The sequence below is a fragment of the Tamandua tetradactyla genome, chromosome 3 (genome assembly GCF_023851605.1).
Source record: "Tamandua tetradactyla isolate mTamTet1 chromosome 3, mTamTet1.pri, whole genome shotgun sequence".
NCBI classification, from domain to species: domain Eukaryota; kingdom Metazoa; phylum Chordata; class Mammalia; order Pilosa; family Myrmecophagidae; genus Tamandua; species Tamandua tetradactyla.
This window is the reverse complement of record NC_135329.1, coordinates 142,836,192-143,124,549: the sequence shown is the minus strand read 5'-3', so window position 1 is coordinate 143,124,549 and position 288,358 is coordinate 142,836,192. Positions and strand designations below refer to the sequence as shown.

Genomic DNA, 288,358 nt, shown 5'->3' with positions numbered 1-288,358 from the left:
GATATCCCTTCTAAGTTTAAGGATAAATTGCTACATTTGGCCCCTCCTATGACCAAAAAAGAGGCACAACGCCTAGTTGGTCTCTTTGGATATTGGTGACAACATATTCCTGATTTGGGTGTGCTACTCCAGCCCATTTATTGAGTGACCGGAAAAGCTGCTAATTTTGAGTGGGGACCTGAACAAGAGGAGGCTCTATGACAGATCCAGGCTGCTGTACAAGCTGCTCTGCCACTTGGGCCATATGATCCAGCATATCCAATGGTACTGGAAGTGTCCGTGGCAAACAGAGATGCTGTCTGGAGCCTTTGGCAGGCCCCTATAGGAGAATCACAATGCAGACCCTTAGGATTTTGGAACAAAGCCTTACCATCTGCTGCAGATAACTACTCTCCTTTTGAGAAACAGCTTTTGGCCTGCTACTGGGTTTTAGTAGAGCCTGAATGCTTAACCATGGGCCACCAAGTTACCATGAGATCTGAATTACCTATCACAAGTAGGTTGTTGTCTGACCCACCAAGCCATAAAGTTGGGCGTGCACAGCAGCACACTATTGTAAAATGGAAATGGAATATACGAGATAGGGCCAGAGCAGGTCCTGAAGGCACAAGTAAGTTACATAAAGAAGTGGCCCAAATGCCCATGGTCTCCACTCCTGCCACATTACCTTCTCTTTCCCAGACCAGAGCTATTGCCTCTTGGGGAGTTCCTTACGGTAAATTGACCGAAGAAGAGAAAATTCGGGCCTGGTTTACAGATGGTTCAGCACGATATGCAGGTATCACCCGCAAGTGGACAGCTGCAGCACTACAACCCCTTTCTGGAGTGTATTTGATGGACAGTGGTGAGGGGAAATCCTTCCAGTGGGCAGAACTTCGAGCAGTGCACCTGGTTGTTCATTTTGCTTGGAAGGAAAACTGGCCAGAGGTGCGTTTGTATACTGACTGATGGATTGTTGCTAATGGTTTGGCTGGATGGTCAGGGACTTGGAAAGACCATAATTGGAAAATTGATAACAAAGAGGTCTGGGGAAGAGGTATGTGGATAGACCTTTCTGAGTGGGCTAAAAACATGAAGATATTTGTGTCCCATGTGAATGCACAGCAGAGGGTGACTTCAGTGGAGGAAGGTTTTAATGATCAAGTGGATAAGATGACCCGTTCTGTGGATACCAGTCAGCCTCTTTCCCCAGAAACCTCTGTCATTGCCCAATGGGCTCATGAACAAAGTGGTCATGGTGGTAGGGACGGAGGTTATGCATGGGCTCAGCAACATGGACTTCCACTCAGCAAGGCTGACTTGGCTACAGCCACTGCTGAGTGCCCAATCTGCCAGCAGCAGAGACCCACACTCAGCCCCTGATATGGCACCATTCCCCAAGGTGACCAGCCGGCTACATGGTAGCAGGTTGATTACATTGGACCACTCCCTTCATGAAAGGGGCAGCAATTTGTTCTAACTGGAACAGACACATACTCTGGATATGGGTTTGCTTTCCCCGCACGCAATGCTTCTGCCAAAACTACCATCCATGGGCTTACAGAACGCCATATCCATCATCATGGTATTCCACATAGCATTGCTTCTGATCAAGGAACACTCTTCACAGCAAATGAAGTGCAGGAATGGGCACATACTCATGGAATTCTCTGGTCTTACCATGTTCCCCATCATCCAGAAGCAGCTGGATTGATAGAATGGTGGAATGGCCTTTTGAAAACTCACTTATGGTGCCAACTAGGTGGCAATACCTTGAAAGGCTGAGGTAATGTTCTCTAGGAAGCTGTATATGCTCTGAATTAGCATCTTCTGTATGGTACTGTTTCTCCCATAGCCAGGATCCATGGGTCCAGGAACCAAGGGGTGGAAATGGGAGTGGTACCCACTCACTATTTTTTTTAATTTTATTTTTTTGAATTTATTTATTTATTAATTAAAAAATTAAGAACAGACAAAAACATTAACATATCATTCTGTTCTACATATATAATCAGTAATTCACAATATCATCACATAGTTGCATATTCATCATTTCTTAGAACATTTGCATCAGTTCAGATAAAGAAATAAAAAGACAACAGAAAAAGAAATAAAACGATAACAGAGGGAAAAAAAGGTTATAAATACCATACCCCTCACCCCTCGCTTTCATTTATCACTAGCATTTCAAACTAAATTTATTTTAACATTTGTTTCCCCTATTATTTATTTTTATTCCATATGTTCTACTCATCTGTTGATAAGGTAGATAAAAGGAGCATCAGACACAAGATTTTCACAATCACCAGCCACATTGTGAAAGCTATATCATTATTCAATCATCATCAAGAAACATGGCTACTGGAACACAGCTCTACATTTTCAGGCAGTTCCCTCCAGCCTCTGCCTTACATCTTGGTTAACAAGGTGATATCTACTTAATGTGTAAGAATAACCTCCAGGATAACCTCTCGACTCTGTTTAGAATCTCTCAGCCATTGACACTTTGTCTCATTTCCCTCTTCCTCCTTTTGGTCAAGAAGGTTTTCTCAATCCTTTGATGCTGGGTCTCAGCTCATTCTAGAGTTTTTCTCAATCCCTTGATGCTGAGTCTCAGCTCATTCTGGAATTTCTGTCCCATGTTGCCAGGAAGATCCACACCCCTGGGAGTCATGTCCCATGTAGACAGAGGAAGGGTGGTGAGTTTGCTTGTTGTGTTGGCGGGAGAGAGAGGCCACATCTGAGCAACAAAAGAGGTTCTCCTGGGGGTGACTCTTAGACCTAATTTTAAGCAGGCTTGACCTATTCCTTGTGGGGGTAAGTTTCATATGAACAAACCCCAAGACTGGGGGCTCAGCCTATAGCTCTGGTTGCCCACACTGCTTGTGAGAATATCAAGAATTCAATTTGGGGAAGTTGAGTTTTCCCCCGTTCTCACCATTCCCCAAAGGGGACTTTGCAAATACTTTTCCACTCACTGATCAAATCACTCTGGGAGTCATCAGGTCATTACCTGGACAAACCAACAAAATCTCATGTGCTATACAAAGTTCCATGTACTTAAGGTGTTCAACCAACTATCTACATAAGTTATATTAGGACATGCACTAGTCGAAGTATAAATTTGTACCAAATAAACATTTTTTGCTTTAGTCTCACACATAAGTTGAAATTTTAAAATATTAATTACCATCTATTTTCAGCACACTGCAGTAATGACATTCCTTTGTTCTTCCTCATGCAAAAACATTTTTTTAATTTGTATATTTAGTCACTAACATTATACACTCTAGGCATTCCTAGATTATACCATCTCAATCTTTATCATCTATCTTTCTTTGTGATTTCATTTATGCCCCAGCCCTCCTCCCTCTATCATTCTCACATGCAGATTCATTCAGTGTTTTAGCATAATTGTATTACAGTTAGGTAATATTGTGCTGTCCATTTCTGAGTTTTTATATTCAGTCCTGTTGCACAATCTGCATCCCTTCAGCTCCAATTACCCAATATCTTACCCTATTTCTATTTCCTGATGGTCTCTGTTACCAACAAAATATTCCAAGTTTATTCACTAATGTCAGTTCATATCAGTGAGACCATACAGTATTTATCCTTTTGTTTCTGGCTAATCACACTCAGCATAATGTCCTTAAGGTCCATTCATGTTGTTACATACTTCATAACTTTATTCTGTCTTACAGTCATATAATATTCCATAATTTTGGCTGCTTCCATTTCTTGGTAATTGTAAACAGTGCTGCTGTAAACAGTGGTGTGTAAATGTCCATTTGTGTCCTTGCCCTCATGTCCTTTGCGTAGAGACAGCATATAGATGGGTCCTGTTTTTTAATCCATTCTGCCAGACTATGTCTTTTGATTGGAGAGTTTAATCCATTAACATTCAGCGTTATTACTGCATGGGTAGTACTTTCTTCTATTATTTTGCCTTCTGGATTTTATATGTCATATCTAATTTTCCTTCTTTTTACCTTTACTCATAGTCTTCCTTTCTACACTCTTCTCCTCACCTCTCTCTTCTGTCTTTGTATCTGTCTCTAGTGCTCCCTTTAGTATTTCTTGCAGAGCTGGTCTCTTGGTCACAAATTCTCTCAGTGATTTTTTGTCTGAAAATGTTTTAGTTTCTATTTCATTTTTGAAGGACAATTTTGCTGGATATAGAATTCTTGGTTGGCAGTTTTTCTCTTTTAATAGTTTAAATATATCATCCTACTGTCTTCTTGCCTCCATGGTTTCTGCTGAGAGATCTGTGCATAGTCTTATGGGGCTTCCCTTGTATGTAATGGATTGCTTTTCTCTTGCTGCTTTTAAGATTCTCTCTTTCTCTTTGACCTCTGACATTCTGATTAGTAAATGTCTTGGAGTACGTCTATTTGGATCTATTCTCTTTGGGGTACGCTGAACTTCTTGGATCTGTAATTTTAAGTCTTTCAAAAGAGTTGGGAAATTTTCAGTGATAATTTCCTCCATTAGTTTTTCTCCTCCTTTTCCCTTCTCTTCTCCTTCTTGGTCACCCACAAATGTATATTCATGCGCTTCATATTGTCTTTCAATTCCCTGAGTCCCTGCTCATATTTTTCCATTTTTTCCCTGTATTTTCTTTTTCCTGCTGGATTTCAGATGCTCTGTCCTCCAGTTCACTGATCCTATGTTCTGTCTCTCGAAATCTACCATTGTAGGTTTACATTGTTTTTTTCATCTCTTCTACCTTGCCTTTCATTCCCATACATTCTGTGATTTGTTTTTTCAGACTTTTGATTTCTTCTTTTTATTCATTCCTTGCCTTCTTTATATCCTCCCTCAATTCATTGATTTGGTTTTTGATGAGGTTTTCCATGTCTGTTTGTATATTCCTAATTAATTGTTTCAGCTCCTGTATGTCATTTGAATTTTTGGTTTGTTCCTTTGACTGGGCCATATCTTCAGTTTTCCTAGTGTGATTTGTTATTTTTTGCTGGTGTCTAGGCATTTAATTACCTTAATTAGTTTATTCTGGAGATTACTTTCACTTCTTTTACCTAGGGTTTTCTTGCTGGATGAATTTGTTGTCTATCTGTTCTTTGACATTCAGTTCAGCTTTATCTGGACCTCTATCTTAAGTTTTGAGGAGAATTTTTCAGTCCTTGTTTTCTTGTTTCTTTCCCTGCTTCTATGGTGCCTTCCCCCACCACCCCCACCACCCCGCACCCTTAGGAGGGTCTACTTAAATATTATAGACCCCAGCCGGATTTTCCCAGATCAAAATTGCCTCCTAGCAGGAGGAAAGAGTCACCTGCATTGATTTTCCCTGAGAGTGAGACCCAGCAGTTTGAAAGACTTTCCTGTGAAGTCTCTGGGCTCTGTTTTTCTTATCCTGTCCAGGATGTAGTGCTTGTCTGCCTGCAGGTCCCACCAGCATAAGATGATGTGGTACCTTTAACTTTGGCAGACTCTCCCTGCTGGGGGCGTGGTGGAGACAGAGGAGAGGTTGTAGGCTGGTTTTAATGGCTTCAAATTACCAAGCCCTGGTGTCTGAATTCCTTGAGAGAGGGATTCCACCTGAGTTGGGCTTCATCCCTCCCCTGGTGAAGGCACAGGCTCCAGACAAGCCCCCAAAAGAGCTCACTTCTTCCTATGCCTGGGGCAGCTGCAGCCTGGAAGTCCTGCTGCTATATCCAAAGGCAGTCAAGCCTTTGTAGAAATGCAGCCACAAAAACCTCTGTTTCCTTCTTTTTTTTCCCCCTCTATCCATCAGCCCTGCCCCCTTGGCGTAGGGGCAAAAATAAGCAACCTCCACTTTGACCAGGTTCACTTAAGCTGGGGTCCTATTTTTAGTAGTCAGAATTTGTTAATTAATTCCACAATTGGCGTTTAATTGTGCGCAGTCCCTACTGCTGGTAAATTTCCTTTCCTTTCCCCTCTGGGAAGCAGCCTGTGGGGGAGGGGCACCTGCCGCTGCAACTTTGGGAACTCACTGTTCTGGAGGTGCTCGCAGCCGGTCCAGCTGGTTCAGACTGGGGTATGCTGTGTGTCCGGTCACTGACGTGGCCCCAGGAGCTGTTCTGTACTGTGTCTGGTTATTTAGTAGTTGTTCTGGGGATGAACTAAAATGTGCACATTGTTAAGCCGCCATCTTGACCTGGACTCTGTACTTTGGTACCACTCACTATTACCCCTAGTGATCCACTAGGAAAATTTTTGCTGCCTGTCCTTGTGACCCTCAACTCTGCTGGTCTACACATTTTAGTTCTAAAAGGGGGAGTGCTTCCACCAGGAGAAACAACAATGCTTCCATTGAACTGGAATCTAAGACTGCCACCTGGTCACTTTGGGCTACTCATGCCCCTGGATCAAAAAGCCAAGAAGGGGATTACATTATTGTCTGGGGTGATTGACCCTGACTATCAGGGACAAGTGGACTGCAACTTCATGATGGAGGTAAAGAAGAGTTTTCTTGGAGTATAGGAAATCCCCTAGGGCATCTTTTAGTACTATCATGCCCTGTGATTAAAATCAATGGAAAACTGCAACAACCCAATCTAGGCAGGACTACCAATGGCTCTGAAACTTCGGGAATGAAGGTTTGGGTCACCCCACCAGGCAAAGAACCATGGCCAGGTGAAGTGCTTGCTGAGGGTAAAGGGAACATGGAACGGGTAGTGGAAGGTAGTGATAAATATGAACTTCGATCACGTGATCAGTTACAGAAACGAGGACTGTAATGCTGTTTTGTTCATGTTATACTATTTAAGTTGTAAGATATCAAGTTTAAGAATGAATATTACCCAAGGATTTACACCCTATCGTGGAGAGACTTAATGTGTTTCCAGTTATATGCAGGGCAGTTGAGTATTATTAGGTGAAAGAAAAAATGTGTTTTACTGTTTTTTATTTAGAAATTAGGTATGGTTTAAGGTGGTATGTGTAGCTGCCAACTTGACAACGGGTGGACTGTCATGATAAGGTTCATGTGTCAACTTGGCTAAGTGGTGGTACCTGTTTGTCTGGTTGGGCAAGTGCTGGCTTGTCTGTTGCAATGAGGACATTTCTTAGAATTAATCATGATCATGTTTGATGCATCAACAGCTTATTCCATTTGTAATCAGCCAAGGGGAGTGTCTTCTGCAATGAGTGATGCTTAATCTAATCACTGAAAGCCTTTTAAGAAGGATTCAGAAGAGACAGGCTCTCTTCCTGCTTCAGTTGGCGAGCCTCTCCTTTGGAGTTCGTCCAAACCCTCCATTGGAATCGTCACCTTCACAGCCTGCCCTGTGGATTTTGGACTCTGCGTTCCCATGGTCATGTGAGACACTTTTATAAATTTTATATTTGTGAGTGTTCCCTCTTGATTCTGCTTCTGTAGAGAACCCTGACTAATACATAGGACTTCAGATTTGCATGCTTATTTAAATTACTTTCAAATAAATAATTCATGGATTTATTGCCTAGATTAAAAGTTCAGAAGTAATAAGTCTTTGTTAAGCTTGGTTCTTTTTCTTAAATTTTTTGAGAAATTGTACAGAAAAATCATGCAGAAAATACTGAATCCTCATATACCCCACTCACATACAGTTTTCTCTATTATTAACATCTGCTTTCATGTGATAACTTCATTATGATTGATGAAAAATTATTATTACAATTGTATTATCAACTACAGTTCATAGTTTACATTAGGGTTTGCTGTTTGTGTTGCACAGTCTAAAAAATTTTTAAACCTCTTTTATTCTAATAATATATACAGAACCAAAAATCTCCTTTAACCACAAATAAATACATAATTTAGTGGTATTAATTACATTACAATATTGTACTACCAACACCACTAACAATTACCAAAATTTTTCCATTACCCCAAACAGAAATTCTGTACAATAAAGCATTAAGTCCCCGTTCTCTAACACCACCCCAACCCTTAGTAACCTGTATTCTACTTTCTGACTCTGAATTTGCTTATTCTCATCATTTCATATCAGTGACAGTATATGATATTAGTAATTTAGTGTCTGCCTTATTTCATTCTACATGATGTCTTCAAGGTTCATCCATGTGGTTCCAAGTATCAGAACCACATTCCTGTTTGAAGTCATATAATATTCCATTGTATGTATATACCAGTTTGTCTATTTCTCTGTTGGTGGACACAGATAGCTTCCATCTTTTGGCAACTGTGAATAATGCCTCTAGGAACTGGTGTATACACATCTGTTCAAGTCCCTGCTTTCAATTGTTTTGGGTATACACATAGAAGTGGGACGGCCAGGTCTTATGATAATTCTACACTTAATTTTCTCAGGAACACCCAAACTGTTTTCCATAGCAGTTGCACCATTTTCCATTCCCATCAACAATGAATGAGTATTTTTATTTCTTAGCATCCTCTCCAATACTTACTTTCCATTTTTAAAATAGTAGCCAATGTAGTAGATATGAGATGGTACCTAACTGTGGTTTTGATTTGCATTCCCCTAATAATGTTAAGCATCTTTTCATGTCTCTTTTGGTCATTTGTATATATTTTTTGGAAAAAGTTCTATTCAAGTTCTTTGCTCATTTTTAATTGGATTGGTTGTCTTTTTGTTATTGAGTAGGAGGGCTTTTCAAAATATTCTGTATATTAAGCCCTTATCAGATACGTGGTTTCCAAATATTTTCTCCCATCGTGTAGCAATGTCTGATCGCTTTCAGCTATTTTTTTAAACAGTATGGGGTAATGCTGACTTTCATAGCTGCAGCACTCTAGCTGAGTCTCAGGTCTCATACAGATACCCAATGTTCCAGGGACCAGGTTATACACAAAGAGCTCAACATCTCAGAATTTAGAAATAACAGTTACAACTCAAGAACAGGTATGAGGGTGGGTCACAGTGGCTCACCAGGCAGAGTTCTTGCTTGCCATGCTGCGGACCTGGGTTAGATTCCCGGGGCCTGCCCATGAAAAAAAAAAAAAAAGAACAGGCATGATTGCTGTTAAGAGCTTACAATCTAGGAACCTTTACAATAAGCCCTTCCTCTGCTAACCTATGCTCTAGAGCTCAGTTCTCAGGTTTTGCACGTTATAGTTAGTAAATATTAGTGAGGTGTTAAAATGTCTATTTCACTCAGCATACTGTCCTCAAGGTCCATTCACCTAGTTGCCTTCCTCACAACTTCATTCTTCTTGCAGACACTCAATATACCATTGAATGTATACACCACAGTTTGCCCTTCTGTTCTTCAGTCTATGTACCCTTAGGCTACCTCAATCCATTGCAACTTGTTAAAAAATTTACTGTCGGGACTTTCGGAGAAGATGATGGCTTAGTAAGATGCGTGGGTCTTAGTTCCTCCTCCAGAACAGCAACTAAAGAAACAGAAACAATACGAAACAGCTCCCGGAGCCACGACAGAGACCAAAAAGACAGCGTACCCCATTCTGGAATGGCTGAACGGGCAGGGAGAATCCTCTGTGGTGAGATACCCGAGGGGCGCGCGTTTTCCCGGCTGGGGCGGCTGGCGACTGGGGTCCCCTCCACGCACGTGGCTCCCCGGTCTGACTGGGAACGCTGGATAGTGGGGCCCTCCCGCCACGCTTGGCATCTCAGGCCAGCTGGGCAATTTGGACCGGCACTCCCCCAAGCTGTGGCGGCCGGCGATCCCCCCTCCATGCGCAGTTTCCCGGGCCGACTGCGAGATTCGGATTGGCAAGTTAAAGGAGCCACAGCATCTTTTACTGGTGGCACCCGCAGACAGATGAGCGCGACGAGCGCCACCTACTGGGCAGGAAAAGAAAAACAGAGCCCAGAGATTTCACAGAAAAACCTTTCAACCAGCCGGGTCCCACACCCAGGGAAATCTGATCAAATGCCCAGACACCAGCAGAAAATAATGGATGATGCTCGGAAAATTGAAGATATGGCCCAGTCAAAGGAACAAACCAATAGTTCAAATGAGATACAGGAGCTGAGACAGCTAATGCTGAATATACGAACAGAAATGGAAAAACTCTTCAAAAACCAAATCAATAAATTGAGGGAGGACATGAAGAAGACATGGGCTGAACAAAAAGAAGAAATAGAAAATCTGAAAAAACAAATCACAGAACTTATGGGAGTGAAGGACAAAGAAGAAAAAATGGAAAAAACAATGGATACCTACAATGGTAGACCTAAAGAGACAGAAGCTACAATTAGTGAACTGGAGGATGGAACATCTGAATTCCAAAAAGAAACAGAAACAATAGGGAAAAGAATGGAAAAACTTGAGCAGGGGATCAGGGAACTGAATGACAATATGAAGCACACAAATATATGTGTTGTGGGTGTCCCAGAAGGAGAAGAGAAGGGAAAAGGAGGAGAAAAACTAATGGAAGAAATTATCACTGAAAATTTCCCAACTCTTATGAAAGACCTAAATTTACAGATCCAAGAAGTGCAGCACACCCCAAAGAGAACAGACCCAAATAGGCATTCTCCAAGACACTTACTAGTTAGAATGTCAGAGGTCAAAGAGAAAGAGAGGATCTTGAAAGCAGCAAGAGAAAAACAATTTGTCACATACAAGGGAAACCCAATAAGACTATGTGTAGATTTCTCAGCAGAAACCATGGAAGCTAGAAGACAGTGGGATGATATATTTAAATTACTAAAAGAGAAAAACTGCCAACCAAGACTTCTATATCCAGCAAAATTGTCCTTCAAAAATGAAGGAGAAATTAAAACATTTATAGACAAAAAGTCACTGAGAGAATTTGTGACCAAGAGACCAGCTCTGCAAGAAATACTAAAGGGAGCACTAGAGTCAGATACGAAAAGACAGAAGAGAGAGGTATGGAGTAAAGTGTAGAAAGAAGGAAAATCAGATATGATATATATAATACAAAAGCCAAAATGGTAGAGGAAAATATTATCCAAACAGTAATAACACTAAAAGTTAATGGACTGAATTTCCCAATCAAAAGACATAGAATGGCAGAATGGATTACGACCCAGCAATACCACTGCTAGGTATCTACTCAAAGGACTTAAGGGCAAAGACACAGACGGACATTTGCACACCAGTGTTTATAGCACCATTATCTACAATTGCAAAGAGATGGAAGCAGCCAAAATGTCCATCAACAGACGAGTGGCTAAACAAACTGTGGCATATACCTATGATGGAATATTATGCAGCTTTAAGACAGACTAAACTTATGAAGCATGTAATAACATGGATGGACCTAGAGAACATTATGCTGAGTGAGTCTAGCCAAAAACTAAAGGACAAATACTGTATGGTCCCACTGATGTGAACCGACATTCGAGAATCAGCTTGGAATATATCATTGGTAACAGAGACCAGCAGGAGTTAGAAACAGGGTAAGATAATGGGTAATTGGAGCTGAAGGGATACAGACTGTGCAACAGGACTAGATACAAAAACTCAAAAATGGACGGCACAATAATACCTAAGTGTAATGTAACTATGTTGGAACACCGAATGAAGCTGCACCTGAAATATAGTTTTTTGTTTGTTTGTTTGTATCTTTTGCTTTTGTTTTTTTCTTTTTCCTTTTTTATATATATTTTTTATTAGTATTATTATTTTAATTCTCTTCTCTATATTAACATTCTATATCTTTTTCTGCTGTTTTGCTAGTTCTTTTCCTAAATCGATGCAAATGTACTAAGAAATGATGATCATAAATCTATGTGATGATACTAAGAATTACTGAGTGCATGTGTAGAATGGAATGATTTCTAAATGCTGTGTTAATTTCTTTTCATTTTTTTGATTAATAAAAAAAAATTAAAAAAAATTTACTGTCACCTTAAACATTAATGTGCAAATGTCCATTCATGTTCCTACTTTCAATTCTTCCAAATATATACTTAATAACAGGCTCAGGATCATATAGCAATCCTATACTTAGCCACCTGTGGAACCACCACACTACTCTCCAGATCTGTACCTTTCTAATTCCCTACCAACAGTAAATAGGGAACAGTACATACTCTCTCCACATTTTCTCCAGCACTTGTATCTTTCTATTTTTTGTCATTCTATTCACACACCATACAATCCATCCTAGGTAAACAATCAGTGGTTCCTGGTATAATCACATAATTATGCACTCACCACCACAATCTATGTGAGCACATTTTGAGGATCATTTTGAAAAAGTCTTTGTCTGGTATGTCCAAGCCTGGTCTGCTTTATTGATGGTTTCTGGATTTTTACCTTGTTCCTTGGATAGGCCTTATCTTCTTATTCTCTTTTCATCTTTTAACCTTTTATTGCATGCTGTACCTTTTAATAATTTAAAGTGTTAATTTTGGGATTTAGCTCCTGATATGTTTGTTCCTTAAGTTTGTATCCAGTGATATGACAGAGTCATATGACCGAAACTTCCTTGAGTGCCAGGAGCTAACAAAAACAAATAAACCAATGCAGATCATAGTCTTTGCAAATTGGCTCTGCACTGGTGGATGCTCTCCTTCAGAATTTAACCCTCCTATCAAGAAGATCAGCCCAAGGCAAATATGAAGTGCAGGGTCTTCTCTGTTTCTTCTAAGCCTGCATCTTGTCATGTTCTTAATCCTAAGGGATCGCTCATGCCATGAGGAACTTCCTTATTTATAGGAATTTGGATGCTTCCTCTAATCCCTATGAAATCGACTTTCTCCCCCTTCTGGGTACTCTATTATATGAGTTAAAGAAGGTAATCCTTTGTCCCAATTGTTTCTTACACTGCTTTAGCTCTCCACATGAATTTGCTTGCAGGGCAAGTTCTGGAAGAGCAAATCAGAGATTAATGTCCTAGTTCAGTCATGTGGTAGACTGGAACCAATGTACAGGCACCCCAGTATATGCACAGGGGTTACTCTGCTCCCTGTGGGTTAGGGCCAAGGACTAACAATGGAAACACAGGCTGGCTCCACACTGCACTGGGGAGGGAGTGCAGGAAAGGTCAGCAAGGGTGCCATGAGCTTCTCCTACTATTTTTAAAGCTGTTTTTTTTTTTTTCTTATTATTCAGCACTCTCCAAGTTACTGCAACCCTTTGTATTCCAGAATATTTTTAAAAATATTTTTATTGATAAAACAACATACAAACATTCTTAACATACAAACATTCCATATGTGGTATACAATCAATGGCTCACAATATCATCACATAGTTGTGTATTCATCACCATGATCATTTTTTTGAACATTTGCATCACTCCAGTAAAAGAAAGAAAAAAGGAAAAAGAGGGCGGCCACGGTGGCTCAGCTGGCAGAGTTCTCGCCTGCATTCCGAGCCCTGGGTTTGATTTCCAGTACATGCCCATGCAAAAAAGAAAAAAGAAAAAACTCCTTACACCTTACCTTTCCTCTCATTGACTACTAGTATTTCCATCTACCCAATTTATTTAACCTTGGATCCCCCTATTATTTGTTTATTTTTGTGCATATTTGTTACTCATTTGTCCATACCCTAGCTAAAAGGAGCATCAGACATAAGGTTTTCACAATCACACAGTCACACTGTAAAAGCTATATCATTATACAATCATCTTCAAGAAACAAGGCTATTGGAATACAGCTCTATAGTTTCAGGTACTTCCCTCCAACCACTCCAATATACCATAAACTAAAAAGGTAATATCTATATAATACATAAGACTAAAAAGGTAATATCTATATAATGCAGAAGAATAACCTCCAGGATAACCTCTCAACTCTGAAATCTTTCCGCCACTGACACTTTATTTTGTCTCATTTCTCTCTTCCCCCTTTTGGTCAAGGTTTTCTCAATCCTTTGATGTCGGGTCCTATCTCATCCTGGGATTTCTGTTCCGTGTTGCCTGGGAGGTTTACACCCTTGGGAGTCACGTCCCACATAGAGGGGAAGGGAAGTGAGTTCACTTGCTGTGTTGGCTGAGAGAGAGAGAGAGGCCACATCTGAGCCACAAAATAGGTTCTCTGGGGGTGACTTTTAGGCATAATTTTAAATAGGCTTAGCCTATCATTTGTAGGAATAAGTTTCATAGGGGTGAACCCCAAGATCACGGGCTCAGCCTATTGATATGGTTATCCCCACTGCTTGCTAGAATATCAGAAATTCTCCAAATGGGGAAGTTAAATATTGCTCCCATTCTTAACTAAAGTAACCATACAGGTACTTAAAGATTCTTCGGGGGAATGGCACTAGGAGTGTCTTACACCTTCATCTTGCTCTACCAGAACTGAATCTTGATTTTTTATAAGAAAAGTAAACCAATATTTTCTTCCACATATCAAGAATAACACTTGGAAAGCCTGAGACTTATTTTATGGTCCAGCCTTTGGTCAGTTTTGTTTAATATTCCATGTATACTTGAAAAGTTTTTTTTTCCTTCAAAAATCACATAAAAATATTTTAATAAGTGAAATATTCACACAACATCTATAGTTTGTGAGAAGTTATTGTAGAACGTTTCTTTAAATTGAATAAAGCAAGTACTCTGTGTACATTTCAGCATTCATAAACAATATTCTTTTGCAAATAGAAATATGGTAGTAAAGCAAAAGACCCAGCGAACTTTCGAATGCTCAGGAATTACCTGGAAAACTAAATAGAAAAATAGGAAAAGGCCAGGAACATAATAGTTCACAAAAAGGCAATATAAATTTCCCCTAGATACATGAAAAGATATCAAGTTGACCTATAGTAAAAAAATACATAAATTAAAATTATAAAATATCATTTTCACCTATTAGATCAATAAATACCAAGCGTGTTTGAATGTGTTTGATGGGAATGTGGGAATATAAGCATATTCATATTTTTCTGGTGGGAGTAAAATATGATACAACCTATGGGGGAAATCTGGTCAGGCAATTCTATCTACAGGAATTTACAATAAAGATATATTTACATAAGTGTGAAAAACACTACAATATTGTTTGTAAAAGTAAACAATTGGATACGAAAAATCTATCATTAGGGAACTGGTTAAATAAATTCTATATGCTAAATTATTATTACAGCCTTATAAAAGAATGAAAAAGCTCTATATGTACTGACCTGGAGCTATATGAAGGAAACACTGTTAGGAACTTTCAAATCTGGCATTATGTTTCACTAGATGAGCTGGGTCACCCTTCTACTAAGGAACAACTAGACCTTGGATAGGGCCCATTTCTTTGAGGCACTGTTTGTCTCTTAAGAGGTTATTCTAGTTTGCTAGCTGCCGGAATGCAATATACCAGAAACAGAATGGCTTTTAAAAGCTGAATTTAATAAGTTGCTAGTTTACAACTCTAAGGCTGAGAAGTCTAAAGAAATGTCTAATCAGAGGCATCCAGGGAAAGATACCTTGATTCAAGAAGGCCAATGAAGTTCAGGGCTTCTCTCTCAAGTGGAAGGGCATGTGGTGAACACAGTCAGTTTCTCTCTCATCTGGAAAGGCACATGGTGAACATGGCATCATCTGCTAGTTTCTTTTCCTGGCTTTCTGTTTCATGAAACTCCCGGGAAACATTTTCCTTCTTGATCTCCAAAGGTCGCTGGCTGGTGGACTCTGCTTCTTGTGGTTATGTCATTCTGCTCTGCTCTCTCTGAATCTCTCATTCTCCAAAATGCTTCCTCTTTTATAGGACTTCAGAAACTAATCAAGACCCACACAAATGGGTGGAGACATGCCTCTACCTAATCCATCTTAACAACCACTTGATTAAATCACATCTCCAGGGAGATGATCTAATTACAGTTTCAAACATACAATACTGAATAGGGATTAGAAGAAATGGCTGCCTTTACAAAATGAGATTAGGATTAAAACATGCTTTTCTAGGGTACATACATCATTTCAAACCAGCACAGAAGTAGAGAAGGTCCCCTATGGGTTAAAAAAAAAAAAAAAAAAAAGCCAAACAAGCATTGTCCTGTGGGAAATGCTAGCACTTCTATCAGGTAGTAACACTTCTATTGGCATACTGGGGTTTTGGCCAAACAAGTTTGGGAAAGATGAACTGAGCCAAGACCCTGAAATGACTGTGGGATGGTAGCATCCCTGGCTACTGGCAGAAGCAGAAACATACCTTCTCTGGAGGAGCATTTTCCAAGTTTAGTACTATAGAACTCTAATATATTAAGGTCGAGCAATGAATTCACAATCAAAGATCACCAAACTCATGAGAAGGCAAGGCAAGCCAACATTAATAAGAATCTGTGTAAATGAACAAAATATAGAAAATCTCTGAATAAAATGTTTAAGAAATAAACACAAAAATCAGTACCAAGTGGATTTAAAGAACTAGGTAAGAATGGCAAAACTATAAAGCTCTTAGAAGAAAATGTATAAAAGTAGCTTCCTGGGCACAGGACAATAAAGAATTTATTTAAAAAAAAGACAACCTAGAAAAACAATAAAATAAAAGAATGGTAAATTCAACCACATTAAAATTAAGAACTTCTGTTCTTCAAAAGATTACATTATTATTAGGTATTAGCTATTTCAGATTTGAAAAAGTAAAAATACGAGAGGTGGTATTTTCAATACATATAATCAATAAAGCCTGGTAAGCACTGCAATTACAAATTGATGGGACAAACAAATAGCCCAATAGGAAAATAGGCAAGAGACATCAACAGAACTTTACAAAAGGTGATATCCAAATGATCAATAAATAGACAAAGAAGAGCCCTACCTTAAGTAATTACGGAAGTAATTAGACAAATGAAAACCACAATAGGATACCCATTTAATAGAGTGTTTAAAAAAATTATAAACTTTATAATACTAAGTGTTGGGGAGGAAACAGAGCAACTGGAACTCTCAAATACTACTGGTGGGATTGCAAATTGATATAATCTTTTGGAAAAAATAGAGTGGCATTATTCAGCAGAATTGAACATATACATATTCTCTAATCTAACAATTTAACTCCAAGATATATATCCTGGAGAAATACATGCACATATGCAGCTGGATATATGTGCAAGAAAATTCATGGCAGTAGTATTAAAAATCAGCCCAAACTAGAAACAAAATGTCCACCGACAGAAGAATGGCTAAGTTTTTGTCTATTGATAAAATTAAAAACTGTACATAATAACAAAAACCAACTAAAATGCAATGAAAGGAACAAACGGAAGATACATGGAACGACATAAGTGAATCTTATACATCTAATGTTGAGCAAATAAGCAGGAACCAAAAAATAGATAAAATGTACATAAAATTCAAAAAAAGGCAAATATAAACTCTTTTATCTAGGGATGCATACACAGGCAGTAAAATTATTTTTTTTAAAGAGAAAGGAAATTCCTGTAAAGAAGTCAGGATAATAATCTTGGAAAGGGATAGAACTATGATAATAATCTTGGGGGAGGGATAGATACACATACCCCAAATGACCGTGGTTTATTAGAATAACTGTTAGTGACTATACACATTGGAACCCACCTATATATAGGATATCTCTCAAAAGAATTTTGTTACATTTAAAAATGTATTTTTTATTCAGAAATCTTCACACACATACAGTCCATCCTTAGTGTACAATCAATGGCTTACAATATCATCACAGTGGTGTGTGTATTCATCATCATGATCATTTTTAGAACATCTGCATCTCCAGAAAAAGGAATAAAAGAAAAAAGAAAAACCTCATATATCCATATCCTTTGCCCCTCCCTCTCACTGACCACTAGTACTGCAATCTACCCAATTTTATACCCTTTATTTCCACCATTATTTATTTATTTTTATCTGTATGTTTTTACTCACTTGTCCATACCCTGGATAAAATGAACATCAGACACAAGGTTTTCATAATCACATGGTCATACTGTAAAAGCTATATAGTTATATAATTGCTATTAAGAATCAAGGCTACTGGAATACAGTTTGACAGTTTCAGGTACTTCCCTCTAGTCACTTCAATATACCATCAACTAAAAAGGGATCTCTATATAATGCATAAGAATAACCTCCAGGATAACTTCTCGACTCTGAAATCTCTCAGGCAGTAAAACTTTATTTTGTCTCATTTCTCTCTTCCCCCTTTTGGTCAAGAAGGCTTTCTCAATCCCATGATGCCAGATCCCTGCCCCACTTTGCCAGGGATATTTACACGCCTAAAAGTCACATCCCATGTAGTGGGGGGAGGGCAGTGAGTTTACCTGCTAAGTTGGCTTAGAGGAAGAGGCCATATCTAAGCAACAAAAGAGGTTGTCTGGGGGTGACTCTTAGGTATAATTATAAGTAGGCTTAGCTTCTCCTTTGCAGGAATAAGTTTCATAGGGGTTGTTCTAGCTTGAAAGCTGCTGGAATGCGATATACCTGAAACAGAATGGCTTTTAAGAAGGGGAATTTATTTTACAGGTTTACAATTCTAAGGCCATGAAAATGTCCAAATTAAGGCACCAACAAGAGGTTACCTTCACTCAAGAAAGGCTGATGTATTTCGGGATTTCTCTCGCAGTTGGGAGAGCACATGGCGACCAACATCTGCTAGCTTTTTCTCCTAGCTTGTTTCATGAAGCTTCCCTGGGGTTATCTTCCTTCTTCATCTCCAAAGGTCTCTGGTTGTGTGAGCTCTGTTGGTTCTGGTGGCTCTAAAGCTTTTTCCAATATGGTTCCCTTAAAGGACTCCAGGAAGCAACCCCACCTTGAATAGGTGGAGACACACCTCTACGGAAACCATCTAATCAAAAGTTACCATCCACAGTTGGGTGGCTCACATCTCCATGGAAACAATAAGAAAGCTCCTACCCAGCAATATTGAATGAGGATTAAAGAACTTGGCTTTGATCCCAAGATCAAAGGCTCAGCCTATTTGAATTAGTTGTCCCTATTGCTTGTGAGAATGTCAGGGATTCCCCATATGGGGAAGTTTAATATTTCCTCCTTTCTCCTTAGTCCTCAAGTGGACTTTGCAAATGTTTTTTTACTCTCTGGCCAAATTACTTTGGGATATATGGGGCATTACAATCACCTGTATAAACCAACAAGCTCTCATGCCCTATTCAAGATTCCATGTAATTCTCTCAACAGAACTTTTGACTAACAACAACATACATGAATATAGTCTTATTTCATTCATCTGTATGTAACGACAGTATTCACTGACATGCATGTTTTACTTAATAGCTGTACCACCTTTCTTAATATATATTCTTTATTAATAGTTCATTAAAATGCACTTTGTTCCATTGCTAAATCATTAAAAGCGCAACTAGCAATGCTGTACTTTGCTGATAAAGCACCTAATGAGTTCAGTACTAAACTCATGAGACAACCACAGAGGTTGTTGTGTCTAAACCCCTGTGTGATATTAATGACCCATTACTATGATGACTCAGAATCATTCTTAGGCATTTCTATGTAATCTATTAAGTTCAAAATGGGTAATAGGTATTTGTCACAGCACATTATCGAAATTCTAAGGTTCTAAGACTGAAATTTAATTGTTCAGAAATCATACAAGCTTATAACACAGCTATTTTGCTGCCACACATAAGTGTCAACATTTATAAAATAACAGGTATTATTTCACAGGCTCATGGAACATGTGTTTATTTACTGAAGGAGCGTGTGAAAACCACATCCAACTCAACAGTAGGAGAACATACTTAGGAACTGTGGAATAGAGAACCCGTCACAGTGGACTTGGGTGGGTGTGTTGGCAGTACCTTCGTGTGTCTCCCACTCCTCCTCTTAGGAATGGCTGAAATCTTGTTCCTACAGCTCTAAGTGAGGCCAGTGCCTGGGGATGGCTGCTCTTACCAGCTCCTACAGGGAAGTGGGCTCCCAGCCAGGTCCCTCATAGCACTAATGCTCATCCCCTCAGGTGCTGTCCCCAGTCTCACGTAATAGATAAACTTAAAACTAACCCCCCACTTGTTTTCCTGGGTAACAGAACGAGAAACTAAAAAAGTAAATTGTGTTAACATTAAATTCTATTCAGTCCAGGACTATAGATTTAAATAACAAAATCAACCTAAGTGTAAGACCTAACATGAAACTCAGAAAAAAACATAGAAGTAAATCTTTGTGACCTTTGATTGGACCATTGGTTTTTTTGACTTTATAACAAAAATAAGAGCAACAAAAGTGAATAAATTGGACTGGACTTCGTCAAAATTTAAAACTTTTGTGCATCAAAGGGCATTATCAATAAAGAGAAAAGATAACCCATACAATGGGAGAAAACATTTGCAAATTATATATCTGATCAGGAACTTTTATCCAAAATATATAAAGAACTCTTACAACTCAACAACAAAAAAAGACAAATAATCCCATTTTAAAATGGGCAAAGAATTTGATTAGACATTTCCCCAAAGAAGATATGCCAGTGGCCAATAAGCACATAAAAAGATACTTAGAATCATTAATCATTAGGGAAATGCAAAATAAAACAAAATGACATACCACTTCACTCCCAGGAGGGTAGCTATAATCAAAAAAGCAGACAATAACATGTGTTAGTAAGGATGTGGCGAAGTTGGAAACCTCTTACACTGCTGGTGGGAATGTAAAATGGTGCAGCCGCTGTGGCAAACAATTTGGCAGTTCATCAAAAAGTGAAATACAGTGTTACCATATGACTTATAAATTCCAATCTTCATAAATTCTACTTGTAGGTATATGCCCAGGAAAACTGAAAACTTGTGTATACACAAAACCTTGTACCTGAGTGTTCATAAAAGCATTATTTATAAAGTCCCAAAGCGGAAACAACCCAAATGTCCCATCAATGGCTGAAAGGATAAACACAGTGGTATATCCATAAAATGTAATATTATTTGGCTATAAAAAGGAATGAAGTTCTGAAAGATGCTACAATCTGGATAAACCTTGAAAATTATGCTAAGTGAAATAAGCCAAACAACAAAATGACAAATATTGCATGATTCAATTTATATGAAATATCTAAAATAAACAAAGTAGATTAGAAATTACCAGAGACTGGAGGAGGGTAGAATTATTGCTTAATAGGTACAAGGTTTTTTGGAGGGGGTAATGAAAATGTTCTGGAATTAGATAGTGGTAATAGTTGCACAACTTTGTGACTAGATTAAAAACCACTGAACTGTCACTTTGAAATGTATGTGAATTAAATCCCAATGAAGTTATTATAAAAATTAGTAAGACCTAATCCTTTAGAAGGAATAGAGACTCAGTTATCTGAGATTTTTTTAGAAAGATTAGTCAGTTAATTTTTAAAAGTTAGTTTAAAAAGGAAATCATTATATAAAGATATATACAATCTGTAAACATTTTATTCAACTTAAAACATACAAGGATATATTCATTTAACTATCTTTTGATATAAGGCCAAAGAATTTTTTTGAGATATGAGTTTGTTGATTGGGATTTTCTGCCATCTTAAACCACATTGGCTATAATTTCTGAATTGGTATTTTTAAAGTAGACCAAAATTTCAGTGCACCCTTCTATCAGACAACTGCACTAACTCGGATACTCTTGGCCAAACCTCTCTTGTTCCAGTCACTGCTACCAGGACATTTCTGTGTGGACTCCACAAGCTTCATGCCGGGGCAACCTGACAGCACTTCCTTTTACTATGCTGCCCTGAATAGATCCTATCTCCTACCCATGGAAGTCAAGGTAAATTTTACTTTGTGCAACCTGGAAAGGCAGGAGGGTTTTAAACTGGAGGTGAAACTGTGGTGAATGGCAGATAAGAGCTGGAGGATAAATCCTTTCCCCTTTCTGTCTAACCCCTCTCCAGTATCTACCCCAAAACAGTCTGTGTAGCTTTGCAGAGGTTGGTCCATGAAATTAAGCATTTAGTTGCACTTGGTGGGCAGCTTGATAGCACATCCTCATTTTGTGTTTCCCTCTGCATCTGCCTCACTTTATTGCCCCTTATCCCTGCTGAGATTTTGTTCTTAACAAAGTAGTTCTTACTGACCTGATTTTATCCAGTCTTCCCAAAGCATTCAACCTTTTCAACATAAAAAAATAAAAGAATTAATATATTTCATGGGTTAAGGTTTCTACCTTTAAAAAAATTGTGTATTGGACTTATGCTGAAATTGACCTCAGACAAGTATGGAGAAGACTGAGCTTGAATGTGAAACCTAAGAATTAACCTTCATTTTACCTACTCACAGTAATACACCAAGGAGTTGGTGGAATTGCTTTGCTTTAGCTGAACCTGGTGAATAGGAGGCACATAGTCAGTACCTTTAGAACTGGAAAAATATAAAATTTTATGACAAGGCAAAATTGAGCAACTCATGCCTGGAGGAAACTTGCTCTGTACGGGTAGAATCATTATCAGCTGCACATCCTTGCATCCTAATTGGACTTTGTAAAGCCTGTAGGTCCAGCTGGCTGTATTGTCCCCACTGTAACTTTACATATACTTTTCTATTTAAAAAAATTTCCCCTCTTCCTACTGTGTCCATCACTCATATTACTTTCCTCTTTGGGACTACAGGTCTGACACAAAGATCCAGACCTTAAGCACAAGGTGGATTTGAGGGAGACATGCCTAGGTAGCAATAGGCCCCCTCTTGGCACAGGGAGCTGTAAATGTTTCATGGATAAAAATGGAAGAGAAATTATTTCGATGGAATGTGGCCATTATCTCTTGATAATTGGAAGTTTGGCATACTAGAATGAAATGAGATTATAATTCAAAATGGACAGACTTAAAATTTATTGCTGAATTGGCTCTAAGTGGAGTGACCAGATTCCCCCTTTGTTTAGAACAGGATTGGCTTATGCCTACTGTTCAGGCATAATGATTAATAATGTCTCCTTTCATTTTCAAAGTGTCTGGGTTTGGATGATAAATTATATGATCACCCTTACTATAGTCAAAGTGGCAGAGGCCCCTGAGACTTTCCAGCAGAAACTGAAACAGGAAATCAATGGATCAGGAGTCCAGCTGGAAGGGAGACTAAGACAAACTGTGGATCCCTATTTCTGGAAAAAAGGCACTTAGGATGTTATATTAAATGTGGCAGTGGGCCCAAGGACCTCTTTAAGTTCATACTAGCTGTCAGTCAGCACAATTTCAAGCAGATATTATTTAACAGCTGAGGTTTTCAATGTAGAAAGGACTGGAGCTAGGAAATGCTTTAACTCACTAGTTTTGCTCTCTGTAATAAAGAGGGAGACAAATCATAGGAAAATTAAGTGCTAGAATGGCTTTTAAATTGTGAGCAATTGTCTTTTAACATACTTTAACCAGTCTTGTGGCTTTTACAGATACAGCTTGAAAAGCTGTGCCCTTGAAGCTTCTGGTTTTCAAAGAAAAAAAAAAAGCATTCAGAAAAGATCTTTTACTTAAACAAATGCTCTTCTACGAGAAAATAAAGAATACTTAATTGAGCTATAAAACTTATCGGTAAGAGTACAATGAGTATTTCTTTTGAAAATTTTATTTGAGAGATTGATTTACTGAGATATATTACTTGGGCAGAGAGAATCTCAAATATGAATATTTTTGCTCATTGTATCTTTATGAGTTAACTATAAGTTTTACTTCTGCAGTGATCTGAGGTTTCAAACTATACTGAACTAAAATGAGTTCAAGGCAATACAATTAAAATATTAGCTTTTTTATTTTAGATATTTTATTTAGTATGAACTTTCTAGAGTGAGATAAGATGGGGAGAAGCTGGCAATATGCCCAGAGCCTCTCCAAGGTTCTAAGTCCTAGAAAGAAAATTTGAGTCCATTTAGAGTCTTGCCTTCTGGCTCTGGGCTATGCAGTTTTACTTGCCTCCTGTAAAAAGATAAAAATAATCTTGGTAAAGGTAGTGGAGATAAAAAATGAACAATCTTGCCAGAAGAAAAATCTATTATACTAGGAAAAAAGTTATGCAAGGTAGGTGGCAAACACTCAGGAGCTCAAGCACCTGGAACATGGGAATGGAGGAGGCAGCCTGAGATCTCATGCTGGGAGCTGATGCACATGTGCACTCTCCAGACCTAGCCAATCCAAGAGGCAATTAGAGATAGGGAAGACGTCTGGGATGGTGATACAGAAGTTGTGCTGCCCGGATGTAGGTATCAATTGCACTTTCAAATGGAGACCTAACTTCAAACAGAAAGTTAATCTGAAGCAGTTAAATTTCCTGAATATATCAGGTCTACAGTCAATTTATCATAGGAACTAAAAATCTGTTGATCCAGGCCCCACCAGGAAGCCCAATCCTGGATGGCTTGACTGGATAGTAGCAAAGCAAAACGCCACACTTGAGGATTTTGTTGCCCCATCCACCAGCTTTCTCTAAATACAGGCATTCCTCATTGTGCTTCACAGATATTGCACAGCTTACAAGTTGGAAATTTGTGGCAACCCTACATTAAGCAAGTCTGCTGGCACCATTTTTCCAGCAACATGCTCACTTTGTGGCTGACTCATTCTCATTATTCTTGCTATATTTCAAATGCTTTTTTAATATATGTTATGGTGAGCTGTAATCTTTGATGTTACTATTGTAATGATTTTGGGATGGTTCCAAGATGGCGGCTTAGTAAGGTACGTGCGTCTTAGTTCCTCCTCCTCCAAAGCAACTACTAGGTGAACTGAAACAGTGCAGAACAGCTCCCAGGGCTACGGCAGGGAATGGACACACAGCGTACCCCAGTCTGGACTGGCTAGTCTGACTGCGAGACTCGGCTGCGGTGAGATCCCCGAGCGGCGCGCGATTTCCCGAGCAGCGGCAGCTGCGGCGGTCGGAGCTACTCCCTCCCTCCTTCCCGGGCCGGTTGAGAGTCTCGGAGAGGCAAGTTTCCCAAGCCGAGGCGGCCGGTGCCCCTCTTTTGCGGGCGGCTTCGAGTCTCGGCTTCGAGTCCGCGGCTACGAGTCTCGGATCAGAGGGCTATCCAAGCCGCGGTGGCCCCCCCACCCGCGGGCAAATTCCTGGTCCGGTGGGGAATTCCACAGGCCGCGGCGGCCGGTGACCGATGCCCCTCCCCCGCGGGTGACTTCCTGGTCCGGTGGCGAATTCCCCAGGCCCGCTGTGGCCGGCGACCAGCCACAGGGTCCCCTCAAGCCGTGGCGGCTGACGCCCCCACCACGCGCGGCCCCTGAACCAACGGAGAGAATTGGACTGGAAATCCCCAGGCCGCGGAGATCGGTGACCCGGGGGGGGGATCCATTCCAAACACTTGAGACAAACGTGTGCCACGAGCGCCACCTACTGGGCAGGATAAGAAAAACAGAACCCAGAGATTTCACAGAAAAATCTTACAACCTTGTTGGGTCCGACACCCAGGGAAATCTGACTAAATGCCCAGACGCCAGCAGCAGAAGATAACTGTCCATGCTCAGAAGATTGAGAATATGGCCCAGTCAAAGGAACAAACCAATAGTTCAAATGAGATACAAGAGCTGAGACAACTAATGCTGAATATACGAACAGAAATGGAAAACCTCTTCAAAAATGAAATCGGTAGTGATTTTGGGACACCAGGAACTATGCCCATATAAGACAGTGAACTTAACTGATAATGTTGTGTATGTTCTGACTGCTCCACCAATTGGCTGTTCACCAGTCTTTCTTCCTCTAGCCTCCCTATTTTCTGAGTCATAGCAATATTGAAATTAGGCCAATTAATAACCCTATAATGGCCTCTAAGTGATCAAGAGAAAGCTGCAAGTCTCACTTTGAAACAGAAGCTAAAAATAATTAAGCTTAGTGAGAAAGGCATGTTATAAGCTGAGACAGACTGAAAGCTAGGCCTCTTATGCCAGCTGGCCATGTTGTGGATGCAGAGGAATAGTTCTTGAAGCAATTAAAAGTGCTACTCCAGTGAACACGCAAATGATAAGAAAGCAAAACAGCCTTATTGTGGATATGGAGTTTTAGAGACCTGCATAGAAGCTCAAACAAGCCACAAAATTCCCTTAAGCCAAAACCTAATCCAGAGAAAGACTCTAATTCTTTTCAGTTCTACGAAGGCTAAGAGAGGTAGGGAAGCTGCATTAGAAAAAAATTGAAGAAGCTGTAGAAGAAAAGTTTGAAGCTAATAGAAGTTGGTTCATGAGGTTTAAGGAAAGAAGCCACGTCCCTAACTTAAAAGTGCAAGATGAAACAGCAAGTACTGATGTAGAAACTGCAGCAAGTTATCCAGATCTAGCTACGATAACTGATGAAGGTGGCTACTCTAAAACAGATTTTTCAATGTAAACAAAATAACTTTATATTGAAAGATGCCATCTAGGACTTTCATAGCTGAGAGAACTCAATGCCTGGCTTCAAAGATTCCAACGATAGACTGACTTTCTTGTTAGGGGCTAATGCAGCTAGGGACTTTAAGTTGAAGCCAATACTCATTTACCATTCCAAAAATCCTAGGGACCTAAATCTACTCTGCCTGTGCTCTATAAACGGTAAAACAAGCTTGGATGACAGCATTCCTATTTACAATTTTATTAATTAAAAAAATTAACAACGAACTAAAACATTAACATGTGATAATTCCGTTCTACATATATAATCAGTAATTCACAATATCATCACTTAGTGCATATTCATCATTTCTTAGAACATTTGCATCAATTCAGAAAAAGAAATAAAAAGACAACAGAAAAAGAAATAAAACAAAAACAGAAAAAAAAAGATTATACATACCATACCCCTTACCCCTCGCTTTTATTGATCACTAGCATTTCAAACTAAATTTATTTTAACATTTATTTTTATTCTGTATGTTCTACTCGTCTGTTGACAAGATAGATAAAAGGAGCATCAGACACGAGGTTTTCACAATCACACAGTCTGCACTAAAACTTTTATAACTAACTTGCTGAATGCTGTTTATATGAGAAGGAAATCTCTGGGAAAGGGCAAAAAATGTCTGGAAATTATTTGTAAAGGCAGAAAGTAGTTTCAAATGTGTTGGAAAATTTTATGAATCCGTTATTGTGGAACTGATACAAAATTTAAAAATGGAACTGTAGAAATTGTCTCACTCAAAATATGGTTACAAATTTAGAGGTCTTAGATGGGTTTATAGCAAGAATTCAAAGTCGGTTTAACATTCAAAATTCAATATAATGTATGGATAGCAAATAAACACACAAAAATACAAATTAAAATCACGAGGGGGTGCACAGGTAGTTCAGAGGTTAGAATGCCTGCCTTCCATGCAGATCGGGTTTGATTCCTGGACCATGCACCCCACCCCCCCACCCCACCCCAAAAAATCACGAGCTACCACTTGTTGGGGATTGCTGATGCCCCCCACAAAAGACATGTTTAAGTCCTAAGCTCCACCCCATCCTAACAGTATGGATACAATTGTAAATAAGATCCTTGGATATGTTATTAATTAAGGTAGGTCAGTGTGTGGACATGAACCCATTTGGAAATAGATAGTACCTTTGAAAATGTTACTAGTTAAGGCCTGGCCAAACTGAATGAGGATGGGCTTAAATCCAATATAGCTGAAGTCCTAAGAAAAGGAAATTGGATGCAACTAAGTAGAAACCAGAGGAAGAGACAGATTGTTGTGTGAGGCATAGACTCAAAGAAAAAAGCAGAATGCAACAAACTACAGTTAAAACTTGGTCTACTAATACCTTGGTGTTGAACTTCTACCCTCCAAAACTGAGACAGTAAATTCCTAACCAGTGTATGGTATTTGTCATAGTAGCCCTGAAAAGTTAAAACATTACTATATACCTATTAGAATTGTAATTAAAATTTATATGACTGGCCATATCAGGTACTGAACAAGGATATGGAGCAACTGTAACTTTCACATACTTATGATAATGAAAAAATTTTGTCAGTTTCTTAATATGCAAAACATACACCTACCATATGACTCAACCATTCCCTCCTTGGTATTTACCCAATAGAAATAAAGCATATGTCCATATAAAGAACTGTACACAAATGTTCATTGTAGCTTTATTCATAATACCCCAAAACATGAAACAACCCAATATCCATCAACAGGTGAATGAATATATTCACAAATTGTGGTTTTATCTATACAATGGAGCACTACTCAGGAATAATGAGAAATGAACTATTTATACATGTAACATGGTTGAACTTCAAAACATGATTCTACTGAAAGACAGTAAAAAAGTACTTATTTATGACTCCATTTATGTAAAATTCTGGAAAATACAAACTAATCTATAGTGACAGAAATACACCAGTGGGGCTATAGGTTAAGGGAAGGAGGGGCATGAGAAAACTTTGTGGAGTGATGGATAAAGGGATATTTGATTGTGGTGATGGTTTCATAGGTATATGCATGTCACAGCATATCAAATTGTACATTTTATGTGCAGTTTATTGTATATTAATTATACCACAATAAATCTGTTAAGAGAAATTTAAAGGTATCTGACGACTCCGAATAATAATTTGATTTTATTTCCCAACATCTTTTATAGGATTTAGTAGCCTTTGCCAAGTTAGCTATTGTAATTCTAGGGTACTGAATTGAGAAACAAAAGAGGAAAAGAAAAATAAGGGCATCTAAAATTCTGGGCAGTTCTAAAGTTGAACACATTATTTGGTATCACAACATACATAAGGCTAGAATATTATAGTTAGTGGATAAGGAAAAGCCCTGTTTAATATGTTTTCATATTAGAGTCAAAATTTACTTGATTCAGAATTGATATTAACTCATAACCTTTAAAGGAAAAACAAAAAAGAAGAAAGCTTTTGTGGTGGCTTGGAGCTGTATGGACCTTAGAAAAATGTGATTTTAAAACTAATCCATTCCTGTGGGTGTAAACCCATTGTTGGTAGAACCTTTTGTTGAGGCTGCTTCAGTTAAGGCCACTTCAATCTGAATGAGTCTAATCTCTTACTGGAGTCTTTTATAAGACAATGAGATTCACATAAAGAAAGAAAATCATGGAACAAAGAAACTGAAATTAATAAAATCCAGAAGAGAAGAGAAAGACCAGCAGATGCCACTATCTGCTTTGCCATGTGACAGAGAAACCAAAGATTGCTGGCAGCTGGTATTTGGGAATAAAGCATCGCCTTGATGATGCCTTGATTTGGACAAATATCTCAGCCTGAAACTGTAAGCTAATAAATTCCCATTGTTTAAACCAACCCATTTCATGTTATCTGCTTTAAGCAGCCTACAAAACTAAAACAACTTTCATTATTGTGCTTTACGTATGATAATACATAAATACCTCTTCTCTGGGGCCATCCTACCCAGCTCTAGTAGTTATGTGGAACTGTCTATAGTGTACCCTTAGCAACTCAGGTTTGCTCTCTAATCTCATTCTCCATGAAAGGAAACGGGGGTCTTTGGTGAGCAATATAGCCTGTGTTTGAGAAAGAGTAACTCAAGCTGAGTTTGGGTTATCTTGACTATTACCGCAGAGAAAGAATGCTTTCAGCAGTTCCCAAAGGGTGGTATTAAAAAGGTTAAAGAGGTCAACCTAATGAGATGACTACTAGGTTCAAGTAGAAACAATGTATCAACCAGATATGATTACATATCCACCATATTTATCGAGAGACATAAAGACATATGTTGATAAAAAGATTCATGTAAGAATGCTCATAGCAACTTTATTCATAATAGTGAAAGAGTAGCAATGGCCTAGGCATCCATCAACAGGTACATGGAAAATAAAAACTGTGACATATTCTATATGATAGAATTACTGAGCAATAAAAAGAATGAATCACTGATATACACAAAAACATGAATAAATATAAAAAACATTATGCTGAGTGAAATAAGCATTATGTTTGATATGATTTCATTTTCATGAAGTTTTAGAATTGGCAAATTTAATCTATGATGTAAAAGAACAGAACAGTAGTTATAACTGAGAAATGGGATGGGGAATGACTGGGAAAGGGCATGGGGGGGCTTTCTGGGGTGACTGTAATGTTCAAATTTTTGAAAAAGGGTTTGTGGTTACACAGTTGTATACTTTTGTGAAAACTCAGCAAATTTATACTTAAGATGTGTGCATTTCATTACAGGTAAATGCTACATAAAATTTTTAAAAAAATTAAACAGGAATTAAATTTTAGTTAATGACATGTATGCTGAAGTACTAGGGAAAAGTACACCAAAGGCTGCAATTTATTTGGAAATGCATCAGAAAAGTAAAGTGGATAGAGAAGTGAGAAAATAAGTAGAGTAAACTGTAGCATCCACGTGGTTGGTATTTGGGTATTTACTGTAAAATTCTTTTACCTTTGCTGTGTGTTTGAAAATTTTCATAATGAAATGCTGGGAAAGAAAACCCTTCAGTTGTTCTTATTTTTCTATTCTGTATCTTTTGCCTGAAAGAAATGATTCTCTACATAAAATTGAGATTCTTTAGCAATACAGGTGTAGAAATTGGCCTCTGAATTTTTCCAGGGATTCTAAAAGGTAGATAATACATGTAAACATGGTAAGAATGAGAGGAAATATATAAAAATTATTCTTGTAAAGGAAGATAAGTTATACTAAGAGCAATTACTAACATTGGTGTTTATTATCACTGCAAACAGGATAACGTGCCATTTTGGGGGGCCATTTTTTTAAGCGGTTTCCGACCACTAAGTGAAGAATAATTTTTCATATCAAGTTTTATGTGTGAACTTGTTAGTAGGGCTTCAACCTAACTTTTTCTAAAATTTGGATATTCAATCAGCATTAAAAAACCACTTAGTAAGCACATTCCTATGTACCCAATATTGTAATTGCCAGTATGCTACATATGAGATAAAGTAACAATCTTTTGTCTTTGAAGGAAATTTATAAGTTTATGTCAAACAAATCTAGGTGTTTTTCCCATCTCTGCACCGTGGAGCCCTGGGAAAATTAATTTCTGTAAGACTCATCTTCCTCACTTGTAAAATGGGGATGGATAATAGTAGTTCATACCACACATATGGTTATTTTGGATTTTAAATGAGATAATAGGTTGTACATGTATCACTTACTGGTAGATAGAAAGTATAGTGGGATCTTGCTTTACGTGACCAATACATTCCACGACCCTTTGTGTAAGCTGAAAATAATAGTGAACCTCGTTATTTAATAAGTATTTCTTATAAAAAACTTACCTATCACACATTTTTTTAAATAAGGCAAATAAACACTCATAACAATAAGTAAACAATTTTAATCAGAAATAATTTTTTTTAACTTTAATTTTTTCTTCTCTCTGCCTTTATTTTTTTCAATTACCAATCATATATACCTGAATTTGTGTGTGATGAGTTCAGGTAAAAAGAGGTCCTGCTGTTCTTAGTAAATGTAAGCTATCATTAAAAAAAAAAAAAAAGTGTGAGATCCAAAACATGCAATTGGTGGCAGAATGTGGAGTGCCTTACTTTGTTTTAACAGAACAATAGCATTGCCTCAGTAGGCAGTGGATGCTGAGGGCTATCACGATTGGATTTGTTTTGTTTCCTCCCAGAGTTGTGAGAAATGTTTTATAAAGCCAAAAAACAATACGCTTGCTCCATTGATATCGTGAGAACAAAGAATCTGAGATGCAGAAATATACCTCTTATTGGCTTAATGTCTGGACCTGCTGAGAGAAGCCAATTTGTTTCACTCAGTCTTGCATTAAATACTCAGAAATCTACCCATAGTGTTTTCACTAGTGCCTGTTACAGCTAGAGTCTCTGAAACAATCAGGTAGAGGAAGGGATCAAGGTGGGGCAGAATGGTATCAACTCTAGCCCTACCCCCAAGAGAATAGCAAAATAGGCGTTTCACGGGCTGCAGAATGAGCAACTACATGTCACTGTGGGGAGCTGGGAAGTCTGTGCCTTTTGGGGAGCATGCTCTATTGTCTCCACCTTGTGCACTCTCTCTAAGTTTCCCACATTCTTTGCTATCTTCAGTGTCTTTTGGCATCTTTTTGTATCTTTTTGTCAACCTTTCTGTTTAACAATCAGGCAGCTCCCACATGTTACAACTGTTTAACTGGGTAGTAGTAGGTTGTCATTTTAGTAGGTACATATTTTCTCCTGTTTGCTACACTGACCCCAACTCCCTACTATTTTTCATACCAGATATATTTCCTGTCTGGCCCATATGGCATTTAGATCCTGGTCTAATTAGGTTTGGGAAGTCGTAACACACTGGCACTGTCTTAGTGTCCAATTCAATACTATCCCTTTCTCCCCAACAAAAAAGCAGCCAGGAATCTCAGATATTTCTCAAACGTCTTTTTGAGTAGATGAATTTCTTTCTATCACCACATCAAAATGAGGCAAAGACTTAAAAGAGAAAGGGAAACTCAAATACTTTTTAAAAAATCTCTGACTGGATTGAGTCTAAAGACATTTTTTTCTGACAACTCTTGCAAATGGAGAGTAAGCATTTTTTATATAGCACTGCATCTACTTTAAAACATACTTTAAAACACACACCACACTGTTTTCTTTCTTTTCTCTGATATTTCCACTATGTTTCCTTTTACTGGACTTGTTTTTCAAGATGTAAATTCATCAGGCAGAACTGTTTAGTTATAATTACTATCTAATTAGAAGTTTGGGGCAATATCTAGTATACTATAACTATTCAACTGCCTGCTAATTATAATTGTGTCTCTAAAATGTTCTGAAATACTCAGATATTGTATTAAAAAGTATTATCAAATATGCATTAAAATGCAAATGGACTTTTCAATTGGTATATACAAAATATTACAATTTAATATATGAATAGTTCTATCATCCTGCTCATGAGGTAATCATTTCTTTTCCTAAATAGTTATAAATACACAGGAGCAGATTCAGATAGATTTATTTTTAGCCTATATATAAATATTTTCCCTGTTCTAAGCCATCTTCTTTTCTACTTCACACACAAAAGACAGTTTTAGATTTGTTCCCTTTGTTTCTTTTAAATTATGTGCTATTAATTCTTTGCCTTTTGGAATAGCCCTGTTGATCATAAGCTTGAAATTTATCTGCAAATTTTCGAGGGAAGAACTGGGCCTAATCTACATCATTCTTAAAATGGGATCAAGCAGAAAGAGAAGGAAAAATGGAAAGATTGTAGTACAAATTATCCAACTTAAAATTCCAGAACTTAAACTCCCTAAACTTGAATCAGCAATGATTTTTACTGCTGTTTCCTTCCCTTCTATTTTTACCAGTTACTCTTCAGAGGCTGAATCAGAGAAATGTGCTGAATATGTGGACTGTAAGCAACTGGATTTCTCAAACAGGAAGCACAAAGAAACATTTTCTCCCTTTACTTAGGTTGCCTTTATTTAAAGTTCAAGGATCATGTTTAGATATGTTTTAACAAAGAAAAAACAATCAAGTTTCACAACTAATATTAGCTTTTTCTAGTTAATTGGGCAATTAATCCCCAAGCTAGTAAAAACTCCTCTGGGGTTCCAGCTACTCTTCTAATGGGAGCAGATGCAGAGAACAGTACCTTTATCTTATTGCATATGTATGAGAATGATGCCAAAGCAAAACCATAAGGCAGACCAAGTAAATAAAATGATAAAATAAGAACAACATCCTTAGACGTATGAAGCACTAAACAGGTTACATATCAGAAAAAATGTTCACTTAAAGTTTGCTTGGAATCTTGTACTTTAGTTGATAATAGAAACACAAATATTCAGTGGGAACATCAAGTCAAGAAAAGAATAAATCTATGGAAAAAAAGATAATTTGGGAACTAGAGCCAATTTCTGATACTATATATAAATACAAAACATATAAACATGTACAAGATTCTTTAAAAAATTGTGATGACACATTTTTGGCTCAAAAGTATGGCTTTCATATTACAGATCTCATTTCTCATCCTTAAGCAAAAAGTTTGGTATAGAGAATACAAGATGACTTTTTGTAACTATACCTTTTTATTTCTCTCTCTCAGTCCTTCCCATCAAAATGCCATACCATCCATTAAGAACCATTTTTAATATCTCTCCATCAATGATCCTCTTGTCAATAATTAGAATTAACCTGTTTCTCTCTGTTCCCGAGCATTTTATATTTGTATTACCACATAAATAAAAGCTCCTTGGGACAGCATTCTCAGAAACTTCTATATATAATGAGTCCTCATCACTTTCCATGGCAAAGCTTTAAAAGGAAGTCAGGAAATGAAGATAAAATAAGTCCTTATCTGGAAAATATTGGAAAACTTGCCATGCAGATTAAAAAAAAGGAGGATGCTGGGCTAATAGTCTCATAAGTTACATCTCAAATTCTAAAATTATCTCACTCTTTTTAACAACTTCTGCTTATGGTTTCTTCTTCCCCAGTGTCACATACCATCTGGTAAACATAGCAGCTGAAGATCCTGTTGGGTTTCTGTTCTACGTGTAGCACCAAATCTCTGTCAAAGTAGACTTCATGGCTGTATGTCTGTAACGAAAGAACAAGCAAATGGAATCTCCGCACAACTATATTCACTAATGTATGACTAAAACGTCGTAGCACCTATGCTAAGGAATCTCCAATGAGATGCAAATATACACTTGGAAACAAAACAGCTGCCCGAGAAAGGTTTCTTTATCAATATTTGTGGATATGTAGATTACTTACAAGACAGCATCACCCAAAATGTAGCGAATGAAAGGAGCACTGGATTCAGGAGTCTGAACATTCAGACTCTATTGCCAACACTGCTACTACCTTATTGTGTGCCATGGGCAAGTTGCTAAAGCTCTCAGGTTCTTGATTGATAAAACAAGGATTGCTAAAATAATGTTTACTGTTTCTACTTTAATATTCTATAATATTTGAAAGAGCACACAAATGCTTTGAGGGGTACCTGGACACCCTACATGTTAGATATGGTATCTATTCAATAATTGTGGAGATTTACTACAGTATGCTTTTATTTTTGAAAATGTTATCAAACTTAAAAAACAGGAAAAAAATCAGAAGTTAGGGCATAGAAATAGACAACCATATTTTAGGAAAACACTGTCTTATCCTTCTTTAAGTGCACCTTTAAGGACATATTCCCTAAGGAGGGAATGCTTAGGATGCATTCATTTTGTCCAGCCTAAGGTTGGTAAACTGATGTGGTCTTTGGTCCTGGGAAGTCTGGGTTGGCGTGAACACAGCAACATCTGTTACAATAAATGTCACCTATAAGGGAAATTCTTACAACTCTGTATTCCATGGATTCTACTTACCACATCCCATGATTCCACCAGTGGAATGCTTTTTAGTAAAGTCCCATATTCATTACAGTGGAAATCCAGGTGAGCTTTTCCTTCAGCATCTAGTTGAGTAACAGCTACCACAGAAAGCAAGTCCAGCTCATCTTCATAGTCCACAATTTTGAAAGTCTCAGAGGGCAGACAGATAAGGGAGAGAAGAAGAGGGGCAAAATCCAGGGGGATTATTCCTACAACTGCAGTTTAATTATTTCATTACTTACAAAATATAAAGGAAGGAGGAATAAATGGGTGGGAGAAAAGGTAGAAATACTGAATATCTACTTATATGCTTGGTAAAACATCAGCCTCAAGAGTTTCAAGAGGTGAGCAGTAGCCTACAGATTTTGACAAACAGAATCAAGTCTAACAGATCTGAGACAAAATATAACTGAAATTCTCTATACTGACAGCAAACCGGAGCTTCTCTAAATTCAGAGGTACTCAATTGCTCCCTTTGACATGTTGCTCAATGACTTATGTCTAGGACTAAATAAATGAAGCTCAGTTCTGAGACCCAATGACCACCCACTGAGCTCTGACACTTCTCACTCAGGAAAACACAGTCATTTCAAGAAGGACTGACAGCCTCCTATAAACATCTTATCATTCTGTTTGCTATCATTTGTTTGTTAGCCCTTTCTTGGTACCCTAAAGAAAGCAAAAATGGCTGCTTATATGAGGGAAAATATTAGGAACTGAAATCCAACCCAGAGAGCAGGACTGGGACAAGAAAGGTTAGTGAGAAGTGGTTCAAAATGGTAAAGACTTAAAGAGAAAAACATAATCCCAGAACTTTGTCTTAAGGAGGAAAACATGGATTGCCAACAGCCTCAAAGGGGAAGCAAATCAGCGCCTGCCACCCACAAACAGGCCAAAGGCAGACATGTCTCAGTTGACTGGCTGGCATCAACCTTAAAGCATGTTCAGCAAGTTTCTCTAATTGGACACTCATGTCTGCCCAAACCACTTTTTAATCCATTTATACTTTCTGCCTTAACTACCTTGTGACATAGAAATTTACATAGTTTTATTACCTATGATTCCTTTTTATTTACTTTTTGCCCTAATCTTACCTTGGTAAACTTCAAAGGGTGACTTCCTGCCTGGCGTCAGTGATTCTATAGATGTTAGTCACAGCCCTTTTAACTCTTCTTTTACAGGCAAAAGTTTTTGTTTTTAATCTCTTGATGTAGAGCATCTCTCCATCTCTTTGTCACCACCTCCCCCCTCTTAATCATTCTTGTTACTTTTTGGTAATTTTAGTATATCTTTCTTGAATGTGTAGTGTTATATAAAGGGTAGGGAGTTTTGTGCTTTGTTCTCAAAGGATTTCTATGGTCCAAGAGAAGAACTTATTTTTCCTTTCTAACAGCAGCCCTATACTAGGCTACCTCTGAGCTATCTTAAAAGTTTCTCAAAAAAATGATACCACCTTAAATGAACTATTCTTAGAAGACTACTCTAATGTTTCTACCTAGGAATGGTCATGTAAACTCAAATAATATAGTTATATGGTCAAAACTGATTTAGTATTATGCTATAGTTATTGATTTGAAGCATGATCACTGCCAGTTGATTTAAATAAGTTTCTAAAGCCTCTTTAAAGTGAAGGAAGACTAAAAGGTATTGGTTAAATAACTGGCAATGCCAAGTTAAGGTAATGAGTCTAAATAAACTGACTTACCACACCCTACCACAAACTCCGACCTTGGCCCATGAGCATAGTCATATCCAATAAGTAAAAATTAAGGTGAAAACTATAAAGTCATCAGGATATAACCCAAGAATTTTCTATTTAAGAGACTTCTCTAGAAAGTGTGTACATCAACAAAGCAAATCAACAAGCTAATATGGTTTTCAAATTATTTCAGTCCTATAAATCTTTCTATAAGCAAAATTTTATTAATAATCACACTATTAAGGTGATGGTGGGTGTACATTGGTTGAAATAGCACCAAGAATCCTACCCACTCAGCCTGCACAGACCCACCTACCCACAAACCCTACCCAGGGTCTGGGAAGTATAATTTGAAAACCACAGAACAAATACACACTGGTACCATTTGTTAGCATTCACTCGAGTAATACCTCTTGTTCTGGGTCGTCATCCAGAAGGTTAAAAGTTCTTTTTACCACCCGTCCAGAAGCAGTAACAGTGAGTAAATTTTCATTCTATCATATGGAGAAAAAAAAATAATATGAGATGTTCTAATTATATGCAGTCAATGCCCAAATTATATTAACAAATGTGGTAAAACTAACCAACATTGTTCCAAGAACTGCAATTCTTTCCTCAAATTAAAAAAATTCTCAATCAGTTACTGACCCTCTAGTTAATAAAAAAATCTTACTATAGTAATATATGTATGGATTAAAAACAGAACAGGCCAAAAGTCTTAAAAAATGGTTATAGATTTACTACTTCACTCACGCTTCTGATTTCTGCCCTACTACAGTAAAGAGAAAGTAGATCTACTTCTAGAAATTTCTCTGTCCATATTTACTTCATGTTCTTAACTTGTGCAGTAAAGAAAAGTACAGTCTGTAATCACAGCACAGTATGTGGCTTTTCAAGTATTATTATAGCCCAACTAATCCTAAATTTGTATAATTCATGTACAAATTTGATAATACATCAGTAAAAACTTAAAGACAAACTCAGAAAGGAAATAGAAATAAGCAAAAGACAGAGTCAATATAACCAACTTTCTTCAAATCTCATATGTACGTGCTGCTAAGACCAGCTACCTATACAGACAAAATAAACACTTGTTTTTGGGGGGGTGGGGGTGGGAATGGTCCGGGAAACGAACCGGGTCTCCCGCACGGAAGGCAAGCATTCTACCACTGAAGCATCTGTGCACCCAAAATGAACACTTTTATAGTGCTGTTATTCAGTTCAGCCATACTCAAAAGCAAACAATTATACATTATATTCTTATAAAATAAGACAATAATATACAAAGGATTTTAAAATATTCTTGCCTTACTTTGTCCTTCTCCCTGTTGGCCAAAATGACAAAATCTTCAGCAATCTGATGCTTGGAACTATTATTTTCTATTTCATTTAGCTTTAAAACTCTGAAAAGGGAAAAAGGATTATAAGAACACAAGACTGCAATATACCATTAAAGTGCCAGAGTTGAACCATTAAATGAAATTCAACAATGAATGTTACAGTAACAACACTGTTTTCTTTTCTCTAGATTACTCTAATATTAATCTGTTTGATCACTTAAGAGTCCATAAACTCCTTCAAATTCAGACTTTTTACAACAGAAAAACACAGGAACTATGATAACAAATGCAACTATGACAATAGGCAATGAAGCAGCTTGCTCAGGTGTAAGTCATCTTCCAAACTGGCTTAATGCCGTTACTCTGAAGATCATCTTTAACATTCTGCAAAAGGTCTTAAATGTTTCAGCTTTAAAAGGGGCATTATAAGAGATATTTGCATCCTTATTCCTGAAGATAAAATGAGACATCTATGCACAACATTTTATAGTTTTTTTTTAACTATAAGATAGATTAGATCAGCAACTAAACCTAAACTAAGAGTTTTCATGATAGAGTAATATTTAAATAGCAACTGACTTAATACTTTTCTTTTTTCTCAAGATTAGTTATATTTAAACATTTGGGTTTTCTGAGTGCAAATAGCCTCATGAATCAAGCTTATGAAAAAAGAGAAAATAAAATAATTTGCTCACCACCCACAAAAATCTGTTCACATCATTAACAAGCTTCAAAAGTACAAAGTTTTCAAAGCTCAGTCACAAATGCAAGCAAAGAGAACAGTAGAGAGAAAAAGCTACCGTGGCCAGTAGAGTTGCAGGTCTTAGAGCTGCCAGAGACAAAGAAATCAGATAATATTTAAATAACTCAGGTTTCTTGATAAGCACCAAGGTATCTATTTTTTCTAGCGACTGAGGAATGGAAGGGGAGAACTGTGGTATATATATATATATATATATATATTACAGACTTCTGAGCTGCTGCAAGAAGTAATGAAGTAGTAAGACATGCAACTAGGTCAATGAAAACTTGAGGTCAGTACGTTGAGTGAAATGTTAGAAACAAAAGACAAATATTATCATGCCTCACTCATATGGACTAACTATAACATACAAACTCGGAGAACTGAAATCAAGAGCATGGATTATCAGGTTGGGGGTTACTGTAAAGAGTCCTAAATTCTAAGTTCTTATAGTAGTCACATGTATTCCTAGTTGTAACTATTATTTCTAAATTCTGAGATACTTTGATTCAGAGTTAAGAGTTGTAAAGCTATGAAATTCAGCATTATCCCATAGAGCAACTTAAAAAAAGTTAAAAAGTTGAAAAAGTGATCAGACGTTGACTAGAGACTATGAATGAAGCTGATCTGGAAAGGTCTAATGTAAATCGGAATACAGGGTAAAGGATGATATGGTCCATATTTTAAAACTTCAACTTCTGTGTGAGACCAAAGAAAGAGATGTTTATTTGATGCAAAATTTATATCTTGCATAGCGCATTTATCTAATTTAACTTGTATAGTCACTGTATTGGACCACCATAATTACATGGAATCTTGAATAGGGCATGAGATCTTGTTGGTATGTCCAGGTTAGTGTGATGCCATGATACACCCCAGAGTAATACGGGCATACAATCAAAAAGTATTTGCAAAGTCCCCTTGGGGGAATGGGGAGAAAAGAGGAAATATTCATCTTCTCCATTCCGAGAATTTCTAATATTCTCACAAGCCGTGGGAACAACCAAATTAATAGGCTGAGCCCTTGATCTTGGGGTTCACCCCTATGAAACTTATTCCTACAAAGGAGATGCTAAGCCTACTTAAAATTAGGCCTAAGAGTCACCCTCTTTCGTTGCTCAGATGTGGCCTCTCTCTCTAAGCCAACTCAGCATGTGAACTCATTGCCTTCCCTCCTACATGGGACATGACTCCCGGGGGTATAAATCTTCCTGACAATATGGGGCAGAAAGCCTGGGATAAGCCAGAACCTGGCAATCAAGAGACTGAGAAAGTCTTCTTGACCAAAACGAGGAAGAGAGAAATGAGACAGTTTCAGTGGCTGAGAGATTTCAGAGTTGAGAGGTTATCCTGGAAGTTATTCTTATGCATTATATAGATATCCTTTTTTTAGTTTATGGTGTATTGGAGTGGCTAGAGGGAAGTACCTGAAACTGTTGAGCTGTGTTCCAGTACCCTAAATTATTTTATTTATTTATTTATTTTACATGGGCAGGCACTGGGAAATAAACCCGGGTCTCTGGCATGGCAGGCAGGAATTCTGTCACTGTGCCACCGTTGCACCGCCCAGTAGCCTAGATTCTTGAAGATGATTGTATTACGATATAATGTTTACAATGTGACTGTGTGATTGTGAGAACCTTGTGTCTAATGCTCCTTATATCCAGGGTAAGGACAAATGAGTAAAAAATATGGATAAAAATAAATAAATACATAATAGCAGGGACAAAGGGTAAAATAAATTGGGAGATGGAAACACTTGTGGTCAATGAGAGGGAGGGGTAAGGTGTATGATATACATGAATTTTTTTCTTTTTTCCTTTTCTCCTTTTCTGAAGTGATACAAATGTTCTAAAAAATGGTCATGGTGATGAATACACAACTATGTGATAAGATTGTGAGCCACTGATTGGGTACTATGTATAGAAAGTAGGTGTGTGAAGATTTCTCAATAAAAAAATAAAAAAAGAAAAAAGGACTTTGAGTACATTATGTTAATTGAAAGAAACCAGGCATAAGACCATATATTTGTATGATTCCATTTAAATAAAATATCCAGAACAGATTAACTTATAGAGAGAAAGTAGATTAGTGGTTGCAATGCCTGCTAATGGTTACAGAATTTCTATTAGGAGTAATAAAAATTTTCTGGAATTGGATAATGTGATTACTGCACAAGCTTATAAACAGACTAAAAACCATTCAATGATATCCTCTAAAAATGAAATTTATAGTATGCAAATTATATCTCAATAAAATATGTCCTTTTTTTACATTAAAAAAATATTCCCTAGAGGACTAAACAGTATATTGGAGCTTCACCAGAAGAAAGAATCGGTGAACCTAAAGACAAGATAAATGAAAACATGCAGCAGAAGAAAGAATGAAGAAAAATTAACAGAACCTGAGGAACCTGTGGGTTCCAACATACACAATGGTGGAAGATCCAGAGAGAGAAGAAATAGAGAAAGGGACAGAGAGAATATTCAAAGAAATAATGGCTGAAAAGTTGACAAATTTAATAAAAGATATGAATATACACATCCAAGATGCTCAGCAAACTCCAAACAGGAAAAACCCAAATATACCCACACTGCAGCACATTATAATCAAACCGTCAAAGGCCCAAAACAAAGACAGAACTCTGAAAGCTGCAAAAGGGAAACAATATGTCATGCACAAGGGAGCCTCAATAAGATTAAATGCTGATTTCTCATCTGGAACTCTGAAGTCAAGAAGGCAGTGAAGAGACATATTTAAATTGCTGAAAACAAAAAATAGCCAACTAAGAGTTCTGTATCTGGCAAGGCTGTCTTTCAAAAATGAGGGATAATTAAGACATTCCTAGATAAATAAAAGCTGAGGAAGTTTGTCTCCACTAGACAAACCCTAGACGGGATGTCCAAGACAGTCCTGCAGTTTGAATAGAAAGGATAATAGACAATAGACTGAAGCCATATGAAGCAATAAAGATCTCCTGTAAAGATAATGGCATGGATAAATATAAGTGCCAGTACTATTCTATTTTTGGCTTGTAACTCCACATTTTACTTCCCACAGGATCTAAAAGGCAAACACATTAAATATAACAAGAAATTAATGGATTTCATAATTTATAAACATGTAATTTGTGACAAGGACTACATAAAGGTAGGGGGGACAGAGTGGTATAGGAACATAGTTTGTGTATACTACTGAAGTTATGAAAGCAAATGAGATTTTTATAAATTTAGGATGTTAAATTTAAGCCCCATGGTAACTAAAAAGAAAATATCAAAGAATATATAAGTTCATAGAGACAGACATGAGAGTACAGGTTACCAGGGTAAGGGGAAAGGGGAATGGAGAATTAGTGCATAATGTGTGTAAGATTTCTGTTTGGAGAGATGTGAAAGCTTCAGTGATGGAAGGGGGTGAAGGTACCACATAGTGCAAAGACAAGTAATCCACTGAATGGTGTGACTGGGAGAAGTTGAGATGGAAAAATTTATTTTGAATATGTTTCCACAATTAAAAAAAAAAGTGAACTTAAAGACAATTAAAGGCAATACATTATCCTGGATGGGGTCTAACAAGGGAAGAGAGAAGGCTCAAAGGGACATTACTGAAGCATGAAAAAATTGGGATACTCACTATAAGTGTATGCAGTGTTGAAAGGCTGATACCTAAGTATCTTTGTTCTTAAGAAACATACATGGCAGTATTAAGTGTTCAGAGAGTATGCTGTATACAGTCTATACTCAAGTGTTCAGTTAATAGATTGATAAATAGATGGGTGGACAATGATACAACAAGTGTGGCAAATGTTACAACTGGTGGATCTGGGTATCTGGGGGGACAGGGGTATGTTAAAGTTCTCTTTATGGGGTTTGTATTATTTTTTTGTAACTGTCCTGTATGTTTGAAAGTATTCAAAATTTCATATGCAAGGTTAAAGCAGAATTCACTTGATTAAGATTTTGTATTGTGTATGTTTTTCAAAATCACTCTGACTGGGAAGTACCTGAACTGTTGAACTGTGTTCCAGAAGCCTTGATTCTTGAAGCGACTGTTTAACTATGTAACATTTACAATGTGACTGTGTGATTATGAAAACCTTTTGTCTGAGGCTCCTTTTATCCAGTGTATGGAAAGATGAGGAAAAATAAATAATAGGGGGTAGACTGAAATACTAGTGGTCAATGAGAAGGAGGGGTAAGGGGTATGGGATGTATGAGTTTTTTCTTTTTTCTTTTCATTTCTTTTTCTGGAGTGATGCAAATGTTCTAAAAATGATCATGGTGATGAAAACACAACTATGTGATGATACTGTGAGCCACTGATTGTATATTGTGGATAGACTATATGTTTGTGAAGATTTCTCAATAAAAATACATTTTTTTAAATCACTGCTGAGAGGAAAACAGACTTAGAGAGGGCAAAAGTGAATCCCAGAAACCTGGTAAGTAGGCTACTAAGATAGTTCAGGCTAGTGATGATAGTGGTCTGATCAAGATGGTCTCAGTGGCCAAGTACAGAAATAAATAGATTTTAAAATACTTAATAGCAAAATAAAGTGGGTTGACAGGATATATGGTGTGTGTGTTAGAGAAGAGAGAACATTTATGAGTGTTTAAAGTGTATATGTATTGCAAAAGGCAGGAAGGTAAGATGCCGAGAATGATCCTAGATTTCTGGCATGACCTTATATGAGAGGTCTGAACTAGAAATATAAATTTTGGAGTTTTGGTATACACATGATTTCGGAAGTAAAGGGAATAAACAGAATGGTGACACAGAGTAAGAGAAAGAGAGGGCCTAAGACCTGAGGAAATACAAAAATTAAAGGCAGAGTAGAGGAGGAAGAGCCTGAAAGGATATTACGACACAGCAGAGAAGGAGGAAAATGTTCAGAGGAGCTGTACCATCATGAAAGCCAATGAAGAGTGTTTCAAGGAAGGAGAAATGAACTGTGATGAATGCTGCTGACAAGGATGGGAGGCTCCTGAAAGGAAACAAAGTAAAGCAAACAGAACACTTCAAACAATCTGCTACTTCTTGGTAGAACTGTCTTTCAAAAAAAGGCAAACCATCACGTCTTTCGTCAGAAGAATCAATGAAGACATGATGAAAAAGGGCCAATCTGTTTTATTTTCACTCATGTATCATCCATCAAAGAATTTCTTCAAATGCAAAATTTACAAACAGTAACAATGAGGCTGAGAGAATAAAATTTTCTAAATGTGAATCTGTGAGGAAGTGCCTTACTACAAGCTAATTATTTCATAACTGGTTCAACAGTTTAGCTGACAAAATTAAAGAAGCCAATAAATGCTATCAAAAGCTACTTTTAACTTTAAAGTAACTAATGACAATACTCACTTGACCTGATTTGGACCAACATGTATTATTCTACCAGAAGCATCAGGATGGAAATAGATCCAATCAGATTCTAGAGAACAACAATCCATTTCTTGGATACCATTTTTTGCCTGAAGTTGAAAAAAATACATTGAAGATATAGATTAAGGGAAAATAAAGTAAATGTTCAAATCTAACAGTATTGATCAGTAAGCAAAAGGTACAGAGAAGAAAAATAGTAAATAGTTGAAATGGAATGTGTGTGAAGAATGAATTAGGACACTTCAACTTGAGAAATCCAAAACAATTTAAACCCAGAAATTTCACAGATTTTACTCTTTACCATACATTATACCTCACCAATAACATTAATATAACAGTTACTATGTCTCAAGCACCTACTCTGCATCATGTACCTTGTCAAGCTGATACACAAAAAAGGATAAATTCATTTGCCCCAACATCTTGCACTTATTAAACAGCTGATCTGATTCCAAAGTCCGCGGGCTTCCTGTTATATAACTGCCATATTGTGCGTATGTAGCCCCTGCCTCCTTTTCCTCCTGAGCCCACTCCCAACAACCTGTCACTGAGACGAGTGGGTAGCACAAAAATAAACATGCAATCAAACTGAAAATCTCAGACATGGGCCAGATAACCTCCATGGAAAAGTCAAATATTAAACTCTAATATCTGAGGGAAAAGTCTAATATTGTTTAGTATTTAAGGCAAAAAGAGCATATTTAACTGTAGTATATTTAGAAAGTAAAATAAATAAAAGGAAACTTCTACAATATGTGATAATATGTGTAAATAATTGTCTTACATATACACAGAAGCACTGAGAGCTAATATCAGCACGAGTGCAAGTATTATAAAGGCAGTGTCACTCCAACCAAGCTGTCTAGCAAAAGACTGAAAACTTCCCCTGCATTTGGCAATTATTTATGAATATGGCAAAATGCAGATTCGACTGCTAGAATCAGTTATTATAGAAGAAGAGTACATGATAGACAGGCTGCTTAATATAGATACTGAGGGCTACTACATATATTTAAAAATTTGTATTGTCAGTTTATATAGGTAGAATTTGAGTTATATGCCTAGAATGTGAACTACACAAACTGGGTGGAAAGTCAAGTGAAAAAGAGAAGTGACAGATCCCGGTGGTTGAAGGATGTCTATTGGCTGGGAGGTGAACAATCAAACCACTGATTTGTCATGGTGGGAAATAGTCCTTAGAGAGACAAATTAAAAGAGGATGTCATGAGCTGGGCCAAACAGGAATGGCACATGTGATAGGCACATGAGAAAGTAGAAGGGAATAATCCTACACAAGAAAAGTACAAGACACTATAAGCAACATTCCTTGGTGGCTTCAGCCTCAAAAGAAGCTGATGAATGGATCCAAAACTGTACTGAGCTTCAGCATGGTGAAAGGTGACCTGTGACTGACTCTAAGAGCCACTGGAGCCAATGGTGGTCAGATTAATCAATGTCCTGGAAGAGATGGGTGTGGAATAAGCTGAGCCTACCTCACAAAAAGCAGGTTCATGTGACATATCAAGAGTTCCAGAAATAAACTAATTCAGCAACAAAACAAAAATGAAACCTTTCTCCTCCTCTGTGGACTCACATTTTTTTACTTATTTCACTGTTTTTAATAGACTGCACCTTATTTAGCAATATGTTTGTCTTTTCTTTGAGGGTATAAGCATGTTTTATACATGGTAGGCCCTCGATAAATGCTTTTTAAATGATAAGTTGATGCCTAGATCATTCTTTAAAAGAAAATGAAGGAAAAAAAAAAAGAATTCAAGGGCTGGTAATTTCAGTTGTCTTACCATGTACCATTTCTTCCTACCCTGCCAATAAATAACTTAAGAAAATATCCTTGAAAATTCGAATATCTCATTGCCCTCACTTTCTGACGACCAGAATTCTCTCTGATTCTACTTTGGAAGGCAAATAGCAACAAACCATGAAGAGGCACAACTAACACATTTCACAGCCATTTATGAGGAAGGCTGAATACATTCCACCAATAATTTCCATTATGCAGCTTTAGAGTTGTTTTGTGTCAGATCCTTTGCTGGGAGAGTGGCAAGAAAAAAGCAAAGAAAATCTTCAGTGCCTTAAGAATTTTCAAATGCTAATGTTTAAAATTCTAGATAGTATATAGGGATGTTTGCTACATAGTCTGTACTTAGAATTGTTCACAAATGATCAAAACATGAATAAAAAAGTAATTCATAGAAATGTCGACCTACTAGATAGGTAAAGACTAAAAAATTTCTGAAACAAATTTACTACTAAAAAGTCTGATAACTCATGATTTACCAAGGAATTGTCTTTTAGGGCACAAATATGGAAAATTCCTTTCTGTTTCTTCTTATTAGGTGTGATGATGTAATGCCAAGGATGGCCTCCAATCTGAAAAGCGTTCTCCAGGGAAGACACTTCAAAGAGCAGTGGTGGTGTGTCTGTAGAGAGGGGCAAAAGGAATTTATTAGCTTCTCTGTCGTACTGGCCTTGGGCTATTCATTAACTGAAATCAACCTTTCTTTGCATGCAACACCTAATTTTGCATGAGTTCCATTAATGCAAAATTACTATGTTCTCAAGGAAATAAAATGCAATGAAGAAAGAAGCTTATTGCCAATAAAAGAGAAAGCTAGTAAGAAACATGTTAGGCTATGAGTCAACTTTCTACACATCTGTTTTCAGGATAAGTATGTGTGAGCTACAGCTGAGTAGAAACAAAAAGTGGGCTGAAGGTGTGTGTGATGGCAAAAAGCAACAAAGTATGCCTAATAAAAGTAGCTGCCATTCATGAGCATCTGCTATACGCATGACTTTGAGTTAGATATCATTTCCAGCTCTCATGAAAATCCTACAAGGCAATTACGTCTGATAATTCCTTAAATATGAAGATGAGGTTGACAATATCCTAGACTAACAAGTCATACTCGGCAAACTTTACAAGAACAATTTTGCTTAAGATTTCCACGGTAGAAATGAAATGAGTCATAATGAATGCAACCATTTTGGATAGGGCATGTCCCAGTGAAGCTTTATTAAAGAGTAGCCACTATTATCAGTATCATCTTCATACTATCATGTATTAATAGATAATATTATTAGTATTATCCGAATGGTAGTTCAGATAGAACCAGTCATTGTAATTTGGAACTGACACTATAAAGGAGATGTATCTATCAGTGCTTATTAATAGACTTCCTTGGTCACAATAAATTTTAGGGACAGCACAAGGAAGGAAGAATAGTTGGAAGGTGCGCACATGTAGAGGATTAGAAGTTCCTTTGGAAAGCCCTTGGGCAACACCACCTAGTCTGTTTGGATGGGTGGCTGATTTCTGACTCCTTGACTTATCTCTTACTAACTTGAGAGTTCAGTCTTTGGAGAAGCCCACCACTGTTAGTAAACGGACTTGTGTGAGGGAGATAGTCACATGTTATATATAGATGTAGGGGCTATATCAGGTCTTTCCATAAGGCCATTTTTCCCCTGCTTTCAATTATTAACTAGAAATACACATAGGATAAAAACAAAAATGAAAACAGGCTCACAAACTGGCAATCTTGAGGAGAAAGAGACAGGTATATCAAGTATACTTAAGGTGCTTCTTTTTTAATCTTTCAAGGAAAGATTAATATCCTTAATAAAGAGGTCTTTTTTAAGTAATAAGAAAAACTATGAATACCCCAATAGAAAAATGGGCAAAGGACATGAATAGGTATATAAGGAAAAAAAATCATAAATATAAAAAATAAATAATGCAAACAAATTATATTTAAATATAAATATTTATTTTTCCCTGTAGCTGTTAAACTGGCCCAGAACTAGCAGCAGGACTCTGCCCACTACAACTCTGATGGGCAACCCCTAACCTCCCCAAAGCTTAAATTTATAGCTCTAATACTATTTTCAATTAAAAAGATCTGAGTGCTCAGAGAATAACTGATTCCAATGTCTTGAGGCAAAGAAATTTTAGGATGGGTCTGTAGTTACCAGAAAGCAAGGGTGTTTACAAAGATGTCAGAGGTACAGCTAAAAGAATAGGAGACCCAGCAAAAAATGATCGCACCAGGTAGAGAGTGAAAAGAGAAGCTTTTAAAGGAAAAAATATTAATTAGAATACTTTGGGACTGCAAAAGCTTAAACAATGATACTTCAAAGGAGAGTTTTAATATAAAGTATATAAAATTATTGTACTGTTTATAAAAGGATGATATAAAAAGATATGCATTTTCTTAAGTCTTATAATGTAGGGGATAGTTAACCTTTCATACTTCTTCTATTAAATAAATGTTTGCTTAAAAAAATTAGATAAGTGATAAATGAAAAATAGAAGGTACAGAACAGAGTATATAATACACCACATTTTGTGTAAGAGAGAAGGCAAAATTTAAAATGGATATACAAGAGTGCACAGGTGGTTCAGCGGCAGAATGCTTGCCTTCCATGCAGGAAACCTGGGTTTGATTCCCGGACCATGCACCCCTCCCCATCAAAAAAAAAAGTAAAAAGAAAAAAAAAGTACTAAAGTGGATATACACACATTTGCTTGTTTTTGTAAAAAGAAACCACAGAATATACCAAAAACTAAAAATAATGCTTACTTATGGCAGCAAGGCGGATAGGGGAGGGAAGTAACAGGATGGAAGGGCTAGGGGTGGAAGCAAAATTTCTATGCATATCTTTTTACATAGTTTAGATCTCCGAACTATAGTTAATAACTTCAAGTAAAATTTAAAAAGGGAAAAAAACAAAATAGAAAACAAACAGAAACAAATGAAACTAATTGTATCAAATTCCTAATCTGATCAGATGGGAGAGTATTTTCAGATGAATGATTCCAGATTTGAACACATTACTCTCCTCACTTACTGGGCTATACACAAGGACAAAAGGAACTGCAGAGGAATCTTAACCTTTATGCTTTTACTTTGTTTTTAGTAGTAACAGTGGCACTACAATTTTAAGAATATCATGTATATTGTAGAATAAAGTTTTATTAAGAGGCAAAATTTTCAGTTTAAGCAAAAAAGAAATACAAGTATAAGATGAAAGAAGAATGGTTAAATTTGCACTGGAAATATGAAAATGAACTTTTGTTTTAATATATTTCCCATTCTATATTCACTGAAAGGGTCTAGAAGTAAAAGACATCTAATTCTTGGTCATTAATGATATTCCCCAATAAAACAGACCCTTTACAGATCTGGGACAAAGAAAGCAAAAGGTAAATTTGAGACATTGTTCCAGAAAGCAAGAAATACATAAAGGCTACACGGGTATGTCAAAAAGACCCACTTGACCAGTTTACAACCGAAGAAGAGAAATCTAGGACACGTAAGAAAATAAAAGATAAGATGAGAGAAAATAAGATGGCTGGAAAAAGCTGTTAGAAAAACTACCAAAGGCCTCAAATATTTTTGCAAAAATGACCCTCCTCCTGATAAAGTAAAAAAGTAAAAGATGTAAAGTTAAGGATGTATCACTGTGCTTTCACATAATTTTGCTGAAAAAATTCCTTCAGAAGGAATAATCAACCCTTGAATCAATGAAGGTTTGGTCTGAGAATCAGTATATTATACATCAGTAATAAAGATTGAAAAAACAAAGAATGACTGAGTGGTTGAAATGTCATCTGGTTTTATTGAATAAATAGTACAATAAACTCAGTTTAGTAAATAAAAAAAAAAAAAGACCCACTTGATAAAGTACCCATTGGCCAAATTTGGGACAATTTTAGCATCACTAAGAATAATGACTCTAACTACATAATATCTGATAAGTAAAAATCCATGAATCTATTGTGTTTATATAAGTGTTTATCATATATTTTGTTACCACTGGAAGTGACTATTGGTAATTAAAGGAAAGGAATATTTGCTGTGCTTTTTTAGGGGGAATTCCAGTTCACCCATAGATGATGAATGAAAGTACTTATTTATAGAAAAATGTCAGCTATTAAAAAGAAGGAATGACAACATTTTTCAGAACTGTATTCCATGAACATAATGAAAAAAGATTCAGATAAGGATCATTAATGGTTACAGGAATATTTCTATATTATTTGAAATTACAGAAAATTAGAAACAACCCAAATAATCAAAGTAGGGAATTGATTAATTATAATTATAGTTCATTCATTAAAGGTAGGCTCTTAAAACCTAGATGATATACTCACATACAGGATACATACACACACACACGTTTTATACAGTTAACACAAGCACTAAATTGAAAAGGTATTAGAAGATATACAGTGGAAATTAAGTCTTCCTTTCATTTCTGCCCTCTCAGAGGTAACCATTATTTATAAGGTGTGTATGTCCTTCCAGATATTCCAGGCAAATATAAAAGCATATGCTTATATAAATACTCTCAATATATCAATATGAAAACTACACTAATGGGTTTTTTTCACAAAGTTTTACACCCACTTTTCCACTTAATATATCTTAGAATTCTATTATTCTATACTTGTACAAAAGAATTACTCTTTCTTCGTTAACAATTAAACTATGATACAGCCATACAATGAAACACTAGTGTTACCTATGAATATAAAGACTGCTTCCAATCTTTTGTTACTTGAAACAATGCTGTAATTGTACATTTTTATTTTGTACACACATGAATATATAAGTGATAAATTTGGAGAAGTGGAATTGCTGGGCTCAAGGAATATATGCATTTAACATTTTTGTGTATACCAGCAAGTTGTCCTCCATAAAAGGTCCCAACAATAAATGAATGTGCCTGTTTCCTTACACTTTTACCAACTATGTAATCTAACTTTTTGATATTTGAGAATCTGAAAAGATTCCTCATAATTTTTAATTGCATTTCATTTATCACCTGAGGTTGAGTTTTGTCGTCCCCCTCTACATTCTTTATATTTTCATTTTGAACAATATCCTTTATCTACTTTTTACTGTCTCATTCTTTGTTATTATCTATAGAACTCTTTATATACTGAGGAAATTGCCTCTTCATAGCATGTTTTTGAAACACTGCCTATTTGTTGTTTGATTTTTGACTTGCATTTGTTTTTTGTCACACAGAATTTATATGTAATCAAATTTATCAATATCTTTTTTTATGGCTCTGGGTTTTACATCATACTTAGAAAGGTCTTCTCCATTCTAACATAAAAAGATACTCCCAGGTTTTCTTCTAGAATTTTAAATCTTTGAGCCATCTATTATTTATCTCAGTATAAAGGGTGAGACAGGACTCAAACTTTGTTTTCATAAGACAATCTATTTACTAATCTACATGAAAATTAATATTCACAGTATATTAACATTTAAAAGTGGTACAGGTTATAGATACATGAAGCTACACGAAAGAATCTCAAAAATAATATGCTGGTAGAAGACAGATACAAAAAGAGCACACACAGTATGATTCCATTTACATGAAACTCTAGAAAATACAAATTTAATCTATTATTAGGGACAGGGAGGGAACAGATTAACAAAGGGGCACAAGGTAATTTTGGGGGGTAATGGAAATGTTCTAAATCTAGTAGTGGTGGTTTCATGAGTGTGTACATTTGACAAAACTCAAATTATACAGTTAAAATGGGTACATTTAATTGCATGCAATTTATATCTCAAGAGAGTTGATTTTTTCAAAAGCAAATTACGAAAGAGCATTTATAATATGATTCTTATTTGAAAATATACACATTATAAGATAAGGAAAAAAATAGACCATGCTGATAACAGGAGTTACATTTGTTCTCACACTTATCTGTTTTCCCGAATTTCTGTGATGAAAATGAACTGCTTTTGCATTAAGAAAAAAGTTAAAGTTAAAATAAATACTTTGCAGAGATCTTAATGACCCTGAAAAATAAATGTGAAAAAAGAAATACAATTTCAGTCTCTACTATTTGAAAACCACACCTAGGCTTCCAATGTAACATGCTTTTTTTCAGTTAAATGTCCAAAAATCACTGTTTTGCAATGGCAACTGACTTCATAGATCTGTCTTTGAACTTATTTTAGAGTTGGAAAAAGTGAGGCCCAGAAAGGTTAAGCAATTTGTCTCCTATCACACCACAAATAAATAGTGGAGTTGCACTCTTACTAATTGCAGACCAAGATACTGATCCCAAATCCAGTCTTGTTTCTACAAACAGAACAAAACCACAACAATCCTTTATGCTCCATGTGCTTTGTCTTTGTCACCTTGTTCTTTATTTCACTCACTTTTCTCTGTATTTCAATGAGAACAATGCTACAACTTGGGGAAGCTCTTTTCAAAATAACCCATTTTATAGACGGTAATTCATATTTTAAAACTCTAACTTATGTGTGAGACTAAAGCAAAATTCATTTGGTACAAAATTTATATTTTGATTATTGCATCTCCCAATATAACTTACACGGTCAGTTTAAATAAACACCATAAGTACATGGAACCTTGAATAGGGTGTGAGATTTTGTAGGTTTAGTTCAGAGTGATGCTCTGATAAATCCCAGAGCAACATGAACAGTGAATAAAAAAGTATTTGCGAAGTTCCCTTGTAAGATTGGCAAGAAAGGGGGAAAATTCAACTTCCCCATCTGGAGAATTCCTGATATTCTCACAAGCAGTGGGGACAACCAAATCAATAGTACATCTTGGTGTTTGTTCATATGAAACTTATCGCCACAAAGGACAGACTAAGCCGTCTTAAAATGAGGCTTGAGAGTCACCCCCAGAGAACATCTTTTGTTGCTCAGATGTGCCCCATCTCTCAGCCAGCATGGCAAGCAAACTCACTGCCTTCCTCCTCTCTACGTGGGACATGACTCCCGGAGGTGTAAACCTCCCTGGCAATGTAGGACAGAAATCCTAGGATGAGCTGGGACTCAGCATCAAGGGATTGAGAAAACTTTTTGAACCAAAAGGGAGAAGAGAGAAATGAGAAAGTGTTAATGGCTGAGAGATTTCAAACAGAGTTGAGAGGGTTATCCTGGAGGTTATTCTTACGCATTTTATAGATATCCTCTTCTTAGTTTAAGATATATTAGAGAGGCTAGAGAGAAGTGCCTCTTCTTCTCTCTAGAAGGGCTGTGTTCCAGTAGCATGTTTCTTGAAGATGATTGTACAATGATATAGCTTTCACAATGTGACTGTATGATTGTGAAAACCTTGTGTCTGATGCTCCCTTTATCTACGATATTGACAAACGAGTAAAAAATATGAATTAAAAATAAATAATAGGGGGAACAAACGAAATCGAGTAGATTGAAATACTAGTGAACAATGAAAGGGGCTGGTAAAAAAGGTTAAAATCTATGGAGTAGATGGAAATACTAGTGGTCAGTGCGAGGGAGGGGTAATGGGTATGGCATATATGAGTTTTTCCTTTTATTTCTTTTTCTGGAGTGATGCAAATGTTCTAAAAAATTATCATGGTGATGAAAATATTGCTATGTGTTGATATCGTGAGCCGTTGATTGTACACTACGCACGGAATGTTTGTATATTTGGAATATTCATGTTTGTATGTTGTTTGGGTATGATAATAAAAAATAAATTTAAAAAAAAGGAAAGAAAAAAAACAACCAAAAAAAGATAATAACTCATTTTAGTTACCACTGGAGCCTGTAGTTTTAACATACTTAATAGATTCCTGCTAGTTTACCTGTAGAGAATATAGGAAGTATTGCTAGGGCTGAATTTTCACAAGGATGCCTAATTCAACTTATCCAAGGTATCTAAACACTAGGGTAATTACAAAAAGATTATGTTGAACTTCCTGGATAACCTAATGGCTGTACTGAACTCTCTCATAAATTTTTAGTTTGTTATTTACTACAAAAAGAATTTTATCTCTTCATAACAATTTTACCTTTTATTTTTGTTTCTTGATCTGTTGATATAATGTTAAATAATAATTATACAAAAATTATTATTATTATTATTTTTATTTTTTTTACATGGGCAGGTACCAGGAATCGAACCCAGGTCCTCTGGCATGGCAGGCAAGCGTTCTTGCCACTGAGCCACCGTGGCCCGCCCCAAAAATTATTTTTATATATAAAGAAAAAAAAAACCTTTGGAGCTTCCTCTAAAAACATGAGGTTTATTGATTGGAAATAGAAGGAAATATCCTTAATATGATAAAAAATGACTCTCTACGAACTAACAATAAAGACAAATAGAATATTAAGATAATAAAACATATATTTTCTTTTATTTCACTCAGGTGATCTTTTAAATCTATTTGCAAATATTAAACCATTCTTGTATTCCTGAGATGAATGAGATTTATTTTTAAATACAGTGCTGGATTTGAATAGTTTATTTCTTTTTTAATAAACATACAAATTTGATAAACTAGTTACATAAAGAATGTTTTTACTGATATTTATCTTCATGCATAATTTTCTCTTTTGTGCTTTGCCAATCTTTAAGTATAATGGGAAGCTTTCTTTGTGTCTAAGCTCTATGTTCAGATAGCAAGATAATTTTCTTTTCCTTGAAAGTCATCCTTCTTAGAGGTGGGTAAGCTTCAAAGAATTGTAAAATATTGTTATGAGGGAGCTAAGATGGTATCATTTGCTTTAACCTCAGTTTCTGTAGATAAGGAAATCAATGACCAGCAAGGTAAAGTGACTCACCACAGGTCACCGATCTCTGGCCAACCAAGGCCAGGATCTCCAAGCCTACAGTCCAATGAATAACTGACAGACTATTGTTGACACCTACTTGATAGCAAGGAATATGCTGTACAAAAGGGTAATGAATTGTTTACAATTAAATTATGAGCAAAACAGTTTATTACAATTAATAACTACTTATATGACCATTTATTTTTTTAAGGTGAAAAAATACTATATAGTAACCATACCTGTGATTTTAATATTACAAGGAATGCCAAAAGGAGCCTCTCCTACAGTTCCAGTAGTCCCACCCCATCTGCATGCACACCCTAAGTCAAGTTTCTGTTGCATGAACTAAAAACAAAACAAAACAAAACAAAAACGGTGGCTTTAGCACCCACGTATTTGCTGTTTGGAGAGAAAAAAAAAATCAAATTCACATGTTTATGACAGAGAAAACATCTTTATTTACTCCAGGGCCTTTCTTCCCCACCCAACCTTTAAAGATTACTTTCTCATGTGTAGTTTTATAGAGCTGAAATCTACACAAGTGCTTTGCTCTAAAGGCATTCTGTTAGAAATCAGACCTCAGTCCAAATCTCAAAGTTATCACAGTATGGCAAATTTCAGTTTCCTCTACCTGTTCAGTGATGGCTTGGAAATTATATAGTCTGACCAGTCCCGAGCTGTACATCATAATCAGTATTCCATGAGACAAGGAAGCATCTGTAATGTTCCCGAAAATCTGGGGGGAAAGGCAGATACAACCTGAGAAAAGACCAGAAGGCCAATCCTCTGAGTGTTCATAGTGCTTTGTGTTCTTGCTTCATACTCGGGTCACCCCTACAACTCTGCTGCCTAGCATTATAACTTAAATGTAATTCAGCAACTCGGGGATAAGATATCATTAGAGGTGCGTGGATCCACTGGAGTCTCAGACTTAATGAGAGTGTAGCACATACTCTCAAAATGATGCAGAAGCATACATTTGCTTCATTCATTTTGTTTCAGTGTTCATGAATAACAGACTTGCTTCCTTACAGACATAGGAATACGATGGGTCCATCTAATCCTAAATGAATATTGACTCTACCATGCATATCTTTCCAGGATCACATTCTTTATGCTAAAATGTTCTTCTTGGAGGAACTTATTTTTTAGCTTATTAAAAGTGAAGATTTTGGATCTAGAAAAGCAATCCTAATGAAAAACAGCCAACTCCAGAGTTTCATCAATCGCCTTGTTCTTCAAATCTCTAATACTGTTTGATTTTTCAGTCAGTCACATAAAAACCAAATATGTTAAAAATCAATCACTTACTGAGACACTCTCAGCTTTGCTGACCATGAGTCTTTGCTCATTGTTTTGTCTCCTTCCTGTTTTTGTTCTATGCACTGGATCCTGTCATGATTCTACACAAAGCTCTGATAAAGAACTTGATTCTGTGCCTATTTTAAGAGTTAACAAAAGCCAACAGAGATATATTCATAGCAATGAAAGAATGACTAGAAATGAAATGAAAATCTATTTCCATTTCTATGTAAGACAAACTATTTACTTAGTGAAGATTCACTGCCTGAAAAAATAGCCTAAAGCACATTCAGAGCCTGGCCACTGGGTAGTCTTATTATGCACATAAGTGAAAGATAAACTTCAATTCTAAGTAACCAAAATTAAGACCAAATCCTTCAAATGATTACCTTAGACATGTAGGAAAACACAGAACCAATCCTATGAATTCATTCCTGTCACAGACTGTAATAAGCATAAACATATCATCTATAAGCACAAAGAGAACAATTAAATTCATGAGCTGTGCTTTTTTATCATGTCTTTAAAAAGAAATTATGATTTCCTTTGATTTTGACTAGCCCCTGACTTTTTATTCACTGATCCTGGTTCCCCACGTTGAAAATAAGAATTATATAATTCAAACATGCTTTCAAATAATGAGTGCTATAAAAGAGTAGCTAGCGTACTTTGAAATTTGGTTTACACTCACTCTGCAGTCAAAGCTAGGTTTATATTCCAACTCTTCCATTTACTACCTTGAGGAACCGGGTAGCTGCTTAGCTTCCTAATTGAAATGAATTACACGTTACAGTGTTGTAAAATACTCAAAAGAGCCTGGCACAAAACAAATAATTAATAAATGATGGTTAATATTATTCTTTAGCCTTTTTAGTTTAGTATATTATGCTTATATAATATAAACTATTTAATACATTCATCCTGTTTGCTAACGAATTAGTAGACTCTTAAGATCTTGTTCCCTTGAAGTGTTTAATTAAAGACTATTAGAATAGCCCAATAAATTACTATTCACCAAGAATAACAATTCATGAAAGGGAAGCAGAAGACTAATGATTCTTTTATCCAAAGGAAATCTGTCCCTTCTTTACTCCTGTACTGGTCCCTCCTACCCTTCTCCCATCATCAACAATAACATTAAAATCCAACAACGTGAGTTGGAAATTTTACACATTTAACTATACTGCTTGGTTATATACTGTAAAACAAGCTTTAGACCTATACCTTGCAATTAAAATGAGACATTTTGCTGCAGATTTTCACCTTCCTTAAATAATCATTTTAACAAGCTTTGGAATATTCCCTCTAAAAAAACCTTACTCATTTTGTAATTTTATAAAATAGTGGTCTGTTAATGGTCACAGGCATTCAACACTATTCATTTGAGAGACACACACCAAAAGAAGAGAGATGATTAGGCTTTCTTTCCAAGTGAAATGTTCTTATGTATTTTGCTATAAAATAAACGAGGCCAATGAGCTTTTTACAGTCAAGGTTTCACTTCTAATTAAAACATCTAATAAATAATTAATTAAATGACATTACATCTTACTGTCAATAAAATATTCTGTTTGAATTAGAAATGAATTTTTACCTTTTTATTGACCTCCAAAATTCCTATGAGTGAAAAAGGTAGAACGCGGAACACTGCAAGGTACAGCAAAATAGTCTGTTGGATGCCTGCCTAGAAGGAAAGACTAAAATTACAGGAAGTTCTCAAAGTGCTTCAGAAACACTTCATTTACATGAGCTGAAAATATCCATCTGTCCTAGCATGCAATTATGTAGAATGTTTTCCTTGAATTAAAAACATTTTCATTTATTTAGATTCCAAAATTACTTAAACAAGAAGGCAGGCATGTTCAAAATATGTCCACTAAACTTTCAACCATTAAGGAACACACACGCACACACAATCTACAAAAGTAAACATAATAGTAAACATTTCTTAGCATTAAAATGCCATGCATTTATACCGTAAACTGAAGTTCAACAATATTAAATAGTCTAATCGAAAGGCACCATTATCAAGTCATATCACTTGAAAGTAGCATTGCATTAACATGAGCAGCATGTCTATATGAAATGAGAAAAAAAACACTGATACCTAAAGCTTGAGTGGTTTCTCTATTTGGAGATGTATGCTCCCTTATTTTGAAGAACAAGGTCCAGTCAATGTTTTCTACTATGAAATGTAAAATATGCTGTTGTCCTATCTAGGTGGTTTGAAGGGTATTAAATTTATGGCAGACAAAGGTTGTCTGTCTCATCAAAGCCAGATTCAGCTTTAACAGAATCCTAAAAGTTGGGGCAACAAGACCACCCATCAAATTGCTGTGAATAAAAGTTTGAAAACAAACAAAAACCAGAATATAATAGCTAAAGCCCAAGACCCTCCCTTTAAAAGGGATAACTTTTGAATAAAGCAAGATCTTCAAGTTACAAATTAGATTTCCTCTGATTTATAAAATCAGAAATTTGGATTATGAAATCCAAAGGAAAGAGATATACCAACCAAGAGCTTCTAGTTGTTGGCTAGAGATTGTTGGAAAACAGAATCTAGAATACAGAAATATCAATAAGACTTCTACTAACATTATTAACATTATCTCAATAGATGGTACATATATTGAATTAGACTGGAATTCTGCTCTTTAGGAATTTATATTCTTTAAAAAAAAGGCATTTTAGACAATGCACTTTTAGAATTCTCAAATGCTTTGTTACTTTGTTATACTATTTTACTTTTGTGAATACTAAAGAGGAGAAGGCAATATAATGAGTGACAGTATAAGGAAAGAAATATTAGTAAGGAGAGAGATTATAATATTCAATAATTCAGGAAAAGGGCAAGAAGATTTCAGTAAAAGGCATGCAGTCATGTTATTAATGTGATGGAATGTGCTAGCAGGATACAGAAAAAGGGTAGAAAGATGCAGGTAGATAACCACGGTTAAAAGTAAATGGAGAGGGGGCCAAGATGGCGGCTTAGTAAGGTACGTGCGTCTTAGTTTCTCCTCCAAAGCAACTACTAGGTGAACTGAAACAGTGCAGAACAGCTCCCGGGGCCACGACACAGAATGGGCACACAGCGTACCCCAGTCTGGACTGGCTAGTCTGACTGCGAGACTCGGCTGCGGTGAGATCCCCGAGCGGCGTGCGATTTCCTGAGCAGCGGCAGCTGTGGCGGCCGGAGCTCCTCCCTCCCTCCTTCCCGGGCCGGCTGAGAGTCTCGGAGAGGCAAGTTTCCCAAGCCGAGGCGGCCGGCGCCCCTCTTTTGCGGGCGGCTTCCTGGTCCGACTACGAGTCTCGGATCAAAGGGCTACCCAAGCTGCGGTGAAACTCCCCCGCGGGCGGCTTCCTGGTCCGGTGGCGAATTCCACAGGCCGCAGTGGCTGGTGACCAACGCCCCTCCCCCGCGGGCGACTTCCTGGTCCGGTGGCGAATTCCCCGGGCCCGCTGCGGCCGGCGACCAGCCACAGGGTCCCCTCAAGCCGCGGCGGCTGATGCCCCCACCACACGCGGCCCCCCGAACCAACGGAGAGAATTGGATCGGAAAACCCCAGGTCGCGGAGATCGGTGACCAAGGGGATCCCTTCCAAATACGTGAGACAAACGTCTGCCACGAGTGCCACCTACTGGGCAGGATAAGAAAAACAGAACCCAGAGATTTCACAGAAAAATATTTCACCTTGTTGGGTCCGACACCCAGGGAAATCTGACTAAATGCCCAGACGCCAGCAGCAGAAGATAACGGTCCACACTCAGAAGATTGAGAATATGGCCCAGTCAAAGGAACAAACCAATAGTTCAAATGAGATACAAGAGCTGAGACAACTAATGCTGAATATGCGAACAGAAATGGAAAACCTCTTCAAAAATGAAATCGGAAAATTGAGGGAGGACATGAAGAAGACATGGGCTGAACATAAAGAAATAGAAAAACTGAAAAAACAAATCACAGAACTTATGGAAGTGAAGGATAAAGTAGAAAAGATGGAAAAAACAATGGATACCTACAATGATAGATTTAAAGAGATGAAGATAGAATTAGTGATTTGGAGGATGGAACATCTGAATTCCAAAAAGAAACAGAAAATATCGGGAAAAGAATGGAAAAATTTGAACAGGGTATCAGGGAACTCAAGGACAATATGAACCGCACAAATATACGTGTTGTGGGTGTCCCAGAAGGAGAAGAGAAGGGAAAAGGAGGGGAAAAACTAATGGAAGAAATTATCACTGAAAATTTCCCAACTCTTATGAAAGACCTAAAATTACAGATCCAAGAAGTGCAGCGCACCCCAAAGAGATTAGACCCAAATAGGCGTTCTCCAAGACACTTACTAGTTAGAATGTCAGAGGTCAAAGAGAAAGAGAGGATCTTGAAAGCAGCAAGAGAAAAACAATCCATCACATACAAGGGAAACCCAATAAGACTATGTGTAGATTTCTCAGCAGAAACCATGGAAGCTAGAAGACAGTGGGATGATATATTTAAATTACTAAAAGAGAAAACCTGCCAACCAAGACTCCTATATCCAGCAAAATTATCCTTCAAAAATGAGGGAGAAATTAAAACATTCTCAGACAAAAAGTCACTGAAAGAATTTGTGACCAAGAGACCAGCTCTGCAAGAAATACTAAAGGGAGCACTAAAGTCAGATACAAAAAGACAGAAGAGAGAGGTATGGAGAAGAGTGTAGAAAGAAGGAAAATCAGATATGATATATATAATACAAAAGGCAAAATGGTAGAGGAAAATATTATCCAAACAGTAATAACACTAAATGTTAATGGACTGAATTCCCCAATCAAAAGACCTAGATTGGCAGAATGGATTAAAAAACAGGATCCTTCTATATACTGTCTACAGGAAACACATCTTAGACCCAAAGATAAACATAGGTTGAAAGTGAAAGGTTGGGAAAAGATATTTCATGCAAATAACAACCAGAAAATAGCAGGAGTGGCTATACTAATATCCAACAAATTAGACTTCAAATGTAAAACAGTTAAAGAGACAAAGAAGGACACTATATACTAATAAAAGGAACAATTAAACAAGAAGACATAACAATCATAAATATTTACGCACCGAACCAGAATGCCCCAAAATACGTGAGGAATACACTGCAAACACTGAAAAGGGAAATAGACTCATATACCATAATAGTTGGAGACTTCAATTCACCACTCTCATCAATGGACAGAACATCTAGACAGAGGATCAATAAAGAAATAGAGAATCTGAATATTACTATAAATGAGCTAGACTTAACAGACATTTATAGGACATTACATCCCACAACAGCAGGATACATCTTTTTCTCAAGTGCTCATGGATCATTCTCAAAGATAGACCATATGCTGGGTCACAAAGCAAGTCTTAACAAATTTTAAAAGATTGAAATCATACACAACACTTTCTCGGATCATAAAGGAATGAAGTTGGAAATCAATAATAGGCGGAGTGCCAGAAAATTCACAAATACGTGGAGGCTCAACAACACACTCCTAAACAACGAGTGGGTCAAAGGAGAAATTGCTAGAGAAATTAGTAAATACCTCGAGGTGAATGAAAATGAAAACACAACATATCAAAACTTATGGGATGCAGCAAAGGCAGTGCTAAGAGGGAAATTTATTGCCCTAAATGCCTATATCAGAAAAGAAGAAAAGGCAAAAATGCAGAAATTAACTGTCCAGTTGGAAGAACTGGAGAAAAAACAGCAAACTAATCCCAAAGCAAGAAAAAGGAAAGAAATAACAAAGATTAGAGCAGAAATAAATGAAATTGAAAACATGAAAACAATAGAGAAAATCAATAAGGCCAGAAGTTGGTTCTATGAGAAAATCAATAAGATTGAAGGGCCCTTAGCAAGATTGACAAAAAGAAGAATAGAGAGGATGCAAATAAATAAGATCAGAAATGGAAGAGGAGACATAACTACTGACCTCACAGAAATAAAGCAGGTAATAACAGGATACTATGAACAACTTTACGCTAATAAATACAACAATTTGGAGGAAATGGACGGGTTCCTGGAAAGACATGAACAACCAACTTTGACTCAAGAAGACATAGATGACCTCAACAAACCAATCACAAGTAAAGAAATTGAATTAGTCATTCAAAAGCTTCCTAAAAAGAAAAGTCCAGGACCAGACGGCTTCACATCTGAATTCTATCAAACATTCCAGAAAGAATTAGTACCAACTCTCCTCAAACTCTTCAAAAAAATCGAAGCGGAGGGAAAACTACCTAATTCATTCTATGAAGCCAACATCACCCTCATACCAAAACCAGGCAAAGATATTACAAAAAAAGAAAACTACAGGCCAATCTCTCTAATGAATATAGATGCAAAAATCCTCAATAAAATTCTAGCAAATCGTATCCAACAACACATTAAAAGAATTATACATCATGACCAAGTAGGATTCATCCCAGGTATGCAAGGATGGTTCAACATAAGAAAATCAATTAATGTAATACACCATATCAACAAATCAAAGCAGAAAAATCACATGATCATCTCAATTGATGCAGAGAAGGCATTTGACAAGATTCAACATCCTTTCCTGTTGAAAACACTTCAAAGGATAGGAATACAAGGGAACTTCCTTAAAATGATAGAGGGAATATATGAAAAACCCACAGCTAATATCATCCTCAATGGGGAAAAATTGAAAACTTTCCCCCTAAGATCAGGAACAAGACAAGGATGTCCACTATCACCACTATTATTCAACATTGTGTTGGAGGTTCTAGCCAGAGCAATTAGACAAGAAAAAGAAATACAAGGCATCAAAATTGGAAAGGAACAAGTAAAACTATCACTGTTTGCAGACAATATGATACTATACGTCGAAAACCCGGAAAAATCCACAACAAAACTACTAGAGCTAATAAATGAGTACAGCAAAGTAGCAGGTTACAAGATCAACATTCAAAAATCTGTAGCATTTCTATACACTAGCAACGAACAAGCGGAGGGGGAAATCAAGAAACGAATCCCATTTACAACTGCAACTAAAAGAATAAAATACCTAGGAATAAATTTAACTAAAGAGACAAAAAACCTATATAAAGAAAACTACAAAAAAACTGCTAAAAGAAATCACAGAAGACCTAAATAGATGGAAGGGCATACCGTGTTCATGGATTGGAAGACTAAATATAGTTAAGATGTCAATCCTACCTAAATTGATTTACAGATTCAATGCAATACCAATCAAAATCCCAACAACTTATTTTTCAGAAATAGAAAAACCAATAAGCAAATTTATCTGGAAGGGCAGGGTGCCCCGAATTGCTAAAAACATCTTGAGGAAAAAAAACGAAGCTGGAGGTCTCGCGCTGCCTGACTTTAAGGCATATTATGAAGCCACAGTGGTCAAAACAGCATGGTATTGGCATAAAGATAGATATATCGACCAATGGAATCGAATAGAGTGCTCAGATATAGACCCTCTCATCTATGGACATTTGATCTTTGATAAGGCAGTCAAGCCAACTCACCTGGGACAGAACAGTCTCTTCAATAAATGGTGCCTAGAGAACTGGATATCCATATGCAAAAGAATGAAAGAAGACCCATGTCTCACACCCTACACAAAAGTTAACTCAAAATGGATCAAAGATCTAAACATTAGGTCTAAGACCATAAAACAGTTAGAGGAAAATGTAGGGAGATATCTTATGAATCTTACAATTGGAGGCAGTTTTATGGACCTTAAACCTAAAGCAAGAGCACTGAAGAAGGAAATAAATAAATGGGAACTCCTCAAAATTAAACACTTTTGTGCATCAAAGAACTTCATCAAGAAAGTAGAAAGACAGCCTACACAATGGGAAACAATATTTGGAAACGACATATCAGATAAAGGTCTAGTATCCAGAATTTATAAAGAGATTGTTCAACTCAACAACAAAAAAGACAGCCAACCCAATTACAAAATGGGAAAAAGACTTGAATAGACACCTCTCAGAGGAGGAAATACAAATGGCCAAAAGGCACATGAAGAGATGCTCAATGTCTCTGGCCATTAGAGAAATGCAAATCAAAACCACAATGAGATATCATCTCACACCCACCAGAATGGCCATTATCAACAAAACAGAAAATGACAAGTGCTGGAGAGGATGCGGTAAAAGAGGCACACTTATCCACTGTTGGTGGGAATGTCAAATGGTGCAACCACTGTGGAAGGCAGTTTGGCGGTTCCTCAAAAAGTTGAATATAGAATTGCCATACGACCCAGCAATACCATTGCTGGGAATCTACTCAAAGGAATTAAGGGCAAAAACTCAAACGGACATTTGCACACCAATGTTTATAGCAGCGTTATTTACAATTGCAAAGATATGGAAACAGCCAAAATCTCCATCAACAGACGAGTGGCTAAACAAACTGTGGTATATACATACGATGGAATATTATGCAGCTTTAAGACAGGATAAAATTATGAAGCATGTAATAACACGGATGGACCTAGAGAACATTATGCTGAGTGAGTCTAGCCAAAAACTAAAAGACAAATACTGTATGGTCCCAATGATGTGAATCGACATTCGAGAATAAACTTGGAATATGTCATTGGTAACAGAGTTCAGCAGGAGTTAGAAACAGGGTAAGATAATGGGTAATTGGAGCTGATGGGATACAGACTGTGCAACAGGACTAGATACAAAAACTCAAAAATGGACAGCACAATAATACCTAATTGTAAAGTAATCATGTTAAAACACTGAATGAAGCTGCATCCGAGCTATAGGTTTTTGTTTTGTTTTGTTTTGTTCTTACTATTATTACATTTATTTTTTTTCTCTATATTAACATTCTATATCTTTTTCGGTTGTGTTGCTAGTTCTTCTAAACCGATGCAAATGTACTAAGAAACGATGATCATGCATCTATGTGATGATGTTAAGAATTACTGATTGCATATGTAGAATGGTATGATTTCTAAATGTTGGGTTAATTTCTTTTTTTTCCGTTAATTAATAATAAAAAAAAAAAAGTAAATGGAAAGTAGCTTCTCAGATCATGCACCTTTCCCCTCAAAAAAACCAAAAAAAATTAAATGGAAGTAGAAAAATTTTTTAAATAGAAAAAAAAAAAGTAATTGGAAGTGGCCAAGAAATAGTTGGCTTCAGTGAGCTACAGGAAGAACAGAAAGGGATTGAAGGAATATAAAGCAGAGTTTACTGCATGGAGATGTAAGAGGCATGTTTATTTTAGGACAGAGTGTGATAGGAATGCACTGAAGAGTGAGCAAGGAAATGACTGATGTGACCATCTAAAATAAGGTAAAATTAAAGGAACTACTTAATTTTTTTAAAAAATCAGAATTTTGTATAAACTTTACTTGACAATGAGTGTTACAGGAATTTCAAGGAGCAGCATAGCGTAGCACTTAAGAACACAGATTTCGGGGATGGACCACCTAAGTCTAATCCAAGTTCTGCCATTTATCAGCACTGGTAATTACTTGGATGGGTTACTCAACCTGTTTGGGTCTCACTCTCTTCATGTGTAAAATCGGATAATAACACTCTACTTTAAGGATGTTGCTGAGGATTAACTGAGTTAATACAAGTAAAGCACTCACTACAGTGAGTAATGAGGAATGCTGGTGAGAAAACAAGTTGAGGTAGTACAACTTAAAAAATGATATAGATCTAGAACTCAGATTCTGCCAAGAAGAGATAGAAGTATTCGTTTTTTTAGATGATGTGGGGTATGAAGAAACAGAAAACTTCTAAGGTTAGGGTCTATATCAATAAAAAAAAGTGCTCAATAAATATTTTTACATAATATTTCCCCATAAGTCAGCTACAGGAAAAAAAAAGTTACTTGAGAGATAGAGTCAAAGAATTAAACTTTTTACTTTGTAAAGTCTAGTAAATCCTGGAAAATTCTTAAAACAACAAAAAAAGTCTACCTAACAACTTTTATAGCATGCTTCAAAAATCAAAGATTAGTTATTTGATAACAAATTTGCAGACAAATTCCTAAGGAAACAAATTCTTCATTTTATTAAATGTTTAAAGATGTCTACCTGGCGGGCTATTGTAGAGCCTTTGTGCTGGGCTGACTTGACTGCAATGACTTCTTGAGGGGTGTCCCAGCTCAGGTATCTTTTAATAGAACAAAAATAGTATATTCATTTGGGTCAGTTTCCCTATGCATAAAATCAAAATATAATAGTTATTTTATAAGTAAGCAGTTTTTAGTTTTTTAAATTATAAAAGCAAAGTTATTTATTAAAAAAAAAATAATACAAGTAAGTAGCTGAAAGAATTCCCTCCAGATCCCTATAATGGATATATAAGATACATACATATTACATATGTATATATTGCTTTACTCCTTCTACAGTTTTGATGAATATGAATTGCCTGATCCAAGAGTATTCAAATCTTAGAAGACAGACTATTTTTACTTTAAAATGGAATTTTTAAAAATGTTATTTTCATACTTTGCATCACTCAATCCAAAAATTTAGATCTAATTTACTAAATAGATAATGTTACGTATAGAAGAGATATCAAAGGGAATTAAAAAGTTTATCTAGCAAGTACTATAGGTTAAGAATTCATGAGTAATGTAAAGAAAGTTGATTCAGAGCCTGCCTTTATCCTCAGATCTTCAAATGTAGTTATGACGGGGGAAAAGAAAATAAGTTTATAGACTGAGACCCTGGTCTGCACAGAAAAACCAAGAAAAAAAAAGGGCTTGAAATTTCCTTGGCCACAAGTCTCTAGTTTTTATAATAGAATCCTGAGTAGTAAAATCATAATTAGTACCTGAATTTGCAATAAGAAGCAAGATATATTTTCTCAAGAATTTTTCCAGTAGTTGCGGATATACGAAGCAGCCAATTATGAGCAGTCAGTGCTATGAGTGAAGATTTATAATCTGATGGATTGGGAAGTGTTTCTCCCTAAAAAAAAAAAAAAAAAAAATGACGTATGAAAATGAAACTGCTTGAACATAAACACTTTATAGTAAATCAATGTCCAAAGAAAATAGCTAAAGATAAAAAAAAAACAAAAAAGAAAGACGAAAGAAACAAAAAGAAAAGTTAACAAAAAAAGAAAAAAAATTTCTTTTAAATCAAAGAAAATTTTAAATATTTAAATAGTCAAATATGTAAGTAAACCAAAAAGGAAATATTCAATGCACAAATAGAGAATTAAGATGAGGAATGATAAAACTGTAGGCAATAATTTTCATTATTAATTTATTAAATGAGTTTATTCATTAAATTGTGCCTGCACTAATTTATTTTTATTTTATGATTATTATTATCATTACTTTACTATGATGCACTCAACAAATGATAGCCAACCATAATAATAACAGTAGTCATAGGAGGATTAATAATGCTGCTGCTGCTAACAAAACAACTCTTTACACCACGTATAAAAGCATGGCAACTAAAGTCATCTGCTAGATGGAATGAGTCAAGTTAAAATAAGGTCATGACTTCTGGAAAGATGGCTAAGTAGACTACACTGGATTCACCTCTGTTTCACAGAACAAGATAGGTAATGGGGAAGAAATGGCTAGGACTGCAGTCCTGGGGCAGGTGAGTGATCAAAGAGGGTCTTCAATATTTCACAGGGTGCAGAGGTAGGGAGCTCAGGATGGAGAGGGAAAAGTGGTTCTGATCAGCTGTGACACCCACCAGGGGGAGGTAGCGGGGCGTGGGGAAGTGTAGATCCTAGGGAAATGAACATCCCTCTGCACAAGCCAGCCCCAGGTGCTAACTGAGGAAACCTTCCCATGAGGCTCCACAGCTGGCAGTGCCTGTGGGGAGTGTGGAAGCCAGCCTAGCCATCCACCACAAAAAGGTGCACCCCTGAGCATTGGGATCAGTCACCCTGACAAGCACGTGAATAGCTGTCTCACTGTGCATGGTGCATGGTGGATCAGCCAGCCACCAGGCACTGCGATCAGCTCCCCCAGTCCCATGCTCCCCAGGAGCAGCCCACCCACCACGCACACCATCTTTGCAGCTGGCCACTGCAGTCCAGCAGGGACAGATGGAGGAAAGGAGGTTAGCTCAGCAGTGCCACCTGCTCAGAAGAAGTAGTAAGTGTAATCTGGTGAACTCCCTGTCTAGGTAGTTTTTTTTTGCGTGGTTTTAAAAAACACATTTTTCTATATTTTTAAATTATTTTTTATTTTTCACTTTTATTTATATATTTTAAATATATTTATAGTTTATCTTTTATTTATCTCTCATTATTTTTTTATTATGTCTCTCTTCTGCAGGCACCAGTCTGAATTCATTCCCAATATATCTTAGGGTGTCTCCTGACTTTCGGGCCTACTATTGCTGAGGTGTGGTTTGTTTTTAATTTAATTTAATTTTATTGCTTTTTTATTACTTTTTTTGGGGGGGGGGAAGCATATAGGCTGGAACTCAAGCCAGGTCTCCCGCATTGTGGGCAGGCATTCTGACACTGAACTACCAGTACACTCTGCCTACCTTTTAACAGACTCCAAGTAGAACTGTAATCCCTATATGAGATCCAGGCCTTGGTTTGGCAGGGATTTACTGACAAATCAAGTGCAAAAGGGAACCTTCAATGAAAAACCAAGTAAACATAAAACTTTATATGGCTGTAGGAAACCGATGTGCAAAATAACCTATTAAGATAATCAAATGCCCCAAACACAACAGAAAATCACAAAGCACATGAAGTTCCAGGTAGAAATGGCCCAAATGATCAAATCAAAACACTGGACAGGACAGAGATAATAAAGAACTACTGAAGAACATTTATAAAGAAATAAAGGATATCAAGAAGACACTAGATGAGCATAAAGAATACAAATGATTAAATAGAAAAATGGCAGATCTCACAGACATAAAAGATATTGTAGACGAAATAAGAAATATACTAGAGACACAGGGTTTGAAGAAGCAGAAAGAAGAATAAGTGATCTAGAAGACATAATTGAACTAGAACACACAAAAGAACAAATGGCAAGAAAGATGGGAAAATTAAAACTGGATCTCAAAGAAATGATGGACAACAAAAGGCACACACTGGTGTCTCAGAAAGAGAAGAGAAAAGGGCAGGGAAAGTTAGTTGAAGTTATAATTGAGGAAAACTTCCCAACCATTATAAAACACATAAGTAGGCAAATAAAAGAGGCCCAATGAAACCCAAATAGAAAAAATCCAAACAGGTCTACTTAAGACACATCCTAATAAAACTGTCAAATGTTGAAGAGAAACAGAAAGTCCTGAAACAGCATGAGAAAAGCAATCCACTACATAAAACACATAAGGCTGAGTCTGGACTACTCAACGCGTACCATGGAGGAAAGAAGGCAGAGGTACGATCTTGAATGAGAAAGGTTTCGAGTCAAGAATTCTTTACCCAACCAAGTAGTCCTTCAAAACTGAGGGAAACATTAAAGTCTTCAAAGACAAAGACTGAGAGAACTAGTAACAAGAGGCCTGAACTACAAGAAATACTAAATGGAGTCTGTCAATTGAATAAAGATAGGAGAACCCTAACCTAAACCACTCCTCCCAATCCTAAAGAACACCTAGGATATTATATAAAATTCTACAAAGGTTCCATGCACTCAGGTAACTTTCCAGAAACCTACAACCTCCAAATGGGTTCCTGGACCAGATAACTCCTTGAAATGCAGAGGGGCCAGCCTCTCCAAAACATAAACTAGTTCCACTCTCCTCTCCCATATTATTGACAGCCCCTTCCAACATGAAAAAATTAGAATGGGTGTAGCCCAAACACTCCTAAAGAGTGGGAGAAAGAACAATGATGGTGGAGTTACACAGAGAAGGTTAGGTTTAACAAATGAGTATGAGTGCAGAATCATTACATTGACATTTCTTTTAGTCTCCAGTGCTTTAGAGGAGCTTGAAGAAAAAACTAAAATTGTGGAATTGTAACCCACACCAGAAACTGTCGAAATCTGTTTGACAATTAATTGTCGTCATGTACTTTGAAATTTATTGCTTTTTTCAATATATGTTATTTTTCCCAAAAAGGAAAAACATATTTCTTCTAGTCTCCAGTGATTTGAAGCCATGTGGAAAAATCTGAAATAGTGGAATGGTAACCCATAGCAAACTTTGGAATCTGTTCTGTAACTACTTGTTGAAGTGTACTTTGAAAATCATTGCTTTTTCTTTCTTTGCTTTGTATAAATGTTATATTTAACAATAAAAAAAGTTTAAAAAAAAAGAAGAGAGGGAAGTCTAGATGAGGACACAGAATTGAAGAGTACCAGTAATGTTCATTTAAAGGATAAAAAGAGAGACAGAAAAAACAATATAGATATACAGATCTGACAAATAAAAACTAAAGGATAAGAGCTCTCTTCTGATTGCTCTCTTTTAAGCCTCCAGCTAATTAAATTAAACCTCATTCATTGTGGAAGGCACCCCCCCTTAGCTAACCGCAAATGTAATCAGCCATAGGTAAATTTCACATACGGATAATTCAAGTTCCCAGCAACAGAAGAATGAGGCGTCACCACCTGGCCAAGCCGACACCTGAACCTAACTGTCACAGAGACAAAGAAGGACACTACATATTAATAAAAGGGACAATTCACCAAGAAGAAATAACAATCATAATCAGTTATGTTCCCAATCAAGGACTCCAAAGTATATGAGGTAAATACTGGCAAAACTGAAGGGAGCTACAGACGTTTCAACAATAATAGTGGGAAACTTCAATATACCACTCTCCACTATAACAGAACACAACTAGAGAAAAGATCAATAAGGAAATAGAGAACCTAAACAATGTGATAAACGAATTAGTGGACATATATAGATCGTTACATTCCAAAACACCACTATATACATTCTTCTCTAGTGCACATGGAGCATTCTCCAGGATAGATCATATGCTTGGGCACAAAATAAGTCTTTATAAATTTAATAAGACTGAAATTATCCAAAGCACTTTCTCTGACCACAACGGAATGAAGTTGGGAATTAATCACGAAAGAACTGGCGCTTTCACAAATATATGGAGATTAAACAACACCTCTTAAATAATCAGTGGGTCACAGAAGAAACTGATAGAGAAATCAGTAAATATCTGGAGATGAATGATAATGAGAAAACAATATATCAGAACTTAAGAGATGTGGCAAAGGCAGTGCTGAGAGGGAATTTAATTACCCTGAATGTCTATATTAAAAAACAAGAACAAGCAAAACTCAAGAACTGAACTCCTCACTGGAAAAATTAGGGAAAGAAGAGCAAAAAACAAAAAAACAAAAAAACAAAAAAAACCACACAAAGCAAATAAAGAAGAGAAATAAAAAGAACAACAACAAAAAAAAAAAACAGAATCAATAAAATAAAAAATCGTTACTCTGAGAAAATCAATAAAATCAATGTACCTTTAGTAGAATGACAAAGAAAAAAAAGGGAGAAGATGCAAATAAATAAAATCAGAAATCAGAACAGGGCATTATCATGGACTCTGAAGATATTTAAAAAATCATAAGAGGGTACTATGAACAAATATATTCCAATAAACTGGAGAACTTAAATGAAATGGACAAATTCCTAGAAACACATAAACTAACCTATACTGACTTGAGAAGAAATAGAAGATCTCAACAAACCAATCACAACAAACCAATCACAAGTAAAGAGATTCAATCTGTCATTAAAAATCTTACCACAAAGAAAAGCCCAGGGCCAGATGGGATAAAAGAAAAAGGAACACTACCTAACTCATTTTATGAGGCCAACATCACTCAAATACCAAAACTCAATAAAGACACTACAAGAAAGGAAAACTACAGACCAATCTCTGTAATGAACACAGATGCAAACATTCTCAACAAAATACTAGCAAACAGAATCCAATGAAACATTAAAAAATTATACATCATGACCAAGTAGGATTTATACTAGGAATGCAACAAGAGTGGTTCACCACAAGAAAATCAATCAACTTGATATAGAACATCAACAAATCAAAAGCTAAAAATCACAAGATCATATCAATTGATGCTAAAAAAAAAGAGCATTTGAAATTCAGCATCCCTTTCTGACAAAAACACTACATAAAGACAGGAATTGAAGGAAACTTTCTCAGTATTATAAAAGGCATATATGAAAAAACCACGGCGAGCATCACACTTAACAGTGAGAGACTGAAAGTATTATCCCTAAGACTGGGAATGAGACAAGTATGCCCACTGACACCACTATTATTCAACATCGTACTAGAAGTTCTGGCTGGTGAGATTAGACAGAAGGAAATAAAAGGCATCCAAATAGGAAAGGAAGAAGTAAAACTCTCATTATTTGCAGATGACATGATTCTATACTTGGAAAACCCTGAGAAATCTATGACAAAACTACTTGAGCTAATAAACAAATTCAGTAAAGGAGCAGGATACAAGATTAATGTGCAAAAAATAGTAATCTTTCTATACATAAGTAATAACCTATCAGAAGAAACAATTAAGGAAAAAATTCCACTCAAAATAGTGACAAAAGAAACAGGTATATAGGAATAACCCTAACCAAGGATGTCAAGAACTTGTATACAGAAAACTATAAAACATTGCTAAAAGAAATAAAAAATGATTTAAATAATAGAAAGATATTCCATGCTTATGGATAGGAAGGTTGAATGTCGTAAGATGACAATTCTACCCAAACTGAGCTACAGATTAAATACAGTACTAATCAAAGCTGAAAAGACCTACTTTGAGGACTTGAAAAGCTAGTTATCAAATTTATTTGGAAGGGAAAGAAATCCTAAACAACTAAAGATATCCTTAAAAAGAAAAGCAAAGTACAAGGACTGACATTTCTGACTTTAAAGCTTATTATAAAGCCACAGTGGTCAAAATGCCATGGTACTCACACAAAGATAGAGGTATTAGCCAATGGAATCAAAATGAGAGTGTTGAGACAGACCACCAAATTTACAGACAGTTGATCTTTGATAAGGCACCCAAATCCACTGAACTGGGACAGAATAGTTTTTTCAATAAGTAGTTAAAAAAATGAAAGAGGATCCTATTCTATACCCTATACAAAAATGAACTCAAATGGATTAAAGAGCTAAATATAAGAGCCAGTATCACAAAGCTTCTAGAATAAAACATAGGGAAACATCTTCAAGACGTAGTAATAGGCAGCAGCTTCTTTAACTTTACATATAAAGCATAAGCAGCGTAAGAAAAATAAGATAAATGGGAACTCCTTAAAATGAAAAGCTTTAGTGTCTCAAAGGACTTTGTCAAAAAGATGAAGAGGCAGCCAATTCAATGGGAGAAAATATTTGGAAAACATGTATTGGATAGAGGTTTGATATCCTGCGTACACAAAGAAATCACACAGTTCAAGAACAAAAGAACAACCAAATTATAAAATGGACAGAGGATAGGAATAGACACTTTTCCGAAGAGCAAATACAAATGGCTAAAAAGCAAATGAAGGGATGCTCATTTTCATTAACTATTAGGGAAATGCAAATCAAGATGACAATGAGATACCACCTCACACCTATAAGAATGGTTGCCAATAAACAAACAGGAAACTACAAATGTTGGAAAGGATGCAGAGAAATTGGAACACTTATTCACTATTGGTGGGGATGCATAATGGTGCAGCCACTGTCAAAGACAGTTTGACAATTCCTCAGAAAACTAAATATTGAGTTGCCCTATGACACAGTGACACCAATATTCTAAATACACACAGAAGAGCTGAAATCACTGACATGAACAGACATTTGCACCCCGATGTTCAGAGCGGCACTATTCACAATTGCCAAAGGATGGAAACAATCCAAGAGCCCATCGAGAGATAAGTGGATAAACAAAATGTGGTATATACATACAATGGAATATCATGCAGCAGTAAGACAAAATAAGGTCCCAACACATATGACAACGTGGATGAAACTTGAGGACATAATGCTGAGCGAAATAACTCAGATATAAAAGGACAGATACTGTACGATTTCAGTATTATGACTCTGGTAATCTCAGAGGTTAGACTATAGAATACAGCAGATCTACAGATACACAGAAGCTAGACACAGGGAAATGTTCACCCAACGAGGTTGAACTTAAATGGAGAATAACAGATAGAAGTGATGGTAACTAACGAGTGGGGTTACAAGTAACATTGCCATTGAAGGTCACTATGTATCCCAATGATTAAATCTACAATTATAAATAAGTTCTCACATGCACTATTTCAAAGGTTTGATATTGGACAAAGAATCAATAGTAGAGGTGTATGGGAAAAAACTAAAATTGCAAGCTATGGCCAACAGTTAACAGGAAGACATCAACAGTGTCACAGCATTTCTAGGGGCCACTAATTGGGGGGAAGCAACAAGAGATAAGGGTCTTGACAGGTTGGTGATGCTGTTTGTCATTCCTTTGTCTCTACGAATCAATTAAACTGTCTAAAATTGAGAGTCCTGCTGATTGTACAACCAATTGAGGATACTGTAAGGCACGGTTGGTTTATTTTGGACATTATCCATGATGCCCAATAGATGGAGGGAACTGAAGGGTACAGTGACTGAGAAGAAGAATGGCAAACTGATACATTTATATGATGGAATATGGTGCGGCTACAAAAAAGGAAGGATGTCAAGGCAAGCAACGAACTGAATAAACCTTGGGGACAACGGGTTGCGCAAAATAAGCCAGAAACAAAAGAACAATACGCTAAGGTCTCTCTCAGAAAATACTTATGGGAAAATTGGAGCCAAGATTGTAAGGCCCTAGAGCAGGCACACTTAGTGTAAAGTTGTAGGTGTATCTTTAGATTCTGAGTCACTGAGCTATATATGTTTCAGCTGTTATTTCCCTGGAACTTTGAGTAACTCTGTGATACCTAAGACCCAAAAATGGAGTGCTGCAGCCCTGAAAGTTAGCCAATGGTTACATACCATTGAAAAAAAGATCAGACCTCAGTTAGACATAAAAATGAAGTCAATCTGGCTGGGAGTAAGGTAAACCAGAAAAAAGGTTAAAGATGACGGTATATGTATTCTAGACTTCCACCCCAAAGGCAGAGAAGATAATTGTGTCTAGGACCTAAATTTTCTATAACACACAATCTTAATCAACCTGTCTGCATAGCTTATTTAAACAACCCAAACTCCTGAGTCCAGAACAGGAATGAGGCCTTGTAATTCTGTATAGCTTAATGTAAAACCTAGATACATTTCAGACTATGGTGGGATGATAATTAAAAAGTATTTGTATAGAAAAAATCATTACTAAGAGAATGCATTTTGAAATAATAGCATTTCCAAATCTCAATTCTATTGTGGACATGGGGTATCATGACTGAAGCAAGTAGAAGGACTACTGGGGTCTGGCTCACAAACTAACCAGTCTTCTCCAGAGTCTTTACTTGAACCTTAAAATTTCTAGTTTAACAGATAAAAAAATTTCTTAAAGCTAATGAGAGATCTGGTGGCCCTCAACCTCACTAAATGGGAGAGGATGTTTAGTTCTAGTCTTTCCCCAGGAAACATCAGTGCCTGTGGAATTCAATGGGCTATGAAGAAAAATATATTCTTTGGGGTTAAATTATGTGATGGTTTGAAACTGTATGTAACTCAGAAAAGATCATGTTCTTACAGCTAATCCATTCCTGTAGGTATGGACCCAATTTAAATTTGATATTTTGATGAGTAAGGTGTTAAGTTGAGATGTGACCCACCTCATTCAGGGTGGGTCTGAGTCCTCTCACTGGAGCCCTTTATAAGAGTTGAAAAGACAGACAAAAAAAACACAAAATACTGAGAGAGGATAAAGAAGCTCAATGAGAAAAGCCAGAGAAGCTCAGAGAGCAAAGCAAGAGATGGTTAGAGAGATGGTCACAAAGAACCTAAGAGATCCAGAACCTAAAAGAAACAAACATGCAGAGCTCAGAGAGGATGTCACTGAAGTCAGAAGCTGTAAGCAATAAAATCTGGGAGAGAAGGGAGACACTAGCAGACATGTCATGTGCTGTCCCATGTGACAGAGGAGCTGAGGATGCTGGCAGCCTGTCTTCAGAGTCCAGGTATCATCCTGTTGATGCCTTAATTTGGATATTTTCATGGCATCAGAATTATAAACTTGTAAGTTAATAAATTTCCATTGTAAAATGGAAAAAAAAGATGGTCATCCTTCCAATATCAACAATTTAGAATTGCCAAAGCCCAAACAACCCCAAAGAGAGGTATGGAAAGATCAAAGGTGATGGTGGAATTATCCATAGAAGATAGGACTTAAAAATGAATATGAATGCTGAATCATTAAATTGATATCTCTTGCAGTCCCCAGTATTTTAGAGAAGCTAGAAATGAAAACCTAAAATTGTGAAATTGTAACCCATGTCAAGTCTGAAATATGTTCTCCAACTAATTGTGGTGCTGTGTTTGGAAATTTATAGCTTTTTTGTATATATGTTATTGTTCACAAAAAAAGAAGGAAAAAAAGTCGATTGTGATGATAAAAAAGTATTTAATCCCTCTAGCCTCCTATATTCTGGAGCAGCTAGAAGGAAAAATATGAAAGGATCGTATGGTAGCCCATGACAAACTCTGGGATCTATCCTGTAACCACATTTTGAAGGATGCTTTGAAAACTACTGCTTTTCTATTTCTTTGCTTTGTATATACATTATACAATACACTAAAAAAATTTTTTAAAAAGTAAAAAAAAAAAAAAGATGGTCATACTGGAGCAGGCTGAGCATTTATCCAATAGGACTACTGTTATTACAAGAAGGGGAGAAGAGACACTGGCAGACATGGGAGAGAGGCTCATGTGAACATGAAGACAGAGACAGCAGTGACGCATCTACAAGATGTGGAATGTCAAGGATTACAGCGAGGCCCTGCCAACACCTTGGTTTCAGGCTTCCAGCCTCCAGAACTGTGAGACAACAGATTTCTATTGTTTGGGGAAAAAATAAACAGTCACTTATATTATTCCCTTTTTCCTTTACTTCAGGACTTGTTTTTCTACTCACAGAAGTCAAATTTGCAAAACTGCAAATTACCCAATTATTTACTGAGATTCTATTCTAACCTCAAATGAAAAGCTAGAATCAAGTTAGAATAGAAATAAAACTGATTTTATAGATGACCTATATCAACAGAAAAGAAAAAAAGATAGCCGGTTGGTCAAACTGTCACTGAGAAGCTACAACGCAAGGCAGAAATCTAATGCAAGAGGACAAAGAGAAGCAAAGGGTATTCTCATTTGTAGAATAAAAGGGTAGTTCTAAGGGGAAAGCTGTAAATAGAGAAGTTGAAATTAATCTAGTATTTGCTTAGCCTGAAAGGGAATAGAAAAGAATGAAGGTGTACCAATTTCATACATGCTCCTGAAGATTTATCTTTCCTTTCAAAAGTTAGGGCAGACATCATAAACATGGTTAAGTAAATAGCTACCGGAGACTGAATGAAAAAAAAGGGATAATTCTGAATTTTTCAGAACTCTGGAAGAAGATATAGACTGGATAAAGGGCCCTACAAATGCCGAGTTGAAGAGAGATTATAACATCTGGGAGGAGACCTCCATACCAGGGCGGCCAGTCCTCTCCCCTCCCCCTCACTTGGTCTCATACACCGCACTGAAAGGCAGCAGAAAGAAACAGCAGCTGGGATACCGCCCACCTGGGACACAGAAGAGAAATTTCTTCACAGCACTGAGACAGACCCCCAGCATTTGGAAACCTGGAGAATGGGGGAAGGCATTTCAAGGCCAGGTCAGTGTGGGATAAAGAGTCTGAGAAAATGTAGACAGAGTCTATAATTCCAGCTGTGGGTCCGAAAGCCCTTTCTCCATCCCTAATAGAAACAATAGTGGGTAGACTGACCTCTATGTGGATGGCTTAAGACTGGCTCATGTGGGAAAGTCCACTCCTAGAATAAAGTAGAGGACACAGCCCCACACTGAGCTAGATTTAGGTGGGCAAAGCAGGGGTGGGGAGGTGGGCACAGGATGTCCGCATTCCCAGCCTCATCTGGCCAGATATAACCTGGGCTATAGGCAAATCATTTCTGAGGACGATTATGTTATTGAATAGTGTCATCTGCTGGGCAAGGCAGAAACTGCAAGGGAAGTAACTAAAAAGGCTTTCCTGAGAATCTTCAGAAAAATATTTCAGAACCATCAGAGTTGTTCTAGATCTCTTCCAAGGGAACACATCACAGTTTGGCTGAGAAATACAGTCAACCCAACTTTTAAAGCAGTGCCCTAAAGCAAACCTGGGTCTTATGGGCCAGCAAAAAACAGGAGCACCCCTGACACCTGGCAGACTTATTTTACCCACAGAGACCTTGCAGTGGTGCGCCCTGCCAACCCATCATCCCTGAGGCAGGACACTGGGGGTTTCTGGTTTTGGGGGAAGACCAGGGACAGAGCCAATGTGACAACTGGCCAGAGAGAGAGATGAACAGATAGAGAACAAAGGAAACCAACAAAAATAACCCTAGGCAAAAAAGATAAAACAACCTTCAGAATAAGCAAGAAAAACAGATGCCTAGACACCAGTGGAAAATTACAACTCACACCAGAAAGCCCAAAGATCTGGCCCAACTAACGGAACAAGCTAACACCTCAGCTGAGATACAGGAGCTGAAACAACTAATTAACGATGTCAAACTAATCTTCTAAATCAAACTGGCGAGTTAAAGGAGAATGTGAAAAAAAGATAAAGGATATAAAGAAGGCAAGGGTATCCATATAGAAGAACTTGAAAGCTTGAAAAAAAAAAAGGCAGAACTTATGGGAATGAAAGGCACAATAGAAAAGGTGAAAAACACAATGGAGACCTACAACAGCAAATTTGAAGAGGCAGAAGAAAGGATTAGTGAGCTAGAGGACAGAATATCTGAAATTCTACATACGAAAGAACAGATGGGGAAAATAATGGAGAAATATAAGCAGGGTCTCAGAGAAGTGAATGACAACATGAAGCACATGAATATATATATATACCTTATGGGTGCCCCAGAAGGAGATGAGAAGGGAAACAGGACAGAAAGAATAATGGAAGAAATAATCACTGAAAATTTCTGAACTCTCATGAAAGACATAAAATTACAAATCCAAGAAGCACAGTATACTCCAAACTGAATAGATCCACACCAATTGGCAAATGTCAAAGACACAGAGAGGATTCTGAAATCAGTAAAAGAAAAACGATCTGTCATATACAAGGGAAGCTCAATAAGACCAAGTGCAGATCTCTCAGCGGAAACCATGGAGGTAAGAAGGCAGTGGTATGATATACTTAAGATACTGAAAAAGAAAAACTGACAGCCAAGAATTCTATATCCAACAAAACTGTGGCTCAGAAATGAGGGGGAGTTTAAATATTTACAGATAAACACTAAGAGAGTTTGTGAACAAGAGACCTTCTTTAGAAGAAATTCTGAAGTGAGTGCTTCATGCATATAGGAAAAGATAGGAGAAAGAGGTCTGGAGAAGAGTGTAGAAATGAAGTTTGTCAGTAAGGGTAACTATTAGGGAAAAAAGAGAGGGAATAAAAACAAATATAAAATATAACACATAGGCCAGTGTGACGGTGGCTCAGTGGCAGAATTTTCACCTGCCATGCTGGAGACCTGGGTTCAATTTCCGGTGCCTGCCCATGCAAAAAAAAAAAAATTATATACACAAACACACACACACATATATATAGAATCCAAAAGACAAAAATGGTTGAAGAAAGTATTGTTTTTACAGTAATAATATTAAATGTTAATGGAATAAATTTCCAAATCAAAAGACACAGAGTGGCAGAATGGATAAAAAAACACAACAGGATCCAATTATATGCTGTCTACAAGAGACTCATGTTAAGACCCAAGGACAAAAACAGGTTGAAAGTCAAAGGCTGGAAAAAGGTATTTCGTGCATAACAACCAGAAAACAGTAGGGGTAGTTATATTAATATCAGACAAATTAGACTACAAATGTAAAGCAATTAAAAGAGACAAAGAAGGAAATTATTTATTAATAAGGAACAATTCAGTAGGAAGACATAATCTAACATCCATGCACCAAACCAGAGTGTCCCAAACTACATGAGGCAAACACTGACAACACTAAAGGGAGAAGTAGACACCTCTACCCTAATAGTTAGAGACTTCAATACAGCATTCTCATCAATGGTAAAATGTCTAAACAGAAGATGAACAAGGAAACAGAAATTTTGAATAGTATGATAAATGAACTAGACTTAAAAGACATTTACAGGACACTGCACTCAACAACAGAAGGATACACTTTTTTCTCAAGTGCTCATGGGTCATTCTGCAGGACAGACCACATGTTGGGGCACAAAGCAGGTCTCAATAAATTTTAAAAGTCTGAAATTATACAAAGCTCTTTCTCTGATCATAATGGAATGACACTGGAAATCAGTAACAGACAGAAGGCTGGAAAACTCAAAAATATATGGAGGCCAAACCACACACTCTTAAATGACCAGTGGGTCAAGGAAGAAACTGCAAGAGAAATCAGTAAATATCATAAGGCAAATAAAAATGAGAATACAGCATAACAAAACTTAGAAGATGCAGCAAAGGCAGTACTGAGAGAGAAATTTATTGTTAAATTCAAAGGCCCCTTGAGGGGCTGGGGAAAAGATGGGAATTTAAACTTCCCCACTAGAGGAAGATTTAATGTTCTTGCAAGCAAGCACTGGGGATGTCGATTTGATGGGCCAGGCCCTTGATCTTGGGGCTTACCTTTATGAAGCTTATTCCTGCAAAGGAGACGCTAATGCCTACTTATGATTATGCCTAAGAATCACCCCCAGAGAACTCCTTTTGTTGCTCAGATGTGGCCTCTCTCTCTAAGTCAACTTCACAGGTGAACTCACTGCTCTGCCTCCCTACATGGGATATGATTCCCAGAGGTGTAAATCTCCCTGGCAACGTGGGAGATGACTCTCGGGGGTGACACCCTGGCATTGTGGGAGCGAAACGTCTTCTTGACCAAAAGAGGGAAGAGAAATTAAACAAAGTAAAATTTCAGTGGCTGAGAGATTTCAAATAGAGTTGAGAGATCATTCCGAAGATTATTCTTATGCAGTATATATATACACACACACACACACATACATCTATATATATACACACATCCTTTTTCAGTTTTAGGTATATTGGAGTAGCTAGTGGGAAATACCTGAAACTGTTGAACTGTAATCCAATAGCCTGGATTCCTGAAGATGACTGTAAACTACACAGCTTTTATAGTTTGAAAACCTTGTGACTGCCACTCCCTTTATGCAGTGTATAGACAGAGGAATGAGAAAACAAGACAACAAATAAATAAATAATGGAGGTATGGGAGGGTATGGGACATTTTTGGTGTTTTTTTTTACTTTTCTTTTCATTCTTTTTCTTTTTTTGGAGTAACAAAAATGTTCAAAAATCAATTGTAATGATGAATGCACACCTATATGATGATACTGTGAACCAGTAATTGTACAATTTGGATGATTATATTGTATCTGAATATACAATATAATATACCTCATAAAATTGCATTAAAAAAAGGGCAAAAACTACTAAAGGTCTTACACCAAATTTACAGGCAATGATATACAAACTCTATCCTACAGTGTCTTATGAATACTTTCATGGAGATCTAAAGTTTTAAAGAATGTATTAGTTTACCTTTCCTATTAAAAAAAAAAAAAGAATTTGAAACAGCATATATAAGTAAGACATTTGAACAAAACTAATGGATGTATTTCATGCATTACTATGGAAAAGCAGGATGCTGATTTAAAAGCAGTTTCATATCAGTATGTAAATAATATAATATGCATCTTAGTTTTTCTTAATTGAAAATCCTGCTGCACTGCAAATGAGAATAAAATGTTTACAGAGAGGTAAGAATAGGAGTAAGAGGACTAGAAATACTATTTTTGCAGAATTGCTCTAAATTTCTTGTATTTTATAATGGTGTTTTCAAAACTTTTCTCAATTAGGAAATCTGTCATTTTCCCCCCAAAGAAAATTAATTAAAAGGTTTAAATTGCTGGGGTTACAAAAGCTATTTATAGTTTTCAGTAAGGGGTTATACAAGAAAACAAAGATTTCAAGCTTTCTAATTTTTAAAAAGGAGTTTCTATGAACTGAGAATAAGTACCCAAAGAAAAAGAAAGCAGCAGTTTCAGAAGACTGCTGTTTGCATGTAAAAACAACAGATTAAAAAAAAAAAGAATTTTAATATTAATTTCAGAGTATAGCCTCTTATCCCTTAAAAAAGTTTTTGGTCACATGTTAAGAGCTCTATTTTTCCTAAAAAACAGCCAGCCAGAATTGAAATCCTGATTAATTTATGACAGCATTTTCTGAGTACATTTGTTAGAAAACTGATCGCATGGAAAATTAATACTGAGAACTATTCCTCAAAAAAGGAAATTCTATGATCAAAAAAATTAGTTTGGGAAAGATGGTTTTATAATCAGTATGCATATTAGTACATTAAAGGCTCAGAAAAGTAATTCTATAAATAAACTTGTCTGACCTTTAAATCTCAGCATGTCACAAACTTAATTTTCACAGCCCCTTGATTTCTCCCAATTCTGACAACTATATACCTGAAAAGTGTTCTAAAAAATATACACTGGAGCAGTGCTGGTCTGGGATGAGTTAACCCTATTTTTCTTTATAAGACTGATGGAGGAAACTCATAAGAATCTACTTTCAAAGAGCCATGTAACATAACAGCTGTCAAAAATAAATCTTTATTATTGTTTCACTATATTAAATGGAATATCTCTTAAATTCTAAGAGTGCTTAAACGAGTCTATATTTCTTACAAAACATTTAATCAGTTGTTAACTTATTTCTAGTTTTCAAGATTCAAAATGGTTTCTAAAGTTCAAAATATATTCATAGCATTAATATATGTAACTCCTTAAGAGAGAATTTATTTCATGAGGAAATATGATAATCAAAAGACATATTCACTACTTAATTCTTTTAAAGATTTAAGAATCACTGTGATATTTAGGTTATATTCCTTTATATAAGGTTAATCATAACCAGTTGTTCTAGGTTAAAAATGTTCTAGAAACAAAAATTCTAGAAATAAAACTCACCACTGGACATTCCCATAATAAAGCATCTTCTATTTTTTCTGATTTTGAACACTTTGGCATTTCATAAAGTGTTCTTGGCTCTGATGCAATGCTGGGAATAAAAAGGAAAATAAATGATTATTCTTTTTCATAACTAAGGCTGTATTTACCCAAGTTTGAGTGATTTTTTAAATATTTTTGTCTTTATGTTATTATTCACTTACCCATGCAGTGGAAAAAGGTTAGACACAAGGTTTTTATAATCACACAGTTGCACGATAAAATCTATATAGTTATATAATCAATATCACAGATCAAGGATTACAGTTCAACAATTTCAGATATTTCCTTCTAGCTATCTACTACACTAGAAACTAAAAAGAAATATCAATATAATGAGACAGTAATTACAATCATTTGCTAAATCCTAATTTCTTAATTACACAGATTTTAACTTTTATTATTGTGAAATATATATATATATAAAAAGCAATAAATTTCCAAGTACATTTTAACAAGTAGTTATAGAACAGATTTTAAAGTCTCATATTGTTTACAGTTTCATGATTTTTCATTTTTCTTCTAGCTGCTCTTAGAAGAAAAGATACCAAAAGAAGTATCACTATAATGATTCAGCAGGCAGACTCATTTGTCAAATCCTATCTTCTGTTATACTCTTCCTTCTCTTTTTTCTTCCTTTTTGTGAAAAATAGCATATATACAAGAGCGATTTAAAAAAAAATTTTTTATTGTTGTAACAAAAAAATTGCCATTTTAACCATTTTTAAGTGTACAATTTAGTGACATTAATTACGTTTACACTGTTGTGTTACTGTCACCACTCTCTATGACCAAAACTTTCTATCACCCAAAACAGAAACTACTTTACTCTTTAAGCAATTACTGCCTATTCCCTGGCCCCTCGCCCTAATCTTCTTTCTGCCCCTGTAAATGTTCTTATTCTAGATTTGTCATTAAAATGGAATCATACAGTATTTGTCCTTTTGTGTCTAGTTTATTTCTCTTAGCATGTCTTCAAGGTTCATCCACGTTGTAGCATGCATCAGCACTTTATTCCTTTTTATGGCTGAACACAACTCCATTGTAATGGGCATACCACATTTTCTTTACTCACTCATCAAAAATATTCATTCAATGGACATTTGGGTTGTTTTCATCTTTTGGTTATACTGTTATGAATCTTGGTGTGCAGGTATTTGTTTGAGTCCCTTGAGTGATTTTTTTCTACTCAGAGAATGAACACCAAACTATAATTTCCTATATTGCTTTTTTAGTAACTAAATGTTAACATTTTCTTAATCACCTGATTCATAATATACATTTACAAGGGAAAAAACTCATTTGGTAAATATGATAAAATTAAAGTAGTTTATAATACTATAAAACAATAAAAAATAACTATTATTAACTTTTTGGTTAATCTAGAAGGTTAATTTCCTTCTAATTTTTCTTTATGTACATGCACCTTTATTATTTCCTAAAAGCTGGATCTTAATGAATTCTGCCTTTATGCCTGAACATTCAATATGAATCTCTGTTGAAATCTGGAGTTAATAAACTGTTGTCCCACATTTTAGAATGAAAATTAGTAGATAAAAATTAAATACCTGTGCTGGTTTGAGCTATTATGCTCTATTAAGAAATGCCATGTTCTATTAATCCAGAAAATGTCATGTTCTATTAATCCATCCCTGTGGATGCAGACCTATTATGAGTGGGACCTTATGATTAGGTTGTTTCAACTGAGATGTGAAACACCCCAATTAAGGTGGGTCTTTATCCCTTTACTGGAGTCCTTTATGATAAAAGACAGAAAAGGCCAAGGGAGCCTTTCATTGATTCAAAAGTTTAAGCTAAATGTAATTTCACAAAATAAAAGCAATTTCATTTTTGATACTAATCTGTAGGTAAAACACCCTTGACAGCCTGTTTCTCCAGGACTATTTGCCATTAGATCACTAATGAATACCACTTCCTCTGGTTTAAATGTACTTTAAACTAAAGTAGGTACCTCCAAATTATAAAAAAAGTTATGAACTGGTCATTAAATAATATAAAGAATTATTGCTAATTTTCTAGTGTGATAATGACATTATAGTCATACAGGACAATGTCCAGGTTTCCACTTCTGGCATAACAGCATGAGAAACTCTGCAGACATACCCCTCAGTGAAACAAGCAAAAATTATGAAAGGAAAAACACTTAAAGTCTCTGGAAATGGTCCACAGAACTTATAGCAGATTAAGAAATAGTTATTCAAGAAAATCTATGAGAACTCAGTAAGAACAGTAAGAAGCTGTGCTGTCTGAATTAGGGTCTTCTCCCTTCATACCCTCTCCAGCTCCCAACTCAAATAAACAAGCAAATAAAAATAACAAGTCAGGGATCTGTGGGGGGCAGGGGAGATAGACACTGACAGAGTTACAACATATTATCTGAAGCATTTGATTTCCACCAACAAAAAATTACAAGATATGCAAAGCTACAGAAAAGTCTGACCCACACACAGGAAAAAAAGCAGGTAAAGAAACTATGTATGAAAGTAACCAGATGGATTAAAAAGACAAAGACATCAAAGTAGTCATTATAAATATGTTAAAAGAACTAAAGGACCGTGATTAAAGAAGTAAAGAAAGGTATGATGACAACACCTCATCACAGAGTATCAATAAAGAAACAAAAATTATTTTAAAAGAAACAAATGGAAATTTGTAAACTGAGAAATACAATAACCAAAATGAAAAACTCACTAGAGACTTACAATAGATATGAACAGGAAGAAAGAATTAACAAACTTGAAGATAGATCAAAAGTGATCATGCAATCCAAAGAAGAGAGGACAAAAAGAATTAAGAAAATGAGCAGAATTTCAGAGAAATGTGGGACACCATTAAGCACACCAACGTATCCATAACATTGTAATGAGTTATAGAAAAAGAGAAAGAGGAAAAAATATTCAAAGAAATAACGACAGAAACCTCTTCAAATAAATTGAAAATATTAACCTACAGATTCAGGAAGCTCAAAAAAACTCCAAGTAGGAAAAATGCAAAGAGACCCACAAACACACATTACAGTAAAAATGGTCAAAGACAAGGAGAAAATCTTGAAAGAGCATGAAAAAAAACCCAACTCATCCTTTACAAAGGAACCCCAATAAGATTAACCAGTTGATCGTTCATCAGAAACCATGGAAGCCAGAGACAATAGGATAATATATTCACAATGCCCACAGGACAAAAGCATCAACCAAGCATCCTATATCAATCAAAGCTATCTTTCAAAAATGAAGATGAAATAAAGACAATACCAAATCAACAGAAAAACAGAAAGAAATTATAACTAGCAAACCCACTTTACAAGAAACACTAAAGATCATTACTCAGTCTAAAGTGATTAACTCCAGACAGTAATTAGAACCCACACAGGGGGTGGGGCTTACATGTAGAGGTAACTAGGTAAATTATAAAGGACAGCAAATGTGTGTATTTCTTCTCTTAACTGATACAAAAAGCAACTGTGTTAAACTGTATGTGTAGAGTACATTGTTGGGCCCATAATATATGCAAATGTAATTGGTATATATCAGAAACATAAGGGAATGGGAGCAAGGTGTATTAGGGTGAAAAAAAGGACTCCAGATAATAATGAGCATACAAAGAAACAAATGAAGAGAATAACAAATGACAGATAAGGTTAATATAACAAAAGCTATAAATATTATAAATATATATTTGCTCTGCTTTATTTTCACAGCTTTTTTAAAAGACAAAAAATTATATAAAGTAATAATTATAACAATGTGTCACTAAGTTTGTAATATTTACAAATGTAATATGTATATCAATAACACCACAACAAGGAGGAAAGAGAATAGAGCCTTATGGGTGTAATCTCACTGAAATTAAATCAGTATAACTCTCAAGCTGATTGTGTTAAGATGTACATGGTAAGCTCTAGAGCAACCACTAAGGAAATAAGTAAAAATATATATAGTGAAATAAATCATTAAAGAAATTAAATGTTATATTAGAAAATATTCTCTTAAAGTAGTAAAATATGAACAGAAGGAAAAAAGGCATGAGACCTAAAAAACAAAAAATGACAGATGTAAATAGAAATATATAAGTAACAATACAAAATGTGATTGGTTAAACAATCAAAACACAGAGATTGTTAAACTGGATAAAAAAATAAGATCCAAAATTCATAGAGGACATACTTTAGATTCAAGATACAAACAGAACGAAAGTAAAAGGATGGAAAAAGATACATAAATAGTAAGCACAAGAAAGCTAGAGTAGATAAACTAATATGCAAAATATACTACCTGATTATAGCACAATAATGTCAGTACACTGAATGAAGCTGAATGTGAGAATGATAGAGGGAGAATGGCTGGGGGCACATATGAAACCAGAAGGAAAGATGGACAATAAAGACTGAGATTGTATAATTTAGGAATGCCTAGAGTGTACAATGATAGTGACTAAATGTACAAATTAAAAAATGTTTCTGTATGAGGAAGAACAAAGGAATGTCAATATTGCACGGTGTTGAATATAGATGGTCTGTGCTGGTTTGAAATGACCTATGTTCTCTAGAAAAGCCACGTTTTAATCCTAATCTCATTTTGTAAAGGCAACCATTTCTTCTAATCCCTATTCAGTATTGTACGTTTGAAACTGTAATCAGACCATCTCCCTAGAGATGTGATTTACTCAAGAGTGGTTGTTAAAATGGATTAGGTGATGACATGTCTCCACCCATATGGGTGGGTCTTGATTAGTTTACTGGAATCCTATAAAAGAGCAAACATTTTGGAGAATGGAGATTTTGGAGAGAGCAGAATGAAATAGCCACAAGAAGCAGAGTCCATCAGGCAGCAACCTTTGGATATGAAGAAGGAAAATGCCTCCTGGGAAGCTTCGTGAAGGGAAGCCAGGAGAGAAAGCTAGCAGATGACGCTGTGTTTTGCCATGTGCCCTTCCAGTTGAGAGAGAGACCCTGAACTTCATCGGCCTTCTTGAACCAAGATATCATTCCCTGGATGCCTTAGATTGGACATTTCTATAGACTTGTTTTTTTTTTTAACTAATTAAAAAAAAAATTAACAAACAAAACATTTAAATATCATTCCATTCTACATATACAATCAGTAATTCTTAATATCATCACATAGTTGCATATTCATCATTTCTTAGTACATTTGCATCAATTTAGAAAAAGAAATAAAAAGACAACAGAAAAAGAAATAAAATGATAATAGAGAAAAAAAACTATACGTACCATACCCCTTACCCCTCGCTTTCATTTACCACTATTTCAAACTGAATTTATTTTAACATTTGTTCCCCCTATTATTTATTTTTATTCCATATGTTCTACTCTTCTGTTGATATAGTAGCTAAAAGGAGCACCAGACATAAGGTTTTCACATTCACAGAGTCTCATTGTGAAAGCTATATCATTGTTCAATCATCATCAAGAAACATGGCTACTGGAACACAGCACTACATTTTAGGTAGTATTATGCTGTCCATTTCTGAGTTTTTGTATCCAGTCCTGTTGCACAGTCTGTATCCCTTCAGCTCCAATTACCCACTATCTTACCCTATTTCTATCTCCTGATGGTCTCTGTTACCAACGACATATTCCAAGTTTATTCACTAATGTCGGTTCATATCAGTGAGACCATAGAGTATTTGTCCTTTAGTTTTTGGCTAGTCTCACTCAGCATAATGTTCTCTAGGTCCATCCATGTTGTTACATACTTCATAAGTTTATTCTGTCTTAGAGCTGCATAATATTCCATCGTAGGTATACACCACAGTTTGTTTAGCCACTCGTCTGCTGATGGACATTTTGGCTGTTTCCATCTCCTTGCAATTGTAAATAATGCTGCTATAAACATTGGTGTGCAAATGTCCATTTGTATCTTTGCCCTTAAGTCCTCTGAGTAGATACCTAACAATGATATTGCTGGGTCATAAGGCAATTCTATATTCAGCTTTTTGAGGAACCGCCAAACTGCCTTCCACAGTGGTTGCACCATTTGACATTCCCATTATCAACAAAACAGAAAATGACAAGTGCTGGAGAGGATGTGGAGAAAGAGGCACACTTATTCACTGTTGGTGGGAATGTCAAATATAGACTTGTTTTAATTGGGACATTTTCTTGGCCTTAGAACTGTAAACTAGCAACTCATTAAATCCCCCCTTTAAAAAGCCATTCTGTTCCTGGTACATTGTATTCTGGCAGCTAGCAAACTAGAACAGATTTTGGTACTGGAGAGTGAGGTGCTGTTGCAGCTTGCAAATACCAAACATGTTGGAACGGCTTTTTAAATGGGTAAGAGGAAGATTCTGGAAGAGTTGTGAGAAGCTTGATAGAGAAGGCCTAGAATGCTTTGAAGAGACTGTTGGTAGAAATGTGGACTTTAAAGATACCTCCAACCATGCTTTAGACAGAAATGAGGCATGTGCTATTACAGATTAGAAGGAAGGTGATCCTTGTTTTAAAATAGCAGATAATCTGGCAAAATTGATGAGTGGTTTTGGCTGGAAGGCAGATTTTAAAAGCCATGAACTTGGATATTTAGCAGAAGAGATCTCCAAATTAAATGTCGAAAGTGAAGCCTGGTTTCTCCTCAAAGCTTACAGTGAAATGCGACAGGAAAGAGATAAGCTGAGAACTGAACCCTTGGGTTCAAAGAAACCTGAAATTGAAGTTCGGGAAAATTCTGGGGCTCCAGGAAGGGAGACTCCAGAGAACACTGCCCCACCAGTCAGCCATTTCAGAGAAAGCCAGGATTGGACATGGAGTTATCCAGGAAGGATTTGTGAAAACTCCTTATGTCTGATGGGCATGATCCAAGGCTGCTGCACAGAAAGCCAACGAGAGTGCTGTGGGACCTGTATAAACAGAGTCTCCGCCAGATGGGACTGGGGGATTCAGAGAAGGGACACACTGGAGGAAAAATAACTTCAGAGGCAAAATCTTGGCGGCTGAGGTCTGAAGTCAAGAAGCCTCAGGCCAGGAGAGTGGACCTGCCCAAACCCACGGAGAGGGTGAATTTGCTCCAAAGGCAGAGGATGGGCTTTCTACCTCTTTGCAGTGGAAGAGTCATGCCACCTCAGGCCTTCGAGAGGGTGAAGCACATTCCCTGGGGTTTGGGGAGAGCCTGGCTGCCACCACATGGAGGGGTTGAGCATGTGCCCCGGAGATGGCAGAGAGCCCGGATGTAGACCCCATCCTTGAAGAGGGTGGAGCCAAGAAAAAGGTGGTCTCCTCAATGTTCCCCACAGTTGTATTCGGAGAGAGGCAGGCCTCTGTGTAGGCCCTTGGAAAGGGTGGGACTGTCGCTTTCTAAAGCCCTGATGATAAATGACTCTCAGAGTTTGAAATCTTATGTACTTTGTCCTGAGGATTTTCGAAACTGTATGGGTCCAGTAACCCGTGTTCCTTCCTCCCTATGGAAATGTGTGTATGTACGCTATGAATGTTCCTTTGTATGTTGGCAGCAAATAACTTGTTCTGAATTTCACATGTCTAGAGCCAGAGGATAATTTTGCCTTAGAACAGACTATGCCTGTAACTAACCTTGATAGGAGTTCGTACTGTTTCTAACTTTGTATTTCATTTGTATTGCTACTGAAATGGTTTAAGGATTTCTGATACTGTTATGAAATTAATATATTTTGTATATGGGAAAAACATGTCTTTTTAGGATCCAGAGGGTGGAATGTGCTGGTTTGAAATGACGTACGTACCCTAGAAAAGCCATGTTTTAATCCTAATCCAATTTTGTAAAGGCAGCCGTTTCTTCTAATCCCTATTCAGTATTGTATGTCTGAAACTGTAATCAGACTATCTCCCTGGAGATGCGATTTAATCAAGAGTGGTTGTTAAAATGGATTAGGTGACGACATGTTCCACCCATTAGGGTGGGTCTTGATTAGTTTACCGGAATCCTGTAAAAGAGCAAACATTTTGGAGAATGAAGGAGATTTTGGAGAGAGGAGAACAACATAGTCATGAGAAGCAGAGTCCATCAGGCAGCAACCTTTGGAAACAAAGAAGGAAAACACCTCTCGGGGAGCTTCATGAAGGGAAGCCAGGAGAGAAAGCTAGCAGATGATGCTGTTTGCCGTGTGCCTTTCCAAATGAGAGAGAGACTCCAAACTTCATCAACCTTCTTAAACCAAGGCATCTTTCACTGGATGCCTTTAATTGGACATTTCCATAGACTTGTTTTAATTGGGACATTTTCTTGGCCTTAGAACTGTAAACTAGCAACTCATTAAATTTCACTTTTAAAAAGCCATTCCATTCCTGGTATAATGTATTCCAGCAGCTAGCAAACAGAACATGGTCATTCATACTTTAAAATGTCAATTTCTGTGTGAGAATAGCAAGAAATGTTTATTTGGTGCAAATTTATATTTTGACTACTGCATTTCCTAATTTAACTTATGGATAATTCAATTGAATACCATAAGTACATGGAACCCTGAATCGGGCAGGGGACTTTGTTGATTTGTCCAGGTTAGTGTGATGCCCCAATAAAACCCAGAGTGATTTCAACAGTGAATAAAGAAGTATTTACAAAGTCCCCTTCGGGGAATGGGGAGAAAGGGGGAAAAATTCAACTTTCCCATCTGGAGAATTCCTGATATTCTTGCAAGCAATGGGGACAACCAAATCAATAGGCTGAGTCCTCAATCTTGGGGTTTCCCCCTATGACACCTATCACTGCAAAGGATAGGCTAAGCCTACTTAAAATTAGGCCTAAGAGTCCCCTCCAGAGAATCTCTTTTGTTGCTCAGATGTGGCGTATCTCTTTCTCAGCCGACATAGCAAGCAAATTCACTGCTCTCCCCCTCTCTACATGGGACATGACTCCCAGGGGTATAAACCTCCGTAGCAACATGGGACAGAAATCCTAGGATGAGCTGGGACTCAGCATCGAGGGACTGAGAAAACCTTCTCGACCAAAAGGGGTGAGAGAGGAATGAGACAAAATAGTGTCAGTGGCTGAGAGATTTCAAAGAGTTGAGAGGTTATCCTGGAGGTTATTCTTACGCATTACATAGATATCCCTTTTTTAGTTTATGATGTATTAGAGTTGCTAGAGGGAAGTACCTGAAACTGTAGAGCTGTGTTCCAGTAGCCATGTTTCTTGAAGATGACTGTATAATGATATGGCTTTTGCAATGGGCTATGTGATTGTGAGAACCTTGTGTCTGATGTTCCTTTTAGCTACAGGATGGACAGATGAGTAAAAAATATGGATAAGAAATAAATAATAGAGAGAACAAAAGGTAAAATAAATTGAGTAGATTGAAATACTAGTGTCAATGAGAGGGAAGGGTAAGGGAAATGGCATGAACGAGTCTTTTCTTTTTTCTTTTCTATTTCTTTTGCTGGAGAGATGCAAATGTTCAAAAAAATAATCATGGTGATGAATACACAACTATGTGATGATACCATGAGCCAATATTATAACTGTGTCAAGAATGTTTGTATGTCTCTTGTTTACAATAAAAATATTTAAAATATATATATTTTGCAAAATAGTTTAAAACAAAATATATCACTAGAAATAAAAGTGACGTGCTATAATTCTATAACAATAAAAGGGTCAAGGTTGTATCAGGAAGATACAACAATTATAAACAGATATGTACCTAATAAAAGAGCATCAAACACATGAAGCAAAAAATGATAGAAATGGAGGGATAATCAGACAATTCAACAAGAGTAGTTTGAAACTTCAATATCTGATGTTAAATAATGGAAGAACAACCAGACAGAAGATCAAAAAGGAAATGGAAGACTTGAACAACACCAAAGGTCAACTAGACTTATTACATCTATAGAACATTCTACCCAATGATAGCAGAATATATAGTCTTCTGAAGTACATATGGAATATTCTCCGGGATAGGTCTTATATTGGTCATAAAAAAAAACTGCACCAAATTTTAAGGATAAAACTAATACAAAGTATGGTCTACAACCCAAATGGAATGAAACTAGAAATCAGTAACAGAAAGAAATTTGGGAAATACAAAAGTATGTGAACACTAAGCAACACACTCCTCACGAATGAGTCAAAGAAGAACACAAAAGAGAAATGAGAAAATATTTTGAAATGACTGAAAATTAAGCACTATATCTCAAAACTCAGGGGTTACAACTAAAGTAGTTTTGGTGGGAAATTTACTGCTGTACATGCCTATATTAAAAAAAAGAAGATCGCAAATCAATAACCTAACCTACCACCTTAAGACACTAGGAAAAGGAAGAGCAAACTAAACCTAAAGTAAGCAGAAGGAAGGAAATTATAAAGAATAAAGCAAATATCAATAATATCGAGAATAGAAAACAATACAGAAAATCAATGAAACCAAAACTTGGTTCTTTGAAAAGATCTTAAAGTAGTAAAGCATGAACAGAGGGAAAAAAGATATGAGACCTAGAAAACCTTTATGACCAAGAGAAAATGAAAGACTCAAATTACTAGACTTAGAAACGAAAGAAAAGATATAACTACAACCTTACAGAAATGAAAAGGATTGTAAAGGAATACTACGAACAATCATATAACAATAAATTAGACAACTTAGATGAAATGAAAAGATTACTAGAAAGCCAAAAACAACGGGAAAGGACACAAGAAGATGTAGACAATCTGAAGAGATCCATAACAAAAGAAAGAATTAGTGATTAAAAAACTACCTATGCCGGGAAACTCGACTGCATAATTTGTGATAGTGGGGACTGCGTGCGTGCTCTCCCCTGGTGTGTTCTGTATTCAAAGACAGATCTGTTCTGTTTCCCGTTTCAGGAGTTTCCTTTCTTTCCTGTCACTGTTTTATATGTGGCGTGTTATGTAGGAAAGAAGGTTTGTGCTGGTACTTGTTGTGGCAGTTTTTTTCTCTTATGTGTTTATCTTAAGAGGGCACGTCTGGCTCATCAGTTTGTTTTTTTATCTTTTAAGTTCTCCTTACTTGGGCTCCCCAGGGTTTTTTTTTTAAAAAAAAAAACTACCTATGCCCACATCAATATCAAAAAAAATCAATTTTATTTCTCCATACTTGGAAATGAACATCCAAAAATGAACTTTAGAAAACAATTCCATTTATAACAGCATCAAAAAGAATAAACTACTTAGGAATATTTAACAAAAGAAGTCCAAACTTTAAAACAAAACTACAATACATTGTTGAGAAAATTCAAAGAATATCCAAATATATGATGGAAAAGATTTTATGTTCCCGAATCAAAAGGTTTAATTGAGTTTCAAACACAAGCCGTCACCCTACGAAGCCCAAAGGCTTTCCACTTGGTGCTGGAGCTACTGAACCAGCAACCATTAAGCAGAAAATGTTGTGGGTTCATTTTGTGAGATATGGGGGGACACATGAATGATGGGGTACAGTTATTCTGAATTTATGGCACCAGCATGATTATGGAGGACTGTGATGTAAATCAGTATCAATATCAGATGAATTGAGATGGATGTTGAGTTTACTAAAGGCATGCTGCTAGGATCCTGGCCAAGGACTATGGTGTTACACTACCTCTCTCCACTCCTTCCAGCCACGCCTCATGTTGCAACAAAATGGCTTTAACAGTTCAAGACCTCAATACTTATATCACACTGTTCAGAGCAGGAGAAAGGGTCTCTTCCAAATACCTACTATGGAAACAAGAGAAAATTTCTCTCTCCCAGAAGGTCTTAGCAGATATCTCACATCTCATTGCTTTAATCTGATTACTGGATATTCCCTGAACGAACCACTGTGAACAGAGAATGGGTTTCTATGACTGCTCTAAGGCAATTAGGATTCCATTTGCAGCTGAAGTCGGCTCAGTCCTACCCAAAATGGCCATAGCGATTTCCTGAAGAACTGTATTAGAATGTGATGTGTGTGTGCTCCCTGAAAATTTCATTTTAATTTGTTTTTGTGATTGGCTTGGTGGTTTCTTTTGGAAACAACCAGTCTTAAACTCAGTTGATTTTACCATTAGGTTCAATTATCTTTAGGATTTATTTATCAATTATGTCCAAGTTTATTGGCTTCTTCTCTGGTGCATTTAATACACATCGACATATATTTTCTTCGAGGTATTTTATGGGTGAATTTTGCATAACCTAGTACTTTGTTTAGTTGAGTGTAGAATTTGTGTGGAATATGTTTTGGCATGATGTGAAGTGAGGATCAAGCAAGCATTTTGTGTGTGTGTGTGTATGTGGCCAAATTGTTTTAAGTTCTCTTCACCATTGTGGTACTGTAAAGCTCTATGTACTCAGAAAAACATGTTCATTAATTTAATCCATTCTTGTGGGTGTGGACCTATGGTAAGTAGGAACTTTTGATGAGACTACTTCAGTTAAGGTGTGACCCACCTCACTCAGGATAGATCTTAATCTTTTTTACTGGAATCCTTTATAAATGTAATGAAAAGAGACAGAGAGAGAAAGAAAGACAGCGAGCGAGTGAGAGAGGGAGAGAGCAATGAAACCGGAAGAGAGAGAAGAGACCAGCAGATGATGTGGCAAAGGAGCCATGGACCATCTACAACCAGTTTTTTGGAAGAAAGCTTCACCTTTATGATGCTTGATTTGGACATCTTCACAAACTCATAACTGTATGCTAATAAAGTATCATTGTTTAAGCTAAAAAAAAAAAAAAAAGGTTTAATTTGTCAATATGGCAATACATCCCAAACTGATCCTGATTCTACACAACCCCTATCACAATCCCAGCATGCTTTTTTGTCGAAACTGACGATCTGATTCTAAAATTCAAACTGGGAACTGCAAGGAACCACGAAGAGACAAAACAATACTGGAAAGAACAAAGTGGAAGGACTTCCACTTTCTGGTTTTAAAACTTTCTACAAGGCATTGATAATCAAGGAAATGTGGTACTGACATAAGCATAAACATGTGATCAACAGAACAGACCTATATGTCCAAAAATAAATGAATGCACATGTATATGGTCACTGATTTTTGACAAAGGTGCCAAGATCAGTCAATGGGAAAGAATAGTCTTTTCAACAAATGGTGCTGGGACAATGGATAGCCACATGCCAAAGAAGGAAACTGAACCCTTATCTCATACCATATACAAAAATTAATTCAAAATAGACCAAAAACCTAAACAAAAAGCTAGAACTAGACAAATCTTAGAAGAAAATAAAGGGGTAAATTACCATGATTTTGGATTTGGCAATAGAGTCTATTAGACTTCATCAAAACTTAATACTTTTGTGCTTCAAACAACACCATTAGGAAAGTAAAGAAAACCCACCCAATTGGAGAAAATATTTTCAAATCGTGTATCTGATAAGGGACTTGTATCTAGAATACATAAAGAACACAATAAATAATCCAACTAAAAACCAGGCAAAAGATCTGTGCAAACAATCACTCAAAGAAAATATAATAATGGTCGCCAGTAAGCACACAAAAAAGATGCTCAACATCATTAGTCACCAGGGAAATGCAAACCAAAACAACGAGCTATTATTTCACAACCAGTAGGATGGCTAGACTCAAAAAGTCAAATAATGTTAAGTGTGTTGGTGAGGATGTGGAGAAATCAGAACCCTTACACACTGATGATGGGAATATAAAATGGTGCAGCCACTTTGGAAATTAACATGGCAGTTCTACAAATGGTTAAACATGTAGTTACTGTATGACCTAGGTTAAAACATGTCCAAAATGTCAACACAAAAACTTGTACATGGAGCATTATTAATAGCCAAAAGATAGAAACAACTTAAATTTCATCAGCTGATGAGTGCATACGCAAAATGTGGTATATCTATACAATGTAGTATTATTCAACCATAAAAAGGAATATTGACATGCTAAAACCTGAGTGAACCCTGAAACACTAAGCTAAGTGAAAGAAGCCAGTTACAAAAGACCACATATATGATTCCATTAAAATGAAATGCTGAGAAAAGGCAAATATAAAGAGAAAGAAAATAGTCTAATGGTTGCATAGGGCTAAGGTTAATGGAGGTATGTATTAATTCCCCAACTGCTGAAACAAACACTATAGGTTTACTTAACAAGGGAATTCTTTAGGTGGTGGTTTCAAAGACTAGATGACAATCTTTGAGGCCCCTTGGCTTCTTCATCACATGACAATGCACAGAGCATCTTCTCCTTTCTCTTCTGGGTTCGACTGACATCCAGTTTCTGGCTGTTCCCTATGGATTCCTTTTCTGTATCCAATCCTTTATATTCAGTTTGGGGACACCTTAGCTAGTAACTTCAAAGATCCTATTTACAAACGGGTTCACATACACAGGACCAGGGATTGCAACCTGAGCACTGTCTCTTGTGAGGTACCTGACTCAATTTTCAAAAGGGTATTAAAATACTTACAGGGCATGTGACTTCTTTTTGAGATGAAAATGTTCTAAAATTTACTGTAGTGATGGTTGTATATATCTGTAAATATACTTAAAAATACTGAATTGTACACTTTAAATGGGTGAATTGTATGATGTGTGAATTATATCTCAATGAAACTGCTAAAAAAAATTGTCCATATTTTTGGGGGGTGCAAATTGAAGTATGGCAGGATGCTTGGAACGTGCTTAAAATTACTTTGCAAAGAGGTAAAAGAAAAGGTGGGGAGGGGTGGAGAAACATATAGATAAAACAAGTGTGGCAAAATCTTGACAGTTTTGTAATCTAAGTGATGGGTATATGGGGGTTCACTGTACTCTATTTTTAGCAGGTTTGAAAAGTTTCTCTTAAAGTAGATATTTCCAAAATAAATACAGAAATTCTTCTCCAAAGCAACATCTAATTATTTGTTACCTAGCTCTCCTGTGCTATTTTTTATTGGCAATGTATCATTTCTGCTATATTATAAGTAATTCTGCTTTAAACATAAATTTGCAATATAAAGCCCATATCTTGAAATTTAACAAGATTTTTAAATTACATTTTATCCCTCAGTCTTATTTTGGACCTATTTTTCCATTCTCTTCTATTTCACTAAACATTAATGTAGGCATGTGGATCTATAAAAATCATAGTTAAGATTGATAGTGAATTGAATCAAAGAAAAAATTTTCACCAAAGTTACCTGCTGACACAGCACCGATAATTGTCAAAATATATTCTTCCTCTCTCATAGGCAATAGGTGACTTGGAATGAGTTGTCCAAACATTCTTAAACTTAGTACTTTCCTGAAAAACACAATGAACTGTGATGTAGGAAAGGACTCATAAGCCTCTACTATGAACCAATTTTAAGTTGAATAAATATGCAGTTTACAAAGTAATTTCACGTAAATTATTTTCAATTCTTCCTCACTCTGCCCTCACACCTTGGTTTTGCTGGGACGATAACTTTCAAGACTGAAGGAAGACATAAGAAGCTTAAGTTAAAGCATGTGCCAGCACTATGAACAGCTATTTACTAATCCCCCAGGTCCAGGGCAAGTATCCCTCTCTCCACCACATGTGACCCTTTTAAAAGGAGGCTCCAGTGCCTACAAACTGCACTCCAAAGGAGGCGAACTCGCCAGACGCTCCGATGCCCCTCTTCCCGCTCCCGGTCGGCAGACGGTCACCTGGCACACAAGCCTCCGCAGGATGCCCAGGTTCGTCCTCTGCACCACGCCCGCGTCGCGAGCGAAGAAGCCCAGCGCTCGGCGGCTCAGTTGGAGGCACACGTTGGGCTTCCGGGTCCGGTCCATGGAGCCGCGCGCGGGGCTGGAGGGGGCGCGTCTCTTACTCCCACGCGGGGCAGTGGCGGCTATCCCCGGGCCTAGGGAAAGCTGACCCGAGGAGCCGGAATGGGAGTGCACGGCAGCCGGGCGAGGAAATGCACAGCTGGCGCCGCCCCCACGTCTGCAGCCCGGCGGCCTCCGGAAAGCAAAGAGCGAAAGAAAAGGCACCCCCTTCCTGGTTGCCCCTCCGGCGGCTTCAAACCCTGGTCAGCTTCAGACCTGGCTGCGGACAACGCGATGCCCTGCGTCCAGTTCGGGAGCCGCACCCTCACCGGGAAATGTAGTTCCCACTGCCCTCTGTAGGAGCCTAGCTTCTTCCCGAAACTACAATTCCCACCAGGCGGCAGGGAGCGGGTCTCTCCCCGGCTCCGCCCCCAATCCGCCTCTAGGCCTCTTAACCCCGCCTCCTCCGGCTGGGCGGAGGCTGCGCTGTAGCGCTGGCCGATTCTCTTTTCCGGGTCGGCACGAGGGGCTCGGACTCCAGGTTTAAGGGCACAGTCCTAGGGCTACTTGGTTCACATTACCTGTGCGCGCTGTAGTCTCAGCGGTTTGCTCCTCCCCGCCCCGGTCCCTCCTCACGACTCTCATCCCCAGAGCCTCACTCAGGGAGATCGTGGCCAGGCGACGGGAGGGGCGCTGTGTCCAGTGCGACTCCCAGATTGCGCCCTGTGCTAAAGGTACGCTCTGCGTCTTTCCCTTCAGCCACGCTTGGAACAATGTGGGTCAAGTTGACGGTTATACATTTTGAGTTCATAAACATTTAGCTTTTATATTGAGTTACTGGTGGAAAAGGCTGGCTTTCCCACCACGCTGGTATTGAATTTCTCTATCAGAGCTCCTCCTCCCCTACCATCTTCCTCACTCCCTTGCCTCTCTGTGACCTGCTGCGACACAGGCTGGTTTTGGGATAATCACTGCATTTTCCTTTCTTTCGCCTCCATTTTTTGCCTATAGGGAATTAAAATACAAAATGCTTACATTCTTATTGTATTGTCTGAGATATTCCACTTTGATTCCGCTAAGGAAAAGAAAGCTTATACCATGTTAACCAGCCCTGCCTGTGGATTTTCAGCGCGCTAAATTTTCAGTCATCTGGCCCCAGATGTGGCCATTGCTTTGCTGTCAGCCCCTGGAGGGTGGTGTCTTCGAGTCTCCCACGTGGACTTGGCATGTTACCTCTAGTTCATAGTGATACCGGACAAAAGCGGTAGATTCTCAATCAGTGTGCTGCAATGGCCAATTCCGGAGACACCTGGGGTTTCAAAGAGAGAAAGTTTGTTACCTGGCCCAAGTAGCATAACTGATAGCCTATCAGCCTAAACTTCTGTCTGCTGGAGCCTAGGGGGTTTAAGGTTTTTATGGATAATAGCAAGGGGAGGAAGTCTTTACAGTTCCAGTAGCAAATGTAAGCAGAAAGTAGGAGAGACAGAGTTAGCTCAATAGCAGATATTAAGCAAAAACAATTTACAAATGCAAAAGAGTGAAACTTGTGCTGGACCCAGTTAATGATCAGTTTTGAGCTGATTCAAGTTCCTCCATTAGAATTAGGGTGTTTGCCCTTACAACTTACTTTGAGAAAAAAGGGCAGATAAGGGGAGTATATAAACACAAAGGCACACAAGATAAGGGCTTTTATGATCATTATCAGATATTAGGGCAGTTCAGAGATTTCATGTATTTCCTTTTCTCTAATATACGAAAAAGAAAAGGAATATTTATGAATGATTCAGTAGTCATATTACTTGTTAAATCTTAATTTCTTGGTTACAATTGTGCTCAATGAAAGTTTAAGTGATGGCATCCGACCAGCAGAACAAAAAGTACAGTGCTGGGTGAGTGCTTTGCGTCACAATTTAAGTGTTCAGGAAAAATTTGTCACATCTCTTTTTAACTTTGCTGAATTTCCTTCTGGGCCTGCTTTTTGCTGAATTTTCATGACTTATTTACAATGTACTGTAGAGCGATTTGTGTATTTTTAGAGAGTGCTAGAATAGTTGATTTGGTAATTTATGAATGCAGCTGTCACTGAGAAAACTGGTACCCAGAAAAGCTAACTGGATTGTCTTTGGTTGAAATGAAATTCAAATCACTACTAAATTGAAGTCATCATCTGTCACTTTTCTCCTTTCCTCTGCCCCCTCTTGTTTGTGTTCCTGTAGTTTTTATTGCACAACCCTGTCACCCAAAGGAGAGTCCTCCTAGAGGCCCTCCTTTCCCTCACCTACAATCAAGTCTTTTTGGTTCTCTTAAGGATGGCATCTTCATTTCACTTGAGTGGTTTTGGGCCTCACCATTTTATCAAATTATTATATTAGTATCTTCCTAACTATTCTTTCTACCTTACTTGGGTACTTTCAATTCTGAGCTCTCCCCCTCTCTCCCTACTGCTGGCAGAGTGATTATTTTTTAGAACACATATTTGTCATTTTCCTATTAAAATTTTTCACTGGTTCCTAATCATCCACAATAATACTGAATATTATTTCTGAAACCTAAGTAGGTACCCAGGATCCTCCTTGTTAACTTAAAATATTTTCATTATGTTAAATATATGCAAATATAAAACTAGGTACAGATCCCTTAAATCCAAACATTTAGAAAAAAACTATTAAACCAATAAAATTCAAATGAATACTTATTCATTATGACCAATGAGACTATTTGCTTGACCTAAAGTACTTAAAAAGTGAATGTATACTCCTCTATGTCAAGAGATCATATATATCATACATCCATGTGATGATATTAAGAATTACTGATTGTGTATGTAGAATGGAATAATTTCTAAATGTTGTGTTAATTTTTTTAATTAATAAAAAAAAAAGAGATCAAATATACCCTTACCTCTTTTCTCTATTTAAACCACTGCAGAATTTTCCTTTTTTCGATGTGTCATGTCATCATTAGAACTTCACTTGACATATCCAGACTATTACTGCATATAATAGTGTATGGTACCACTTGCTTGCCACGTGTAAACAAGCAAATATGTGAACTGAAATCTTTTGGTGGTACTCAATTATAAGATTGCTATCCACATGGTCCAGAGTACCTTTTAGTTTAAAATTTTTTTTAGATTTTTATCAGTTTGAAAATAATTTTAAAATTCTCCTAGAGAAATGTCATAGCCTCAAGGAACCATGTATGAATCCTTGGTAGACTCGGTTTTGAGAAATGGTGTGCTATCCAACAAAATCTGAATCCCTCAGGAATCTTCTGCATCCAGCCCCCATTTTCAGCCTCTTTACCTTGGCCATCTCACTGTTTGCTTTTGTGGTGCTGACATGTTTGTCCACTTTCTCAAGCCGATGTATTTTTACATTTGAAATTTCCTTTGTCTGGAGCTCCCTTCCTCTCCTTCTTTTACCTACTGTCTAGCTGTAGGATTCATCCCAGGTGTCACAGCTCCACTTGGAAACAGTTCCTGACACTTCCATCTTAGTAAGTAGCTTTCCTCTTCTCCCATGTGACTCTGCATACATTGGTTGTGGCACTATTTTAGTATTATCATTTGTGTCCCCAACTAGTCTAGACAGAAACTGAGTAATAATATAATTTTGCATCCTCAGTACGCTACTTCAAATGTGGTTAATGCACATCTTTGTTGAGTGAATAAATGAACTACTCTAAAAATAATTTATTTGTATAGAATCTATTAGCAGCTAAGCACCTTTAGCTTAGGTGCAGATTTAGTCTCCCTTATTCTTTTAAATCAATAGGAAACCACAATATTAATATGAAGAAATAATGCTAAAATTTTAAATTCCCAACAATGCTATGCATAAAGTAGATGATTTCCATTTGTTGAAGTAAAATGGCTTAAATCGGTATCTCCAGTGCCAGCTTAGGATTTGGAAGTTAATTCTCATAGTTTGGAACACAGAATAAACATTGATTCTTTTTAGTATTATTCATTTCTGTGTCCATGTGAATGTTTACCGAATATGTAACCATCCTAGTCACAATATTTTTAAAGAAAAGGAAGAGGAAATATGAGTTCAGAAGTAATAAAATACTTTTTCTTTATATACTTTGTTTAAAGAAACATAATGTATCTGAATAAATATAAAAATACTCAGGTTCTTAAACGCAAATATTTGTTCAGTGATATTAAAAGAATTGGAACCAAAGTTATCAGTATTCACCTACAATGTGCTGGGAACTGTTTTGGCATAGGGTATATAGCAGTGAACAGGACAGACAAGGTTCCTGTGTGTGTGGAGGGAGATAGGCAATAAAGTAGATTTTTAAAAAAGAAGACTTTCTGGTAGTGATAAGTGTTATGAAGAAAATAAATCTGTGATGTGCTAGAAAGTGGTTGGGGGCCCTGCTTTATTTAAGCAGGGTGGTCAGTCTTTCCCTGTCCAAGTGCAAACTTTGAGCTGAATCCTGAATAATGAAAAGGAGCCTTTCTGCAAAGATCTGAGGTAAGAGTGCTCCATGTGTAAAAATGGAAGTTGAGAGTTCCCAAGGTAACCAGCTTAGCTTATTCTAAAGCTGCCAGAAGGCTAATGTGATTCTTAAGTAAGCATGAGGGAGATGAAGTTGGAGAGGTAGGCTAGGTCCAAGTCAAGTCCAGCTTGTAGGTCATGGTGAGGAATTTTGGATTTTATTCTGTTGAGATGGAAAGCTATGGAAGACTTTGAAGAAGGGGAGTAATATGACCTAATTTGCATTTTTTTTTTTTTTTTTTTTTTTTTTTTTTAAGGAAAGACAGAGAGAAGGAAGGAAGGAAGGAAGAAAGGGAAACATCTTTAAACATTTTCTTGTTTTATTGTATTTTGTTTCTTTGTTTTTGTTACATGGGCTGGGGCCGGGAATCGAACCGAGGTCCTCCGGCATAGCAGGCAAGCACTTTGCCCGCTGAGCCACCGCGGCCCGCCCCTAATTTGCATTTTAACAAGATTAATAGGGCTATAGTAGGGAGAATGTACTGGAAGGGGAGTAAGAATGGAAGTACAGTGACTATTGCATTGGTCCAGGTAAGAGCTGATATTGTTTAGGACTAAGGTTGTAGCAGGAAAGATGGAGAAAATTGAACAGATTCAGAATATATTTTGGAAGTAGAGTTTCAGGATTTCTGATAGGATGGATATTAAGATTGAAGAAAAGAGACGATTCAAGTAAAATCTTAGTAAAACAGAGCATCAAATAAATATCCCCAAATTCCCTCAACCAAGTTAGAAACAGGGAACTACTCATGAAGTAATGCCAGTGAAATGATGTGATGCCACTAAAATGTTGCCTGGATTTGATTAAATGTACATAATAACATTATAGACATTAGTGTTAAAGAACATTAGGATGAAGTTCTGTGAGTGGAGCATCTGGAAAGAGGGGAACAAAATCAGGTACTAGAACTAGGCAGGGGCCAGAGTATGGAGGCCATGGTAATACGATGGAAAAATCGAGTGATATTTGGGTATAGCATCAGAAACAAGAATGAAATAAGGTCAGCAGGCAGTTGTAGCAGTCCAGGTGAGAGTCGCTTTTGGAAATTTATTTTGAAGTTGTTGAGGCTTAATCACAAGTGTTTCCTTTTTCTGTGTATATGTTTCCTATGTATAGTTTAATGATAGTTGTCTGAAATGTAATATACTCATGCATATACAAAGTCCCCAAATATTTAAATTTAAGGGATTGATCATAGTTCGCAAACTAGTTTCCTTTCTTATTAAAATAAGTATTTTATTCATTCAAACAAACATGTACAGTAGATAGTACAAGAGAAGCATAAACAGCAAAAGAAAAAAAGTAGATAAATTGGACTTCATCAAGTCCACAAAGAGTTACTCCAGGTTATATACCTAGGAATTGAATTACTGGGTTAGAGTATGTTCATTTTCAACTTTATTAGGTAATACCGTATTGACTTTTTATGTAATTGTATCAATTTTTGCTCTGACCAACCTCATGAAAGTCTTCTCCCATTACGTCCTTGCCTGCATTTGTATTGTCAGACTTTTTAAATTTTGCCAATCTAGTGAGTATAAAAGTATATCTCATTGTGATGTTATTGTGCAGTTCCCATTTTACTAGTATTGTCAGGCATCTTTCTTTTTTTATTTTTTCATTCTTTATGTTCTAGCTACTTGGGTTTTTACTCCTGTGTAAAGTGTGATCATAGCTTTTGCTCCTATTAGACTGGTTGTCTTTTCTTTTTGATTTGTAGACTTTTGTAATGTTTCTGCATACCAGTCCTTCATCATAATATGTGTTGCAAATATCTTCTCGCAGTTTGTGGCTTGTTTGGTATTATAAAGAAAAGAAGTTATTGATTTAAGTGTGGTAAATTAATCAATATTTCTCTCCATGGTTAAAACTTCTGAATCCTCTTTAAGAAATCCTTAACTGGAGGTCATAAAAATATTATTTTATATTTTATTTCTAAAAGTTATAAAGTTTTGCCTTTAACATGTATATCTTTAATCCAGGATGGAATCAATTTGGAAGTATGGTGTAAATGAAGGAATCCATTTTACTTTTTTCCTCACATGAGTAACACTTATCCCAAAATCATTCATTCAGTTGCCCCTCTTTCTCAACAGATCTGTAGCGCTCTGTCATACATAAAGTTTACATACATTTTGGGTCCATTCCTAGTGTTTTTAGTTTCATTATTCCATTTTTCCATCCCTAAGCTAATACCAGACCACTTTGGTTTTATCCTAAGGCTTAATAGCTAGGAGGACAAGTCCTCTACCTTATTTTTTTCTTCAAGAGTGTCTTGCCTCTTTTTGGCCATTTGCACTTTCATGTGTGTTTAAAAATCAGTTTAATGACCAAAAGGGGGAAAAGAAGTGTAATTTAAAGTATCAGTGGCAGAGAGAGTTCAAATAGAGTCGAGAGGGTACTCTGGAGTTTGCTTTTATGCAAGCTTAAGGTAGATCTTACTACCTATCATAACCTGCCAACCCCAAACCAGGACCATTCCAGCCAATCCTAAGGAACACCTAGGGCAATATATAAGATTCCACAAGGGTTCCAGGCACTAGAGTAACTTTCCAGAAACCTACAACCACCAGATAGTTCCATCTCCTTACCCCATATTAGTGACAGACCCTTCCAATATCAAAAATTTATATTTGCCATACCCCAAACAACCTTAAAGAGAGGTATGGAAAGATCAAAAGTGATGATATTATTATACATAGAAGATAGGTTGTAGAACATATTTCAGATTTTGACATGAGTTACAAATTCCACAATTTTAGGTTTTTACTTCTAGCTGCTCTAAAATACTGGAGACTAAAAGAGATATCAGTTTAATGATTCAGCATCCATATTCATTTGTTAAGTCCTATCTAATGTTCTGGAGAGGCCGGGCTAGGTTTCAGGACTTATCTGGATCAGGGACCCATCTGGAGGTTGCAGAATTCTGGAAAGTTACTTTAGTGCCTGGAACCCTGTGCACTCTTTTATATTGCCCTAGATGTTCCTTAGGATTGGCTGGAATGGTCCTGGTTTGAGGTTGGCAGGTTATGATAGGTAGCAAGCTCTACCTGAAGCTTCCATGAAGAGCAACCTCCAGAGTAGCCTCTTGACTCTATTTGAACTCTCTCTGCCACTGATATTTTATTAATTACACTTCATTTCCCCCTTTTAGGCAGGATGGAATTGTTGATCCCACAGTGCCAGGTCTGGATTCATCCCTGGGAGTCCTCTCCCACGTTGCCAGGGAAACTTTCACCCCTGGATGTCATGTCCCACATAGGAGGGAAGCTATTACTTTTTTGTTTCTTTGCTTTGTATATATATATTATACTATACAATAAAAAAAGTTAAAGAAAAAAAATCAGTTTAAGTTCCACAAAAAAACCTTATTGGAATTCCAATTAGGATGACATTAAATCGTTAGATCAATTTGAACAGATCTGATATCATTGTCATATTAAATTATCCCATCTATGAAAATGACATCTCTGTTTATTTAGATCTTCATTTATATCTTCCCATGAAGTTATATAATTTGCTCCTTTAAGGGTTTGCATATTTTGCCACTTTCTAAGTATATTTTTGACCAGTGTTATAAACGGCATTTTTAAATTAGATTTTCTAACTTTTTTCCAGTATATCAAACTCCAATTAACTCTTTTTGTATATTGATCATTTAGTCAGCAACCTTGCCGAACCTTCTTTTTAATGGTAACGATTATCATTTGTACATTTTGGGGTTTTTCTATGCAAATAACCCTATCATCAGCAAACTGTGGCAGTTTAGTACCTCCTTCTTAACCCTTTTTTCCTTTTATTTCCCTCTCTTTTCTTTTCTTACTATGGTGGCTAGGACCTCTAGTGCAGAGTTGAATAGAATCAGAGTGGAGATCCTTGTCTTATTAATATCTATAAAGGGAATACTCCTAATGTTTTACCATTAAGGATGGCTTTGTAGGTTTTGGCAACTACCCTTTATTATTAGATTAATGAAATTACCTTCCATTCCATGTTTGCTAAAAGTTTTGTTCATTTGATTTTTAATCATGAATGAGTACTGCATTTTATCAAATGCTTTGTCTGTATCTGCTAAAGTGATCATACAATTTTTTTCTTTAATCTGATAATGTGTGAATTGCATAAATACATTTTCTAACATTAAACCAAATTTGAATTTATTTAAATAAGCCCTTGTGATGCGTTTTGTCTTTTATACATTGTAGGTTTGTGGTAGCTGTTGGTTTCATTGCTCAGTCAACTCTCCGAACTTTTGTTAGTTTTTGGTCTCTGAGATTTCTCTTTCTTTCTTGTTGGCCCAGCAATGCCTTTAACAAGATATTTAAAAATTGTAATTTTCTTGCCTTATGGGGCATTTTATAGCAAAAAGGTTTTTTTGGATGTTAGGTTCACCACATTACCAGAGCTGGAATACCACTTTCTAGTATTTTTAGTGTAAAAGCTTCTGTTAGGTTTATGAAAGCATATGGTTTAAATGATCACTCACCACTATTGCTGTCTTCTGTACCTCCTCTTGTCTCTACTCCAGCCACACACACATCCCTTTGCAGGAAACAAAGAAGCAGAGTTGTATCTTGAAAAAGCATCATACTATAGTCAAAAGGTAAAATTCTAGTGCCAGCATCACTACTTGGTGAAATCTTGACCAAGCCAGTTATTCTCTCTGCATTTGGTTCAAGCATCGCTAAGTGGAAACACTTGGGATTGAAGTGAGACTCCCATGAGTTTATGAATGTGAACACATTTTGCAAATTGTAAGTGGAAAGGATTAGGAACAATGATTTATTATTCTCTATTAGGGAAATGCATCAGGAGGTTGGGAGAGAATGTTGATTAGGTGAAGCATGGGATTTTTGAGGACAGTGACATTATCCTGTGCTGCATGACACTTTGTAATTATTTATTTAATTTTTTTCCATGGGCAGGCACCAGGAATCAACCCAGGTCTCTGGCATGGCAGGTGAGAATTCTGCCTGCTGAGCCACTGTGGCCTGCCCTACTTTGTAATTCTTAGAGCCCATATGAATGTACAGCACAAAGAGTGAACTTTAAAGTAAGCAAAAAAATGAAAAAAGTAGTTAGGATATGAGGTGATCCTAGGATGGAATGCAGATTGTGATTTAAAAACAAAAAGAAAAACTAATGATTACCAGTGTATGAAACAGTTTTACTGAAGGGGATAGGGTGAGTAACTTTGGAAATGAGTGGAGTCTGACTAAAGGCCAAAGGAACTGCCCATAAGCACTGTACTCTGGTTGGTAAAGTTGTTCCCATAGGAATACAGTTTAACAATTACTAAATCACTATACCTGTGTACTGGAATTGAACAATTAATAAATGGATAGCAGATTATGGGAGGCAGATTTCTTACTGTGTAGTGGGAGGTTATAGCTATATAAGAGTAGAAGGCTAGAATGATCCACGTGCTACTGAGTTAGAATTTGAGATGTCAGTGTGAATTTGTTTAGCTTAATAAAGATCCAGATAGATACATATAGAAACATTTATATATGTGTACATGAGTTAGTATATACATGAATATATTTCTTTGCCCTGCCAGATGAGAACACAGAAAGTGAGTGTGATGGTTTGAAAGGATTTACGCACCCTAGAAAAGCCACACCTTAATCCTAATCCAATTTTGTGGAGGCAGCATTTCTTTTAAACCCTATTCAGTACTGTCTGTTGGAAACTTGATTAGATGATCTCCATGGAGATATGACTACTTTGGATTAGAGGGAAATGTGACTGTACCCATTCCAGGTGGATCTTGATTACTTTACTGGAATCCTTTAAAAGAGGAAGCATTTTGGAGAAAGCAAAAATAAATAAATAAATAAATAAATAGGAGAGAGCCAGGAAGCGCAGAGACTACCAGCCAGAGACCCTTCAGATGAAGAAGGAAAATGTCCCCAGGAGAGCTTCATGAAACAAGAAGCCTGGAGAGACAGCTAATAGACATTGTCATGTTCGCCATGTGCCTTTCTAGTTGAGAGAGAAACCCTGAACTTTTCGGCCTTTTTTGAATGAAGGTAACCTCTTGTTGATGCCTTAATTTGGACATTTTTATAGACTTGCTTTATTGGGACATTTTCATGGCCTTAGAACTATAAACTAGCAACTTAATAAACTCCCCCTTTTAAAAGCCATTGTTTCTGGTATATTGCATTTGGCACCTAGCAAACTAGAACAGTGAAGAAGTGCTCAAACAACAACAAAAACACAACCATTCTTGGGGATATGTTAGAGGGTTACAAGAGCCAGCTGAAAGAGCTCCCAATGACCAACACTGGTAGAAATTTGAACCAGAAAATAAATTAATATTGGATTATAAACCAAAGTATAAAATAAATACTCATGAGTCTATACTGATATAAATGCAGGAGAAGAGAAAAATCTTCCCTGCCGAAGAATTCCAAATAATTTACGTAGATACAATGCCCTCAAAGCTGTTAACTCTCCAGTCATTAAGTTTGAACTGTCATGGTGACTTCCTTCCAGTGAAAAAAGGGGAAAACAAAATAATTCTACTGTGAAAAAACCTGACAAACACTCCCTCAGCCGGGTGATCAAGATCAGCATCAGCAAATGATAAAATCATGTTGATTGTTTGTACCTTTGATAGAGTGTGATGAGAATAGCGATTTACTTCTGTGATCTTCATTCCCAAAACCCATAACCCCAACCTAGTCATGCGAAAATATCAGACAAACCCCAGTTGAGGAACATTCTATGAATAGCTGACCAATACTCCTCAAAACTCTCAAGGTCATCAAGAACAAGGAAAGTCTGAGAAACTGCCAGAGGCCTTAAAGAGACACGAGGACTAAGTGTAATGTGGTATCCTGAGTGGGATACAGGAACAGAAAAAGAAAATAGGGTAAAAACTAAGGAAATCTGAAAAGGTAAGTACTTCAGTTGATAATAATGTATCAATGTTGGCTCATTAATTGTGATGAATGTACCGTAATAATGTACAATGAAATTCTAAAGTTAACTTTATTTAGTCTTCAGTAGTCTTGTGATTTCCGTTTCCTTTTGTTAAACTTATGTTTTAGGACAAAGCATTGCCACATTGTGCAAGCCTCTGAGATTTAAAGTTCAGCAGCTTAAGTTTTAGTTATGTTTAAAATTAAAATGCAGTGTATTTAAAACTATTTCACCTCTCTGCCCACAATGCATACCAGCTCTTTAAAAAACTTCATGTAAGATCATCAGTTGAGGAAGACCAGTACTGAATAAAACATTGAATTTGGAGTCTGGAGGCCTCCTTGGAGTCTGAGTTCTTGTAGGTATGTGATCAAGGTGACTCCTGTAACTTCACTGAGTGTCACTGAGCTCCCACATCTATAAAATGGTAATAACAGAAACACTTGTCCTGCCTTCCCTATCATAGGATTGTTGTGAGGCTTAGGGTGTGAAAATTGATGTGAAAACCCTTAATAAGTTGTAAAACCTTACGAATCTTACTTGTTAGATGGTGATTTTCAGATTTTCAACAATAGTAAAATTCTAATGGAGCTTTATAGTCACATTAAGTATGCAGTCATCTGAATACCCTTTACTTACTTGTTAAATAATAAAATAGAACCATTTGAATTTAAAATGCTTTTGATTGAATATTTTCTCACCGCACTCTAGTTTTTATAATATTTTTCTTTGGTGTAACAAAGGAAAGCATTGTTTCTGGAATTGTCCCTTTGAAGTGGCAGTTTGAGGAAATGGTCTCTCAGACTCTCTTAAGAATGTGTCCCTGTGATTTGGGAAGGTTTCCTTTGAATGCAGGCACTCTTGTCCTGATGTGGAGCTGACCAGCAGAGGGTGCACACGTTTTCCCAGGAACTGGCCTCTAGTGCAATGCTGGGCATATCTGATTGGTGGTGTCATCTGTGTTTGCCCGGCTGATGATTTAACAAGTACCATAAATGAAAAGATTCTGGCATATCAGAAACAGTTATCAAATGGAAAGGAGAGTGGCCATAATGGCAAACAGCAACGTATAAGTACTTGCCTTAGTGAATTGGAAGTTTCTGGATAACTGGAATTTAGCAGCCTGGCAAGGAGGCTCCTAAACTCTCCTCCTCCTACTCTTTTCCTTTTCTAATGATTTCTTTCTCTTTCAGGGTTCTTTGTCTTACCTTCATCAGCATCCACAGTCTTCTTTACCTAGTCTAACAAATCCGGGTCTTTTAAGTAGCCTCTTTCTGGACTTCTTTGGCCTTCTGGTATTTGGATCCTGATTCCAGCTAGCCACAATACCCTGTCTGGGTCCAGTTAAGCAGGCATTTGTGTATTCAACAGCATCCTTTCTTCTGTGTACATGAGCGGCAACCAGAAAAAATTTTAAATCTTTCTAGTTTTACTATCACATACCGCCCAGGCCCTTTTTTCCCTAGCATTTTTTGTTTGTTTGGTTTGTTTTGCATGGGCAGGCACCGGGAATTGAACCCAGGCCTCTGGCGTGGCCAGTGAGAATTCTGTCGCTGAGCCACCATTGCACCACCCTCCCCTGGCATCGTTAATGCAATTTGTATGCTTACTGATTTTTAAAATATTTTTATTTTTTCTGATCATAAAGGTAATTTGGGTTTACTAAAAAAGAAAGAAGGAGAAAAGAACATTTTGAGATATATTGTGGAGAAAATCTAAGATTCTCCTGTGATCCTTTCAATCAGAAATAACTGCTATAAATTTTTCTGGATTTTTTCTATGCGTATATGTATTTGTTGGTATATATATATTAATTTAAAAAATTGAGATCATACTTCAGGTACTATTTGTACTTTTTCCCACTAAATAAATCATGGATATCTTTCCATAAATTTAGGCCTTGTTTATCAACATCTTTAAGTGGCTACATAATTTTCTTGTATATGAATGTAAAATAATTTCCTTAGTCCTCTAAAGATGACTTCCATGGTTTGCGGTTTTTCAGTATATTGTATAAACAAGACTGTGACAAATCATTAATAACTCTTTTTATCATGTTCTTAGGATATATTTCCAGAAATGAAATTTTCCATCAAATTTTTTCTTTAAAAATTTTAATATGTTGCCAAACTTCCCTCAGGAAAGGTTATAACTTAATCTATTCTCACAGTACATGAGGATGCCTATTTCTGCACACCACTGATCATATTTCACCTTTGCTAATATGTTAGTGAGAAAATGATCTCAATATGGTAGACTTTCCAATATCCATATCACCCCAGATAATTAGTCTAAGCCAATAGTTCTGCTTTTTGGCAGGAGTCTTTGACATTGTTTAAAATTATAGAGACCCCCAAAGAGCTTTTATTTGTGTAGATCTTATCTATTTATATTTACCATATTAGGAATTAAACTAACAAAAATTTAAAATATTTACGAAGTAACTTAAAATCCATTGCATATTATCATGAATTTTAAAATATTTTTAATAAATGTATTTTCCAAAAGAAAATCATTAGTGAGAAGAGTGGCACTGTTCTACAGTTTTGCAAATCTCTAATGTGTGGCTTCAGAGAAGTTGGCTAGGTTCTCATATCTGTTTCTGCACTAAGTCTGTTGTGGTGTGTTGATTGGTTAATGTATATTAAGAAAATCTGATCTCACACAGATATATAGGCAATTAGAAAGGGGAAGAGTACTTTAATAGTCTCTCCGGATAAGTAATGGATATTCTTCTGTGATGCTACACCAAAGCCCAATAAGTGGTAGTTTCTTAAAGGTTAATTGCGACATGAAACCTGAAACATTTGACTACATTAAAATCCATTGGTCTTATTCTTTGAATGGATCTTTTATCTACACATCATGTAATATCATGTATTGATCATCTGGAAATTACTGGTTCACTGAGTTATGCAGATCTTCCAAATGTTGACACATTTCATTATACAATATCAAAAATATCTCCTTCTCATCAGAGCAATGTTTGAGCATTGGAAAGCTATTAAGTTCACAGTGGTGAATACAGGTTTTCCAAACATCCAACTTTTGCTTAAAAGCTTGAATTTTATCAATAGCTACAAATAATATCAGTTGTTTTCCTGATTGTCTTACTTTATTTTTAAGAAAATGCCAAAGTAAAAATGGTATACCATGAAATCAATTTTTACTCTTTCATCAAGGTCATGCTTAAGTGAATCTGGCTTTTTTTTTTCTTTATTTTTTTTCCTATGAGTGCATGGTGGTGAAGAAGACAATAACCACCTTGATTCACACTAAGGTGCCAGCAATTGTACCCACCTGCTTGTACACCATTAGTGCAAATGTCAAGAGTGAAAGAGGCAAATAGTATGTTAATATTATTGTGAAAATAATTCTGATCTCTATCAGACCCCTTGAAAGGATCTTAGGGGTTCCCAGGAATTCATGGACCACACTCAGAGAACCTCTAGTCTAACATAATTATAGCATCCCATCCCCTCACCAAAGATTGGGAGTCATTTGTGACCCAGTTCTGGCCAGTGAAATGTGAGAACAAGTCTACCGGGGAACTTCTGAGAAAGTTTCCTCATTGCTAAAAAGAGACATAGGAAAGAGGTGGTCCTGTTCTTCCTCTGGATGTAGCCATGGCAGTGTACTGTCTGCACTGCTGTAACCATTTTGTGACTGGCACAGGGAACCAGCCTTAGGATGAAGGTGATGCTGTGAAGAGCAGGATATAGAACTGGCAGGAACCTGGGTCCTTGATGGCATTATAGAACTGCGGATGAGACCACACCTGGAACTGTCCTAACCTTGGACTTCCAGTTGTAAGAGAGAATAAATTTCCTTATTATTTAGGCCGGGTTGATAGGCCGGGTTGATAGTGTCTTCCATAACTTGCAGTCAAAGCATCCCCAAAAGACATTTCTTTTATTATAAATGTGGCGAACATTTTCAAATGTTTAGTGATATTTGCATTTCTTTTGTGAATGCTTGTTTGTGGCATTAGCTCATTTTCTACTGAAGTCATTTCTAATTATTTTATAAACATTCCTTATATATTAATAGTATTAATGCATTGTAATATTTTGTAGTTATTTCCACCAGGCTTTTATAGCATATTTTCCCATATATTTTTATATAAGAAATCTATTTCTCTTTTTTTTTTTTCAGTTTATCACCTTGGAATCATGTTTAAAGGAGTCCTTTCTACCCCACTTTTTAGTAAATATTCACCTACATGTTTTATAGACCTATTGTGGTATAATTTTTTACATTTAAAAGTTTAATTCGTCTGAAATTTATTTTGGTGGAAAATGTGGCATAAGTGTATAACTTCTTATTTTTTCCAAATGGATAGGGCATTTCCTTAAATACCATTCATTGACTAGGCAAGCCGTAACCCACTAATTTGATATACTAGCTTTATTACAAACAATTCTTATGTATATTTTGGCTAGTTTCTGGACGTCCTGTTCTGTTCCATTGTTTTGACAGTATATTCTGCCACCAAAAGCATGGCACTACTCTTGCTCTGTCGTGTGTTATGATGTGTGGAAGGACAAACACAAACCCTGTCTCTGTTCCTACCCCACACAACCAACTGCGCTCATTTACTTCCCAATTTTTTCCTGGCACTTTCTGCATGCTCATTCTTCCACATGAACTTTAAAATTATTTGTTCAAGTTCCTGAAAAATATTTTTGGAATTGTGACTGGAATTTCTTTACATTTATAGATGATTTTGGTGAGAATTTGTAAGCTTACATTAGTTCGTCTTCAGGTCCAGAAGCCCATGTTATGTCTCCTTATTTATTAAAATTGTCTTCCATGGCCTTCTGTAGAGTTGTATAGCTTTCTCTATATTGGTCCTGCATGTATCTGACTAAGTTTACTCCTAGATATTTCATTTTTGTTGTAGTTGTAACTGAGGAGGATCCTTCTCCCTCATATATTTTCTATTTTTTGCTATAGATATTTTAATGGCAAAATAAAACACTTTTTAAAAACATCCAGCTCCTATTTCCAGATAGTTTTGGCTTTTTAATAAAAGGATATTACTAAGGATACTATCATTTGTGGTATTACCATGTATTAACTCGATTTATAAGGTATGACTGCTTAAGGAAACAGAACATACCAGCAGCTGTATCTGAATGATTGTGTTTCCAAGTTGGTCATTTTGGGAGTCTGTTCATTTGTGGCAACAAGAATAACTTACTCCAGGAACAAAGGGTGTTATCCTAAAATAAAGGGGTTGTCACCACTGAGTTTATAAAAGGAATCAGTAGCTTGCAGTGAGGACATGATCTGAAAATGGAATTTCACGAATTCTCTGCTATTATTGGAGTAAGTAGTAATGATTAAAGTGACTTATTTGAAAGGCCAAGACTGATTTTAGTATACAAGTTCCATTTTGTAGCTGAACATTTCTTTTTAGACACACCTTATGCTGTCTGGTGGCAAAGAGATGGGTAATAGGTTTTGTCATATGTTTTGTTGTTTTAAAAGAATCATCATTTAATCAGATCATTTTTGTGTTAAGTAAGATTCAAGTTGCCCCAGGCAATATGGATTGGCAGTGTTTCAGCTGTTTAGGAAAATGGAATTTGTCAGTTTTCTAACACCGTTTAAAGTATACAAACAAATTTGTTTTCATCCACATTAGGGATTTTAAAAGCATGTTGGACTGGCCTGGTATCTTAATCATCATTTAAAATGCTGTTCTTATAGAAAATGTAATTGAGCTTTTAAAAACTGACTGACAAATGATCCTAGAAGGAAGACCATTTATAAGTTGAAGATTACTAAGATTTTTCTACATGAAAGAAACCAACAAAAACAAACAAACAGACTTCCGGAGAAGATGGTGGCTTAGTAAGACGCGCGGGTCTTAGTTCCTCCTCCAGAAAAGCAACTAAAGAAACAGAAACAATATGAAATAGCTCCCGGAGCCACGACAGAGACCAAAAAGACAGCGTACCCCATTCTGGAACGGCTGAACGGGCAGGGAGAATCCGCTGCGGTGAGATACCTGAGGGGCGCACATTTTCCCGGCCGGGGCGGCTGGCGACTGGGGTCCCCTCCACGCACGTGGCTCCCCGGTCTGACTGGGAACATTGGATAGCGGGGCCCTCCCGCCACGCTTGGCATCTCGGGCCAGCTGGGCAATTTGGACCGGCACTCCCCCAAGCCGCGGCAGCCGGCGACCCCCCCCCTCCATGCGCAGTTTCCCGGGCCAACAGCGAGATTCGGATTGGCAAGTTAAAGGAGCCACAGCATCTTTTACTGGTGGGCCCCGCAGACAGACGAGCACCACAAGCGCCACCTACTGGGCAGGAAAAGAAAAACAGAGCCCAGAGATTTCACAGAAAAACCTTTCAACCAGCCGGGTCCCACACGCAGGGAAATCTGATCAAATGTCCAGACACCAGCAGAAAATAATGGATGACGCTCGGAAAATTGAAGATATGGCCCAGTCGAAGGAACAAACCAGTAGTTCAAATGAGATACAGAAGCTGAGACAACTAATGCTGAATATACGAACAGAAATGGAAAAACTCTTCAAAAACCAAATCAGTAAATTGAGGGAGGACATGAAGAAGACATGGGCTGAACAAAAAGAAGAAATAGAAAATCTGAAAAAACAAATCACAGAACTTATGGGAGTGAAGGACAAAGAAGAAAAAATGGAAAAAACAATGGATACCTACAATGGTAGATCTAAAGAGACCAAAGCTATAATTAGTGAACTGGAGGATGGAACATCTGAATTCCAAAAAGAAACAGAAACTATAGGGAAAAGAGTGGAAAAACTTGAGCAGGGGATCAGGGAACTGAATGACAATATGAAGCGCACAAATATACGTGTTGTGGGTGTCCCAGAAGGAGAAGAGAAGGGAAAGGAGGAGAAAAACTAATGGAAGAAATTATCACTGAAAATTTCCCAACTCTTATGAAAGACCTAAAATTACAGATCCAAGAAGTGCAGCGCACCCCAAAGAGATTAGACCCAAATAGGTGTTCTCCAAGACACTTACTAGTTAGAATGTCAGAGGTCAAAGACAAAGAGAGGATCTTGAAAGCAGCAAGAGAAAAACAATCTGTCACATACAAGGGAAACCCAATAAGACTATGTGTAGATTTCTCAGCAGAAACCATGGAAGCTAGAAGACAATGGGATGATATATTTAAAATACTAAAAGAGAAAAACTGCCAACCAAGACTCCTATATCCAGCAAAATTGTCCTTCAAAAATGAAGGAGAAATTAAAACATTTATAGACAAAAAGTCACTGAGAGAATTTGTGACCAAGAGACCAGCTCTGCAAGAAATACTAAAGGGAGCACTAGAGTCAGATATGAAGAGACAGAAGAGAGAGGTATGGAGTAAAGTGTAGAAAGAAGGAAAATTAGATATGATATATATAATACAAAATCCAAAATGGTAGAGGAAAATATTATCCAAACAGTAATAACACTAAAAGTTAATGGACTGAATTTCACAATCAAAAGACATAAAATGGCAGAATGGATTACGACCCAGCAATACCACTGCTAGGTATCTACTCAAAGGACTTAAGGGCAAAGACACAGACGGACATTTGCACACCAGTGTTTATAGCAGCATTATCTACAATTGCAAAGAGATGGAAACAGCCAAAATGTTCATCAACAGACGAGTGGCTAAACAAACTGTGGCATATACCTACGATGGAATATTATGCAGCTTTAAGACAGACTAAACTTATGAAGCATGTAATAACATGGATGGACCTAGAGAACATTATGCTGAGTGAGTCTAGCCAAAAACTAAAGGGCAAATACTGTAAGGTCCCACTGATGTGAACCGACATTCGAGAATCAGCTTGGAATATATCATTGGTAACAGAGACCAGCAGGAGTTAGAAACAGGGTAAGATAATGGGTAATTGGAGCTGAAGGGATACAGACTGTGCAACAGGACTAGATACAAAAACTCAAAAATGGACAGCACAATAATACCTAAGTGTAATGTAACTATGTTGGAACACTGAATGAAGCTGCACCTGAAATATGGTTTTTTGTTTGTTTGTTTGTTTGTTTGTATCTTTTGTTTTTTTTTCTTTTTCCTTTTTTATATATATATTTTTTATTAGTATTATTATTTTAATTCTCTTCTCTATATTAACATTCTATATCTTTTTCTGCTGTTTTGCTAGTTCTTTTCCTAAATCGATGCAAATGTACTAAGAAATGATGATCATACATCTATGTGATGATACTAAGAATTACTGAGTGCATGTGTAGAATGGAAAGATTTCTAAATGTTGTGTTAATTTCTTTTCTTTTTTTTGATTAATAAAAAAAAATTAAAACAAACAAATAAACAAAAGAATGAAATGTGACCCTGCCATACAGCATGCAAAAAAAAAAAAAAAGTCCCACCCACAATAGGTCTTCCTCCATAGGAATGGATTAAAAGAGCATGGTCTTTTCTCTGTACATACAGCTTCAAACCAGCACATTCCACCCTCTGGAGCCCAAAAAGACATGTTCTTTCCATATGCAAGATAAATTAATTTCATCACAATATCAGAAAAGCCTTAAATCATTTCAGTAAAAATATTCAGTACAAAGTCTCATCAAAATCAGTTGCAGGAGCGGTCTGTCCTTAGGCAAAATTCTCCTCCGGCTGTGAGCCTATGAAACTTAGAACAAGTTGTCTGTTTCCAGTATGCAAAGGGAGGGACACTCATAGGATAAACGTTAACACAAACAGTGGTCACAGGTCCCAAACAATTCCAAAAACCTGCAGGGTATAGTTTATTATATTTCCAGGTCTGAAAGTAATCTATAGAATGATGTTTTATCCTTGGGGTTTGAGAGCATGGCAGTCCCACCATTCCAAGGGCTGGCACTGTGGCCCTTTTGTCTCTCCAAACCCTGGGGTGAGGGCTCTAATATCTTCAGGCATTAGGGTGACCACCATGTTCTCCATTCCCCCCTCTCAAGCCTTTGAGTAGCAGCTAGACTTTGTCATCTCTGGAACACAGACTCACCCCTCTCCAAACAGTGGGGTCATGGCCAATCCATGAGGAACATGCTCCACCCTCTCATGCTTGAGGCAGCAACACTCTTCATGAACAGTGGGACAGCCAAGCTCCTCTCAATTCCCCATGCATCTGAGAGGTTTGGGGTGGTAACAGTCTTCCTGAACAACAGGGCAGAAATCCTGCCGTCTGCAAACTCCAGGGTAAGCTCACCCTTTCCACATGAATGGGTGGGTCTGCTTCTTGGCCCAAGGTTTGCTTGCCCCAGACCTCATTTGTCCTTCAGTCTGTCCCTTTTAGTTCAGGCTGGTAGTGGTTCCATTCATACAGATCTTGCAAAAAAACTTGTCAGTTTCGCATGCAGCACACAGGGATCCCAATGTCAGATGTTACGACTTTCCTGGGTAGCTGCATTTCCAGTCCTGACTTGTCCTGAAAGGGCTGACTGGTTCCAGGTTTGGTTAAATCCTCACATGGGGCACTATTCTCTGGGGGCTTATTTTCCAAAAACTCAGTATTTTCCAAATTATCAATTTCTAGGTCTCTTTGTACACAAGTGTTCACTTCTCAGCTTGTCTCTTTCCTCTTGCATTTTACTGTAAGCTTCAAGGAGAAGCCAGGCTACATTTTCTACATTTAATATGGACATCTCTTTGGCTAAATATTGCAGCTCATCACCTTCAAATTCTTCCTTCCATCTAACATCAGGACTCAATTTTGCCAATTTTTCTGCCACTTCAAAACAAGGATCATCTTTCTTCCAGTTGGCAATGACACATTCATAATTTCTAAGGCCTCATCAGAAGTAACTTTAGTGTCCATATTTCTACCAACAGTCTTTTCAAAGCAGTCTAGGCCTTTTCTGTGAAACGTCTCGCAATTCTTGTCCTTATCCATTTTATAAAGCTGTTCCAGTATTTTTGGTATTTGCAAATCATAGCAGTCTACACTTGTGCCAAAATTTGTTTTTATTTACTAAAACTGCCAAAGTGCAATATACCAGAATTGGGTTGGTTTTTACAATGGGGATTTATTAGCTTGCAAATTTACAGTTCTAAAGCCGTGAAAATGTCCCAGTTAAGGCATCAACAGGATGATGCCATCTCTGAAGACAGGCTGCTGGTATCAGGAGTTCCTCTGTCAGTTGGGAAGGCACATGGCTGTGTCTGCTGGTCCTTCTCTCCAGGTTCCATTGCTTTCAGCTTCTGGGTGACCATGTTCATTTCTGTGGGCTTTCCTCTCTCTGTGAGCTCTCTCTGGTGTTTTTCTCTGAACTCTCTTATCCTCATAAAGGACTACAGTAAAGAATTAAAACCTATCTGGAATGGGCTGGGTCACATCTCAATCAAAACATCCCACCCACAATAGGTCTGCCCCCATTGGAATGGATTAAAAGAACATGGTCTTTTCTGGGATACATAACAGCTTCAAGCTAGCAGTTTGACATCCCTTTACTCAAATATTGTTAGTTTCCCTCCCCATGCTTTCCTGTTCCCTCCTATTCTCAATTCCCTCCCTTGCAGTCATTTCATGAATAAGAGAGCACTATTTTCATATCTAACATCCACTTATGACTTGAATTTTTCAATAATATTCCATTTCTGTCATAGCAGCCGTACTGATACAATAGTCCAAACATGATTGAGTAAAATCCTTCATACAGGTACAAGGATCTCTTGCCATCTAGTGTACCTAGAGATCTCTGCAATAAATAGTAAAACAGAAGTATCATTAAGAGCAGAACTCCATTAATCTCATCCATTTTGAGCTTTGTACTAAAAGAACTCTTAAGGACTGAAAAGACATAAAGTTTAACTTAATCATTTATTAACCCATCAAATTTGGTTTTAAGATCTATTAACTCTTCCAAAATTGCTGTAGCATAGGCAAATGTGAAATGCCAGGTGGTGAGTTAAAACAGATTTCATTTGGGTCCGGCATAAACTTCCATAAGTAATCAGAATAGAATATACCTTTCATGCATTTTGGATTAAGGTAATTTTGAGACAGCTACCTTCAATGGAATCCCTTGAGGAAATAATTCTAAGTCCCAGTAGCCTCTCTTCTTATTAGTAAGTACATGCATCCTGTAGCCACCTTTGTGGGTGGTCAGGGAGAGCAAACACTAAGCATGAGATTCCTATTTTGAAGCTGCAGAGGGACTGACGTCATAGTGCGATCAAAGTGCTCTGCAAATACTTACTGTAATAATTGTTGTTGCTCTGTTCTCGCTAATAACCTTATTTATACCCTGAAATTATACTCATCCAAAGAAAGATTAAAACAAGATGTGAGTTGCCTGAACTATTTGCCTCTCAGATGGTCACCCTCTGGATTTCTCTGAAATTGCCAGGGTTAATTGAAGTCTTTCACTGCAGTGTAGTTGGTACTTAAGTGTTTCTTACCTGTAGGCTTTCCCTATCCAAAACAGTAACAACAATAGCACTTTAATTTGCTCTCATTAATGTTAGCCTCTCTGGTAATGTTTAGTGCAGCTTCATCTAGATCATGTTTGCTCCTCTGAATGAAACCTTTGTGCTAGCCTTGCAGCTGAGAAGAAAAGCTAAACAGTTACAAGGAGAAAAGCATGAGTGCCTCACTAATTTATTTATTTAAAGGATGCTCAGAAACCAGGAAACACTGAAAGGGAGTTACTTTTAAATGGTGAGTAGGTATTTAGTATATGATTAACAGCAGGTTCTTTCCCTGGGTTTTCAGTGAACCAAGACAACTGGGAATCATTTGTGGGGAGCATTACAAAGAGTTTTTGCTGTGAGCCAGCTACGTGCTCCATGGATAATCACTATAGAGGCACACAAACTTCAGTACTATTTGCCCCGATTCTTTGTTGTTCCTCTAGTAGTATTGAGATGTGAGGAAAGGAATGATAGAATGAAGCTTAAAAAGCAAGGGAAGGGTGGACCATGGTGGCTCAGCAGGTAGAGTTCTCGCCTGCCATCCGGAGACCTGGGTTCGTTTCCTGGTGCCTGCCCATGTAAAAAAAAAAACAAAAACAAAAACAAGGGGAATAAGTCTTTCTTTGCCTCTCCTCCTCTGTGACTGTGAAAAGTAGACCAGTGAAAAGAATTGGGTATTAAAATATTATTTATTTAGGTGATGTAAGAGCTCTTTGTATTTTGAGATTTGAATACTGAAAAGAGAATAAGTATGTTCTAAATCTGGGGACTGGTGCCTCACAATGGCATGCTTACTATTTGATTAAGGAAGGCCTTAGAGGAGAGATAGAGTTGAGCAGTGAAAAGAGAAGGAATTCTGGGCCTTAAATCAGTTGCAACAAAATAGAAACTCTGATAAAGACTGGAGAATGAGGACTGTGATCCTTTCTCTATATGTAATGTACAAAAGTAGAGCACAAATGGATAAATTGTATGATATAAAGCTGTTTAAAAAAAAGTAGAGTATGGGCTCTCTAGTTAGACTGTTTGGGGTCAAAATGTAGCCCCTTCAGTTATTATGAATTATAGATTGTTCCTCTGCAAAATGGGAATGAAAACAGTACCCCTTCGTTGGGAATTGGAGATTAAATAATACATGTAGAGTGCTTAGAACAAGACTTCACACTCGGTAAATGCATAACTTTTTTTAAGATTGAGATTTACTTGAAAGATAAATTGTAATTGGTGCTTTACTTCCTAAAACATATTTTACATTTTGCAAAATATCATATGTAGTGTTTCCTTTAACTAAAACCTTCCTTTTATAATGTACTTAAAACTATTGCCCTACCAAAATAAAATTTGCAATTATTTAAGGACTGTGTTTTTCATGTGTGTGACACATCCTCATAAATACATTATCTGTTCTGGTGGAATATTATAGTTTGTTGGTATAGTAAAGCAGATATGTGAATCATTGTGGAAAGGGCTCCATTTTAGTGGAAAACAAAGCACCTAGCCAAATATAGAGATGAGGCAAAAATCTCTTACCCACAGGGTCTTCCTTCTGTATGAGGCTACTTGTTTTGCTATTAAACACAGTGTGGTGTTGGTGGGCCCAGAAAATTAGTATTAAGGCCATCTTTTCCTAGACTTGTCATATGCTGAACCCAAGTCATTATATACATTTGTTCTTATCTTTCTAAAATAGGCACATACCTACCTATACCTAGCCCTGGTAGGAAGTCTGTCAGCTCTTCATGACATATCTCTGTGTACTCAGTCATATAAGAAATGCTATTGATAGTGGTAATGTCAGTCTGATATTTTTATGAACTTCAGTTCTTTCTGGATCTATTCCTCAGTGAGTGCTTTGCCAATTGACTATTCATAACTGGATCTTGGGGATGAGATCTTGGAGAGTCATGGCACTAAAGTCATGTTCATTCTATTTCACTTTGCTCTTGACAGGACCCTAGAGGAAGAACCATCATAGGTAGGTGAGCTGAAGGTGGGAACCTGCAGGCAAAGTAAAAGAAATGCCACTTGAGCATAAGGACAAGAATTTGATGTGGCTTAATCAGTTTGAACTAAATTGAGTGGTCAGGACCACCAACACTTTCAGGTGCTCCTGACTCTAAATAAAAACTCTGTCAAGCACCCATTCAAGATTTGTGGAGCTTCTTGTTGCCTTCTTCATACTTCTCTGCTCTGAACTGGAGCAACCCAAACTATTATCTTAGCAATTTGAGCCCACAAGACACACTCTTCCCATGTTTGAGTCAAGTTTTATTCCAGAGACGATGATTTGAAACGATAACTGAATGCATTAAGTCTATGGGAAAATTGCAAAGGTACATGTCGTCAAAATGCAGACCTTTATTTCACATAAATATACTATTTATCAGGGTTATGCTGACCTCATGGAACAAATTAAGAAGGGTACTGTCGGCCCACAGCCGATTGCCCGACCGGCGGGGTGCAGGGGCAGAAAGCGAAGCTCAACACTGGTCCCTGGTGGCCGCAGAACGTGCGGCGGGGTGAGCGCAGAGCGGCTGCGGCCTGGGCGCTTGGCGACGGGTCCTCGGGGCTGCCTTCCCCGGGCCCTGGTAGAACGTGGGGCCGCCTAGGGCGCCACGGCCCGATTGTAGTTGCCTAGCGATCGGGCCGCTGGGAACGCCGGTGGAGCTGCAGCCCCATCCCAGGTTGAAGTACCTAGGCCCGCCCCCGACCGCCCCCGAGGCCGCGACGCCCGCACTCCCCGCCCGCCTGCACCAGCTGCCCTCCTCCCGCTCCAGGAAGGCAGGGTCCGAAGCGGCGCCCCTCAGGCCACTGGTCCAGTGCGGGGAGGCTCCTGGGCCTCGGGGCTGCAGCGCCCTCGGGAACGACACCGGGGAAGACGCGGAACTCCTTCCGTGGCACACAGCTTCAATGGCACACACCCAGGGCAGCCTCGTCTGCTCGGCAACCTTCTCCCAACTTCGTTCTTCCATCCCGGTGCTTGGTATACAGCAGAATTTTAAGGAAACAGAGGAACAGCTACAACAAAATGGGAAGAAGAAATAGTGGGAACTGTGGCACCACCCTACCTGTATCAAACATCTCCTATGATAACTTATCCCACTGGAATCTGTATTCAGAAATACCTGTTCCTGGAAATAAAAACCTCCTGCCTGGGAGCGATAGTGCAGCAAGCTCGTGGGAAAATTAACAAGAACTCTCTGCTTTATAAAACCACTTGGAAATTCCAGTAGAGCAACTGATGTTAGAACTTAATTTGTCAGAGCTTGTTTACAAAAGAACACAAATAGTAAACAAGGGTAATTCAATTATGGAATTATCATTTTAATAAAGAAAGTACCATGGAGAATAGGGATTTCAAAAAATCATCAGTGGAAACTGACTTTAATACAACCAATAAGCCCATAAGGCTTTTCACTCTGAACCATTCACTAACAAGCACTTCAGTTGATAAGCAGGTTGGTTCTTACCCTGAACTGCAACAACAGATGCCGTTAGGTCTCTGCTGGCCCTATGCTGATGGAGACTTTTTTAAAGATAGAAATGAGCCTCATATTCATTTGGATTCAGCTGTAGAAAACAACAATGATGAAACTTTTTCTGCTTCGAATTGGAATTTGAAATATGGAAACAGCAGTGTGGAAGAAAATTTGACAGATGAAAGTGATTTTTCAGAAAATGAAAAAACAAATGATATTTTACTCAGCTATTTTAAAAAGATGGATTTGAACTTAAAGCCAGAAACAATAGAAAACTTTGAAGAATCTTGCACAGAGGAACCAAGTGAAGTGTTTCCATATCCTGATTTTCTCCCACCACCTTTTAATACTCTGGACTTGCACAAATTAGCCCTCTCAAAATCTGAAAATTGGAAAGCAACAGTGGAGCCCCCAGAAGGCTCTGTTGAACACTTGATAACTCGTTTATTGGAAATGGAAAGAATACAACATGCGACTATTCAGAAAGAGAGGCCAAGACTACAAACTAACTTCATTCCAACAGTTCCTGAAATACCCTCATCCTCCAAAGCTATACCCAAAGTGAAATCAAAGCTTTCTGATTCTTTCAGTCTTCAGACACCTTGTGTAGCTAAAAGTCAAGAAAAAAGAAAAAGCAATTCTGGTTCTTGCAAGATTGAACAAAATGCTTCACAATGGAATTGGAGCAATGCTGGAAAATGTAAATGGAATACTAAGCCACTATCTCTAAAAAGTTCATCCACTACAAAACAATTGATTGCACCTTATGAAAACTTTAAGAATCCCAAAAGCCCCATTTTAAATCCATGCCAAGAACACTCAACCAAGCCTCCTGTTGCACAAAAAACACAATTGGTAAAGATGATCTCAGCAAGATGTCTGCCACCAAGGTCTCCGATACCAGTTGCACCTATACCTTTGTCTTTTCCCGAAAATCATAGGGAAGAAATTAAGCCACCAAGGACCAAAAAGAAACTTTACCGAAAAAATATAGTACTGAACAGACCATTCTATATTCAGAAGTTGAATTATTTATCATCTTCATTCATAGCAAAGGATAAATGTTCACCCATTGACCAAAAAATAACCTTTTTTTTTCATGAATCTAATCGTGAACAAACCTATTCCAAGAAGCCCAGCTAAAATATAGCATATCATTCTAAGATACAGGTATTAAATACACAGACACACATACAAAACAGTTACTTTAATATGGCATGGAGTGGAACTTGGGAAAATCACTGTGGTGATGTCTCTGTAAATTCTAGAGCTTCTATAATGAAATATTTGACAATCTTTTGTATGTTATGTTTTAAAGAAATGTTTCACTTAGTAAACTAAGTCATCATATTAAAAAAAAAATGTTCTTTGGTGTCATTATTTTCCAGTTTAATTCCATCAATAAGTTGGATAACTGGAAAAAAAAAAAAAAGGGAAGAAATGTTCTTTCCTCCCCTGTTTTCTGAAAGTGTCCCTGTAAGATTGGTGTTATTTTTTTTCTTTAAATATTTGATTTTCACCATGAAGCCATCTGGGCCTGAAGTTTTCTTTGTGAAAAATTTTGTTTTGTTTTTAATTAAATATTTAACTTATTTAATAGATTTAGGAATATTTAGATTTTTTTTCTCCTTGTATTGTTTTGGTAAGCCCTGTTTTTTAAGGAATGCTTCTTCTTTGAAGCTGCTGAATATATGCCCTTTCAATGCCTGTATGGTATTTGGTAATATCCTTTTTACTTGTTCCTGGAAATTTCTCTAATGCAGATGTTTGAGATCAGTCTAGTTAAGGCTTTTATCAGTTTTATTAATCTTTTAAAAATCTCACTTTTGACTGATTTTCCCTGATTTGTCCATTTTCTATTTCATTGATTTCTGCTTTTACCTTTAATATTTTCTTCTTAACCTTTCATTTTCTGGCTTCTTTAGATAGAAGCTGAGATCATTGATTTGAAATCTTCCATTCTATATAGGCATTTTAAAGCTATAAATTTTCCTCTAAACACTGCTTTAACTGCACCCCACAAATTTTGATATTTTGAGATTTCATTATCATTCAGTTCAACTTTGATTCTATTTTCTAATTTCCCTTAAGATTTGGCCTTTGACTTATAGGTTATTTAGAAGTGTGTTGCTTGATTTCTAAATATTTGGGGCTTTTTCTAGATATCTGGATATTTTTCTAGATACCTAGTTTGGGTTAAAAAGCAAGAACCCACAAAATGTTGTCTACTAAAAGAAGTGCTGTAAATATAAAGAGACACAAATAGATTAAAAGAAAGATATACTGTACACCATATTGAGTAAGACAGTTGATGGGACTGTGTTTATAGTAGACAAAGTAGACGTCAAGAAAAAGACTATTACAGAGAAAAGGGACATTTAATAGTGATGAGTCAATTTACCAAAAAAATTAACATTTACTATTTTTATGGTCAGAAAGTATACTCTGTATGATTTCAATCATTTGAAATTTATTGAGATATGTTTCATAGCCCAGAATATGGTCTATCTTGGTAAATGTTCTATGTTGAATAGGATGTGTATTCTGCTATTACTAGGTTACTGTCCTATAAATGTCAGTTAGGTTAGGTTGTTGATAATATCCTATATTCTTATTGATTTTTTAATAATTCATTGTTGATTTTTGTTCTTATTACTATGAAGGGCATGTTAAAATCTCCAAGTATTACTGTGAATTTATTTCTCCTTTTAGTTTTGTCCATTTTACCTTCATGTATCTTGAAGTTCTATTATTAGGTAAATGCACATTTAGGATTGTTCTGACTTCTTGATGAATTGACTCTTAACCATTATTAATGTCCTTTATCTCTGACATCATTTTTTTCTTGAAGTCCACTTAGTCTACTATTAAGATAGCTACATCAGGTTTTTTATACAGTGTTTGCATGGCATATTTTTTTAATTTTAATTTATTTGTGCATTTATATTTACAGTGCTTCTCTTACAGACAGTATATTGTTCGGTAGTGCTACTTAAATTCAAACTGGTATGCCTTTTAATTGGGGTCCCTTTACACATATGTTGATATGGTTGGATTTAAATATACCATCTTTATTTGTTTTCTATTTGCATATCTGTTTTTCATTCCTCTGTTCTTTCATTCCTGCTTTTTTTGGGTGAATTGAGTACTTTTCGCTCTATCTCTGCATTATTTCACACAAAAATACTACTTATCTACCCAGTTGCATTATACAAATATCTTGCAACATTTGAATTCAAATTAAATTCTGCTGACAGAAAGTTAAGAGAGGGTGCACAAAGGGCGTTTAGCACTGGCCCTGCCCTTCTCTCCTTTTTCCATCACAAAATGGAGCCGTGACCTAGTAAACATTAAGTTAAATGGTTGTCATAACTTAAAGCACATATGAGGTAATCTTTTTTAAGTCATATAATAGCATAGTTGCCTGTGTAGGGTCACACTGTTCTGTCACTTCCTTCTTCCACACTGCAAGGATATAAGGAGCCACCCTGGAAAGTATGAAGTAACTTCCTTTTAATTAAATTTATGTCAAACAAGTTCCATTTTTGTGTAATCAGTCAGTCAGGTAATTAATTCATGAACAGCTCAGTGCTGACCCTAGAAGCTGGCAATTTAGTTGAGAAGGCATTTATACAATTTTATTATTTGCTTATTTCTATTTCATATATTTATTATATAAATTTATTATATATGTATATAATAAAAAAATAAATAATGCAAGGCTTTGTGTGGCTTTCAGATAATGAATACATGAAATGTAGAAAGATGTGTGTGTGGATAATTAGAGGAACTTCTGCCTTAGCTGGAAATTGCCAGATTTGCATGCCCTGCAAATGCTCTGTCTTGGAGCTTGCAGCTTGCACGGCACCCGCTTTTCTAACATTCTCCTGAACTGCTTAATACCCAGTCTGGTTATGACTTTTTGTCTCCAGCTGCTGAGAGATTCTTAATCATTTATTAGGAGAAATTCTGGCCTTTTTTTTGCCCCACTTCCTTGTGTACATAGGTAGTTATAGATATATGTCACTTGGTTATTTGAAGGATTGAAATCTCATTTGGTCTGGCCTTTCTGCAGTGAAAATCTTTGCATCATTGTACACATTTGAACATGAATTACCTCTTTGTCTATGTGTAATCAGTTTCTACTCTTCAGCATACAGAAAGTGTTATGAATAATATTCATTGCAAAAACAGAGCTCTAAAAATAATTTGTGCGGGTAGGATTTTGTTAGCCTTATGTGGAATATTGGCAGGAGAAAAGAACAAAGGGACATCAGGGTAAAGGTATGGGGAGGTGGAGTATTTCATTTCATTTGCCTCCAACAAAGAGTTTGCATTAAGTGGAGAATAAAAAACAAGAAACAGGATTGTCTACATGAGCTATTGAATGTTTCATTTCTCGTGTTAGTAACATTACAGTCTTTTTGGTTAGTATAACTAAAAATCTTTTTTTTCCCCCAAAAAAGAAAGTCTTGAATTTTATGTTTAAAAACACAATGAAATGCTTTTGACATTCTTCAGTTTGTGTTGAAATTCATAGTCTTAAATCCCACTGACTTGCAATAAAGTCATAAAGGGTGTATAATCCTTGTCCTTTTAATGCCAGTAGTTTCTAATGCACATTGTATACACATACCTTTTAATATCTGTTTCTACCAAACTGCTTATAGCATTTGGCCAAATGCTGTGATGAACAACTGAATGAGGGTGAAATGCCAAGCAGTAATACAGTGGATTTTTATTGGGGGTGGGGGGGGGGCAGTACATTTCTATAAATATTTTAAACAGCATTTACCAGACATACTCTTTAAATGTTTACATTGTCCCTCCAGTATTGGGGATGAATTCATGCTTATCAACTGGTGATTCTTCTATTGAGCTAGAATGTAAGCATGTATTTTGGTCAGGGGAATCTATTCTGCAACTGTATTACTGACTATTCTTAAAAATATATGTATACGGGATTGTTGAAACAGGAATTGCTGGGATCGTAGCTTAGTACAGTGTTTGATTAATTTTCCTATTATTCAGCTCAGCCTGGGGAATGAGTTTAATAGGTTTCCTTTCTTATTCTGCTACTATACTTGCATTTTTGGTCTAGTGGTCAGAAAATATTCTCTGGAAATATGTTTGCCTAGCATTCCAAAACAAAATAATTTAACTTATTTATTTATTTATTTGTTTGTTTTTATTTATATTGTTTTCAATACACAAAATCTAGATACAAAACTTGCATGCTTTAGCCATGTGCTACAAATTAACTAAGCAAATACCCAAGAAAGCAAAATTGGTCAAGGCTGTGGCTTATAAAGAATGCCAGGCAATGGTGCACCCTCTAAATATTCCTTTCCCCTCTCTTCGCCTGAAAATGCTTTTGGTAAGAGAAGCTTTAATGCCCATCTTTCATTTTTAAAAATGTCCATTTTTGTTTTTCTCTCAGGTTGTATCCTTTTGGACCAGTTTTTTAAATATTAAATAAACAATGCAGTGTTTAATCTATATCAACTAATTAATCATTTGTAACTTCCCAGGTACAAATTAGGATGAATGTGATTTGGAGAAATTCTATTTCCTGCCTAAGGATAGGAAAGGTGCCATGCAGATACCAGAGTGGTTATCACCCAGCAGCTCCTCTGGGATCAAGGATTTTAACTGACCCAGCCAAAGTTTTTGAACACAACATGTGGTAAGTCCTCTTTTTAGGTCTATATTATGTATATATGTTAAACATTACCAGTGGTATTATTTCATTTAGTGCCCAAAAGGATCTTTAAGCTGATTACCTAACTTATCAAGAGGTTCAAAAGCCAGGGTAAATGATCCTGACTTAAGGTTTGCCAACTCCAAATTTTTTAGTAAATGGAATTGGAAAAATGAAATTTCCCAAGATGTTTTAGCAGTATGGGGGTTCTTGCAGGCCCTCCCACTTACTTTTTTTTTCTTTGAGATATTTTTTGATGTGGTAACATATATAACATCAAATTTGCCATTTTAAAATATACAGGTCAGTGGTCTTTTACAATATTGTGCTACCACCAACTTCCATTATTAAAACTTTTTCATCATCCAAAACAGAAACTTTTTACCCTGTAAGTAATAACTCCCCATACCTTCCATACCCCAAACCCTGATGACCTTTCGTTTAATTTAATTTCTGATCCTATAAATTTTCCTATTCTAGTTATTTCTTATAAGTAGAATCATACAATATTTGTCCTTTTATCTGGCTTCTTTACATAATGTTCAAGATTCATTCCTGTTGTAGCATGCATCAGTACTTCATCCCTCCCCCCTTTTTTTTTAATTAGAGAAGTTGTGGGTTTACTGCACAATCACACATAAAATACAGGCTTCCCATATACCACCAACACCTTCCTTGGTGTGGAACATTTACTACAATTGATGATAGCACATTTTAATAAATATATTAGTAATTTAAGTCCATGATTTAACTTAGGTTTCACTATTTGTCTAGTGTAGTTCTATGGATTTTTAAAAAAATGTTATGCTGTTAACATATATACAATCTAACATGTCCCCTTTTTAATCATATTCATATATATATATTTCATTGCTGTTTTCTGTTTACAAGGTTGTGCTGCTATCAACACATCACCATCATTCTAAATAGGAACCCTGTACTATTAAGCCTGAACTTCCCATTCCCTATCCCCACCCCGCCCCTTAGTAACCTGTATTCTAGATTCTGACCGTATGGGTTTGCTTATTCTAATCGTTTCAAAACAGTGAGATCGTACAATATTTGTCCGTTTGTGTCTGGCTCATTTCACTCAACATGATGTTTTTAAGTTTCATGTTGTTGCATGTACTGGGACTTCATTCCTTTGTATGGAATGAAGCTGGAATCAGGGCATTCTAGGGCGGTTATAATGAAACATAAACAGATAAGCAAGTAGGTATTTTCAGGGGACAGTGAAAAAAGAATTTAGCAAAAATAAAGATCTTCTAGAAGACTGGTGAAAGATAAGGTTGGAATATTATAGGCCAAGTATGAGGGAGTCAAGAATGTATGTGGTCCTGAATTCAAAGCTAAAGTAGTAGGCATTACAGAGCCACTGAAGAGAAATGACATTATACATAGTATATAAATTATATGTATTTGGTAATAATATGCTGGACAGATCAGTAGAGAAAACTAGAAGCAAGAAAGTGCCCATGAGGGAGATACTGAGAAGGAAGAATAGATAGAACTTGGTGCTTGTGCAGAATAAAGGAGAAGGAAGAATTTGACTCAGAAGTTCTGACCCTAGATGAGTGATGGAATTAGGAAAATTAAGGGGAATAGATTTGGAAAGAGGGAAAAATTTAGTTGTAGACATTTTAAGTAGGCTTTGAGAGCACGGTCATGGAAAAATGTTCGGAACACAGGTCTGGCTGTTGGAAAGAGAAAGAGGGATGAGAGCTGAAGATGTGCACTTGGATCTGATGTGCACAGACAAAACTGTTACCTGACTAGCCCCTGGAGCAGGTTCTCTAGGGCTAGGAGAGTGATTCAGGGGATTTTTGTGTTTTATTACAACAATATCAATTTTTAAAGGAAATGCATCTTTCTTTTATTAATTAAACTTGTTCTGTACAATATGGTAGCCACTAACCACATGTGGCTACTGAGCACTCCTAATGTGCTTATCTGAACTGAGATGTGCTATAAAATTTTGAATACTCAGTACTCAAAAATTTACATTATTTTGAAATAATGTAAGATATCTCAATAATTTTTTTTTATTTTTTATTAACGGAAAGAAAGAAAAAAAAAAAAAGAAATTAACACAACATTTAGAAATCATACCGTTCTACATATGCACTCAGCAATTCTTAACATCGTCACATAGATGCATGATCATCGTTTCTTAGTACATTTGCATCGGTTTAGAGGAACTAGCAATACAACAGAAAAAGATATAAAATGTTAATATAGAGAAGAGAAATAAAAGTAGTAATAATTGTAAAAAACAACAAAAAAAAAACCCTATAGCTCAGATGCAGCTTCATTCAGTGTTTTAACATGATTACTTTACAATTAGGTATTATTGTGCTGTCCATTTTTGAGTTTTTATATCTAGTCCTGTTGCACAGTCTGTATCCCTTCCGCTCCAATTACCCTTTATCTTACCCTGTTGCTAACTCCTGCTGGACTCTGTTACCAATGACATATTTCAAGTTTATTCTCGAATGTCCATTCACATCAGTGGGACCATACAGTACTTGTCCTTTAGTTTTTGGCTGGACTCACTCAGCATAATATTCTCTAGGTCCATCCATGTTATTACATGCTTCATAAGTTTATCTTGTCTTAAAGCTGCATAATATTCCATCGTATGTATATACCGCAGTTTATTTAGCCATTCTTCTGTTGATGGACATTTTGGCTGTTTCCATCTCTTTGCAATTGTAAACAACGCTGCTATAAACATCGGTGTGCAAATGTCCGTCTGTGTCTTTGCCCTCAAGTCCTTTGAGTAGATACCTAGCAATGGTATTGCTGGGTTGTATGGCAATTCTATATTCAGCTTTTTGAGGAACCGCCAAACTGCCTTCCACAGTGGTTGCACCATTTGACATTCCCACCAACAGTGGATAAGTGTGCCTCTTTCTCCGCATCCTCTCCAGCACTTGTCATTTTCTGTTTTGTTGATAATGGCCATTCTGGTGGGTGTGAGATGATATCTCATTGTGGTTTTGATTTGCATTTCTCTAATGGCCAGGGACATTTAGCATTTCTTCATGTGCCTCTTGGCCATCCGTATTTCTTCTTCTGGTAGGTGTCTGTTCAAGTCTTTTTCCCATTTTGTAATTGGGTTGGCTGTCTTTTTGTTGTTGAGTTGAACAATCTCTTTATATATTCTGGATACTAGACCTTTATCTGATATGTCGTTTCCAAATATTATCTCCCATTGTGTAGGCTGTCTTTCTACTTTCTTTTTTTTTTTTTTTTTTTTTTTTTTTAAAGGAAAGACAGAGAGAAGGAAGGAAGGATAGAAGGAAGGAAGGAAGGAAGAAAGGGAAACATCTTTAAACATTTTCTTGTTTTATTGTATTTTGTTTCTTTGTTTTTGTTACATGGGCTGGGGCTGGGAATCGAACCGAGGTCCTCCGGCATAGCAGGCAAGCACTTTGCCCGCTGAGCCACCGCGGCCCGCCTCTTTCTACTTTCTTGATGAAGTTCTTCGATGCACAAAAGTGTTTAATTTTGAGGAGCTCCCATTTATTTCTTTCTTTCTTAAGTGCTCTTGCTTTAGGTTTAAGGTCCATAAAACCACCTCCAGTTGTAAGATTCATAAGATATCTCCCTACATTTTCCTCTAACTGTTTTATGGTCTTAGACCTAATGTTTAGATCTTTGACCCATTTTGAGTTAACTTTTGTATAAGGTGTGAGATGCGGGTCTTCTTTCATTCTTTTACATATGGATATCCAGTTCTCTAGGCACCATTTATTGAAGAGACTGTTCTGTCCCAGGTGAGTTGGCTTGACTGCCTTATCAAAGATCAAATGTCCATAGATGAGAGGGTCTATATCTGAGCACTCTATTCGATTCCATTGGTCGATATATCTATCTTTATGCCAGTACCATGCTGTTTTGACCACTGTGGCTTCATAATATGCCTTAAAGTCCGGCATCGCGAGACCTCCAACTTCGTTTTTTTTCCTCAAGATGTTTTTAGCAATTCGGGGCATCCTGCCCTTCCAGATAAATTTGATTATTGGTTTTTCTAATTCTGAAAAGTAAGTTGTTGGGATTTTGATTGGTATTGCATTGAATCTGTAGATCAGTTTAGGTAGGATTGACATCTTAATTATATTTAGTCTTCCAATCCATGAACACGGTATGCCCTTCCATCTATTTAGGTCTTCTGTGATTTCTTTTAGCAGTTTTTTGTAGTTTTCTTTATATAGGTTTTTTGTCTCTTTGGTTAAATTTATTCCTAGGTATTTTATTCTTTTAGTTGCAATTGTAAATGGGATTCGTTTCTTGATTTCCCCCTCAGCTTGTTCATTACTAGTGTATAGAAAAGCTACAGATTTTTGAATGTTGATCTTGTAGCCTGCTACTTTGCTGTACTCATTTATTAGCTCTAGTAGTTTTGTTGTGGATTTTTCCAGATTTTCGACGTATAGTATCATATCGTCTGCAAACAGTGATAGTTTTACTTGTTCCTTTCCAATTTTGATGCCTTGTATTTCTTTTTCTTGTCTAATTGCTTTGGCTAGAACTTCTAACACAATGTTGAATAATAGTGGTGACAGTGGACATCCTTGTCTTGTTCCTGATCTTAGGGGGAAAGTTTTCAATTTTTCCCCATTGAGGATGATATTAGCTGTGGGTTTTTCGTATATTCCCTCTATCATTTTAAGGAAGTTTCCTTGTATTCCTGTCTTTTAAAGTGTTTTCAACAGGAAAGGATGTTGAATCTTGTCAAATGCCTTCTCTGCATCAATTGAGATGATCATGTGATTTTTCTGCTTTGATTTGTTGATGTGGTGTATTACATTAATTGATTTTCTTATGTTGAACCATCCTTGCATACCTGGGATGAATCCTACTTGGTCATGATGTATAATTCTTTTAATGTGTTGTTGGATACGATTTGCTAGAATTTTATTGAGGATTTTTGCATCTATATTCATTAGAGAGATTGGTCTGTAGTTTTCTTTTTTTGTAATATCTTTGCCTGGTTTTGGTATGAGGGTGATGTTGGCTTCATAGAATGAATTAGGTAGTTTTCCCTCCACTTCGATTATTTTGAAGAGTTTGAGGAGAGTTGGTACTAATTCCTTCTGGAATGTTTGATAGAATTCACATGTGATGCCGTCTGGTCCTGGACTTTTCTTTTTAGGGAGCTTTTGAATGACTAATTCAATCTGTTTACTTGTGATTGGTTTGTTGAGGTCATCTATTTCTTCTTGAGTCAAAGTTGGTTGTTCATGTCTTTCTAGGAACTTGTCCATTTCATCTAAATTGTTGTATTTATTAGTGTAAAGTTGTTCATAGTATCCTGTTATTACCTGCTTTATTTCTGTGAGGTCAGTAGTTATGTCTCCTCTTCCATTTCTGATCTTATTTATTTGCATCCTCTCTCTTCTTCTTTTTGTCAATCTTGCTAAGGGCCCATCAATCTTAGTGATTTTCTCATAGAACCAACTTCTGGCCTTATTGATTTTCTCTATTGTTTTCATGTTTTCAATTTCATTTATTTCTGCTCTAATCTTTGTGATTTCTTTTCTTTTGCTTGCTTTGGGATTAGTTTGCTGTTCTTTCTCCAGTTCTTCCAAGTGGACAGTTAATTTCTGCATTTTTGCCTTTTCTTCTTTTCTGATATAGGCATTTAGGGCAATAAATTTCCCTCTTAGCACTGCCTTTGCTGCGTCCCATAAATTTTGATATGTTGTGTTTTCATTTTCATTCGCCTCTAGGTATTTACTAATTTCTCTTGCAATTTCTTCTTTGACCCACTTGTTGTTTAAGAGTGTGTTGTTGAGCCTCCATGTATTTGTGGATTTTCTGGCACTCCGCCTATTATTGATTTCCAACTTCATTCCTTTATGATCCGAGAAAGTGTTGTGTATGATTTCAATCTTTTTAAATTTGTTAAGACTTGTTTTGTGACCCAGCATATGGTCTGTCTTTGAGAATGATCCATGAGCACTTGAAAAAAAGGTGTATCCTGGTGTTGTGGGATGTAATGTCCTATAGATGTCTGTTAAGTCTAGCTCATTTATAGTAGTATTTAGATTCTCTATTTCTTTATTGATCCTCTGTCTAGATGTTCTGTCCATTGATGAGAGTGGTGAATTGAAGTCTCCAACTATTATGGTATATGTGTCTATTTCCTTTTTCAGTGTTTGCAGTGTATTCCTCATGTATTTTGGGGCATTCTGGTTTGGTGCATAAATATTTATGATTGTTATGTCTTCTTGTTTAATTGTTTCTTTTATTAGTATATAGTGTCCTTCTTTGTCTCTTTTAACTGTTTTACATTTGAAGTCTATTTTGTTGGATATTAGTATAGCCACTCCTGCTCTTTTCTGGTTGTTATTTGCATGAAATATCTTTTCCCAACCTCTCACTTTCAACCTATATTTATCTTTGGGTCTAAGATGCGTTTCCTGTAGACAGCATATAGAAGGATCCTGTTTTTTAATCCATTCTGCCAGTCTATGTCTTTTGATTGGGGAATTCAGTCCATTAACATTTAGAGTTATTACTGTTTGGATAAGATTTTCCTCTACCATTTTGTCTTTTGTATTATATATATCATATCTGACTTTCCTTCTTTCTACACTCTTCTCCATATCTCTCTCTTCTGTCTTTTTGTATCTGACTCTAGTGCTCCCTTTAGTATTTCTTGCAGAGCTGGTCTCTTGGTCACAAATTCTCTCAGTGACTTTTTGTCTGAGAATGTTTTAATTTCTCCCTCATTTTTGAAGGACCATTTTGCTGGATATAGGAGTCTTGGTTGGCAGTTTTTCTCTTTTAGTAACTTAAATATATCATCCCACTGTCTTCTAGCTTTATGGTTTCTGCTGAGAAATCTACACATAGTCTTATTGGGTTTCCCTTGTATGTGATGGATTGCTTCTCTCTCACTGCTTTCAAGATCCTCTGTTTCTCTTTGACCTCTGACATTCTAACTAATAAGTGTCTTGGGGAACGCCTATTTGGGTCTAATCTCTTTGGGGTGCGCTGCACTTCTTGGATCTGTAATTTTAGGTCTTTCATAAGAGTTGGGAAATTTTCAGTGATAATTTCTTCCATTAGTTTTTCTCTTCCTTTTCCCTTCTCTTCTCCTTCTGGGACACCCACAACACGTATATTTGTGCGGTTCATATTGTCCTTGAGTTCCCTGATCCCTGTTCAAATTTTTCCGTTTTTTTCCGGATAGTTTCTGTTTCTTTTTGGAATTCAGATGTTGTATCCTCCAAATCACTAATTCTATCTTCTGTCTCTTTAAATCTATCATTGTAGGTATCCATTGTTTTTTCCATCTTTTCTACTTTATCCTTCACTTCCATAAGCTCTGTGATTTGTTTTTTCAGTTTTTCTATTTCTTCTTTATGTTCAGCCCATGTCTTGTTCATGTCCTCCCTCAATTTATCGATTTCGTTTTTGAAGAGATTTACCATTTCTGTTCGTATATTCAGCATTAGTTGTTTCAGCTCCTGTATCTCATTTGAACTATTGGTTTGTTCCTTTGACTGGGCCATATTTTCAATTTTCTGAGCGTGATCCGTTATCTTCTGCTGGCGTCTGGGCATTTAGTCAGATTTCCCTGAGTGTTGGACCCCACAGGTTGTAAGATTTTTCTGTGAAATCTCTGGGTTCTGTTTTTCTTATCCTGCCCAGTAAGTGGTGCTCGTGGCACACGTTTGTCTACGGGATCCACCAGTAAAAGTTGCTGTGGGTCCTGTAACTCTGGAAAACTCTCGCTGTAGGGGAGGTTTGGCAGCCGAAGCGTCTTGGAAGAGTGCCAGCTGGCCCGGGGGTCCGAATGCGGGGAGGGTCGCCGGCCGCCGCAGCACGTGAGAGCGCCCAACCAAATTTCCTAGTCGGCCTGGGGCACCAAGCGTGGCGGAAGGGCGCCAGCTGTCGCAGCCCGGGAGAGTGCACTGTTCCCAGGCAGACCGGGGAGTCATGTGTTTGGAAGGGACCCCCTGGTCACCGTTCTCCGCAGTCTGGGGATTTCTGACCCAACTCTTTCAGTTGGTCCGGGGGGCCTCGCGTGGTGGGGACGCCAGCTGCCGCGGCCTGAGGGGACCACCTGCCCAATTCTGCCAGCTGGCCTGGGAAGGAGGAAGGAAGGGACTCCGGCCGCTTGCCGTCCCGCTCAGGAAAGCCCGCGTCCCTCGGTGTTCTCACCGGAGCTGGTTCTCCCAGACAGTCAGCCGTTCCAGGATGGGGTACGCTGTTCCTTTGATCTCCGTCGTGGCTCCGGGAGCTGCTCTGTATTGTCTCCACTCCCCCAGTAGCTGTTCTGGAGGAGGAAAGGTGAGGGCGGCAAGGCTGTCGAGGCTGGTGGCGGAGGAGCCGGTGACGGCGGAAGAGGGCACCATGGTGGTTGGAGAGCCGCCGGAGCAGGAGGGGGAAGAGAGGGGAGAAGGAGGGCGGGCGGGTCGGCCGCTGCGGGGCGTGGGCGGCGGGCCGGCGGAGAAAGAGATATCTCAATAATTTTGTACTGATTACCTTTTTTATATTTTACTTTTTAATTGTATTATATAACATATAAAAAGCAAAGAAAGAAAAAAGCAATAGTTTTCAAAGCACTTTTCAACAAGTAGTTACAAGACAGATCCCAGAGTTTGTCATGGCTACCATACCATCATCTCAGATTTTTCCTTTTAGCTGCTCCAAAACACTGGAGGCTAGAAGGAATACATACATATATATATATTTTTTGACATGGGCAGGCACTGGGAATCAAACACAGGTCTCTGGCATGACAGGCGAGAATTCTGCCACTGAGCCACCATTGTACTGCCCTATATATTTTTTATCATCACTTTTTTTTCTTTCCTTTTCTTTTTTGTAAAAAATGACCTATATACAAAAAGCAATAAATTTCAAGGCACAGTACAACAGTTAGCTGTAGAATAGATTTCAGATATTTGGTGTGGGTTACACTTCCAAAATTTTAGGTTTTTACTTCTAGCTGCTCTAAGATATGGAGACTAAAAGAGAACTTAATATAATGATTCAGTACTCATATTCATTTGTTAAACCCTACCTTCTCTATATAACTCCACCATCATCTTTGTTCTTTTTCCCACCCTTTAGGGGTTTTTGGGCTATATGCCCATTCAAACTTTTTCATGTTGGAAGGGCTGTCAGTAATGAGGGGTAGGGAGATGGATATACTGATTACCTTTTGAAATGGTAATATTTTGGATATATTGGGTTAAAAAATTAAATTAATTTCACATCTTTCTTTCCACTTTATAAAATCTGGCTACTAGACCATTTTAACTTACATATGTGGCTAACATATTTTGAATTAAACCATTTTGACTACCATCATCAACATGGATACTTACTGTAGGCTGTAAGATTAAATGGGTCCTTTTTCCAGGAAATTAAACCTCCAGAGAAGCTCCAGTCCTAGGAAAACTCCTGTTTTACCTTTCTTTCTTCTTCAGGAGACACTAGTGATTCAGCTGTCAGTGTTCCCTTTTCCATCTGCCTCTATGTGCTTTTTTTTGCCCAAGGTTCCTGCCTATGGGTTTAAGTTCTGTATTGTCATAGACTCTCAGGAAGTCTCTCAGGCATCAGGTTCGGGTGCTCAACACCCTGGACAAGCTTTGGGCTGGCTGTACAAGAATCCCTTGAGGAGTTATAGTTTCACTAGGTCCAGAGGTATGGCCCAAGAATTTGTAACTTGAAGAAGCTCTTTCAATAATCCTGTTGAGCACCAAGGATTGGGAACCCTTGATCTAGTCCAGTGATTTTCAAACTTTCCTTTAGCAGCAGAACTTGTTTCTATGGAATCCCAAAATTTTAAAGTTAAAAACAAACCTGCTTTGAATGAAATGGACATAGAGGCCAAGGAAATCAACAGCTCAACCTCTGTCTTCCTTCCCACTCCTCCTCCCTCATTCTATCAACCAGAAGATCTTTAGGGCTCTGTTGATCATAGTTTAAAACAACTTGATCTTGCTAGATACCCATTCTGTAGTATACCTCCCAAGGTTTTCCACCCTTCTCAGAATACCTCTAGAAACAAGGCCGTAATCACAGGCTCTCCCATACGGTAATAACAATAAAAGTGATGTCCTCCAAGAGAAGAGGAAGGAATTGCTTTACTTCATCTCCCCCTCCCATTTTGTTGTTTTGCCTACAGAGAAAGTTTATACATTTAACTGAAGACTCTCCCCTTCCAGTCCGAAGTACTGTCTGAAAGATCTCACTTTCTGACCTTTTCTTCTCCTTTATATTTAAGGAGTAATGATTCCTCTCTTGCTTAATTTGATTTCCTTAAGATGTTTCTAGAAAAGTTTGTTAGTTTTCTCTCAGGGATGTTGGCCAGGAATGTTTACAATTCATTTTGCTCTTTAACCTCCAGTGAGTAAGGGTGATTTATACTCTGTATGTGATACTTTTTTATTTTTTTAAGAAAAAAAATTAAAATAATGCTTTTGATTTGGCTTCTAACCTCCTAAGGAAGTTTGCCTTCCAAATTCTATATTCGTATTGCTAGTACTTACATCTACCTATCGGTTTTTAGTTATACTTAGTACATTTATCAGTTTTCTGGTACTGACAGGAAACCATACTTGGAATGCTTTTGAGACGTGGCCCAGAATTTGGCTGTATTAAGCAACTTATGCAGTTATATGGAAAAATCACTCTTCATTCCATGGCTGTTCTGGGTTTAAGTGTGTAGGAACTTTTCATGGGATCCCCGAAATGTATAAGGAAACAGTGAGTACTTGTATTAACATGTGATTAAATCAGCAAGGCCAGTGACTTTCCGTCTTTTTGTCATGATCCACAGTGAGAAATACAGTTTACATCATGGACCAGTACGTGTGTACACATATATACACATATATAAAACAAGAACAAAACTTTCCTGAACCATTTTTACCATGTTAGATGTACACTGAAATTTTCCACTTGTTCTATTCCGTTTTTCTTTTTCTTTTAAAATGTTGGTTGAATTAATTGAATTGATTTCGTGATTCACTAAAGGATCTTTTTCACTTAGCATAATTATTTTGAGATTTATTCCTTTTATCAATGGTTCTTTTTTAATGCTGATAAAGGACTCTAATCAGAATATATAAAAAAACTCTCAGAATTCAATAAGGGAATAAACAACCCAATAACAATGGGTAAAAGAATGTTCAAACAGACATTTCACCAAAGAAGATACACAGATGGTAAATAAGCACGTGAAAAGATGTTTAATATTATTAGTCATTAGGGAAATGGACAAATTAAAATCACAATGAGATACCACTACATGCCTATCAGAATAGCTAGAATTCAAAATACTGACCATAACAACAAGTATTAGCAATGATGTGGAAAACTGGATCAAAGAACTGCTGGTGGGAATATAAATGGTTCAACACCACTTTGGAAATCAATTTGGCAGTTTTTTTAAAACGTAAACATATACCTACTATATGATTAACCGTTTGATTCCTAGGTGTTTGCCCAAGAGAAAAGAAAACATGTGTTCATAAAATACTTGTGCATGACTGTTGCACCTTTGTTTGTAACAGGCAAAAACTGGAAACCACTCAAATGTCCACCAGCAGGTGAATACATAAACAAGTCATGGTATATCTATATATGAAATACTACTCAGCAATAAAAGGAAATGAACTACTGGTATCCATCACAACATGGGTGTATTTCAAAATAAATTATGTTGAGTGAAACTAGAAATAAAGAGTATTATATTGTACTCTTACTTTACTAGAAAATGCAAACCAGTCTATAAAGACAGAAAGCACATCAGTGATTGCCAGTGGGGTAGGGGAAAGAGGAGGAATGAAGAGAAGGGATTACCGAAGGACACAAGGAAACCTTTGAGGGTGATAGATATGTTCATTATCTTGATTATGGTGATGGTTTCATGAGTTAAAACTTATCAAATTGTACATTTTAAATATGTGCTGTTTACTGTATGTCAATTGCACCTCAGTAAAACTTAAAAATATTTTTTATACATTGAAAAATAATGTAACAGTTAATAAAAATGAGAGAGATCTATGTATACTAATATCAAGTGATGGCCAAAGTATGTCATCAATTCAAGAGAGCCAGCTGCAGAAAAGTAACTAGAGCATCATCTTTTTTGTTAAGGAATTCTTACACACGTGCTACCTGTATATATAACTCTGTTTTCATATACATAGAGAAAAGTTTGGAAAGGTCAGCATCATACTGACAACAGTGGTTATCTCTAGGGATGGGACTGGGGATGAGAGGTAATGAAATTTTATATTTTATATACATTGGTATTGTTTAAATTTTTTTTTTTTTTTTTAACATGGGCAGGCACTGGGAATTGAACCCGGGTCCTCTGGCATGGCAGGCAAGTATTCTTGCCTGCTGAGCCACCGTGGCCAGCCTGGTACTGTTTGAATTTTAATGTTAAAAAAAAATGTTCCCCGGGCCGTGCGACGGGGGCTCAGTGGCGGAATTCTCACCTGCCATGCCAGAGACCTGGGTTCGATTCCCAGTGCCTGCCCATGCAAAAAATAAAAAAATAAAAATAAATTTTAAAAAAATGTTCCCTTTACACACCAACACCCACCTTTCCATCTGTCTGATGAGTTATTATTTAATATTGATTATAATTGCTCATCAATAGTGCTTTGAGTACTACCAAATCATCTTTGTCTTTGTGTCCCCAATTCAGAGCCTACTGCCTATAAATGTTTAATGAGGGAAGTGAGTATTGGTTTCTTCAGCAGCTGTGACCTCCATTCCACTGTATACAGAAGTGGGAAGGCATTGGCTCTTTGTGCTGTCTTGTCTTTTCCAGGTCGTCAGTCCTAAGTAAGAAAATGACTTACTAATAAAAACAACCAGCTGAAATATAATTACATCCAAAACTAGAGGTGGATAACCTGGAGTCAGAAACATAAATTTGAATCAATGTAGGAAAAAAAAAAAAAGATTTAACTGTGTTAGTTAAAGTCTTAGCTGATATTTCTATAACAACTATATTTCATCCATTTCTGAGACTCTTTTTTTTTTAACCAATTAACATCTCTGAAATCATAACATTTTTTACAATTGATGGCATCTTACAATTGTAATTGGAAGTGATTTTTCTTTCTTACTGGTATAGAAAGTAATGGCATTTTAGATTTGATGAAATAGGATAATTATAATTTCAGAGTGCTTAATCTTAACTCCACATAGTTTTGAGTACTATCTCTTATTTTACCCATATGAAAACAGAGAAAGGAAAGTTAAATGATTTTCCATTGCTATAAGTTCAGGTTAACATCTAGATATTTGTTGTTAGAAAAGCATTATAATCTTTTGCTGTGTGAATAAGCAAGCAACAGACATAGATAGAAAGTTGATCTAAGAGGAAGTAAATATGAGAAAATATTCAGTCTGTACCACAGTAAAAGATAAACAGATTTTAAAAATTAAGGGACCTCTTCAGATCTATTAAATTAGAGGAAAATTTTTTAAATTAGATCCAGTCCTAGTAAGGATGCAAGGGGTTCAGTGGTAGAATGCTCACCTTCCATGTGGGAGACCCAGGTTCAATTCCCGGACCATGTACCCCCCCAAAAAAAGCATTAGCCAGTTCTGGTAGCACTGTTAATGAATACAATCTTTTTTGGTTAGCATCTTGGCATGGATAATTGGAAAAGAATGGTTTCCGGATTTATGTCATTATATACTATTCGAAAGTCACATTCATTAATGTCACCACTGGTCTCATCAGAAAGGTTTCTAAGTATTAGGTTGTAGACACATGTTTTCCAAAATTCTAATATGTGCTTAAAAGCACAAAAGTTATTTTTGGCGACAAGTACCGTCATTTGTTTTTCTTAAAGTGATATGCTCATTTCAATTATTTGTGAGAAAATATATGCCAAATACCCAAGTTTGAATAACTATAGTTTGTCTACAGTTGCTTTTTTGAGTACAAATATCATTACCTCAAAAACAGCAGCTACCCATGATGAACTTGGAACATAACAGACATGCTTTTCCTGTGCACAGACTCCACTTAGTCAAGGTATAGTGCCTACTCCTTTCCCCTGTGACACTCTGCTGTGGGTGCCTTTTTTTTTTTTGGCAAAGACTGGAGGCCCTTCCCCAGAGTGGAGGTGTTGATGTAGAGTGATACCAGTCTGACATCCAACCAGCGAAAGAGACTTGTCTGGGTCCTGACACTGCTCCCAATGATTATTTGGAAACTTTATTTAAATATGCCTATGGATAAGCTAACTGAGATATCCTTTTTTGGTAGTTCTAAGTGTATTGTTGGTTTTCTTAAATAAAAATATTTAAATTTAAAAAAAAAAAAAACAGCAGCTAGTTCAGTTCACAATTCAAACAATTACACAAGTACATTTCCTTCCGTCCATCGTAATATTTCAGCGTGCAGCAAAAGTGCTTTATGTGTGCTTCCCATTTTGTCACACAGAATAAAAAAATATGTATTACTCAAGGTCAAGATTTTATAAAATTAAAGATTTCTATTGCATCAATAACATTCTATAGTGAAATTGGATTTTTTTTACAAACCAATACCCACTTCCCTTAGTAAACATTTATTGAGAATTTGTACACATCAGGCCCTGGGCTGTAAATTGGGAACACAAAAATGAAGACGATTTGGTTGAATTCAAAGCACTGTGGAGAAGATGAGCAGTTGTAATCAGTATTAAAGAATAAATAACTTATCAGACAGATGGCAAGGTGGGTGTTAGTATGTGATGGGAATTTTTTTAACATTAAAATTCAAATAATATCAATTTATATAAAATACAAAATATCATTTCTACCTTACTTCTCATCCCATTCCTAGATACTGTGTGTCATGTTGACCTTTCAAGACTTTGCTTTACATATATAAAAGCAAAGATACACACACACACACACACACACATACATACACATAGCATATGTATAAGAAGATATACATCATCTTAACACAAAATAAGATGGTGCTATACAGACTTTTCTGCAATTTGTTCTCTTGAATTAATGATATATTTTGGCCATCACTTGATATTAGTATACACAGATCACTCTCGTTTTTGTTACTGCTACATTTTTTCCCAATATGTGGAGATTCTAGGCTGACAGATTTTTTTTCTTTCAGCACCTTAAAGATGCCATTACTTTTTCTTCTATCCTCCATTATTTTGATGAGAGGTTAGCTGTTGTTTGCTTTGCTTTTAAGATTATCTACTTTTAGAGTTCTCTTTATCTTTGGCTCTTAGCAGCTATCTCTGTATTCTTCTTGCCTGGATTGCTGTGCTTCCTGGATATATGGGTTTCAGGGTGTTTTTTGTTTTGTTTTGTTTTTTTTCCTGCTTTCTCCATTTTTATTGGACATTGTACTGGAGGTTTTAGCCAGGACAATTAAGCAAGAAAATGAAATAAAAGTCCTCCAGCTTGGGAGAAAAAGAAGAAATCTAATATGATCCACATATGTAATTTCTTATTTTCTAGTTGCCATATTTTTTTGCTTTTTTTTTTGCTATTTTTTTATTAATTAAAACAATTAACTAACACAACATTTAGAAATCATTCCATTCTACATATACAATCAGTAATTCTTAATATCATCACATAGATGCATATTCATTGTTTCTTAGTACATTTGCATCGATTTAGAAAAAGATATAGAAAGACAACAGAAAAAGAAATAAAATGATAATAGAGAGAAAAAATAAAAATAAATAAAAATAATTAAAAAATTTAAAAAACTATACCTCAGATGCAGCTTCATTCAGTGTTTTAACATAATTACATTACAATTAGGTAGTATTGTGCTGTCTATTTCTGAGTTTCTGTATCCAGTCTTGTTGCACAGTCTGTAACCCTACAGCTCCAATTACCCATTATCTTACCCTATTTCTATCTCCTGATGGTCTCTGTTACCATTGACATATTCCAAGTTTATTCTCTAATGTCAGTTCATATCAGTGGGACCTTACAGTATTTGTCCTTTAGTTTTTGGCTAGTCTCACTCAGCATAATGTTCTCTAGGTCCATCCATGTTATTACATGCTTCATAAGTTTATTCTGTCTTAAAGCTGCATAATATTCCATTGTATGTATATACCACAGTTTGTTTAGCCACTCGTCTGTTGATGGAGATTTTGGCTGTTTCCATCTCTTTGCAATTGTAAATAATGCTGCTATAAACATTGGTGTGCAAATGTCCGTTTGTGTACTTAAGTACTCTGAGTAGATACCTGCAATGGTATTGCTGGGTCGTATGGCAATTCTATATTCAGCTTTTTGAGGAACTGCCAAACTGCCTTCCACAGTGGTTGCACCATTTGACATTCCCACCAACAGTGGATAAGTGTGCCTCTTTCTCCACATCCTCTCCAGCACTTGTCATTTTCTGTTTTGTTGATAATGGCCATTCTGGTGGGTGTGAGATGATATCTCATTGTGGTTTTGATTTGCATTTCTCTAATGGCCAGGGACATTGAGCATCTCTTCATGTGCCTTTTGGCCATTTGTATTTCCTCTTCTGATAGGTGTCTGTTAAAGTCTTTTTCCCATTTTGTAATTGGATTGGCTGTCTTTTTGTTGTTGAGTTGAACAATCTCTTTATAAATTCTGGATACTAGACCTTTATCTGCTATGTCATTTCCAAATATTGTCTCCCATTGTGTAGGCTGTCTTTCTACTTTCTTGATGAAGTTCTTCGATGCACAAAAGTGTTTAATTTTGAGGAGCTCCCATTTATTTCTTTCTTTCTTCAGTGCTCTTGCTTTAGGTTTAAGGTCCATAAAACTGCCTCCAATTGTAAGTTTCATAAGATATCTCCTACATTTTCCTCTAACTGTTTTATGGTCTTAGACCTAATGTTTAGATCTTTGATCCATTTTGAGTTAACTTTTGTATAGGGTGAGAATACGGGTCCTCTTTCATTCTTTTGCATATGGATATCCAGTTCTCTAGGCACCATTTATTGAAGAGACTGCTCTGTCCCAGGTGAGTTAGCTTGACTGCCTTATCAAAGATCAAATGTCCATAGATGAGAGGGTCTATATCTGAGCACTCTATTCGATTCCATTGGTCGATATATCTATCTTTATGCCAATACCATGCTGTTTTGACCACTGTGGCTTCATAATATGCCTTAAAGTCCAGCATCACTAGACCTCCAGCTTCGTTTTTTTTCCTCAAGATACTTTTAGCAATTCGGGGCACCCTGCCCTTCCAGATAAATTTTCTTATTGGTTTTTCTATTTCTGAAAAATAAGTTGTTGGGATTTTGGTTGGTATTGCGTTGAATCTGTAAATCAATTTAGGTAGGATTGACATCTTAACTATATTTAGTCTTCCAATCCATGAACACGGTATGCCCTTCCATCTATTTAGGTCTTCTGTGATTTCTTTTAACAGTTTTTTGTTGTTTTCTTTGTATAGGTCTTTTGTCTCTTTAGTTAAATTTATTCCTAAGTATTTTAGTCTTTTAGTTGCAATAGTAAATGGGATTCATTTATTGATTTCCCCCCTCAGCTTGTTCATTGCTAATGTATAGAAACACTACAGATTTTTGAATGTTGATCTTGTAACCTGCCACTTTGCTGTACTCGTTTATTAGCTCTAGTAGTTTTGCTGTGGATTTTTCCGGGTTTTCGACGTATAGTATCATATCATCTGCAAACAGTGATAGTTTTACTTCTTCCTTTCCAATTTTGATGCCTTGTATTTCTTTTTCTTGTCTAATTGCTCTGGCTAGAACCTCCAACACGATGTTGAATAACAGTGGTTATAATGGACATCCTTGTCTTGTTCCTGATCTTAGGGGGAAAGTTTTCAATTTTTCCCCATTGAGGATGATATTAGCTGTGGGTTTTTCATATATTCCCTCTATCATTTTAAGGAGGTTCCCTTGTATTCCTATCTTTTGAAGTGTTTTCAACAGGAAAGGATGTTGAATCTTGTCAAATGCCTTCTCTGCATCAATTGAGATGATCATGTGATTTTTCTGCTTTGATTTGTTGATGTGGTGTATTACATTAATTGATTTTCTTATGTTGAACCATCCTTGCATACCTGGGATGAATCCCACTTGGCGATGATGTATAATTCTTTTAATGTGTTGCTGGATTCGATTTGCAGGAATTTTGTTGAGGATTTTTGCATCTATATTCATTAGAGAGATTGGTCTGTAGTTTTCTTTTTTAGTAATATCTCTGCCTGGTTTTGGTATGAGGGTGATGTTGGCTTCATAGAATGAATTAGGTAGCTTTCCCTCCACTTCAATTTTTTTGAAGAGTTTGAGCAGGGTTGGTACTAATTCTTTCTGAAGTATTTGGTAGAATTCACATGTGAAGCTGTCTGTCCTGGACTTTTCTTTTTCGGAGGCTTTTGAATGACTGATTCAATTTCTTTACTTGTGATTGGTTTGTTGAGGTCATCTATTTCTTCTTGAGTCAAAGTTGGTTGTTCATGTCTTTCTAGGAACTTGTCCATTTCATCTACATTGTTGTATTTATTAGCATAAAGTTATTCATAGTATCCTGTTATTACCTCCTTTATTTCTGTGAGGTCAGTGGTTATGTCTCCTCTTCCATTTCTGATCCTATTTATTTGCATCCTCTCTCTTCTTCTTTTTGTCAGTCTTGCTAAGGGCCCATCAATCTTGTTGATTTTCTCATAGAACCAACTTCTGGTCTTATTGATTTTCTCTATTGTTTTCATGTTCTCAATTTCGTTTATTTCTGCTCTAATCTTTGTTACTTCTTTCCTTTTGCTTGCTTTGGGGTTAGTTTGCTATTCTTTCTCCAGTTCTTCGAAGTGGACAGTTAATTCCCGAATTTTTGCCCTTTCTTCTTTTCTGATATAGGCATTTAGGGCAATAAATTTCCCTCTTAGCACTGCCTTTGCTGCGTCCCATAGGTTTTGATATGTTGTGTTTTCATTTTCATTCACCTCGAGATATTTACTAATTTCTCTTGTGATTTCTTCCTTGACCCACTGGTTGTTTAAGAGTGTGTTGTTGAGCCTCCATGTATTTGTGAATTTTCTGGTGCTCTGCCTATTATTGATTTCCAACTTCATTCCTTTATGATCTGAGAAAGTGTTGTGTATGATTTCAGTCTTTTTCAGTTTGTTGAGACTTGCTTTGTGACCCAGCATATGGTCTATCTTTGAGAATGATCCATGAGCACTTGAGAAAAAGGTGCATCCTGCTGTTGTGGGGTGTAATGTCCTATAAATGTCTGTTAAGTCTAGCTCATTTATTGTAATATTCAAATTCTCTATTTCTTTATTGATCCTCTGTCTAGATGTTCTGTCCATTGATGAGAGAGGGGAATTGAAGTCCCCAACTACTATGGTAGATGTGTCTATTTCCCTTTTCAGTATTTGTAGTGTATTCCTCACGTATTTTGGGGCATTCTGGTTCGGTGCGTAAGTATTTATGATTGTTATGTTTTCTTGTTTAATTGTTCCTTTTATTAGTAGATAGTATCCTTCTTTGTCTCTTTTAACTGTTTTACATTTGAAGTCTAATTTGTTGGATATTAGTATAGCTACTCCTGCTCTTTTCTGGTTGTTATTTGCATGAAATATCTTTTCCCAACCTTTCACTTTCAACCTATGTTTATCTTTGGGTCTAAGATGTGTTTCCTGTAGACAGCATATAAAAGGATCCTGTTTTTTAATTCATTCTGCCAGTCTATGTCTTTTGATTGGGGAATTCAGTCCATTAACATTTAGTGTTATTACTGTTTGGGTAATACTTTCCTCTACCATTTTGCCTTTTTTATTATATATATCATATCTGATTTTCCTTCTTTCTACACTCTTCTCCACACCTCTCTCTTCTGTCTTTTTGTATCTGACTCTAGTGCTCCCTTTAGTATTTCTTGCAGAGCTGGTCTCTTGGTCACAAATTCTCTCAGTGACTTTTTGTCTGAAAATGTTTTAATTTCTCCCTCATTTTTGAAGGACAATTTTGCTGGATATAGAAGTCTTGGTTGGCAGTTTTTCTCTTTTAGTTATTTAAATATATCATCCCACTGTCTTCTTGCCTCCATGGTTTCTGCTGAGAAATCTACACATAGTCTTATTGGGTTTCCGTTGTATGTGATGGATTGTTTTTCTCTTGCTGCTTTCAAGATCCTCTCTTTCTCTTTGACCTCTGACATTCTAACTAGTAAGTGTCTTGGAGAACGCCTATTTGGATCTATTCTCTTTGGGGTGCGTTGCACTTTTTGGATCTGTAATTTTAGGTCTTTCATAAGAGTTGGGAAATTTCCAGTGATAATTTCTTCCATTAGTTTTTCTCCTCCTTTTCCCTTCTCTTCTCGGACACCCACAACACGTATATTTGTGCGCTTCATATTATCATTCAGTTCCCTGAGCCCCTGCTCAAATTTGTCCATTCTTTTCCCTATAGTTTCTGTTTCTTTTTGGATTTTAGATGTTCCATCCTCCAGTTCACTAATTCTAACCTCTGTCTCTTGAAATCTACCATTGTAGGTTTCCATTGTTTTTTCATCTCTTCTACTGTATCTTTCATTCCCATAAGTTCTGTGATTTGTTTTTTCAGACTTTCCATTTCTTCTTTTTGTTTTTCCCTTGCCTTCTTCATGTCCTCCCTCAATTTATCAATTTGGTTTTTGAAGAGGTTTTCCATTTCTCTTCGTATATTCAGAATTAGTTGTCTCAGCTCCTGTATCTCATTTGAGGAATTGGTTTGTTCCTTTAACTGGGCCATATCTTCAATTTTCCTGGTGTCATTTGTTATTTTTTGCTGGCATCTGGACATTTAATCAGATTTCCCTGAGCGTGAGACCCAGCAGGTTGAAAGATTTTCCTGTGAAGTCTCTGGGCTCTGTTTTTTTTTTTTTTTTTTTTTTATTAATCAAAAAAAAGAAAAGAAATTAACACAACATTTAAAAATCATTCCATTCTACAAATGCGCTCAGTAATTCTTAGTATCATCACATAGATGTATGATCATCATTTCTTAGTACATTTGCATCGATTTAGGAAAAGAACTAGCAAAACAGCAGAAAAAGATATAGAATGTTAATATAGAGAAGAGAATTAAAAAAATAATACTAATAATATATATATATAAAGGAAAAAGAAAAAGAAAACAAAAGATACAAACACACAAACAAGCAAACAAAAAACCATATTTCAGGTGCAGCTTCATTCAGTGTTCCAACCTAGTTACATTACACTTAGGTATTATTGTGCTGTCCATTTTTGAGTTTTTGTATCTAGTCCTGTTGCACAGTCTGTATCCCTTCAGCTCCAATTACCCATTATCTTACCCTGTTTCTAACTCCTGCTGGTCTCTGTTACCAATGATATATTCCAAGCTGATTCTCGAATGTCGGTTCACATCAGTGGGACCTTACAGTATTTGCCCTTTAGTTTTGGGCTAGACTCACTCAGCATAATGTTCTCTAGGTCCATCCATGTTATTGCATGCTTCATAAGTTTAGTCTGTCTTAAAGCTGCATAATATTCCATCGTAGGTATACGCCACAGTTTGTTTAGCCACTCGTCTGTAGATGAACATTTTGGCTGTTTCCATCTCTTTGCAATTGTAGATAATGCTGCTATAAACACCGGTGTGCAAATGTCCGTCTGTGTCTTTGCCCTTAAGTCCTTTGAGTAGATACCTAGCAGTGGTATTGCTGGGTCGTAATCCATTCTGCCATTCTATGTCTTTTGATTGGGAAATTCAGTCCATTAACTTTTAGTATTATTACTGTTTGGATAATATTTTCCTCTACCATTTTGGCTTTTGTATTATATATATCATATCTGATTTTCCTTCTTTCTACACTTTACTCCATACCTCTCTCTTCTGTCTTTTCGTCTCTGACTCTAGTGCTCCCTTTAGTATTTCTTGCAGAGCTGGTCTCTTGGTCACAAATTCTCTCAGTGACTTTTTGTCTATAAATGTTTTAATTTCTCCTTCATTTTTGAAGGACAATTTTGCTGGATATAGGAGTCTTGGTTGGCAGTTTTTCTCTTTTAGTAATTTAAATATATCATCCCACTGTCTTCTAGCTTCCATGGTTTCTGCTGAGAAATCTACACATAGTCTTATTGGGTTTCCCTTGTATGTGACAGATTGTTTTTCTCTTGCTGCTTTCAAGATCCTCTCTTTCTCTTTGACCTCTGACATTCTAACTAGTAAGTGTCTTGGAGAACGCCTATTTGGGTCTATTCTCTTTGGGGTGCGCTGCACTTCTTGGATCTGCAAATTTAGGTGTTTCATAAGAGTTGGGAAATTTTCAGTGATAATTTCTTTCATTAGTTTTTCTCCTCCTTTTCCCTTCTCTTCTCCTTCTGGGACACCCACAACACGTATATTTGTGCGCTTCATATTGTCATTCAGTTCCCTGATCCCCTGCTCAAGTTTTTCCATTCTTTTCCCTATAGTTTCTGTTTCTTTTTGGAATTCAGTTGTTCCATCCTCCAGTTCACTAATTGTAGCTTCTGTCTCTTTAGATCTACCATTGTAGATATCCATTGTTTTTTCCATTTTTTCTTCTTTGTCCTTCACTCCCATAAGTTCTGTGATTTGTTTTTTCAGATTTTCTATTTCTTCTTTTTGTTCAGCCCATGTCTTCTTCATGTCTTCCCTCAATTTATTGATTTGGTTTTTGAAGAGTTTTTCCATTTCTGTTCGTATATTCAGCATTAGTTGTCTCAGCTCCTGTATCTCATTTGAACTATTGGTTTGTTCCTTTGACTGGGCCATATCTTCAATTTTCCGAGCGTCATCCATTATTTTCTGCTGGTGTCTGGGCATTTGATCAGATTTCCCTGGGTGTGGGACCCAGTTGGTTGAAAGGTTTTTCTGTGAAATCTCTGGGCTCTGTTTTTCTTTTCCTGCCCAGTAGGTGGCGCTCATGGCGCTCGTCTGTCTGCACGGCAGTCGGCCCGGGAAACCGCGCGTGGAGGCGGGGGTCGCTGGCCGCCGCGGCTTGGGAGAGTGCCGGTCCTAATTGCCCAGCTGGCCCGAAACGCCAAGCGTGACGGGAGGGCCCCGCTATCCAACGTTCCCAGTCAGACCGGGGAGCCACGTGCGTGGAGGGGACCCCAGTCGCCAGCCGCCCCAGCCAGGAAAACGCGCGCCCCTCGGGTATCTCACCGCAGAAGATTCTCCCTGCCCATTCAGCTGTTCCAGAATGGGGTACGCTGTCTTTTTGGTCTCTGTCGTGACTCCGGGAGCTGTTTCGTATTGTTTCTCTTTCTTTAGTTGCTTTTCTGGAGGAGGAACTAAGACCCGCGCGTCTTACTAAGCCGCCATCTTCTCCGGAAGTCCTGGGCTCTGTTTTTTTTATCCTGCCCAGTAGGTGGCGCTTGTCTGTCTGCAGGTCCCACCAGCAAAAGATGTTGTGGCTCCTTTATTAATGCCACTATTGGTGTTTGGTTGGACCCAGTCCCTCCCACTGTCGGAAACTCCCTCCTCTCCCTCTGGGCAGCCACCTGTGGGGGAGGGGTACCGGTCGCTGGCCGCCACGGCCCGGGGAACTCGCTGATCTGAGACTCGCCGCCGGACCGGTAAGCCGCCTGTGGGGGAGGGGCACCAGTCGCCGGCCGCCGCGGCTTGGGGAACTCGCCGATCCAAGACTCATAGCCGGTCCGGGAAGCCGCCCGTGAAAGAGGGGCGCTGGCCGCCACGGCTTGGGAAACTTGCCTCTCTGAGACTCTCAGCCAGTCCGGGAAGGAGGGAGGGAGGGGCGCCAGCCGCCAGCCGCTGCGGCCCGGGGAGGCACGCGCCGCTCGGGGAGCTCACCTCAGTGGAGTCTCGCAGATGGTCCAGCCAGTCCAGACTGGGGTACGCTGTGTGTATGGTCCCTGCCGTGGCCCCAGGAGCTGTTCTGCACTGTTTCTGGTCACCTAGTAGTAGCTCTGGAGGAGGAACCCGTGGCAGTGCGACAGTATCCGATCCCTCAAAAGGCTCTCCAGGGTGTTTTTTTTTAATCAAATTTGGAAAACTTTCAGCCATGTTTCTTCAGTTTTTTTCTTACCCATTCTTTCTCTCCTCTATTTCTGAAACTTCAATTGTGTTTTTTTAGACCAATTAGTATTATCCCACAATTTGCTAAGGATAGTACATTTTTTTCAATCTTTTTTCTCACTATCCTTCAGTTTACATTAATTTCTATTTACCTGCCTCTGAGTATGCTGACCCTTTCTTTCTTCTGTAGTATCCATAAACTGTTAAGACTACTGAGTGAATTTTTTATTTCAAGTATTATATATGTGTTAGCTCTAGAATTCCCTTTTAAAAAAATGATTTCTGTCTTTGCTGAGATTTCCCCCCATCTATTCATTTATTCTGTCCGTCTTTTCCTTTAAATCCTCAAACATATTTCTAAAAGCTGTTTTAAAGTACTTGTCTACTAATTCTAACATTTGGGTCATCTCAAAGTCTTTATTTATTGACCACCTTTTTGCTTGATTAATAGTTTTTTATTAAAAATGTAGACCTTATGGATGAAATCTTATATTGAGTCTGTGTTAGACTGTCTTTCTTTAAAGTTATTGAGGTTTTTCTAATAGGTGATTAAATTACTGCCAGATCTTCTTGGTCCTGACCGGTTAGATTTTAGGCTTTTTAAGGCTGGGACTATTTTAGTATTGTCCCGAGTCTGGTGTGGTTCTTATTCCTATGGTGTGGCATTTCCAGTTCTTAACTGAATACTCCAAGGTATTTAGAGAGGTCTTTTCACTCTGGCTTAGAATTTCAGTGTCTCCCAGCACGATACTGCCTATCTCCAGTTAGCTCTGTGCCCCAATCCCAGAATCCTCTCTCTCTACCAAGCCATGTGGAGTCTTGCCCTGTGGATGAACAGCAGCACTCAGCTGTAAAAACACTTAAAAAAAGAAGGGAACTCTGTGGCAGACTTCAGGGACCATCTCCTCTGTCCAGCTCCTTCAGTATTCTGCCACACAAATTCTCACCATCTCAGCAACTCTGAACTCTGGTCTCTGCCTCCTCAACTCAACCGCTGTTTGATTGGGCACCGCCTTTCTGCACCACAGACTAGAAACTGTCGCTAGACAGAAAGCCAGGGAAAGTGTGAGAGTGTTTTTCATTTCTCTTCTCTCAAGTACCACAATCCTGCACAAATACCACACTATGGGTTGTCTTAAACAATGGCAATTTATGGTCTCATAGTTTTGAGCCTAAGATAAGTCCAAAACTGAGGCATCAGCAAGGAGATGCTTTCTCCCCAAAGACTGTGGCATTTTTAAAAAATTTATTTATTAATTAAAAAATTAAGAAACCAATTAAAACACCAACATACATAATCAGTAATTCACAATATCATCACTTAGTTGCATATTCATCATTTCTTAGAACATTTGCGTTAATTCAGAAAAAGAAATAAAAAGACAATAGAAAAAGAAATAAAATGAACACAGGAAAGAAAAAAAAAGATTATACCTATCATACCCCTTACCCCTTGCTTTCATTGATCACTAGCATTTCAAACTAAATTTATTTTAGCATTTGTTCCCCCTATTATTTTTTTTTATTCCATATGTTCTACTCCTTTGTTGACAAGGTAGATAAAAGGAGCATCAGACACAAGGTTTTCACAATCACACAGTAATATTGTGGCAGCTATATCATTATTCAGTCATCATCAAGAAACATGGCTACTGGAACACAGCTGTACATTTTCAGGCTGTTCCCTCCAGCCTCTCCATTACATCTTGAATAACTAGATGATATCTACTTGATGCATAAGAATAACCTCCAGGATAACCTTTCGACTCTGTTTGGAATCTCTCAGCCATTGACACTTTGTCTCATTTTCCTCTTCCCCCTTTTGATGGAGAAGGTTTTCTCAATCCCTTGATGCTAAGTCTCAGCTCATTCTAGGGTTTTTCTCAGTCCCTTGATGCTGAGTCTCAGCTCATTCCAAGATCTCTGTCCCACATTGCCAAGAAGATCCACACCCCTGGGAGTCATGTCCCACATAGAGAGGGGGAGGGTGCTGAGACTGCTTGTTGTGTTGGCTGGAGAGAGAGGCCACATCTGAGCAACAAAAGAGGCTCTCTTGGGGGTGACTCTTAGGCCTAAATTTTAAGTAGGCTTGACCTATCCTTTGTGGGGTTAAGTTTCATATGAACAAACCCCAAGACTGGGGGCTCAGCCTATAGCTTTGGTTGTCCACACTGCTTGTGAGAATATCAAGAATTCATCTTGGGGAAGTTGAATTTCTCCCCGTTCTCACCATTCCCCAAAGGGGGCTTTGCAAATACTTTTCCACTCACTGAAGACTGTGGCATTTTGAGGCTGGTTCCGGCAACCCTTGGTCCTTGACTGTTCTGTAATATGGCAATACACACGGCAGTGTCTTCCTTTTCTTCCAGGTTCTGTTGACTTCCATTTTCTGGCTGCTCCCTGTGACTGTCACTCTCTATATCTGAATTTCACTCTGCTTATAAAGGATCTCAGTAATCCAGGTTAAAGCCCAACCTTATTCAGTTGGGTCATACCTTAACTGGAATGTCATGAAAACTCTTATCTACAGTGGGTTCATACCCACCAAAATGTAGACTAAGACCAAGAACATGTCCAAACTGGGGTACACAATTCAATCTACCCCATGGACAGAAGCACAAGTTTATATAGCAGATTAAAGTCATAATTATGAAGATTTTGTAGTTAAATAGACAAATATTTGCATGTGTGTGTGTGCATGCGCACAAATACAGGATGGAAAATTTGAAAAAATAAAGACTTTAATATTAAGATATTTATTTAAATAAGTAAAGTTCTTTGTAAAATTTGCCTTTGGTATCTTAATGGTAATTGTAATAAGTATGAATTTGTTATAGAATTAAGAATTATTGAAATAGTTTTAGGCTAAAACTAATAAACTCCATTTCTTTCATTTACCTAAGGATATTTTATTTTTAATTCACTAGCAACCTAATACCTTTGTCAAATTCGTCTTTAAATTACGTTGTACAGTGAGACTTTTACATACACATTAATGACAAAGACTAGAAAACATTCTGTCCACATAATTTCCTTTAGGTGTTTTTTGGTTGATATCTGATTATTAACAATTTTAGTAGGGATCAGCACCATAAACAGCAGAATTTTCTATGGGTAGGATCCTCAAAAAATGTAAGTACCCAAGCTGGACAATTGGTGTACGTTTTAACTTTTCCAAACCCAACCAAGTACACAATTAATTAGACTCATTTCTCATCAACCTAAAGCCAAAGCAAGGACTTATCATTCAAATGTACCATAGAGATAGAATAGGAAATTTTAAAAATATATAACTATGGGGTGGTGCAATGGTGGCTCAGTGGCAGAATTCTTGCCTGCCATGCTGGAGACCTGGGTTCAATTCCTGGTGCCTGCCCGTGCAAAAAATCTCTTTCTTTAGATAGAGATAGAGATAGCGAGAGAGAGAGAGACAGAGAGATATAGATAGAGAGAGATATGTATTGAGGTCCTAGGACAGCTGACTACCACAAAATTATGAGACTAGTATCACCAGCCATTTGTGAAGATTTTCTTACTCAAAAATCCTATCTTTTATGTTTGAGATTTCTTTTTCTCAAATTCAAATTTTCAGGAAAAAATTAAGTATATTTTGTATTTTCTGCTCAGTTCTCTTTAATTTTTGATTTTTCAAAAGAAAATGTATCCTCCTTTTTATCAAAGGATTGCTGGGTTTTAGTCCCCAAGAAGGACAATGTAAAGTTTTCATGATCATCATATGTCTTAAACATACAATATAGTTTTTATGTAAATTTATGGTTTTTTAAAATGATCTGTGTTCGAAGGAGCTTTACTGATAGTTAAGGGAATTTTAAGACAGTTTTCTCTTACCCCACTATTTTAACTTAATAGTTTTCATTTTACTGTTTAGAATCATCATCTAATGTGTATAAAATTTTATATAGCTGTAATTATAATATATATACAATTCATGATTTGTTAAAATTTCACATTCTCTCATATATACTTTTCCATGTTTCATAGCCTTTATTATATATATATATTTTAAAAATCTACATAATATTACTTAGAGTTAACATAATTTTTTCACCCCATTATCACTGAAGTTGTTACCAGTATTTTTGCTATTATATTTAATGTTTCAGTGAATATCTTTGTACATTTAACTTCTCTGTTCTTTTGAGTTACTTCATTATGCTAAATTCCCAAAACTACAATTCATGGGTTAAACAGTATGAACAACTTTTTTCTTTGGTTGTTGTTAAGTGCCTGTTTATTTTTCAGTTTATTTGTCTCTATGCTTAAAATTTGTTGTATTTGTACTTATTACTTATAAAAACATAAGTGATTCTTATTGCCAGCTATCAGGTTTGCTATAGCTCTTCAAATATAAGAAAACTTCTCTAAAGCTCCAGACCTGGAAGAAGTTTTCATAACTTAAGTGGAAGCATTTTATAGGTTCTTGTGGGAGTTTTTGTAACTGTACAATGGAAAATTGTTGTGCAGGAGTGTAGGGTGTAATATTTCCCTCACTTTGAAGTTAAGAAAATGAGGCAACATAAAGAACTGTATAAGGAAGTTACAGCAATTTAAGAAATAACTAAACTATTAAATACTCAGGAAGAAGCAAGTTAAAGTAGCAGTTTAAAACAAATACTTAAAGCTAAAGAACACATACACTCTCATTGTCTCACAGCTTGATTTTTTACGAGGAAATGGATTGTTCTATTTTCTTTCCTGTATATTGTAAAAATTTTTAAGTGAGAAGCTTGTCTCTAGCTTTAATAATACTATTTTTAAGTGAATATCTTATTGCTTTAATGTTATAACTCTCATTTAATAATATTCTCTATATACACATGGCATATAAAGTATAGTCGCCAGCCTCAAGTTATACAGGATTGCTTACATATATTAAAATAAAGTCAAAACAAAAATCTGTTCCAATCTCAGTCATTAAAACAAGTAGCAAAGCTGCTTAATTATTTGGATTTATATGATTGGATTTTATCTGAAATATTGGTAGTTAGATTTATGTCTCTGAAACTCAGATTTTAAATTTGTTTTTCCTGGGGACCTCAGTATACCAGTTTTTATGCTTCTTAAAAGGAAGCAGTTCCAGGTGGTGCAGTGGTGGCTCATTGGCAAGAATTCTTCCCTGCTGAGCCGGAGACAACCCAGGTTCGATTCCTGGAGCCTGCCAATGCAAAAAAAGAAAAAAAAAGGAAGTAGTTTCTTACCTTTCAGTGGTATATCTATATCCTGATCACTGGGGGTATACCCTCTCGTATCTGGGATACATTATAAAATCCTCAGAGGTGCATCATTATGGTGATTGACAAGCTAACCAAATATTTAGTATGATCATAATTACTATAAACATAATTGCTACCATTCATGATTAATGTGCCAGGCACTGTGGTAAAGTATGCTATATATATCTTACATATATATATATAAATATCTTACTTAATCCTTTCAAAAACATTTTGGGGGGGAATAATCGTGCTCGTTATAGATGAGGAACCAAAGATTTAATAAGGCGATCATGGTCATACAGTTGATAAGCAGCAGAACCAGAATTCAAATCCAAGCTGGTCTCACTTCAAAGGCCATCCTCTTAACCAAAGTTATTATTGTTGTACCAAGGTAGTACAATATGATTTAAAACAGTACCACGCTTATCATCATTCAACTCAGACCAGCTCCTTATTGTCGCCATCAGCCCCACTTTCTCAAAAACTCAGTTTTAAAAACCCCAGAATCATTCTTGACGTTTATTGTTCTCCCAAACATCTAGTTCATCTCCAGGTTATAACTACAAATTCCTTTATTATGTCTTCCCTCCATTTCTTCCCTTCTGTTTTCCACTGAGGTCCATATCACCTCAGTCACGGGACTCATTATTCCTTATACAGCAGCAATGTCCTTCTAATTGATCTCCCTTCCTCCATTCCCTCCCCACTTGATTGTGTCCTACACAGTGCTAAATTGTCCAGCCCCACATGTAAGATCCTCTGAAATCTGACCATTTCCCAGCTTCCAGCTTCATTTGCAGTTACTCAAGAGAACCAAACTCTCCATATTCCCAGCTTTATAATTACATGTGTAATTGTCCCATCTACCTTCCCTCTAACCTAAACTCAAACTCACCTCCTCCATTAAGCCTTCCTAATTTCCCCAGCTGCTACTAACTAACCATACAGCCACTCATCTGGTGCAAACCAAGTTTGCTACATTGTATTATCATTTACTTTTTGTTCATCTGCCTGCATTACTAGAATATAAACCTGTGAAGAGCAAGGATTAAGTCTTAAATCTCTTGGTGTCCCCCACTACCTTGGTACAATAATAATAACTTTGGTTAAGAGAGTGGCCTTTGAAGTGAGACCAGCTTGGATTTGAATTCTGGTTCTGCTGCTTATCAGCTGTATAACCATGATCGCCTTATTAAATCTTTGGTTCCTCATCTATAACGAGCATGATTATTCCCCCCCAAAATGTTTTTGAAAGGATAGTAAGATATCTTTATATATGAAAGATATATATATAGCGTACTTTACCACAGTGCCTGGCACATTAATCATGAATGGTAGTAATTATGTTTATAGTAATTATGATTATACTAAATATTTGGTTAGCTTGTCAATCACCATAATGATGCACCTCTGAGGATTTTATAATGTATCCCTTTCTCATCAATGAGATGACTACAAATATCATATAATAATAATGTGAGCTTTTTTTCCTTATAGTTGTCAATAGTCTAGATGGAACTTGAATTTAGAGTATTCAATTTTTTTTTATTGTTTAGAAAAATGGTTTATTCCAGGGAATTGCTTTACTCATTTATAGTTTTGTCTACTGCAACAAAGGAAATGCAAGCTTTGTAAAAACAAAACAACAAAAAACACCTTTTTTTTGTTTAAAGGCGTTGCTTCTTTTCCAAGAAGGATTATTTTGCAGCACTAAATAATAGATGTGCATGTAGGAAGAATTCTGAAACTAAAAATACCTACAGAGAGTGCCAGATCTTAGAAAAAGTGACCCTTCTTTTTATGCCATATAAACTAGTCTATTTAAATGTAAATGAATCCATTTACAGAAATTAAAGCAACTATAAGAAAAACAAATCCAAAATTACCTTTTTTTAAAAAAGGACAAATACAGGGAGGTACAAAATATTTTAAAACCCGTATCTGTTTGACAGCAGTTTTGGAATGCAAGTATTTATAAAGGAACATGAAAAAAACATTAAAGGATGTCCTATTCTAAATTTTGACTTTATGTATAAATATCAAACTGTACCAGCACCCAAATAATAATGCACCAGGATGTTCTGGGGATAGATAGTATTTCAGCAGCCATTTCCAGGTGTTGACTGGGGCTTATAGCAGAACCATTCTTTAAAAGGAGAACTTTAGGAGTTCAAGGTTTTACGAGCAGTATCAGAAGGAACATCTGACGCAAAATATATTCATTCAACATGGAATTAACTGGTGCCATTTGTCTTCAGCTAATCTAGAATGACAGATGTACCCTCTTGTCACCCTTTTTCTGCTTTTTCCAATTATGAAACATGTTTTATCTGTAACCCATATCATACTTTGAAGTTTGTTCTGTAACTACTTATTAAAATGTACTTTGAATCCCCTTTTTAGTTTATGGCATATTGGAGTGGCTAGAGAGGGAAATACCTGAAACTGTTGAGCTGTGTTCCAGTAGCCATGTTTCTTGAAGATGACTGTATAATGATATAACTTCTACAGTGTGACTGTGTGATTGTGAAAACCTTGTATCTGATGCTCCTTTTATCTAGCATATGGACAGATGAGTAAAAATATGGATAAAAATAAACAAATGATAGGGGGATAAAGGTTATAGAGTAGATTGAAATTATAGTGGTCAACGAGAGAGAGGGGTAAAGGGTATGGTATGTATGAGTCTTTTTTATTTCTTTTGCTGGAGTGATGCATATATTCAAAAAAATGATCATGGTGATGAATACACAACTATGTGATGATATTGTAAGCCACTGATTGTATACCATGTTTAGAATGTTTGTTTGTTTGTTAAGGTTTGACAATAAAAGTATTTTTAAAAATGTACTTTGAACTCTATCACTTTTTTGTATATATATTTTATTTCACAATAAAAAATGTTAAAAAAAAAAAGACGTTTTATGATCTTTTATTTTTTGATAGGGATCACATGCCATGGTCAAAAGAAGAAGAAGCAGCAGCCAAAAAAAAAATAGAGGAAAACTCAACTGTGCGAGTCCATCCAGAAGAACAAGGTAGTCCACTGCGTGTTGTAGTTCCTGGAGCCAGGTTTTTCTGTTTGACCGCCTACTGATTCAGTTCACACTTTACCCTGTTCCCTCTTACTTGTGTCATTACTGTGCCAATTCATGACTTCCTTTTGGGAGAATGCCCATTTCTTCAGTGTAGTGGGACCAAGGTTAATGAAATAAATTACATAATCACCCGATAATTGCTATTCTGGTAGTCATGTTATGGCCCTGTCTGGGAGACAGACAGACAGACAAACAAACACATATGTGGCATTTCAAAGAAAATATTAAAATTTAACTTCTCTTGCTGTACTTTTTCCAGTATGCTATTGTGCATTTACTTGTTAGGAAATTTCAACAAATTCAAAAACTTTGAGTGAAGAAGGTAAAGTCATATCAAAATGTTGCTTGTCTTTTAGGGTAAACATAAAATTTCAATGACAATTTAAGGCCCTTTTCCTGGAGGCCTTTGATATTTAAAGTTTAATTGAAGTAAGGCTTTCCTGACTGTTGTAGTTTGCTAGCTGCCGGAATGCAATATACCAGAAACAGAATGGCTTTTAAAAAGGGGAATTTAATAAGTTGCTAGTTTACAGTTCTAAGGCTGAGAAAATGTCCCAATTAAAACAAGTCTATAGAAATGTCCCATCGAAAGCATCCAGGGAAAGATACCTTGGTTCAAGAAGGCCGATGAAGTTCAGGGTTTCTCTCTCAAGTGAGAAGGCACATGGCGAACAGTCAGAGTTTCTCTCTCATCTGGAAAGGCACATGGTGAACATGGTCAGGGCTCCTCTCTGATCTGGAAGGGCACATGGCAAACAGCGTCATCTGCTAGCTTCTTCTCCTTACTTCCTGTTTCATGAAGATCCCCAGGAGGCATTTTCCTTCTTCATCTCCAAAGGTCGCTGGCTGGTGGACTCTGCTTCTCGTGACTATGTCGTTCTGCTCTACTCTCTCTGAATCTCCTCATTCTCCAAAATCTTTCCTTTTTTATAGGACTCCAGAAACTTATCAAGACCCACTCAAATGGGTAGAGACATGTCATCACCTAATCCAGTTTAACAACCACTCTTGATTAAATCACATCTCCAGGGAGATGATCTGATTACAGTTTCAAACATACAGTATTGAATAGGGATTATCCTGCCTTTACGAAATGGGATTTTGATTAAAACATGGCTTTTCTAGGGTCTATACATCCTTTCAAACCAGCACATTCCACCCTGTGAACCCTAAAAAAGACATGTTTTCCCTGTATACAAAATACATTCATTCCATAACAATAACAGAGAACCTTAAACAATTCTAGTAACATTTTGAGTACAAGATTAATACAAGATTAAAATCAGTACAAAGTCTCATCAAACTTAGTTAAAAACATGGACAGTCCTAAGGCAAAATTTTCGCCATTTCCTCTGGACCTGTAAAACTCAGAACAAGTTATTTGCTGCCAATATACAAAGGACCAGTCGTAGGATACATATACACGTTTCCATAGGAAGGAGGGAACACAGGGATCATCAGACCCATACAGTTTCGAAAACCCACAGGGCAAAGTCCACTAGATTTCAAAGTCTGAGAATCATTTATTTTTGGAGCTTTAGAAAGCAGCAGTGCCACCCTTTCTGAAGGCCTACACAGAGTCCTGCCTCTCTCCAAACACAACCTTGGGGGACACTGGGGAGACCACCTTTGGGCTGCACCCGGGCTCTCTACCATTTCTGAGGCATACACTCAACCCCATCATGTAGTGGCAGCCAGGCACTCCCCAAAACCCAAAGGATGTGTTTCACTGCCCCCAAGGCCTGAAGCGGCATAACTCTTCCACTGCAATTAGGTGGAAGGCCCATCCTCTGCCTTCGGGGCAAACTTACCCTCTTCACGGGCTTGGGTGGGGCCCCTCTCTTGGCCTGAGGCTTCTTGACTTCAGACCTCAGCCTCCATGGTTTTGCCTCTGAAGTTATTTTTCCTCCAATGTGTCCCTTTTCTGAGTCCCCCCAGTACAGACTGGCAGCGACTCTCGTTGGCTTTCTATGAAGTAGCCTTGGACCATGCCCATCCGACATAAGGAGTTTCCATAAATCCTTCCTGAATAACTCCATGTCCAATCCTGGCTTTCTCTGAAAATGACTGATTGGTTCCACATTTGGCCAAGACCTCATGTGGGACACTGTTCTCTGGGGTCTCCCTTCCTGGAAGCCCAGAATTTTCCAGAATATCAATTTCAGGTTTCTTTGTACCCAAGAGTTCAGTTCTCAGCTTATCTCTTTCCTGTCGCATTTCACTATAAACTGAAAGGAGAAACCAGGCTACACAGTCGACATTTAATTTGGAGATCTCTTCTGCTAAATATCCAAGTTCATGGCTTTTAAAATCTGCCTTCCAGCCAAAACCACTCATCAATATTGCCAGATTATCTGCTATTTTAAAACAAGGATCACCTTCCTTCCAGTCTGCAATAGCGCATGCCTCATTTCTGTCTAGAGCCGTTAGAAGTCTCTTTAGAGTCCATGTTTCTACCAACAGTCTCTTCAAAGCATCCCAGGCCTTCTCTATCAAGCTCCTTACAACTCCTCCAAAATCTTCCCCTTATCCATTTAAAAAGCCGTTCCAACATGTTTGGTATTTGCAAACTGCAGCAGCAGTACCCCACTCTCCCGTACCAAAATCTATTCTAGTTTGCTAGCTGCCGGAATGCAATATACCAGAAACAGAATGGCTTTTAAAAGGGGGAATTTAATAAGTTACTAGTTTACAGTTCTAAGGCTGAGAAAATGTCCCAGTTAAAACAAGTCTATAGAAATGTCCCATTGAAAGCATCCAGGGAAAGATACCTTAGTTCAAGAAGGCCGATGAAGTTCAGGGTTTCTTTCTCAAGTGAGAAGGCACATGGCGAACACAGAGTTTCTCTCATCTGGAAAGGCACATGGCAAACAGCATCATCTGTTAGCTTCTTCTCCTGACTTCCTGTTTTATGAAGATCCCTGGGAGACATTTTCCTTCATCTCCAAAGGTCGCTGGCTGGTGGACTCTGCTTCTCATGGCTATGTCGTTCTGTTCTGCTCTCTCTGAATCTCCTTCATTCTCCAAAATGTTTCTTTTTTTTATAGGACTCCAGAAACTTATCAAGACCCACCCAAATGGGTAGAGACATGTCATCACCTAATCCAGCTTAACAACCACTCTTGATTAAATCACACCTCCAGGGAGATGATCTGATTACAGTTTCAAACATACAGAATTGAATAGGGATTATTCTGCCTTTATGAAATGGGATTTTGATTAAAGTATGGCTTTTCTAGGGTCCATATATCCTTTCAAACCAGCACACTGACTTTTAAAAAGTGTTTTTAGCTCTTTCGGCCGTAGCGCCATCTTGCTAGAAACCTCCGCGCCATGAGAGCCAAGTGGAGGAAGAAGTGGATACGCAGGCTGAAGCGCAAAAGAAGAAAGATGAGGCAGAGGTCCAAGTAAACCATTAGCGTGTGCACCCATGGAGACCAGGGGAGCAGAAATAATGGAATGCCAGAGGCTGAGGATGCTGATATGAGTTATTGACTGCAGGCTACTGTCTTGATTCTCTCAATGGATCTAGAACTTCCAATAATTGTCCAACTTTACGAAGACCTGTGAAAGATCTTGTTTGTACCAAAACAGCCCCTTTTGGTCCTTTGCCCTGGACCTGTGACGTTCTGGACTAGTTCTGTTCTCAGTTGTAACACGTGTATAATAAACCATCTCTTTCGTCTTAGCTAAAGAAAAAAAAAAGTGCTTTTAAAGTATTTACGAATCCCCTTTAAGAAATGGTGAGAAAAGGGGAAAACTGAATTTCCCTAAGTTGAATTCTTGATATTCTCATGAGCATTGGGGACAACCAAAGCAATAGGCTGAGCCCCCAATGTTGGGGCTTGTTCATATGAAACTTAACCCCATAAGGATAGGTCAAGCCTACTTAAAATTAGCCCTAAGAGTCACCCCCAAGAGAACGTCTTTTGCTGCTCAGATGTGGCCTCTCTCTCCAACCAACACAACAAGCAAACTCACTGCCCTCCCCCTGTCTATGTAGGACATGACTCCCAGGGGTATGGACCTTCCTGGCAGGGTGGGACAGAAATCCTAGAATGAGCTGAGACTCAGCATCAAGAGATTGAGAAAACCTTCTTGACCAAAAGGGGGAAGAGTGAAATGAGACAAAATAAAGTGTCAGTGACTGAGAGATTCCAGAGTCGAGAGGTTATCCTGGAGGTTATTCTTATGCATTAAATAAAATCACCTTGTATGTCATGATGTAATGAAGAGGCTGGAGGGAACGTCCTGAAAATGAAGAGCTGTGTTCCAGTAGCCATGTTTCTTGAAGATGATTGTATAATGATATAGCTTTCACAATGTGACTGTGTGATTATGAAAACCTTGTGTCTGATGTTCCTTTTATCTACCTTATAACAGATGAGTAAAACATATGGAATAAAAATAAATAATAGGGGAACAAATGTTAAAATAAATTTAGATTGAAATGCTAGTGATCGATGAAAGGGAGGGGTAAGGGGTATGGTATGTATGCATTTTTTTCTGTTGTCCTTTTATTTCTTTTTCTGAATTGATGCAAATGTTCTAAAAGATGATCATGATGATGAATATGCAACTATGTGATGATATTGTGAATTACTGAATATATATGTAGAACGGAATGATCATAAGTTAAGAATGTTTGCGTTTGTTATTTTTTTTTTAATTTTAATTAAGTAAAAAAAAAAGTGCTTTTAGAAAAACTGGCACATGATGTCCTTGTCATCATGAAACTAGGAGTCTATAAAAACCTTATCTAACCCCTAAACTCTCTAGGTAGATTTTTCCATCTTATTTTTCTTAAAATGTTTTCTCCTTTAGGAAAGGTTGGCTCTTTTTTTGTTTTTCAAGTTTATTGAGATGCTCCATACATATAGAAATTTGCGAGCATCATAAATGAATTTCCATAAAGCTCAATGAAGCTTCACAAACTGAATACACCAAAGTAACTAGCACCATCATCAAAAAACAGAATATTGTCAGTACCCAAAATCTCCCTCATGCCCTTTCCCAGTTACAACAGCCTCCCCTTCACCCTCTGCAAAGAGCAACCACTATCCTGGCTTCTAATCCCGTAGTTTAGTTTTGCCAGAGCAACTTGGTTATTATTATCATCATTTCTCAGTCAGTCTTGTAGCAACATCAGTGCAACCATTAGATAGAGCAGGGGTTGGCACACTATGGCCCATAGGTCAAATCCTGTCCATTTCCTGTTTTTATAAATAAAGGTTTACTGGGATACCACCAATACACTCGTTTATTTATGTATTGTCTATGGCTGCTTTCAAGCTGTGGCCACAGAGTTGAGTAGTTGCAACAGATACCATATGACCTACAAAGACAAAAATATTTACTATTGGGACCTTCACAGAAGAAGTTTGCCAACCCTGAGATATAATCTTGTTTCTAGATTGTTCAGCTCTCCCGAAACTCCCCGGGGAAAGAGGTTTGCATTCCTTAATGGAAGCCAAGCATAGTGAAAATCATTAATCCCACTGGTAGGTAACTATTGTTCTAGTGACTTTAGACTGCAGTTGAGGCTGAAGTTTGCAGCAAAGGTAGTCGTGGTAACTGAACTAATATAATATGACAGCCCTTCTTAGCTGTGAAGGGGGCAATGATGACCTGTCTTATCCTCTGGCATAATTTGCTATTCCTTAGAGCAAGTTCTCCTTCTTCATCTTAAGCATTAACATGTCCGGAAGGGTAGACAGGAAAGAAGAGCATCTGATCCACAATGGAACCATTCTAATTTTATGAGCTCCAGCCATGCAGTCCCAGAGTGAGATATGGCCAGGGAGCATTGGAGTTGGATTTGAGTGTGCATGCCTGTGGCAGTTCTGCTTGCAAATCAGCCATTATCACATTCCTTTGCAGTAACTCTGTCACACTGTTTCTGAGGAAGTAAAACTGCTTCTTTGCCAGCAGTTGCACAGACATATTTTCCACTTTACTCAAAGCTTCTGGTAGTGGCCACCTAGATGTAACAGAGTCAAGCCTGAACTGAATTTAAAAGTGATCAGTCATCTTAATTCATTTCCAGGAGGTAAAAAATTATCCACTATATATTTCCTGATAATATGAGAAACCAAAATTTTTTTCACCCTCTTTTGAATATTTCTGTTTAGAACATGAATAGATGAGCAGTGCTGACAATGTTCCCTTAAAGTGCTCGGTACATGGCTGCCTGTTTTGGCCTATTTATGTTAACAATGAACTTGAGCGTAGCTAATGAAAAGGTTATTTTAAGGCCTTGGAAACCACAGTAAAGGAAAATGACGGTTTCCACAGAACCATAGGGTAACTGAAATAGAAAGGTAGTGACTGGCCTCTCTCTATAGAAGCAGGAAAAGCAGGAATGATGCTACTGCTTTGAAGCATTTGATTTTCTTATTACCGTGTCTCTTCTCTTTCAGAGCAGGTTTTCTGGCTGTCGTGGAAACATAAAACAAAAAATCCCATTTTTAAATGACTCAAAGTGGTAGAGGTTTCTACTGCACCTCCTCTACAACATTACTTAATATGGTGGCGTTCACACATCAGGAAATTGATACAGGGAGAGGAAGGCACAATAGGGGTGACTGTTTCATCACACTTACAGGAGGGTGAACAGAGCAGCAATGCTGAGGCTGCTGGGAGGGTAGCAAAGAAAGAAAACTTTTGTTCTGAGGAAGTATATTGAGTGATGGGACATTATAGTGAGAGTAAATACCTACCCAGCTACTCAATCCAATCTCTGCTAGGCACCATAGACCTACTAGGCTGCAGAAGCCCTAGGCAAGACTTCTGAGCTCATATTTGATGCCTCTGATGAAGATGGGTCAAGGTGAATAGGTCTGTTTAAAAGCTCTGTTCTCAAATTTTTCAAGTCCAAGGAAGTTTTGACATGGTTCTTCTGCCAGTGCCTCTATTAACCACCCTCTCTTCCTATTTAGCAGTGACCTGACTTTGAAAGAGCCAGCTTTCTCCCATCACAAAGCATCCCATATGTATAATTTAGCAAAAACATTGCTTATTGATTTTATCTCATTTATTTTAATGCCACTGGGAGGAAATACTGGTTGTTCTCCCATGCTGGCTAATTCTCTGTATTTTTATTCAATCTCTGTGTGTGTCATTTCTCCTGTCACGCCCATTTTCCATTTCTCACCTATTGTCTCAGTCGTTAATGAGAACCGAAGTTGGGAAAGACAGTCCTTTTACTGAGAATAAGAACTTATCTATCACAAATAATACTGTCTTTTGCCAAGGAATGGTTGACATTTCATTTCTGTGATTAAAATGTATAGCATCCAGGTCCTTATTAGCAATATTTCTTTCAATTAGGTTACCAGACTAACGATTTTTAATCCTACATTTCCTTTTGGTCATTTCTTTTAAATTAAAAAACAGATTAATACAGAGAAATGAGTAAGGTCCATTTGGCAGTTTTTGAGTTAACATGATTATATTTTATAATTTCCTGAAAACATCTCCAGTGTATTATATCTCAGCTGATTATTTAGCAAATCTACTGGGTTTTTAAAACCTAATAAAAAAAAGCAGCTGCTATTTTTATTTCAAAATACCCTTGTAAATAGCTACGTATCTAGGATGAGTTATGCCATACCAAATAAGTCTCACTAGATCTTACCTTCTGAATACCTTACCACTTAAGAGTGTCTTATGTGAAGAAAAAAAAATTACTTAAAGTGTGTGCTGATAAATTTAGGGTACTTGCTTATAAGTCTGCTTTGGATACCTAAAACTGCATGCAGTGCTCTCAGAAATTTACTTTTAATTTCATAACTTTTCGAGTTTGCCTTTATTGGAGAAGCAACTTTTATCGGTGACACGTGGAAATTTCCAGCTTTTAGAGTTCAGGTATTTGCGTAATTGATGTGCAAAAATAACTTTTAAATTGCTTTTAGTTACATAGCAACTTAGAATAAATTTTCATAATTCATATTAATCATATCATATATGTCAGAGATACATAAATGGCTTAATTCAATTTCTTAATTGTGATATTCAGTGTGATTCAGGGTGAATTCTGAATATTTAAATATGGTTAGTATGTTACATTCCTTCTTCCCCTCAGCAAAACTGAATTTGATAAGTGAACAATTGAGACGTTGTTTCATCTGGTTATGGCTAAACAGATCACTGCATCCATTTTACTGCCACTAGCATATACAATCTGTAATCTACTAAAAGAAAAGGGAAAAAATGTTCCTCCAAGAAAAATTTATCATAATAGATCTGTTTTAGAAGGTCAGACAAGATGAAGGACAGGTTTCTTCATATCATATTCTTTTATCATTATTGGGCTGAAGTTTTCGTGAGTTAACAGCAAGTTGAGGCTAGATTTTTCACTCATGGTCAGAGAATTAACTCTTCCAATTCCTCTATTATCACAAATAAATCTTGTAGTTCAGGAAATTAAGTCATACACTGAAAGTGTTTGTTGTCTTATAATCATAATTATGATGAGTTTGATTGAGCTGTCACACATTACTGGGAACCAAGGAGTTGCCAGTATTAATTGGAGATACTGCTGAAACCACAACTTTAAATAGCAAACAAACAAAAAAGCAAACAAAACAAACAGTTCCAGCCCTTTAGTCTTTACCCCAAACCATCCTTAATGCTACTTCTTGGTTCTGTTTCTGTCCAACAAACCTATCTGTTCTCATAGAGCATTTACTGTTTCCATTGTTCATCATCATTTCTTCACATAGCCTTGCATAGTTTATATTTTATATAATTCAAAGAATGGGGTTTAAATAATTCTATATTTTTGATGTGTTTTAATGAAGATTAACTCCAATACCCATTAGATTTACAATGTGCTTAAACTGATTAGAAATCAGATTGGAGTTTTAATTTCAACTTCATAATTTCAATTTCAGAAAAACAGATGACTTTCAGAAATATTTTGGAGGAGTTAGTGTTCCTGTGTTAGGGAGGCAGTAGAGTATAAAGGTTGACAACATGGGCATAGAGTCCAACAGATTTGGTCCAATACCTGACTCTGCTTCTTATACCTGAGTCACCTTGGGGAAATTTTTTATCCACCTGACTTTTAATTACTCTATCTGTAAATTGGAATAATAATAAGCCTATCTTAGAGATATTGTTAGGATTAAATGGGGGAAAAAAAATCCAAGTAAAGTATTGACATACTGTCTGGCACATAACAAACAATTATGTTGTTATTTTTAATGTTATTGTTAAATTGATATAATGATTTATGAAATTGTTTAATTTTTTCCTCTTAATTCCTAAGTATGAGATACTTGAAAAGGGAGTCTTCCAAGTGTATTATTAACAGAATTTGACTGTTGTCTTCTAATATCAATCAGGTCATTTTTAAAGATTAGGTAGATTAGGATTGAATTTAGTTGCTTTATATATTTGGCATCTGAATCAGACTATAGTCACCTCACTACAGATCCATTTTCTTCATGAACTGTAGAAATTAAAACAGCAGCATAAGCCCATGTTTAAAATCCAAGATTTTATATTTTATAGAACTGATAATATTTAATGTTCTCCATGAATTCATGGGGTTTCATAGGAAAGTATATAGACTTTTTTTTTTTTTTAATCAAAAAAAAGAAAAGAAATTAACACAACATTTAGAAATCATTCCATTCTACAAATGCACTCAGTAATTCTTAGTATCATCACATAGATGTATGATCATCATTTCTTAGTACATTTGCATCGATTTAGGAAAAGAACTAGCAAAACAGCAGAAAAAAATATAGAATGTTAATATAGAGAAGAGAATTAAAATAATAATACTAATAATATATATATATATATATATATATATATATAAAGGAAAAAGAAAAAAAACAAAAACAAAAGATACAAACACACAAACAAACAAACAAAAAACCATATTTCAGGTGCAGCTTCATTCAGTGTTCCAACATAGTTACATTACACTTCGGTATTATTGTGCTGTCCATTTTTGAGTTTTTGTATCTAGTCCTGTTGCACAGTCTGTATCCCTTCAGCTCCAATTACCCATTATCTTACCCTGTTTCTAACTCCTGCTGGTCTCTGTTACCAATGATATATTCCAAGCTGATTCTCAAATGTCGGTTCACATCAGTGGGACCTTACAGTATTTGTCCTTTAGTTTTGGGTTAGACTCACTCAGCATAATGTTCTCTAGGTCCATCCATGTTATTACATGCTTCATAAGTTTAGTCTGTCTTAAAGCTGCATAATATTCCATCGTAGGTATACGCCACAGTTTGTTTAGCCACTCGTCTGTTGATGGACATTTTGGCTGTTTCCATCTCTTTGCAATTGTAGATAATGCTGCTATAAACACTGGTGTGCAAATGTCCATCTGTGTCTTTGCCCTTAAGTCCCTTGAGTAGATACCTAGCAGTGGTATTGCTGGGTCGTAATCCATTCTGCCATTCTATGTCTTTTGATTGGGAAATTCAGTCCATTAACTTTTAGTATTATTACTGTTTGGATAATATTTTCCTCTACCATTTTGGCTTTTGTATTATATATATCATATCTGATTTTCCTTCTTTCTACACTTTACTCCATACCTCTCTCTTCTGTCTTTTCGTATCTGACTCTAGTGCTCCCTTTAGTATTTCTTGCAGAGCTGGTCTCTTGGTCACAAATTCTCTCAGTGACTTTTTGTCTATAAATGTTTTAATTTCTCCTTCATTTTTGAAGGAGAATTTTGCTGGATATAGGAGTCTTGGTTGGCAGTTTTTCTCTTTTAGTAATTTAAATATATCATCCCACTGTCTTCTAGCTTCCATGGTTTCTGCTGAGAAATCTACACATAGTCTTATTGGGTTTCCCTTGTATGTGACAGATTGTTTTTCTCTTGCTGCTTTCAAGATCCTCTCTTTCTCTTTGACCTCTGACATTCTAACTAGTAAGTGTCTTGGAGAACGCCTATTTGGGTCTATTCTCTTTGGGGTGCGCTGCACTTCTTGGATCTGTAAATTTAGGTCTTTCATAAGAGTTGGGAAATTTTCAGTGATAATTTCTTCCATTAGTTTTTCTCCTCCTTTTCCCTTCTCTTCTCCTTCTGGGACACCCACAACACGTATATTTGTGCGCTTCATATTGTCATTCAGTTCCCTGATCCCCTGCTCAAGTTTTTCCATTCTTTTCCCTATAGTTTCTGTTTCTTTTTGGAATTCAGATGTTCCATCCTCCAGTTCACTAATTGTAGCTTCTGTCTCTTTAGATCTACCATTGTAGGTATCCATTGTTTTTTCCATTTTTTCTTCTTTGTCCTTCACTCCCATAAGTTCTGTGATTTGTTTTTTCAGATTTTCTATTTCTTCTTTTTGTTCAGCCCATGTCTTCTTCATGTCCTCCCTCAATTTATTGATTTGGTTTTTGAAGAGTTTTTCCATTTCTGTTCGTATAGTCAGCATTAGTTGTCTCAGCTCCTGTATCTCATTTGAACTATTGGTTTGTTCCTTTGACTGGGCCATATCTTCAATTTTCCGAGCGTCATCCATTATTTTCTGCTGGTGTCTGGGCATTTGATCAGATTTCCCTGGGTGTGGGACCCAGCTGGTTGAAAGCTTTTTCTGTGAAATCTCTGGGCTCTGTTTTTCTTTTCCTGCCCAGTAGGTGGCGCTCGTGGCGCTCGTCTGTCTGCACGGCAGTCGCCCGGGAAACCGCGCGTGGAGGTGGGGGTCGCTGGCCGCCTCGGCTTGGGAGAGTGCCGGTCCTAATTGCCCAGCTGGCCCGAAACGCCAAGCGTGACGGGAGGGCCCCGCTATCCAACGTTCACAGTCAGACCGGGGAGCCACATGCGTGGAGGGGACCCCAGTCGCCAGCCGCCCCGGCCGGGAAAACGCGCGCCCCTCGGGTATCTCACCGCAGCAGATTCTCCCTGCCCGTTCAGCTGTTCCAGAATGGGGTACGCTGTCTTTTTGGTCTCTGTCGTGACTCCGGGAGCTGTTTCGTATTGTTTCTGTTTCTTTAGTTGCTTTTCTGCAGGAGGAACTAAGACCCGCGCGTCTTACTAAGCCGCCATCTTCTCCGGAAGTAGTATATAGACTTTTTAGAGTTTAAACAGGCTTTAGAGATGCTCAAGTTCAACCCCTTTATCAGATAAGGAAATTTTGTAGGCAAGTTGAATGAAGAATTCAGTTAAGATTTCTATTTTGGGGGAACATATAGGCAAAACTTTGCAAAAGAAAAAACTGCCTAATAATCATTAAATTGTTGCCATTGCTCCAAACTTTCATCTGCTTATTATGAATGAATATAAAATACATTTTACAGAATTACTGTCAGCATATATACCATTCTGTGTGGATGTAGTCTCTTAACATTATTATCCTTTAATTTCTAATTGCTACATAAGGTTACCTTGTTTTGATGTCCTATGGTTTATTTAGTCATTTGTATTGAGCATTTGAGCTATTTCCCACTTTTTCCTATTATAAATAACACTGCTGTGAACATCTTTTTTTTTTTTCCAAACTGTTCCCCACCTGTCCCTTCCCCATTAATTTCTTAGGTATTATTCCTATGAATTAATCAAGTATAGTAATACATTCTAGTTACTGATACTTTACGTTCAGACTCATTTCACAAGAAACTTAGTATTGGAAACTCAAATACTAGAGATCTAATTGTTGATTTTCTTAGACTGCTGCTTTTTATTAGGCTAAGACTCCTTTACCAGCCTGGAGTGAGTTTCAAAGAGAGCTACAAAGAGAGTTTTTAAGGTAAAGAAACACAAGAAAAGGTATTCAAAGACCCTGGGAAAATTTGACAGTTTTTTAGTTCTCTTAAGTCAGATTTTCAGAATGTTGTTTTGTTTTCATACATGGTATATATGGTATACTCCAGTTTTTAATAATAGATATAGAACTATATTAAAGATAAATTTACCACACTTTTAGATTAACCATACATAGGCTTCCTTCCATTAGTGTAGATGTGAACATGTGTTTTAGACTTCAACATAATATAATTCTTTTGTTACAGAGATTCACTTTGATTTCTCAGCCCTTAGATACAAATGAGAATTCTGTCTTTATAGCAGTCCTGCTGCCAGATAGAATTCAGCCTTGATGGGAAGGAAGTCTTGTGGCCAGATGGGTGGAGATCCAAAGTATAAGACCATAAAGATAAAAATGGAAAGAAGAAAAGGAAAACTTTAAGAGATTCAGACAAGCTTTTTTTTTTCCAGACAGGGTTTTATGAACAAAGATGAACCTAAATGCAGGCAACTGCTGGTTCTAAGGTAAAGACTTCCTTAAAATTGTGAAGGAAAAAGTCTTTTACTTTCACTGTATTTTACTGATTTTTTGACCAGATAATAAATTCACATGGGACAAAATTGAGATATTGCTCCCCAGCTCTGCTCTCCCTGTTGGAGCTGCACATTGGCCGGGAATGAGCTAAAGAGGCCGGATTAGCCCCGTACCTGAGCCTCTTCTCCCACCACTACAGCGCCTCCATGCTCCCTGCCCACCCCAGGCTGGCAGGACGTCCCACAGACACGCGCTTGGCAAGCGAACACTTACCGTGCCGCACTCCCCTACCACTGCGCTGGGCAACGTGGTCCCCAACCAGCAGCCCACTTGCTGTTGCTGCACAAGGAACTTCTCAGCGACGGTGCGGGCCTCGCAGGGCCCATAGGGCCCTGTCTACAGAGGAGTCTGCAAATGCTTTGCTGCTGCAAAAGGCCATGGCTTCATTACCCTCCCCCACCCCACCCCCACCCGTCCTCGCATCCCCCTGTACATCTTCGATGTAGAAGGAAGGGGAGGATGTACCAGATGGAGGCAACGAGGCTACCTACAAGTGCTGCTTCAGTCCACCCTAGCACAAGAAGGTGTGGGCGGTGAAGGTGTTCCTCACGCCTGACAACAGGCACCAGGCCTGGTCTACGCATGTCATCGGCTTCTCCTCTTGGGCTGCTGAGAGACTGGGGGTGAGGAGAAGGCAGGACCAGGCTGGAGATGCCGTTGGACAGCAGGAGATGGGGCTTCAAAGGAGGAACAAGGGATGGGGGAACAGAGCCAGGGATGGGAGAGTTCACCAGCACAACCTCTGACCATTGCAACAACCTCTCACCCTCTGAGAAAGATTAAAAAAAAAAAAAAAACCCAAATGAAGATTCTCCTTCAAACCCTGGTCCCCAGCCCTTCAGTTCCCCTTCTTAAAGGCAACCAGTATCACTATGTGATTATCCTTCCAGAGATATTCTGTAAAATGCAAGCAAATGTGTGTGTATGCAAATATACATGTTCTTTTTCTTTTCTTTTTCACAAATGGTTGCATAATATATACACTGTTCTACACCTTGCTTTTTCACCTAATATTATATCATGGAAATTATTCTATATCAATAGAAAGCTTTTTCCCTCTTTGATAGTGCTTTAAGCAAGGCCTGCCTACATTGGGCGAAAGTATTCCTGACACAGGAATTAAGCCTAGGGATTAGGCTAGTACACAGTAGCATCCAACAAATGTTTGTTGAATGAATGAGTAAATTAACTATTTTATTAATTTAAAGCACAGATAGGAAGAGACAGAATTGTCTAAAGCCCTGAGACTGTTGCACTAATCCTGACCCTGGAATGCAGGGAAAACTAAGAGATGGCATCACAAAATACCTTAAAATATCTATTTTAGGAAGGCATGAGAAATTCTCTTTAAGGCCTCATGTTGGGAGATGTCAGGAGGGAAGAGATGTCTCTGGAGGTGGTAGGAGAATGGAATTGTGGAATGGCCCCTAGACTCTAGGAATCAAGAGAAGTGGTCTTCACTCTGCTGTGCCACATCTCTGGAGATTGAAACAGGTGGGTTCACCTCTCTGTCCTGAACTTTCTTCAGATGCAAAGCAAGGGCATTGAAATAGATGGTTTCAATGGACTGTTCCAGCTCTAAAGTATGTCATCTGTAATTCCAGTTTCCTGTCTTTTTAGCAATTTGCACAGACATTTGTGGTGTTGATTGCACTTGCAGGGACAAAAAAAAAAAGAGGTGTCCTTTCTCTAAGATGATAAAGAACCTCACAGGTTATAGGTAAAAACATGATTACTAAAATTCCAAGATTAGACTGTAGAAAGTTGTTTGGAATGATTATATTCCTCACAAAATCTTATTGACCAAACAAGACAGAAGGAGATTAATGGGGTTACAACTAAATACCTCATACACTGACACATTTTGAGAGAATTAAACCTCTGTAGTTTTAGTCTTTAAGAGGTCAAAAAAAAATCAGATAAAAATTCTTTTTAAAAAGCATCAGATAAATAAAAGTTATAATAATATGAAAGTTCTTCAATAGTAAATAAAATTATTAATGATAAATTATGTATTATGCTTAACAATAATTATTAAATGTATTTCGATATTAGAATAGCAATTAATAGTAAATATAATTCATAGTAATATAAACCTTTTTTTCTCTATTTTAGTGAAGTATGAGAGTGAAGCTAGTAAGTATTGGGACACATTTTACAGGATTCATAAGAATAAGTTTTTCAAAGATCGTAATTGGCTGCTGAGGGAATTTCCTGAAATTCTTCCAGTTGATCAAAAAACTGAAGAGAAGGTGGGCGAAGTATCATGGAATCATGTAAAAACTAATGCTGCAAACTGTGTCTCAAGAAATCAGAATAGAAAAAATTCTGGTTTGCCACGTAAGCAAAGCAAAGCGGGATCTGCTTTTACCAGCGTGGATCATGAAGAGGATAGAAAAGGACCTCTGAAGACTGAATTGTTTCCTGGTAGCATGGCCACTTTCAGAATACTAGAGGTATTGTATCAAGGGGCAAAGACAGAAAGAGGCAAATAATTTTAGCATGTACATTCCATAGTACTTTATTAATGGTCCCAATTTTGAGGGGACAAATAAATCAGATCAGATTAAATAAATGTTCAGTATGCTTTTGTTCATAAAGAACATTTATGTGGCTCATATTTTTTAATCAGTTAAGTTTTAAGTGTGTCGTTTTAATTTTTTTTATTTTTTGCTTTAATTTCTAACTTGAGGGCAGTTTTAAATATCAATAAAGTTGTTTTGTTTTTTTTTTACATGGGCAGGCACCAGGAATTGAACCCAGGTCTTTGGCATGACAGCAAGAATTCTGCCACTGAGCCATCATCGCACTGCCCCAATACCAATAAAATTTTGACCTTAATTTCTAACTCTGTTATTACCCCTTTTTACATGAAATAGAAATGAGAGATGTATAATTTGCTATAATCTGATGTAGAACTTGGTTTTCTATTTTTAAAGATAAACCTATCTTTCTGATTATAAAGCATTATATATTGCTTACAGAGAATTTTGTTAAGTTGATAAGATAAATGAAATTATCCACAATTCCACAAAGGATTTAACTACTGCTTTCATTTTACTGTTTTTTTTTCATTTTACATTTTTTTCTCCTTTTATTTGTACTGTTTTATGTAGTTGAGTTATTCTGTACATGTATTATTGAGTTTTGTCTATTTAACATTAAATTATAAACTATATATCATATATTGTATCTTTATATACAGTATATAGTGAGTTTGTATAGAAATATATATGTATCATATATAATATCTCCAAAAATTCTCTATAAATATTTTTCATGGCTAGATATTATTTTACTACATAGAGTATTATAATTTTACTTATTTCCATACTACTGGGCATTTAAATTATTTTCAGGTTTTCTGTAGAAAATGTTGTAGAGTATAGATTTTAACTGTATTTTCTTTTATCGTCTTAAGTCAGATTTACAGGTTCATAATTTATGAAAAATTTTGCTCCTCTAAAACATATTGACAAATTGCTGTTGTACTAATACCAGTTCCATTTCTACTGCAGTGTCTGTCACACCCTCATTTACTCGAATATTCCTATGTTAGTATTTTCCACTTTGTTAGGCAAAAATTTTACCTTGTTTTAATTTGCATTTCTTTGACTATTAAAGAGATCCCATACTTCTTCAAATGTTTAGAAGCTATTTGTACTTCTTTTGTATTCTCTGCATTTATTTCCTTTGCTCATCTATTTGTTTTTTGTTATCGTTTGTTTTTTTATGAGCTTTGCCCTTTATCATATTTGTTGTAAATTTTTTTTTCACAGTATGTTGGTCACATTTTAATTTGGATTTTTTGGGTTTTGGTGTACAAAAATTTTGAATGTTTCCATTGCTGAATTTCTCAGTATTATTCTTTGTGATTTTTTCCATTGCTTTTGAGTTTAGAAAATTCTCTTCTACCCAGAGATCAAGTAATTTTTTTTTAGTTTTGTTTGTTTGTTTAGAAAACCTTATGCTGGTGAGGAAAAATGTAACCTTATTTTCATGTTTATTTTTTCTTTTGATTTTAGGTTGGCTGTGGTGCAGGAAATAGCGCTTTTCCAATTCTGAACATCTTGCAGTGAGTTTTAGAGTTTTCTCCTGCAGAATTTTACATATATTCAGGATGTTGAGAAATTCTAGAAAAGTGTTGGTGTATATGTGCCAATAGTGTTCTTATTTCTCATTTAAACAATGACTAAATCAAATTTCAACAGAAGTATCTTAGTCTCAGTGTCTGATACCATGTGAACTAGGAATTGCTCTGAAAATAGTTTTTCACAACCATGGATTGTCTACCAAGGGTTGAAGTAATCTTTTAAGCTTGTATTTGTGTGAGTGAGGGAATAAGAAAGGAGCAAGAGATTTGATCCTTCCACTAAGCTGTGAACTGCTAAATTTTAAAGATTTATTTGCTCCTCCAAGATACCTAGGTGTCATTTTACACATAGAAAATGGAATTTAAAGCTTAACCTTCATTTTATGTTGTCATCGCTTCTGGAGCAACACCAGTATAAAACGTTGGCATGTCAAGTGATTATCTCTAGGTTTGAAATCATTTGAAGGTAACAGCAACTAACCAGAAGACTCAAAAAAGGCAGAAGTAGATGTTAGGGCTAGAGATATTCTCTGGACCCACCTTTTCTGTTGACCACCTTACCTATACTTTTTAGTATTTCTGTGATGAAGAAGATACACCTTACAAAGCCTTTCAAATGCCTTATACCTGTGACTGGTCTGTCAAGTTCTATTCCTATTCTTTTCAGTATATGTAATAATTTTCACACTAATTTTCCATTATAAAAAAATATGATGACATAGCAGAAGCCTTGGCAAATTAGAGGAAGGGGGGGGGAATCACCATTAATCTCCATTGTCCTAACATAGTCACTGACAGAATTTTTGTTTTAATTACTTCCAGTCTTTTCTCTATGTATATTTTTTATTCAGTGGTACTATTTTTTTATTTTTTCATTACAAAATTTGAAAGCATTCAGAAAAGTTTAAAAAAACAGTCAAATGAATTCCCATATACCCATCACCTTGATTCAACAATTATTAACATAATGTCAACAACACTGTGACACTTTGTTCCTAAATACTTAAGATATAGCTCAAAAAAATGAGGACATTCTCCATTATCTTTACAAGCCAACATAATGAATAGTAAGTAATTCCTTAATATCATCTAATAACCACAGCATGACCAGGCACAAGTAACACTCGTAAATTTGTGGTTTTGAATAGCCTTTCTCTTTTTGTGTCTATCTTCTCAGTTCTTCCCTTTCTAGCTTCTGGCCAAAATTTCCTGTTCCCTTTCCTCATGTAGCTAGAATTTTTTCATCCCTGTGATCTCTGAACTTATAATACACATAAATATGCTACATTAGCAATTGAATGTGTATTACTCTATGACTCATCTCAAGATATTATTTAGCATGTCATGCGTTTTCATGTCTCTCCAGCCACTGTTTATATTCCTTGAGGTAGAGACCATATCTTACCCTAACCTGACTTTCTAGTATACCTACCACAATCCAATAGAGTTCAATACATATTGACTGATTAATGCCTCTGATTCCTCACTTTTTAGTTATATTTTTCTCTCTCTACTTCCTTCTTCAACTAGTTATTACAAGCTCTTGTATCCTCACTCTCTGACTCTTTTCAGTATATCTTTTTTGCCTTATGCCCATATTTTATAAATCAATGTAACTCGATAACCTGAGATATTTAATTCATCTTTAAAAGGCAACCAGTTAGTGGTAAATGAAAGCGAGGGGTAAGGGGTAAGGGGTATGGTACGTATAGTTTTGTTTTCTCTATTATTTTATTTCTTTTTCTGTTGTCTTTCTATTTCTTTTTCTAAATCGATGCAAATGTACTAAGAAATGATGAATATGCAACTATGTGATGATATTAAGAATTACTGATTATATATGTAGAATGGAATGATTTCTAAATGTTTTGTTTGTTAATTTTTTAATTAATAAAAAAAGTTAAAAAAAAAAAAAAAGGCAACCAGTTATTAGTCTTCCAAAGGGAGGATTAGACTTTTTTTTTCTTCCCAAGAAATTATATTTTATTACTTTTGGAGAGTATCAGGATTAATGTTTTACATTTCAGAATATTTTATCATAATTAGAGCTCTGGAATTGAGAGGTCATATCATTCTCCAAGGATCATTTAATTCTTAAACCCCCTGCCAAGAGAAAGCTTGATGGTGTGGTCGTAGATTCTAGTTATATTTACACCTGCTTGCTGGGAGAAGGGCCAAGGCAGTCACCTGACTTTACAGAAAAGCTCTGGAAAGTCATCGCGTGGTCACAAGACATTAGCTTGCATGCTAATGAAGTGGGAATTCGGTCTCAGAGGTCATGCTGCCGTGTTGGTAGGACACATGGCAAATGGTACATGCTTCCTTTTTAGCTACTAGACTATTCTGTATCTTGTTGGTGTGCAGTAACTTCTGCTCAAAGGCAGACTGCATTCATTTTTCATAATGAGTTGGCTATGACAATATCTAGAAAAGTATTTTGAGTTATATGGACAATTTTTACAGAACCAGTTATCCACACACACCCTTTTTTTCAGTAATGTTAGTGATCATAACTCAATCAAATTTGTGTGCTTAATACTCATGAAAAATATATTTTCACTTAAAGTAATGATGAACTGGGGATTGGGTTTGAACTAGGCTTTTTTCATATCAAGTTTTGTCTGTCCAATTCTGAGTCCATCACTGATAGTTCCCTCCCTTTTGATATTATCTTTCTTTAGGCCACTTTGCTACTCGCCTGGATTTCTATATTAGTCTTCAAATAATCACCTTGCTTCCAGTCTACTTTCAATGCATATCCAAATGCCCCACACTAATTTATCTTTCTTACTACAAAAGAAATTGCCTTTCTAGAGTACAAATGTATGTTCCTGCTAAGAATCCTTTCAGAGGTACTTGTTGCCCTCAGGGTGAAGTCCAAATTTCTACACAAGGTATAGCCCTTTATAATCTTTTCTCTGTCCACTTTGACAATATCATCTCCAATAGGTTTCTCCCCTTGCCACTTTCTCACCTTTGAACTTTGTATGTGTTGCTCATTCTGCTTGAAGTTCTTTCCCTTTCTTGTTTGCTTGATGACAAAACTTTATTTTTTCCAGGTTGTTTTTTAAGTTCCTGGAAGGCAGAGCCTAATCTTCCTTTAATAATAATACAATGATAATAATAATAGCTAATATATATTGAGTGCTTACTCTGGGCCAGGTAACTTTCTAGGAACTTAACCTATATTAATTCATTCACTGTTCACAGCAACCTTCTGAATTTTAAAGATGAGGAAACAGAGTTACAGAGAATCTGAGTAACTTTCACAAGGTCACACACTAACTAGTAGAGCCAGGATTCAAATCTTAGTCACTCTGGCTCCAGAGCCCTCACCCTTAGTCTTTATACTATTTAGTGCTATTTGCATCCAAGTGTTAACTGAAACAATTTCAGACATGTGATCATGCAGCAAAATATGGGCCACAAATATATGGATTTCATGGAAATAATAGTATATATGCTGAAATAAAGCACCATTTTTATATGGGATAGATGAGAAAAAGGCCAAGCAGTGTAGTTTTAACTTTGACTCAATACTGGTCAATTTTTCATAATTAAATCCTATTTATGATACTTTAAGTTATTTAGACAGACCTTAAATTGAATGTAAATCCCTTATGCCATAGAATAAATGAGTTATATATGTGAACATAGATTTCATCAATAAGTAGTATTTAAGAGTATAATCTGAGCCTGGGCAGATTTTGCTAAATGCATATTTGTGCTTGTATTTGATATTTATTTAAATTCCTCCCTGCTTAAAATGCCTCTTGCATTGAATTAGAAGTCCTAATTATGTGCTTCATGGCCCGCCTTTATATCCTGCCATATACCAGTGTGGGCTGTCTGGACCAGCTCTGCTTCACATCCCTGGCATGTGACTCCCTCCTCTAAACCTTTATTCCATTTCTCCTCCTCCCTACTTAGCAAAGTCATTCTCCTCCTCTTCCAAAACTTTTAGGAAGTGCAGTCAGGGTACCTGTCCTATCCACACCCTTGTAGAAGTTGTATAAAACCAATCATTCCCCAACTAGACTATAAACCAATGAGAGCCAAGATTAAACTTTTAATTACTGTTTAACAACATAGCGATCTCTTTCTGTGATTCAGATGTGGAATTAAGCAATGTGACACAAAGATTATCTACATTTTGTAAATAAGGCAACTGAGCCTTAAAGAGGCTAAATCAAATTCATAGAGCAAATAAGTGGCACATCCAGGATTCAAACTCTTATTATTTTAATAAACAATTTCATTTACTACTTTGTATTATCATGTTTGGCACATACATGAGGCTCAATAAATATTCAACAATGATTTGATAATTAAGAATTAATATATTGTTTTTAGAATTTGTATTTCCATACTGTTAGTAATATATGCATATGATGTCCATTTCTTTCTTTAAAGATAGTGCCTTTCTTTCTGTCCCTCCAGGGCATCAGAGCCTCTGTGAGAGGCCTAAGAGCTCAATAAGCTATACAGACAGGAAGAAGAATGAATTACGAAGGAACACAGAATTCTTGGAGAAGGGTAGAACTTGGCTAAGCTAAGAGGAGCTGTAGGGCATGCTGGCTAGAAGCAGAGAAGAAAGAATACCTGCAGTGGGTGGGAGGAGGATAGAACAGAGCTGACGGAAGGCACTGGAGGTTTCCCCTTTGGGAGTGTGATGGGCTATAAAGCGGGTAGGCCCAAGTAATGGAGGGCCTTAAAACCCAGTCAGGAATTTGAAAGTATCCTGCAATTAATATCTTTAAGACAGTGCTGGTTCAGAAGCAACATAAAAGTAGCCATATACCAGTGTAGAAAAGAATATTTATAAAGAAATGCCAAACCAGTGTCAACCCAAATTCTGCTAAAGAAATATCTCTTAACAAGTCATACCTACAGTTTTTTTCTTCTGTAATATGAATAAATATGGACTCTAGACTTTAAATATGTCTTCCATTTTTATAGAAATGCTCCAGAATCCTTCCTTTATTGTTGTGACTTTGCTTCTGGAGCTGTGGAGCTTGTAAAGGTATGTTTTGTATTTTCTTTAAAGAGAGTGCATATAAGGTTCTGAGTTATTTGCTGTTGAAGTGATTCTTTTGAAATTTTTCTGGGTGAAATGCTACCTCTGACTATTTTTTTTTTTATGTGGGCAGGCACCAGGAATCAAACCCGGGTCCTCTGGCATGGCAGGCAAGAATGCCTGCTGAGCCATCGTGGCCTGCCCCCTCTGACAATTTTTAACTGAATTTTACTATTTCTGAGAATCATCAACTGATGCCTAAGATATTATCCTAAAACAATAGACACTTTTTAAAGTTAAAATAGATCTAATTTTGTAGGTTTGTCCAGAGTGATGCCTTGATAAATCCCAGAAGGATTTGAACAATGAATAAAAAAGTATTTGCAAAGTCCCCTTGGGGAATTGGGAGAAAGGGGGAAAATTCAACTTCCCCTAGTGGAGAATTCTTGATATTCTCACAAGCAGTGAGAACAACCAAAGCAATAGGTTGAGCCCCCAATCTTGGGGTTTGTTTATATGAAACTTAACCCCCAAAGGATAGGCTAAGCCTACTTAAAATTAGGCCCAAGAGTCACCCCCAAGAGAACCTCTTTTGTTGCTCAGATGTGGCCTCTCTCTCTCAGCCAACACAACAAGCAAACTCACTGTCCTCCCCTGTCTACGTGGGACATGACTCCCAGGGGTATGGACCTTCCTAGCAACATGGCACAGAAATCCTAGAATAAGCTGGGACTCAGCACCAAGAGATTGAGAAAACCTACTCGACTGAAAGGGGGAAGAGAGAAATGAGACAAAATAAAGTGTCAATGGCTGAGAGATTCCAAACAGAGTCGAAAGGTTATCCTGGAGGTTATTCTTATGCATTAAATAGATGTTACCTTTTTGGTTAAGGTGTAACAGAGAGGCTGAAGGGAACTGCCTGAAAATGTAGAGCCATGTTCCAGTAGCCATGTTTCTTGGAGATGATTGTATAATGATATAGCTTTTGCAATGTAACTGTCTGATGCTTCTTTTATCTACCTTATGGACAGATGAGTAAAACATATGGATTAAAAATAAATAAACAATAGGGGGAACAAATGTTAAAATAAATTTAGTAGATTGAAATGCTAGTGATCAATGAAAGGGAGGGGTAAGGGGTATGGTACGTATGAATTTTTTCTGTTTTGTTTTTATTTCTTTTTCTAAATTGATGCAAATGTTCTAAGAAATGATCATGTTGATGAATATACAACTATGCGATAAAAAAAGGAGTGTTCATATTATATGTTGATTGGTTTTGTTAATAAAAATTTAAAAATAAAAAATAAATTAAAAAATTAAAAGAAATAAAATAAAATAGATCTAAGGGAGTGGTACATCTAGAATGATCAACAGTATGTAGAGAATGATCAAGAAGGGTACTGGCCCATAAAATTTATAGTATTCTTCAAACCATGGGTCAGCCATTGCTGAATTTCAGGTAAAGGCCAATCAGAACTTGTTTAAGTTCAGAAGAGAAAAGTTAAATTAGTCAAGAATTTCACATGAGTAAATCCTCTTTCCCCTCAAAGTTGGATTTTTCAGTTATCTCCTCTAAGGGGACACACAGTCAGGTACTTAGTAGGTGTACATTAAAACAAACAAATAAACAAAAAAATAAGGATCTGTCCTGATTAAGATGGTGGAGTGAGCAGCCTCAGGAGCCATCTCCCACAGTGAAGCTTGGAACAACCAGCAAAAACTGGTAGAAACATCTTTTTCAAGGCTCCAGAAAAAAGTTAAAGGACTTCAGAGGCAGGTGAGCACCAAATCAAGAAAAAGGCTACTTTAAAGAGGTAGGGTCTTATGGCACCATGACGGGTCCCTCCCTACCCCTCCCTGGCTCAGAACAAAACAGGCCTACACTCCCTGTGCAGGTCCCTGGCCTCAGTTCCAAGGAGCAGAGTAACCCTTGTGTAATCTGGTGGCCTGAGATACTTGCCCAACTTTTCTGGTTATTGCCTGAGAGATTCACTACCCAGAACTTCCCCTGCATATAAAAAGCAGTTCACAAAACTCTCCTACAGAGCATTAAGGGAGAGCATTCAATGCAGGGGCAAGGGATTGCTGGGTGGAAGACATATGTAGCATAGTGGCCAGACCATGAGGAAACTATTTTGAGGGGAAGAGGGATAATTCAAAGCTGTATAAGTGGGGAAATTCCTAGGGCCACAAACACATGCTCAAGACAAAATACTGCACGGAAAGGACCAGGTGTCCTCTATAATTTGGCCTTTGTTCTCTAAATTCATTAAATGGATAAGCTATGAAGGAGGTCACTTGCCCAGATCAATTTGCAAACACTGGGAAAGGTATTTTCTTTTTCACTTCCTTTTGTTGTTGTTACTCCTGACATTCAAAGAAAGCTCTACCATAACACTAGTTAGATACAAGCTTAAGGAGTTGACACTTCCGGGGCTAAATTCCAGCAATATCACATTAAAACTTCAAAATATCCAAGTTTCAACAAAGATTACAAAACGTAAAAGAAACAGAAAGTGATGGCCCTGCCAAAAGTTAAAATTAAAGTAACTGTCAGTTTGGATGACCAGTACTGGGACATATCAGACAAAGATGTTTTAAAATCGTACTAATTATGCTCAAGCAGCTGAAGGAAAACTTGTACAAAGATCTCAGGAAACTGACAGATGGGCATAAAGAGATAGAAGTCTGGAAATCATGAAAAGGAACCAAACAGAGCTAAAGAACACAGTAACAGGAATTAAAAATTCCCTAGTGGAGTTTGACAGCGGATTGGAACAGGCAGAGAAAGAATCAGTGAATTTGAAGATAAGGAAATTGAATCATTTAGTTTGAGGAGCAGAAATCAGAAAGTATGAAGAAAAGTGAACAGAGCTTGAGGAAACTCTGAAACACCATGAAGCATACTAATATATGTGCTGCGGGAATTCCAGAAGGAGAATAGAGAGAGAAAGGGGCAGAGAGACTAGTCAAAGAAGTAATGGCTGAAAACTTCCCCAATTTAATGAAATATAATCTTTATATATAAATATATAAATATAAATATATATATATATATATTCAAGATACTCAACAAATTCCAAACAGGATAAATCCAAATAGAGCCACAGTGAGACATATCATAATCAAACTGTTGAATGCCAGAGATAAAGACAATTCTGAAAGCTGCGAGAGAGAAGCAGCAGGTCACATACAAAGGAGTCTCAATAAAAGTAAATGCCAATTTTTCATCAGAAACCATGGAGGCAAGAAGGCAATGGAATGATATATCTAAAGTGCTGAAAGCAAAAATTGCCAACCGAGAATTCTGTGTCCACAAAATTGTCTTTCAAAAATGAGGGATACAAGGTGGTGCGACAGTGGCTCAGTGGCAGAATTCTCGCCTGCCATGTGCGTAGACCCAGGTTCAATTCCCAGTGCATGCTCATGCCAAAAAATAAAAAAATGAGGGATATGTAAGACATTCCCAGATAAACAAAATCTGAGGGAGTTTTTCACCACTAGATCAGCCCTACAAGAGATGCAGGTTGAAAGGAAAGGACAATAGACAATAGGTTGAAACTAAATGAAGAAATAGAGATCTCCAGTTAAGGTTAATTACATGGGTGAATATAAATGCCAGTACTATAGTATTTTTTAATTGTAATGGCACTTTATATTTCCCACAGAATGTAAAAAGCAAATGCATAACAGTAATGATAAATCAGTGGCTTTGGACTCATAGTATAAACATGTAATTTGTGACATGAACCACATAAAGTTTGGGGGACAAGAGGGTATGTGTATACCATTAAAGTCAAGTTGGTATCTAAGAAAATGAGGTTGTTACAGATGTTAAGTTTAAGCCCCATGGTAACCACATAGTAACTATAAGAGAATATACAAGCTGATAGAGACAGAAATTAGAGTGCAGTTTCCCAGGGCCAGGGGTCAGAGGGAGTGGGGAGTTAATGCATAATAAATGTGGGATGTCTGTTTGGAAAGATGGAAAAGTTTTAGTAATGGAAGGGGGTGGGGGGGGTACCACAACAGTTTAAATATCAGTAATCCCACTGAATGGTGTGCTTAGGAAAGTTTATGCTGAATATATGTTCCCACAATTACATAATTTTTTTTTAATGAGCAACTAAAGGAACAATGACAATTAAATACATACATAATCCAGGATGGGCTCTAATAAGGAAGGAGAAAAGGCTCAAAGGCACATTATTGGCACCTAAGAAAAAATTGTGATATACTGTAAGTTTTATATCTATGTTAATATCTTGAACTGATAACTGTACTTAAGCTGGGTTCATAAGTGAATCCCCTTGTTCTTAAAATTTACATGGCAATATTAAGTGTTCAAGGAGCATGATGTGTACAACTTGTATTCAAGTACTGGGAAAATGGATTGATAGATCCACAGACAGATGATAGAGAGGTGGATAGACTAATGGATAGATAGAATGGTATGGCAAGTATGGTAAAATGTTAAAATTGGTGGATCTGAGTATCTGCAAGGATGGGGGTTATGGTGGTGCTCTGTGTATGGGGTTTGTATTATTTTTGTGAGGTCATATAAGTTTTCAAGTGTTTCAAAATAGAAAGCTAAAAGAAAACATGTATAGTTTTATACATAACATACTAAAAGTATAACAAAACAAAAATATTGCTAACCAGTTTTAAATATCTTACTAAAATAAATAAATAATAAAAATTTTAAATCTGAATAGGCATATGATAGATAGACCATTAGGAGAATAGTGGGCAACTTAGATTTGGTTGTCTAATCCTTGAATGCTAGTATTTCTTAGAACGAAGAGGTAATTTTAGGAAATGCAAAAGAAAAGGAAATTTTAAAAACAAAAAATGTGTAATAAACACATAGAACTTAGTTTATGATGATTAAAGTCATAATTATTCATTGTAGACATTTTCTAACATACAGAAAAGAAAGCCAAAGGGGAAGATAAATCAATTACAATCACAATTCCTAGGGTGAATGAATAATCTATATTTTAATATATATCCTTCTAATGTAATTTCTGTACATGAGTTGTGTGTGTATATTTGTGTGTTTTTTAAATAACAGTTTTATTGAGATATATTTCACATACCATAAATCTCACCCTTTCAAAATATACAATTCAGTGGTTTATAATATATTCCCAGACTTGAGCAACCATGACCACCATTTAATTTTGATCATATAGTATGAGGTATTTGTATTTCAAAGTAGGCAGTAGCAAAGCAATGGAAGAGTGAGTTGAAGCCCAGCTCAGTGCCTCTGAATGAACACAGGGGTGAAAGTCTCCCCAGCAACATGGGCTATGACTCTCAGCGATGAGCCTGGCCCTGGCACCATGGGATTAACAGCGCCTTCCTGACCAAAAGGGGAAAAAAGAAATGTACCAAAATAATGTTTCAGTGGCTGAGAGAGTTCAAACAGAGTTGAGAGGCTACTCTGGAGGCTACTCATACACAGACTTCTGCTAGATATTGCTTCTTCCCATGGTTTTACCAAACCCCAACCAAAACCATTCCTGCCAACCCTAAGAAACACGTAGAGTATTATCTGAGATTGTACAACTTTTCCATGCAGTATGATTACTTTCCAGAAACCTACAACTTTCCAGATAGGTTCCTAAGCCAAATAAATCCTGAAACCCAGAGAGGGCAGCCTCTCCAGAACATCAACTAGTCTTATCCTGCTATCCCATATTATTGACAGCCCTTTCCAATATGAAAAAGTTAGAATGGGCATAGCCCAAATACCCCCAAAGATATGGAGAAAGATCAATGGAGAAGGTGGAGATATAACAGAGAAGATAGGATTTAACAAATAATAACTGCTGAATCATTAGATTGATATTTCTTTTTGTCCCCAGCGTCTTGGAGCAGCTAGAAGGAAAAACCAAAAATTGTGGAATTGTAACCCATACCAAACTGTGAAATCTGTTCTCCAACTAATTGTTATGGTGTGCTTTGAAATTTATTGCTTGTTTGTATATGTAAGTTTTCACAATAAAAAAAAGCAATACTGGGCGGGCCGCGGTGGCTCAGCGGGCAAAGTGCTTGCCTGCTATGCCGGAGGACCTCGGTTCGATTCCCGGCCCCAGCCCATGTAACAAAAACGGAGAAACAGAATACAATAAAAAACAAGAAAATGTTTAAAAAATGTTTCCCTTTCTTCCTTCCTTTCTTCCTTCTATCCTTCCTTCCTTCTCTCTGTCTTTCCTTTAAAAAAAAAAAAAAAAAAAAAAAAAAAAAAAGCAATACACAGCCAGCCTCCAGGGTCTCTGCTTATACCCCACTTTGAAAATTAAAGAGAGATTTCAAAGAACATTTGTCATCAAGTCCAAGAGCTAGTCTTTATTTTTAGCTGTTTGAAATAATCTAACAAAATACTGTATTGGAAATAAAATAAATCTAAATTTACAGAGAAAAGGCCCTTTGGAGAACTAAAACATTTGACCTTTTTATTAAAAAAAAAAAAACTGAAGTCTGCTAAGTAATTTTTTTGCTTTTTATTCCTTTATCATGACAGTCACACGCATCCTACAGAGCAGCACAGTGTTCTGCCTTTGTTCATGATGTATGTGATGATGGTTTACCCTACCCTTTTCCAGATGGGATCCTGGATGTCATTCTCCTTGTCTTTGTGCTCTCTTCTATTCATCCTGACAGGTAAATGAAAACAATAAGGCAAAGCAAATGTGCAAAGTGCCTTCATCAGTAGTGGTTTTCAGAACTATCAAAGCAAATGACGATTCTTGAATTTATTATTTAGTTGAACTACATTATGTATAATATGCAGCCTTTTAAATGTAGTTTTTTCCTTTCTTCATACTTTTAGAAAGATACTGGTCAGACTGCTTTATTAGTGAGCTTTCTGTCACTGTCAGAATGAAGTTAGCTTAGTCTGGCAAGACACATACCTATTAAAAGTGACAGTGCTTCAAGGAAATTACAAATTCAGAGCAGCCTAATAGACTCCCAAGAGGGAAATTGTACTTGGTGATCAGAAACAAACATCTTTGATTTAGCATCTTACTGAATGTCCACGAAGAAAAGGGTTGCAGATCTGTTTGGCTTCATACAGGTCTTTTGATAGGCGGAAGAAATGTTGTTTTAAAGAAGCCCACTAAAGAATTAGGAGTTACCAAGATTTTTCAGGATTAACCTTGAGCCTTCATGATCTAAGGTTGGCCAGTGCCATCATTGAAATAATTATTTATATTTTTATGTTGGCATAGAGTTTTAAAACTATAACCATAACTTTTCTCCAGGTAGGAAGTGTAAAAACATATTACCAGCAATTAAAATGATCACCTTTCTCAAAATCTTGTCTCCTTACATGTGTTAAGGCATACACATGATGCACTGGTTGTGCTTTCTTAAGATTTCTTTAAGTTGGATTTTCTTGATCCCCTGGTAGTAGATAGACTTGACATTAACTGCTTTTTGTGTGATGATTGTGAACCTTTCCCAAAGAAACTGAGTTACCAGGTGCTTCTTTCCTTACAATTACAGGGTCTCTTTACTTCTCATTGAGATGGGCACCTTGATTACATGTGGAAGAACAAATTAGATTTGGAATCTATTGATCCTAAAAAAAAGATTTATTTGTACCTGGTGAGATATATCAGGTTCCACGAAGCTGCTTTCTCCTCCCAGTTTTCATACCTATTTCCTTCTGCTAATCTGTTTAGACCTTTGACATAGTAGAAAGATGTCGACTATGTATTTTGTTTCCTTAAATGAACAGTTAAAAAGATGAAGTAGATCGAAAAAGAGCAGGGTTTCTTATTTAACACCCATAATAGGAAACGTTTAAATTCTAAATAAGACCACAAAAAGACTATTAAAAATTAGTTTAGATAATGTAATTTCTCATAGTTTGAACTGAATGTAAAAGAGAAGGGGAAGCAGACATCTTGGAAAGATTACTTTTTGAGTATATTATGTTCACTTAGAAAGTAAGTTCAGGTGTATCATGTCAGTAACCTCTTTCTTACCTTTATAGAAATGATCTAAAAAATAGGGTGAATGAGTATAAGGTATGAAATAGTAAGTGAAAAGACAAGGTGGTGTGTTTAGGGTCATTTAGGACTGTGGGTAGTGAGTTTGGCCATAGGTTAAGTTCTAGGAAACTGGCTTCCTGCAAGCTTGGAAAATCAGATACTACAAACAACAATCAATTCAGCTAGACCTTGAGTCTGGGGGTTCCAGCTCAAATAGCATGAAGAGGCCACAAAGGAAGCCATAAGAGGCTACAAAAGAAGAACTTACTTCCTTGTCATTGTAATCAAAGAAAGTATAATGTGTATAGATCAAAGCACAGACAAAGCAGTCAATAAATATTCTTTTATTATCTCTTCCTTTCATTCTCTTCTCTCTCTGTCCAGAAATAGGTGAGGATGGTAGTCAGCCCAAGTAGGATAAAGAGAGAAGAAGGTTTTTCTCCCATTCTTGTCTTGTCCATCTTACCCACACACCTGTACCTGCATTTCTCGGGATAACTCTAGAACTGTATAATGGGCCAAAATGGGATCGATCATCAAGAAAAGTAGCTCCCCATCCCCTACCTTTACCCACAACCCTAGACATTAAAGGATTGTTGGGAAGAAAGGATTTGCTGAAGGAAGTGTAAATGTTTTGAAGTACGTTGTCATTCTTTGTTTCTCTGCATTTTAGTTTCATACTTGTTTTACTAATACTTGCAGAAATTTTTTTCTCTGTACATAAAACATTCATTCTGAAAGTAATATTTTAAGGTTTAGATATGATTTTCTTTAATTGCCAAAGCCTAAGGATATAAACACAGTGTGAAAATAACCTGTAATAAAATAAACAAGGAAAAAACACTCCTCTTTTTCCCTTTTATGTACTTATGTTCCAGGGTTCTTAAAGAGCTTTTCACCTAATCATGCCACCTCTTTCTTTCAGTTTGCTCTTGTTTTCATAGTTGCTTTCATTTTCTCACTACCCACTTCCTTTATAACCTGACATAATCTGGCTTTTGCCCTACAGTTCCACAAAACAGTGTTTTAATTGGAAGGAATTTGCAGATTATCTGATCCAAACCCTTCATTTTTTAAGTAAGAAATCCTCAAAGGCTTTAAATGACTTGGATAAATCAAGGACAGCAAGTACTTAGCACACAGGCTGCCATTTACAATTCTCTGCCCAGACATTGATAATCGATTTTGTACTCTGTCATCCCCACTGAACCTTAAGAGTTCCTCTCAGTAGAGCTCTGTAGGCAGCCAGCACCAGATAAAAGATCTGAAATCTTTGCCATTCCTGGTCCATGATCACACATAAGACTGTGAGCACTTAACTATAAACACTAAATCAAGAGCAATCACTAGGGGCTGTATTTGATTGAGAGCCAGATGAGTAGAATAAATGCAAATGTTACGAGAATCCTGAGAAAGAGAATAAAGGCTTCCCAGTATTAAGGTGGGCCTTGGAATATAAAAGAATTTAATATGGCAGAGAGTGAGGAGGAGAGAATTATTTGAGAGGAAACGACATGAACAGACTTGGACTGCTCAGAGCCAAGCATATATCGGTTTGGAGAAATGGGAAGCCGTAGGGAAGATGTTGGAAAGATTAATTGAGGTCAGTAGTAGGAGATCTTAAGGGTGCAACTAAGGAGTTAAAATTTGGGGTAGGGAATGGGGTAGGGTGGGGTGCACAGTCCAGGAAAAGAAGGAGTTGAGATTTTATCCCGTGCATTCAAATCATGAAAGTTTTTGAGCAAGGAAATGACTTGACAATACTAACATTTTAAGCAAAATAATTGGTTGTTAATAGGCAAGAAGAATTGGGTGGGTGGGTGGGGACGAATATTGAAGGTTATTAGGAAACTATTCCATTTCCAGCCCCGAGGAGAGAGGGGATTGTACCAAGGAAGTTCCAATGGAAAACTAAAATAAAGAGAAAATAACAAGATGTTGTGAAATAAAAAGACATGGAATTTGTGGACCAGGTGGTTGTGAGGGACAGTAGAAGAGAAAAAAAAAAGCGGGTCATAAAATTTCTCTGAGGTATTGCACTTTCGTGAATGATTGTATCTTTGGACTTCATAAAGAAATCAGAAGGAGAAGGGGCTAGTTTGGAGGAAAGCTGATCCTTGTTTTGAAGTTTAGATGCAATTTGGATTGGCTCTAGTATGTTTTGAATCTTGTAAGGACAATGAACTGCCTTCAGTTTTTGCTACCAATGAGGGATAATTTGCCATAATTATGAGCATACATCTATGGAATTTTGTAGCTCAGCTTTTGACATACATCAATCTCTGTGAAGTTACCTCCCTGGTCTTTTGGGTGATTTCTCCCAATATTCTAGTTTTTTAATCTGGTCATTTAGCATTTTGGTGTCCTTTTTTTCCTTCTTTACAGAACGGTTTTTGTGTTTTTCTTTTTGATGGGTGCGTGGTCTGGGAATTGAACCTGGGTCTCCTACGTGAAAGGCAGGCATTCTACCACTGAACCACCCGTGCACCCACAAAACAGTTCTATTTTTGTTGCCCTTATATTTGTGGTTTATTTCTTTGGCCTTATTGGACTTATTTTGTCTTCGAGAAGGTTGAAGCTGGCATATAAAATAAGATTTCAGTAAATAGGCATCTTGTTTTGTTTTCAAAGGATGCAAAGTGTTGTAAACCGACTCTCCAAGTTACTGAAACCAGGGGGAATACTGTTATTTCGGGACTATGGAAGATATGATATGACTCAGCTTCGTTTTAAAAAGGGTAATATTATATTCAGTTTTAGAGTTATTTTCATATGTTTGAAAGAATGCCTTGTTTATATTTCATGTCAAGATTTTTCAAAAGGAATACTAAGTATCTCTTTTCACAATTATTTTTTTAGGGCATTGTTTATCTGAAAATTTTTATGTTCGTGGAGATGGTACCAGAGCATATTTCTTTACAAAAGGTATGTTTACCTACAAGAGGAAACAATTAGCTGTAAAAACTCTGTTTGGTTATTGCTTGCAGGAAGAAATTCAAAAGCTATAAAAGTGAGATTTCAGTAGTTGTTGAAGTATCTGATATTTTCACGCTTTTGGTTCCTGTAACTGTTCTACCTAAAAACTTGAAAATGGCCTTTTTGCCTTTTAATCTTTTTCCAATTGAAACTGTTTCAAAGAGTTGCTTCTTTCACTCTCATAACCCAAATGAAGGTATAGTCTGTTTCATTTTGGAGGTACTGCTAGCCCAGATATGAAAAAATTGATGACATGTCACAGCCAAAGGAGAGCATTTGTTTTTATGAGTCCCATAGGAAATTACTTATCCCTTATCAGTTCCTCATTTTAAAAATGAGAATAATTTCTGACAATACCAAACGAATCCTGCGTTCAAGGACTTTACCCAAACTTAAGTGAGTACTTTTATAATGCACCATTTTAGTTCCTTGTAAACCAACAAAAACTCAGAAAGCATACCTTTCAAGATGTTAAAAGCTGTACCCGATACTATGTATATCTGTTATACCTGCTGTGTTAACTTGTTTATTCTTGGTATATTCATGTAAAGTAGTAGAAGTTCACTCAATTTCAGAAGTTTTCTTCACCAATTTGCACTGCAGAGTGTTTTTTATATAAATGAAATTTAGATGGTCAATTATTCTATCAGTGTTCCTTCATTCCTAACAATCCCCTACCCCTACCCCACCCACCCCAGCCACATGTCATACCTTTGATTGACATTTTTGTCTCACAGGGGAAATCCAAACTATGTTCTGCAAGGCTGGATTAGATGAGAAACAAAATCTGGTTGATCGGCGCTTGCAAGTCAATAGGGAAAAACAAGTGAAAATGCACCGAGTATGGGTTCAAGGCAAATTCCAGAAACCATTGCACTTGAGTTAAAACAGCTCCAAATTGGTATTGTCACTCATTTCTGATCACTGAACTATGTACCATGCAAAGGTACAAAACCAAGGACTGCACTATTCCAAGACTTTTACAAAGCTGTTGTTCCTCAAAAGACAATCAGAAGAAGGGAATTTGTACATCCTGTTGTTTTATCATAAGTGAGCATTTTTGTGCATTTTAAGTACATTTAAATGATTTGAAAGAGTGCACATTAACCTGTGTTTCAAAACTCAGAATATGAGAGATCCCCAAGCTTATTTGGATTTATTGCATCTGATCATTTTGTTTGTTCCTGGAATTTTTTTGAACATTTGATGAAATTACTGATATAATTGAGGTAATTTTGAATAATCATCACCCACCATTTTTTTAGAAGTGGAAAAAACATCTGTTTTACTTGTATATTAAGCTTTAATAAATTGGTTCACATTCAACTGCCCACCATTGTCATCTGCTACCAGAGAGGAAGCACATCTTGTTTCCAGGGAAAGTCATAAAAAGTCCACCAAGTCATAACGAAGGCATATTGTTTGTTGCTATGTTGTTTCTCTGTCTTCCCCCAAAGCTACTTTTTTATTATTATTTTAATTCAGAAACTGATGTCTAAAGCAGAATTTTAGTTTCTCTTTCCTTTCATAAAAAAGGAAGTATGGCCAATGCTAATATTATTTTCAGGCTATTCTTACATATGCAAGTTATTGCAAGCTCTTCTTAATAAAACTGTCATACCCCCCCCCCCGGCAAAAAAATGCTTAAATTGTAGCAGTTAAGAAGGTATTTACCACCTTGCCTCAAGGATGCAAGTTAGCTTGTAAATTGTGCTTTGTAAAAATGGAAGTTCTAATGCTTTTTCATAAATTACACAAATATTTACTGAGTGCTTGCATGGTGCTGAGTTATATGGAATAATTCAATAACTAAAGACCCAGTCCCTATCTTCAGGGAGCATAATTAAGATCTAGCTGGCAAAGCAAAAATGAGCACACCCAACCCCCTTAAATCATGATTTAAAATTTACACAAATAGTACTCAAATAGGTTTCTCATCAGCTAGAGGACTTTGGTTATGACCCAGAAAAGTCTGGAATAAATGGGCAATCTCTTGAAAAAAACCATTGGGATAATTCAGTCCCATATGTTTTTCTTTTTGAAAATCTTTAAGATTCATTTTCCTAAAAGAATGTGGTTTGTCACACTTGGGTCATGGGTTTATTAGTTGATAGATAGGGAATCTTAATTGATTGGTTTACCATAATGTAAAGAATGGAAGAAAGTTCCTCAAAAGAAAATCAAGACAGTGTTATGAAAAAAAAAAGGGAACAGATGCTGCCCCATCACAAACAGCACATCATATGTCAGTGGTAGCAATGATAATGGTAGTTCCAAAGAGAGAGAGATTGGTTGTGAAATAGATTGGGGAATGGAGAAAAATTAGGTTTCTAGGAGGAGGTGGTTCTCAGGCTGGTCCTTGATCAAAAGATTACATTCTCAGAAGATGGTGTCAAAACAGGTTTATTTTGAATTGGATGTTCATGATGAGAAATCATGGAGAAAAGGAGGAGGTCCGCTTGTGGACATCCCTTATAGTAGGCTGAGGCATTGGGCTCTAGTCTGTGGACTGGAACCATCTGAGGTTATTTCTGTTTTATCCTAGCCATGGCATGTGAGACATGTATTTAGAAAGACTGATGTAGGAGTAGTCTATAGAATGGAATGGAATGCAATCAGATCTCAGAGTGATAAGGAAGGATTCACAGTAAATTGGTGGCAAGTTCTCAGAGCTACAATATCAAGGTTTCTGTTTAAACATGTATGAGTCAGTATATGTAAAAGTTAACATTTGCTGAGACTCTTAACTCAGTTGTATTCCATAATTAAAATGTACTTAGAAAAGCCAAACTAGTAATGAACATATTACGTACAAGGGCAGTTAGATAAGTTAATGTTGCTATGGAAACACAGCACATCTTCTTGTGTCTCAATTTAAACTTTATGGCCCAAGGTGGTTTGAAAAACAACAGAAGGTAAAATTATTCTCACATTCTCACATATGTAAATTGTACTGTCTCTCTCAGTCCTAAATAGCAGACTCAAACCAGCCTCTTGACTGGCACAGTAAAATTCAGCTTCGTGTCTTTCTATAATGTATTACAGCATGTAAGTTAACCTTTAGAAACTTCAAAAATACATCAACTAAATTTGGACTGTGAGATACAAACTGGGCTCTTTTGGGACCTGTCCAGTGAGGGCTTCCATTCCACATGGTTATGCTGTAAGGCCATTGCCACTCACATGCTCTTGTCCATCAGTCTTTCTCTTAGCCTACTTGGAGTAACCCCCTCCATCCTACTTTGCTGTTGGAAAAAATTTTTTACTTTTTGGCAGAGATAGCAAAGGGAGAGAACTGATTTGGGATTTTGCCTATGGATATTAAGAAATCTCAAATTGTTTCAAATGTATCTGCATGAATAATAATTTAAAATATTTCATAACTGCATGAAACTGATTTCCCCCTCATATCCATAAAGCCAGGGTCCATTGGTTAGCATGGTTTGAGTTTGATATTTAAACATTCATCTTGAGGGAGCTGAATTTTAGAAGGACCCATTTCTTTCCAAGACAAAAAGGTATATTCCTTCATCTTCTTACAATACAGAAACAATGAAATATACTTTATTAAATGCACCCTCCATTTTTCTGTTTCTAAAAGTTTACTTTTGAGCATTGTCCAAAAGGAAAATTTTCACACACATGAAGTAATGTTTCAGAAGGTTGTGAGGAAGGTAAGATAATAGTTTATTATTACAGTTTTACATTCAGTATGACACATTTGTTATATTGCAACACCCAGTTAATGTTGCCTTCTGAGAACTTATTTGCTTTGTTTATCTCAGTGCCATATGCTTTGTCTCTAAATTGCGAACATATCCTGGTTTTTGCCATTGTGTAATCTAAATCGTTGCTATACCTAGTCTGTATGTGAAAAGTCACCCTTTTCTGTCCTTCTGTCCTGCTGTCCTTCTGGGGCAAAACTTAAAGCCATCCAAACTATTTGGGTTCTGAAACATCATAGAAATTAAATCTTTGCCCTACACGTCCTTATGTTATATTCCTGTGGTTTTCCAACTCATCAAAGCCAAGTTCTGAAATCTGAATATATCATGCATTGTTGCTTCTAATTGGTTTTAATGTTTATTATGCTCTTCACAAATGCAAATAACTTCACAGCTGCATCACTAATAGACCTCTTTCAAAGCCTCTGCCCCTGCTTCCCGCATCTGAGTCATCAGTTGACTACATGTTGATGTGGTATTTCCCCCACTTGTGAAAGTGCACTGTAAATTCTAAAGCACTGAATATGTGTGAAGTATTGTTACTAATAACAGCATTTACCATCTACGAGGCAGCATACAGAGTACTCCAGCACCAGAAACATTCAGTGGTCTTGTGAGACATTGTGAGAAAGACAGTTAAGTAAAGTGCTGTGAAAAAAATACTGCCGCGGAGTTACAGGAAACATGGATCCTGGTCCCTTTTGTGCCATTTAGCTACTCTTAATTTAGCTCTGAGTGCTGAATATTTTATATACTACACACGTTACTTCACTTAATCCACAAAGCCCTTTTATTGGTGAAACAGGTGAGACTGGGGCTCGAAATGTTGGTTAACTCGCCCAGGATTTCACAGCTAATAAGTACCAGAGCCAGAATTTGGACCTAGAGCTGTCTGATTCCAAGTCCTGTACTCGTCGTTGCACTTTGAATTGATAGGCTCAAATGCTGCTCAGAAAGGTGCTGGTGAAGAAAGAGAGCTCCTGAATCCAGCAAAAAATTACCGCAGTGGGTGGGAGTTTGGCTCATACAACCTTCAAGATTTCCGCTCTTTCTCCATCCAGTGATTCTATTAAATAATTAGGTTGCACTTGTCCACAGTTACAAACTGGGAAGAAAAGAAGGAAAGGAACAGAGAGGAATGACAAAGCAGAAAGCTTTCAATCGGTTCTTTTCAGCATTCTGCATATGTTTCGTTCTGCTCTCGCCCCACCCCCTCCGGGCTCAGCCTGCCACTTGGCATCCCTCCGAGCAGAGCACTCATCACTTGCATACTCCTCACTTAAAAAAAAAATCATTCTATACTGCAAGGAAGAAAAAGAGCTCTTAAAAAATGTCTTCAAAGGGATTCAGCTTTAATGTAATCTAAAATACATGAATCCGGAAGATGTCAATAATAAAACTGAGTGAAGACATCTTTATTTAAAACACTGTATGTACATTAATGCCGATTCAGGCATGAAATGTTGAGAATTTCTTGGAATATGGTTTGGGATTTGAAAGTCACAAAGGTATCTGCAAGATGGCTTTAGTGTGGTTATAAATATAAATAGAAGTAAAATAGCACTTGCATCTTCATTTATAATGAATTTTATATTGTGGCCTCAAAGCTACAGAGGAGAAGGAGGCCAAAATCTGACTTTCATTAGTATATGCCTTAAATGACAGGGAAGAGGTGTTGAAGACAAAATTAGTTTTTCCTGTGAGCATGAATCAGCAACATGCAATAATATGCAAGTAATAATAGTTCTGTGTGTGTGCCCTACGGAGGGTAAGGAAAACAGCATCCAATTCATAAAGCAAGTGCACCTGCAGGAGAGACCCAGGAGGCTGAAGAGCTCCCTTGAGCCCCATCAGGAAGTGTCTCAGAGCTGTGACCCTGACTCTGGCAAGCTGGGTTGGCATGAGAGGGACAGAGCACATTTAAACCTCCAAATGGTCAAGACAGCCCACCCTCCTGCCTCTGGAGCTCATGGGAGGCAAGCTATGAGGCACCACTACTTGGCCAAGAGATTAAAACAGCCGAGTTTGATTTTACAGTGCATGTGGTTTCACAACCACTTAACCTTTAGTAAGAAACAGCTAGAGGCAGATGGATGAATAAATACAAGATAACATTACATAAGGAGGGAAAATCAATACTTCAGGGGCACATTGACTTCAAATAGTGTCCAATTAGCTCTGTCCTTGGTGTCCCAGGGATCTGCCTCTTTCATCTTTGATTTTTTCCAGCAGCTAGGCACTAAGTACAGCCTGGACCCCATAAAAAGAAATACTTTTCCATCATATGTTACCTACCAAATAAAGAGAGTCATTGACTGCCTCCCAAAATGGCCCAAGCATCATTTCTCTTACTTGGGCTAATGGGGTTTCAATACCTCTTCCCTGTCCTTTAAGGCATATGTTAATGAAAGTCAGATTTTGGCCTCCCTCTCCTCTGTAGCTTTGAGGCCACAATATAAAATTCATTATAAATGAAGATGCAAGTGCTATTTTACTTCTATTTATATTTATAACCACACTAAAGCCATCTTGCAGATACCTTTGTGACTTTCAAATCCCAAACCATATTCCAAGAAATTCTCAACATTTCATGCCTGAATCAGCATTAATGTACATACAGTGTTTTAAATAAAGATGTCTTCACTCAGTTTTATTATTGACATCTATGTCATTTATTATTGCAACTATGAATTTTGTTATGCTTAAAAAAATCTCTTTGGTTATATTTTCAACTAATGCTCCTTAATGTGACACTTCCTGGTTCATTGCAGAAAAAACAGAAATTAGTGTTTTTTCTCAGTTAATCTTTTGAGTTTGAGTATGGCTTGTTTAAAAAACATTGGGGAAGGGCAGTCACCTTCTGATCTTAAAGGCTTTTTTCACTGGGAAAAGCACTAAAACTCTGTGACTTCCTCTAAAATTAACAGTGAGATGCAGTTGAGGCCATTGCGTTAGGGTTGTTGCGTTTTGTGTGTGCGCGTGTGTGCTGTGTATTTAGCACAAGCAACATAATGCAACCGTTGCCTCCTTTCTCTCCCCTCCTGCCTCCTGAGAGTAACTTTTCTTTCTCCTGAGGCAGTTCTGCTCAACAGAATGTTTGGCATAAAGAATGTGATAGCTCTCTATACATCTTTAGTTATGCCCCAGTCTCTCAGGTGAGCTGAGACAGCGTCCCCTCAAGCAGCATTTGGAACTGACACTGAAAATCACCTGAAAGAGAATGGCTGAAATTGCCAGCATCACATGCTGCGTTGAAGCAAGGAAGAAATTTCTATCTCCAAGGATAATTGCTATTCTCATTGCTCACGCTTCTTTCTTTTCTCAGCCCTAGCTTATTTTAATTCATATTTCCCACTTTGAGTTTCTAAAAGATATTTTTTAAGGCTTTTAAAAATCCAAATCAAAGGTGAAATTCAGGATCCAGAAAAGTATTTATTCTGTTTATCCTTTCCATGAAAGTATCCTCAATCAACCAACCTTTCGAAGTGTCTCTGCATTTGCATCTTTGTTTCCTAATAGAACACTTGGGCCCTGGAGATTAGTGAGACAAAGCTTCATTATAACTATCCTTGTTTTACTCCCATTTCTTATGTGCCTTCTCTTCCCAACTCACTCTCCAGGTGCTTCTTTCTCTTGCCAAATAGTGCAAGGAAATACTTTTGCAGATCTTTTGTTTACTTTAGAAAAAACATGATCAGGCTTTCCCATTCTGGAGTGCTGTTCATTTCCTGACTGGCCTTTAAAGTTTGGCTCAGTAGCAACTTGGGATTTGTTTTCTACCCACAGTGAAAGGAGCTGGGTGCCCAGCAGCCCCATGCTGGAATGAGAATTAAGTTCTTCTGCTCATTCTCTGGATAAGTAAGCTGATGCTTTTTCCATAGATTTTTTTCTAGCTACTCATTCAAAGTTTTAATGTATGGTCATTTAGTTGGGCTTTTTTTTATATATCTTTTTTAAAATTTATTTATTTATTATTTATGATACATAACCACATACAAACACAAACATTCTTGTCATATGATCATTCCATTCCTGTTATGGTCATTTAGTTTTAACTTTTAAAAAGGCATTACAAGTGCATACAGAAGCTGGTCATGTGCACAGACCACATTAGAAAATTAGAAAATAATTACCTCTTTCTATTTTTCACCTGCAGGGCTATATTGACTTCAATTCTATTGACAGTTGCCTTCTCCCTAATACCAGAGGAATTTGGCTCAAGCTAACCCTCAATTTCTAGGTCCCCAGAACTGCTGAGATACTGAAACTTTAGTTCTTACTTGGTTGAACATTTTCGTATGTCATATAAGATTTGTAAATCCTCTGTTATTTCTTTTCTTTGGCACATTTACATCATATTTTATTCTAGTCATGCAACTGTATCTATAGGATAATTATGTTTATATATGTATATAGGTTACTCTTGATTCATTCCGAATTGGGAAATTGATTCCAATTTGTTACAAGATTAGTAACTTTCCAGAGACAGGTTTGCTAAACCTGGAGGCTATACTTTTATAATTAATGCACTTTTCTACATTAAAAGATGGGCCTAAGAAACTTTAATGATAAAAGTAGAAACATTGACTAACAAATCAAAGATCCCAACTATGTCTGGGATGGGCTTTGTCTTTTGAGGGGATGTATTATTTAGGGTTCTCCAGAGAGACAGAATCAACAGGAAATATTCGTAAATATAAAATTTATAAAAGTATCTCACATAACTGTGGGAACATAGAGTCCAAAATCTGCAGGGCGGGCTGTGAAGCCCAACGTAGCCCAACTCCAACGTAGTGTCAGGACGAACTCCACAGGAGAGGCTCGCTGGCCAAAGCAGGAAAGAGAACCCGTCTGTCTCTTCTGAATCCCACTTAAAAGGCTTCCAGTCATTAGATTAAGCATCACTCATTAAAGAAGACACTCCCCTTGGCTGATTGCAAATGGAATCAGCTGTGTATGTAGCCAACATGCTCATGACTTAATTCTATGAAACGTTCTCATAGCAAAAGACAGGCCAGCACTTGCCCAACAAGACAAACAGGTACCACCACTTAGCCAAATTAACACATGAACCTTATCATGACAGTCCACTCCTTGTCAACTTGGCAGCTATACTCATCACCTTAAACCATACCTAATTTCTACTTAGAAAACAATAAGACATTTTTTTTTCACCTAACAATACTCACTGTCCTGCATATAACTGGAAACACATTAAATCTCTCCAGAATAGGGTACAAGTCCTTGGATAATATTCATTCTTAAACTTGATGTCTTACAATTTAAATAGTATAACATGAACAAAACAGCATTACAGTCCTCATTTCTGTAACTGATCACATGGTTATAGTTCATATTTATCACTACCTTCTTCCACTACCCATTCCATGTTCCCTTTACCCTCAGCAAGCATTTCAGCTGGCTGTGGTTCTTTGCCTAGTGGGGTGACACAAGCCTTCATTCCTGAACTGTTAGAGCCATTGGTAGTCCTGCCTGGATTGGGTTGTTGCAGTTTTCCATTGATTTTAATCACAGGACATGGTAGTACTAAAAGACGCCCTAGGGGATCTCCTTTATTCCAGGAAAACTCTTCTTTACCTCCATTGTGTAGTTGCAGTCCTATTTCCCCCTGATAGTCAGGGTCAACCACCCCAGCCAATAATGTAATCCCCTTCTTGGCTTGTTGATCCACGGGCATGAGTAGCCCAGAGTGACCAGGTGGCAGTCTTAGATTCCAGTTCAGTGGAAGCATTGTTGTTTCTCCTGGTGGAAGCACTCCCTCTTTTGGAACTAAAACCTGTAGACCAGCAGAGCTCAGGGTCACAAGGACAGGCAGCAAAAATTTTCCTAGTGGATCACTAGGGGTAAGAGTGAGTGGTGCCACTCCCATTTCCACCCCTTTTTGTTCCTGGACCCATGGATCCTGGCTATGGGAGAAGCAGCATCATGTAGCGGATGCTGATTCAGAGCATACACAGCTTCCTGGAGAACACTACCCCAACCCTCCAAGGTATTGCCACCTAGTTGGCACCATAATTGAGTTTTCAATAGGCCATTCCACCATTCTATCAATCCAGCTGCTTCTGGACAATGGAAAACATGGTAAGACCAGAGAATTCCATGGTAAGACCAGAGAATTCATGGTAAGACCAGAGAATTCATTTGCTATGAAGTGTGTTCCCTGATCGGAAGCAATGCTGTGTGGAATACCATGAAAATGGATAAGGCATTCTGTAAGCCCACGGATGGTAGCTTTGGCAGAAGCATAGCATGCAGGGAAAGCAAACCCATATCCAGAGTATGTGTCTATTCCAGTTAGAACAAATCGCTACCCCTTCCATGAAGGGAGTGGTCCAATGTAATCAACCTGCCACCCTGTAGCCGGCTGGTCACCTAGGGGAATGGTGCCGTATTGGGTTCTGAGTGTGGGTCTCTGCTGCTGGCAGATTGTGCAGTCAGCAGTGGCTGTAGCCAGGTCAGCCTTGGTGAGTGGAAGTCCGTATTGCTGAGCCCATGCATAACCTCCATCCCTACCACCATCACCACCTGTTCATGAGCCCATTGGGCAGTGACAGGAGTTGCTGGGGAAAGAGGCTAACTGGTATCCACAGAATGGGTCATCTTATCCACTTGATTATTAAAACCTTCCTCTGCTGAAGTCACCCTCTGGTGCACATTCACATGGGATGCAAAAATCTTCATGTTTTTTGCCCACTCAGAAAGGACTATCCACATACCTCTTCCCCAGGCCTCTTTGTCACCAATTTTCCAGTTATGTTCTTTCCAAATCCGTGACCCTCCAGCCAAACCATTAGCAACAGCCCATGAGTCAGTATACAAACATACCTCTGGCCAGTTCTCCCAAGCAAAATGAACAACCAGGTGCACTGCTCGAAGTTCTGCCCATTGGGAGGATTTCCCCTCACCACTGTCCTTCAGGGACACCCCAGAAAGGGGTTGTAGTGTTGCAAGTGTCCACTTTTGGGTGGTACCTGCATATCGTGCTGAACCATCTGTAAACCAGGGCCGAGTTTTCTCTTCCTTAGTCAATTCATTGTAAGAAACTCCCCAAGAGGCCATAGCTCTGGTCTGGGAAAGAGAAGGTAATGTGGCAGGAGTGGAGAACATGGTATTTGGGCCACTTCCTCATGTAACTTACTTGTGCCTTCAGGACCTGCTCTGGCCCTATCTCGTGTATACCATTTCCATTTTATGATGGAGTGCTGCTGTGCATGCCCAACTTTATAGCTTATTGGGTTAGACAACACCCAGTTCATGATAGGCAGCTCAGGTCTCGTGGTAACTTAGTGGCCCAAGGTTAAGCATTCAGTCTCTACTAAGGCCCAGTAGCAGTCCAAAAGCTGTTTCTCAAAAGGAGATTAGTTATCTGCAGCAGGTAACTTGATCAAGTTCCCTGCAGTAAGACTTTGCTCCAAAATCCTAAGGGTCTGTGTTGTGATTCTCCTATAAGGGCCAGCCAGAGGCCCCAAACAGCATCTTTTTGCCACTGACGCCTCATTGGATCTGCTCAATCATATGATCCAAGTGGCAGAGCAACTTGTAGAGCAGCCTGGACCTGTTACAGAGCTTCCTCTTGTTCAGGTTCCCGCTCAAAATTGGCAGCTTTTCTGGTCACTCGATAAATGGGTCAGAGTAGCACACCCAAATGAGGAATATGTTGTCACCAAAATCCAAAGAGACCAGCTAGGCATTGTGCCTCTTTTTTGGTTGTAGGAGAGGCCAGATGCAGCAATTTATCCTTCACCTTAGAAGGGATATCTCAACATGCCCCACACCACTGAACACCTAGAAATTTCACTATGGTGGAAGGCCCCTGTATTTTTGTTGGCTTTATCTCCTATCCTCTGACATGCAAATGCTTTACCAGTAAGTCTAGAGTAGGTAGTTGCTACTTCTTGCTCACTAGGTCTAATCAACATGATATCATCAATATAATGGAACAATGTGATGTCTTGTGGGAGGGAGAAATGATCAAGTTCCCTGCAGACAAGATTATGACATAGGGCTGGAGAGTTGATACACCCCTGATGTAGAACAGTGAAAGTATATTGCTGACCTTGCTAGCTGAAAGCAAACTGTTTCTGGTGGTCTGTACAAACAGCTATTGAGAAAAAAAGTATTTGCCAGATCAGTAGCTGCATATCAGGTACCAGGGGATGTATTGATTTGCTCAAGCAATGATGCCACATCTGGAACAGCGCTGCAAATGGAATTACCACCTGGTTGAGCTTACGATAATCCACTGTCATCCTCCAAGACCCATCTGTTTTCTGCACAGGCCAAATAGGAGAGTTGAATGGGGATGTGGTGGGAGTCACCACCCCTGCATCCTTAAATTCCTTAAGAGTGGCAGTAATCTCTGCAATCCCTCCAGGAATCCAGTATTGCTTCTGATTTACTATTTTGCTAGGTAGGGGCAGTTCTAGTGGCTCCCACTTGGCTTTTCCCACCATAATAGCCCTCACTGCATGAATTAGAGAATCAATGTGGAGATTCTGTCAGTTACTCAGTATGTCTATTCCAGTTATGCATTCTGAAACTGGGGAGATAACTACAGAATGAGTCTGGGGCCCCACTGGATGCACTGTGAGACAGACCTGAGTTAAAACCCCATCAATCACCTGAACTCTATAAGCCCCCACTCTGACTGGTGGACCAGAGTGACGTTTTGGGTCCCCTGGAATTAATGTCACTTCTGAGCCAGTGTCTAATAATCCCCAAAATATCTGATAATTTCCTTCTCCCCAGTGCACAGTCACCATGGTAAAAGGCCATCAGTCTCCTTGGGAAGGCTTAGAGGAAGATTAACAGTATAGATTTGTGGCAGTGTAACAGGGTTCTCCCCCAAAGGGACCTGGCCTCCCCTTCATTCATGGGGCTCTGGGTCTGTAAACCATCTCAAGTCTGGAAATTGATTAAGGGGCCGTGACTCTGTGTTTTTGTAATTCAGGTTAGACTTCTGTTCACTTGGCCTAGAACTCTTTTGTTTATACAGCCCAAACAAGAATTCAGACTGCCCATCTTGTATTTCTAGGTACCGCAGGATTTACTAGCCAATGCCACAAATCTCCTTGAGTCAGATTATTTTAACTCCTGCTTTGAGTTTGCTGTCTATTATAATAGCTGCGTCCACCCTGTCTTTGGCAATTAAGTGCTGCCATTTGGCTTCTGCCAACTCAGGATCCAGTCATCCCCATTGTGTTTAGGGATTCCAGCTCAGTGACAGCAGTTCCCACAGTAATATCTGACCTACAGAGAAGTGCAACTACAGAGCTCTTCAGGGATGATGGCGCTAGCCTCAGAATTTTATTTCTCACTGTTCTGGTAAAAGTTGCATCCTCTGGACATTCCTGAGGTGTAAGAGCAGGTTTTGCATGATAAATCCACTCTAACATTCCAACCTCTCCAAGCCTCTGAATCCCCTCATCTACAATACACCAGAGCAGTTCTGGCATTTCAACCTCAGGTAATGTCAGCCACCTTTGATCCATGTTTCAGCCAACCATCCGAACAAACTGGTAATGCCTTTTCTAACCCCTCGAGCTATAACATTGAATGCAGAATCTCTGCTTAGTGGGCCCATAACAATAAATTCAGCCTGATCCAGCTTTATATTCCTCCCACCATTATCCCAAGCCCTTAAAATCCATTGCCGCACATATCCACCTGATTTCTGTCTATATAAATTGGAAAACTAACACAGTTCTTTTGGAATATAATGTACCTCCTCATGTGTGATGCTTTGTACCTCACCTTTAGGGGCCTGTTGGAACTTCAGTCTAGTTATAGGTCTGGAAGAAATGAGGGGTGGTGGGGGTGGGTCGTGAAAAGAATTAGAAATATCTTCTAAGCCATTTGCTTCAGGACATTCATTTGCAGTTTCATGTGGTGAAACAGGATTAATCACTCTAGGGCTAATCTGTTCAGATGGAGGTTGGGTGGCCAACTTCTCAAGGCAGGCTGGAGGTGGGGCAGCTAGGTCCTCAGGGCAGACTATTACAGGATTATCTAGAGAAGACTCCTTTCCAATAAATGCCCTCACTTTAACAGCAGACACCATGCAAGACTGAGATTTCAGTTTACATTGTAAAGTTGCTACTCTAGCAATAAGATTTTGAGTCTGATTTTCAAAGATCTCAAGTCTACAGCTACAGGAAATAAGATTTTCCTTCAGAACACTCCCAGAAACATCTACATCTGTCAGACAGCACTTAAGCTTCTCATTTGAAGCCTTAAGCTCATCCCTTTCACTCATTAATGTATACAGTGTATCTAACAATAACCAGTTAACATCTATACTTACTATTTTCACAAAACTCCATAAAGGTGTCAAAAACATTATCCCCAGAAGTTGGGTTCGTATAAGTGAAGCATTAGAAGAATCGAATGGTGATATTTTACCTATCTTTTTTGTCAACTCACACCATGGATTGGCAATGTCATTCTGATTATGGGAATCAGAGTCTTTAGTGCCTTTGAATCTGGTTAGTTTAGAAAACCATTCATAAAAAACCATTTTTAAGATTCTGTTTCTTAAGAACCACTCCTGGTAGCAAGTTGTATTAGTTAGGGTTCTCTAGAGAAACAGAATCAACAGGAAATATTCGTAAATATAAAATTTATAAAAGTGTCTCATGTAACCATGGGAATGTAGAGCCTAAAATCTGCAGGGTAGTCTGTGAAGCTGATGACTCCAATGGAGGGTCTGGATGAACTCCACAGGAGAAGCTCGCTGGCCAAAGCAGGAAAGAGAAACTGTTTCTTCTGAATCCCCCTTAAAAGGTTTCCAGTCATTAGATTAAACATCACTCATTAAAGAAGACACTCCCCTTGGCTGATTACAAATGGAATCAGCTGTGGATGTAGCCGATGTGATCATGACTTAATTCTATGAAATATCCTCATAGCAAAAGACAGGCCAGCACTTGCCCAACCACACAAACAGGTACCACTACTTGGCCAAGTTGACACATTAATCTGACCATGATAGGGGAATTAAATTTTAATCTGTAATATAAAGTGACACAGCAAAAAAAAATACCATGTTGGGGGTAGAAACTAATACAAAGCTATTGGTCCAGTTGAGGCAGCATACCATGTGACTGTGGTGACAAGGATTCAAGGTCAATCATTCCTCTAAAGTTGGGGCTAGCACAGACAATCACCACTATGAAAAGCTAGCAGCAGAAGCTAGCAGCTCTGCAACCTTAGAGAGAGGAGGCAATGTTCACAGGCAGATTGTCCAAGTACTTCTCCAATACATGCCAGATCAGGAAAGAGTGTAACAAGAGTGACTTGTAATGGAATCCCCAGGAACTGGACTGTAAGCTTAAATGCCCTTTATCCAAGCTCAGGGACAGAGCCAAAAAAAGTGCCCTTGCTGAACTGCAGATGGCAATCAACTTGGGGATAAGAAGACTTCAAAGACCATGAGCTTTTGTCCTGTATTATTGTTATAGTTTCTTTCCTGAATTATAGTTATTCCACAGAGATAGCTGGTAAGACATTTAGTCTTTGACACCTTTTAGAAGAGCAAAGGCTCATCTTTATCTGATTCTTTCCTTTAAATTCCAGAGCCCTTGGACTTTTGGGTTTGTTTTCTACCATATCATATCATAATGCATGAGTTTAATGATCCTTCATAACCCTAGGAAGATGGGACACAGCTTTAGGAGAAGCATACCCAGAGAAGTGCCCAAGGATGGAAGCTGGCCAAAGCAGAAGATGGCCCTCTTTCCCCAGGGCAAAGGAGAAAGGCCTGGCTCCTGCTCTGCAGAAGCAATCACTTGAAGTCACCAAGTGATTCAGGACATACTGACACTCTGCAAGAAAGGAGGGCAAGTGAAAAATGTAGGCCAGAACAGCTTACTAGATGGGATCATGACATGGTATCACTACCATCTGCTGAGATTTGAGAGAGGCCCAATAAATAATGTCCCTATTTTTGCTCCCCAAGTTGTAAACCAACTGAGAAAGACAAATGTATCAACAGGATGGCGCTCAGAATGTCAGCCTAATTACTGATAAAGCTGATACTGGAGAAAATGAGTTAAGGTACATGGAAACAGTTGGCTTCCTAATACTGAACCCTAGAGTCAGAACCTACAGCTGGACGACTGCGGGACTCTACTCAGTGGGGGCCTGTACCTGTTGAGCCTGTTACAGAGCAGCTGACTCCCAATAGAAAGAGTAAAGAAGGGCTGTGTATCTCCCCCCTACATAGGACGTGACATCCAGGGATGTGCCTGGCCCTGGCACCATGGGATTGACAACGCCTTCCTGACCAAAAGGGGGGAATGAAATGCAACAAAATAAAGTATCAGTGGCTGAGAGTTCAAATAGAGTTGAAAGGCTACTCTGGAAGCTACTTTTACACACTAGCTTTAGCAAGATATTACTAATTACCATAATTTGCCATACCCCAACCAAAACCATTCTTGTCAACCCTAAAGAGCACCTAGGGCTTTATCTGAGATTCTACAGAAGTTTTATATACTATAGGATTACTTTCCAGAAGCCTACAACCTCCAGAGGGTTCCTAGGCTAGATAAATCCTGAAACCCAGAGGGACCAGCTCTCCAAGAACATCAGCTAGTTCCATCCTCCTATCCCACTTATTGACACCCCTTTCCAACATGAAAAAGATAGAATGGGCATAGCCCAAATACCCATGAAGATTGGAAGAAAGATCATAGGAGAATGTGGAGTTATAACAGAGAAGATAAAATTTAACAAATGAATATGACTGCTGAATCATTAGATTGATGTTTCTTTCAGTTTCCAGTGTCTTGGAACAGCTAGAAAGAAAATCCTAAAGTTGAGGAACTGTAACCCATACCAAACTCTGAAATAGGTTCTATAACTACTTGTTACAATGTACTTTGAAATTTATTGCTTATATATATATATATATATATGTTGTATCAAACAATTTTAAAAATGTTAAAAAAAAAAAAAAGAGTTGAGTTAAACATACCTAATTCATCTTCCAAATTTATTAATTAGATAAATCACTCCACCTCTTCCAGGAATGAGGAGGAAAGAACTAAAAAGGCAGAAAAGTCATATACCAATTACTATCCCTCCCCATGGAAGAAAGCAACCAGAGTGGTAATTACCTAAAATCTTCAATGATTACTGAGTATTGCTTACCCCCATATACTGAGACTGGAGCAGTGTGGACTCTACTTTGTCCCTTTGTCACTTGGTGAATAGTCTGAACAGAAAGATATGCTTAGTCATTCTTCTTCAGCATTTACCTATTACCCTGTGGGAGCTTTTCTGGGTCTTTGAGCGTTTTCCTTCATGAGGGATGAAATCTGCAATATGGACTGACATATATACATGGTTGGGATATGAAAACTGCAAACAAAATGAACTTTCCAAGTTATACCCAGTAACTTGTTCTGGGAACCCTACCACACTTAGCTCTTTACTACTAGACTGCTAAGTACATGGCCAGAAGATCTAGCAGCATTGCCTACTGCCATTTCTAAATTGAATTGCAACATGAATAGGTGCTTCTAGACCAGTGTTTCTCAAACTGCCTGAGATAAAGGATTAGTTGTTGCTTTTTGTTTTTTAGATTTCCAGTCTGTCAAAGACCAATACTTTTGTAAAAACACAATGAAAACTAATTCCTGGGGGAAAAAAACCCCAAAGATATACTACTACATTTCCTGTCATTTTGCTTCTTGGTCACTATCCTCCCCTATCGTGTCTCCCCACTCTCACCCAGCTGGTCAGTGTGTCCCAGGGACATGTCAGGCACTGTTGGGAATGAAGGGATGAACAAGCAAAAGTAAGTGATACAAAATACAAGTCCGAGATTTCTTATTAGGTTCAACATTATAAAATTACTTAGTTTCTGTACTTACCTTCTCACACAGACTTGTAATAAAACTATTCACAGACTAGCACCTGTCTTCAGGCCTCATTTTGAGTTGCTCTGCTTTAGAAGACAGGGATCAGACTGAAAACTGACAGTGTGGTATTTGCTTTGCTTCACCTCCTGAACTCTGTTGTCCCTTCTCAGCTGGGAGTGTACAAGGCCAGAACCTGTTCTCAGAACCGGGAAGATGCTTAGTCCAGGTGTTCAAATGCTTTTCCTTCTTATCCTTTTCCTACAAATGGCTGTGTTCTCATCAGGGTGCTGGTGGTTATTGTTCTATTTGTTCACTTTTTAAAATTTTGGCTCTTTTGTGAATTTGATTAGGTGCAAAAGAGTTTCTATATTAACTTAAAATGGAAAAGAAATAGTCCTGTTCTTTTGTTGAAGTCAAAAATTGTGCATGCGTGCATGTGTGTGAGTGTGTATTTTCACTGAACATATATTTTAAATGCTGGGCTGATGCCAAACAAAAGGAACATGGAGAACTTGGGAAAAGGCCAAAGACAGATAAAGAATTATCAATAATTTCTTTATAAGGACCATGATGAGAGGATGAAGAAAATGCATTTTCCCTGGAAGAAGAGCATGCTAGAAGATAAAACTGATAGTTCCCGGGTAGAAACAGGTATAAAAGGGGTCTCAGAGAAGAAATATGGGACGCATGTGCATTTAAATCCGAGCTTCACTAATTTTCTTTTCTATGTATTAATTTATTAATTTTTAAAATTAATTTTATTAATTGGTGTTCAAATGTCCGTTTGTGTCCTTGCCCTCATGTCCTCTGAATAGATACCTAGCAATGGTATTGCTGGATCATATGGCAATTCTATACTTAGCTTCCTGAGGAACTGCCAAACTGCCTTCCACAGTGGTTGTACCATTTGACATTCCCACCAACAGTGGATAAGTGTGCCTCTTTCTCCACATCCTTTCCAGCAATTGTCATTTTCTGTTTTATTGATAATGGCCATTCTGGTGGGTGTGAGATGATATCTCATTGTGGCTTTGATTTGCATTTCCGTAATAGCCAGGGAAGTTGAGCATCTTTTCATGTGCCTTTGGTTATTTGTGTTTCCTCTTCTGAGAAGGGTCTGTTCATGTCTTTTGTCCATTTTGTAATTGGGTAATTTATCTTTTTGTTGTTGAGTTGAATAATCTCTTTATATATTCTGGATACTAGACCTTTATCTGATATATCATTTCCAAATATTATCTCCCATTGTGTAGGCTATCTTTTTACTTTCTTGACAAAGTTCTTTGATGCGCAAAAGTGTTTAATTTTGAGGAGTTCCCATTTCTTTCTTTCTTTCTTCAATGTTTGTGCTTTGGGTGTAAGGTCTAGGAAACTGCCTCCTATTATAAGATTTATAAGATAATTTCCTACATTTTTGTCTAACAGTTTTGTGGTCTTAGAACTAATGTTTAGGGCTTTGATCGATTTTGAGTTAATTTTTGTATAGGGTGTGAAATATGGATCCTGTTTCATTCTTTTGCATATGGATATCCAGGACTGTTCTATCCCAGGTGAGTTGTTTGACTGCCTTATCAAAGATCAATTGTTCATAGATGAGAGGGTCTATATCTGAACACTCTATTCCATTCCATTGGTCAGTATATCTATCTTTATTCCAGTACCATGCTGTTTTGACCATTATAGCTTCATAATACACCTTAAAGTCAGGTAGAGTGAGACCTCCAACTTCATTTTTCTTTCTCAAGATACTTTTAGCTATTCGGGGCACCCTGCCCTTCCAGATAAATTTGGTTATTGGTTTTATATTTCTGAAAAGTAAGTTTTTGGGATTTTAATTGGTATTGCACTGAATCTGTAAATCAATTTAGGTAGAATTGACATCTTAACTATATTTAGTCTTCCAATCCGTGAGCACAGTATGTTCTTCCATTTATTTAGGTCTTCTGTGATTCCTTTTAACAATTTCTTGTAGTTTTCTTTGTATATATCTTTTGTTTCTTTAGTTAATTTTATTCTTCAGATTGTTCATTACTAGTGTATAGAAACACTACAGATTTTTGAGTGTTGATCTTGTAACCTGCCACTTTGCTGTACTCATTTATTAGCTTTAGTAGTTTTGCTGTGGATTTTTCGGGGTTTTCAACATAAAGTATCATATCAATTGCAAACAGTGAGAGTTTTACTTGTTCCTTTCCAATTTTAGTGCCTTCTATTTCTTTTTCTTGTCTAATTGCTCTGGCTAGAACTTCCAACACAATGTTGAATAGCAGTGGTGATAGTGGATATCCTTGCCTTGTTCCTGATCTTAGGGGGAAAGTTTTCCATTTTTCCCCATTGAGGATGATGTTAGCGTTGGGTTTTTCATATATTCCCTTTATCATTTTAAGGAAGTTCCATTCTATTCGTACCCTTTGAAGTGTTTTCAATAGGAAAGGATGTTAAATTTTGTCAAATGCCTTTTCTGCATCAATCGAGATTATCATGTGGTTTTTCTGCTTTAATTTGTTGATAAGGTGTATTACGTTAATTGATTTTCTTATGTTGAAACATCCTTGCATATCTGGGATAAATCCTACTTGGTCATGGTGTATAATTCTTTTAATGTGCTGCTGGATTCGATTTGCTAGAATTTTGTTGAGGCTTTTTGCATCTATATTTATTAGAGTGATTGGTCTCTAGTTTTCTTTTTTTGTGGTATCTTTGTCTGGCTTTGGTATGAGGGTGATGTTGGCTTTGTAGAATGAGTTAGGTAACTTTCTCTCCTCTTCAATTTTTTTGAAGAGTTTGAGTGGGATTGGTACTAATTCTTTCTGGAATGTTTGGTAGAATTCAGATGTGAAGCCATCTGGTCTTGGACTTTTCGTTTTGGGGAGCTTCTTAATGATTGATTCAATTTATTTACTTGTGATTGGTTTGTTGAGGTCATCCATTTCTTCTCAAGTCAATGTTGGTTGTTTATGCCTTTCTAGGAAGTTGTTCTTTTCATCTACATTGTCGTATTTATTGGCATAAAGTTGTTCATAGTATCCTCTCATTACTTCTTTTGTTTCTGTGGGGTCAGTGGTTATGTCTCCTCTTCCATTTGTGGTTTTATTTATTTGCATCCTCTCTCTTCTTCTTTTTGTCAATCTCACTAAGGGTCCATCAATCTTACTGATTTTCTCATAGAACCAACTTCTGGTTTTGTTGATTTTCTCAAATTTTTCATGCTCTCATTTTCATTTATTTCTGCTCTAATCTTCATTATTTCTTTCCTTTGCTTGCTTTGGGGTTAGTTTGCTGTTCTTTTTCTAGTTCTTTCCAAGTGGCCAATTAATTCCTTGATTTTTACCCTTTCTTCTTTTTTGATATAGGCGTTTAGGGCAAAAAAAATTCCCTCTTAGCACTGCCTTTGCTGCATCCCATAAATTTTGATATGTTGTGTTTTCATTTTCATTTTTCTCGAGATATTTACTGATTTCTCTTGTAATTTCTCCCTTGACCCACTGGTTGTTTAAGAGTGTATTGTTGAGTCTCCATATATTTGTGAATTTTCTGTCACTCTGCCTATTGCTGATTTTCAACTTCATTCCTTTATGATCTGAGAAGATGTTTTGTATGATTTCAATCTTTTTCAATTTATTGAGACTTGCTTTGTGACCCAGCATATGGTCTATCCTTGAGAATGATCCATGAGCACTTGAGAAAAAGGTATATCCTGCTGTTGTGGGGTGTAAGGTTCTATAAATGTCTGTTAAGTCTAGCTCATTTATTGTAGCATTCAAATTCTCTGTTTCTTTATTGATCCTCTGCATAGATGTTCTGTCCATTGATGAGAGTGGTGAATTGAAAGTCTCCAACTATTATGGTAGATGTGTCTATTTCTCTTTTCAGTGTTTTCATTGTTCGCCTCATGTATTTTGGAGCATTCTGGCTCGGTGCATTAATATTTATGATTGTTGTGTCTTCTTGTTGAATTGTTCCTTTTATTAATACATAGTGCCTTCTTTGTCTCTTTTAACTGTTTTACATTTTAAGTCTAATTTGTTGGATATTAGTATAGCTACTCCTGCTCTTTTCTGATTGTTATTTACATGAAATATCTTTTCCCAACCTTTCACTTTCAACCCATGTTTATCCTTGGGTCTAAGATATTTTTCCTGTAGATAGCATATAAATGTGTCCTGTTTTTTAATCCATTCTGCTAGTCTATGTCTTTTGATTGTGGAGTGTGGTAGTTAGATTCAGTTGTCAACTTGGCCAGGTGAAGATGCCTAGATCTATTGCTGTGGACATGAGCCAATGGGGTGTGAACCTCATCTGTTGCTGATTACATCTGCAGTTGGCTAGTGTTGGAGAAGCTATAAAATATCACTAACATGGCTGCCGTGGCTGATGCAAGGCAACACAAAATGGCTGACCTGAACTCTGCCCTCCGCCCTAGCAACAATGGTGACCAATCCCAGAAATCTGCCCTCTGGCCTAGCAACAACGACCATCAATCCCAGCCTGACACATGTCCCTGCATGTTTCGCAGCCTATATAAGCCTGTGCACTTCCTGAATAAAACAGACGCCTTCCATTTTCCCCTAAGGGTTGTCTCCTGAGTCATGTGCTGTATGCTTTGTGTCTGTGTGACTGACTCAGTACGGCCACTTACCCCCAGCCATCAGCTAACCAGCCACCAGCTAACCCACAGGCTAGGAGGCATGCCTGCTGCAATTAATGATGTTTGATTTAATTGGCTGATGCTTAAATGAGAGAATTCAACATAGCACAGCCCAAGCAGCTCAGCATACCTCATTTCAGCACTCACAGCTTAGCCTAGGCCATTAGAGATGCAGAATGAAATCACACCGGGGAAAGTTGTCGGAACCCAAGGCCTGGAGAGAAGGCCAGCAGAGACCATCCTGTGCCTTCCCACATAAGAAAGAACCTCACTTGAAGGTTAGCTGCCTTTCCTGTAAAGAACTAATGAAATAAGTCCCCTTTTATTAAATGGCAATCCATCTCTGGTGTGTTACATTCCAGCAACTAGCAAACTAGAACAGGGAGTTTAATCCATTAACATTTAGTGCTATTACTGTACTGGTAGTACTTCTACCATTTTGCCTTTTGAATTTGATATGTCATGTCTAATTTTTTTTCTTTTTACCTTTACTGATAGTCTTCATTTCTACACTCTTGTCCACACCTCTCTCTCCTGTCTTTTTGTATCTGCCTCTAGTGCTCCCTTTAGTATTTCTTGCAGAGCTGGTCTCTTGGTCACAAATTCTCTCAGTGATTTTTTTGTCTGAAAATGTTTTAATTTCTCCCTCATTTTTGAAGGACAATTTTGCTGGATATAGAATTCTTGGTTGGCATTTTTTTTCTCTTTTAGCAATTTAAATATATCATCCCACTCTCTTCTCGTCTCTGTGGTTTCTACTGAGAATCTATGCATAGTCTTATTGGACTTCCCTTGTATGTGATGGATTGCTTTTCTCTTGCTGCTTTCAAGATTCTCTCTTTCTCTTTGATATCTGACATTCTGATCAATAAGTATCTGGGAGTACGTCTATTTGGATCTATTGTATTTGGGGTATGCTGCACCTCCTGGATCTGTAATTTCAAGTCTTTCATAAGAGTTGGCAAATTTTCAGTGATAATTTCCTCCATTAGTTTTTCTCCTCCTTTTTCCTTCTCTTCTCCTTCTGGGACACCCACAAAACATATATTCATGTTATCATTCAATTCCCTGAGTCCTTGCTCATATTGTTCCATTCTTTTCCCTATATTTTCTTTTGCTTGTTGGATTTCAGATGTTCTATCCTCCAGTTCGCTAATCCTATCTTCTGCCTCTTGAAATCTGACATTGTAGGTTCCATTGTGTTTTTCATCTCTTCTACTGTACCTTTCATTCCCATAAGTTCTGTGATTTGTTTTTTCAAACTTTTGATTTCTTCTTTTTGTTAATTCCTTGCCTTCTTTATATGCTCCCTTAATTCATTGATTTGATTTTTGGTGAGGGTTTCCATGTCTGTTCGAACATTCTGAATTAATTGTTTCAATTCCAGTATCTCATTTGAATTGTTGGCTTGTTCCTTTGACTGGGTCATATCTTCAATTTTCCTAGTGTGAGTCATTATTTTTTGCTGGCATATAGGCATTTAATTACCTTAATTAGTTTATTCTGGAGATTGTTTTCACTTTTTTTTACCTAGGATTTTCTTGCAGGATGACTTTGTTGTCTATCTGTTCTTTGACATTCAGTTCAGCTTATTCTGGACCACTAGCTTAGGTTTTGTTTAACAGAGCAGAATTTTTCAGTTCTTGTTTTCTTGTTTCTTGCCCTGACTATATGGTGCCCTTCCCCACCCCCCACCCTTAGGAGGGTCTACTTAGGTATTATAGACCCCAGCCAGGTTTTCTCAGACCAAACTGGCCTCCTGTCAGGAGGAAAGAGTCACCTGTGCCACTTTCTCCTGAGGGTGAAACCCAGTAGTTTGAAAGACTTTCCTATGAAGTCTCTGGACTCTGTGTTTTTCCTATCCTGCCCAGTATGTGGCCCTTTTCTTCCTGCAGGTCTCCCCAGCATAAGGTGATGTGGTACCTTTAACTTCAGCAGACTCTCCCTGCTGGGGGCGTGGTGGAGACAGAGGAGAGGTTGTAGCCTGGTTTTAATTGCTTCAATTTTCCAAACCCTGGGGTGTGAATTCCTTGAGTGAGGGGATCCACCTGTGTTGGGGCCCACCCCTCTGCTAGGGAAGGCACAGGCTCCAGACAAGCTCTCAAACAAGCTTGTTTCTGCCTATGCCTGAGGCAGTTGCAGCCTGAGAAGCCCTGCTGCTGTATCCAAAGGCAGTTAAGCCTTTGTAGAAACACAGCCACAAAAAAAAATAGAGAAAAATCCATCTCAGAGCAGGACCCCCATTCCACGGTGTTGCCAATCAAGAGCATAAGTTGGTATGTTGCTTTGTGTACCTTCAGCTCCTATGTGTCCCTCCTTTCCTTCAGGGCCCAGACCCTTTCAAGCATTATGTGCTATCTAATCCAAAAAACCTCTATTTCTTTTTTTCTTTATTCTTTTCCCATCAGCCCTGCCCCTCTCAGCGCTGGGGCAAAAATCAGCAACCTCTGCTTTGATGAGGTTCAGCTACACTGGGGGCTTATTTTCAGTAGTCGGAATTTGCAAGTTAATTCCACAATTGGAGCTTAGTTGCACTCAGCCCCTGCTGCTAGTAAAGTCCCTTTCCTTTCCCCTCTGGGAAGCAGCCTGTGGGGGAGGGGCACTGGCCTCCGTGGCTGGGGTACTCACAGTTCTGGGGGGACTCACAGCTGGTCCAACTGGTCTAGACTGGGGTATGCTGTATGTCTGGTCACTGACATGGCCCCAGCAGTTGTTCTGTACTGTTCCTGGCTATTTAGTAGCTGTTCTGGAGGATGAACTAAATCCCACATCTCGCTAAGCTGCCATCTTGGCACTCTCCAAGCTTCACTATTGATGTGTGGCTTTAAGCAAGACACAATAACTCTGAGCTTTAGTGTCCTCAACTATAAAATGGAGATAATAATGCTTACCTGCAGGTTGTTGCAAGGATTAAATGTGCATGAAGTGCCAGGCACAATGCCTAGAAACAACTAGTACCTAATAAGTGGTAGTTAATGGCATTATATTTATATATAGTTTTACAAAAGATGGTTATCAAGCCTTCATCTCTTTTGAAGAGAGAAGAAGAAATGAACTTTTCCTTCAGTATATATAATTTAAATTAGTCATATGAAACTGTTCCTGACTATGAAAAGTTGTTGGTTTATTTCAGGAAGTCATGACTATTCACATGTTCAGTCAAGTTCAACAAATATTTATTAAGTATCCACTGTATACCAGAAACTTTGCCAGATACCAAGAATACAAAAATGAATAAGACTTAGCCCTGTTCTTCAGATACTTACAGTTTAGAATGCATGCCCATTTGTTTGAGATGTGTTTAATCTCTTGGCTCCAGCTTGCCACCATCTTTGAATATCACAGTCTATCCAATTCTATCATAACAATGGGCATCCTTATTTTTGAGACCCTTTTCAAAGGCCCTCTAAGAACAAACCTAGTTGTGTGCTACACAGCAAAGGCCAAATAAGGCATGTGAAACAGATCCTCAAAGTCTCAAGGTAAAGTCTCTGTACCACCTACCTCTGGCATCCAAGGTTGCTTTTTTTTTAAAATTTTTATTCTGGTTTTATATATATATATATATATATATATATATATACATAACAAATTTCCCCATTATAGCCATTCTTACATGTACAAATCAATGGTTAATTATATTTACAATGTTGTGCAACCATCACCAACAACCCCCATTACCAGAAGTTTTTCATAACCCGAAACAGAAACTCTGTACCCACTAAGCAATATCTTTTTATTCTCCTCTTACCCCAGCCCCTGGTAACATCTAATCTATCTTCTGTCTCTGTGAATTTGGAGTTTGTTTATTCTAGATATCTCATATAAATCATGCAATATTTGTCCTTTTGTGTCTGACATTTCACTTAGCATGCTTTTAAGTTCCATCCATTTTGTAGCATGTATATACCACATTTTTGTTTGTACATTCCTCTGTTGATGAACACTTAGGTTGTTTTCACCTTTTGGCTATTATGAATATACTTGAACATGAGTATACATCTCTTTGAGTCCCTGCTTTCAGTTCTTTTGGTACGTACCTAGGAGTAGAATTGCCAGGTCATATGGTAATTCTATGTTTAACTTTTTGAGGAACCACCAAACTGTTTCTACTATAATTTTATCATTTTAAATTTCCATCAATAATGTACAAAAGTTCCAATTTCTCTGCATCCTCACCAACACTTGTTATTTTCTGTTTTTAAAATAATAACCATTCTAGTGAGTGTGAAGTGGTATCTCCTTGTGGTTTTGATTTGCATTTCCTTAATATTTAATGATGTTGAGTATCTTTTTGTGTTTTTATGGGTCACTTATATATCTTCTTTGAAGAAATGTCTGTTCAAGTTGTTTGTTCATTTTTAGATTGTGTTTTTTGTCTTTTTGTTGTTGAATTGTAGGAGTTCTTTATATATCCTGGATATCAAATCTTTATTAGATACACATTTACAACCATTTCCCTCCATTCTTTAGGTTTTCTTTTTACTTTCTTGATAATATCCTTTGATGCCCCAAAGTCTTACATCTTGATAAAGTCCAATTTATCTATCTTTTCTTTTATTGCTGGTGCTTTCAATGCTGTAGCTAAGAAATCATTGACAAATCCAAGGTCACAAAGATTTTCCACTGTTTTCTTTTAAGAGTTTTATGGTTTTAGCTCTTATATTTAGGTCCTTGAACCATTTTGGGGTTCTAATGGTTGCATTTAATAATGCTGCTTATACCTTTATGCAGATTATCTCCTGCCACAGCAGTTGGGGCTTCCACTCACAATACCTCTCAGCACCACAATCTAGACAAATGGTCACAGATGAAAAGTAGATCAAGGGCATCTTACAAAGCTCCACTTCATGCACCATTTATCTGAAGTGGTCATTCAAGCAAGGAAACTGATCTGATTCACCTCTTGCCACAATCATCTCCTGATTCTCACATAAACTGAGAAACTGGCCCTTATGGTAAATCTGGTTTTCCAAAATCATGAACGTGCTGCCTTCTACCTCTAGCATGCTGTTCTGTCCTTCCTACCCACTTTCTTTTTTTGGATGCATCCAAAATGTTTATTGGGATGGTGCCCCACTCATCTTGCTTCAGGGTGCTTTCATTGCTGCTTCCTTCTGAAGGAGCATCCTTCTGTAAGCTTTGCTTTTCCTCCAGTAGGCTGGCAGAAACAGTGGAACAGCCAACACACAAAACTACTGTCTGTGCATGGCTAAAGATTTTATAGTACCCTGGACATTTCACACCCATGAGGTAGGAACTGGGGGTCTGCACCAGGCACTTCTTGTTGTGTTCCCTCTTCTCTTCTGGAGAGGGATGAAAGAGGTCCTTTGCGAGAGGCATGTTCTCATGGGGAGGTCATCACCACCAGAAAGGTCCTACCTGCTTTCAATACACATGACCCTATCTCCTGCCATTCCTCACTGTGCTGAACTCCCTTGGACTTTGCAAACACTCTCATCCCACAGTGTTGGGAGAGAAGGCTTAAGTATAAGATATCCTGGGTAACTACCACCGCAGTACTATATCATAGCCTCTCTCCCCTGAAGCATCACAACCTTTTGCCAAGCAAACCTGGAAACATTTCAGCCCTTCTACCAATCTTAGCAGTTAGAGTAATGGGTAAGTGGACAGGACCTGAAGAAAAGATGTTACATTTGATTTTCCCACACAGTGTGCTGTGTACAACATAAAGTGGAAACCCAATATTGGTTCAGAGTCTTACTTTAGAATTTTATACACCTCATTTTTTCTAGTTCTCTAGCCTCCTGCCTTCTGACCCAAGTGCTTATTTCCATTTTTCTGATCTTGCTTCTCCCTTCAGAGTTTGTGCTCATTGTCTAACCTCAGCTTCCCTACTATTTCAATTCAAATGTCCATTCCAACTGTGCTTGCCTGAGCTTGGTGTGGTAGTTAGGTTCAGGTGTCAACTTGGCCAGGTGACGGTGCCTAGTTCTATTGCTGTGGACATGAACCAATGGCATGTGAACCTAATCTGTTTCTGATTACAGTTGCAGTTGGCTAGGAGGAGTGTTTGCTGCAATGAATGATGTTTGATTTAATTAGCTGGAGGCTTAAATGAGAAAGCTCAATGTAGTGTAGCCCAAGCATACCTCATCTCAGCACTCACAGCTCGGCCCAGGCCTTTGGAGATGCCAAAAGGAAAAGTTGTTGGAACCCAGAGGCCTGGAGAGAAGACCAGCAGAGATTACCCTGTGCCTTCCCATGTAAGAAAGAACCTCAGTTGAAAGTTAGCCCCCAAATTCATTATTTTGTTAGTTGCTTGTCTCTGCTTCTGTATTCTGGAGCTAACCCCTGTCTTAATTTTTCTAGATCTTCAGTGGTTTATAAACTAGCAGCCAGCAGCATCTGCATGATGAGGGAGATAAAGAAATTCAGAATCTCACCCCCATCTAGCAAATCAGGATCTGCAGTTTAACAAGATCCCCAGGTATTTGTATGTACATTAAAGTCAAAGCTGTTCTAGAATCCTTCTAATTGCTCCTATTGGAGCAATGGATCTGCTTCATTGCCTGATCATTAGAATCACCTGGGGAGCTTCTAAAACATACTGGGTCCCTCTGCCAGGTCCTGATTTAATCCATCTATGGGTGGCTAGATGTCTTTTCTTTTCTTTGCATTATCTAGGAGATTTTTTGGGAACCATTGAGTTAGAGTATCACAAAGAATGCCATTCATTATGAACTGTTATAAAGTTGTAAAAAGCAGATTCACATTATTAAATTTGAGTAGGTCTTAAATATATCAATATTAACTTGAAATTACAGATTGCATGTATGAGATTTCTCCTCTAAAACTCTTCTTCTTCTCATATTCCTTATTCCTCTATTATTTTCTGTTTTCTTGGTTCATCAGGTGTCTCAGCAGCTATCTTAACCTCTCTTTATGGCAACCAGGGCTTCACACAAGTAAAAGGGCCAGTCTTCTATCCCAGTGCCCAAAGTGGGTGCTGTTTCCTGCAACTGCAAAGGGTTGAATTGAAATAGTAGGGAAGCTGAGATTAGAAAATAAACACAAACTCTGAAGGGAAAAGCAAGATCAGAACAATGGATATGAGCACTTGAGTCAGAAGGCAGATGGCTAGAGAACCTGAAAAAATGTGGTGCATAAAATTCTAAAGTAAGGCTCTGAACTAATGTTGTGGTTCCTCTTTTATGTCATGCCCTTGGTTCTGTTGGGAGCTGCCATCACTCTCACCTTGGCTGCTGGTGCTATACTTGGTTGACGCCCCCAGGAATTCCTTTGGTAACCTCAACCCTGCGCAGGCATGTTTGAATCCCAGTGGTGAGCACAGTATTGGGCTAGGATTGTTCTTTTACCTACTACTTGCAAATCAGCCTTGTTGGCTTGATATAACCCACCCAACTTTGGTATCTCCATCAATTTGCAACTTCCAAAATGCCCTTGGCTTCTTCTCATGTTTTTTCTTTTCCATCAGTCCTTTCAAAGATCCCAGCCTATTTCTACAAAGGCCATACAGGGAATGGCTGCCAGAATCTGGCATAACCTAAGGTGGATTTAAAAATAGAGATCCTCACTTTTCCTGGGGACATGCCTTTCTTTTGTGGTCATTGGTGAACGGGTGAAGTTCTCTCTGTAAGACTTGTATAAACATTTAGCTATTCACTCATAGTCTTTATTTCTATCCCAGAAACTAGTTTTTAAGAGATTTCAATTGATTCTTTTAGTCAGTGTTAGAAAACTTTTTTTTTTAATGTTTCAAAGTGAATTTCAACTTAGTCGATTTATCAGATCTTAATTGAATCCCTGCCGTTACCATCACAGGAAAATGGCTAGCAGCTTCCCTTTGTTATTGAAATAACTCTTTTTAATAAATATTTTGACTTTTTTTAATGCCAAAAATACACATGATGTGTGCTATACAGTCACAAATTAGACAGGACATATGCTTAAAGACTTATTTCTGGTGGGGAAAGAAGGCAGTTGATAGTGCAGAGATAAGGAAGTAGAATTAGGCTGACAATAGTCATTGTTATTGATATAATGTAGTTCAAGATAGGGTCTTAACAACTTAATTTCTCTGTAAGAAATGTACCCTAAATGAAGGTGAGTCATTTTTGGAGTTGTGAGTTCTGGCTCCTAATTAAACCTGTGTCCTTCAGTAAGTTAGTTTTTTCTGCCTTGCCATATTCATCTATAGAATTAAGAGGTTGTACAAAATGAGCATTTTCTTTGTGACTGAATTTTTATCTTTTGCAAATTGTTGGTTTGTGACCTTTTCTACTGGCTGTGAAGCTGTGGATGAGTCACATAACCTCTCTGTGTTTCAATTTTCTCATCTGTAAACAGAATAATAATAGTACCTGTCTCATGACTTATTAAATGTAAATGAATTACTAAATGCAAAACATGTAGAATAGTACCTGATATATGGAGGAGCTTCAAAAAAATGTTGGTGGTAGTAATAGGTAATAGTAGTGGTAAATTTATATTAGTTGTCTAATAGGGGTTTTTTTTGTTTTTACAATTTATATGATTTCTTCTAGTCCTTAATTAAATGCATAAATAGTTTTATCACTTTATAAGAGAGTTCTTTATGTAATATAGATGTGAATCCTTTGGTCTGCTGAGTCTGGTAAATTATTTTCCCCAGTTTATTTTAATTTTTTAGTTGCGCATGTATGTCTCTTTGCATGCATGTGTGTGTGTATTTGTGTATTCTCCCACAAATCCAGAAACAAAGCGTCTGTGCAAAAGGGGATGCTCAAAAAATGTTCATGTCTGACAGTGCCCAGAATGGCTTAACCAGCTCTGCTGAAGAACTGTCCTACCAAGTCATTTAGAAAAATAACAAAACCAAAAGCAAAAGCAAACCACAAACATACATGCACCTACAAAACCAAAAATAAGCCATGCATACACACACACATTGCAAACAAACAAAACCACAGATGTTTTAAGCCAGAGAGATGAAAGAAACTGTAAACCATGGAAATTTCTCTTTAAGAATAATTGATTCTTTGTGTGCAATCGTTGCCTGATTCATGGCATACTGAGATCTAATTTAGACCACTCAGAGGGAAAACAAAAAGGTGGCAGCAATAAATTGCCTTTGGAAGTAAGGAAAACAACAACAGCAAAAAAACCTCTTGAACCAGGGCATCATGACTAGAATAGATCCTTAAAGAGGGAATGAAGCACGGCTCAGAATGCCAAAGCTAGCTATGTTCGATGCTATAATTAATCATATATACAGTGAGTGAATTTTTTTAAAAAGGCTAAAGAACAATAAAAACAAATAATAATATGAGTAATGGCAGGAACTGAAGAAGCCCACTGCCCAGAGGAGGATTGGAAACTATTTAAACTGAATAGTACAGTATGTGTTTTGGCTCTGAGAAAACAGAAGTTGAACTTTTGAGTAGTAATCAGGGCCTTGGCCTCAAAGTATTTGCAAATAGTGCTGGTATGGAGAACAGATGCGGACATTATTGCCAATGGGGATCACAAAGTGATCATTGGAGTGAGAGACCAAAAGAAACCACAGGGAATTTTTGTGTAAAACTCGGCATTAAAAATGATTTATGGTTGATTTAAGAAAGGGACAAGGAAAATAAGGCTGCAGTGTATACCATCTGACTGTTACAGACAAAGGATGTAAACAGTTAGCCATCGCTTTCCAACCTCCTGGAAATCAGAGCTTTGCTCATACAGAAAGGCGCCAGAATGTTTGTCTGAGTTAAGTGTGTACTTCATCTTTGGTATCTAAGAATAGTTATCCTTCTCTGCTCTCCCATAACTGTTTGGGTATCCTGAAAAATCCCCATCAGCTGTTAAGGACTATGGAGTTACTCAAAGAGATTTTCAGGGAACTTTGTTACTTCCTAAGAAGGATCAGGCAAACCTCCCATGAGGCTCTCAACTCCATATTGTCATTATGATATTTGTGGAGTACTTTTAAGTTGGGGAATTTAGGAGGGTAAGGTGAGTTTTCCAAAAATATCTCACTAAGTGCATTGAGAAGGTAAAGGCAGGAAAGATGTGGCCATTCTTTTGTCTTGGGTCCCTTAAGTTATATCCTCCCTTCAAGTTGCAGAGAACCAGCAGTGTCTGTCAAACAGGAAATAAGAACTTCTAGAGCTATTCTACAGAGAGTCTCAGTTTTGACAATGGGAAAAGAAACATATTTGGCTAAATGTACTAAGATTTTCACATCAGAAAGACAGACTTCAAGGATGATGATGCTAGTCAAGAATTTCTCAGGACCACTAGAGAAATAAGTTTTCAGAATTTTTTTTCATAAAAGGACAATAGATTAAAAAAAGAAGAAGAAGAAGAAGAAGCATCACCAAAAGTTAAGAACAATGGGCTTTAATACCTGGCCAGTGACAACACTTAGTAAAAACCAAAGGAAACGAGATAATGAAAATAAGACCAGATTTTTGCCCAGGAACCTGAACAAACTAAGCCAACCAGTGAGCAGAGTTCCATTACTATAGGAAAGTGGACCCAGTTTCTTTCAAGGTGTCTATGGGCATTCTCCCAACACATTTAACTTACCACCACCTCTTACCTACTTATCTGTCCATGCTTATTTTCTGGTTGAATTTCCCTTGGAAACTCAACCTGAGCTAACACTACAGAGATTCATCTAAATCTGGCCCAGAATAACTAGGGAGATCCAAGTATATCCTAGGTGGGCAAGATGTCCATCTCTGGTGTACAGTCAGGAAAGGGCTGGGATAGCTAAAGCAGATAGAATCACGGGGATTCTCTATCTGTTTCCATTGTTCTCTCTACCCTCTTGTTTTCTTGGCAGAATATTAATTGGTTTTCAGAAGCTACTCATGTGTTACTATTATCTCCTCTCTCTGAACCCCACTAGTAGAAAGAGTTCCCTTAGCATCTTGTGCATAGCAGTAATTATGCATTTACTACATTGTTTTGTAATGGTTTACTTGTCCAGCTCTCTTACTGGACCATCAACTCCATAATGGCAGGGACAGTATAATTCATCTTTGTATCTTTAACCCTAACACAGTGTCTAGCACAGCCCTGTCCAATATGGTAGCCACAAGTTATATGTGTCTATTGAGCATTTGAAAAGTCCCTAGTTTTAATTGAGATGTGCTGCAAGTATAAAATACATATCAGAGTTTGAAGACCTGGTACAAATAAGAGAATATAAGATATCTCATTAATGATATGTTGAAATGGTGATGTTTTTAATATGTTGGGTTAATTGAAATATATTATTAAAAATGATCTTACCTATTTCTTTTTGCTTTTTATGGGAATACTAGAGAGTCAAAATTATATATGAGGTTCCCATTATATATATATATTTTTTGGAAATTAGAAAATATTTTATTAGTGATAAATCAAAATATGACATATCAAAATTCATGGGATACTGATAAGTAGTGATTAGAGGAAAATGGACCATCTTAAAAACATGGAAATAAGAAAGTTTGAAAAGGCAATGACCTAAATATGTATCCTAAGATATCATAAAAGCAACAAATCAAAAGAAAGAAAAATACAAACAATGTATATAATAAGACTAGAAATAAAATAATTTTAAACATGAAATAGAGCCAAGAAAACCAGAGTTGGCTTTTTTGAACAGAACTGATAAAATCGATAACAACTGGATAAGCTAAGAAGAAAAAAAGAGGAAGTAAGAATAAACAAAATCACATTTGATGCAAGGAACGGTATTAAAAACTTTAAACCATAATAACATTTAAAAGAAAACTATAGACTAGTACACAGCTTTAAACTAATAAACATAAAAATTTTATGCAATGTACACAATCCCTGAAATGCACAAAGTACACATGAAGAGAAACTAGATGATCCTCTACAATTAAAAAATGAATTCATATCTATAATCTTCCCACAAACAAAACTCATGATCCAAATGACTTGAATACCGGATTGTTCTAACCACTTAAGAAAGAAGCATCATCTCACAACTAACTCATATTTATTCTTGGAATGTGAGTTGAATTAACATTTAAAAATCAGCATAGTTCATTATTTCTACAAAATTCTGGAGGAGAAATAAAACATATGATATTTTATTAACACAGAAATAATTCGGCAACATAGAATACAAATATCCGGTTAAACACCCATTATATTTTTATTGGCCAGGCTGGTCTAGTACATGGTCCACGCTTGGTTGAGTCAGGGTCTCAGCAAGAAAAAAGAAAATACACTCAGTTCAGATATCTAAGAGATGTTAATGAAGGAACAACTTACTGAAATGTGGACAAGGTTAAGGACACCTCCAAAAGATGCTGAAGCACCAAGATATTAGCAATGGAGGAACTCTTAACACCCCAAGCTTAAAAATGAAGGGGATGAAATGATGTTATTCGAGCTGGTTAGCTCTGGAGGCAAAGTAGAGGAGTACCAATCAGGGACTCTAACCCCATCAAGGAACCAATGGGGAGATCATCTTCGATCTCCTCCCACTGACTGTTGAGAACTGAAAACCAAAAGGCAAGGGATTTTGAATGATGCATTCCTTCCTTTGGGATCACCAAGCAGTACAGAAAAGAGTAGAGAATAGATTGGAGCAAGAGTGGTTAGGGAGGGGTGCATGGGTAGTCAGTGGGAGAATTCTCACTGCCATGTGGGAGACCTGGTTTGATTCCCAGCCCGTGCACAAAAAAAAAAAAATAGAAAGAAAGAAAAGAAAACATTGTGAACAAAATTCCCTGTGATATATATATCCCATATCTGCCACTGTGTGTATATGTATAGATATAGAAATACATATATGTAGGGAGACATATTAAAAAAAAGAAGTGGGGCAGGAGATAGAGAGTAACCAGCACAGCCGTCAATAATTTTGTTGAATGAATTAATGAAATGGAATTGGCCAATGGAGAACAGTGATTAATTAATATTTCCCAGCTTGGGATCTTTTTGCAGCAGTGCTTTTAAAAACTGTTTTGTGACTCTTAAGAGTTTAGTGAAATCACTTAAGGTGTTGTTCCTATATATATATATATTTAAATACCCTACTAAAATACAACATGCATGCCCAAATGTGTTGTATATCAAAATTTTAACTCATTGGAAACAAGTAATGCATCAATTTGTAATACCAGGTAAGTTTGTTTTCGTGCAAGCCTAAAAATAAGTCTTCTTTCCCTTTTTACACTTTGATTTATTATTAATTTATTTATTTATGCTTTGATTTAAATAACTTACATGTATCATTAATTTGATGGTTTAGGTCTGCATTAGTATTTTATAGAAACTTACGTCTGCACATGTCTACTTATAGAAAACATGCACATTAACATGCCATTGTAGTACATGTATGCAGCTCAATTAAACACTGAGCAAGCATGTGTATTTGGTACATGTTCTCATGCCTCATCATGATATATCATTTATATCATATTTATATAAACATGATATATTTATGTTTAGGAATTATATAACTGCAGATATTGTTATGAATTTGATTTGAAGGGCACTTCTGGCCATTTGCATCTCCTGTTCCTTATGCGTAGGTTTATCTTTCAGTTCTTGGCAAGGTTGAGATAGGGTTGTTCCTCAGTCCATTTCATCCTTTTATATTTTAGCTCTCAGCTCAAATTTTCTTCCTCAGGAAAGGCTTGCTGACCACCTAATGTCTAAATTAGGTTCCTCTCCCTGTTCTCTATTTCAGCCTTACTTTTGGCTTTGTAGTGTTTGTCACAATTTGTTTTTCTTTTCATTGTCTCTATTGATTTTGGCTGCTTCCCTAATGAGAATTTAAATTTCATCAAGGCAGGGACTGCATCTTTCTGCTTTACCACTGAATTTTACATTGGGGAGCTCAGCAGTGCAACAGCCTATTTGACATTAAAAGCTTCAGACTCAATGCCCAAATTGCTAACAATAAAACTGGCTAACTTATTGAAAGCTTCCTATGGTGCTGTATTTTATTGGAATTATTAGCATTGCAGTAACCTCATAAGGTAGGTACTATGATTATCCCCATTTTACAAATGAGGAAATTGAGACCTCGAGAAATGAAGTAACTTTCCAAAGATCACAGAGCCAAAAAGTAGTGTAATGGGAAATGGAACCTAAGCTCTTAATCGTGATGCCCTTTTGCCTCCATGGACTCCTGATTTTGCTACTTGCCACATCTTACCTCGCCTGGGACCATATAAGATTAGACTAACATTTCTTATTTACAATTTGGAAGAATGAGCACTTGCTGAGCACGTTTATGTTCTCTGGGTGGAGAGCTGGAGGGCAGGTTTATATTGATGAGTCATTCTGAGCACAGGTCACCCGGAAACCTTGCGCTAACTCTAATCTGCGTTCTCTCCAAATATTCTTTGCTTTGGGCCTCCCAAATTGAGGCGGTTGAACATTAAAATTTCTCTAATTCAGCCTCTTACACACAGAATATATATGCCTGTATCTTCTCTGTCACTTTTTAATCTGTTTACACAGTTCTTAAGAAAAGCCAGCTCTGGGCCAGGCGTGGACGACCAGAGCGCAGCCACAGCCCTCCCGGGCTCAGCTGAACAGACGAGAACTGATAGTCCAATTGGTTAAAGACTCAAAACCAAGATTCCAGTCACTAAGACAGGAAGAGCCATGTCCTTTTAGCCTGATCGTATCTCATTTTGTCTTTTATGTCCCTCTTCTCCAGCTTTCCTTTTCTCTTGAGGACTTCCTTTTCTGACTGTCGCCCGTCTACTTTCTTTCCCTACTTTTTATTCTTTACACAGTCAATTCCAGATTTTCTCTTTTGTGGATTTTGTACAATTAAAGTTTGAACCTGACTACTGGAAACTGGATTTAATCCTTCCTACCAAGCTCCCCTCCCCAGCAATAGGGACTTTTCTCTTTTTTTTTTCACATGGGCAGGTACCGGGACTAGAACCCAGGTCTCCGGCATGGCAGGTGAGAACTCTGCCTGCTGAATCATTGTGGCCCATGGCAATAGGGATTATCTGTAATATTAACCTAAGGAAAATTGAATTCGACAATCACTAGTTCTCCACCACTCCCTAGTCCTGCTCTCCACAAAATTTAGGATCTCTTCCAAAGCCACATAGGAATGTTTTTTTCCTAAATTCTCTGCTCCATATTCATTGGCACAGATACTACAAGATAGATGTCTTCTGACTTCTTTCTGCTGTCCCTAGATTTGTGGAATGTTGTTTTGAAATTCTTCTTTGGATTTTTGTATCCAAATTTATATCCCAATTCCTAGCATACTGCCTGGCACATTGTATGTGTCCAATAAACATATGTAAAAATAGATCCAAAGTGAAAAGAGACAGAGGGGAAAAAAACAGTAAATCATTTTGCATGAACAAAGTTGCTTTATTTAAATTTATGGATTTGCACATTGGTTTTCTTCCCAATTATATGGTCTTCAAGAATAGGGACTATTCCTTGATCTTTGTAACTTTCCCCACCATATGCCTAAACCAATACCTGATACAGAATGTTGCTCCCTATTTGTTGAAGAAAGAATGAATGAATACCAGATATTCATTAAATATCTCTTGTTGGTGTGGATGATGATTTATATCAATAATGGTAACACTTTAAATGTTTTCCAGAACAAGGTAAAATTACTGAGGTATACAGACTATAAATAGTATTAGAGAATACCTACGCAGAAGAAGAGGCCACATTGATTTAACTCTTGTGCTGGGAACCTATCCTTTAAACTGAGTGTGCCTGCTTCTATTTCATTCCCCTTGAGAGAAAATGGTGTCGAATTTTGGAGATGACTTGGCACATGAAATGGGAGTAAAAGAATGTGGACATGTAGTCATGGGATTTTTGCTAATGTTGTTAATTCCTTCCAAAGACTTGAAAAACACTTTTCTTTTATAATTCCATTCAATTGCCATCGACTCTTTTCTATTCTTCTCATTTCACATTTAAATTCCATAAACCATCCAGTTAATGTGGACATACATAATAAATGGGTCCAGATCTTATTCTAAATGGAAACCAGAGCCAATATCCAGACACCAGGAAAGCCCAATTACCCAGAGAAGAGTTGTATTTTGGGGTGAGGACTTTTATCGGTCTATGAAGCTCCAGATGCATGTTTCAGTATTAGACAAGGAAAGAGATTTATGAAACACATTTCTCCTCTTTCCTGGGAAAACATCTTCCCTTTTGCAAAAAGACTTAGTGTGTGAGTACATCCCAAACCTTAAGGGAAAGGAAGAAGATTATATCAGAGATCTATGCATGCTAAAATAATATTCACACAAAATGAGGAATGATTGATTCTTTCCATATGTTCTTATCCTATTTCAATTTAAATTAATTTTGCAAGAGTCATTAACCATCTCTGCAAAATTTGCTGGGTTTGCCCCTAAAGCTGGCTTTGGCACACCTGCAGCCAGCACATGTCTTTATAGTTAATCCGTAGGAACCAAAATTAATTTCAGTGAAACAGCCAAATGGTCCTCAAGAGTCCTTACTCATATGTCTGGTTAGCATTCACCAGGGGCAGAAAAAAATGAGCTGACAAGGATGATAGAAATGTTTCAAGGGATCTTTTCCAAGTTCTCTCACTATCTTTTTTTTTTTCTTAATTTGCAGGTGCAAAAATTCCATTTGTAATTCTTTAATTCCAAGGGTAATGGGTGTCTTGGGGTCTTAGAATTCAGGACAAGTGGCCAGCTGGGACAAGATATTATGCTTGCAAGACATGGCAGGTGCAGAAGGAGGGAAGCAGTTAAAAGTTTGGCCCGCTCTCCCTTCCTCGCTTTTTGTGTTTCCTTTTCCTTTTCTAGAAGGATGTACGATTGCAAGCTGAATCAGTTATCTCCCAAAGCTGTGCTGCTGCACATCCAGGAAAAGGACTTGATTACCCAACCCATGTTTCCAGGAGTCTTATTTGGGTTCTTTTGTGCAGCCGAGGAAAAAGTGCTGAGTGAACCCTCTATTTGTTTTGTGATTTGCCTGCTGGGCACATTACTTGCTATCACTCTCATTTCAATAGTCTTTCCATTGAGGTTTTAGCATGTCTATAATTAAAAAACAATAAAAAGATGTATAAGATGGAAAAATTGTTGTGAAGCAAAAGTGCAGTAAGGAGGTGAGAGAAGAGCAAGAGACCATTATGGATTCCTTCCAATGACAGGAGCCTCTCTTGGCTCCTAGGCTTGATTTCTTCCTTACCTTGCCAAATATTTCACTGTGCAATGTGGAGTTTTTAAATGTGGAGATGAGAGGAACAATAGCCAAGGAAAACATGGCTCCAGTAGTCTGTGGCGCCCTCAGAGTGAGCTTTGCCAGGGCAGACACAAGACACGTGTGAGAATCCAGGAAGGGACAGATGTGTCGGCTGCAAAAGGCATATCCATTGGTTATTATGGTCACACATAATCTCCTCTGTTGAGGCTTTGTCAACACAATGAGCTTTCAGGGAGGTCAGAGAGTTCTTTTCCAACCAGGAGTGGTTTGTACAGCTATTCTCCAAGCTGTTGCCAGTGAAGGAGAAGCTTGAGTTTGGGGATTTGTGGGGTAGTTGTAACCACATCAGACTCTGGCTTTTCTCTACTTGAAATTTGATGCTTTGAAAAGAGTAACAGGCAAAATATTCAGAGATTTTTTTAAAATGGAAAAGAAAAGAAGGATAGACAGCCTGAAAACAAGGGATGAATGACACAGTGCCTTGACCTGTGTAGCTGTAAATACTTCATTGCAGGTTTATCTGATTGTCTGTAGGGTTGGTATATGTTTGTCTTCTACTATGGTCTCTTTAATACTGTATGGCTTATGGTAAACTTTAATTTGTTAATTTTTTTACTTATTGTACACTATACCTAGCATAGGGATAAACCCAGTTGGGTACTTAACAAATAGATACTGAGGTTGCTATAGCTACTAACTTATATTAACAGTAGGATATGCATAACCATTTTCTTTGGTATTAAAAGTAAATGAAAAAAGAGAAGAGAACACCATTTATCTGGCAAAAAATAAAATTAAAGTATCTATATAACCATAAAATATTTAATTGAACACATATCTCTTCTGTTAAAAGTTCATGACTCATGACCATTTGATATGATATGAGTAGGAGAAAAACAATTGTATGAAGCAGTTACTGTCAAGTTGCAGTTGCCCAGTTAAACTTTGCCTCAGGACTAGCCCTATCACAGAATAGCAGATTCTGGCATGACGAATAAGAAGTTAACCCCCAAAAGTCCATTCAACTAAAGGGGGACATACCTTTCCCCCAGCACCTCGTTGACTTCTGGTTTTTAGGAGAAAAGTCTGAGGTTTAACTCTTCTTTAACAATTTCTCTCCAAGCCAGTTCCCCTTGACTTTCCTGGGGAAGAAAATGGTGACAACTTGTGTCTGCATCATGGTCTCCATGCAGAGTAGCCAAAAGAATATTCTACTTGGAACCTGAAATCTTGAGTTCTAGTCCTGGCCCAGTCACTCTAATTAGCTTCATCTACCTGGATCTCAATTCCTCTTGGGTATAAAAAAAGTATAATACCTTCTCTAGATCCTTCAAAAGGCTATCGTTCAGAGTGGTAGGTGACATTGTGGAAAGAGTGAAGGCTTTGGCATCAGCCTAACCTGGTTCGTTCTTCAACAAATATTTATTTAGCATCGCTATATACTAGGCACTGGTCCAGCTGCCAGAGATACAGCCCTTGAGAAGCTCACATTTTAGTGGAGGCCACTACTAATTACTCTATGGCCTTGGGAAAATCATTTAGCCCCTCTAGTTTATTCCATCTATAAAATGGATACCATAATAACATTTTGAGATTTGTTGTCAGAATCAGAGACAATGGTATTTAATCCACCTGTTATAGAGAAGGGCTTAATTAGGTCTATGTAAATAATATTATATACCACATGGGAAGTGCTTTTATAATCACAAAGTGCTATCTAAATTATGTGAATTATTTTTGCATCTCTCCTCTGTACTATGTGGCTTTAAAGCCTGTAGAGTTGATCTCTTTCCTTCTTTTTATACCTTTAAAAACCTCTTCATTTATTCAGGAATACTTTTTGAGCCCCTACTAGGCATTGAATACTAGTCTGGCACTGTAGATAGGGAAATATATGAGGTTTTCCAGGCCTTCCTTAGGATCATAGTAACAAATGCTTGGACTCCTCCAGGAAGGGCTTACTCTTCTAGAGTTTATATTGATTATCAATTATTTTAAAAGGAAAGAAAAACAGTTCTCTCCTTGGCAAGTGGTAAGCTAAACTTTTACTAGAGAAACCTAAAGCTCTGTCTACAAGACCCCTGGCAATCACTCAATTCAAACTAGAAAAGATAGTAAAACATTTTTCCTGTAGGTGCTCCAGAGAAACATGTTGACTCTATCAACATCCTTTGCAGCAAAAGAAAAATCAATCGAATTATTTACTGTACCCTGCCATGTGATCAGATATTTCAGAGTTTACAAGTGAAAATAAGAAGATATTCTTGGGGACATATATCAATATAAAACATGACCTCTGACCTTGAGTCAAGAGGTGCAATACATTTGTTTATTTACTCACTCAATTTATTCAAGAAAAATTTGTTTGGTAACCATAGTCTTTGAGGAATTGCACTGAGTGCTGGATCCACTAAATGGGAGAAGCAAAATTTATCGAGTACTTCTTATATACCAGGCACAGCTAGTCACTTTACTGACATCATCTCAATTAATTATTCCATGAGCCCTTTAAAACCGGTTGTAACTTTAACCTCTGGAGCTCACTGGGGTATAAAAAAGGATAAAGAACAATCATGCATAGAGTAAGAAGCAATGTCATGAAGGAACATTCCTACAGCTGGTGAGCTCAATTGTCCCCAGAGAGCAGGACAACCTTCACAGAGGCAATGGCGTTCTCATTTTTAAGAAGGAACAATGCATGTGAAAGAGATCACTACCTGGCAGTCAGCATTACAACAGAAGAGAGAGACAGACCAATAGATAGGAATTAATAGCACAAACTTTAAATGCTGCAAGAGCTAGCAAAGCCCCCAGGTTCTCAGAGCAAAGCTACGTGTCCCTTCCTAAGCATTCATCCAGAGTTTCTTCACTTGAGATTAATTACCCTGAGAGAATGACACCAGGACATCGACTTCTATCTCAATTCATGGTGACTGGGGCCTCTTTTGTAACTTATTCTGTTTTATGAAAACAGTAGATCTCTTTTGCTCCTTGTTCTGTTTTATTAGAGGCAGAAGCTGATCCTTGTACCGGTGCTATGCTGGATCTGGATTTGTTTTATCCTTATGAGATTTGTGAATGAGAAATGGGAACCAAGCCAATTCTTTCTGTGTCCCACCATTGGGCTTTAACGGATGTGATGGCCTTCTTGCAGCTGTTCTTCCTTCAGTTAGAAGGTCTGAGACATAGGTTAAACTCTAAAGTGTGAAGCCACAGGGGGGCCGCGGTGGCTCAGCGGGCAAAGTGCTTGCCTGCTATGCCGGAGGACCTCGGTTCGATTCCCGGCCCCAGCCCATGTAACAAAAACGGAGAAACAGAATACAATAAAACAAGAAAATGTTTAAAAATGTTTCCCTTTCTTCCTTCCTTCCTTCCTTCTATCCTTCCTTCCTTCTCTCTGTCTTAATTAAAAAAAAAAAAAAAATTTAAAGTGTGAAGCCAGGAAGACATAAGTTTAAATCCCAGATTTGCTGGTCCCGGACATGGAATCTTTTCACCCAAATTTGGATCATGGGACTGAACTGAACTCTGAGAGGTGGAGATACAGCTATGAAGTTTGGAGGCCACCATGGAAACATTCAGAGAGAACTCCTTTACTGCTGTGCTCTTTGAATTAACAGGTATAACTTGCTGATCACACCTAAACCAATATACCATAGAGAAAGAAGAAAATTAGTGGGCTATCTCTTTAACTAGTTTACTCTCCATTGCCTAATTCAGTAAACTAAAGCTCATCCTCAAGGAAATTGTTCATGTTCTTTTGCAATAAATATTGTGTGTAGCCCCGCTGAGTCTTGGAGGTTTATGGTTATATTCAGAATCTAGTCTTTATTAAAATAACACAACTTGTAAATAGGTAGGAGGCTAATACTTTGAACCTACAATAATAATAACAGTAGGTTACTTTGGATGGGCACTTACTATATGCCAGGCACTTTATTATGAATGAGTTTATTAATCTTACAACTGTATAAGTAGGTGCTATCATTACCTCTATTTTCAGATAAAGAAATTGAGACACAGAGAAGGATAGTGACTTGTTGGCCTGGCAGAGCCAAAATTTACACCCAGGTTGTCTGTTTCAGAGCCCTTGTGGTTAACCAGTTCTATAAGCTGACTTATTTAAAAATAATGATAATAACATTTTGTCTTCTAATTATAAAAGTAAGTCATAGTAGGAAAATTTGAAAATAGAGAATGGGGTAAAGAAGCCAAAATTATTCATATTTTTATCACCCAGGGATAGCCTTTATTAATATTTGGGTCTATTTCCTTTTGGAAATTAAATTACACATATAATTCTCTTTTAAAATAGCTTAACACTATTTTAAGTGTTAAAATAGCTTAACATATGACTTTTATAATTTTAGTATTACAATTTGAGCATTTTCCCATGTTACTAAATATTCTTCTAAACCATAGATTTTAATGGCTGCAAATATTTCAAGTATCTGAAAGCACCCACATTTACTATTTGCTTTTTTTTTTTTGTATGCTGTGTGGTGGGAGTCACATTTCATTCTTTTTCCATGTGAGTATCTTGTTACTACAGCACCATTTGTTGAATTTTTGTTTTGTCGGGGGGGAGGTGCATGGACAAAGAATCCAAGAATTCTACCACTGAACTATCCTTGCACCGCCCCCAACTCACTTTTAAAATCCCATAATGTTGGACCATTAGGTTGTTTCAAATGCTCCCCAAATCTGTGTTGGTTTCTTGAGAATTGTTTAGCCTGGTGCTTTTAAGAGCTGCCTGGGCTACTTGAAGAACAGTTAGTTATCATCAAGTCACACCCTCCTTCCCCAATTAATAATATGCTTGAGCCATTGCAGACTGGTAAGAACTGTGAAGAATAGGGTTCAGAATATCATCTTTAGGCTCCTCTTGGCTCTGATAGTTTCTTAAACTTCCCATGTTTTTTGATGACCTTGACTGTTTCAAGAAATATTGGTCTGGTATATTACAGGACACCTCTATTGGAATCTGTTGGAGTCCATGGTTTTCCACATGGTTAGGCTGGGGATATGGGTTTTTGGGAGAAAGAGCATAGAGGTAAAGTGCCATTCTCATTACATCATATTATGGATACATATTATCAACAATTTATTCAATTTATATCATAGGAACTCATGGATGTTTATTTTATACTTTGGATTATTACTCAATACCACTTTATTTTGTTGCTGAAATTGTTCCAGCTTTAGCCATTTGGAATTCTTTCAGCTCCTGTGCCCTTTTGACATACTCCCATTGATGTGTTTGTGTGTGTAGCACTTCTTTACTTTCTGGCACTATGATATGCTCCTCTATGCTCTTTCTCCCCAAAACTCATCTCATAGTCATCTTGCATATTCCTTGCCCTAGTCCTAGAATCAGCCATTTCTCCAAGGAGCCTGGTTCCTTTCACTGGAGAATGGCACTAGAAACCAAGATCTGGATATGTTAGATGTGCTTATTACTACCAGGATTTCATTTGGATATTTTTAAAATCTTCTACGTGTCTCTTTAATATGCTCATGTATTTCTCTTCCCTCTTGAACATATGAAATAATTTATTATAATTGTCTTGGTTTTAAGACAGAGTTCATTATAACAAATGCCCTAGCCTACTAATCCTATCATCTGTGTTGTTTCTGTGTTTGTTTCTATCGAAAGTTTTGTTTCCTCATTTAAGTCACATTTTCTTCCTTCTTGCTATGCCTGGTAATTTTTAATTGAATATCAGCCATTGTGAATTTTACCTTGTTGGATGCTAGATAGTTTTATTATCCCCTTAAATACTCTTGAGCTTTGTTCTGGGTCCTAGTTAAGTTTCTTGGAAACATTTTGATTATTGCTTTTAAGTTTTGTTAGGCATACCAGAACAACCTTTAGTCTGTTGCCAATTTGGCCCAGAGCATCACACAAAGCACTTCTAAGCACTCTTCTTGATACCAGTGTATCCCAAGGGTCTTCCATTCTGGCCACTGTTAAACTAATCCTGACCTACTGTGCCTGAGGATTGTTCTGTCTGCTCCTTTCCAATAGGTCTTTTCTCCTTCTCTGGAGGTTTCCTCACTCACATGTCTGGTCAGTATTTAACTGAAGATTGGAAAGGAACCCTCTGTGGATCTCAGGATCTCTTTCTCTGTACAGCTTTCTCTTCTCTGGAACTCTGCCCTGTGATGTCTATCCACTTTGCACCCTCCACCCCCACCATTGCCGCCCCAGTTCTCAACTCTATCCGCTCATCTCAGGGAGACTGCTTAGTTCTGTTTGAGTTCACCTTCCCTCTGCTGCAGCATAGGAAACCTCTCTAGGCAACAAGGAAGGACAATTGTATGACTCACCTTACTTGCTTCCTTTCGCTGAAAAAATCTCTGTCCATTCCATGTTGTTCAATGTCTGAAAAACATTTTTTTCATATTTTGTCATGTTTTAAGTTGTTTAAATCCAATTTCTGTTACTCCATCATGGTTGGATGTTGATTTCATAATTACTTTTAAATGATCTGTTTCTCTGAGAGAATGTAAGCTCTGGTAAGGCAGATTAATTCTATTTTAGATACCTAGTGCATAATGCATAGTAAATGCTTAATAAGCATATGTTAAGTCCATGAGTAAATAGATGAACTTTTACATCTGAGATTTAATTATTAGTGGTTATAAAAATTGAGGCAGCAGTATATTATAGACAAAAGAGCACAAAACTAGAATTTTAGTCATGCCTTTGCTGTCAACTCACTGGGTGACCTTGAACAAGATATTAAATCTCTTGGGGTCTCGGTATCTTCATCTGAAGATGAGAGTTGTACTAAGTGATCTCTAGTTCCTTTTTTTTTTCAGCACTAATATGTCTTGGTTCTATGACTCTAGAGACTGGGACACCTGGTTTCACTAGCTTTGCATAGTTGAAAATGTTGCTACATGTCAATTTGCCTGCTATTAGGGCACAGGCAAGACAGAACTACAAAGGTTGATGCTGGGTTAGGCCCCTGGTGTGCTGAATTCGGTAAGTGTTTCCCAGAATGGCCAAAGTCAGAAGGCACACTGAAGATCAGGAAAAGAAGAGCAATATCAGTCATTAAAAGCAAGGATACCAGGAAGAGATCAGGAAATGGGCTGCAAAGCTAGTCTACAAAGCTGATGGTGATTGGCTACCATCTTGAAGTACTGGGTCCCCAAAACTCTGTGCCAGTCCTCTCTGTGTCTCAGACTCCATAGCTGTAAAATGTATTACTTATTGCTTTTATCTACCTCTTACACTAGAGATAAATGGTCATAAAAATTTTGAAAAGAACTAGGCCTTTGTTTTTTTCCACAAATTAGAAAAAAAAACTGAGTGTTAACTCTATTTTAGTGGAGGCAAAATGTTAAAATTTTGGTAAAGGGTATATGGGAGTTTCTTGTAATATTCTTGCAACTTTTCTGTAATTTTGAAACTTATAAAAATTAAAAATACCCCCACATAAAAAAAAAAAAAAAAAGAGAGAGAGAGAGTAAACTTAGGAGGAGAGTGAAACAGAAACCAGAAGAGGACACACAGGAGCGGGACTACCTAAGCAACATTTATCTGCCCCTCTTCCTACAGTATGTTCTGTTTCTCCTCTAAGCATTAGATCTGCCATAAGATAAAACCATCCCATTGTGGGGGAAGGGAGTAGTTACTTCATTCTGGAAACACTGTATGGAAAATTTACCCTTGGTTCCTTTAGAATTGATTTTGTATGCAGAAATGAACTACTTTAGGAAAAAGCATCCAAATTATCTTATTATAAAGGTCTTTTGACATTGAGTTTGAGAAGACATCTTTATTCATCTTTGGAAATTCAAGCAGCCACACTTTGGGATGTATCAGCTAAGCTGTTATTTTGGGAGAAAATATTTCTAAAACATGTATCTGATAAAGGCTTGTATCCAGAAGTGATAAGGAACTCTTTAAAACTCAATTATAATATAAAACAACCCATTTTTTTAAAAAATAGGCAATGTATTTTAATAGGCATTTCACCAAAGAAGGATATAGCAAATACACATATGAAAAGATATTCAACATGATTAGTCATTAGGAGAATAAAAATTTAAATGACAGTGAAATATCACTGCATACCCACTAGAACAGCTAAAATTAAAAAGACTGACAATATCGTGTTGACAATGATGTGGAGCAACTTCAATGCTCATAGATAGCTTGTGTTTATGCAAAATGGTACATCCTCTTTGGAAAAACAGTTGGGCCATGTGCCAGCCTGAAACTGTTGTATACCCCAGAAAACCCATGTTCTTTAATCCTGATTCAATATTGTTTATGGTGGGACCGTTTGATTAGGTTGTGTCCGTGGAGACGTGTTTCCATCTATTCAAGGTGGGTCCCTTACTGGAGTCCTTTAAGAGGGAACCATTTTGGAGAAAAGACAGCACCCACACAACCTGAGACCTTTGGAGATGCAGAAAGAAAACGTTCCCGGAGAAGTAGTTTGAAGAAGGCAGGAGAGAAAGTTAGCGGACATCACCATGTGCCTTCCCATCTGAGAGAGAAACCCTGAATGTCATTGGCCCTTTCTTAAGTCAAGGTATCTTTCCCTGGGTGTGTTAGTTTGGATATTTTTCTGGCCTTAGAATTGTAACAGAATAAATTCTTTTTTTAAAAGCCATTCCACTTCTTGTATATTGCATTCCCACATCTTTAGCAAACCAAAACAGGCACCTTCTATAAAATTAAACATATATTCACCATCAAACCTGGCAATCCCACTCCTACATAGTAACTCATGAGAAATGAATTTATGTTCATACAAAGACTTCTACTCAAATATTCATAACAGCCTTATTCATAATAATAAAAAACTGGCAACACCGAATGTCCATCAGTTGGTGAATGGATAAACATTCATTCCATAAAATGCTATATCCATAAAATGGAATATGGATACTACTCAGTGATAAAAAAGGAATATAATAATACAAGCAACAGCATTGATGAATCTCAAAAGCATTATGCTAAGTGGAAGAAGGCAGACATGAAAGAACATCTACTGTGTGATTTTACTTATATAACATTCTAGAAAAGTCAAAACAATAGTTACTGAAATCAAATCAGTGATTGCCTGGGACAAGGGTGAGGGAGATAATTGCAAAGATGGAGGAGAACTTTTGGCTGATGGAAATGTTCTATGTCATGATTGCAATGGTAGTTACAAGCAATTCTTTTTACATTTGTTGAAAAGCCGTTGATTATAAATTAAAACTGTTGAATTTTATTGTATGTAAATTACACCTTAATAAAAACAACTGTAAGATTAAGCAATTCTTTTTTATTACCCCAATATTTTTATTCCAGTGGATATCTGGCATTAGAAACACAGTAACTGCTATTAATAGTGAATTGATAGATGTTTAACATGGGTTACTTACAATGTCTTAAATCACTACCTTTGCTTTTGCCAGGGATAAATTAAAAATAAGAGAGAGGGCATAGCTAACTGAGTTTGCTTCCACAGAAGGCTGCCATGGTGAATTATTTGATCTGAAAGAGGAAGGTGACAAATATGGGGATCATTTTAGTTCAGCTGTATTATCGCTCCTTATTATTCTAGAGCAAATATTAGTGGGTTGAATGAATCTCAAGCTGTAGACATTTCTCAGGTCTATTTTTAAACTCAAACTGGCTCTTTCCCAGAAAGAAGAGAAACAAAAATCTACTGGCAGTAAAGCCTTTACCTTTTTTCATTGCATTTTCTAAGGTTATTTTTTTTAAAAAAAGACTGAAAAATCAGAACAGATGGAACATTATGAAGATCATTGCAGAAAAGAACACTTTCCAGGGTACTTAAGAGAAAATAAAGTGCTCAAAAAGATCTTGTCTTTTAAAAAATCAGTTGACTAGAGACAAAGTATCAGATATAGTAAATATTTGCCTTTCTTTGAAGGAACTGAAAACAATAAAGGCCCAGTCACATTAAATTATTCTCGAGGTTGGTCTATCAGGCAGCAGTCCAAAGGATTTTCTTCTGATAGAGCTTGTAGAATTCTTCTGAGCATTAAGATAATTGTGTGATTTCGGTAATGCTTGAGAGAGTTGATTAAAATGTTACTCATTAACATCCAATCTCTCTTTTTCCCTACCATCAGACTATCCTTTAGCTATCAGAGACGTTAAATTTAAAACTGTGTAAACTCTCCAAGGGGAAAAAGGTAGCAGAGCTAATTTCCAGATATAGCAGAAATGTTTTGTGCCCACAAAGGTTTCACAGCCTCCATTTTGTAGACAGACAAATAGGTATTAGAGCCAGTTACCTGGATCTTTGCAACAGGTAAAGGATGTGAGGTGGCCAGTGAGGGGGTCGAGGAGATGTGCAGTAACTCTGCTTCCCAGTTCATCATGACTCATTCATCGCAGACTCGCTGCCGAACGCCGGGAATGACACGGCGTAAAGGAACAATTTTACAGCAGGTAATGAAGTAGACCAAAATACTGTCAGTCTCAGGAAAAGTACTGGAGAAGAGAATCACAAATGTAGCAGTGAATCATTGCCAAACAGATAACACTTGGTTTGTTGTTGTTTTTAAAATGTACAGTTCACAAATCCTTCCTAAATTGCAAAGGGAAGAGACAGATAAGCTTCCATTTTGTTATCAATAAAGAAAATAGGTCACAAAGGGCTCAAATACCATCCTGAGAAAAAAATAGAGAGGGAGCCTGGCAAGCTATTGTAAGGTAAGAAAAACAAGTGCAGTGAAAAACAATAAGAGCAAGATCTTCCTTGAAGGAAAGCTGAGAGCACTTTCTTTGGCTGAAGATCCAGTTTGAATGAAAGGGGGAAAATATCATCTTGATAAGGCCTAACAAAATGGTAAATCCAACTTCAGTGCTGATGAGATTGTCAAGAGGCCTTAAGATTGGTGATTTGGAGTGCTGGTTTTTTGATACCTGAGGCCTTTTATCAAGCTTACAGCAACTGGCAAGTCTTAAAATGCTTTCAAAATCATTTCACGGTGATTCTCTTTTATTTGGGAAAAACAAACATTTGCCTATAGCCCTGAGATGAGAGGAAACCAAAGGCATATTAAATTGAGTGTGGCAATGAATCCAAAATATTTGGAAACATTGTGCCCATGTCTTTGAACGTCTAGAATTGCAGGATTTTTGTAAAGATGGTGACCTATATGTAGACGGTCAAGCCTGGCTGCCAAATGCTACCTGAAAGAAATTTGGGATTCCAGGATACCATCACGGACCTCTGAGCTCCAGAGAGGAGCATGGCTAACTTTACAACTAAGAGAATGCAAGTGGTACATTGCTTTGATCATTTGACAGACATGCCTCATCCAACAAGAGGTGAGCCATTCGCCGTTCTGGTATCTAGAGCCCCAAGGAGGCTGGGAATTGGACCTGGCTCTCAATGGGAAGAGGACTTCTTAAGTAAATTATTGTTTCTTCTTGACTGAAAGAGGCACACAAGAGGAAATGTCTCTTCTTTTGCTGCCATTGATCAGATCATCTGTTTATGTATTTATTTATTCAACAAATATTTTCTCAGTATTTTATGGTCCAGGTGCTGGTGATAAAGCAGTTAATGAACTCCTCATGGAGTATACATTCTAATGGGGGCGTCCCAAAATTCACAAGTAGATAAATATATAAATGCTGTACTTATAGATTGTGAAATGAGCTCTGAAGAAAATGAAAAGGGTGATGAGAGAATAAAAAGTGAGGTTACTTTGGTTAGAGTGCTCAAAACTTGATGGATGCAAAAGAATGCTATATAATATAAAGGGAAAAGTGTTCCAGGTAAAGGGAACAACAAATGCAAAATCAGAAAAGAAGAGGCATTTAGTATGTTTAGAATGTGGTGAGTCAAGGGAAGGGAGATAGTGGGAAAGAAATTAGGATTGTATTCTGAGTTCACTGGGAAATCATTGACAACTTTTAAGCTAGAGAGGAAGATTTGATGTATTTTAGTAAGATCACTATGACTATTATATGGAAAATGCATTAGAATGGAACAAAAATGGAAGCAGTGAGACCAGTTAGGAGTGCAAGGTAGTATGATTTACACTAGGGGTATCTGTACAGGTGGGATGTACATCCCTTCTGTGGAGCCCAGGCAGGCTTATGACTGCTTCCTCCAATAGAGTAGAGTGAAAATGACCCTGTGACTTCTGAAATTAGATCATAAAAGGTTACGCAGTTTCTTTCTTGTCTGCTGGCATACTTACTTTGGGAGTCCTGATCCACCCGCTATGAGGAAGCTCAGGGCACATGAAGAGGTCAGGTGTAGATGATCTAGCTGAGGTCCCAGTCAACAGCCAGCACCAGTCCCCAGATCTAGGAGTGAAGAAACCTCCAGATGATTCCAGCCCCTGTTGTTAAATTGCCCGGAGTCTCTGAGTCTTCCCACTGGAGGCCCCGTATATTAGGGAGTGTGAAGAAGTCATTCCTGATGTGCCTTGTGTAAATTCCTGACCCACTGAGATTTGGGATATTTTGTCACCTTGTAAGAGAAACTGGACCACTGGAAGAAGAACATCTTTGAGGGGAAAAATTAAAATGCACCAATGAAATTTTGAGGGCATACCAATGAAACAATCAAGTAGAGATATCCTGTAATTAGTTGAATATATGAAAGTAAGCAGAGACCTGGGCTGGAACTATGCAATTGAAAAACAACATATGGATTCTATTTAGCTTTGTGGGACTGGGTGAGATCTGCAAGGGCAGGAAATGGGTGGAGAAGAGGAGCTGGTTCAAGAACTCATTCCAAGCAAGTCCAATATTTAGAGGTAGGGAAGAAAAGGAAGAGCCAGCAAAGGAAATTGAAACAAAGTGCCTAGTGAGGCAAGAAGAAAACAAAGTTGTTTGTCACAAAAACTGAGAGAGAAAATTATTTCAAGAATGAAGGGAGTAATCAATCTATGTAAAACTATTGAGAGTCAAAGAATAAAAGAGAAAGCGGTCATTAGATCTAGCAGCAAAGAGATCATCCATGACCTTGAACAGAGCGATTTCAGGGGGAGTGGAGAGAGCAGAAACTTAATAGGGGAGTCTTTGGTGTCTCAGAGAATGAGGAACTGTATATATTATTTCAGAAAAAAAAGAATCAGCCATGGCATGTTCAGCTAGCTTAAATGCTACTGAAACTGCACAATTTACCTATTTAGAGAACAATGCCATATAAAAAACAGAGCATATATTTTTAGCATCAGACAGAACTGGGTTGAAATAGCTATGGGCAAATCATTTAAACTCATTGAGCTTCAGTTTCTTCATCTGTAAAATGAGGATAATAATATTTCTCCGTAAGGTTGTTATAAGCATAAAATGAAATAGCATTTTAGCACCATGCTAGGCTCAATGCTCACTCATTCAAAAATACTCATTGAGTCCTATTGTGTGCCAGACCCTGTACTGGGCGCCTGGAATTGAAGGATGAGAAGTCTTAGTTTTCTATCTCCAGAAGGGTCCAGAAGTGAGGAGACAGACACGAAAATAATTGCATTAGATCAAAATAATTATGTCAGTGGGATTGTGACAACGGAGAAGAAAACCTGATTTCTGTCTGAGGGAGTCAATGAAGGCTTCGCAGAGGGAAAACCATTCATCTGAGACAGGAAAGGATGGAGTAGGTTTGCCAGATGGATAAGCTGGGGAGAATATTCCACACAGACCATCCGATGTGCAAAGGCCCAGGGAAAGACTGAGCATAGCATGTTCTGGACCTATGGATAGGGTATTCCTGGAGTATGATCTGAGGGGAACAGGTGGAGGTAATGGAAGAAAGATGGTGAGGGATGAAGCCAAGCAGATAGGCAGGATTGAGAGGGTAGAAAGCCTCATTTGTCATGCAAAGAAGTTTAGATTTTATCTTGAAGGGTTGAAGAACCACTGACACACTTGGTGATAAGACAGTGACAAACCAGACTGATGTGTGGAGGATGGACAGAGTGCGGCCAAGGTCAGAGTCAAGAGCAATGAAAAGAAAAATGTTGCAATAAAAATGAGTTTCCTGAGGCCCCACCAAGATCAAGATGGCAGAGTAAGAGGACTCTTCAGAGCTCTGTTCTCCCGTAGAAGCTTTGAAAAACCAGCAAGAGCAGCAGAAACATCTTTCTCTAACCAGAAACAGTTAAAGGACTGCAGTAACAGAATGAGTGCTGAGTCAAGAAAAGAGCTACTTAAAAAGCTGTAGGATTTTGTGGCACCCTGGCTGGCCTCTCCCCCATCCCTCACTGCCTCAGTGCTCAGCCAGCCCGCACTCCTAGTGCAGAACCCTGTCCCAGATCTGGAGGGAGCAGAGTAACCCTCATGCATATGCTGGGAGCTTATCTGTCTGGGCTGGTCTGGCTGGTGTTGGTCTGAGGAACTTGCTGTCCCCAAACTTGCTCTGGGCGCAGTAGTCAGCTCACAGAGCTGAGGGAGAGCTGCCTGGGGCAGTGTCTGGGCACCTGCAGAAAGGACCAAGGAGGCCCCTAAACTTTGGCCTGGAAGAATTCAGCCCTGAAAGAGAAGTCACACGGGTGAATCTGCAAGGACTTAGGAAAGATGTTTTCTTTTTTCCCCTTATCTCTCTGTTCTTTTGTTTTCTCTCCTCTTCCTCCTTCTCCTTCCTACCTTCTTTTTCTTCTTCTCCTCCTCCTCCTTCTTCTCTTTCTTTTCTCTCTCTCTCTCTCTCCCTCTCTCTTTCTCTCCCCCCCCACCCTCTCTCTCTCTCTCTCTTTCCCTTTTTGTTAGCCTCTAGCATTCAAGGAAAGCTATGTCATAACAGTAGCTGGATACAAGCTTAAGGAACAGATGCCCCAGAGTCTAAATTCCAGTAATAACACATTAATGTATCAAGATGTCCAGGTTCAAGCAAAGGTTACAAAACATATTTTTAAAAAAACAACAACAGAAAGTGATGGCCCAGACAAAGGATAACATTAAAGCATTAGATATTGTCAGTGAGGAGCACCAGACCTGGGACTAGAAAGACTTTTAAAAAATGGGCCTAAATATGCTAAAAGACCTAAAGGAAAATAAGTACAAAGAAATGAAGGAAATGAATATCAATAGAGAGCTGGAAATTATGAAAAGGAACCAAACAGAACTGAAGACCATAGTAACAGAAATTTAAAATTCCCTAAAGTAGTTCAACAGCATGTTGGAGTAGGCAGAAGAATCAGAGAACTTGAAAATAAGACCATCGAAATCATTCAGTCTGAGGAACAGCAAGGAGAAGGAATAAAGAGAAATGAATAGATCCTGAAGAACCTGTGGGACACCATTAAGCAAACCAATATACGCACCGAGGGAGCCCCATAAGAAGAAGGAAGAGAGAAAGGGGTGAGAGAATGTCCAAAGAAATAATAGCTAAAACTTCCTATATCTAGTGAAAGACATGAATAGCAAATCAAGACACTCAACAAACTCCAAACAAGATAAATCCAAACAGACTTATTCTGTAGCTTATTTTAATTACACTGTCAAATACCAAAAATAAAGAATTCTGAAAGCCACAAGAGAGAAGCAATATGTCACATGTGAAGGAACCTCAGTAAGAGTAAGTTCCAATTTCTCATCAGAAACCATACAGGCAAGAATGCAGTGGGATGACATTTAAAATGCTGAAAGCAAAAAATTACTGACCAAAAATTCTATTTCTGGCAAAACTATCTTTCAAAACTGAGGGATATATAAGATATTCCCATATAAATGAAAGCTGAGGGAGTCCATCATTGATAGACCCTCCCTATAAAGAGATGTTCAAGAGAGTTCTGCAGATTGAAATGAAAGGACAATAGACAATAGATTGCATATGCATGAGGAAGTAGAGGTCTCCCATAAGGTTAATAACACAGGTAAATATAAATGCCAATACCATAGTATTATGCTTGTGATGCCACTTTTTACTTCCTACAGGATCTAAAAGGCAGAAGTATAAAATGTAATGGTAGAGCAATGGTTTTGGACTCATAAGCATGTATGTTGTGATAAGAACTACACAAAGGTAGGGGAACAGAGAGGTTATAGGAGCGTAGTTTGTGAATACTATTGAAGTTAAGTTGGTGTTCTAGTTTGCAAGCTGCCAGAATGCAATATACCAGAACTTGAATGGTTTTTTAAAAAGGGGAATTTAATAAATTATGAGTTTACAGTTCTAAGCCTGTAAAATTGCCCAAACTAAGGCATCCAGAGAAAGATATCTTAATTTAAGGAAGGTCGATGGGTCAGGAACACCTCTGTCAGCTGGGTAGTCTTGTGGCTGGCATCTGCTGGTCTTTTGCTCCTGGGCTCCATTGCTTTCAGCCTCTGTGCCTGGGGGGCTGCTCACTTTGCTTCACCAGGGCTGGCCTTCGTCTCTTGGCTTCCCTTGGCTCTCTCCAGGTTCTGGCTTGCTTAACATCTCATGGGAAGTCACACAGCAATGTCTGCTGGGCCCCCAGCATCTGCAAACATCCGTGTCTCTGTTCTCCAGGTGTCACCATCTATTCTAGTTTGCTAGCTGCTGGAATGCAATATACCAGAAATGGATGGCTTTTAAAAGGGAGAATTTAATGAGTTGCAAGTTTACAGTTCTAAGGCCGAGAAAATGTCCCAATTACAACAAGCCTATAGAAATGTCCAGTCACAGGCATCCAAGGAAAGATACCTTGATTCAAGAAGGCTAATGAAGTTCAGGGTCTCTCTCTCTCAAGTGAGAAGGCACATGGTGAACACAGTCAGGGCTTCTCTCTCAGCTGGAAGGGCACATGGCAAACATGGCATCGTCATCTGCTAGTTTTCTCTCCTAGCTTCTGGTTTCATGAAACTCCCCGGGAGGCATTTTCCTTCTTCTTCTCCAAAGATTGCTGGCTCGTAGACTCTCTGCTTCGTGGCACTGCAGCATTATCTGCTCTCTCTGAATCTCTCATTCTCCAAAATATTTCCTCTTTTATAGGACTCCAATAAACCAATCAAGACCCACCCAAACGGGTGGAGACATGTTGTCACCTAATCCAATTTAACAACCACTCTTGACTAAATCACATCACCCAGGGAGATGATCTCATTACAGTTTCAAATATACAGTATTGAATAGAGATTATTCTACCTTTATGAAATGGGATTTATATTAAAACATGGCTTTTCTTAGGGGGCATACTTACTTTCAAACCAGCACACCATCTGCGTCAGCTCTGCTTTGAAGTTTCTGTCTGCCCTCTCTCTATCAGCTCTGAAGCTTCTGTTTCTGTCATTTCTGACTCTCTCCAAAATGTTTCCCTTTTTAAAGAATTCCAGTAAACTAATGAAGACCCACCTGGAACGGATGGCATCACATATCCATCTAATCAAAAGGTCACACCCACAATTGGCCATGCCACATCTATATCAAGATATTCTAATCAAAAGTTTCCAATTTACAGTTCTGAATAAGGATTAAAAGAAATGGCTGCTTTCGCAAGATAGGATAAGGATTAAAACATGGCTTTTCTGGGGTACAAAATACTTTCAAACTGGTACAGTTGGTATCAAGCTCACAAGATAGTTAAAGATTTAGGAAGTTGAATTTAAGCCCAATGGTAACTACAAAGAAAAGATCAAAGAATACACAAGCTCATAGTGACAGAAATGAGAGTACAAGTTGTCAGGGGCAAACTGCAGGGGGAATGGGAAATTAATACAAAATGGGTATAGGGTTTCTGTTTGGGGAGATGGAAAACTTTTAGTAATGGAATGGGGTGAGGGTACCACATTGTCAATGTGATTAATCCCAGTTAATGGTATGCTTGGAAGTGGTTGAGATAGGAAAATTTATGTTGTATGTATGTTCCCATAATTAAAAAGGAAGAATAAAGAGCAATTAAGTGACTATGTAATACATGATTCTGGATGGGTTCTAGCAAAGGAGGAGAAATAGCTGAAATGGTTATTATTGGGACATAGGAAAAAATTGAAATATAGACTATAAGCTGTATATCAATGTTGAATTTCTTAAACTTGATTATTGCACTTAATGGTGGTTACATAAGTGAAAATCCTAGTTCTTAGGAAATACACATTGCTGTATTATTTGTTCCAGGAGCCTGATGTATATAATCTCCACTTAAGTATTGGGAAATGGATAGATAGATAGATAGATAGATAGATAGATAGATAGATAGATAGATAGATAGAATGATATGGAAAATGTGGCTAAATGTTAAAATTGGTGGATCTGGGGTATAGGGGTATGTCAGAGTTATCTGTGTGGGATTTGTATTATTTTTGTAACTGTCCAATAAGTTTGAAAGTATTTCAAAATATAAAGTTAAAAAAAAAGAAAGAAATGACACAGAGAAAACTTAAAGCATTTTGCTGAGTGAAAGACCAGTCTGATCAGGCTATATGATTCCATCTATATGGCATTTTGGAATAGTAAAAATAGAGAGATAGTAAAAAGATCAGTGATTGCAAGGGGCTGAGAGAGAGAAGAGAAGGGTTGACGAGGTGGCACACAGTGCATTTTTAGAGCAGTGAAACTATTCTGTAGTGTACTATAATGGTGGATACAGGCCACATGCATTCATCAAAGTCCATATAACCACAACAGGAAAGGAAATCCCTATTGTAAACTATGCACTTTATTGAACAATAACGTATCAATATTGGCTCATTAATTGTAGTAAATATAGCACAGTAATGCAAAGTGTCAATAACTGGGGCAACTGTTTTGAGGCAGGGGTGAGGGCAACACAGGGTAAACAACAATTCTCTATACTTTTTAAGGAATTTCTAGAAGCCTAAAACTGCTTTAAAAACTAAAGTTTACAATTGCAAAAAAAAATGAGTTTCCTTAGCTTTGTGAAATGTCCTGGCCTTTGCACTTAAAGAAATGGTGCTTCAGATCAATGCTCAGCAGGTCATGTGATAGGATTGTTTTCCCAATTGTGACCCTGCAGTCCTCTCATTCTCTCGTAGGAAGAAACTCTTGGAGCAGAATCGAGATTTTAGAAAGAGACCACGTTAGAGAAGAGACTGAATTCGCTTTCTGTTCTTTCAAAAAAAAGCATTAAAGAGGTATTGTTAGGCTAGGGACAAATTTATAATGATACACGATACATTCAAATATTGTGACATTTGAGATGTTTGTGGTTAATAAATTTATTTGATATGCTTTCACATTCTAAATTCATTTTGTACTTAATTGTGTATTCTTTTTCTTAAAGAGAGTTCTAAAAATCAAATAAGGTTTAGACCTAACAAAACCTGGATAAGCCGCCAAATGCACTACTATCTTTTACTGATTTCCCTAAACCTGCCTGAAGCTTTGTAAATAGTCATTTTATTAAACTCTCCTCATTCTCCCAGTTTGAGCATGCCATCTGTTTCTCGTGTTCTGATACAACCATGTTCATGCCACTCATAATCTTTTTTTTGTACTTGCAATTTTTGTTTATTGTTTATACATTATATCCTTTTTCATGTACGAAGATTTTCACAAAAATTAGAGGGATGTGTGATTTAGATGGTATAGCCCCCATATGCGTATACATGCATATGTTCTTGACCGTGTTAAGATACTTAATTGTTGTCCGTGCTTTCTGGCGGGGGAGGAGGGGTAGGAATTAGAGGAGGAATTACTTTCATTATATTCATTCTTCTAATTGTTATTTTCACATTCGTGTATATGTGTTTTCAATTCAATTCAATTTTTGGTTTGATTTTTGTTCAAACAATTCACTAGGTATTATTTGAGGCGGGACAAACCTTAGAGTTGAACTTCAGTCACAGCTAATTAATGTGGTTCATTTTAATAATCTTTGTCCATCCAAAGTTTTCCTGGGCTCAGATGATTTCTGGGACTGGTGATGAAGCCCCAAAGAAATACTACAGCTTAATGTTATACATCAAGTAATGGGAATAAAAGTAATGCTTTTCACTTTATTGAGCTCTTGCCTTTGAAAATATTTTCTTATGTGTGTCCTATGTGAAGAAATTACGTTACTAGAGGACCATTTTTATTTTTCCCCACAATTAAGGCTTTCTGTTAAGTCCCATAGGAATTTCCAGGCGTAGGGTGAAATGCCCACATTTGTTTTTCACACGGCTCCCCAGCCACACGGCCCACCCACAGCTTCACACACTAACCTTAAGCAGGAGTGCATATACTGGAGCCTGGAAATGGAAAATACACCTCACCCTCACCCCGCTGATTGAGGCCAATCACTGAGTTGATTTCCCAGTAGGAGAACTGGCCAGGAGGAAGGTCTGTAGTCTCAAGTAACTCCCCTGCAGGGATTTCCTCACACTCCATTTATGCAGAAGACTAGAAAGATGGCCAGAATCTTCATAAAACAGGGCAAGTTTGTTGGGCAGGGACTGTTTGTACATCATGCAGTACTTTGAAAGTAGCCTGCCTCTTGACCTACTGGAAGGGCGGCCCTGGATCCAGGGAGGCAGCTGAGGGCTAGAACAGAATTCCGGAGAGACAGGGTAAGGGGGAGGTACCCCTTACTACACAGGCGTATTCCCATGAACCCAGAAAAAAAGGAATGGAGTGGACCTGTTTGTCCTTTTGGTCCTTATTTTCTGCCTGCAATTTCTCTGTTCCATTCACCAAAAGCCACAGGAAAACTTATGATTTCTGGAATATGGGAGTTGACAGTACTTTACTTTGGATGCTGTTCAGTTCTTTCCCTACATAAGTGATGCCATCATGAGCAGGAAAGAATGCAATCATGTGACTTCAACCTCTACCAACCAAAATATTTTCCTTTATCTCCATGCCACAAGTTCATTTAATAAGATAAAACCTTTTATTCCACAATAAGGGATATGGCTACTGCTTTAGGAAGTGGAGTATATTGGCTTAAATACACAGGCAAGTTGTTGCGGGATCCCCTCAGGAAAATCTGTGCATGGGACCTGAAGACCCTCTGATATCATATTGTAAACATTTTTTTTCTTCTTATGAGAAGCAGATGGAATTAACAGGCTGTGACATTTTGTCTATTGTTCTTAAGTGTGGCACACAGGAATCTCTTTGTCCTTTCTCAGAAGATAGGCTTTACATTTGCATCAAGGGACAAGAACATCTGCAAATCCTTTACTTTGTTTAGAAATCATGCTCATTCTTTATGTTTCTGCGGAGGGGAAAAAAAGAAATCTTATAGTTTAGTGGTTAGAATGGCCACCTTCCATGTGGGAGACCCAGGTTTGATTCCTGGACCATGCATCCAAAAAAAAAAAAAAAAGAAAAGAAATCTGCCCTCACCATTGACTCAAATGAGGTAGGAGAATTGTGACTGGAAGACCCCCAAGGACCTTTAATTTCTTCCTTGAAGAAAGAAAAAAAAATACAGACAAATAAAAAAACTCAATACTTGTGTCCCCCACCCCTGAACATCCCCTTGGAATGGGTTGCAGAGACTTGGCAGTAAGAGAAGAATTATTCTTTGTCTGCTCCCAGCTACAACAAAGAACCACCAGTTCCAGGGTCTGAGCCATACTGAAGACTCTCACCTTCAGGCAGGAGGCTGGACACTGTGGTAACACTGAATTTGACTAATTCTAATTCTAATATGACTAATAACTATTTTTCTAACAGCTTTATTGAGGTATAATTGATATATAATAAATAACAATGTTGAAAATGTACAATTTTCTTTATTATCATGTCCAAGAATCAAGGCTATTGAGACACAGCTCAACAGTTTCAGGTATTTCCCTCCAGCCACTCCAATACACCATAAACTAAAAGGGGATATCTATATAATACATAAGAATAACCTCCAGGATAACCTCTTGACTCTGAAATCTCTCAGCCACTGAAACTATTTTCTTTCATTTCTCTCTTTCCCCTTTTGGTCAAAAAGGCTTTCTCATCTCGGGATTTCTGTCCCACATTGCCAGGGAGATTTACACCCCTAGGAGTCATGTCCCATGTAGGAGAGAGGGCAGAGAGTTCACCTGCCAACCTGCCAAGTTGGCTTAGAAATAGAGGCTACATCTGAACAACAATAAGAGGTTCTCTGGGAGTGACTTTTAGGCCTAATTTTAAATAGGCTTAGCCTATCTTTTGCATGAATAAGTTTCATAGGGGTGAACCCCATGATTGAGGGCTCTGCCTATGGATTTGGTTGTCCCCACTGCTTGCAAGAATATCAGAAATTCTCCAAATGAGGAAGTTGAATATTTCCTCCTTCTCCCCAATTCCCTAAGGCGACTTTGCAAATAGTTTATTCACTGCCCAAATTACTCTGGGATTTATGGGGGCATCACACTAACCTGGACAAACCAATAAAATCTCATACCCTGTTCAAGATTCCATGTACTTATGGTGTTCAACTAAATTAACCATACAAGTGAAATTAGGAAATTAACTACCCAAAATATAAATTTTGCACCCAATAAATACATCTCCCTTTAGTCTCACATAGAAGTTGAAGTTTTAAAATATGGATGATATCATCCTTTACCCTGTATTCTGCTATATCTTAGTCCTATCCAGATCAGCTTAATTCATATCTCTGCTCAAAGTCTGATCACTTTTTCAACTTTTTAAACACTTGCTGGGCATCCTTTGATATACTTATTTGCGATCTACATGTCTGCTCAAATCTTGTGCTCATTTTTGATCAGCTTGTTTTTTCTTATTATGGAATTTTGAGAGTTCTTTATATATATTCTGGATACAAGTTCTTTATCAGACAGAAGCATTACAAAGATTTTCTTCCAGTCTGTGCCTTGTCTTTTTTGTTCTCCTACCAGTGTCTTTCAAAAAACATGTTTTTAATTTTGATGAAGTCCAATTTATCAATTTGTCCTTTTATTGAATTTTATTAAATTTTCAGTGTCATATATAAGAAATCTTTGCCTAACCTAAGGTTACAAGATTTTCCTCCTATGTTTTCTTCTAGAAGTTTTATGGTTTTAAGTTTTACATTTAGGTCTATAATCCAATTTTTGTATAGGATGAGAAGTATGGATCAAGGTTCTTTTATTGAATATAGATAGCCAATTGTTTCTGCACCATTTCCTGAAAAGACTATTTTTTCTCCACTGAATTGCCTTTGCACCTTTTGTAAAAAATTAGTTGTCCAGAAATATGTGCTTCTATTTGTGGGGTATCTCTATTCTGTTCCATTGACCTATTCGTCTATTTGATGCCAATACCACACTGTCTTGATTACTGTAGTTTTATAGTAAGTCTTGAAATTAGGTAGTGTTAGTCCTCCAACTTTGTTCTCTGCAAAGTTCTTTTGCTATTCTGGGTTCTTTGAATTTCCATTTTAATTTAAGAAGCAGCTTTTCAATTTTTACCAAAAAAATCCTGCTGTGATTTTGATTGGAATGCATTGAATTTATAGATCAATTTGAAGAAAATTGACACCTTTACAATATAGTCTTGTAACTTCAGAACACAGTATACTTCTCCATTTATATTGTTCTTCTTCAATTTCTTTCAGCAATATTTTGTAGCTTGCAGCATATCGGTCTTATACATCTTTTGTCAGATTTATCCCTAAGTCCTTTATATTTTTATGCTATTGTAAATGGTATTTTTTTTAGAATTTCAATTTCTAATTTTTTTGCCATACAATTGATTTTTCTATTGATATTGATGATGGTTTGAAGCTCTGATGTATTCCAGAAAAGGCCATGTTCTTTTTTTTTTGGCATGAGCAGGCACCAGGAAATGAACTCGGGTCTTTGGCCTGGCTGGCGAGAACTCTGCCTGTTGAGCCACCAGGGCCCATCCAAAAGACCATATTCTTTTAATCCATTCCTGTGGGTACAAGACCTGTTGTAGGTGAGACATTTTGGCTAGGTTATTTCAACTGACATGTGACCCACCCCATTCAAGGTGGGTCTTAATCCTTTTACTGGATTTCTTTAAGAGAAATTAAGTTAAGAGAAGAAGTCCCAGAAGAGCTGAAAGAGGAAGTTACTGAAGCCAGAAGCTGAAAGCAATGAAACCTGAGAGAGAGGAATGAGCAGACGCCAGCCATGTGCCTTCCCATGTGACAGAGATATCCCCCATGCCAATGGCCTGTCTTCAGAGTCCAGATATCATCCTGGTGATGCCTTAATTGGACATTGTCATGGCCTTAGAACTGTAAATTCTAAGTTAATAAATCCCCATTGTAAAAGCCAGTCCTTTTCTGGCATATTGCATTCCAGAAGCTGTAGCAAACCAAAACAATGTTGTACCTGGATCCTTGCTAAACTCTCTTGTTAGTTCTCATACCATATTTGTAGATTCCAACAATTATTTTCCATAGACAATCATGTCTCTGTGAGTAAAGACAGTTTTATTTTTCCTTTTTTAATCTTGATGCCTTTTCTTTCTTTTTCTCTTCTGACTGCAGTGGCTAGAACCTCTGGTACAATATTGAACAGAAGTCATGAGAGTAGACATCCTTCTCTTGTTCTTGATATTAGGAAGAAAATTCTGCTTTTCAACATTAGGTGTGATGATAGTGCTAGGTTTTTCACAGATACTCTTTATAAGGTTGAGGAAGTTCCCTTATAGTCCTGTTTGTTGAGTTTTTATTAAGATAGAATGATAGGTTTAGTCAAATGCCTGTGATGCATCTCTTGAGAGGATGATATTGCTTTTCTTTTTTGGGGGGGGGGCGGGGGGGGGGGGAGGCATGGTATGGTCTGGGAATCAAACCCAGGTCTCCCGCATGGAAGGTGATCATTCTACCACTGAACCACTTGTGCACCCCTGCTTTTCTCTTTTAGTTGTCAATATGGTGAATCATACTGATGACTTTCAAATGTCAGGCCAATCCTGCATTCCTGGGGTAAGTCCAACTTGGTCATATAGTATCCTTTTCATATAGTCCTGGGTTTAACTTCCAAAAAATTTGTTTAGGATTTTCACATCACTTTCATAAGGGATATTAGTCTGTAGTTTTCTTATCTTAAAATATCTTTGGGTTTGGTGTCAGAGGAATGCTGGCCTCATATAATGAATTGGGAAGTTATCTTTTCCTGTTCAATTTTCTGGAAGATTTTGTATACAGTTGGTATTCTTTTTGGTAGAATTAACCAATGAAGCCACCTGAGGCCTGGGGAGTTTTCTTTGTAGGAAAATTTTAACTTAAAATTCAATTTCTTTTATGGATTAAGGGCTATCTAAATTATTTATTTCTTTTTGAGTCAGTTTTGGTAGTTTGTATCTTTCGAGGAATGTGTCCACTTCATTCCTATCGTTGACTTCATTGGCAAGTAGTTGTTTGTGGTATTCCCTTATTATTTTGTTAACGTCTGTACAATCTGTGGTGAGTCACCTGTCTAATTTCTAATTTGTTATTCATGTCTTTCTTTTTTTCCTAATCGGTCTGGCTAGAAGATTATTGATTATGTTGTCCTCAATGAATCAGCTTTTTGTTTCATTGATTTTTCTCTATTTGTTTTCTGTTTTCTATTTTGTTGATTTCTTTCTATTTTGATCTTTAGTATTTCTTTTCTTGTACTTACTTTGGATTTCATTTGCTCTTCTTATCTTAATTTCTCAAGGTAGAAAATGGAGTCACTGATTTTGCTCCTTTATTCTTATATAGGTATTTGGTACCATAACATTCTAAGTACTTCTTTAGTTACATTCTACAAATTTTGATATGTCATATTTTCACTCAGGTTTAAATACTTCATAATTTTCCTTTTGATTTCTTTTTTCTGATCTGTGGGTTTCTCAGAATTGTGTTATTTAGTTTCCAAATACTTGGGAATTTCTTGATTTCTTATAAAATTCTATTGTAGTCAGATAACATGAATTTAAATTCTTAAATATATTGAGACTTGTTTTATAGCTCAGTATGTGGTCTATCTTGGTAAATATTTGGTGAGCAATTGAAAAGAATGTTGTATAAGTGTTCTATAAATGCAAATAGTTAAAATTGATTGATAGTGTTTTTCAAGTCTTCTGTATCTTTGTGATCAATTGTTTATCAATTACTGGAGTTTTTGAAATCTTTGACTATAATTGCAAATTTGTCTCTTTCTCCTTGCAGCTTATCATTTTGAAGCTATGTTATTGGGTTCATAAATGTTTAAGATTCTTATATCCTATTGATGAGTACACTCCTTTATAACTACAAATGAACTTCTTTATCCCTAATAAAATTATTTGTTCTGAAATCTACTTTTTCTAATATTAATATAGTCACTCCAGCTTTCTTTTTCTTTTTGTTTTTTTGTGTAGGGGTGCATTGTCCAGGAAACGAACCCAGGTCTCCTGCATGAAAGGTGAGCGTTCTACCACTGTACCACCTGTGCACCTTCCAGCTTTCTTTTGACTAAAGCTTTCCTCCTTTAATTTCTGTCTCTCTCTCTTTTTTTTTTTTTTTTTTTTTTTGAGTGCATGGGCTGGGAATATCCTTTAATTTTAACCTATTTGTGTAGTTGTATGTAAAGTGGATTTCTTCTAGGGAACATAAAGTAGGTTCTTGCCATTTTAAATACAATCTGAAGTTTCTTCCTTCTAATGGGGTATTTAGTCCATTTATAGTCAGTCTAATTTTTGATATGGTTAGTGTATCAGTCAGTATTTTCTAGAAAAACAGAACCAATGGGGTATATGAGATTTATTTTAAGGAAATGGCTACTGTGATTGTGGGGACTGGCAAGGTCAAGACCTTTACACAGGCTCGCAGGCTAGAAATTCTAGTAAGAGTTGATGTTGAAGTTTTGAGTTCAGAGTCTGTAGAGGAAGTCACTCAGGCTGGAAACTCAGAAAGGAGTATGTGATTTAGTCTTTTTTAAAAAAATTTTTATTGTGGTAACTTATATACAACTCAAAATTTCCCATTTAACTGCTTTCAGTGTACAAGTCAGTGAGAATAATCATGTTCACAGTATTGTGCTAGTCTTACTACCATCCATTTTTTAAGCATTTTCATCACTCCAAGATGGCGTAGCCTTGGTATACAATATATTTTTCTCTCGGGACCCTTAAGTTCTTTGCTTTTAGGCCTCTAACTGATTGGATGAAGCCCAACCACATTATCAAGAGTAATTTCTTTTACTTAAAGCCAATGGATTGTAGATGTTACTCCCATCTACAAAATACCTGCATAGCAACATATGGGACAGTATTTCATCCAACCACTGGACATCAGAAACTAGCCAACACATAAAGTTAGCCATCATAGATTCAAACCTATTATCTTGTTTTTGCTTTCTATTTGACTAATATAGCTTAATTCCCCTTTTCCTCTTTTTCTGCTTTCTATTAGCTTAATTGAGTTTATTTTATGATTCCACTTTATCTCCTTTGTTGACTTTTTAGATATAACGGCTTCTTCTAAAAAATTTTTAGTGTTGCTTTAGGGTTTATAGTTTACATGCTTAACTAATCACAACCTACTTTCAAGTGATAGCATTCCACTTCACATATACTATTAGAATCTCATAATAGTATATATTCCTTTCTTCCTTCCCAGCACTAATCCTATTGGTATCATATATTTTACTTATATGTATGTTACGACCTCCACAATACATTGTTATTACTTTTGTTTAAGGCATTAATTACCTTTTAAAGATATTCAAATTTTAAGGAAAAAATCTTACATATTTGTCTGCATACGTCCCATTTTCGTTGTTCTTCATACCTTTATGTGTATCTCTGTTACCATCTAGTATAATTTTCCTTTGCCTGAGAGATTTCTTTTAACATTCCTGGTAGTGCAGATCTGTTACTGATTAATTTTTTCAGCTTTCCTATGTCCTAAAAAGCTTTTGCACCACCTTCATCTTTGAAAGATAGTTTCTCTGAGGATAAATGTATACATGATGGTTTATTTTTCTTTCAGTAGTTTATCACTCACATAATTTCCTACATGAAATCTTCTGTCATCTTATCTTTGATCCTTTTTACATAACCTGTCTTTTTTAATAAGACTGCTTTGAAGATTCTCTCTTTATCACAGCTTTAGAGTAATTTGATTATGATATGACTTAGTGTAGTTTTCTTCATTTTTCTTGTGCTTGGGATTCATTAAGCTTCTTGGATTTGTGGGTTTAATGTTTCAATCAAAATTGGAAAACATTTTGCTCTCATTTTTCAAATAGTTTTTGTGTCCTTCTCCTACATTGAGAACTCTAATTATATAGGCTGCTTGAACTTGTTCTGCAGCTCACTGATGCTCTTTTTAAAAAAATCCTCTTTTATGAAAATGCAGAGAAAGAGATGGTTCCTATTTACTGTTGGTAGGGAAATGAGAGGTGAAGCCCCTTGGAGGGCAGTGTGGTGGCTCCACAGGAGGCTACGGGTGAGTTTGCCATATGATTCTGAAACCGTGTTGCTCAGTATATATCTGGAGGAACTGAGTGTGGAGACACAAATGGACATTTGCACACTGATGTGTATGGCAGGAGTGTTCCTTATCCACTCAGATGGAGGTGGTCTAAGAGTACGACGATTGAGGAATGGAAAGGGGAACTATGGTGTATACATACAATAGACTACTGAGTAGCCACAAGAAGGAATGAAATTGTGAGGCATGAAACTAGGTGAAAGAAATGTAAGAGCTGTATGTTGAATGAAATGTCAGGGAAAAAAGACAAATATTATCTGGCTCAATCATTTGGACTAACTATAATATAAAAATTCAATGAACTAAAATTGAAAGCATGGGTTATCAGGTTGGGGCTTATAGTGAAGGGTCCTAGATTATAAGCTCTTACAGCAGTCACTTATATTCATGAGGTGTAACTGTTAATTCTAAACTCTGTGCTACTGAGCTATTTGAATATAACATGGTCTTTCCCAGAAACTTTGGGAGTGACACGTGAGACTCAGAGTTAGAGCTCTGAAGCTATGAATGTGAACAGAACCCCATAAAGGAACTGTTCAAAAAGGATCAGATTTTAACTAGAGATATGAATGAAGCTGATATGGATACAGCTAAGGTATACTAGAAGACTGGGTAAAGGATCATATCATCCATTTTTTAAAACCTCAACTTCTGGGTTAGATTAAATGGAAGAGATTTATTGGGAGCAAAATTTATATTTTTGGTAGTACATTTCCTAACTTAATTTTTATGGTCGTTTAGCTGAACACCATAAGTACATGGAATCTTGAACAGGGAGAAGATTTTGTTGGTTTGTCCAGGTTAGTGTGATGCCCTGATAAATCCCAGAATGACTTGTGCAGTGCATAAAGAAGTATTTGCAAAGTCCCCTTGGGGGCGTTGAGGAGAAAGAAGGAAATATTCAACTGACCCATTTGGAGAATTTCTAATACTCTCACAAGCAGTGGAGACAACCAAATCAATAGGCTGATTCTCAGTCTTGGGGTTCACCCTTATGAAACTTATTCCCGCAAAAGATAGGCTAAACCCACTTAAAATTATTCTTAGGAGTCACCCCCAGAGAACCTCTTTTGTTGCTCAGATATGGTCTCTCTCCCTAAGTCAGCATGTGAATTCACTGCCTTCCTTCATACATGGGACATGACTCCCAGAAACATGGGGCAGAAAGCCTGGGATAAGCCAGAATCTGGCATCAAGAGATTCAGAAAGCCTTCTTGACCAAAAAGAGGAAGAGAGAAATGAGAAAAAAATGAAGTTTCAGTGGCTGAGAGATTTCAGAGTTGAGAGGTTATCCTGGAGGTTATGCTTATGTATTATGTAATATCCCTTTTTAGTTTATGGTGTATTGGAGTGGCTAGAGGGAAATACCTGAAACTGTTGAGCTGTGTTCCAATAGCCTAGATTCTTGAACATGATTGTATAACAATATAACATTTACAATGTGAGTGTGTGATTGTGAGAACCTTGTGTCTGATGCTCCCTATATCCAGGATATGGACAGATGAGAAAAAGTATGGATAAAAATAAATAATGGGGGAAGATAAAATAAATTGGGTAGATGGAAACACTAGTGGTCAATGAGAGGGAGGGATAAGGTGTATGGTATGTATGAGTTTTTTCTTTTTTTTTTAATTTCTTTTTCTGGAGTGATGCCTATGTTCAAAAAAATGATCATGGTGATGAATACAAAACTATGTGATGATATTGTGAGCCATTGATTGTGCACCATGTACAGAAAATATGTGTGTGATGATTTTTCTCAATAAAAAAATTTTTAATCCTCTTTTTTTCTGTGTTTCATTTTGGATAGTTTCCATTGCTATGTCTTCAAATTCATTAGTCTTTTCTTCAACCATTAATCCAATTCATTGGATTATACAATCCAATTCATTATATTTTTCATCTCAGACATTGTACTTTTCCCTAGAAATTTTATTTCTATCTTCTATTTCATTACTTAACTTTTGAACACCTGCAATATAGCTGTAATGAATATTTTAGTATCCTTGTCTTCAATTCCAATATTTCTATCAGTTTTGTGTCCATTTCAATTGGTCAATTTTTCTCTTCATGGTGGGTTGTATTTTCCTGCTCTTTGCATGCCCTGGTATGTTTTTTATTGTATGCCTGGTATGTATTTTATTGTATGGCAGACATTGTGAATTTTACCCTATTGAGCAATCAATATTTTTGTATTCCTACAAACATACTTAAGCTTTGTTCTTGGATGCAGTTTTAAATTTCTTGGAAACTAATTAGATTACATTGATCATTTTGCATCTTGCTTTTAAAATTTGTTAGGTGGAATCAGAGCAGTATTTAAGCCAGGGATGATTATTTTCCACTAGTGAGGCAAAGTCCTCTACAGAGTACTTTACTAAATGTCAATGACTTATGAAATTTCCAGTCTAGCTGGTGGGATCAGGGCGCAGTACCGGTACTGTGTTAGCATTGGGCATGGTTCCCTCAAATCCTGTGATATTGTTCTTTCTCCAGACTGGGACAGTTTCCTTGCATGCATGGGCTGTTGAGTATTCTGCTGAATTCTCAGGTGAGATCCTCTGCACATTTCCAGATTTCTCTTTCTTGTGAAGCCCTTTCCTCTCTGATACTTTGTCTTGCAAACTCTAGTTACTTGATCTCAAAGGACTCCCCGCTTAATCTCCTCAACTCAGATTGTTTGCCTTGTTCCTTCTGGGTTTCCTCTCCCTATTCTGTGACCTAAAAACTCTCTCAGGGTAGTAAACTAGGTCAATCATAAGGCTTATCTCATGCCCTTCATTGCTTGATGTCCGATGTCTTAAAACCCATTGTTTTATTTTCATTGTTGTTTTTAATCTTTTGGGTTGTTCTATACAGAAAAGCAAATGCAGTCCCTGTAACTCCACCTTGGCTAAAAGTGGAAGCTCTCCTGATAAGAAATTTTAAAGGAATGAAAGGAATGTCCCAAAACTTGCATCTTATTGTGGTCAAAAAGAATAAAAGTAAGTTCTAGCCCAGAGTGAGAAGGCAAATCCTAAAACCAAAGTGGAAAAGACTGATAGCAGCTCTTCTCTGGAGCAGAGAATTTAGCAAGGGCAAGAGAGAGAGAGACATAAGCATGTCATGCCACTGCAGAGAGGTTCTGCAATCACTGAGCCCCACTTTTCCCATATCATATTTTTGTTGAGAATGATCCCTGGATCCAAGAAGTCTCATTAAATATTGGTATGCCACATGGGGGTACTTCCCAAATTTTTTCAAGATTTTTTAGGATAACAATTCTTAGGTAAAATGATGGAGGAGAAACAATCCAGAAACAAGGCATTTTAACACTGCATCTTGCTATTATATTTTCTGTTTAAATTACCTACTGTTGGTTTTGGATTTGCAGTTAAAAACCCTAACTGATAGTTTTAGTTTATACCACTGTTTTAAGGGAAATTTATTCTTAAGCCACTGAGATAGACAAACACTCATTCTGCTTTTCTTTAACTGCCAGAGAAGAATTTTCTTCGTAAACCAACATGGGTCACCTGCTGCAATTTTTAACAACCAATGGACTTGTACTTTCTAATACAGTCCTAGAATCTCCTCATGAGGAAGCATTTTGGGTATTTTCCCCCCTCTCTCATATAGATTATCCTACTCTGGAGAGTTCTTGCCCGTCCGAGTGAGCTATTTGTTTTGTTGTCACCTGAACCACATGACTGTGGATAGACACAGCTCAGCGGCCATAGCTGTAGCTCAGCCTTTCCGTGGCTGACAGGAACGATATGTAAAATAAGACACAGAGAATGGCAATAAAATAAGGTTGGTTGCAAAATGAAATCAAGTTATTTCTGGGACTCATTTGTAGGTGGAGATGGGAAACTATACCATGCCACTCTGGAAGCTCAATCTGACCAGTCATTGATATTTAGATTCTGCCCCTTTCTATCCAGGCACTTCCACCCAGATTCTGTTTGCAATTTCAAATAGACTACCTTGCCTAATAAAAATATGATGCTTAGCAACAGAAATGGATTACAACTATATTTAGCCAAACCAAAGCTCTATAATAATGTACTGGACAAAATGATTGACACAATTTGCATTCCTCTTGTCCTTTACTGACAGTATCACCTGGTTTATATTCTGCCGTGCAGAGACTCATCAGTCTGAAGTGATGTGATTTGTCAGGGAAACAATGAGAAGGCAGAGGCTTACACTAGAAAATCTCTCTCTCAGCCTTTTCTTCTGTTAGGGGTTGGGAATTTATAGAATTCCTGCCTGATTAGGGACTCTGAAGCTTTGAATATTTGATTCCTGATTTTTCTTGTATCTTAATTTTTTTTTAAACATAACAACATACAAAAACAAACATTCTTACCATATGCTCATTCCATTCTTGGTATATAATCAATAGCTCACAATATCATCACATAATTATATATCATCACCTTGATCATTTCTTAGAACATTTTCGTCAGTTCAGAAAAAGAAATAAAAAGAAAAAAGAAAAAAACCTCATACATACCATACCCCTTACCACTCCCTCTCATTGATTACTAGTATTTCCATCTACCCAATATATTTTAGCCTTTGTTTCCCCTATGATTCCTGATTTAATTATGAAATTATAATAATTGGCTAATCAGGGGAGAAAGTAAGCAGTGTTATTTGGGAAGCTGAAAGAAGGTACCTAAGATTGAGAGGAAAACAGTGGGCTTTCCTAACATTCACTGTGATAAGTCATGTCGGTAACAAGTTTCCTTGATACGATGTGATACGACTGGCACTTTACCAACGTGGGCTTCATCCCCCAACCCTGTAATCCTGGTCTAATCATGAGAAGGAGAAAAACATCAAAGAAATCCCAAAAGAGAGCGTTCTACAAAACACCTGACCGGGACTCCTCAAAATCATCAAGTTCATCAAAAATAAGAAAACTAAGAAATTGCCATAGGCAAGAGGAGCCTAAGGAGACAACACATTTAAATGTAATGTGATATCCTGGATGAGATCCTAGAACAGAAAAGAGGTGTTAGGGCAAAATTGAGGAAATCGGAATAAAGTCCGGGCTTCAGTTAATAATAATGTATCAGTATTTGTTCATTAATAGTAGCAAATGTACCTTACTCATGTCAGGTGTGAACAATAAAGGAGGCTGGGTGTGTGGTACATGGGAACTCTTTGTATTACGTTCACAATAATTCTGTAAATATAACACAGTTCAAAAACAAAAAATGTAATTTTTTTTAAAAGTGTACTTTTCCTTTTGCTGGCTTCTTCCCAGCCCTCCAGCAGTCTTGCACAACCAAAGGCAGCAATCACAATCTGCACTGAGCTCAATCTGCAGTTCCTTTATCTAGTTCTGTGTAATTAAAGGATACAAACTATCAACCATTTTTTTTTAACCAAATCTAGACAAAAACTGATATTAAGGCAGGGTACACAAAAGAATGACTTCCCTAAGTATTTTGTTATTTGTCAGTGTGAACAGAACATAATCTGTGAGAAACTCGAAGATGGAATCCGACCTTTTATTTTTAACACAACAGCTGAACTCTCAGTGGTTGCCTGCAGTATCTATAATCATTGCCTATAGACAGCACCTCTTGCAAATTAAGGAATTTTCCTTGAAGTTCTCATTAAATGTACATTACTGTTTGGGGGTTGATATCCTGGGATCTGGGATTGTATCAGTTATTCTTTACTGAGACGAGTTCTTATATAAAGCAGGAGGATCATCAGGAAACTGAAATGTATCCTGCAGAGTAGGTTAGTTTTAAGTATGTTATTCAGTACAAATATCTCCTTTGGGAATTTTACAGAAGAAACCCTTTCTGATTACTACTCCACGGCTGTGTTTTTAGCAGTAATTGCTCCCCTTAAAATAACCTTGTAGAGGTCGTTCTTAAACAGAGAAGATGGATGATTGAGTGTCTTGTCACTGCCCTTCTCAATTGGTCACAGTCTAAGCTGGACCAGAGAAAAGGAGGAATCTCTGGGTTTGCCTTTTCAGCAGTAAAGCAAGGGAGGGATTCATAAGCTCCTTTCTGCTACCTCCAGGTCCTGTTTTCATAGTTTGGAGTGCATCTTGACAGAAGCAGCTGCCTCAGGTCATTTTGATTCTGGCTTTTACCTTTTTGCTCTTTATCTGAATTGAGTTCTGATAATGCACCCTTTTTCTCTGCTTTGCTCTTCTTTCCTACAAAGATCATAGGACTGAATTTCAACAGACTTAATTTATCCCCAGCTTTGTCATTAAATGAAGCCTTGTTTCTAGGGCAAGGCAATTTTGCTCTCTGGGCCTCAGTTTCCTAAACTGTGAAATCTGATCCATAATACATGCCCTGATTATCCCAGTGTTTCTATGAGGATTGATTTATCATAATAGATGTCAACATCTTTTCGAAGTTTAAAGTGCAGAACAAAGTCATATTTAAATGCTTGAAGAAATTTTAAATTTTTGAAATGCCCTCCAAGCCCCAAAAGCAGCATTTCATTTATGACCAAGTTGTCAGAAGTTACAATTTGGTAATAATCTTTACACAACAGAAACTAATTCTGGCTGATTAAAGGAAAAAAATTAAGGAAGAGTGAGAGAAGGAAAATTTTTTGAAGTGATATTGAATAACCCTCACAATTGCCAGGAAGGCTGTAAACTTGGCTTGGAAAAAATGGATAAAAATAAGGAGGACAGGCAGTACCATGGCCAAATTATGTCACCAAAGACTGTTTCCCACTTAATGTTGCTGATGATGACCTCTCTCCCCACACAAAAAGTTTCTCTGCAGTAACTATGTCTTTGTATGGCTGGTTCAATCAAAGGCAGGTTTTGCCCACCTCATGTGATTACCTTCCTGTAAGGGAGCTGGGAAGTGATGATCTGGCATTTCCTTCATCTATAATGGAAGGTGGGCTCTGAGGTTTGAAAGCTGAGTTAGCACCCCCCTCCCTCCAGTAATAAATAGTTCCTATGTGGGAATTTTAAGAGGTGGGCATATTACTTAATGCCGGCAGAACCTGCAAATATACATCCAGTAGAACTGGCCTTTATCCTAGGTGTGCTTCCAGTACTCCCATCTGTGACCCTTTAACCTTTGGAAAGCCTATTTTTATTAGCTTTAGTTTTCTCAAAGGTTAGCCCTGATCTTGCTAGCCAATTCTGGCATTCACTGCTGATTCTCAGCTAGATCACAACTCTTCCCCCATAAGTCCAACTTGGGGCACAATCCAGAACTGAGCCAATAAGATAAATAAATAAGTCATACAATGGTTAGACCTCTACCAAGCTCCATAATATTAGCAAATAGTTCAGTTTTCATAGTATGTAAAGTGGCCCAAATTATTAGAATGGGGTGTGTTTTTATATGGATTCAAGACTGTTAAAGCTGTTCTTTCAAACTTTGGAAATTTTGGTTCTCTTCATTATCAGAAATATTCCCTAAACAGCTTATGAAGACATTCTCCTGATGATGCCTATGAGTGCCAATTAAATTTAGAAGGCTATTTTTCACATTTTTATTCCATGTATATAACACTTAGGTCTTGATCTGAAAATGGGAAAGGTCTTATCATATTCAAGCTTTTAAAGAACACCCTAGATGATGGGGATGCTTGTTATGGTGATAAGACTAAGTGACCAGGGAGATATCCGGAATGAGGGCAGCAGGGAGACTGAAGCCCTTATCATCTAGTGGATTTTGTAGCCCTCTCTTTGCTTAGAGGGAACAAGGAGAGACTATGAGATATGTGCTGTGAAAGCTATTTTCAGAGCTGCTAGAATTTAATCAGTTCACTGTTTTAAACCAGAGGAAACTTTTGTTTCATTTACTACATTGGAAGGAATGTTGAAAAGGAAAGCACACAGACAGTCCCTGACTTAGAATAATTGACTCAAAGTTACTTGTTTACTCCTTCCTAATCCCCGTTATCATTCCTGCGCTTTGGCAGGCAGCACCCAGGTGGACCTTCATGCACTCCTCAAGCACCTGTTAGGTGTTAGGGTGTTCTTTAAAAGCTTGGGTATGATAAGGCCTTTCCCATTTTCAGATCAAGACTTAAGTTTTATATACATGGAATAAAAATGTAAAAATAGTCTTTTAAATTTAATCGGCACTCATAGCCATCATCAGGAGGAACGCCTTCATAAACTGTTTAGGGAACATTTCTGATGTACCTATTTTGTGCCTGGCACTGTGCAAGACAGAGATGAATTTGGTGTGAAGCCAATGAAATGGAAACTTCAGGTAACTTCAATTGCATGGGCCTCTTCCAAGGGGGCCATATGTTTTTGCAAAATTTGCAAAGGGAAAATATTTTAACCTCAATCGATGAAGACCGCTTTCTTCTTTTGACTCTCACTTCCTCTCTGTTGTAATTCTCCCTTGTGTCTGGTAGTATTGAAGAGTCAGTGGTCATTTTTTTTATTCATCTAAGGGAAGTTGAGTGAGGAATACGTTTAGACTGAGGGATAAGGTTACGTAGTTGGTAGGTACTTCTGTGATTAGTTAAGTGATCGCTAACCATCCTGGCTTAAGTGTGGCTTTGAGGAATCTTATCTTCCAATGTGTAAACTCGCCTGATGTTGTGGCCTGGCAGTGCAGACCCATTGATGATGTACCCTGGTTAATGAGTGTGGTCAAGTAAAAAAATGTTTAAGATTAGTCACTGCATGACACAACTTGAAATGCCCTGAAATCTTACAACCCATATGTAAAAGAAACTCGGTAGAGGTTTTCGTAAATTTGACAACACTCCCCCAAATTTACACGGCTTACTGATGAGTTGGGAAATGGAAAGAAACTTTCCTAAATTATCAATTATAGTAAAAAAAAATATAGATTTGCCATGCTAGTGAAAAGCATGAATTATCTTTCCATTCTCAAGAGAAAAAGACCTTACAAATTGTTGTCATGTGAACTGGAAATCAGAGTATGTAACCAAAAGAGTAGGAAAAACATATTAGATGTGTCAGGCAGTTAATTAATAAAAAGGTTTCATATTGATAGATTTTGTGGTATTTATCTGCTTTTATATATTTGTGATTTGTTGTGATTTCTCATGCTAAATGATGATTTACTTTAATGCCTAATATTGTATTCTTTTGAAGAAGTAAAAAATCATAATCATATATACTTCGTGTCTGCAGAAACTGAATCTCCCCCCGGTGTATGAGTTTTAGGATGTAGCCCTACTCAGACCCATCTCTGTCTTACAGGTACTCGCTGTCTGCACAGATAAGGAAGTGGCAGTGTGACAAATGCTTTGAGATGGCATCATCTGACTAATTTGCAGGAAATGGATCCCAACCTTTTATACATCCAGCTCCATTAAATTGATGTATAAAGCTGGAAAGTTACACAGTGAAACAAACTTTTCTGAACCAGGTTTCTGAAAAGTTATTTAGCAATGGTCGTATCCCCCAAGTCTCTTGCCTTTGTCAAAATCTCTTTTAGAAATGATTTTCAGTTCCTTGGCCCGAGGTATAATGATCTTTCCATTTTTGCTTTGCCACAATAAAAATAAGGCAAAAATCATGAAGAAAATTATAAAAGATTTTCTGAAGTTTGTTCAGATGTTGTCATGGAAATTGAAACTGTATGTAGTAGATTACTGTTTGGATTGTGTTTTTATTTTAAATGTTTATTGTGGTAACATATGCACAACACAAACCTTCGCATTTTAACCTCTTTCATATGTACAGTTCAATTATATGAGTTGCATTCACAATATTGTGTTACCATCACCACCATCTATTACCAAAACTTTTCATCACCTCAAACAGAAACTCTGCACCTATTAAGGAACAACTCCCCATTCTACCCCTCCCCTGTACTCTACTTGCTGTCTCTATGAAATTGTGTATTCTAGGTGTTTCATATAAATGGAATCATACAATATTTGTCCTTTTGTGTCTGTCTTATTTCATTCAACATAATGTATTCAAAGTTCATCCATGTTGTAGCATGTATCAGAATTTCATTCCTTTTTGTGGATGAATAGGTACAATATACATGTTTTTTCAAAACTATACACTATTCAGCATTAGGTATACATTATTCATTGACAGTGGAGAGTGTGGTTTCTATAACATATTTGTAAAATAGAAGAATTGGGGTTTGGGGATGATTGTTAAGATTCCTCCCAGTTCTTTGTTTCTTTCATTTTAATGAATTCCCAGTATTCATTTTAAGATGGTCTTCAGACCCTTAGTCAGAAATGTCATTCCTTCCTATGGTTTCCAAAGGGAAAATGAGAGTCAATGTACATCATTTTTTATTGATAGTGGTTTAATTTTGAAATTATAGTATGATTGAAGTATATGGACTTCAGTACCTTTAAGTGTTTCTATTCTTTTAAGAAGCATTGAAATGTTTTGATTTTTTTTTTAAATTGGTCTCTTTGAAGATACAGATGGCCAAAGCAGATTGGAAAATTCCACGTTTTAGCAAAAAGTCACCTAAGCTAATTGAAATATGATGAAGGAGGAAGCTGAATGAATTAGTAACTTGGTTATAAGAATAAATGCTGGGCAGGCCACGGTGGCTCAGCAGGCAGAGTTCTTGCCCACCATGATGGAGACCCAGGTTCATTTCCCGGTGCCTGCCCAAGCAAAAAAAAAAGGGTAAATGTTTCCTTGATTGAAAGAAAACAAGTGGTTAGACACAGACTTCGGACAGCGGTAGAAGTGAAAAAGAATGCGGGGCAGAGGAAAGCATGATTTTTTTTAGAACAAGAAGAAGAAAGAACAAGGAAAAGGAGACACTGAAGAAGGACTGATGCCACAGTGACATGAAGTCAGACTACTCAAGGTTCTGAGTTAACACAAGATTAATTAACCCTACCATGTTAGTATCTTTTAAAGAACTCTTCATTCATAGCATGCCTTGGCCTGAAAGTCCTAAAACTAAGAGGAAAAAGGCTTTTTTTTTCTGAAAAGTAACAGAGAAGAATCAAGATTTTTAAAGAGTTCCCCTTAATGATATAGTTAGCATCAAAGTATGTATCTACCTGCTTGCTTAATTTTGTACATGCTTAAATTTTGTGCACACATTTGTAATCAGTGTTTCATTTTAATAAAGTGGTTAAGAACAGTCTTTCAGGACAGACAAGACTGGATTCTAATCTAAGACTAATAATTTAAATCATCTGAGCTTTAGTTTCTTCATTTGTAAAAAGTGCAACAATAATCGACACCAGCTTGCTGAGAGAATGACATAAAGTCCTAACAATGTGTGGTAAGCAGGATACCCAAATAAAAGTTGGTTTATGCTTGAGACTTTATGTAGCCATTATCGAGGAGCTCTCGATAAGACTGGTTGTCAGAGCACAGCTGTTCCTTTGTCCCACTGAATGCCATGGAATGACAGAAATTTTTGAAGTCACCTATTCCAGTCTCTCCACCAAGACAGGAATCCTTTCTTACAATATCTGCTTCTTGTGGCTGAATGTTTACATTGGCAAACCTACTACCTGCTATGTTGGGTTATCTTGTTTTTGAATGACTCTATTAGGAAACGCTTCCTTATACTGACCTAAAATCTGCCTCTAACTTCTACCCTTTGCCCTTTGTTCTTCTACCTGGAGCTCATACAGTCAGTCACTTCCTTATTTCGAGGCAGTGAATCAGCCTTACCCACAGGTCACAGGCCTTCCCTTTCCCAGACTCCCCCACATCCTACTACTGCACTTAGGAGTTCAGGAATAGAAGAAAAAGCCTCATGTAAAGTGGGCCTCTGACCATAGCGATATGAAGAGAGGATCCGTTGCAAATTTTTTATTAGGGCCATGGTAGCAGGCGTACTTGAAACTGACACAATGACAGTTCACTTTATCAATAATCTCTTACATAATAAAGTCAGAACGGAGTTTCTCTGTCTTGCTACTGATCTAGCCCTTCACCATAGAAATCAAAGAATCAGGAGTATAGGAAAATAGATCAGTAATTGGTCACTTGGTTACAGAGGAACTAAGAAAACACTTGAGGAGTGAGGTCCATGGTCATCTCAGCCTTCCCTTCACCTGCTGAGAAGAGGTCTTTTGTTAGAGAAAAGTATCAAGCTTTAGAACAAGTGAAGGTTTAGTTTTGCAAACAATTTAGCCTTATTGTCCTTTATAGGCTTCTGATGGTTGTATTTTCTAGGGTCTGGTCTTAATAATAATAGCTACAGTTTATCAATCACTTACTATGTTGTGACAGGTGTTGTTCTAAGCATTTTAGCATACTAACTCACTCAATCCATGGAACAACCACTAGGGGAAAAGCTCTTGTTATCCTCAGTTTACAGATGAAGGAAATAGGGAAGGGAATGGTTAAGTATCTCACATAAGGCTAAATAGCAACCAAGAGGCCAAATAAAGTTTCAAACCCAAGTCATCTATCTCCAGAACCTGCACTCTTATCCATTACATAGTATTCCCTTCCCTGTAAAGGAGAATGTTATTTCTAACCCTAGCCTAACAAAGTTACTAAACTATTGTGACAAGAAGCTGTACAACCTTTTCTGGCAGGGGACAGGATATTTGACATGAGCTGTAGCAGAATCTTCTGTTGGAGTTCAGTTTGTTTATGGAACTAAAAAGTGAACTGAATGGTCAAATTTCTAATTGCTGAAAGAAGTAGCTTGAGGAACAGTCATCTTGAAACAACATTCCTAAAGTTGTGTGTTTTCTTGAGGTCTAGTTAGGCAAAATTTATTCTTGGATTTGTGATTCAGCATATTATGAGGTTCTCAGGATGTTTCAATAAGATTCCTTCACCAGTTCTTAATTTATTGCCTCTCAACTCCAAATTCAATACTCATTGCCTGTTCTGCAGAAATGGATCTGGGCCCCTTAAATGTTTTTCCTTTAGCAGCTGGCACTATGTTCAGATTTGCAGAGGGGCACTGGAGACACATTGCAGGAAGGTTCCTACAGGATGAGTGGCTGCTCTGGTAACCAGTTCCAGCAGTGCATGTTTCTGTATTGTACAATTTGAATGTTGGTCTTAGCTATATATTTAGATCACTAAAAGATTGTTTAGGTAGGACTTTCATTGTAATCTAATAATTCAAATTAGCTTAAACAGGAAAAGAGGTTATTGGTTCAAAACACTAAACCTTAGAATAGACAGGAATAATAGGTTCATGGAAACAAACCATCATTTCTCTATATTTCCTTTATCTCTCCCACCATCCACCCTATATCTTGTCTCTGTTTCTTTCTGCATGTGGCCTCATTGTCTCCAGCAAGTATAACTGTGCAGCTACAACCATGGCCATTTTGTATCCAGGCTTTATAATTCTAAATTTGGAAACAGAGCCCCACCTCACTTTTCAAAAAAATAAATTGTCTTCTTTCATTTCTACTTAGAAAAATCTTGAGAAAGACTGTAGACCTGGCTTGGGAAATGTGTCTATCCATGGACTAATCTCTCTGGCCAGAGAAGTAGGGTAAAACTGGCCCATCCTGGGCCACATGCTCACCTGTGTGTCCAGGAGAGTGAGTAGAGTGATCAGCAGTGCCCAAAAGATTCCCTTGATCAAAGCGGGGAAAATTCAATTTTCAAAAAAGAAAGAAAGAATAGAGTGGGGGATGCTGTTCTGGACAAAGAAAACTATTGTATTTTATGATAAAAGCTCACTCTTAGTAAACTGAAAAAGATTAACTGTTTCTGGATTAAAAACACTTTGATGGTTAAACAATGATAGTAGATCTGCCTTCTTCAATCAATTGACCAAGGTAATAGTTGCTAGCATATTTCTCCAGTCCAACAGGTCAGAATTGTGTGTCAGGTATTGTTGGTTGTGTATCAACAACCAATCCCTCCCATATTCTTACCAACGGAACCCTGATTTAGTTCACTCTCTCATAAGCATGTGCTCAGTGAAGGAGCACCTCCCCAGCACCAAAGGATACATTTCTATTAGCAAAGTCCATTGTGGTCATTCCATTTTTCTTACCATTGATTGTTTAGGGATAGGTATGTGGCAAATAAAACTCAAGAGAAAGTCTTCTGGGGTGAGGGGAAGCTTCTGTGAAAGATTTTCCTCCAACTGGGAAATATTTTGGTTGTCCTAACAAGGAAGATACCTGGAGATGTGGCAGCCATCTTGGAACCCTGATGAGACAAGAGTGGGGACAAAAACCAACACACTGAGGATGGGAACAGGAAAACATGGAAAGAACCAGAGTCCTTGGAAACAGTAGTGAGCTTTTAAATGACCAACCTAGAAATTGCCCTATCTCCCGAATTCCTATGTGGAAAAATAAATTCCTTATTTTTTAAACCATTTTTAATTGAATTTTCTGTTACATACAACCAAATAAATTAGAATTGAAGTCTGGGATCTTATTTACCATCAGCTTCATATAATGAAATAGCATATTTACTTGGAAAATCAGAACCCTTTGCTTTATGAAGAAAAAAGAATGGGAATATTAAGGAGTAATAGAATCACTAGTGTGCTTCTAATCTCAGAATCACCCAATATCATTGGGCCAGCTGCCACACACAATTTTATATACATAAATAAATAAGTATATATATATATATGCATATTTAGAACTAATCCATATAAAACAAAGGTGCATCTCTTTGCACGTGAATACAGCCTGTCATTTGACAGAGAGACAGAGACATAGATGTTTGAATCTATTATAACCTTCACAGCCCATGTGGGCAGCTCTCAATTGGAATGCCATCTGCTGAACTCCTCCAAAACTGTACTCGATAGGTAATTCTATCGGTGAGGAATGCATTGAACTGACATGCAGCTTTTTGATTTGTCTCAATAGGAATGAAGGCGTATATATATATATCCAACATTGATATGTTCCTTATATAGCATTTTCTGTTCTACACATTTAGTCCTTAAATATATTCTGATTCTTTCATTTTGACATTTTTACATTCTCTTCTTGCTATAAAGACTATAATTTCCTAAGAGGCAGCATAATAGAGAAAGTGTTTTGGTCTGAGAATTTTAACTTAAAATCTTGCCTCTGCCACTTACTGTCTTTGTAACTTTGGGCAAGTTACTTAACTTTTGAACTGCATGCAGTTCCTCCTCTGCAGAATATAAATAATACCATATCCTTTCACACTGGCATCACTCACTTTCTGTTCGTTTATCACTCACTTTTACAATACATTTTTAATCCACAAGTTATCAGTTATTTTAATTACACTGATCTTAAGTGACATGGGAAATTGGGCTAGAAGAGAATGAAATATTTTGATTCTCAATACTGTGACTCTCAATGGAAAGCAGGGATATCACAGATGATTAAAGATGATTGAGGGGGGCGGGCCGCGGTGGCTCAGCGGGCAAAGTGCTTGCCTGCTATGCCGGAGGACCTCGGTTCGATTCCCGGCCCCAGCCCATGTAACAAAAACGGAGAAACAGAATACAATAAAAACAAGAAAATGTTTAAAAATGTTTCCCTTTCTTCCTTCCTTCCTTCCTTCTCTCTGTCTTTCCTTTAAAAAAAAAAAAAAAAAAAAGATGATTGAGGGCCCTTCGGAGTCATCAATATGAAGGATAGAACTAACAAAGAGACTTTTCCCACTATAAACACAGAAGCTAAGAGAGACAGAAGACAGAGAAAGGACACAGAGAAGCTGAGAGATAAAAGCCAGAGAAGCTGAGAGATGCAGCAGCCAGGAGCTGAAAGCAATGAACCTGGGAGAGAAGGACCAGCATGCATCCTTGTGGGTATTCCTATGTGACAAAAGAGTCCCAGATCACCAGCAGCCTTTCTTCAGGAAAAAGATATCATCCTATTGATGCCTTGACATGGACATTTTCACCATCTCAGAGCTGTAAACTTGTAAGTTAATAAATCCCTGTTATAAAAAACAAACCGTTTCTGGTGTTTTGGATTTTATCAGCTTTAGCAAACAAAAACATGTAGGAAAAATAGCACTAAGTCAGTTTTAATGGAAGAAAGGAAAGAAGAAAAAAGAAAGAATAACAAAACAATCAATTTCAGTGCAGGAAATGAAGCAAAAACTCAAAGCCAAAGTAGTAAGATCCAAGAGTTGTCTACAGCCACCTGGAATACCAAACCAAAACATTGACCCTAGTGAATGGGTGCTGGGTGGTGGTGCTCATTCAGCCTTGAGGTGCTGCAAATTTCTCAAGTAGGATAAATAAAAACAAACATAACTAGTAACATCATAATGGAATAGCAGAACATTAAACACAAAGGGGAAAGTTTCAAAAACAAACAAAAGAGTTCACCCTGATCAAGATGGTGGAGTAAGATGCTTCAGGGTTTCATCCCCCCACAGAAGCTTTCAACAACCAGCAAGAATTGGCAGAAACACATTTCTCAAGTCTCCAGAAAACAGTTAAAAGACTGCAATAACAGGACAAATGGCAAATCAAGAAAAAGGCTACTTAAAAGTGGTAAGATTTCTAGGTTCCCCAAGAAGGCCCCTCCCCAACCCTCACTGACTCATGCGAGACTGCCCAGGCTCCCAGTGCACTGATCCCAGTTCCAGAGGACACAGAGTAATCCTTGTGCACATTTTAGGAGCATGTATGTCTGGCCCAGTCTGTCCGGTGGTGGCCTGAGGGCCTCATCATCCCAGAACTTGCCCTGAATGTAGAAGGTGGCTCCCACAAATCCTGTGGGAGAGCAGTCAAATGGCTACCTGGGGTAAGAGACAGTTGACTATAGGACATACAGTATAGTGCCCAGTACTGTAATCAAATTGTTTCCTAGGGAAGAGACATATACATCTGTAAATGGGGGAATTTCCAGGGCCATGCACAGATGCTGAACACAAGTCACATGTACAGTAAGGATCGGGAGACTCCTAAGCTCTGGAATAGAGCTTTTCTCTAAATTTATATATATATAAGTCCTAAAGGAGTGCACTCACACAGGTCAATATGCAAAGACTGGGAAAGGCGTTTTCTTTCTTTCCTTTTCATTTTTTGTTAACTCTGCATTCAAGGAACTCTCTGTCATAGCACTATGGATACAACCTTAAGGAACAGATGCTCAGAGTCTAAATTCCAACAATAATATGTTTTAAAAAAAAATCCAGTTTTCAACCAAAAGCTACAGAACATGCAAACAGGAAGTGCTGACCCAAGTAAAGGAGAACATTACAGCATCATTGCTAAAAAAACGGAAAGATATTCCAGGCTTATGGATTGGAAGCCAATACTGATAAGATGTCAATGTTACCCAAAGCAATTTACAGATCCAACACCAACCCAATCAAAATTCTAGAAATAGAAAAGCTAATCTTCAAAATTATACAGAAGAGCAAGGATACTCAAATAGCCAAAAACATCTTGAAAAAGAACAGAGCTGGAGAACTCATACTTCCAGATTTTGAAACTTATTATAAAGCTACAGTAATCAAAACGGTGTAATACTGGCACAAGGACAGACAAATAGACCAAAGGAACAGAATTGAAAGTTCAGAAATAATCCCTCACATTTAAGGGTCATTTGATAAGGGTTCTGTTCTAGTTTGCTAGCTGCCGGAATGCAATATACCAGAAACAGAATGGCTTTTAAAAGGGGAATTTAATAAGTTGCTAGTTTACAGTCCTAAGGCCGAGAAAATGTCCCAATTAAAACAAGTCTATAGAAATGTCCAGTCAAAGGTATCCAGGGGAAGATACCTTGGTTCAAGAAGGCCGATGAAGTTCAGGGTCTTTCTTTCAAGTGAGAAGGCACATGGTGAACACAGTCGGGGCTTCTCTCTCAGCTGAAAGGGCACATGGCGAACATAGTATCCTCTGCTAGCTTTCTCTTCTGGCTTCCGGAAACCTGGCTTCCAGTTTCATGAAGCTCCCCGGAAGCATTTTCCTTCTTCATCTCCAAAGGTTGCTGACTGGTGGACTATGCTTCTTGTGGCTATGTGATTCTCCCCTGCTCTCTCTGAATCTTTTTCATTCTCCAAAATGTTTCCTCTTTTATAGGACTCCAGAAACTTATCAAGACCCACCCAAATGGGTGGAGACATGTGCCACTTAATCCAGTTTAACAACCACTCTTGATTAAATCACATCTCCAGGAGATGATCCGATTAATTTCAAACATACAACATTGAATAGGGATTATTCTGCCTTTATGAAATGGGATTTAGATTAAAACATGGCTTTTCTAGGGGACATACATTCTTTCAAACCAGCACAGGAGCCAAGTCCACTCAATAGGGAAAGCGTAGTCTCTTCAACAAACGGTGCTGGGGCAACTGAATAGCCACTTGCAAAAGAATGATGTTAAACCCCTATCTCACAACATATGCAAAAACTAACTCAAAATGAATCCATGACTTAAGTATAAGAGCTAGCACTCTAAAACTCTTCGATGAAAATATACAGAAATATCCTCAGGTCCTTGTATTAGACAATGGATTCTTAGACTTTATACTAAAATCATGAGCAACAAAATTAAAAAAAAAAATAGATAAAATGGACTTCATCAGAAAAAGAATGTGAATTTTTTTGTATCAACAGAACATTACTTAGGGCACATGGGTGGTTGAGTGGTAGAATGCTCGCCTGCCATGCAGGAGTCCTGGGTCCGATTCCTGGACCACGCACCCCCCCCCCAAAAAAATTAAAAGAACATTACTTAATACAGTATGTTGAATGAACTGTCAGAAACAAAATGACAAACAGTATTTTGCCTCACTCATATGAACTAACTATAATATACAAACTCAGAGAATTGAAGTAATGAGCACGGATTTTCAGGTTGAGGCCTATTGTAAGGTTTCCTAGACTGTAAGCTCTTACAGCGGTCACATCTATTCCAGAGTTGTAACTGTTATTTCTAAATTCTGAGATGCTGAGCTATACGTGTATAACCTGGTTATTCCTGGAACTTCAGGTGTTTGTGTGACACTTGACACGCAGAGTTAGAGCTATGAAGCTATGAAAGTCAGCGTTACCCCTTACAGCAACTGTTAAAAAGTTGGAAAAGGGATCAGTCTTCAACTTGGTATATGAATGAAGCTGATCTGGATAGGACTAAGGTAAATCAGAATACAGGGTAAAGGATGATATGGTCTATTTTAAAACATCAACTCCTGTGTGAGATGAAAGGAAGAGATGTTTATGCGGTGCAAAATTTATATTGGGTAGTGCATTACCTAATTTAACTTGTATGATCAGTTTATTCAAGCACCATAATTACATGGAATCTTGAATAGGTAGTGAGATCTTGTTGGTTTGTACAGGTTAGTATGATGCCCTGATATATCCCAGAGTAATTTGGACAGAGAATAAAAAGAGTATTTGCAAAGTCCTCTTGAGGGCTCCATGAAAAAGGAAGAAATATTTAACTTCTCCATTTGGGGAATCCTGATATTCTTTTATTTTTTTTTAATGAAACATAACCACATACAAACAAAAACATTCTTACCATATGATCATTCCACTCTTGTTATATAATCAATAACTCACAATTTCATCACATAGTTGTATATTCATCATCATGATCATTTCTTAGAACATTTGCATCAATTCAGAAAAAAAATAAAAAGAAAGCAGAAAAAAATTCATACATACCATACCCCCTACCCCTTCCTTTCATTGATTACAAACATTTCAATCTACTAAATTTATTTTAACATTTGTTCCCCCTATTATTTATTTATTTTTAATCCATATGTTTTACTCATCTGTCCATACCGTAGATAAAGGGAGCATCAGACACAAGGTTTTCTCAATCACACAGTCACACTGTGGAAGCTGTATGATTATACAATCATCCCCAAGAAACATGGCTACTGGAACACAGCTCCACATTTTCAGGTAGTTCCCTCCAGCTTCTCCATTACATCTTGACTAACAAGGTGATATCCATATAATGCATAAGAATAACCTCCAGGATAACCTCTCGACTCTGGAATCTCTCAGCCATTGACACTTTACTTTGTCTCATTTCGCTCTTCCCCTTTTGGTCGAGAAGGTTTTCTCAATCCCTTGATGCCGAGTTCCAGCTCATTCTAGGAATTCTGTCCCATATTCCCAGGAAGGTCCACACCCCTGGGAGTCTTGTCCAATGGAGAAAGGGGGAGGGCAGTGAGTTTTCTTGTGTTGGTTGAAAGAAGAGGCCACATCTGAGCAACAGAAGAGGTTCTCTTGAGACTGACTCTTAGGCCTAATTTCAAGTAGGCTTAGCCTATCCTTTGTGAGCAAGGATAAGTTTCATATGAGCAAACCCCAAGACTGGGGGCTCAGTCTATGGCTTTGGTTGTCCACACTGCTTGTGAGAATATGAAGAATTCTTCACTTGGGGAAGTTGAATTTTCTCCCTTTCTCACCATTCCCCCAAGGGGATTTTGCAAATACTTTTTTATACACTGTTTAAATCACTCCAGAATTTATCGGGACATCACTCTGGACAAACCTACAAAATATCATGCCCTACTCAAGGTTCCAAGTACTATGGTGTTCAATTAAGGAAATGTACTAGTCAAAATATAAATTTTGTACCAAATAAACGGTTTTTTTTGCTTTAGTCTCACACATAAGTTAAAGTTTTAAAATATTAATTACCATCTATTTTCAACACCCTGCAGTATTGACATTTCTTTGTTCTTCCTCATGCAAAGACATTTTAAAATTTGTACATTTAGTCACTATCATTACACACTCTAGGCATTCCTAGGTTATACCATCTCAGTCTTTATCGTCTATCTTTCCTTCTGATTTCATTTGTGTCCCCAGGCCTCCTCCCTCTATCATTCTCACATTCAGCTTCATTCAGTGTTTAGCATTATTGTATTACAGTTAGGTAGTATTGTGCTATCCATTTCTGAATTTTTACAATCAGTCCTGTTGCACACTCTGTATCCCTTCAGTTTCAATTACCCAATATCTACCCTATTCCTATCTCCTGATGGTCTCTGTTACTAACTGAAATTCCTCAAGTTCATTCACTAATGTCAGTTCATATCAGTGAGCCCATATAGAATTTGTCCTTTTGTTTCTGGCTAATCTTCCCAGATATTCTTGCAAGCAGTGGAGACAACAATTTAATAGGCTGAGCCCTCGATCTTGGGGCTCACCCCCATGAAACTTATTCCTGCGAAAGAGAAGCTAAGCCTACTGATAATTATACCTGAGAGTCACACCTACAGAAACTCTTTTGTTGCTCAGATGTGGCCTCTCTCTCTAAGTCAACTCAGCAGATGAACTCACTGCCCTACCCACCGACCCTCAATGGGACATGACTCCCATCAATGTAAATCTCCCTGGCAACATGGGACATGACTACCAGGGAGGAGCTGGGGCCTGGTGTCATGGGATAGAGAAAACCTTCTTGACCAAAAGGGGGAAGAGAGAAATGAGACAAAATAAATTTTCAGTGGCTGAAAGATTTCAAACAGAGTTGAGAGGTTATCCTGGAGGTTATTTTTAGGTATTGTGTAGATATCTGTTGTTAGTTTATGGTGTATTGGAGTGCCTAGAGGGAAGTACCTGAAGCTGTTGAGCTGTGTTCCAGAAGCCCTGATTCTTGAAGATGATTGTATAACTATATAGCTTCTACCATGTGACCTTGTGATTGTAAAAACCTTGTGGCTGACACTTGCTATATTCAGGGTATGGACAGATGAGTAAAAAAAATAAGGACAAAATAAACAGATAATAGGAGGAAATAAGGGTTTAAAAAAATTGGGCAAATCGCAATACTAGTGGTTAATGAGAGGGAGGCGTGAGGAGTATGGGATGTATGTTTTTTTTTTATTTCTCTCTCTGGAGTGTTGCAAATGTTCTAAAAATATCATGGTAATGAATACACAGCTACGTGATGATATTGTGAGCCTTTGATGTATACTTTGGATGAACTGTATGGTGCATTTAAAAATAAAAATTAAAAAAGAACATTACCTAGAAAGTGAAAAGACCACCTACAGAATGGGAATAAATATTTGGAAACCATATATCTTACAAGAGTTTAAAGAACTCCTATAACTCAACAATAAAAAGACACTCCAATTGAAAAAAATAGGCAAGAGGACACAGCAAGTGAACTCACTGCCCTCCCCCGCTACATGGGACACGTCTCCCAGAGTTGTAAATCTTCCTGGCAATGTGGCACAGAAATCCCAGGATGAGCTGGGACTTGGCACCAAGGGATTGAGAAAATCTTCTTGACCAAAAGGGGGAAGAGAGAAATGAGACAAAATAGAGTGTCAGTAGCTGAGAGATTCCAAACAAAGTCTAGAGGTTATCCTGGAGGTTATTCTTACACATTATATAGATATCTCTTTTCACTTTATGGTGTATTTGAGTGTGTAGAGGGAAGTACAAAGATATAACATTTACCACATGACCGTGTGATTGTGAAACCTTGTCTCTGATGCTCCCTTTATCTAGAGTATGGACAGATCAGTAAAAAATATGGATAAAAAATAAACAAATAATAGGGGGAACAAAGTTTAAAATATATTGGGTAGATGGAAATACTAGTGGTCAATGAGAGAGAGGGATAAGGGGTATGATATGTATGAGTTTTTCCTTTTTCTTTTTTATTTCTTTTTCTGGAGTGATGCCAATGTTCTAAACAATGATCATGGTGATGAATACACAACTATGTGATGATATTGTGAGCCACTGATTGTACACCATGTATGGAATGTTAGCATGTTAAGAATGCTTATGTTTGTAATTTGTTTTATCAATAAAAATATTTTTAAAAAATAGGTAAGTGGGCAGTGCAATGGTGGCTCAGTGGCAGGATTCTTGCCTCCCAGGCCGGAGACCCAGGTTCGATTTCCAGTGCCTGTCCATGCAAATAAAAACAAAAAAAAATAGGCAAGAGACTTAAAATAGACATTAATCATGAACAACTTTACGCTAATAAATACAACAATGTAGATGAAATGGACGGGTTCCTGGAAAGACATGAACAACCAACTTTGACTCAAGAAGAAATAGATGACCTCAACAAACCAATCACAAGTAAAGAAATTGAATTAGTCATTCAAAAGCTCCCTAAAAAGAAAAGTCCAGAACCAGACGGCTTCACATGTGAATTCTATCAAACATTCCAGAAAGAATTAGTACCAACTCTCCTCAAACTCTTCAAAAAAATCGAGTGGAGGGAAAACTACCTAATTCATTCTATGAAACCAACATCACCCTCATACCAAAACCAGGCAAAGATATTACTGAAAAAGAAAACTACAGACCAATCTCTCTAATGAATATAGATGCAAAAATCCTCAATAAAATTCTAGCAAATCGTATCCAACAACACATTAAAAGAATTATACATCATGACCAAGTAGGATTCATCCCAGGTATGCAAGGATGGTTCAACATAAGAAAATCAATTAATGTAATACACCATATCAACAAATCAAAGCAGAAAAATCACATGATCATCTCAATTGATGCAGAGAAAGCATTTGACAAGATTCAACATCCTTTCCTGTTGAAAACACTTCAAAAGATAGGAATACAAGGGAACTTCCTTAAAATGATAGAGGGAATATATGAAAAACCCACAGCTAATATCATCCTCAATGGGGAAAAATTGAAAACTTTCCCCCTAAGATCAGGAACAAGACAAGGATGTCCACTATCACCACTATTATTCAACATTGTGTTGGAGGTTCTAGCCAGAGCAATTAGACAAGAAAAAGAAATACAAGGCATCAAAATTGCAAAGGAAGAAGTAAAACTATCACTGTTTGCAGACGATATGATACTATATGTCGAAAACCCGGAAAAATCCACAACAAAACTACTAGAGCTAATAAATGAGTACAGCAAAGTAGCAGGTTACAAGATCAACATTCAGAAATCTGTACCATTTCTATACACTAGTAATGAACAAGCTGAGGGGGAAATCAAGAAACGAATCCCATTTACAATTGCAACTAAAAGAATAAAATACCTAGGAATAAATTTAACTAAAGAGACAAAAAAAACCTATATAAAGAAAACTACAAAAAAC

At 37.3% G+C, this 288,358-nt stretch overlaps 2 protein-coding genes and 2 pseudogenes across 8 annotated transcripts; 2 read left to right on the top strand and 2 right to left on the bottom strand.

Annotated features, from left to right (window-relative positions):
- Positions 1-16,425: 16,425 nt before the first annotated feature.
- Positions 16,426-99,433, bottom strand: DCAF17 (DDB1 and CUL4 associated factor 17). 4 transcript variants are annotated; one of them, XM_077154119.1, is made up of 16 exons: positions 98,875-99,433; positions 98,385-98,488; positions 83,250-83,340; positions 66,928-67,064; positions 66,180-66,258; positions 57,706-57,795; positions 55,441-55,545; positions 55,049-55,154; positions 46,504-46,646; positions 44,185-44,294; positions 38,054-38,144; positions 37,152-37,235; positions 35,037-35,192; positions 34,165-34,257; positions 30,847-30,914; positions 16,426-23,681 (listed from the first exon to the last, which is right to left on the bottom strand). In XM_077154119.1, the coding sequence occupies exons 1-16, from the start codon at positions 98,998-99,000 to the stop codon at positions 23,612-23,614; spliced, it is 1,653 nt and encodes a 550-aa protein (XP_077010234.1). In that variant the 5' UTR covers positions 99,001-99,433; the 3' UTR covers positions 16,426-23,611. The 4 variants fall into 4 exon arrangements, with proteins under 4 accessions (XP_077010234.1, XP_077010237.1, XP_077010235.1 ...); XM_077154120.1 differs by lacking the exon at positions 16,426-23,681 and adding an exon at positions 27,119-30,282; XM_077154122.1 differs by lacking the exon at positions 30,847-30,914 and having other exon boundaries at positions 23,533-23,681.
- A 25,083-nt stretch (positions 99,434-124,516) lies between these two features.
- Positions 124,517-126,467, top strand: LOC143677749 (protein FAM217A pseudogene; annotated as a pseudogene).
- Positions 126,383-273,912, top strand: METTL8 (methyltransferase 8, tRNA N3-cytidine). Of its 4 annotated transcripts, none has more exons than XM_077154124.1 (11): positions 126,383-126,494; positions 130,856-131,010; positions 163,210-163,301; positions 178,796-179,136; positions 180,706-180,755; positions 185,733-185,796; positions 192,323-192,462; positions 196,431-196,537; positions 196,659-196,724; positions 260,880-260,941; positions 273,648-273,912. In XM_077154124.1, the coding sequence occupies exons 2-11, from the start codon at positions 130,868-130,870 to the stop codon at positions 273,684-273,686; spliced, it is 1,104 nt and encodes a 367-aa protein (XP_077010239.1). In that variant the 5' UTR covers positions 126,383-126,494; positions 130,856-130,867; the 3' UTR covers positions 273,687-273,912. The 4 variants fall into 4 exon arrangements, with proteins under 4 accessions (XP_077010239.1, XP_077010240.1, XP_077010241.1 ...); XM_077154125.1 differs by lacking the exons at positions 260,880-260,941; positions 273,648-273,912 and adding an exon at positions 197,513-201,856 and having other exon boundaries at positions 178,796-178,816; positions 178,910-179,136; XM_077154126.1 differs by lacking the exon at positions 260,880-260,941 and having other exon boundaries at positions 273,648-273,685.
- LOC143677751 (small ribosomal subunit protein eS27 pseudogene) lies at positions 224,110-224,377 on the bottom strand (annotated as a pseudogene).
- Positions 273,913-288,358: the final 14,446 nt, after the last annotated feature.

Bases quoted from the DNA above. Each gene is read 5' to 3' on its own strand.
- DCAF17 (XM_077154119.1), bottom strand. From the start codon at position 99,000: ATGGACCGGACCCGGAAGCCCAACGTGTGCCTCCAACTGAGCCGCCGA. The intron at 83,341-98,384 runs GTAACTTTGGTG...TTTTATTCCCAG, and splicing joins TATCGGTGCTGTGTCAGCAG to CATTGCATCAGAGCCAAGAA. The intron at 38,145-44,184 runs GTGAGTATTGTC...TTCCCTTTTCAG, and splicing joins GTTGGTCCAAATCAGGTCAA to AGTTTTAAAGCTAAATGAAA.
- METTL8 (XM_077154123.1), top strand. From the start codon at position 130,868: ATGAATGTGATTTGGAGAAATTCTATTTCCTGCCTAAGGATAGGAAAG. The intron at 180,756-185,732 runs GTGAGTTTTAGA...CCATTTTTATAG, and splicing joins CCAATTCTGAACATCTTGCA to AAATGCTCCAGAATCCTTCC. The intron at 185,797-192,322 runs GTATGTTTTGTA...TTATCATGACAG, and splicing joins GAGCTGTGGAGCTTGTAAAG to TCACACGCATCCTACAGAGC.